This window comes from Crinia signifera, chromosome 19 (assembly GCF_055691185.1).
Source record: "Crinia signifera chromosome 19, ASM5569118v1, whole genome shotgun sequence".
Classification (NCBI taxonomy): domain Eukaryota; kingdom Metazoa; phylum Chordata; class Amphibia; order Anura; family Myobatrachidae; genus Crinia; species Crinia signifera.
The window spans coordinates 52,462,539-52,746,188 of NC_139226.1; the positions used below are offsets into that span (position 1 = coordinate 52,462,539).

A 283,650-nucleotide genomic window follows, 5' to 3' on the forward strand; every position below is an offset into this window, starting at 1 on the left:
GAAATCTGTCCTCATACAAAATGAAAAACCATGAAATTACATTTCAGAAATGAAAAAAAAATCGGTTTACCCACAATATCTCTAGAACTGATGAACCCATATGGACCAGCCTGGTATGAGATTAAAGGCCCAGCAATTTGGGTTTAACTGAGATCAACCTCGAGCTTCTGTGATGCCGGAGGGGGAACTGGCAGCCGTTGGAACCAGGTGGGGGTTGGAATTAGCGGGTCCCATGTTATCCTATGGGGAAAACGTTCCAGTTTTGTGTGGTGGTATCTCAGGTTCCCGGGGGGGGGGGGGGCTGACGATGCGGGGCTGGGCTCGTTGGAAAGCCCTGGTCCTCAGCTACAGCCCTTTGTTAATCCAGCCCTGGGTTTAGGCTTCGAGGGAAAACAGGGATTAGGCACTAGTGAGGAGGGTTAGGGTTTAGGCTGCAGGATAGGTAGGTAAGGCTGCAGGGAAAGTAAGTTAGGGTTAGGCTGCAGGGTAGGTAGGTTAGGGTTAGGCTGCAAGGTAGGTAGGTTAGGGTCAGGCTGCAGGGAAGTTAGGTGAGGGTTAGGCTACATGGGAAGGTAAGTTAAGGTTAGGCTGCAGCGTGGGTAAGACTGTGGGGAGGGTTAGAATTTAGGCTGTGTGGGGGGAGTTAGGTTTAGGCTGCAGGGTAGCTAGGTTAGGGGGGATACAAAGGGTTTGTTTGTGGGTCGCACAAGACACAGTAATACAAAGGACCCCCTTTATTTCGATGTACAAGACCAATCGGTATTATATATGGGGGTGTGCTACCTCGGACATAGATTTGAGACAGATAAGACAAGAAGAAAGATGTCCTGTGTCGGTGCACCAATAATGGATAGAAAATAAAATCTAACTTTTATTAATACATTTTAAGAACTGCGAGATAAAAACAAAATACAATAACAGACAGGGGTGGGATATAACACTCTTAAAACTAAGGTGGCAGGCAGACTAATGTAGTATAGTATGATTTGTGTACTGTATTGGTCGAGAACCATGTGCTGGTGGTCCGTACAGGAAAAATACCTGTGCGGGCCACTTGCTGGTGTCTTGGCACCGGAGGGTTAAATAACCTCTTTATTGTGTGCTCAATGCCAGTTAAATGATAGCCTTGGAGGCAGTGGAATGCAAAGCCACGGTTAATGGAGGTTAGGTCACAATAAATTCCGTGACCACCGTCCCTGATAACCGGGTGCCTCTTAAGAGCGCACACTGTCAGATTGCACTTTTTGCTCCCATATGGCTATAGTTTTGCCTAAAGATGGAGTCTCTGTGCTTGGTCTGGTGTGCCTCCGAGTGGGTCCACTGTGCCAGTCCTATGGAGTCGCCTCCAGGGGGACTTGGCTATCTCAGCTAGTCCTAGGGAGTCGCCTCCAAGTGGACCTAGCTATTGGCAATATAAAGCCCTTATAAGGGCTGGAACGATAACGCACAAGTTCAAAGTTATTTCAACATTAATATGAAAATAAACAAAACTACAATAGTCTGCCCGCGCACCGCTAGCCGGCACGCGCTTCGCAGATTTCAGCTTCCTCAGGGCCTGAGGAAGCTGAAATCTGCGAAGCGCGTGCCGGCTAGCGGTGCGCGGGCAGACTATTGTAGTTTTGTTTATTTTCATATTAATGTTGAAATAACTTTGAACTTGTGCGTTATCGTTCCAGCCCTTATAAGGGCTTTATATTGCCAATAGCTAGGTCCACTTGGAGGCGACTCCATAGGACTAGCTGAGATAGCCAGGTCCCCCTGGAGGCGACTCCATAGGACTGGCACAGTGGACCCACTCGGAGGCACACCAGACCAAGCACAGAGACTCCATCTTTAGGCAAAACTATAGCCATATGGGAGCAAAAAGTGCAATCTGACAGTGTGCGCTCTTAAGAGGCACCCGGTTATCAGGGACGGTGGTCACGGAATTTATTGTGACCTAACCTCCATTAACCGTGGCTTTGCATTCCACTGCCTCCAAGGCTATCATTTAACTGGCATTGAGCACACAATAAAGAGGTTATTTAACCCTCCGGTGCCAAGACACCAGCAAGTGGCCCGCACAGGTATTTTTCCTGTACGGACCACCAGCACATGGTTCTCGACCAATACAGTACACAAATCATACTATACTACATTAGTCTGCCTGCCACCTTAGTTTTAAGAGTGTTATATCCCACCCCTGTCTGTTATTGTATTTTGTTTTTATCTCGCAGTTCTTAAAATGTATTAATAAAAGTTAGATTTTATTTTCTATCCATTATTGGTGCACCGACACAGGACATCTTTCTTCTTGTCTTATCTAGCTAGGTTAGGGTTAGGCTGCAGGGTAGGTAGGTTAGGGTTAGGCTGCATGGGAAGGTAAGTTAGGGTTAGGCTGCAGGGTAGGTGGGTTAGGGTGCAGGGTAGGTAAGTTAGGGTTAGGCTGCAGGGTAGGTGGGTTAGGGTGCAGCAGGGCTATTTTTCAGCAGGCTCCAGCAGGAACTGAGGCCCTTATTCTAGTTCACTCTTTCTGACAAAATATTTCTTAGATGGACAAAACCATGTGCACTGCAGGTGAGGCAGGTGTTACTTGTGCAGAGATAATTCGATTTGGGTGGGGTTTTACACCTGCCTCACCTGCAGTGCACATGGTTTTGTCCATCTAAGAAATATTTTGTCAGAAAGATTGAACTAGAATAAGGGCCTCAGTTCCTGCTGGAGCCTGCTGAAAAATAGCCCTGGGGTGCAGGGTAGGTAAGTTAGGGTTAGGCTTCAGATTAGGTAGGTTAGACTGTGGGAAGGGTTAGCATTGACCTATGTGAGGGCACCCAGCTAAGTAATGGGTAGCTGCAGCCACTCCTTAGTCATCCGCAGAGTTCAGCTTGTAACTATCAGGGATGACTCTGGCACATGGGAAGCACAAATGGAGATGGGGCATCTAATGGCACTCGGCAGTACTGCACTAAGCAGTGACATTGATGGCAGCTCTTTAGAGACTCTGCGCCTGGCCGGCTCAGCAGAATTATCATTTGATCAGGGCTGCAGATAGTGGGATAGGTTCGGGTAGGACCCTGCATGTGCTACTGAGGTGTTTGCATTGAATAGTTCCATCCATACAGATGGAGCTGCCTTCATTTAGCGGGGGTCTGGCAGTCGGATCGCCAACCGTCAGTCACCCGCCAGAAGGGGACGCAACTGCACGAGACGCTCCTGTATCCCCGTTGGTCCCCACCACCTCCCTGCTGGTCCCAGTCATTTGCCGCCACCTCCCCACACCCCCCCGCTAACCCTGCCCGTCTCCCTGAATTCTGGTGAGCCCCAGACATTTGCCATCTAGCAGTAAATTATTGTTTTCCCATTTTAAAGCGCAGTGGAATATGCTGCGCTATAAGAAACTGTCACATGTTTTTGAGCCAAAACACGTGACAGCTGATAGCCAATAAGATCTCGTTTTGAAATCTGGTAAATCTGGGTCAAACCAGATCTGCGCATCTCTACCCAAAACAGTCAAATGTTGACATTATTGCAGAATCTAATTTAAATCACTACTCGTTTTTAGTCAAAAAAAGAGAAAGTACGGACATACAACAACTAAACATTCCCATTATGTTATAGTGGGTATAATAATTATTTAAATTATATTAAATATAAAAATATTGAAATAAGCCACTAGTTCCTCCACAACGTATTTTCACCAATAGATAAACATATATTTACAGAAAAATACTTGAAAGCAATGTTGCAGTAATAGCAATAAAGTCACACTGTATGCACGAATGCTAACTGGAGCATAACACAGCACTAATTGGACTTCTGTCAATGGAGCATGAATATCTAAGAAAATGATTAGGAAGAGGTCATCTGCATACAGATATAAGCTACGAAGAATCCCTTAAGACCAGAAACAGGGGGAGCTGGAGGACTTATGATCAGTCACAGACCAGTGGATTAGTGTAAATGGTGAGCCCATTGCTTTCATTTTTTATATTAAATTATGCATGCAATGCAGCCTGGAGGCCATACTATTAATACATGGATAGCATTTATGCAGATACGGGGCCTGATTCATGTTTGTAAGTAAAGCAATAAAAGCACGTAACTTTGTGTCTGGAACAAGCCACGCTGCCATGCCGGGGAGCAAACACATTTAGATATTTTGTTCTCTGCATGGTACAGATTGAGCAGCTCACATTGGAGCTGCTCTTGGCGATTCTATCGTCCAGGTCCCGCTACCCGCCACCAGCCAATGGAAAGGGACGCTCGCGCGCCCCATTCTGTCAGAGCCCTCCACCAGCTTCCTGCTGCCGCCCTGCGAGCTGGGTAGGGAATCTGATGGGGACGCGTGAGTGTGTGAGGCGCTCGCACGTCCCCATCAGATGGAGCACATAACCGCCAGCTTGCGCCAGCTCAAAAGAATTTGGCGATTCCATAGGCTGGCTGGGAGGCGCTCCATCTGTAAATACGGACTGCTTTCGCATATATACGACCTGAGTTGATCACAGAGTTGATTCGAAATCCATACGATAATGAAATAACTGTGCATGCGTATGGATTGTAGCGCGTGTGCTAAAACTGTTCCAGCATCCTGCACCACTACCCATTTATAATAAACAGTACACTCACTGGCTGGTGGGCTGTATGGCACCCCACTTCATTCAAACTCAACAGTTTATATTTAACAGTAAGTATGGCTGTTTTTATTATCCATACATTTCATCAATGGGTATGGACATGTGGCCATTATACAGTATTTTGATATAAGAACTATCATTGATCACTTTGGTTAGCTCCATCTCAATGGAATGTTTGGGGTGGAAGCACAGTTGCAAAAAGTTGTTGCTGAGATTAGAAATGTTTCCAAAAAGAGAGTAAAATACCAGTGGTAAGAGTCTTGTTGAAGAGCTGGGCATGCGGTTGGGAAATGGAGGTTGAGAAGAAAGGTAGAGGTTGCATTTTGAAGGATGTGATGAGTGCAGAGGTTGAACTGAGGGTGATTGTTTAGTGTTGGGAAAGTAGTGGTATGTGCAGGATTTGGCATGAGGAAATAAATTGTCACACTGTGTTCATTTAGTCTAAATATAGAGTAGCTGAATTCCATTTTTTGACAATGTTAATTCCACATAGACTAGCAGAGCACTCTGGCAAATCTGAAGTCTTGGCTGCTAATTAAAGTCTATATCCAATAAACAAATACACAGTCTAGGTTCAGCAACAGAAATTCAGATAACAGAAGTGATTAGAAATAATACAAACACCGTAGACTCTGGGAACGATACAAGCTATGAAGAGTTTTTTTTTTTGCCACATGATCTTCTGTCCAGGGTTACCATCAGAACTTGAGGGGCCAGTACAAATTAAACAGATGGGGGTCCCCTCCTTTTTGACACACCCACTGCTCTTTAACCCCACTTCCACCCCACCCCCAGTCTTAAACCCAACTTCCACACCACAAAAGTGTAATGTGGAGCTCAGGCTCCCAATGAAGGTGCACTTGGTTAAGTCCCCACAATATTGATGTGTGTAAAATTCCCCTCATTCCTTCCCACATACCCCATAACAATAGAAAAATAATAAAAAAAAAACTGCACATAAAATTCTTGATTAAAAAACTAAAGCCTTTTTTAAAATTCTACCAGCAGAGGATACTAAAGGTTAGAGATCTGTTAATGCGCTGCGGAACCCTTGTGGCGCCCTATAAATAAATGATAATGATAATAATAATGCCACCACAACCGCTTTGAAATGAGATCAAGCTCAACAACCCTACACACGGGGCGATTTCAGGGCACAAGTTTCGGCACAGCGAATAGTCATTGCCTTCTTTTGAGATAAAAGTAATAATGGCTTCTACTGAACAAAACCGACGCTCTAAGAGCAAAGCTATCTTGTCTCAACAAGCTATTTAGTATCTACAGTACAAAACATTCAGGTTGAGAGTTTGACTAAAGGGAATTTACTTAATAGCATTCTCCATCTCACCTAGGGTGAGTGGTTGACCTCCACAATCTCTATACTTAACAGTGAGCCTGTTGTACCCAATCCAAGACAAGTATGAACAAATGGCCTGTTGTTTGACAGAAACTTCCAGTCTAGACAAATTATATAGCTTAGTACAGTAGGAGCACAGAGTGTATCATGATGAAGGACACTTAGTCACCCATAAAAGAATGGATGAAGGACACAGTCGTTTGGGTTCTAATATCCTTTGGTAACATTTTACCAGAATTAATTAAAATGTAAACAGTGGTCAAAAATAATGCTAAAAATGATGTCCAATATGAGAATAGGGTGTATAATAAAATAAAATTTCTTTAAAAAGCATACAGTATTTTAATAAGATAAAGTTGTGCTTTTCTTCTAAAATATATGTAATATTAAGCCATCATTTACCCTAATTGCTTTTCTTGGTTAATGGGATTCCCTTTCACTGTATTTTGTCATCACAGATACATGCAAAGATAGAATAATTCACAATATGTACTACTGTACGTGTATACTGGTAGTGTTTGAAAATATACCTCTGTATTATATCAATACTATCCATTTATGAGGACCATCACAAAGGGGTTTTTCTCAAACAAAGTAGAAATGAAATGTGTACCTCCACTCAGCTATAAATAATGAGTGTGTCTCTTATAATAATGCCCCACTTAAACCAACAATAGTTGTATCCATGGCACAGAGAGTCAATATAAATGATGAAGGTGGTAGTTAGCATTAATAGTGAGCAATCACAGAGGAGGTACTGATGGTACACAGAGGAAGTTCAAAGACGCAAATGATAATCAGCATGAGACTCAACAGAGGTGGTACTGACCATAGGGAGGTGTAGTAATGCCAATGGTGCAACGGGATCGATGATGAGACACTGATGGTATGCAGGATCGATGACAAGATACCGGTGCTGAGGATTGATGGTGGAACACCAATGAGCAGGATCGTTGGCAGAACACCAATGAGCAGGATCAATGGGGAACACCGATAGTAGAAGGATCAGTGGTGGAACACCAATGGAGCCAGGTGGTAATTCCAGCTGGTGTTGGTACTAATAGGAGTAATATCCTCAGAAGCTGAATAACCTAGATGGTGCTATGACGAGACAACAATAGCTCTGGCGATTTGGGAATGTTTTCCCAGGATCCTTATAGTAGCCAGTGAGCGGTGATAGGCTAAGTCAGTCAACTGGAGCAGAGGTGGCAGAGGATTGGCTGTGGAGGCTCATTATGACACATAGTAAGGATGACATATAGTAATTCTCTATTTTGCTGGCTCACCATATTTTTGCCTACTTAGTGCCATTTACTACCCCCACTGCTATCCAGGAGGAGATGCTATGCCATTCCTTCTACATGTTTATTTTTTATAAGATACAGAGTTAATAGGCACTGATCAGTTAATATAGTAAAATTAGGGGTGACGGACTGGATAAATCTTTATCCACAATTGCCCTGTCACCGAAATCTATAAACTGATACATTCATTTAATTAATTAAGCAATAAATTGACTGAGCAATTGAACCAATTAATCCATTTGATTTTTGAACAGGAATGAATTTAAATACCATTCCAGAATTGTTCAAATGCAAATGAATATGTACTGAAATATACTGTATTTTGAAAAAAACTACTATACTGTACTCTGTATCTCGATTGAATTTCTCTAATTGAATGGAACAATATGAATTGTGTTACACTATCTGACCAAATATAATTGTTTGCCAATTACAATCTAATTACTTGGCTACTTTTATAAATAAATAATTGGACCTTGAACCACTCTCATTTTGTGTTTGTGTGATTGACAAAAAATGGAGATGTATATAAACAGTTTTTAAAAATACTTTTATAAAAGGTATGTTTTAAATTAGCATACTCAAGTTGTGCCCCATAGAAAAAGAAGGTACTTGTGTAGTTTCACGGCGCCACTACCCGCAGATCGCATCGCACGCCAATCGCATGCCATCCGATGCAATTTAGCACACCCCCACTATCGCATCGCACACAAATCGCGTGCAATCCGATGCGATTTAGCACACCCTCACTATCCACATCAGCCTGAAGCGTGGCAAGCACAGCGAGCCCCGTGAGGGGATGCAGTACGCGTCCTCCTGACCTGTTCATACCCCCACTATCCACGTCGGCGTAGAGTTGACTTTATAAAGTGTGGCGAGCGCAGTGAGCCACCGAGCTCGAAGTGTGGCGAGTGCAGCGAGTAAACTGCGTCCCCTCGCTGCACTTGCCATGCTTCGTGGCTTGTTTTACGCGTCTGCTCGCCACACTTTGGGCTCGGTGGCTCGCTGTGCTCACCACACTTTACAACCAACTCCACGCCAATGTGGATAGTGGGGGTAGGAACAGGTCGGGAGGACGCATACCGCGTCCCCTCAAACATGGCTGCGCCCATGTTTGGACTCTAGAAAGAAAACTTGTTTGTAGCAGACATGCTTGCAGCCTGTGGTAATAGCGATGGCGCGGAAGGCAGAGGGGCGCTGGCTGACATCCATGATGGCAGGAAGGTCACACTCTACTGCCACAGCATCAGCGGCACGGCGTGACTTCTGGAGAGACTGCAGGTGCGAATTCAACATGCAGGCAGTGCAGATGATATCCGAACTTGGGGTGAAATTAAAGTCTTGAGAGACAAATTAAAGGTAAGATGGATTTTTAGCTACCCGAACCGTGACAGTGCAGCTGTACCTACTATCTGTTACAGGCGGTAGCCACTGGAGTAACTAATAAAGGTACATCAAAGGCCGCTGGTGTCCGTCCCTCTGCCTGCCAGAGGCACCCCCTGTCTGCCAGTAACGTTCCCCCCCTGCCCGCCGGAGACTCTCCCGCCTGCCAGCTGGAAACGCAGCACTCTTCCTTGCGCACCAGCGATGCTCTCCCTTGTGTGCCGGAGACGCTTTCCCTCTGCCGACCGAAGACACTGCCCACCAGATACACTCACCCCTCTGGCCCGTCGGAGATGCAGCGCTCCCCTATACGCACCAGAGATGCTCTCCCCTGCACCCATCTCCCCTCCCCAGCTCTGCAGCCAGAAGGAGCATGTTCCCAGCCTGGGCCTCACTGCAGAATGAAAGCAGCTGTAGGCCATCTGCAGACCAGCTCCTCATCCAGGGGCACCCACAGCGCAGAGCAGCAGGTACTGTTCCTGTTCGGAGGGGGGTGTCAGGCCTCTGGTCCCTGTGTGTGTCAGTGTGCCTTTAATTCAATAAGTGTGTGTGTGTGTGTATGTCGGTGTGCCCCTATACCCAGTACAGTGTGTGTGTGTGTTTGTGTGTGTCAGTGTGCCCCTATACTCTGTACAGTATATGTTTGGGGGGGGGGGAATGTGCCTAGGGGCGGCCTGACCCCTAAATCCAGCCCTGAATAAACCAATACCACTGGTTAGGTAACTGGGCTTCTCATAGTTGGAGCCATCAGCTGGTGTGTACATACTGTGTATAACTCTGCAACAATATCAACACTTGCGCACACATCATCTACAACCAAAGTATCTACTACTTTATTTATGATAGTGATCCTTCAGCAAGGCTGCTTTATCTCAGATCCACAACTACCATTTTCAGTTGTGTTGATTGAGAATTACCTGATAATGACTGTATTGTAGTACCAAATGGTGTGTGCATATATGAATCTGCCTTGTAAACGCACAACATTTCCAACACATGTGAAGTTATGTGGCACGTGGGTGGGAAAATGTACGAAATCTCTGTCAGAAGGATGGAGTACCTTGGTGAGGTTGTAACAGACACCTTACCTGTAAGTTGTGTAGACTGTAAATTTCAGGATACCTAAGGAAACAACCAGCTGGGCATCTTTTCTGTACATTAATTTCTCATCACCATATGAGTAAGAGATTAGATCTACAGGTACCTCTACAGTATGTATAGGAATAGATCTGACCACAGTGATAGCCCCTCCCAGTCCCCAATGTTTATGTTTAAGTAGAAAAAGGGAGAGGAAAAGGGGCTATGGGGATGGGAAGGATGGGGGGTATGACCGCACTGGTATTTATGGACAATGAATTAATAGTAAAAATAGAAAATAATAATGGTTTAGATCTGTGAGAACTGACTATTTTCCTAGTATCAGGACAGTGAATCCCAGAGCACTCAGACAATGTGTGTCTTATGGTGCCTCTGTATGGGACAGTCAGTGGTGCACCCCAGAGTAACAAATTGTAATGAAACAATGCCAAGGGAGGAGGAGAAAAAAGCAAAACTCTGGGTGGGGGCACCCTTATATCACAGATAAGGGTTTATGAGAATTATTTAAGATTGAACTTTTATTAGGTATGCTCTAAAATACTAATGTGGGTTCTTGTACCTAGTTGGTATTCTAAAAAAGCGCAGCAAAAATATATGTGATGATAGTATGGAGACTCTCACTGGTCTTAGTATGGGTAATAGGTAATCCTCATTAATCCCACAATTGACACCAAATTAAGGTCTGTTTTGATGGAGTTTTTAAATCATAGGATTTTTTTCTTAAACCAGTTGTGTCTCACAATGCGGCAGGGATTTCTGCAGCATGAAGTGCAGCAGTGTTTACATAAGGCAGTCCGGGGGCACACAGATTTACTCAAAAAAACATTTATGCTATAATAAAGCAAAGTACAGTTAAGGTATAAATGAGTCCACTGGCAAAGACCAGTGGTTACCTGGGAGACCTGACCGGTATGGTAATGGGAAGCCGGGATGTGGTTTGCTGCTGTACTGAAAAAAGGAGAGTGAGCGCTCGCCGCTTCCTGCTGGCGTCCCTGCCTGGAATAAGCCGGTCACGTGTGTGCACCACGTGACACGGCGGAATCCCTCTGACGTACGTTTCGCTACGCTTGGTCACAGAGGAGGTGTGTCTGTCAACTACGTCTCTCCTGACTATATTGTGCGTTGTGGCCAATAGGCGCAGCTACAGTGCTGACCTGTCCAATGGGAGTGCCTGTGTGCTGGGCAAATAAGAAGACGGGAGTTTGTCTTTCTATGCCAATAGGCGGCTTGGATTGAGGCCAAAGTGCTAAACTAATAGAAGACAGGGGTTTGCCGTAGTGTGCCAATCAGCAGCTTAGTAGTTGATTATGTATTGGCAGCACCGAAGTGTATGTTAGACAGAAGATTGTCTTATTTACACTATGGTAGATGATCAGGAAGTGCCTGTTGCTAATATTATGCACTGTATTGTGTATCTGGGCTGTCGCACTGTAAGGAGAGCAAGAGTGTGCTTTATACGTAGTAGACAGTACATGTTAAAAGATTGTGGATTAAAAAGAGGGCTGACATATGTAATGATGTCGCGGCGGTGGTTGCAAGTAGTGCGGTATTTATGCCTGTATAGTCCAGGTCAGTTAATGTCAATTATGTAGCTTCAACTGAGAGCGCACATATGATAGATCAAGCTTTTTCCTTAGATGTTTGCATAGAGCTTGAAGCTTACGTGAGTCTTGGGAGGACAGGGAAAATAGAGTAAAGTAAGATAAAATAAAATAAATTAAACAAGGGTAGTAAACAAAAGTCAGGGTCCAATGCGGACGGTAGTCCTTAGAGATGGCATTTGGAGATCAAAGGATTACGTTGTTATTGCTGGTTCCACAATTATGATGTCCACAGAGATGGATTATTTTATGATCCATTGCTTTCAATATGGATGTGGTAGAGAACTTTACTATAGTGGTTGTCAGGTGAGCGGGAGTTCGTGGGGTATAGTGATAGGGAATTTGTATAGTGATGTTACCGTAGTAAGTAGTGATCAGTGGTACGTGGTATAAGTGCTCCGTGAGTTTGATTATTGAGTGAAATAGATGCCAATGTGAGCTTTTGGGCAGGGGGAAGGGGATGATAGGATACCTTTAATAAAAGATGAGTGTACAAGGCCTGTATTGATACCATTAGTATATGATACCTGGTGTTCATAGGAGGTCCCCCATCCCATTACTTACCAGGCCCATTGCTGCTTAGCTTCCAAGGTCGGTCGTGTTTGGGCGGTCCAGCATTGGTTTGATCGTAGTTTTAGGATTCATTCAGGCAGTGGGTAAAAGGTGTAAGTGACAAAAGAAGGTGATGGCTATAGGAGTCAGCACTGGTAGTGATACACAAAATTATAAAGAAATATAAGAATAATAAAAACGTGAGAGACTAAAGAATTTATTAATGAATAATAATACCAGGAGTGCTGGGTGATTTCAAGGGAATTCTATGTGGTTAATGTCGTATAAATGTTCTTGTTAGTGCCTGCTTGGTTGGGGTGTCCATTTATAAAAAGGCACCGTAATTGATGTTCTCGTTCATTCCTGTTGGATTGATTGAATTCAACTTAAATATCCATTCACTTTATTTCTTCAAGAGAGTGTTAGTGAGATCTCCGCCCCTTATTCCTAGGTTTATTTTTTCTAATCCGAAAATTTTCAGATCTTTCCAGTTGCTGTTGTGTTTGGTGTGGAAATGGCGGGCTACCGTCGTCAGTTTCTTCATTTTACTTTTGTCCGTGTTGGCGTTGCGGATGCTTCCAATGTGCTCCAATATCCTTTGTTTCAGAGGTCTTGTGGTCATGCCCACGTATCTTTGTTCACAAGGGCATGTTAGGCAGTACACAACATTTTGGGTATTGCAGTTGATATAATGCTGTAGTGCTATCATTTTACCATATTTGTCCCTGATCTGTTTGATGTTAATGATATGTTGGCACATTTTGCAGGTTCCACAGGAGTAGATGCCTGACACGACGTCTTTGTGTTTTTGTGATCGTACGAAATGACTAGAGACTAATTTGTCCCGGAGGTTTTTTGACCTTCTCCAGCTCATTGAGACTTGAGGACTGAGTTTTTTGGAGAGAGTGGTATCCAGGTGTAGTACTGACCAATGTTTCAGTATCGCATTTTTTATTTGTCTCCATTCTTGGCAAAAATTACCCATGAATCTGATCGTTTTGTCTTCTTTTTTGGGGTTCTTTTTGAAGATGAGTTCCTCTCGGTTCTTTGTTAAGGATATCTTAGCAGCTTTTTTAATAGATGTTTTACTGTACCCCCTGTCATGGAGTCTTGAGGCCAAATCTTTGCTGAGTGTTTTATATTCTTCGTGGTCGGAGCAGTTTCTCCTTAGGCGGAGGAATTCTCCCTTGGGTATATTTTCCACCGTCGGCGGGAAATGTGAGCTGGTTTGATGCAGGAGCGTGTTGGTGGCCGTTTCCTTCCTATGGAGTCTGGTTGAGATCATATCATGATTGTTTTTATAGATCATCAGATCCAAGAAAGGAAGTGGTTGTTGACTGATGGTGTGTGTTAGGTGAATATTTCGAGGGTTGTTGTTCAGGAGCTGGATGAAATTCAAGAGCTCTTCTTTGTCGCCTTCCCATATCATAAAGATGTCGTCAATATATCGAACCCACATCACGACCTACAAGGTCAGGTGTACATTCTCATCAATGAACACAAGGGTTTCCTCCCACCAGCCTAAAAAGATGATTGCATATGTCGGGGCACATGCTGCCCCCATAGCGGTTCCGCGGGTCTGCAAAAAGAATTTGTCGTTAAATGTGAAGAAGTTGTGTTGTAGTACGAATTTCAGGAGTCTGCTCAGTAGGAAAAGAAGAAAACAGTTTGTATATATGCACTCCTTGTGGACAATCTGAGAAAAATTAATTGGAGTTAATTCCTTTTCAAATATTACTTTTAAAAAAGTGGTGGCTCCTTTTATCTTTATTGAGACCCGGATGGATAAGGAAACCACCACATGTAGCGAAATAAGAGGTTAAAAGGTTTTTTCACATAGATCAACATACAGGGTGAAATGTAATAGGATGAGAGATTCAGAAAGTGAGAGATTTGGTAAGAAATCTCCAGTTTTTTTAAAGTGGCAATCATTTACACAGCAAAACCAGTGTGATTTTGCTGTGTAAATGATTGCCACTTTAAAAAAACTGGAGATTTCTTACCAAATCTCTCACTTTCTGAATCTCTCATCCTATTACATTTCACCCACAGTGTTTCATAAGAGAGGAAAAATTGTGAGAGTTTTGAAGAAAGAAAAGAATGCCTTTTGCTGGTGCACCTAAGAATTTAACTCATAATATATAACATTTATTGGGTATACGTTAAAAATTTATAGCGAAATAAAACCAAGACATACAGAAAATCACAAACATTTATTAAAAAAGGGGAAATATTCCCCTGACTCAGTGTGACCCCCAAATCTCCAGTATCCCCTGTGTATAAGTGTTTTTTAAACAGTATGCAGCCGCGATGAGAGTAAAGTGCTCTCAAGTGGAGGGGACTGATGGTACAGGCTTCCTCCTAGTCACTAATGTACCTCACCGTGAGATAACTATATTGTTTGTTACAACGGTGAGAGTGACAGTTCTCGTGCTGAGAGGACTAGCGGTACAGTCGCTCTCGCGAAGTAAGTGAGGCGAGCACCCGTCCAGGGCCGTCCTCTGGTGTTACTGCCGAGCGGTTGCAGGCAGCCACTCTTACTTCTCAGGGTTTGAGCGCTGGTGAACTACGTTAGAGGTGTGCAGGCTAGCACTTGCCTCGTTCATCCAGACAGCTCAAAGAACGTTAAGTCTGGCGCCAGACTAACGTGTAGTCACGGTGTGACCCGGTGACTATAATCGCGCTGCGGTACAGATCAAAATTTAAACATTGTATGTGGGGAGGGGAAGAGGGGGATTTAGAACACACTGAGTGTATGGATTACTGTAAAAATTATCGGCACTCAGGAGGGTCCTCTCTTTTGAAAATTAATCTAGATACCTACCTGTGCGATTGACATATCTCCCTTCAACTCTGTCGAGGAAAAATTGTGATTGAAAGAATTTAAAAGTGTAGGCAGATACGACTGCTGGTGTTAGTATTCGAATGTGGATTGGGGTAAATTCCCCATTATAGTCCTTGCATATAATATTTATTCTGTATCAATAAAGACTGATTTACCACTTGTATTTATTTATTTATTTATTGTTGCCTCATTCGGGCTTTCCTAGGTAAGGTGCTTCACAATGCTCTGATAGCTGTTTACATATGTCGATGGTATTCTATACACATGCAATCCCTGAGCACAATTGTTATAATGAGGGGTAAATTCCCCACACGCCGGCAAATAGAGGTGCCCAATGTGTATTTACAAGAGTATTCTTTAGGGGTAGATTCCCCACAATATCCCCCAAACACGGTCTCTTAGAATTAGGGGTGAATTCCCCACTAGAGTCTTCCAGATGGTTGGGGTGTCTGATGTTAATTTACTCCTATAGGCAGATTGACTCTTAAATGCAGAGCTGAGGGCTATTTAGTACGTGTACCTAAGTGCAGTTGGTTAGAATTAGGGGTAAATTCCCCATACGGGTCCCTGAACTGCGTTGGTAATAATTAGGGGTAGATTCCCCACACGTCGTCAGTATGGGTCAGTATTCCACATTAAAGGGTTATACCGATATTGCGGGTGTCTGCTCAGTAGGACATGAAATTCCTCCATTCCTTCGGTCTGCATAAAATATTCAACAGCTTCAATTCCATGATGGTGATGGATAGATGTATAAAGGGCCTCCACATCCAGGGATACCATGTACTGGTTCGGTTCCAGTGTGTGTGTATGTCGGTGTGCCCCTATACCCAGTACAGTGTGTGTGTATGTTTGTCAGTGTGCCCCAATACTCTGTACAGTATATGTTTGGGGGGGGGGGGTGCCTAATGGCGGCCTGACCCCTAAATCCAGCCCTGAATAAACCAAGACCACTGGTTAGGTAACTGGGCTTCTCATATTTGGAGCCATCAGCTGATGTGTACATACTGTGTATAACTCTGCAACAATGTCAACACTTGTGCACACATCATCTACAACCAAAGTATCTACTACTTTATTTATGACAGTGATCCCTCAGCAAGGCTGCTTTATCTCAGATCCACAACTACCATACATACATACATACATAAAATACACCATCCCACTAAGAAGCCTGTATCTCTGCAGTCAATTGCAACATACAGTACCTTAGGGAGTCCTCAACTGTTGGAGATATTGGACTGATATCTACCAATTTAGTGGAGCACAGGCACAGAGGAGGAAGGACAAAAAGAAGAACTTAGACTCATTCCTTTGCATAATCCACCAATCAAGGACAATGCCTCAGAGAGTAAGGGCCTTATTTTGGTTCATTCTTTCTGACAAAATCCTTCTTAGATGGGCAAAACCATGTGCACTGCAGGTGGGGCAGATGTAACATGTGCAGAGAGAATTAGATTTGGGTGGGGTTTTTCTTCAAAGTGAGATCTATATTGAAGTGTAAAATCATGCAGTCAGTATTTTCCCTGCACAGAAACAAAATAACTCACCCAAATCTAATTCTCTCTGCACATGTTACATCTGCCCCCCTGCAGTGCACATGGTTTTGTCCATCTAAGAAGGATTTTGTCAGAAAGAATGAACCAAAATAAGGCCCTAAGGCACTACTGACACTGTCCAAGAGGCTGGTGCTGAATCGGTCTTCCAAACACTGCATGTCCCCATATGCAGCATTCCATTTGAGCCAGTTACTTAAACACTCACATTAGTATCAGTATTTACAGCATCATAATGTAGTGTAGGGGAAAACGTATGTTATATAGACCTATTACTAACATGATTTAATACCCTACTCAGCACACTAATGATTTATTCCTGAAAAGCACGCCTAGCTTCCACAGTGCATCTGTCAGGCAGTGATGGATTTCACTGATAACAGCCACCTTTCTTGGGTGAAATAAGTTCAGCCAGAACTGTGATGCTGTCTGGACTTAATGCAGGGACAAGGAGACAGCATGAACACTAGGCAAGCACAGGGATGGGCTGGAGGGGGGAAAAGGAGAGAAATCAGGATGCAGACTGCAGAGACTGAGAGCAAGATCATGAGACATGCATAAAAGAAGCAAACAACTGAACCTGGGGAAATGGGAAATGGGAAGAATAACAGTCCTGTACAAAAGCAATAGTGCATGAGGAATGTCCTAGGCCAAACAGAATGCTCATTAGAAATATGCCCCCTTAAACACAAACAATCTGCAGCTGTGTGGCTACACAGCCCAATAGTGAGGTGTCCTAGCTGTTAGGAAACAAAGGCCAGTGTGGTCGCTCCAGACCCAGCTGTCACTGTGAACGTCAGGACCAGGTGCCTAGTTATGGCCGGTACCCACCAAAGAATGCTTGTCATTGCAACTCTTAACAGTAATTGAGAAGGGTTGAAGGAGCCCCTCGATTCTGGCCTTGCAATATCTTTGTGGAAGAATGTCAGGCATTGTTAACTGCAGATCCAGCCAGGATAGATATTCTACACAATTTTTATGATATTTGGAAATGTAGCAGCAGAGATATTGCTCCAATGATTGATTCATCCTTTCATCCTGTCTATTAGGCTAAGACTGGTATGCAGAAGATAAGCTGTGAATGATACACAATGGTGTATGAAACTACTTCCAACAAATTGAGCAACGGACTGGGACCCTCTTTAGGGGACAATATCAAGATGAAATCTGTGTCATTTGAAGACGTGGTGGATAAATAATGGGATCAAGGGTTTCTAGGTATGGACAGCGGCACTTTTGTCCAGAAGGAGTGTATCTAAGTGAATTATCCTGAAAAGTATTCAGACAGAACAGAACTTCCGAATCATTCTGAGGGTTTCTTAAAGAACTGGAGCATGAATTAATTGAGTTGTGATGAGAAACTTTGTACTATTCCAACACAAATGAAAATTGTGCAAAAAAATAGTACACAGTGTGCTTGTCTGGAGTTTATTCTCTTTGCAAACTCAATATAAAACAAGTTTTGATGATGAGATGGTGTCTTTGTCTTCCTCTAGCCAATGTCTCCAGTTTTCAAACGCCAACTTGATGGCCAGAAGTTCACAATTTCCAACATCAGTAGAGAATTTTCAAGGCAAGAAAGCATAAGGATGCAACTAAGGGGGAAATTTACCAATATGAAAAACCTAGTTTTTCGTATTCGTATTTTCCCTACGGTTGCATACGACTGTTTAACCCCTTCCCGACATTTGACGTATATATACGTCATGGCCGGGATGTACTTCCCGACACATGACGTATATATACGTCATGGCTTCAAACTGTCACTGCGTCTAGAGACGCAGTGACAGAGGGACGATGTCTGCTGTCCCTGACAGCAGACATGTCCCTGCATGCCCAGGGGGGGCTGCGATGCCGCCCCCCAGTCGGCGATCGCTGTGATTGGCTGTTCAGTGTGAACAGCCAATTACAGCGTTTTCTGTGTCACCGGCGAATAACGTTCGCCGGTGACACAGGGATCGGAGGTGATTGGTGCTGTAAAGTACAGCACCAATCACCGCGGGGTGTAAGGGTGACACTGGTGTCACCCCACCTCACCCCGCCCGCCCCCAAAGGCCGTGATTGGTTCGTCGGACCGACGAACCAATCACAGCCATGGAGGGGGGTTTAAACTAACGGTGACTGCACTGCAGACGCCATTCCGGTCTGGAATTGCGTGCAGTGCGGTCACCGTGCCTAGCTGCCGCAGTATACTGACCTGAACCTTACAAAATACTTACCTGATCACTGCCTGGATCTTGCTACTTCTTGCTTCTTGCTGTGACTTCCTGTGCTGTGATGTGCTGCTGCAGTGTCATCGAGTATAGATAGAGAGATAGAGAGAGAGAGATAGAGAGAGATAGAGAGGGCTAGTGACAGAGAGTGCTATATTTTGTGCTGCTGCAGTGTGATAAAGTTATAGATAGAGAGATAGAGAGAGAGAGAGAGATAGAGAGAGATAGAGAGATAGTGACAGATTGTGCTATATATTTTTTATATAACTGACTGCTGCCCCCCCTTTTGTGCTGATCAGTATAAATTAACTGATCAGCAACTTTTTGGGGGCGCAGGGTTTTATTTTTATATAAATACCTGTCAGTGCTGCTGCTGCAGTGTCATAGAGTGATAGATAGTGAGAGATAGAGAGATAGAGAGAGATAGAGAGAGATAGTGACAGAGAGTGATAGAGAGTGCTATATTTTGTGTCTGCTGCCCCCGCCTTTTGTGCTGATCACTATATCTGAGGTGATCAGCAACTTTTTGGGGGTGCAGAGGTTTTTTTTTTATATATACCTGTCAGTTGCTGCCAGTTGCACTGTCTGTTGCACCAAAGGTTGTGCACCTGCTGCCCCTCACTGGTAATCAGTGTCGCATCAGTGATCACCTTTTTTTTTTTTTGAGGGTGCTGTGGGGTCTTTTTTTAATTTTTTTTTTACACACACTGTGATTTTGTGGGTGTCCTGTGGCCACTGTGCGCTGATTAGTGACGTACATCACTGATCAGCTTTTTCGGCACAGGGTTGATCTATTTTTATTTATTTTTTTGATCAAATTCCTGTTGCCTTTGAGCGCTGTTCAGTGACGGACGTTACTGACCAACATCTGTGCTCAATTTTTGGCGCAGGACCTTTTTTTTTTTTTTTTTTTAACCCCTTCAATTTTTTTTTTTTTTTTAACCCCTTCAATTTTTTCTTTTTTATTGGGATCAAATTCCTGTATAAAGTATTTTTTTTTTCTGCACTACATACACACTACACACTACATACCCCCCTGGGTTGAAATAAAGTTTGTACCCCCCCCCCCTACACTATACACGTGTTGAAACATTTCACTACCAAAAACACAAAAATAAAAATGGCATCCCAAATGTCATCCCAAATGTCATCCCAAATGTCATCCCAGTCATCCAGAAGAATGTATTCAGCGGAGGAGGCATATGCCATGCTTGCCTCTGACTCTGACACAGCCAGTGATGCAAGCGGGGAATTTGAAGGCTTCGTCTTAAGCTCCTCTTCCTCCTCTGGTGATGAGGGACCCCCTCAAAGACGCCCCCGTAGAGCAGCTGAGACCCCCCCCCCAATAATTGATCTCGTATGGACCCCACCACCAGACAATTTTGAGCCCCAGGTTCCTGAGTTTTTGGCCATGCCAGGAATCCAATTTGATTCCACAGGTCTCAGAGAAATTGACTTTTTCAAATTATTTTTCTCTGATGATTTTATAAATTTAATGGTGGACCAAACTAATTTATATGCCCAGCAGTTCATTGCTCAAAACCCCACGTCATCATTTGCTAGGTGGACCCCTGTAGATGCAGTAGAGATGATGACGTTTTGGGGTCTGGTGTTTCATATGGGCATAGTAAAAAAGCCAGAAATTAGGCAATATTGGAGTACAGATGTTCTGTACAGCACCCCATTTTACCGTATGGCCATGACTCGGGCTCGTTTTGAGATGATCCTTAAATTTTTGGCATTACAATGATAATGCACAGTGCCCACCCAGAGATGATCCCACCTTTGACCGGCTATTCAAAGTCAGGCCGGTCATTGATCATTTCAGTGCCAAATTTGAAGAGATGTACATCCCTGAAAAATTTATTTGTATCGACGAGTCCCTTATACATTTTAAAGGAAGGGTTAAATTCCGCCAGTACCTTCCCAGTAAGAGGGCAAGGTATGGCATAAAAATGTATAAGCTGTGTGAAAGCACCTCAGGGTACACCCACAGGTTTAGGGTATATGAAGGGAAGGATTCAAGAATTGAACCGCCAGAATGCCCCCCCTCCCTCGTAGGTGTTAGTGGAAAAATTGTCTGGGATTTAGTGCACCCCTTCCTGGATAAAGGTTATCACCTCTATGTGGATAACTTTTACACTAGCATCCCCCTGTTTAAGGCCCTTGGTTCAAGAGGTACAGCAGCTTGCGGTACTGTGCGTAAGAACCAAAGAGGCCTCCCAAAAACGCACATTGCCCAAGTAATGAGAAGGGGTGAAAGCAGGGGAATATGCACCGAAAATATGTTGTTGGTCAAATATAAGGACAAGAGGGATGTCCTTATACTGACAACAATTCATGGAGACAGTACCACCTCCGTCCCTGTACGAGGTACCAGTACCCACACCTCAAAACCTAATTGTATCCTGGATTACAATAGGTACATGGGCGGAGTGGATCTTTCAGATCAGGTACTGAAGCCGTACAGTGCCCTGCGGAAAACAAAAATCTGGTACAAGAAGCTGGCCGTGTATATCATCCAGATGGCACTGTATAACGCTTACGTGCTATTCCGTTCTACCAGCCAGAGGGGGACATTTATGCACTTTCAAGAGGAAGTCATAAAGGGCCTAATATTTGGGAACCAGCAGGCAGAGGGCCCCAGTACTTCTAGTACTGGCCCCCGTATTGTACCAGGGCAGCATTTTCCTAACGAAATCCCCTCCACTGCAAGAAAGGACAGGACACAAAAAAGGTGCAAAGTTTGCTATAAAAAGGGAATAAGAAAGGAAACTATTTTCCACTGTGAAACTTGCCCCGACAAACCCGGCCTATGTATAAAGGAGTGTTTTAAAATATACCACACATCTATGGATTATTAGGTTCATCATTTCACCGTGCTTCGGGGGTCTTGCTAATGCCACATAGCACCCACCATTCATTCCACCAGAATCTGAGCTGCAAAATCCAAAAATCACTCCTTCCCTTCTGAGTCCTGCCATGCACCCAACTGGTATTTTTTGGTCACATATGAGGCATTGCCATACTCGGGAGTAATTGGGGCACAGATTTTGGGGTGCTTTTTCTCCTTCATACCTTCTGAAAATGAAAAATTTTGAGCCAGAACTGCATTTTTGTGTAAAAAAATGTAATTTTTCATTTTCACTGCCCAGTTGTATCAAAATTGGTGAAACCCCTGGGGGTTTGAAATGTACACTATACCCCTAGATGAATTTCCTGAGGGGTGTAGTTTGCAAAATGGGGTCACTTGTGGGGGGCTTCCACTGTATTGGTGCTTTGGGGGTCTTGCTAATGCGACATAGCACCCACCAACATTCCACCAGAATCTGTGCTGCAAAATCCAAATATCACTCCTTCCCTTCTGAGTCCTGGCACTTTTTGGTCACACATGAGGCATTGCCGTACTCGGGAGAAATTGGGGCACAGATTTTGGGGTGCTTTTTCTCCTTCATACCTTCTGAAAATGAAAAATTTTGAGCCAGAACTGCATTTTTGTGTAAAAAAATGTAATTTTTCATTTTCACTGCCCAGTTGTATCAAAATTGTTGAAACCCCTGGGGGTTTGAAATGTACATTATACCCCTAGATGAATTCCTTGAGGGGTGTAGTTTGCAAAATGGGGTCACTTGTGGGGGGCTTCCACTGTATTGGTGCTTTGGGGGTCTTGCTAATGCGACATAGCACCCACCAACATTCCACCAGAATCTGTGCTGCAAAATCCAAATATCACTCCTTCCCTTCTGAGTCCTGGCACTTTTTGGTCACACATGAGGCATTGCCGTACTCGGGAGAAATTGGGGCACAGATTTTGGGGTGCTTTTTCTCCTTCATACCTTCTGAAAATGAAAAATTTTGAGCCAGAACTGCATTTTTGTGTAAAAAAAATGTAATTTTTCATTTTCACTGCCCAGTTGTATCAAAATTGGTGAAACCCCTGGGGGTTTGAAATGTACATTATACCCCTAGATGAATTCCTTGAGGGGTGTAGTTTGCAAAATGGGGTCACTTGTGGGGGGCTTCCACTGTATTGGTGCTTTGGGGGTCTTGCTAATGCGACATAGCACCCACCAACATTCCACCAGAATCTGTGCTGCAAAATCCAAATATCACTCCTTCCCTTCTGAGTCCTGGCACTTTTTGGTCACACATGAGGCATTGCCGTACTCGGGAGAAATTGGGGCACAGATTTTGGGGTGCTTTTTCTCCTTCATACCTTCTGAAAATGAAAAATTTTGAGCCAGAACTGCATTTTTGTGTAAAAAAATGTAATTTTTCATTTTCACTGCCCAGTTGTATCAAAATTGGTGAAACCCCTGGGGGTTTGAAATGTACACTATACCCCTAGATGAATTCCCTGAGGGGTGTAGTTTGCAAAATGGGGTCACTTGTGGGGGGCTTCCACTGTATTGGTGCTTTGGGGGTCTTGCTAATGCGACATAGCACCCACCAACATTCCACAAGAATCTGAGCTGCAAAATCCAAAAATCACTCCTTCCCTTCTGAGTCCTGCCATGCACCCAAATGGTATTTTTTGGTCACATGTGAGACATTGCCGTACTCGGGAGAAATTGGGGCACAGATTTTGGGGTGCTTTTTCTCCTTCATTCCTTGTGAAAATGAAAAATTTTGAGCCAGAACTGCATTTTTGTGTAAAAAATGTAATTTTTCATTTGCACAGCCCAGTTGTATCAAAATTGGTGAAACCCCTGGGGGTTTGAAATGTACACTATACCCCTAGATGAATTCCCTGAGGGGTGTAGTTTGCAAAATGGGGTCACTTGTGGGGGGCTTCCACTGTATTGGTGCTTTGGGGGTCTTGCTAATGCGACATAGCACCCACCAACATTCCACCAGAATCTGAGCTGCAAAATCCAAAAATCACTCCTTCCCTTCTGAGTCCTGCCATGCACCCAAATGGTATTTTTTGGTCACATGTGAGACATTGCCGTACTCGGGAGAAATTGGGGCACAGATTTTGGGGTGCTTTTTCTCCTTCATTCCTTGTGAAAATGAAAAATTTTGAGCCAGAACTGCATTTTTGTGTAAAAAAATGTAATTTTTCATTTGCACAGCCCAGTTGTATCAAAATTGGTGAAACCCCTGGGGGTTGGAAATGTACACTATACCTCTGGATGAATTCCCTGAGGGGTGTAGTTTGCAAAATGGGGTCACTTGTGGGGGGGGTTCCACTGTATTGGTGCTTGGGGGGTCTTGCTAATGCGACATAGCACCCACCAACATTCCACCAGAATCTGAGCTGCAAAATCCAAAAATCACTCCTTCCCTTCTGAGTCCTGCCATGCACCCAAATGGTATTTTTTGGTCACATGTGAGACATTGCCGTACTCGGGAGAAATTGGGGCACAGATTTTGGGGTGCTTTTTCTCCTTCATACCTTCTGAAAATGAAAAATTTTGAGCCAGAACTGCATTTTTGTGTAAAAAAATTTAATTTTTCATTTTCACTGCCCAGTTGTATCAAAATTGGTGAAACCCCTGGGGGTTTGAAATGTACATTATACCCCTAGATGAATTCCTTGAGGGGTGTAGTTTGCAAAATGGGGTCACTTGTGGGGGGCTTCCACTGTATTGGTGCTTTGGGGGTCTTGCTAATGCGACATAGCACCCACCAACATTCCACCAGAATCTGTGCTGCAAAATCCAAATATCACTCCTTCCCTTCTGAGTCCTGGCACTTTTTGGTCACACATGAGGCATTGCCGTACTCGGGAGAAATTGGGGCACAGATTTTGGGGTGCTTTTTCTCCTTCATACCTTCTGAAAATGAAAAATTTTGAGCCAGAACTGCATTTTTGTGTAAAAAAATGTAATTTTTCATTTTCACTGCCCAGTTGTATCAAAATTGGTGAAACCCCTGGGGGTTTGAAATGTACATTATACCCCTAGATGAATTCCTTGAGGGGTGTAGTTTGCAAAATGGGGTCACTTGTGGGGGGCTTTCACTGTATTGGTGCTTTGGGGGTCTTGCTAATGCGACATAGCACCCACCAACATTCCACCAGAATCTGTGCTGCAAAATCCAAATATTACTTCCTACCTTCTGAGTCCTGGCACTTTTTGGTCACACATGAGGCATTGCCGTACTCGGGAGAAATTGGGGCACAGATTTTGGGGTGCTTTTTCTCCTTCATACCTTCTGAAAATGAAAAATTTTAAGCCAGAACTGCATTTTTGTGTAAAAAAATGTAATTTTTCATTTTCACTGCCCAGTTGTATCAAAATTGGTAAAACCCCTGGGGATTTGAAATGTACATTATACCCCTAGATGAATTCCTTGAGGGGTGTAGTTTGCAAAATGGGGTCACTTGTGGGGGGCTTCCACTGTATTGGTGCTTTGGGGGTCTTGCTAATGCGACATAGCACCCACCAACATTCCACAAGAATCTGAGCTGCAAAATCCAAAAATCACTCCTTCCCTTCTGAGTCCTGCCATGCACCCAAATGGTATTTTTTGGTCACATGTGAGACATTGCCGTACTCGGGAGAAATTGGGGCACAGATTTTGGGGTGCTTTTTCTCCTTCATTCCTTGTGAAAATGAAAAATTTTGAGCCAGAACTGCATTTTTGTGTAAAAAATGTAATTTTTCATTTGCACAGCCCAGTTGTATCAAAATTGGTGAAACCCCTGGGGGTTTGAAATGTACACTATACCCCTAGATGAATTCCCTGAGGGGTTTAGTTTGCAAAATGGGGTCACTTGTGGGGGGCTTCCACTGTATTGGTGCTTTGGGGGTCTTGCTAATGCGACATAGCACCCACCAACATTCCACCAGAATCTGAGCTGCAAAATCCAAAAATCACTCCTTCCCTTCTGAGTCCTGCCATGCACCCAAATGGTATTTTTTGGTCACATGTGAGACATTGCCGTACTCGGGAGAAATTGGGGCACAGATTTTGGGGTGCTTTTTCTCCTTCATTCCTTGTGAAAATGAAAAATTTTGAGCCAGAACTGCATTTTTGTGTAAAAAAATGTAATTTTTCATTTGCACAGCCCAGTTGTATCAAAATTGGTGAAACCCCTGGGGGTTTGAAATGTACACTATACCTCTAGATGAATTCCCTGAGGGGTGTAGTTTGCAAAATGGGGTCACTTGTGGGGGGGTTCCACTGTATTGGTGCTTGGGGGGTCTTGCTAATGCGACATAGCACCCACCAACATTCCACCAGAATCTGAGCTGCAAAATCCAAAAATCACTCCTTCCCTTCTGAGTCCTGCCATGCACCCAAATGGTATTTTTTGGTCACATGTGAGACATTGCCGTACTCGGGAGAAATTGGGGCACAGATTTTGGGGTGCTTTTTCTCCTTCATTCCTTGTGAAAATGAAATATTTTGAGCCAGAACTGCATTTTTGTGTAAAACATGTAATTTTTCATTTGCACAGCCCAGTTGTATCAAAATTGGTGAATCCCCTGGGGGTTTGAAATGTACACTATACCCCTAGATGAATTCCCTGAGGGGTGTAGTTTGCAAAATGGGGTCACTTGTGGGGGGGTTCCACTGTATTGGTGCTTGGGGGGTCTTGCTAATGCGACATAGCACCCACCAACATTCCACCAGAATCTGAGCTGCAAAATCCAAAAATCACTCCTTCCCTTCTGAGTCCTGCCATGCACCCAAATGGTATTTTTTGGTCACATGTGAGACATTGCCGTACTCGGGAGAAATTGGGGCACAGATTTTGGGGTGCTTTTTCTCCTTCATTCCTTGTGAAAATGAAAAATTTTGAGCCAGAACTGCATTTTTGTGTAAAAAATGTAATTTTTCATTTGCACAGCCCAGTTGTATCAAAATTGGTGAAACCCCTGGGGGTTTGAAATGTACACTATACCCCTAGATGAATTCCCTGAGGGGTGTAGTTTGCAAAATGGGGTCACTTGTGGGGGGGTTCCACTGTATTGGTGCTTGGGGGGTCTTGCTAATGCGACATAGCACCCACCAACATTCCACCAGAATCTGAGCTGCAAAATCCAAAAATCACTCCTTCCCTTCTGAGTCCTGCCATGCACCCAAATGGTATTTTTTGGTCACATGTGAGGCATTGCCGTACTCGGGAGAAATTGGGGCACAGATTTTGGGGTGCTTTGTCTCCTTCATTCCTTGTGAAAATGAAAAATTTTGAGCCAGAACTGCATTTTTGTGTAAAAAATTTAATTTTTCATTTTCACTGCCCAGTTGTACCACAATTGGTGAAACCCCTGGGGGTTTGAAATGTACACTATACCCCTAGATGAATTCCCTGAGGGGTGTAGTTTGCAAAATGGGGTCACTTGTGGTGTCCGGTCTGGTTTCGGGGTGTCGGTTTGTTTTTTTGCCAAGACCCTTACCTGGACTATGTCGCGCTGGGACAGGTGAGTATGGTTTCCTTCCACAGCTTCCCAAATGGATTCTGTCGGATCCGGACGGCGACAGCGACGGTCGACATGGAGGAAGAAGACGACACAGGACCAGAAGACGCCGACACAGGACATCAGGGCTACCTACGGAAAGAAGATAGGTAAGTATTAGTATGTGTGGGCTTTGTATGTAATAAAGTTTTATTTTAAAAGTGTATCAGTGTGTTTTGTGCACTATTTTTTTAACTGTAGAACTACAAGTGCCAGCGGGCCCTTTAATGCCCAGCAGGCTGGGACTTGTGGTTCTCCAAGTCCCAGCCTGCTGGGGAGGCTTTCTGGCACTTGTAGTGCCACAGTAAAAAACAATAGTTTAACCTTATTTTTACACGATAATCAGCCCGATGCCCACCGCCCAGGGGCATCGGGGACAGTACCAGGCTTCAGCCTGGTCAGGTAAGTCCTGGAGGGGGGGGACCCCTTCATTGGGGGGGTCCCCACTCCCCCAGGGCCCCTGGCCAGGCTGACTGGTCGGTAGGGTTAATGCTTTGGCCGGGGGGACTTGCATAAAAAGTCTCCCCCCGGCTGTGGCATTACCCTGCCGGCTGGTTGTGCCTGGGACTGGTTCTTGAAATACGGGGGACCCCTAGTCATTTTGTCCCCCGTATTTTGGGAACCAGCCCCGGACCTGGAGCCTGGGGCTGGTTGTTAAAAATCGGGGAGCCCCTATTTGTCGGGTTCCCTGATTTTTAATTACCGGCCCCGGCTCCTTCAGCCTGGTGCTGGTTTCGGCTGTGGGGGGGACCCCACGCCGTTTTTTTTTTATTTATTTATTTTTCTATTTTTTTACACTGCAGCCTGCACGGATCTGACTGATCCGTGCAGGCTAAAACGCAAATAGAACAGGAAAATGGTGTTCTATTTTCCTGTCGTATTTGCGTGGGTGTTTTACACCACTAAGCAGCCGTATTATCAGTACGGCTGCTTAGTAAATCAGAAACCACCATTCTTTTGAATGGTGATTTCTGTCGTATCCTATCGATGGTGTAGGGCATTCGTATTTGTAACTACAAATACGAATGTTCCATCTTTAGGACTACGAATTGTTGTATTTTTGGGATTGTAAATCCCGAAAATACAAATTCGTAAAAAAAAGGTGTATTTCTCCCTACGAATACACCTTTTTTCTACGAATCCATTTTGGTAAATGTCCCCCTAATTGTCAAGAGCATCCTTTTAGGAGAGAATAGCTCTGACCCGCACTTTAGAAGCATCCACCTAAACAATAAAAGGTAGTTTAGGGTTAAGGTGGTGAAGACCAGGGTCTTATACAAAGACTTGTTTTAGAGCTGCAAAAACATCCAAGGTCTGAGGTTACCACTTTTTCAGTTTAGCATCTGAGTAATGCATGGGATAACTTGCTTAACATGTTTTGATTAATATCAGTTAATAGCAAATACATTTAAATATCATCTGTATAGACAACAACAAATCTTCCACTAAATCATGCAGAACATCATTGATTAGGTCCTGGAAAAACTAGAGTACTGTTGAAGAGACCAAAAGGCATAACCAAGTACTCATTGTGACTGGATTTGGTGTTAGAAGCTGTCTTCCATTCATATCCTTTTAATACAAATAAGTTATTAAGCACCCCACATATCTATGTTGGAGAATTTGGCCTCTCTGATTTGGTCAAATAGTATGGGGATTAGAGCTAGAGGATATTTTATTCAAATCCCTAAAGTCAATCCAGGAACATAAGGTCACATCTTTTTTGGAAATGAAAAAATAATTGATGTTCTTTCGTCAACCTTCTCCCCTTTATATGTCTGTGAATTTTAATTGCTAGTTGAATAGTTGAATTTATCTGACCAGAAAAGCCAGTATGAAATTGACTCACCAATGTTGGGTTATTTCATTCACAGTCAGTGGACCAACACCTAAATTCAGAACTATATTATTGCACAGTTCTGAACCGTTTTTTGGGAAGCTGTAGGTGACAGCTAAAGCAAACCTGTCAGAGTCATCATAAAGTAAGCCTGGAGCTTGAAAAATTGCCTTAATGGATAAGTATGACTGGGGATAAGGCTAAAGGCCCAAACTTGAAAATCCCCCCTGGAGTATGGATGTTGTACAAGTATGTTGTACATTATTTAGCAATTAACCCAAATTTATACACAAAGCTATGTTGTGTTACAGTAACTTAAGTTGTGTGCTGTATTGGAGTGATCTTGTCTCTATTAGGGAACAACTATTAGGAGTTATTATTCACTCTGTGAAAAGGGAAGGAATATATTTTGTTTGATATGTAACAAATTCCTATTGAGAAATGCTAATGTTACTTATTTATTTAGGCATTGAGTAATGGACTTCTCAACCTAACCAATTCCTGTACAATACTCTATATCACAGTTATTTTACTGTCTGTATGGATCTTCGGGGAAGGTTTATGTACTGTACTCCGCAGAGGCATAACTCTGGGAGGCAATGGAGTCATCTGCCGCTGGGCTCCTGCTCCCAAGGGGGCACCTCTCCTCCCCTGCAAGGTTGAATTAGTTAATTGAAAGACGTCGATATCGCTTCTGTGGCTGACTTCCCCTCCTAGCCGGACCATAGATGTCACACACTCTTTATCATAATTTCTATAAGATGGTGTGTGTGTGTGTGTGTGGGGGGGGGGGGGGGGGGGCACCAATATTTATCTTGACTCCTGGCAACTGGGACGAACTTACGCCACTGGTACTCAGTGTTATACTGGCCCACCGGAGAATAAGGGAAATCCCTGATGGGTTGCCACTGCCTGGTGTCCCAACTCTTCCTCTAGAAATCAGATTCCAGACTGCACATGTGAATTACACCTTATACATATGTTACATTATACTGCACAGGACTATGGTGTACTTTCTTCTGTGCGTTTCTGTTATTAATTCAGTGCATTATAGTGCGTGCACTAGAAGTACTAACTATAGCTTACCATACTATTTACTCTCTTAGCCAAACCTCTGTGAAAGCTGGCCACACCCTCTCTGAAGACTGGCCACACCCCTTATCATGGTTCCCTGTCACGGCATTCCTAGGGGGGCCCTTCATGCGCTTGTCTCACAATGACTGTACTAAAGCTTTTAAAAACAGAAAATTATTGGTTTGTTTTTAGCTACAAATTGGATTCTGTCTATGATTTTCTAGGAAGCAATAAAGAAATGATAGCTAGAATCCATTTTTTATTTTCAGAAGTGTTAGGAAATCTTCCCTTGGTGTCCAATTAGTGAGAGTAAAGTGGGACTAACAATAAATCACAAACCCAATTTCATGTTGAAAGGGTTACTAAAGTTGAATTGGATGCTTGACTGGGGGCACAGCTAGAGGAAGACACAAGGCAACTACGGTCATACCGGTTCTGAGGAAAATCATTGTTAATCTGCTACTGGTGAGCAGCGGTAATTTTTTTGCTGCAGAAACGGAGGGAATACAAGCTGCAGAATTCTCACGATGACATCACACCAATAGTGTTTATTGTAAAGTACAAAACTGGTAAAAAAAAAAAAAAGACAGAACATATAGAACAAAATATAAAGTCCCTTTAACAGGGAACTACAGACCAGTATTTGGTAATTGTTTTCAAAAGATTGGTTTAGGGAAATGTGCAGGATTACGGTTGCTACGGGTGTTTGAAATGTTGAAATCACACTATTCAAACTGAAAAAGTACTGGCTAGTAAATTAACTTGCTATTGTTGGAGCATACGGTAACAGCCACAGATGCATTTTTCACATTTTTAAAGAAAATCTATTCCCATTCATGCTTTTAGTGAAACGTTCCTTTCAACTCCTACTCATCCTCCTGCCTGTGTATTCTGTGAAACGGAGGTGAATGCGTGTCAAGGAAGAATGCACGGCATCACTGAGCAAAAGCCTTCCATTATCATTTCACACAAATCTATCTGTGCTTTGCTAGTTTTTGCATCGCTTTAAACAGAAGCATATTTCTACCTGCCAGGAAGATGCACAATGAGACAACAATGCTAACCGTTTTACACTTACTCAACTGTAAACATAGTAGTGCACACTCTAGAGAACTGAACAGTATACAGATAGATTATCTTAGCATATGAATATGGGCACTAAGAGACTAGTACTCCCCTGTAATTTTGGATGATCCTGATGTGCTTCTTCCAACCGTTTACTCCATGAGGATATATGAAAAGACAAGAGGAAAAGAGTAAGAGAAATTCTCCTCATGTAATACTGTTCGTACCAGTACTATTTTTCTGGAAAAATAGGTCCAGGAACTCCAGGTCTGGGCGCGGATCAATTAAATAAAACATATATATATATAATAGAGAGAGGGAGAGAGAGATAGATCTATATATTGTATTTAGAAACAAAGGCACTCACAGGTGACTTTAAAATAAAACTTATCTTATGGAAAGGATAATTAATTAGAGGTTCAGGAACTGAGTTCCTACTGGTTCCTGCTGAGAAATAGCACTGGTTTGTACAGGTTTTCCCTTCAAAAGAATAAATATCCACTTTATTTAAATATATAATATATGTTATGAGTTTTGGGGTATGGTCCCCCTATGAAATGCACTCACAAAATGAATAAGTTTATAATGCCTCTCAAACCCCCCAGGATGTACCACAAACCGAAATTTCTTTGACGTATGGTGGGGTAGAAACCCGTAAACAATTTACTCACATAGAGCCATTGTATAACAGCATATCAGGGAGGGTCTTTCTCATCACAGATCTTCTTTCCCAATCTATGAATCAAACCAAAGACTGGATATGGATACTGAATTAATTTAAAAACAAGTATACTTTATTTCCCAAAAATTAATAAAAACATACAGTGGGACACTCTTTCATGTAAGAAACAGTCAGGACACAGAATGATGTTCTATATACAAGGAAAATATTGGGGCCCCGTCTCTTATTCCAAGTTGAAAATTATGTCCTTTCCGTCCCTCCAATCATAAGTCCTCACTGGTGTAGTCTATAGAAAGAGTTCCCACCAACGCGTTTCGATCCTTTGTGGATCGAAACTCCAATTTTGTAGTTCAGACTACAGAACTGAATATTTGCATATGACTGACTGAAAATCACTTCTAAAACACTATAAAGGTCATTTACTACCTGAGGGTGTCTGAAACCCCAGAAATTATGTTAATTCACTCAAATATAAACTAAAAATATTTCTTTCTTTACATTTTTTTTTTATACGGCAAATCCCAGCTCTAGTTTTAGTCACACATATCCTAACGATGTATTCAATCTTTTTTTTTGTTTGTTTTTGTAGCAATATGAGCATAAAAGCCATCTAGCAGTTGATACTGATGGGGCCGCTCTCATCAGAGCAACTCCCAATGTGACTACCACCATGCACCAATTGGCACTGTCTGCCAGAATGGGGCATGCATATCACGCCCATGTCTTGCCCCCGTCCGGTGGATCGCCATCCGCCAGACACCTGCGGAATGGCGCACCAGCGATCACAATGACAATGGCCCCATCTGTAGGTTTGTTTATCAATTAAGACCTTGGTAACCATGGGATCCCGATGGTCAGTATACAAACATCGGAATCATGCATGCCCGAACTCCAACAGAGGGGCAAGCACAAAAAATTCCCTTGTGGGCTCGCTGCGCTCACCATGTTGCGAGCTCGGTGGCTCACTGCATTTGTGACAGGTTCTATTCCATGGGGGTCGTGGACCCCCACGAGAGAGAATAGCCCATGTTGATCAGGATCCAGACTGATGGCCAGGTACAGTCGAGATTTCGATATCGTTATACTGACTGCCCAAATCCCAAATGTTGGCCAGTCATCCGCCACCTGGTGACGGTTGTGGTTTAACTGACAGATGTTCAGTTCCATCATACCTCCCAATGGTACAATGATAATAATTGGCTTAATGAGGCCATATATGTATTAATCCAGGAAGAATTGCATGTAATGGAAACATTCCCTACCTCATGCCTTCTTAATGAATACTACTTGGCACAACTCAGTGACGTGCAGTCGGGGTAGGCATATCGTCACCTGTTATACCTCAAGCGTTTTGACTATGTTAATTATTGGAATAATACAAAAAAAAAGTAAATTTTTTACTTATAAATATCTTTATATTATTCTAATCATCGTTATAGTTAAAACTCACTTTATAAGGCTAGTAAATAAACCCCTTTGTGTAGAGCTCAACTACAAATACAAGGAGAAATGATAGGTGAGGCTGCGCCAAACTGAGCAGCCCTTAATGGCTACAAACTGCCCGCCTGGAGCAGGAGTGGGGATATGCAACAGTAATTAACACACCAGAGAAAAGGACCAGCGAAAGCAGCTGTTAAATCTGACCCAGTGCTGATTGTGAGCTGTACTGGCTGGAACACATGTAAGTTTACCTTCCAAACAAGCCAACTGCCCAATCTCCATGCCTGTGTCCTCAATGTAGAATTTCCCCAGTCCAAACAGTTGCAATGTCACTGATATTCAGCCCAATGTCCCCTTTTCCCAAGCTAATGTTCTCCCTCTCACCCCATCTCATTGCCCCACTTTCCCATCCAAACCAGAAACTCGGATTGTCTCGATATCCAACACAGTGTCCCCCTTATATTTATATATATAACCACGTTCTTCCACCCAGTGCCTCTACATCCATTGACCTCACCACACGTTGTTGCTACAATTTAGCAACCAGCTGCTGAAAATGTGTTATTTTTATTTTGTGAGGTTTTGCTACTGGATTGTTTTTGCAGTGTGCACAATGGACAAATGTTTGTGTAAGGCGCCTATTGAATTATAGCGTTTGATCTTTAACACTAGCTTAACTCTATATTACCCCTATACATAAATCACACGGACACATCATATCACTAAAAACAAAGACACGGACAACAGCTGCATAAGTTAAAAGTTAATGGATATTTATTAACTGGTATGACCCTATTTGTAAAGGTATGGCTAGGAAAGCGATTGGAGACCAGCTCCGGCCAATGGGTGTTAATAATGGCAGTGGCTAGAACACCCAATCTATCTAAAGGTATAGACCACACTGTGATAATCTCAATGCACCTTCTATGGCATGCTGAGGACACTCCCCGACATCCCTCTACAGAGGCAGGACTCACCAGCCGTCCTGGCAAAGGGGGGCAATAACGCACAGCGACCACCTGTACCACCATGACCCCTGGTCGAGAGCGTCTTCCCGCTGATTTAAAAAAAAATAATTTGAAAAGCCAAATTAGGCGATAGCCAACCAGCCAGGTAGCAAATGAGAGAGCAAGGAAAGGGTAAGGTAGGCTCAAAGCGGAAGTACAGATGGAGCGCCTCTCATTCAGCGCCAGCTCTTGCCAGATCTCCTCCGATCTCATGCATGCGTGTCCCCATCACTCAGCGGCAGGGAGCAGAATCCCTTCTCATCTCTGCTTCAGGGAGACGGGCAGGGTCGGGGGGGGGGGGGGGGCTGCAGGCACTGACTCATAAGTAATCTACCTAGCAACAAAACTTTATTAACCAATCCAAAAATTCACAGGCTCTTAAATGCACTGATGCCTATGCAGCCCTCGCTGAATCTAAGCTTAGTTGCTGATTTTTAGTGTTTCTGTAAGAGCATGGTACACACACACTAACTATACGCACTTATGTTGCTGGGAAAGTTGTGTGTGATTATCATTAAACACAGTGTCACAACTGAAGGGCTGGATGAAGTCGTGTGGTGTGTAGCAACCGGAGACGGACCAGAGGAGGAAGGATTAAATCGTGCAGGTTTAATAATAGAATTCATAAATGAAATAATACACACTTGAATACTTTCTTAAAGTGGCAGTTAGTGGTAATAAGACTTGAGCCAGCACGGCACTTTGAAAGAAGAAAAAGTTCATAGAAACAATAACAGTTCACATACTGCGGACAGCAGGCTGGGGTCTTGAGAAATGAAGAAATCCGGAAAGAGAATGTACTTGATGGTAATGAGGGATCCTTGAAGACTGAAAGAAGCTGGATGATGACAAAAGAATGGGAAGTTGCTTGGAAGCAGACGGCTTGAAGGGCTTAGGCCAGGAAGCTCAGGGATGCAGGCAGAGACCAGACTGTGGAGAGAACTGGCTGGGGTTAAGCTGAATCGAGTCCAACACAGAGCACTGAAGCAAGGCACCAAGTCAGGAGAGGTGAGTCAGAGAGCCGGAGTCAGCTGGGAGCTGTGAACGCCTCTGGAGACTCTTTGTACTGACACTGAACAGGCCTAGGCAGATCCCCTATATCCCTAGAGGGCGGCTGCCATTGGCTGTCAGGTCAGTATGGGCGGAAACCTCAGACAAGGACCAATCTGCTATTTGCCCTTAACCAAGATGGCGGCGCCGGCCTCCCGGCGCCCTTACAGCACATACCGCTACACTTGCCGGCGTCCCACGCTGCCTGCTGCCCACCAGACTGCCGCTGCCTGCTGCCACTGAACTGGAGACCACTACACGCTAGCCGACGGCGGGCGCGAACGGGTGAGTAGTAAGCCCGCCGCGCACCGCCGCGGCTGAGTGTGACAGTACCCCCCCCTTTCTGGGTGACCCCAGGGCACCTACGCACCTTGTGTGGATTCCTTTGAAAGAATTGTCTCACCAGACGGGGAGCATGGAGATCTGCAGCATCAACCCAGGAATTCTCTTCAGGACCGAATCCAAGCCACTCTACCAGATACTGAAGATGGGTATTGCGGCAACGTGAGTCGATAATGCGCTTCACCTCGAACTCTGTCTCTCTCTCTGAGCCAATCTTGGGCGGTTTAGGCACCTTTTTCTGATATAAGTTCAGTCGTAAAGGTTTCAAAAGAGACACGTGAAAAGAGTTTGATATCTTTAAGGAAGAAGGGAGCTGTAGTCTGTAGGCCACCGGATTAATTACCTGAGTGATTGGGTACGGCCCGATGAACCGAGGAGCCAGCTTCATGGATGGTAACCGAAGGCGTATATGGCGGGTAGACAGCCATACTCGATCTCCAACCTTCAACTTAGGAGCCGCTCTTCTTTTCCTGTCTGCCATCCTTTTATATCGAGCGGATGCTTTGAGGAGAGTGGTATGGACGTCTGACCAGATCTTTGCAAACCGTTGTAGGGAAGAAGCAGCTGCAGGGACATCGGGCAATGATAGATCTGAAAACTCTGGAGATCGGGGATGTTTGCCAAAGACAGTAAAAAAGGGAGTGGTGCCGGAGGATGAATGATAGGAATTGTTGTGCGCAAACTCCGCCCAAGGCAGAAGGTCTACCCAGTCGTCTTGAGAGGAAGAGATGAATAAACGAATGAAGGCTTCCAAGTCCTGGTTGACACGTTCTGTCTGCCCGTTGGTTTGTGGGTGGAAAGCAGTGGAGAACTTGAGCTTGACTTGTACAGCGGAACATAGGGCCCTCCAAAACTTTGCGACGAACTGCACGCCACGGTCAGATATAATTTCTTTGGGCAACCCATGGAGTTTGAAGATGGTGGAAATGAAGAGCTGAGCCAACACTGGAGCAGATGGAAGGCCTTTCAATGGGAAGAAGTGCACCATCTTTGAAAACCGGTCAACCACCACCCAAATTACTGTGTGCCCTTTGGAGGGAGGAAGTTCGCAGATAAAGTCCATAGACAGGTGGGACCATGGTTCTGTTGGTATGGCTAGAGGTAGAAGAGGACCGACAGGAGACGTTCTGGAGGACTTATGCTGAGCGCACTTTACACAGGAGGCGACAAAGGTGGTTACATCACGACGAATGGTAGGCCACCAGTATGAACGCAACAGGAACATTAAGGTCTTCTGTGCCCCGGTATGCCCTGCGAAACGGGAAGCGTGTGCCCAGGACAGCACTCTCTTTCGGAGACTGAGGGGAACGAAGGTCTTGCCTGGTGGAGGTGAAGGCTGGACTGTTACTTGAGCAAAGACCAGAGGATCGAGGATGGGTCGAGGAGGAGTGTCAAGATCAGCTGAAGTTTCAAAAGAGCGTGAAAGAGCATCGGCCTTGGCATTCATCGTCCCGGGTCTGAATCTGATTTGGAAATCGAAGCGTTCGAAGAACATGGCCCAGCGGGCTTGACGAGCTGTAAGACATTGGGCGTGCTTGAGGAATGAGAGATTCTTATGATCGGAGTACACAGTAATTTTATGTCGTGCCCCCTCCAGGAGGTACCGCCACTCCTCCAACGCAGATTTGACTGCCAGTAACTCCTGCTCTCCAATGGGGTAATTCTTTTCTGCTGGAAGAAACTTCTTGGAGAAGAAGGCACAGGGATGAAGCACCTGGTCCTCCCCTCTCTGCGACAAGATTGCCCCCACCCCCTCTGAGGATGCGTCCACCTCAAGAATAAAGGGTTTGTCGAGGTTTGGCTGAAGAAGGATTGGGGCGGAGACAAAAGCATCCTTTAGTTGTTGGAAGGCTTGGGAGGCCTCAGGTGACCACTGACTCGGATCAGAACCCTTGCGGGTTAGAGCTGTAAGAGGTGCAGCAAGGGTGGAGAAGTTCCGGATGAAACGACGATAGTAATTTGAAAAGCCCAGGAACCTCTGGATGCCTTTGAGCGTTGTGGGCGCTGTCCAGTCTAAGATGGCTCTTACTTTTTCTGGATCCATCTCTATCCCAGTGCTGGAGAGGATGTGGCCAAGGAATGGAATGGAAGTGACCTCAAAGACGCACTTGTCTAGCTTGCAGAATAATTTATTTTGGCGAAGGCGCCGCAAGACCTCAGCTACTGTTTGCCGATGGAGATGGAGGTTAGACGAGAAGATGAGGATGTCATCGAGATACACCACGATGGAATGATATAGTAAATCTCGAAATATGTCATTTACAAATTGTTGGAAGACGGCTGGAGCGTTGCAAAGACCAAATGGCATCACCAGGTATTCGTAGTGGCCATCTCGGGTGTTGAAAGCCGTCTTCCACTCATCTCCAGATCGGATACGGATCAAGTTATACGCCCCTCTTAAATCCAGTTTAGTAAAGATGGAAGCCCCTCGGATCTTGTCGAATAATTCGGTGATAAGAGGTAAAGGATAGCGGTTCTTGATCGTGATATCGTTCAGGCCCCTGTAATCGATACACGGCCGGAGGGTTCCATCTTTTTTTTTCACAAAGAAAAACCCCGCTCCGGCTGGTGAAGTGGACGGGCGAATGAACCCCTTATCCAAGTTTTCTCGAATGTAGTCAGACATGACTTTGGTCTCCGGCAGAGACAAGGGGTAGATGCGGCCCCGCGGTGGGAACTTCCCAGGTATCAACTCTATCGGACAGTCCCAGGAACGATGAGGCGGCAGGGTATCGGCACCTCCCTTGCTGAAGACGTCAGAAAAAGAAAGATATGGTGTGGGTAACGACAAGGGTGGAGCTGATGAAGACAAAAGACTGGGACCTCCTACTTCTTGAGGATTAGTTTGATGGAGTGGAATGACACGAGGCATGCAAGTAGTTAGGCAGTTCGTACCCCAGGCTGTGATCTCCATACTGGTCCAATCAATGTGAGGGTTGTGCTTAGTAAGCCATGGTAGGCCCAGGACTACCTGGTGTGAGGATTGAGGAAGGACAAAAAATTCAAGAGTCTCTTGATGTAAGGCACCGATGAGAACTGTCACTGGATCGGTTTGAAGGGTGATTTGCCCACTGCTGATGCGACTCCCATCTACTGCAGTGAGGGCCAACGGATGGGCCAAAGGTTGCACCGTCAAGGAATGTTGCTGGACGAAAGAAGAAGAAAGGAAGTTCCCGGCTGCTCCGGAATCTAGTAGAGCCTGGATCTTGATTTTTCCCTGAGGGCACACAAGGGTAACAGGAATGGTGGGCACAGTTGAAGAGGGAGATGAAAGCAGGACTCCTAACCTGACCTCCCTCGGGGAGGTTAGGAGCGGTCGTTTCCCGGACGCAGTGGACAGGAAGCCAACAGATGAGCGGAAGAACCGCAGTACATGCATAGATTCTCACGACGTCTACGGGACTTCTCCTCCACGGAAAGCCGAGAGCGGTTGATCTGCATGGGTTCGTCTGGTGGTGTGGTTGTGGAAGGCCCAGATCTAGGAACAGGAACAGCGTTGGTGGTGAGACGAGGGCGGAGACGATCGGAGCGATTTCTCTCTAGTTGACGCTCCTGCATCCGTAGATCTACTTTGTTGCACAAGGAGATGAGTTCAGCCAAAGTAGCAGGAGAGTCATGGGTAGTTAATTCGTCCTTGATACGACCTGCCAGCCCATTCCAGAAGGCGGAGATGAGAGCCTCTTCGTTCCACTTTAATTCCGAAGCCAGAGTCTGGAACTGCACAGCATATTGTCCCACTGAACGACTACCCTGGCGAATCCTCAGGATCTCAGTAGCGGCAGACGACACTCTGCCAGGTTCATCAAAGATGCGACGGAAAGAGGTAATAAAAGCTTCATAGTCATTGAGCAGGGGATCAGCACGTTCCCAGAGAGGGGACACCCAGTCCAAAGCCGACCCTGCCAGGAGAGACACAATATAAGCCACCTTTGCCTTGGAAGTAGGAAAGTGAGAAGACTGTAAGGTGAAATGCACATCGCATTGGTTCAGAAACCCACGGCATCCTTTCGGAGAACCATCATATTTGCTGGGGGTTGGTAATTGCATGTGATGAGGAACTATTGGTCCAGGTGTAGAAACAGGGACTGGAACCTCTGGAGCTGAAGCCACAGAAACTGAGGGAGCCGTCTGGGGCGGAGCCAAGACCTGAAGGAATTGAGCCACTTGACGTTGGGTAGCCTCCACTTGCTCCAGACGAGCCATGATGCTGTGAAGTGCGTCCGCCATGGAAGCCTGTTCTTCACCCGACTCCATCGGGTCAGTACAAACTGTCACAACTGAAGGGCTGGATGAAGTCGTGTGGTGTGTAGCAACCGGAGACGGACCAGAGGAGGAAGGATTAAATCGTGCAGGTTTAATAATAGAATTCATAAATGAAATAATACACACTTGAATACTTTCTTAAAGTGGCAGTTAGTGGTAATAAGACTTGAGCCAGCACGGCACTTTGAAAGAAGAAAAAGTTCATAGAAACAATAACAGTTCACATACTGCGGACAGCAGGCTGGGGTCTTGAGAAATGAAGAAATCCGGAAAGAGAATGTACTTGATGGTAATGAGGGATCCTTGAAGACTGAAAGAAGCTGGATGATGACAAAAGAATGGGAAGTTGCTTGGAAGCAGACGGCTTGAAGGGCTTAGGCCAGGAAGCTCAGGGATGCAGGCAGAGACCAGACTGTGGAGAGAACTGGCTGGGGTTAAGCTGAATCGAGTCCAACACAGAGCACTGAAGCAAGGCACCAAGTCAGGAGAGGTGAGTCAGAGAGCCGGAGTCAGCTGGGAGCTGTGAACGCCTCTGGAGACTCTTTGTACTGACACTGAACAGGCCTAGGCAGATCCCCTATATCCCTAGAGGGCGGCTGCCATTGGCTGTCAGGTCAGTATGGGCGGAAACCTCAGACAAGGACCAATCTGCTATTTGCCCTTAACCAAGATGGCGGCGCCGGCCTCCCGGCGCCCTTACAGCACATACCGCTACACTTGCCGGCGTCCCACGCTGCCTGCTGCCCACCAGACTGCCGCTGCCTGCTGCCACTGAACTGGAGACCACTACACGCTAGCCGACGGCGGGCGCGAACGGGTGAGTAGTAAGCCCGCCGCGCACCGCCGCGGCTGAGTGTGACAGTCAGGTTGATTAAATGTATCTGATGCTGAAATATTGTGAGTAAATATAAACAGAATGTCAAACGGGTTGACTGATGTGAATGGTACTTAAACGGTATTTAAAACAGTCATCTACTGCAATGTGAAGGCTCAGACACATTTGAAATACTGTTTCAAAATACCGGTATTTAAAACGTTTTGGCAGTGTGAAAGCCGTATTAGCCTTACCATGAATAAAGTCACAACTGCTATCATACGCTATGCTTCCTCTGGATGTAAACAGGGCCTTGAATGTCTGTACTTTGTAGCGTTTTTGACAAAAGCAATATACTAGTGCTGTTGTTTTCAAAATGCTAAGGCACGTAAAAGGATTGTAAAAGGCATTTTGCGCATGTGCAGAAGCAATATATAGTAGCTGGAAATATGTCCGCTGAGCTATTTTCCTGGAAACGTGAGCATTCAAACAGCGCTAGGGTCTCCAAGTGACCATAGTGCTCAGAGTCCCACTGCCCTGTCGGCAAGAGGGGAGGATGACCAAATAGGGGGAGGAATGTAATGCCACCCGAGTTCTGCAGCAGTGCGGGATGCCGGACGAATGCTGACATTTTTGGAAAGGGGAAAAAACGCCTGAGTTGGGTCTGCATCCCGCACTACCACCGAACTCGAGCTTTATTACATTCCGCCCAGATACTGCACATGGGCCTCCAGCAGCTGCAGTTGTAGAGTTGGATTTATAAAGCTGTGTGGACTCCGCAGCATAGCCCCTATTAGCGATGTCTTCTGTCTGCCCCCCTGCAGGGCAGACGCAGGATGTCACTAAAGATGCGTGAGAATGGCATCATCAGCGACATGAAGCTTATGCACTGGATGATATATAGATTTTGTCATTCCGACCCGTCGGAATCTGCAAAATCGGAACAATTATTTTCTAGTGTGTATGTGCCTTTAGGCCAGCAGTGGGGAACCTCCGGCCCGTGGGCCGTATACGGCCCCCGCAGCCGGTCTTTGTGGCCCACCCACCCTCCTGGCGGCTGTGAAGGGAAGTCAAGTACAGACTCCCTGCACAGCCGCCGAACCACACATCCCGGCGACTCTCAAACTGCGGAGCGTGGGATGACTGCCGCAGGGCAATTTTTACGTTTTTTTTTTTTTTTAAACGGCCCCCGAGCCATTTCTAACCAATGGAAATGGCCCTTGGCCCCCTAAAGGTTCCCCACCACTGCTTTAGGGAGTCATTCTGGGTCTTTTGCAACCCTTGACCCCCATCCCAAAAAAGCATTGCCCTCACTGACCAGCCTGTACAAGGTTGTCATTATGGAATGGGCACTTGGAGCCAGTTGATGATTTTAGGAGGGAACATGTTGCCCGGGAGTAGTAGAGGTAACTGTAAATCACTGATCTGCTACTCAGACAGGTGTGTTTCTTTTCTGCAAGCGGATGACGGTTACCTGCACTCAGACCAAAGATGCTGATGATTCATGTATTTAAAATTAAATATATTTATTTTATCGGTACTTGTGTAGTTTCACGGCGGCACTTCCCAGCAGATTGGATCGTATGCAAATCGTATGTAAATTGTATGCAAATATCATGTTCGATTTGCATACGATTTACATACGATCTGCTGGGAAGTGCCACCGTGAAACTAAACATGTACCATTTTATCATGTATTATTTGCAGCATGCACATTATCATTCAACTGCACAATGGGGGCCATTAAGACCTGATTGTTCAGGTAGTAGTAGTAGTAGTAGTAGTAGTACGTTTATTTATAAGGCGCCGCAAAGTGTCCGCAGCGCCGTACATAGCAAACAAAATACAAATTACAAGGTAACGTACAGGGTGTGTTGAAAAATACAGTATAAATAGGGGTATAGCTGGTAGAAATAAAATCAGCATCAGTTCAGAAGTAGGTGTCAAAATTGTCGAGGAGACTGAAGATGAAGTAGAGGAAGGGAAGAACAGGACAGGAGCACAGGTGAGGTAAAGAGGTAGGGTGAGTATGTGAGGAAGGAGGACCCTACTCATAAGAGTTAACATACTAAAAATAGATGGGTGGACGAACGAAAAACAATGGCCCTTATTCTGGTCTGTGCGGCCGGAGCCGCATACGTTGCTCCGGCCGCACAAACCAAACCCCGCCTACAAGACGGATCGCCACGGCCGTCCGTACGCGGACGGCTGGCGATCCGCATGAAAATGGTGGGGCGTACGCCTCCACCATGGTGGGAGCTGCCCCCTGCATTCGATGGTCGACGACCATCGAAGGCAGGGCCGCACGCTCCACCAGCTCACGCAAGCTTAGACCACACGGACAATCGTCCGTGTGAAAGCTTGTATTTGGGCGGAGAGCTGACATCCGGCGATGTCAGCTTTCCGCCCCCATCACTGGCGTCATAGCCTCATTACCATGCATACGCCCCGCGTTTGCATGGGAACGCCCATGAAACGCTGGGCGTATACATAGGTAAATGAGGCTATCAAGCCCCTCACGCCCCTATACGCCCCCTTTGCGGCGTATAATTTTTGTGTGCGGCGATTTCGCCTGCACATGCGCAGAGTGACCTCTGCGCATGTGCAGAGTGAAAACATCGGCGGTACGGCCGCACGCGGGCCGTACCGCACAGATTAGAATAAGGGCCAATAGGAGAAGTAGGAACGGAGGGGAGCGGAGGCAGGATAGGAGGATCAAAAGGTTAGGAGGAGGGATAGGCTAGTCGAAAAAAGTGGGTTTTGAGGGAGCACTTGAAGGAGGTAAGGGAATCAGAAAGCCTGATGGGTGGTGGGAGGTTGTTCCAGTGCAGGGGGGCAGCGCAAGAGAAGTCTCGGACACGGGAGTGGGAGGAGGTGATTAGGTGAGAGGTCAGTCGGCGGTCAGCGATGGAGCGAAGAGGACGGGAGGGAGTGTGGATAGAGATCAGTGAAGAGAGGTAAGGAGCGGTGGAGGAGGAGAGAGCCTTGTAGGTGGTGGTGAGGAGTTTAAAGAGAACTCGGAAAGGAATGGGGAGCCAGTGAAGAGATAGACAGAGGGGGGAGGCAGAGGTAGAGCGGCGGGATAGGAAAATGAGCCTAGCAGCAGCATTAAGAATGGATTGGAGAGGTGCAAGGCGGGTGAGAAGTAGCCCAGAGAGAAGGATGTTGCAGTAGTCAAGGCGGGAGATGACAAGAGAGTGAATGAGAATTTTGACGTTATGCCGTGAGACAATGCGCTTGGGAGGGGGGGTGGGAGAGGGGGAAGCAGTGAGGGAGAAGGAGATGAGGTGATGGTCAGAAAGAGCTGGGGTAAGAATTTGCTCCCCCGGAAGATGGTGGGGGTTTGCACATGCGCATGTGCGAAAATGATACCCCCCAGAATGATCGCTATCAGAGAGTTATACACTCGCAGGGGCGTTCTCTCAATGGTGGGCAGGAAGGGGGCTGGAACCAGGGCAGTGAGCTGGGGTCCACTTAGCGTTTTATGGGCTTGAACCCCAAAACAGTTGACGCGGCTATGGAAATGCTGGGCGGACACCTGAGAATGCAGGTGTGTCCGTGCCTGCTTGGTGTGGGCATTACGTCAGTGTCCTCCATCAATTCAGCAGAATGCAGCCATCTGAAAAGTAAGTATAGACTCAGAGCGAAGGCTCTAAAAATCATTCGATGGTGAGCGACCAACAAACAATTTCTCCTCCGTGCAGCCGCCTGTGAGTGGATGTGGAAGTGTACACATCCAGTTGCATGCTAGTGTGGGGATTTGGGTGACGGGGGGGCTTGCCTACCCTGCCTACTTCAGGCTTGTCTACCCTCCTGGAATTCCCGGGAGGCTCCCGAAAATCGGGTCCCCCTCCCGGCCCCCTGGGAAGGTTGGCAATCCTCCTGCATTTCTCAGGCAGCCCCCGCACCCGCCAGTTGTGCCACACTCATTACCGGTTTTCGCGGGTCCGTGGCAAGGGGCAGGACTAAAATGACGCAAACCGCGTCATTTCGCGTCATTTTAGCTTTGAGTCATCAACCCCCGTCCCCGCCACCCTGACCTGAAGATCCGGCTGTCCTCTCCAGGCTTCTCCCGGAGAGGCAATTTTAAAAGTCGGCAAGTATGATATACTTAATGTTAAGTTTTTAGTATGTTAACTCTTATGAGTAGGGTCCTCCTTCCTCACGTACTCACCCTACCTCATTACCCCACCTGTCCTCCTGTCCTGTTCTTCCCTTCCTCTACTTCATCTTCAGTCTCCTCGACAATTTTGACACCTACTTCTGAACTGATGCTGATTTTAGTTCTACCAGCTATACCCCTATTTATACTGTATTTTTCAACACACCCTGTACGTTACCTTGTCATTTGTTTTTTGTTTGCTATGTACGGCGCTGCGGACACTTTGCGGCGCCTTATAAATAAACGTACTACTACTAAGTAAGGGTACTGTGAATTTTTAACTATATATCAACACAATAAATGTGATACATAACAAAGCAAAAGCAAACCAAAATACCTAGCTACAATAATACAGCAACTACTAAAATGCACCGGTGATTTGTTTATTAGGAAAGCAATTACTGGGGAAAGAACAAGGCTAACATAAGGTGGAAAGCAAAACAAACATTAGATTACACAGTCGTACAGCTACAGGTTGATTAATGGCTTGCTTTGAAGCTTGGGTACCTGGAGGATTAATGCTAATGCACACATGACCCGGTGGACATGTCGTCTTCCATTGCAATGTAAATGCTATAGATTTATCAGCCTAGGGATGCAGATTGCTCATGTATGAGATACTGCTGTGTGCCTGCATGGCACAGATGGAATGCATGACTTCATTTAAATAAAATCACTTCAATGTCATCCGGCTCATCCTGCATCAAAATCCTCTCAGCAAACATAACAGGGTACATAAACAGTCTAGATGATGATGTTAATGTTTAAAGTAAATGCTTTAGCATATAACAATTAGAACACATGCACCAGGCTGGAATGTTGCTAAGGGACGTTTAGAGGTGTTAAACCATAGCTGTAATATATTTGAATGCTGTTCATTATCATTATGTATCCCACTACAGCTTCTGCAGCCTGTGAACTAAAGTGTAGTATTTGAGCCTCAGGGGCTTCCTTATGCTGGTGTAGAACATATCTTGTATTTGTTTAAATCAAGTGTGAAAAGGATCACATGCACAGGGATTCAAATGAAGTCTTTGATTTTGTATAGGAAGTCACAGCATACCAGATGAATTCCACAGGCAAGCGTAGTTACAGGCAGCAGCATACAGGTAATCACAGCATGGAACAGGCTCTTGCAAATGCTCCAGTGGTCCCTACCATTACCATAGCCCACACCCTGGCCTATCGCTTGGGTAGCTAATCCACCACCAAGAGCATTTGCACTCTGCCAGAGCCGGCCCTGGTCGATTCGGTGCCCTAGGCAAAATTTGGGCTGGTGCCCCCTAGCACTACCACTAATTTCACCTCTGATCCAGCACCGCTCTCCCAGCAAAGCCAACATAACCCAGCAGCACAGATCCCAGCAGCAGCCAGCAACACCCACCATCCACTGCTGTATCTATAATGAGTGAAAGGTGTGCAGGCACACAGGCCCCAGGATCTACAGGGCCCCACATATTGTATACCCTGTACCCATTTCATTCTTTTCACCTCTCTGTCAGTCTGGCAGCACTGCAGTAAAGATCACTGAGAAAATGGCTTAAATTCATTAACAGTAGTTGCTGTAACCACCCCCACCAGCAATGAGTTCCAGAATGTTACTGCTCTAATGGTGAAGAATCCGGATGTGGGACCATTTGTAGACAACAAGTAGATAGACAGCCATTAGGTCGACACCATTAGTTCGACAACTCAATAGGTCGACATGCTTTTAGGTCGACATACCATTAGGTCGACATGTCATTAGGTCGACATGTCATTAGGTCGACACTGCCATTAGGTCAACACTGCCATTAGGTCGACAGTCAAAAGGTCGACATGTTTTTTTTTTTCGCTGTTTTTTGGCCGAAATGTTGACACAGTCGACATGGATACAGTTTGAAGTGAACCGTAGCCCCTCGCATTGCTCGCTTCACTCGCAATGCTTCGGGCACGGTGCCTCGCTGCGCTCGGCACACTATTTTTTATTCTCCCACCACGCCCTAGTGGATAGTAGGGCATGAAATACCGCCTGTCGGCACATGTCGGCTCAAAAAACAGTGAAAAAAACCATGTCGACCTTTTGACTGTCGACCTAGACACTGTCGACCTAATGGCAGTGTCAACCTAATGACATGTCGACCTAATGACATGTCGACCTAATGATATGTCGACCTAATGGTATGTCGACCTAAAAGCATGTCGACCTATTGAGTTGTCGAACTAATGGTGTCGACCTAATGGCTGTCTATCTACTTGTTGTCTACAAATAGTCCGGATACCGAAGAATCCTCTTAATTCTGTACAGATTTTTTTCCTCGAGCCTCAGTACATGCCCGCATGTCCTAAGTATAGGCCTGTTAGTGCTCAAATCGTCTCCCAGTTCCATATGATTCCCAATCCTGTATTTGAACATACTAATCATATCACCTCTCAACCTCCATTTCTCCAGTGAAAACATATTCAGCCTGGTTAACCTATCTTTGTATTCTAGTGATTCGAGACCTTTTACTAGCTTAGTCGCCCTTCTCTGTACCTGTTCCAATTCATTTATGTCCTTTTTTAAGGTGCGGTGCCCAGAACTGAACACAATATTACAAGTGTGGTCTCACCAATACCTTGTAAAGAGGCACTATCACATTGGCCTCCCTTGAATCCATTCCCCTTTTAATGCATGCCAGTGTCTGGTTTGGTTTTGCTGCTGCACTTGAGCAGTGTGCACTATTACCCAATTTATCATATATGATGACCCCCAAGTCCTTCTCTACAGCAGAATTTCCTATAATAACTCCATTTAGCCTATAAGTAGCTCGTTCATTTTTGTTCCCATAATAAATGACTTTTATATTTTTGAATGTTAAACTGCATTTTCCACCTTTCCAGTTTATACGTATGGGTGTATTCAATATTGTTCCTAACTGACACCCCCCCCCCCCCCCCCATAATATACAGTAAGTGACCAAAAATGATGGCACCCTTGGGGTAAACATTTTTGTGGATAAACAAAATATTACATTTAGTAAATTGTTCCGGTACTTGTGGAGTATCACGGCTCCCACGACCTGCATCGTATGCAGATCGTATGCTAAAAATCACATCGCATCGCATCGCATGTGGCATACGATGGTATACGATACGATGCAATGTTTTACCGATTTTTGACCATTTTTGCGCAAAAATCGTATGCCATCGCATAACATCGAATGCCATATGTAGTGGCATACGATGGCATACGATGGATTGCGATGTTTTACCGATTTTTGACCATTTTTGCTCAAAAATCGTATGCCATCGCATAACATCGTATGCCATATGTAGTGGCATACGATGCGATACAATGTTTTACCGATTTTTGAGCATTTTAGCTCAAAAATCGTATGCGATCGCATCGGATGCCATGCGATGCGATGCGATCGCACCCGAGTTTGCATTGAAATGCATCAGAATGCATTGAAATGTGTATTAAACTTGTGAAATGCCCCCAAATGCCATTTTTCATAGTGCACCACCCCCACTATCAACGTCAACCTGAAGCGTGGTGAGCGCAGCGAGCCCGCGAGGGGCGGCGGTACGCGTCCTACAACCTTTTCATACCCCCACTATCCACGTCGGCGTGGAGTTGAGAATAGAATAGTGTGGCGAACGCAGCGAGCCACCGAGCCCGAAGCGTGGCGAGGGGACGCGGATACCTTCACAGCTATACGCGTCCCCTCGCGGGCTTCACAGGTATCCGCGTGCGCTCGCCACGCTTCGGGCTCGGTGGCTCGCTGCCGTGATACTCCACAAGTACCATTGTTCCTACCTTTCATCTTAAAGATCAGTTATGAGGTGGCAAACAGTTGTGCCTCTGATTATAGACATTTTTTTTTATTTTTGGCAGCCACTAGCACTGGTTTTGCCCATCACTTTGACCATAGATAATCCACTTTGGCCATGGACCACCACCCTTGCAAGTGCCTTACAGCACCCCAGGGTTCTTAGGCACACAGATTGGGAACCACTAATGTAATATAATGTCATCGTCAACAAATAATATATAATCATTTTCAAAGTAGCATTGTACCCTATAGGTCATTTGATAATTCTTAACAATGGTATTTTAAATACCCACTCCCATTGAAAAAAGAGGTACTTGTGTAGTTTCATGGCACCACACTATGCTATGTTGTCAGCGTAGGCCAATGGCAGCCCAGCATAGTTAGTGTAGTGTCCCCAGGGCAGCCGAGAGGAATGCCGGGCCCCAGTAAAATTTTGGGGGCGTGGCCTAAGTGTGTGTGTTGTAGGAACCTCCCACACTCAGGCCACTCCCCCAAAATGTTTAGAGGAGGGTGAAAGAAAACTCTAAAAACTGTAATCTCAGAAGTAGCACACATCTACAGCATGTGCTGTGCTGACTGCAGGCTCAGCATGACCTCTGACGCTGTCAATGAGACACTCATGCTGAGCCTGCTGTCAGCACAGCACATGCTGTAGAAGTGTGTGCTACTGTTGCTACCCGGGAGGGATGGAGGGGGAAGGGAGGGGTCAGACCAGGGCCCCTGCGGGGCCCCTTCAGCAAGCGTGGGCCCGGGTAATTAGTACCCGCTCCCCCCCTCTCTCGGCTCCCCTGAGTGTCCCTGCGGCAGACCTGCGAAGTCAGCATAGTGTCCCCGTCAGGCATCGTAGTCACAGTACTGTCCCCGCGAGCTGCATCTCTGTGCTCGGCATCCCTGGCAAGCCTAGTGAGTGCATCTCACAAAGCACCGGTAACCGCCAGATTCCCTGCACTGGCGGACGCCGGCGGAGAGGCGATCATGCGGGCACTCCAACTGCCTGGGATGCATGAGCATCACATACGCAAGTGCTTCTCAGTCATTTGTGCAGCAGGGTATGGCAACCCTGCCCATATCCGCTTCAGGGAGACGGTCAGGGTTAGGGGTTCGATAGCACGTGCACAAGGGGGGGTTGCGGGCGCAAGTGAGTCTCATGCACAATAAAGAACGCATTTGCCAGTGCTCCATGTTACATACTGGCAAATGTCTCCATTTCAAACCCCCACTATCCACATCAGCCCGAAGCGTGGCGAGCGCAAGCGGTATGCATCCTCCCACTATCCACGTCAGCGTGGAGTTGAATTTACAAAGTGTGGCGAGCGCAGTGAGCTGCCGAGCCCAAAGCGTGGCATGCACAGCGAGCCCCGCGAGGGGACACGGAAAACGAGCCCGAAGCGTGGCGAGCGCAGCGAGCCCCATGCGGGGAAGCGGAATACATGTCAAGTAATCCACGTCCCCTCGCCATGCTTCGGACTCATTTTCCGAACAAGTCCCAGAATAAAGAAGAAAGAAGAAAAGCAATGATCAATGTTAAATAATAGCGTAGAACAAGTCCCAGAAAGGTCAAAAGCATTTATTCTTCCCTCACAGCAGCCCCTTCAAATGCAGCTGATGTTAATGCAGCTGATGTCGACGCAGCTGCATCATCCTCAGCGTCGGCTGCTTTGTCGGCAGTTGGGACGAGAGTTAAAGCATGTAATATATGCAGGAATGCGTCCTCTGCCCCTAGGGTTATACGCCACATAAATTCTTGTAAGTAAGAGTCCAGGTCTTGGCGTGCAGTGCCCCTCTGCCTCTTATTCCTTCATTTGCAGGAGCCCCAGAGCCTCTCAATATTCTTTGTACAGATGTAGCGGGATTCATCTTTGCAGGTGATGGCGATGGCGTCGCCATCCCCTGCCCCGCCGCTATCTGTATGCCGGAAGGAGACGCGCGCGCACGAGGTGTGCGCGCCTCCCCTTCCGACGGTGCTGCCCTCGGTCGCCCGGTGCCCACACCGGGCGACCGCACCCCCCGCAGTGCCTCGGGTCCCCCCAGCCCCCTCGAGCGGGAGGCGGACAGTATTGTGTCCACCTCGCCGCCCCGCCGCCCGGATACTGAGACGCGCGTGCGTGGGGGACGCACGCGCGTCTCAGTCAGATAGAGGTGCCGTGTTGCTGGCGGATCGCCAGCAGCATGTTGCTGGCAGTTCGCCAGCAACAACGAGGCAAGATCCATCGTATGCACGCCAGTGTCTGGGCCCACAAAGTTGTACCAGTGGTTGACGCGCATGTGGTGGTACCCCGCCTGCTCAAGTTCTTGCTCATTGTACGCACACCAACAGTCCGAGTAGATGGTGGTACCTGACTCAATGTGTGCTTCGATGGCAGACATTAGGGTCCGGGCATAACGGCTGGCCACTGGTGTGATGAAACAGTCACTGTTGTCTCGTTATATCCCACCGTAGAGCCACTGCTGTGGTAGGACACGCCCAATGTGGCTTTTACGTAGAACAAATAGACTTTCGTCCACCTCTACAATTTTTTCAGGTCCACCAATCTGGCATTGGGGTTGTGCCATGAGATCAAGGGTACACGCCTCTCGCATCAGGTTGTTGTACAAAATGGCAGTATTGTTGGAGATTTTGAGGTGCTGCTCACAAAACCTTATAAAGGAACTCTATCCATTTAACTGCGCTAGTTAATAAAGAGATGCATATATGTCTGAATTAATGCTGGACACAGTTTTCTCAATAGATTTTTTAATAAAGTGTAAATAAATAAATACAAGGTGTGTCTATTAAATCCCAGGACTGTACGTGTAGGTAATGAATGAAAATGTGTAGGAACGCGTCATCATGCGGATGTGATAGCGTAACCAATGAGGCGCGAAGGTGGAACAAATGCGCAGTGATTGCGTCAGCATTTCCAGTTTGGAGAAGGTAAACTCAGGTGGTTAATTAGAGCGCATGTCACGGTCGGTGATGGAGCAAAGAGTGAATATCAAGTTTTGTTTCAAAATTGGGAAAACGCAGAGTGAAACCTAGGACGATCAGCAGCAATGCAGAATGGACACTTGTGGGGACTTAATCGACGCAGCCGAACCAGATCCATCGTTTCTGCAATCGATCGTGACAGGCGATGAATCCTGGTGTTACCAGTACGATCCCGAAACAAAGAGACAGAGTAAAGAATGGAGATCACCATCTTCTCCAAGACAGAAAAAAGTGAAAGTCTTGTTGATCGCTTTCTTTGATGAACATGGACTGATCCATCACGAGTTTGTGCCACCTAATCAAACTGTCAACAAAGAGTACTACAAAGCTGTTTTGCATCGGTTAGTTAAACGAGTACACCGTGTGCGACCGAATATGGATAAAGGCAGGTGGCTCCTACTGCACGCGAGGCCCCACTGTGCTCTCAATGTGAAGCACTTTTTGGCAAACCATGACATCGTAGAGGTTAATCATCCTCCGTATTCTCCTGATTCGTCACCTCCTGACTTTTACTTGTTCCCAAAACTTAAGACTGCTCTGAAAGGGCATCAATTTCAGGACGTAGAGGACATAAAGAAAAACGTAACTGCTCAACTTCGAAGCATATCTTCAGAGGACTACGAAGCGTGTTTCCAGAATTTGTACCGCCGTGCACAAAAGTGTGTGAGTGCTGGAGGTGATTATTTTGAGGACTAGTAAACGTATGTTTGTTTTTTATTATTCATTCCGTTGTATTAGCCCCAGTCCTGGAATTTAATAGACACACCTTGTATATCACAATACAATAAACACAAAAACATTATGAAAATAATAATGATGAAAAATAAAAACAATAAAAAATATATATAATATATTATATTGCTTGTGTACACTATAATAAGGTGACCACCTATCATTCACAATAGCAAGTGATTAATTAGTTAATTTATTATGCATATACCTGGAATATTTATTGCAGGCCAAGAATAAGCATATAATCATACAAAATATATGTAAATGTGCACAAATATTAAAAATCTGCATAAAATGGACCCCAAAGTGATATCTTCCACTTTGTATGTATAGGAAAGAATGTCCCAATCAATGAGCCAGATCCTATTCAAATAAAGTCCAAAAATAATCTGTAGATATGAACTTCCACTATTGTGCGCGATACTCACAGATTCCAATGATGATAAGTAGTAAATGGCAGTGTTGATGCAGGGAGGCAGGAGGGCTATTTTGTGTAAAGTTCACTGCCCTCCGTTCTACTACCTGCTGATGTACTTGGTGAAGGTGAGGTGCCAGGAAAGACGACCAACCTGAATCCAGCAGTTATAGTCAGTCCAGTACTGCCGCGTCTCTCACACGCAGCAGCAGGTGGTCTCACGTCCAGCTTGTGCAGGCACCTGTACAACTCACAGAGTCGGGGCTCTCACCCGCCACTCTGCCATCAGCGGCGCTTAAACAATGCGTGTCTGTGCAAGCGTATGTGGGGCTCCATGCATCTACCAATGTAGACAAGGTGTGAGGTGCATCAAAGGGTTTTTTTTTTTTTTCTGGCTCAAAGATCTCCTTATCTCCAGGGGTGCCGGATCGCTAACGCGTTTCGCTCTGGTATGAGCTTTTTCAAAGAGTATGACAAAACATTATACTTGTCAACTCCTCGGCCCACAAAAAAATTAAGCGCAGAAGAGTCCGAAAGAATAGGTGACATCCACTAAACCAATTTGCCCCACGGAGACTGACATTCCTCCATACAGCCTCTTATGTGGCAGAGCCACATACGCTCCTTCACATTAAGCGCCATAGGATGGCCATTGACACAGGTCTATGTCTCTGCCAGTAAGTGGTGCTGCTGAAAAAAAAGCACCGACAACTCCTAGGTCTGTGGCAGGTTAAAAATGGTCAATGGTTTGGCAGTCCTAACCCACACAATATAATAAGCAGCGACACAACGCTGACTGACTACGCTAACCGATTCATCTCCAGTTAGCCACGAACGTACACACAGTCGCAGACACAAGCTGACTACCCTAGTTGCGGGAACATGACACTGATGCTGACAGGGACGCTGACAATGCTGGCTGCGGGAACACGATGCTGATGCTGACAGGGACACTACGCTAACTATGTAAGTGGTGCCGTGAAACTACACAAGTATCGAAAAAAACCTGTATTAATAATAAAATATAAAGAAATGAATAAAAGGTAAGTAGAACCCCAATACTTTTCATTGGAAAGGACTTCACTTTGCAGTTCATGGTGGGCTGGGAGGGATTGGATTCATCCTTTGGGGAAAAATGAATAAAATCCCATTGACTTCTATAAGGTAACTCCATCAAGAGATGGCGTTGCCCACGAGTCTCAGCTCCTAGCTATATTGCATTCTAGAGCTAGGTGCATATGTGTTAGGCAGCCAAAACAACATTTTCAGAGGTTTGGCCACATTTAAATAGATTAATGTGACTTCTTTAAACACTCCATGACCAAAACACACCCACACTCCATTCATGCCAACTTATCTAATGTAAAGCCTCAGACAACTGAATTGGCAATGAAAGGGGTTACCATTTTTATTGAGAGAAAAACCTGTTTAACGTAGCTTTTATTATTGAAAAAAATTGATTCCAATATAAACTATGGTGGAAGGAGAAGAATGGTCTAACTTATAAATGAACCAAAATATACTGTATTAGAAAAAACTTGCCCCAGGGCCAACAGCTCTCATTGAAAAGGATGGCCCAACTGCCCATATCCTTGCCAAAAGCACAACTCTCAAGAGCAGGGCTACTCACCCTACAAACTAATGAGGCCATCTGCGTTCATTAGCATCAACTTGAGGAACAGCCCAACTAAGGTGGAATAGGGGCCCACCAGGTCTGGTGATGCCCCTAATCCAATATGGTTATCCACACCTAGCCACTATCCTAAATCAGCTGTGCCCCAGGGAAACATATTCTTAACAAGCGAATTAAAAAAATAATCGTTCTGAAACCGGCGTATTCAAAAAGCTGGCAACAAGCAAATAATACACCAAAAATGGGGTGGTAGGGAGGGTAACGGTCAGAAGAAATAGGCAATCTAAATCTAAAATCTTCCCTACATAGACATTTCTATAAGGGGTGCAGTGTATTCTGTGCACACGGGCCCCTGGGTCCAGGGGGGCCCACACTGCACCCATACATTAAACTTACCCCTCCATCCTGCAGCGGCATCTCGGCACCAGAGAAGCAAATCACTAGAAAAATGGCCGCCGTGGCCATATCTGAGTGATTTGCGCATACACAGTAGACTCTGACATAAGTCTACTCTCCATCAGAGAGGAGGTGGCCTGCAGAGGAAGCTGCACGCATATCCTCTCCTCTCTTCAAATGTCCTGCTTCCCTAACAACCCATCTAAGCCCCTCCTCTATTATCAAAGCCAATCCTGACACTCTAATCCTATTCTAAGATTTCCTCTCAACAAAATTGTTAACTCATTTGTGTCCAGCAAATAAATGGCGTGTGTCTGCAAAATGGCCAGGAGGTTTTTAGCATTTCAGGCTTATGAGGTTTATGGCACTTCAGGCATATGGAAATGCCCTCAGTGCTTTTTCTATGTTATTTCTAGGTTTGGTTTAAGACAAATCTCTGCACTTATGGGTCAATAATATAATTAATTAAAAACCTGGTGGAATGCTATTATACTTTCAATCATTTAAAGGGAATATTGCAGAATTAGCTTTTATACATTTATTTATAACCAATTGATGGCATTTTATGCTAATCTTTATTGGGATATTGTTTTTGCTGCCATCTGGTGGATAAACACTTGTTGTCTGAATAAGAAGATGCTGCTGAACTGTTCATAGACCCACTACATACAGTATGCCATGTCACGTTGTCAGACACTGCATGCCCTTCATATTTCAAAGAAGCTGATATGTATAAATGTTACTTTGCATCCATGAACTAGGACATTTTTGTTTTCTATCTTTAGTTGCTTTTCTCTAATTGTATGCATAATTTACTATACACCTGCCCACAAGTATATTTGTGTAACCAGTGGCATAACTACATTTAAAGCGCTGCCCCCCCCCCCCTTGCTGGGAATTTTGGGCACTTACCCTGTTGCCGCCAGACACGCAGATCTGTCGGGTCCCCGGTTCTCCTGGCTCCTAATAAAAAGTGACACTCGGAAAATGGCTGCCCCCATAATGCAGACAGTTTTTGAGGATGCTAGAGGGAGGCGGCGGCCTCCTCTAGCAACCTTAAAAACTGTCTGCTGTATGGGGGCAGCCATTTTCCGAGTGTCACATATTAGCAGCTGTAGCCAGGAGAGCCGGGGACCCAACAGATCTGTGTGTCGGTGTTAGAGGTGGTGGCGGCAATGGGGTAAGGAGGGTGTTAACTTTTCTTGGGGGGGGGGGCAGGAGCGCTGGCGGTAACTATAGTCCCGCAGACCCCCCCCAGCGTCCCCACCTTACTAGCGCCTCCACGCCACCGCGGGGGCTGCGGGACTATAGTTACGCCACTGTGTGGGTTCTGACTTTTGGATACAGTCATTAGATTGATATGTATAATGTTGAAACCACAATGTTGACACTCTCAAAATAGTAACATAATAACATAGTAACATAGTTTGAAAGGTTAAAAAAATACATTAGTACAGTGGTTCCCAAACTTTTTAAATCCCAGCACCCTAAAGTAGTATCATTTTTTCAAGGCACCCATAGGCCAAAAAACAACAAAATTAATTAGATTGTGATTATCTGTCATCCTGAGGGTCAGTTTTGTGGTGAGGGACCAGATTTGCTTCTGTTTGTACTACAAAATTTGCACCCCCGCCCCCAGTAAAGTTAAGACCCCCCCCCCCCCCAGCCCTTACCCCTCCATGGGCCACCGCCGCGTCTGTGGCCGGGACACACAGATCTACTTGTCTGCAGTCCCAGCGCTCCTTCTGGCTCCAGCTAAAGAAAACTGACCCTCACAAAATGGCTGCCCCTAACAGCAGACCATTTTTAAAGATGCTAGAGAAGGAGGCAGCTTCCTATAGCATCCTCAAAAACTGTCTGCTGTAAGGGGGTGGCCATTTTGTGTGTGACATTTTTCATTAAGAGCCAGGAGGATTGCCAAGACCGCAGACTAGTATATCTGCAGGTCCCGGCACGCGGCAGGGTAAAAATAGTCCCCGCAGACCCCCGGCGCCCACACATACTCAGCACCTCCCCGCCACCGTGGGTTTGTGGCGCTATTGTTACGCCCTTGCATTTAGGTAAGGCTGTAGGAAAGAAGGTTGGGTATCAGGTCTGTGGGATTTTTCTAACTGTAACTCCACTGGATCAGACCTCTACAAGAAGCAGGCTTTTTGTTGCCCTGTGCCAGCAAGAGAATTGGTGCACCCTCCCCCCCTTTCAATAGTAACATAAGCCCATGCTATGATGCCACTTCCCACCTATAGTATACACCAGGGGCAGATTGGGAACTAAAAGTGTCCCTGAAAAAATATCTAGGTGTGGCCTCACACTGGTGGCACCAAATCAAATGTAGGTGGAACCAACACCAAATTAAGCAGGATTAATATATCACTAGGTACTTATGTAGTATCTGGGCTGCCGATTTTTTGATTGTATGCCTTAAGTTAAGGCATACATACAGATGCGATGCGATGCGATATCGCATCGCATCGCATGCGACCATCGGATGCGATGACCCGATTTTTCCATAGGAATCAATGTTAAAATGGACTGAGTCCATTTTAACATGGAATTCAATGGGAAAAAGGGGTCCTTTTCATACCCTACTATCCAAGTGGGCATGGAGTTGGATATAAACCTGTGGCGAGCGTAGCGAGTCACCGAGCCCGAAGCGTGGCGAGCGAAGCGTGGCGAGCGGACGGTATTCTGTGTCCGCTCGCCACGCTTCGGGCTCGGTGGCTCGCTACGCTCGCCACAGGTTTATATCCAACTCCATGCCCACTTGGATAGTAGGGGTATGAAAAGGACCCCTTTTTCCCATTGAATTACATGTTAAAATGGACTCAGTCCATTTTAACATTGATTCCTATGGAAAAATCGGGTCATCGCATCGCATCGCATCCGATGGTCGCATGCGATGCGATGCGATGTACCCGATTTAGAAATCGGCAGCCCAGATACTACATAAGTACCTATCACTACACCATTCTAGTGGCCCCTGAACTTGAAGCAGTGACAAACCACAAACCTCCATATTTCAAATAATACCGCACCTCCCCACACTGAGCATGAACACAGATCCCAAAACCTCCATCAAGCAGGCAAACAACTCATTACCATAATCCACTGAATATCACAAATATTTCTACCCCTCCCCAAGTGGAGACCAGTAACACCCCAGAAATGTTTACACCCGTAGATAGCACCCACTCCTGTCCCTTTAACAGACCTCACAATGGATATTGCTGGGCCCCCAACTTAAGTATTTGCAGCATTTGTTACTCTGTGATCCAGCAAAGGTTGCGTGTGTGCACTGGAGTAACTACGTATAGCCCCACAGCCCCCGCTATAGTGGGAGGTACTGAGTAACTGTGGGTTTTGGTCTGCAGGGCTATGGTTACTAGTATGCCCATCTGCCTGCCCAAGTAAAGTTAAACACTCCCCTTACCCCGCATGCCGCCGCATTCAGGGTCCCGCAGCGCAGATCTCCTCCTGGCTCCGTCTCCTCCTGCAGTGCTAAGGAAAACTGCACCTCACAAAATGGCTGCCCCCATACAGCAGACAGGATTTTAGGGATGCTAGAGGAGGCGGCGGGCTCCTCTAGCATCCTTAAAAATGGTCTGCTATTAGGGGGCAGCCATTTTGTGATGGTAATTTTTCAGTAGAACTGCAGGAGGAGACGGAGCCAGGAGGAGATCTTCCCTGTAAGGTCTATGGCCGATCCGCCTCTACACACATTAATAGAACACTTTTTTATTCCATTACAATAATCTTAAGTAAATAACAAATCATATATAATAAAAGGCTAATGCTGCGCCTCATCTCTACAGTGGAAATAAGTGATTTGCACACCAGCATCCACTAGATGGTGCCGGTTGCAGAAATTCAAGTGTTGTTCTATTTGCCAGTGCATAGCCGCTAGTGCCGAAATTATTATTATCTTTTGGTTACCACCTGCCTGTTTATATGTTGAACTGAATAACAAAGAGCTCTTTGGCCCTTATTCTGATCTGTGCGGCCGGAGCCGCATACGTTGCTCCGGCCGCACAAATCAATCCCCGCCTACAATACGGATCGCCACGGCCGTCCGTACGCGGACGGCTGGCGATCCGCATGAAAAATGGTGGGGCGTACGCCTCCACCATGGTGGGAGCTGCCCCCTGCATTCGATGGTCGGCGACCATCGAAGGCAGGGCCGCACGCTCCACCAGCTCACGCAAGCTGAGACCACACGGACACTTGTCCGTGTGAAAGCTTGTTTGGGGGCGGAGAGCAGACATCCGGCGATGTCAGCTTTCCGCCCCCATCACTGGCGTCATAGCCTCATTACCATGCATACGCCCCGCGTTTGCATGGGAACGCCCATGAAACGCTGGGCGTATACATAGGTAAATGAGGCTATCAAGCCCCTCCCGCCCCTATACGCCACCTTTGCGGCGTATAATTTTTGTGTGCGGCGATTTCGCCTGCACATGCGCAGAGTGACCTCTGCGCATGTGCAGAGTGAAAACATCGGCGGTACGGCCGCACGCGGGCCGTACCGCACAGATTAGAATAAGGGCCTTTGTTATTCAGTCGCACTTTCATTTACTAAATGCCAAGATGTTGACATCCTAGGGATTCTGAGCCATTATCTGCGGCATTGCAGACAGAGACTCTTCCTTGAGCTATTTGCCCTTGCATAGCGAGTATTAGGTATTAGCTGTCATGCTCTTAGAAGCACCAGCTGGAGAGTGACGGAGGCTGGGTGCTTAACGTATGGTGGTTGCATCCACGACAGAAGGGAGTGAAACAAGGAGGATAAAATATAATTAATTTAATAAAGATATTGCAGACAGTGATAATGATGATAAAAACGGTATATGGCAAGTATGCAAATATAAAGTCAATTGTCCAGTAAGTTATTATAATAGATGATGAAGCTTGGTCCTTGAAGAATATTGCAATATAATTGAAGAGTGGAATAGAATATAAACCGGAGTAGTATTTAACAGTTGCAGAAGGAATTGAGGACTGGATGACTTGAAGAACGAATGAAGATTGTATTGCAGATTGGAAGATTGGATGAAGATTGGATGATGTGGATGATTGGATGAAGGTTGGAAGATTGGATGATGTGATGAAGGTTGGAAGATTGGATGATGTGATGAAGGTTGGAAGATTGGATGATGTGGATGATTGGATGAAGGTTGGAAGATTGGATGATGTGATGAAGGTTGGAAGATTGGATGATGTGATGAAGGTTGGAAGATTGGATGATGTGATGAAGGTTGGAAGATTGGATGATGTGATGAAGGTTGGAAGATTGGATGATGTGATGAAGGTTGGAAGATTGGATGATGTGATGAAGGTTGGAAGATTGGATGATGTGATGAAGGTTGGAAGATTGGATGATGTGGATGATTGGTTGCAGATTGGAAGATAATAAATGAAGATAACTGGAGAAGAGGAATCCTTGCAGTATATGGTCGTGGCTGCTGCCAGAGATAACCTTTGGAAGTGACCGTCAGGAGTATAGCAAGGTGAGACCCCTTTGAGGATCTAACCTCGCTGTCCACATAGGCGGTAAGCAGAGTCCGGTGGTACTTGATGCAGTAAACGGCCAGCAGGATCTTCTCCAGGGGGAGCTCAGGATTGTAGTGGGAACTACAGAGCCAGGTGAGAGCGGAAGCTCAGGATTGTAGTGAGTACTACAGAGCCAGGTAGGAGCATTGATGCTACGGGATCGACATCATTGTACTGACTCCTGGACTAGTCTGAGCAGCCAGTACTTACCAGGTGAGCTGTGCTGGGATTGGTCAGGCAATCAGAGAGGGAGGCGGAGCCGTGCAGGAGAGGCTGGGAAGCCCTGATTGTATGCAGCTGCACAAGCACCGGCCTTTACACAGACCAGGCACAAACACACATGGCGATATGCTACTCATGTCCTGCATGGAGCTGGAGCACAATACACCAGTGTCACCACGCGATGACAACACGGCCACATGTACCCCAGTGGAGCCAGAGACATAGCAGAGGTGAGCGCCATGGTTTCTAGTGCACCTAGAGGGTCCAGGGCTGGCACAGTACAGGGATCTTGGGCAAACGCCATGGTGGATGTGACATTAGCTATGTAAGTGAAAGTAATGAAAACAGATAAATGATAAATACCGCTAAAAGTGCCCCCTTACCCTGCAGAGCTGTATGTGGTGGCACACTCTGCACTACCCTAGTTATAGGTGTGGACTATCTGTAGTTGTGTTCATGTAGAGATCCATTTGACTTACATCTCTTACAATGAGGATAGGGCCGGCTCAATGGCACACTGATACTTATTTAACCAAATGTACAGGGTGCATTAAATGCAAGTCCTAGGTAAGCTTGCAAATGTGCTGGTGTCTGTCACTGCAGGTGCAGTAGGACAGCTGAAGGGGAAAAGAAGGAAGCAATGTGATTGCAATCACATTACTTTGCAGTGATCGCTGGGAATAGTTCCTATCGGAGTCCCTGTTCTCAGAGCTGCCATCAGGAATTTTGGGGCCTGGGACTCATTTCCAGTCTGGACCCCCCCTCACTTGACATACCGTAACCCAGCTCCTGCTCCCCCACCTCCTCTTCTGCTGTGCTTAACTCAGTATGCCGGCAGACAATTAAAATGCAGCACCCGCTGGTGCGCCAATCAGAGCTCACGTACCTGCACCCACTCTGATTGGCTGCCAGTAAACAAGCTCTGATTGGCTCAAAAGCAGGTGCAGCATTTTAATTGACTGCCGGCATCCTGGGTTGAGTATGCCTGCGCTCAGGGACCTGCTTTGTTCAGCGCACTGAGCGCAGTGCAGCGGAGGCAGTCGGGAGAGTTGCGGTGGGCAAAATGAGCTGCCCGGGGCCTTCTAGTGGCCGGGGTCTGGGACAGCTGTACCCACAGCACCCCCCTATTGGCGGCCCTGCCTGTTCCAGTGACTCACCAATAGTACATGTGGGCGAATAGAACATTCTGCAGCATGTCTCTCATTAACGATCTCCTAAGTCATCAGTACATGCAGGACGATGTAGGACATCAGTAACGGCCCAGGGGACTACACACTAGACGATATGTACATTAATATTAATATTGTGCATATGGTTAACGATTATCATCTAGTCTGTACGCACCTTAAGACTCTGTCTTTTAGAAGCAAGTATTTACTATAGGACACTAAGCTTTCTGTCAAGCTTAAGTATTACATGGGATAATACAGTAACTTTGTAAGCTCTCTAACCTTATGAGCTTGTTCATCTCTTAGGTCAGGGATTCCCATCCATGGTCCTCAAGGCACACCAACAGTGCAGGTTTTAGCGATTTCCAGGCTTCAGCCCAGATGGTTTAATCCGAATCCCTCAGGTACTATCACCGGTGCTCATGCATGGATATCACGATCCATGCACCACTGGCACACACCTATGTGCAGGTACATCCAAGGCGAGCCTCGGAGCGGCAGGTGCCAGGCTGTGCTGAGCGCCCATGGGCGAAGGTGACCTTGCAGCTGCGGTTCCCAGCAGCGGTGGGGCGGGCAGTGTCTGGGAACTTGCGTTGAGCGGCAGGTGCCGTGCGACCAGTGGCAACAGAATTTTTTTTTTTATTCAAAAGACAGCCCGGCTGTTGATTGGCTGAGAGTGCATATGATTTATCCCATGTTAAAAATGTCACATCAAGTGGCAAATCATTACTGAGCAATCATGGGGATTGTCAGAATAGTGTATGGTGGCCTCAAGTGGAAAACTCCTGAATTTATTACATTTGTAGGTGTTCTTTTAATTAGAAGGCAGTGTTCTATGATGAATTCAGCTAGACTTTCCTTTAAACAAAGTAACACCTGTTCTAGCAACTGCCTACAGTGTCTTTGGGGGCTCAATTTAAAATGTAGGTGTTTTTTTTTTGTGTGCATTTTTATTTTTTTATTTCATTTCACTTTTGCATTTACTAGCACAAGTATTAATATTAAATATCTACTGCCTAAAATGTAGAAATGCACAGAACATATTTGTCAGTAGTCACTCAAAGTATTTCATCAGGGCAGAATAATAAATGCTGTGTTGTGAGAGCATTAAATGCTTTTACCAACTCATAAATGGACTATGAGATCAAGGCGTATTTTCAAAAACAAAATCATAACGGGTACAAAGTGGTACACCGACTTGTGCTGAATTTAGATCGACAAATGGCACAATGTCCAATTATTTCTGAAATAGAATATTTTGTCGCAGTCTATCAGCGACGTTCTCCAAGTTGAATAGATTAGTCCACAAGCTGTTTATTCAAGCTAAGAAGTTTTTTCATTTTATGTCAGATGGTCTCTATTTCTACCACGCATGTACTGTATACAAGAATAAAAATGGTTTAACTCGCCAGTATTTCATTTACAAGTAGACAACATTTTCTAGCAAATAAACACAGTTGATGGATATTCTGCTCTCTTATCACACTTTTCGTTTTGTTCTAGAGCATTTTTAAATTGTAGTGCAAAAGCTGTTTTACAAGGCATAGCCAAAGATTTGTTCAAAAATCTTTATTACTCATATGTTACTTCCAGTGGTGGCACCAGAAGGGGGGCTGCAGTATGGTTAAAATTCATATAGGTGAGTAGATCCAACTACCACTAACTGCCATACCAAACGCACTCACTGGCAGTAGCTATGCCTCCATAATATGAAGTTTGAACTGTTCTGCAGATGCTTCTCTGGTTACTTCAAAACAGAAATAAATGTTCCTCTCAGCGCGGTCACATCACATATGGTCTTCTATATCTTTTAAATACGATCCTTAATAGTAATCTCTTTTCCACCCAGGTGCTCACAGAAAGAGAAAAGGTTCAAATTATTAACTGGTATTCATGTAGTGGTCTACTGTGATATGCCCAAACTCAGCTCACAACTGTCAGTGATGTTCCCATAAAGGTTTCTTTTCCAGTAGCACCATGGAATGGATAAATCCTATCCAGCATTATAAGGGATAATCGTTATGTGCACGTAAAGGTATCTTTGTGGGTCCACAATAAATCCTCAAACTGGTGTCCTCCAACATCAAAAGAAGGTCAAGGTTTTATTTAAAATATAAAATATATAAAAAATACATATGCTTAAGGCCAGCCATACTTTACCAATCCCAAAGAAAACACAAAATATTTGGCAACAGTGCTAGGACAGCGATCTTTCTGAATAATCATTATTATTTCAAATTGTTTTAGTAGCGCAGAGTGAGAACAAAGGTGGCTTGACATCAAAATGTATTACATGCAAAGAAACAAAAACATTTTTAACATGTTTATCATTAAAAAACTATTTATTCTGACAAATGTAGACACTTATTTATTATTTATTAACAGTTTCTTATATAGCGCAGCATATTCCGTTGCGCTTTACAAAGGGGACAGTGATACAACAAACAGGGTATTTACAGACAGTGAAAATGTAGGAGGGCCCTGCTCGCAAGCTTACAATCTATAGGGAAATAGGCATTGATACATAAGGATAGATACTGTATTCTTTATTGCATCGATTCCACCAGAATGCAAGGTTCTATGACTGGTTCTGGAATTTGATAAGCTTGCCCGAAGAGATGAGTTTTTAGGGAACGCTTATAGGTTTGGAGACTGGAGGAGAGTCTTATTGTGTTTGGGAGGGCATTCCACAGAGTGGGTGCAGCCCAAAGAAAGTCCTGCAGTCGGGAATGGGAGCGGGTAATGAGTGTGGATGAGAGACGCAGATCTTGGGAGGAGCAAAGAGGTTGGGTTGGATGATATTTTGAGATAAGAGAAGATATGTATGTTGGTGTAGTTTGGTTTATGGCTTTGTGTGTAAGTAAAAGAATTTTGTATTGAATACGGTAGAATACAGGTAACCAATGAAGTGACTGACAGAGTAGCTTTGCAGACGATGAACGTCTGGCTAGGAAGATTAGCCTTGCAGCTGCATTCATAATGGACTGTAGTGGTGAGAGTCTGTATTGGGGAAGGCCAATAAGGAGACTATTGCAATAATCAATGCGTGAGATGATGAGAGCATGGATTAGAGTTTTTGCAGTGTCTTGTGTAAGGTAAGGGCGAATTTTAAATATGTTTTTTAGGTGCATGTGGCATGATTTTGAGACAGATTGAATGTGGGGTACAAAGGAAAGTTCTGAGTCAAGGATAACACCTAGGCAGCAAGCTTGAGAGGTAGGAGTGAGTGTTGGGCACGAAAGCCTGACTGATGCGGGTCCATTAAGTTGTGCGAGTTAAGAAAGTGTGTGAGGCGAGTATAGGCAAGTCTTTCAAGTAGTTTGGAGGTGCATGGAAGTTGAGAAATGGGACGGTAGTTTGAGAGAGAGCTTGGATCAGATTTCTGTTTTTTCAGAATCGGAGTAATAACTGCTTGTTTGAACAATGAAGGAAAGACACCAGTAGAGAAAGAGAGGTTACAGATTTTAGTTAAGATTGGGATGAGCACAGGAGACAGAGATTTACTTATTTGCGAGGGTATAGGGTCAAGAGGAGAGGTAGTAGAGTGGGAGGCAGAGAAAAGTGCAGATACTTCATCTTCATTTGTGGGATCAAATGAAGCAAATGCTTCAGAGGGCTCCGGTATGGAATTGAGCATATCACCAACTGAGTTGGAGCATACCAATTCATCTCTGATCTTGTCAATCTTATCCCTGAAGTAGGAAGCAAGATCTTGTGCATGTATAGTGGTTGGTGGCTTGGGTGAGGGAGGGTTGAGAAGGGATTTAAATGTATTAAAAATACGTTTTGGGTTAGAAGCTTGAGCAGAAATGAGAGTTTGGAAATATGTTTGTTTGGAAGTTTCCAGGACATAACTTTAGTACTGGTAGATATTCTTATATGTAAAGAAATCCATTGGACTGTGAGATTTACGCCATCAGCTTTGCGTGAGATATTTTGTAGGTGTCTCGTTAATTTAGAGTGCCACGGTTGGCGTCTAGGCCTACGTGGAGTGTGGTGGGTAACTGGAGCCACTTCATCCAGGGCTGTTTTGAGGGTTAGGTTTAGGTGTGATACCGCCATCTCAGGAGTAGTGAATGCAGAAATAGAAGCAAGCTGTTGTTGCAGTGAGAAGGAGAGTACTTGAAAATTAATATCATTAATATTTCTGCGGGCTTGAGGTGGATTAAAGGATTTCTGTGTTTTTGAGTTAGAAGTACTAGAGGACAGCATGCAGGAGATAAGGTTGTGATCTGAGAGATCCATCCCGATGAGTAGAGGAGTCAGTCCATTGGGAGAGGCCGAGAGAGGAGGTTAGAGAGAGTAGTTTGGAGGCATGAGCAGCAGATTTTGGGCTATCAATAGCAATGTTGAAGTCACCCATGATGATGGTTGAGATGTCAGTGGAAAGGAAGTGAGGGAGCCAGGCAGAAAAATCTTCCAGAAATCGTGATGGCTGCCCAGGTGGGCGATAGATTGCTGCAACACGCAGCGAGAAAGGAGTGTAAGTTCTGATGGAATGTACTTCAAATGATGTGAATGTGAGTGATGGAACCTGTGGTATAACTTTGTATGTGAAGGATTGGGATAGTAATATCCCAACCCCACCTCCTCTGCTGTCACCTGGCCTGGGTGTGTGTGTGTGAAGTGGAGAGCACCGTGTGACAGGGCTGCAGGGGAGGCTGTATCTGATTGTGAGAGCCATGTTTCTGTTATAGCCAGCAGGTTGAAGTTGTTTGAAATGAAGAGGTCGTTGATGGGTGTTAATTTGTAGCCAACAGAGCGTGCATTCCATAATGCACATTTTAGTGATTTGGGGGATGAAGGGAGGCATTTGATGTTTATGAGGTTAGCTGGATTACTATGTTCCTGAGAGTTAGGTGCCTGCGAGCGGGGCAAGCAGCTGGGGCCTGGATTAAGTGAAATGTCACCAGCTAATAGAAGCAGTAGAGAGAGATAGGTGTAGCTGCAGGTGGTTTGTGAATGTTGTTTCTGGCGACAGTTTGTGGATGTTATTGTCAATGTAGAGAGATATGTAAAAATCTCATGAGTGTTAATAAGAGGGGTGTGGATAATGGAGGCATAAATGTGTATAGAGGGCTGAGCTTCAGGGAGAGAGAGAGAAGAGACTGATTTTGAGAGAAAACCATGGAGAGCGAAGCAGAGCAATATTTTGTAGTACATGGTGTATGTGAACTGTTATATAGGCCAAGAGTTATATTAGACTTGCAATAGTTAATACCAGTTTACTGGTGTTGCTCAGATAGTCATTTATAAACCCATACATATATGTGAGTGCACGCTGATTAGCACAGCTGACCATAGATTGCATACAATGCTATGGCATGCAGTGAAGTAAATGTTTTCAGTTGTAGAGTTACCCTGTATTTGGTGAAGCAGACACCAGCCTAATATGGCTCCAATTAGCAAGGTCGCAATGTCTAAATTTACAAACACAGGTAGTGCAATATAGAAGCAGATTATGTTATTAGAATGGATGAATCACATACACAAACAGGCAGCATAGTGACAGTGTGAGTATATAGGAGTGCAGGTTAGGTACCTACGTTCAATTTTAGCGGTTAAAAGAAAAGGGTTTTTAAACTTTCTTAGGCTTGAAGATGTCTTGGTGATGAGTTCATCTGTTTTCATCCTGTGTAAGTCCTGAATAAGTCCTAAATTTGTTGTATCATTACAGAACCCTTTTAAATAAACCCTTATAAAATAACCCAACAGCCTAGTGAGGCTCCCTTATAAACGATGGATTCTGTCCATGTGAAGTCAATACCACTTATCAAAGCCTGAGCAATCCACCCCTCCCCAATTACAAGGCAGGCAATCAGGGGCTGGCTGGCAACTTTTAGCCTGGGGGGCAAGTCCAGAGCACCGGCCCATAATTAACATTGTATCGTTAAATGGAGGTTTTTCGTATATGTATTAATAAAAAAAAAATAATAGGACACCACAGGCTGCTCCCCTGTATAATATCAGGAGCCCCACAGGATGCTCCCCCTGGCTAGTTATGCCAGAACCAGTGGCATTACTAGCCACTTTGGTACCCTGTGCCAGAAAATAAATTGGTGCTTGCCCTACCACCATACTAAAAATAGGGGAGTGCGCGCCGAAGGCGCGCGGCAAAATGTAGGAGCGATACTTCATGGGGAAGAGGCGTGGCCCTATAAAAGTACTAATAACATCGTAATGCCCATAACACATTATAACACACACAGTAATGCCCATTATGTATTATGCCACACAGCGTAATGCCCATATGATATTACGACACACATTATGCTCCACGCAATGCCCCGAGTACACCTGCATATGACTACATAATGGCCCAAGGTTACCGACAGTAGTAGCGCTGTACATATATATATATATCGCACACAGTTACCGACAGTAGCAGCGCAACTTATATTGTACATAACGTCCACATAAGTTGCCGACAGTAGTAGTATCACAACTTATACATAATGCCCACACCAGTTGCTGACAGTAGTAGCACTGCTTATAGGTAACACCCACACCAGTTGCCGACACTAGTAGCGCTGATTATACATATGCCCACACCAGTTGCTGACACTAGTAGCGCTCCATGTACATATGCCCACACCAGTTGCCGACACTAGTAGCACTGATTATACACATGCCCACACCAGGTGCCGACACTAGTAACGCTGCTTGTACACATGCCCACACCAGTTGCCGACACTAGTAGCGCTGATTATACATATGCCCACAGCAGTTGCCAACACTAGTAGCGCTGCTTGTACAAATGCCCCCACCAGTTGCCGACACTAGTAGCGCTGCTTGTACAAATGCCCACACCAGTTGCCGACACTAGTAACGCTGCCTGTACATATGTCCACACCAGTTGCCGACAATAGTAGCGCTGATTATACATATGCCACACCAGTTGCCGACGCTAGTAGCGCTGCATGTACATATGCCCACACCAGTTGCCGATACTATTAGCGATGCTTGTACACATGCCCACACCAGGTGCCGACACTAGTAACGCTGCCTGTACACATGCCCACAGCAGTTGCCGACACTAGTAGCGCTGCTTGTACACATGCCCACACCAGTTGCCGACACTAGTAGCGCTGATTATACATATGCCCACAGCAGTGGCCAACACTAGTAGCGATGCTTGTACATATGTCCACACCAGTTGCCGACACTAGTAACGCTGCCTGTACATATGTCCACACCAGTTGCCGACACTAGTAACGCTGCCTGTACATATTCCCACACCAGTTGCCGACACTAGTAGAGCTGCTTGTACAAATGCCCCCACCAGTTGCCGACACTAGTAGCGCTGCTTGTACAAATGCCCACACCAGTTGCCGACACTAGTAACGCTGCCTGTACATATGTCCACACCAGTTGCCGACAATAGTAGCGCTGATTATACATATGCCACACCAGTTGCCGACGCTAGTAGCGCTGCATGTACATATGCCCACACCAGTTGCCAACACTATTAGCGATGCTTGTACACATGCCCACACCAGTTGCCGACACTAGTAGCGCTGCCTGTACATAAGTCCACACCAATTGCCGACACTAGTAGCGCTGATTATACATATGTCCACACCAGTTGTCGACACTAGTAGCGCTGATTATACATATGCTCACACCAGTTGCCGACACTAGTAACGCGTCTGTACATATGTCCACACCAATTGCCGACACTAGTATCGCTGCTTGTACACATGCCCACAGCAGTTGCCGACACTAGTAGCGCTGCTTGTACACATGCCCACACCACTTGCCGACACTAGTAGCGCTGCTTGTACACATGCCCACACCAGTTAAAGTATACTCACATTTTACTTAACTGGTTCAGGGCACTTCAGGCTGGCAGCTCATCATCTCCTTCACAGTCATGTAGCTCCGCCCCCTCCGGACGTTAGCCCCGCCCCTTTTTCGGTCCCTGCAGGGACGCTGACCAGGAGCAAGGAGGGATCCTCTGTGCTGTCCACGCTGCTGCCTGTAATGCAGTGTGATACAGGCGCAGCGGCTGCTGGCAGCCACAGAGGACTGATCTCCTCAGAGAGTCCACAGCCCCACTCTCTGTAGCGGCCTCCTGCACTAGACGTCCTCAGTGCAGGAGGCCGGCGGCCATGTTTCCGAAGACCAGTCGGAGACTGGTTAGCCGTGGCTGCAGCAGCAGCCTCAGAACCAAACAGGTGGCCCGCACACAATAGATTGAGCGGCCCGGGGGGCACATGGCACCCTGCCCCCCGGCCCAGCCCGCCCCTGCAGGCAATAAAACTCCAATATAAACAAACATTCAAATAGCAGATTGCCAGCACTTGAAGACAAATTAGTTTAAACTTATACAAGAGCTCTCAAATCTAGAAATAATATTAGCAAGGTCTTGAATTACCCACTCAATATATTGGATTCCCTGTTAAGCTGCAGGAGCAGACAGGCCAGTATAGCAATAGCGATATTTACCCAATCAATATATTGGATTCCCTGTTAAGCTGCAGGAGCAGACAGGCCAGTATAGCAATAGCGATTGCTATCATCATGGGAAAGTGTGTAGTGTGTATAGTTACTCTAATGTAACATTAATTAAGAAGCTGGGAAATGTATGTTTCAGAGCCTAAGGGGGATATTCAATCGCCGTCGAGCATCTCCCGTGGGGGAGATGCTCGACGGGCCCTATTCAATGCTGTCTTCCCCGACAGCATTGAACAGGGTTTCCTGGCAGAACGAGCCCGACATCTCTAGCTGTCGGGCTCGTTCTGCCGAGAACAGCCGGGAAGTGATGAGCTGCCGGCTGCATCTCGTCACTTCCCGGCCGCAACTCGCGGCCACGCCCCCTTCTTGTCCCGCTGCAGGCGGGACATTGAATCCCGCCTGCATGTTCTCGGTCGAGCTGACCGAGAACGGGACTGGGTCACGGCAGGCGAGCAAGCTCGTCTGCCGTGACCCGAAGATTGAATACCCCCCTTAACCTTTTATAGTCAACCATCTCATTATTGTATAAACTGAAGATAGGTAATTAAATGACGGCTCTCAGTCACCTTGTAAGTAGGATGTGGCCTCCATAGAACTCATATCCATTTACAAATCTCCCAGTGAATCCTGGTTTAAGTAGAGAGTGACAGTCACTAGTAATCTGGTCTCCAGTGTAATTACCAATTACTATAAACCACACTTTATCTCTATTGCTGTAATCCCAATGCAGGTGTTATTAATCACAGACTCAACGTCACCCGATAACCTGATCACCTTCTGTATGTAACTGTTGACTTAAACAGACTTTCGCCGATCATATTGTCCTAATAAGCTTCAAGCTTTCTATAGAATATTATCATCCAGGAGCATTCAGAAGAAAACTCTTCTAGTCCTATTAATTAGACATGTGGTGAGTTTACAACTGATATATTCTTGGGTGTCTCTAAAACACTGCAAAGGCGCCCATACACTAGTGCAATTTTACCTGTTTTCACCTGATTCCGACAGATCAACTGAGAGATTGTGTGAAATTGGGCCAAATAGCATGTGTTTAACATCTGAATTGTCCCGATACGCGGTCCTGTGCGCATCTGGTTGGATTTAGAGATCGGACCTGCTGCACATAAGATGAATCCTCACATCCAATTTCCCTTAAACTCCCCCGGGGGCTCATGGTGTCCTTTTACATGCAATAAATCGCATGCAATTTATCTCATGTAAAAAAATGGCACATCAAGAGCCAAGTCGGATGCGAGCCCTCCAAGGGAGCTGCTGGGGGTGCATAAAGGAAATCACCACTGACAAGTCACATTACAGTAAATCCTTTCTATAAATAGTCACAGTAAAGTAATTTCATAAATAAACACATTTTATTAACAATGAAATAATCAATTTTATCCTTTTTAATAAAATTTTACCTTTAGCAAATTTCTGGAAAATGTCCCTGTTTCTCCCAAATTATACAATATTATGAAGGAAATTGAATTGTTCACATTGCTATCACTTACTACAGCTGATTTTACTGTGTACCTCTATAGTGTGTGATGTAAAATGAGTGAAGTGGTCTGTTTCAGAGGCACTGCGTGGTTATTATGTTGAATTATTTATTTATTTACAGTTTCTTATATAGAATTAAATCCTATGAGTATAATTGGCCAAGTGTCCCCTTTGATTTGATATATTAATTTTATAGCAGAAACATCTGAGTAATGTATTCATAACTACAGGGAAAATATATAATAAGAATGCCATTATCTTCATTGAGATCATCACAATCCCTTCAATAGAAAGGGAAGTTAAGTGAGAAAGCAGTGTGATTCCCACTGATATTATCTCAAGGAATCTAACAGACAATGATAATTCTAAATCAAGACTTAAGGGGTGTACACACGTAGAGATTTTGGCAGGAGATTTTGACTACACAGTCAAAGGGTGAAATTGACTAAGATGTGAAATACACTTCACAGGTCATGTTGCTATGGGCAACCAATCACATCATGTCTACTATCTTCTAGAGGGTGGTAAATAAATAAGAAGTAGCTTCTGATTGGTTGCCCATAGCAACATGACCTGTGAAGTGTATTTCACATAGTCAATTTCACCCATAATCTCTTAGAAGGTTAGCCAAAATCTCCCTATTTTTCTCCTGCTTGGTCAATATGGTCTACCATAGATTGCTTAGCATAGATAGACTGCGCAGGCAAGGCAATTCTGACTAGATCACAGACTATCATTAGACAAAACTGCTTAGTCAAAATCTCCAGTGCATCTACTCAAAATTGCTTAGTCAAAATTGTCCATTAGCCAATGTCTCACTGTGTGTACACACCATAAGGCTTATTGCAAAGATTCTATGTAAACAGTAGAAGGCATTGTCTCATTGGCTCAGAAATTATATAAATGTAAATCAACTACATAACCTTTTGCAAAAACCAATAAATACAAGGGCCAGGTCTACCATTAAGCTACTTTAGGAAGCTGCATAGATTTTCCAGAATCGGTGGGCGCCCCCGAGTCTGACTATCTAAAATTTAGAGATTACTCTGAGATAAATATCCCTGTTGAACTTAACGCAAATTGCATTCATGCAAATGGAAAGAAGTCACTTCCATACTTTCACCTAAAGTTCTGGAAAGTCGACATTGGTGTGTGGGTGGTGGTGTGACCTGTAAGCACAAGTTCTCCTAGGGTACTGAAAAGCCTTGCACTGGCCCTGAGTACATCCCTGTATCCATCATCTACTACTACGTGAGGCACATGCCTAGGGGCGGTACTTGTTGGGTGGTGGCACACTTGGATGCGTCTGTCAGAATTGTACCAATAACTGCAAGATATTTTCACTGTACTGTATCATATACTCTATTAAATTGGCTACCATCAAATATGCCTCTGGTGGGGGGTGCTGCCAGGTTGTTCAATAAGCAGTGATCAGCTGTGTGGTAGACACTGGAGGAGGGAAACAGAGGAGCAAATGTTTAAGGGCACTAACCATAAAAATTGCTTTGTCATTTTAAAGCACTAGTTAAGCATATAGGACATCATGTAATTCTGCCCAAGTTCGGAGGCAGTGCGGGGTGCCAGCCAAACTTGTACATTTTTTTAATCACTTACAATGCATGGTGTTGCCTTGAAAGTGATTGCCCCTTTAAAAAAAAACATCCGATTTTGGCCGGCATCCCACACTGCCGCCTGAACCAGGTGGCATTACATCCCGCTCATACTGTAGCTAATGATTATATAGAATTTATGATTATGGACTCTGGGAGTTATTCTGATTGACTCACTCAGATGCGAATTTGCATCATTGCGAGTCCACCAGAACCAGCCCTCTGGTGATGTCAGCTGCCTGCCCCCGGCGCCCACGTCACCCGGCGATTTCCACGGGGATGCCCAGCATTTTCATGGGAATGCCAATGAATCACTGGGCATTTCCATGGGCGAGACTCCCAACTGACCCCCCCCCCCCCTCCCCACCGCGGGACTCTAACAGCCCAAAAAAACTGGACAGTCTTATGAAAAGTGGGATGTTTGGGAGGTAGTGTAGAGATGGCATTGGTATATTGTTTGTTGGTGAGTGTTTGTGCTCAGCCCAGAGGCCTCGCTTACTCAGTCTTGTAGTTTGACTTTGTTTATGCTTATTCAACCTCACAATCTACCAAATGTTTTAAACAGTTTACAATTACAATGTAATAGAGCGGTGGGCATAAAACATAGAGGTGAAACTGTCGCAAAACAGAGCAAGCAAAGCCAAAGTGATGAACAATCCAAGAATAAGCAGTTATTATGCACAGTACATAAGGTGTCATTAATACTGGACACATCTGCTACAATTGCCAGCTCAGCTACCCAGTGTAACATATGTGGCCTCAATAACAAGGGCCAGGTGCTTCATATAAAGAAAAATGTATAAACCGATAATGCTTATATGTTCACTGGTTCCATCCCGCTCCAATACTAAAGTCATGTCTGCTTACATAACTGTAGGAAGACATAACTGATGAAACTTGCACGTAGGGGGGTGAAATGTTATAAGCCTTGGAGAAAGATAAGGTGTGGTAGTCGTCCAACCCAAATAACCAGCATCTGACATTTCAAAGACTGTTCTAGATACAAGATGGGAGGTGATTGTGCTTTGCACAACTTCACCCTCTCTCTCTCCATAACTTGGTACATCAAGCAGCGGCGGTACATCCCACCGCCCATCGCGCCGATGCTCATCGCTTTTGTACTAACAAATCAGCATGGCTGCAAAGTCAATTGATGTAAATTAGGGGTGACCCCCTAATAAACTTGGGATACATTCAATTGACTTTGCGGTTAGGATAATTTGCCGGTTCCCATCATAGTAGTCAATGTTACTTTTGTTTTTCATTGGTACCCAAATGGATTTCTACATGGATAAGGGGACCAATCCAGTGGCAAACGCAGGATTTTCAGAAAAGGGTTTCCAGAGGGGCGGAGCAAAGCACGGAGATGGACACTTAGGTGACCCAGTATATGCCGGGTCAGTTAAAGTATTATAGATAGACCAAATGTATATAAATAATAATAAATATATATATATATATATATATATATACACACACACAAACACACACACACATATATATATATATATATATATATATATATATATATATATATATATATATATATATATATATATATATACATATATACATACAGGGGCGTCAACAGCAGTGTAGACCCCTGGGCATAGCAATGTATTGGGGCACCTACCGATCCTCCAGCGGTAGGGGTGGGGGAAGCTTTGATGTCCCCCAGGTGGTAGGGGGTATTATATCAACCGCTCAGCATGTAGGGCCTGGAGCAGTAATTTCCACTAATAACACCTTTACTACACAGATGGTGGGAGATTGGGTGGGAGAAGGGGGCATTGGGCTGAATGAAGGGGCCCTGATACATAACTTCCAGGGTGGTAGAGGATGTTTAATATGCAGAGGAGGGGTGTATAGTGGAGTGGGCTTATTATTCATAATTTTCTGGTGGGAGGACAGCTGGCTTGACTGCAGCTATCTCCAGTTTCCAGGAATTAAAAACTAGAGAATCCCACCTACCAAATGATATTGGTGACTAGGGGATCAGAGTTCAGTAGGCAGAGCAATCTGCCAACGAGTATATAAAACTACATACCAGGTGTGTGGAGCTGGAGCAGTAACCAGCTGCTGGAAGGCTGATATCTCTGGTTTTGGGAACAGTAGAGACAAGCTACTAGTTTCCATCAAAGGGGGAGAATCCCAGATTTTGGAATATACCCTCAGAAAAACTCTTAATCAGACAGAACCTGAAATATCTGACTGGGAAGAGCAATTAACAGGTTTGGATGGGGACCACTGCTTTGAAGTCAGATATCTCTGGTTCCCAAGGGCCGATTTTTTAAATTCTTGTACCCATGGAAAGAGGGGACCCTCAGCTTTCAGACTAGGGCCCTTAGACTCCTGGGGGGAGGGGTTTCTGGGTACTCAGAAACCCCCCCCCCTGCGTGCGCTACTGCATAGTTACTCACAAAGAGTCAGTAAGCCAGTGCCATACAGATAGGCTGCCATAGATACACACAATGTGTCAGTAAGCCAGTTCTATACAGGGTAGGCTGCTATAGATACACATTATGTGTCAGTAAGACGTGCTATACAGGGTAGGCTGCTATAGAAACATGTAATGTGTCAGCAAGTCAGTGCTATACAGGGTAGTAGTGTTCCCGCTAGGCTTATTTCATGGGGCGCTGCGCCCTGCCCCTTATATAGCTGCCGATTTTCGCCCTGCCTGTTTCTGGCTGCCCTGCATAGTTAATAGCCGCTGCCGCGCTAGAAGTCTCCTCCCGCTGACAGTGTACGCTCCTAGCGCGGCAGCGTGTGGACACTCCCCCCTCAGCCCTGACATTCCGCAGCAGCGGGGGGGACAGTGAGCACCAGGAGATCACGGGGCAGAGGCTGCTCTGTGCGTGACAGTGCGTCCCCTTGAAGGCACCGGCCCAGAAGCCTGCTGGTGGTGACACCTGCTGGCTGGAGTCAGTGCTTGGCCCCCAGGGCCGGTGATGGACAGCTGGGCACCCTGGGATATGCAGCCCTCCCGCTCCCCCGCCGCCGCGCACTTGTTGATGCGCCCGAGTGCAGCGTGTAGGGGGGTCCTGGCTCATCTGCCCCCTCTCCGCAGGCCACACGGACTCCTCAGCGCTGCCTCTGGGGGACTTTATGGGGGATATAACCCGCTCCGGAGAGTTACCCCTGCCAGAGGGCTGGGAGCAGGCCAGGGACATGGGTGGCAAAGTTGATTATATTGATCACAGATAAGTGTCAAAGGTCTGTTTCATATGTGCAAGTTTATTTACATGTGCAATGCTAATAACCACCATTGTTGGCCATATAATATTGTCCAGTATACATAGGGAAGTTGCAGGAACCCAACTTTAACGTTTCATTTCCGGGCGCATTGTTTGCATTATATTGATCCACTCACATTTTCTGTAATCACAGTATGCATATTGCCAATCAAAACATTGTCCATAATAAATACAGGATGTGGCCAGGGGGTCTCAGGTGGTCAGAAGTAATGTACTCAAAGCCCAGCAGTATTCATACATTTATCAGGTTTACATGGCTAAACTCAAGGAATTTGTGCTTGAAATAGGCAAAACTTAATGGGTGCCAACAACACTATTGCCCATTCTCCATCACTGACATTATGATGTCCAAGTATGACTGATGTCACAGACCCATACTATTCATTCGCAGTACGAGTGCAGAGCACATGAAAATTGATGGTGTGACGCTCGGATGTCACAAGGTGGGTTATATACTGTAGCAATAACGTGCTGATGGTTTGAAGATCAGGTGTCACCATTTTGACCTTTTAAATTAAAATATGCCCTCGCGAATGAAAAATGTGCTTTCGCGATTGAAAATTGTGCCCTCGCGATTGAAAAATGTGCCCTTCCCGTGATCAGCACCCTGCCCTAAAAAATTTCTAGAGTGAACACTAGGTAGGCTACTATAGTTGGAAGCGGTACATCTGTCAGAACAGATTTAGGTCTACAGTCATTAGGTCAACCCCAGAAGGTCGACTGTCCCCAAGGTCGACAGGGTTAAAGGTCGACATGACTTAAGGTCGACATGGGCCAAGGTCGACATAGTTTTAGGTCGACAGTCATTAGGTCGACATGAGTTTTTCACTGTTTTTTTACCCGAATGTCGACACAGTTGGAGTCGAACCGCAGCCCCTCGCATCGCTCGTTTCGCTCGCGATGCTTCAGGCACGGTGCCTCGCTGCTCTCGGCACACTATTTTATTCTCCCACCACGCCCTAGTGGATGGTAGGGCATGAAATAACGCCTGTCGGCACATGTCGGCTCAAAAGACAGTGAAAACCTCATGTCAACCTAATGACTGTCGACCTAAAACCATGTTGACATTGGCCCATGTCGACCTTAAGTCATGTCGACCTTGAGCCATGTCGACCTTTAACCCTGTCGACCTTGGGGACAGTCGACCTTCCGGGGTCGACCTAATGACTGTCGACCTAAGTCTGGTCTGACAGATGACCGTTTCCCCTATAGTTACACACAATTTGTCAGTAAAACGTTATATACTGTACAGGGTTGGCGTGTATAGTTACACAATGTGTCAGTAAGCCAGTGATATACAGGGTAGGTAGATGTTACACTGACGGTCAGAGAGCAGTGATTCACTCCTAACATTCTGTTTATAAATCGTTAATGGTATCATTCAGTGTTTAAGACCTAGATCGTTCGCCCACCAGGTGAAGCGATATCTTTATCAATATCTCGTTTGCTAACAATATTGCATAGAGGTGATTCAGTATATCCAATCAGCCTTCCGCAGCTATCTATCCTATGGCTTACAGGTAACTCCACTATTAAGCCCTTCTGTCTAGGCCACACACAGTAACCTATCACTGTTACCATAACAACACAGGTGTTCCGCCAATGCGCATTTCACTTTAATGGCTTTATCTGGGTCGCACATGACCAGTAGCGGTGCCCGAACAGACCCCCACAGAGGCTGAAGCAGCACTGACAGACCCCTACCCAAACTTTAGTATGGTACTTGGCAAGGCCTGATACACTTGACAGCATTAAGACATGTTATATTGGTATAAAAAACCCTGCCCCAATCTGCAAAGCGCCTCCCACTTTGGTAATATATTTGCCCCTTTCAGGGTTGTAAATTGAGGCAGGTAGGAGATATGCTATTCTGCCCTTGCTTATACATACACATAGTCTAAATGTGGCCATACACACGCAGATTTATCTTCAGATCTGGCTGCTTGAAACAAAAAAATGGTTATGGATGAGAGCAAATGACAGTTGACCATTTGCTTGGAAATGTTGGAAAACAGACAAACTGTCACTCATTCATAACCATGTTTTTGTTCCAACCAGCCAGATCTGAAGATAACTCTTACTAGTGTATGGGCACCACTTTATTTGTATACATATATTTGCCTGTATGGCTGCTGCTAATACCTGTGTGATGACATCACAATGGCCCTGTGATGACATAACAGTGATTCTATGATGTCACAATGCCTGGTGAGCCAGGACGGAACACTAGGAGTCATTCTGTTGCCTGGTCCCGACTTGTGCAGTCAGAGCTTTTGAACGTGTCTGATTATTCAGCATTTTCAGTTCATATTTTGTGTTTGGAGAGGAGCAAGGAGAGAGAGGAGAGAGAGGAGGAAGGAGGAGATAAACGGGAGCAGCCCTGCGCTGCGTCCCGTTCTATAGTGGCAAGGTAAGTGCGCTCTTATTTCTATTCATACTTTTTTGTTTGAGCAATTGGGGTTCTTCATGGATTTCTTAAGGGGCGAGGCTCACCTGAAAGTGGGCGTGTCATAGCATAGAAGGCGGTTATGTCCCAATTTAGTGGGTGTTTCAGGGGGTCTTTGCCCAAACCTGTGGGGTTATTTATTATTTATATCACTGCCGGTTCCCAATGACCCCCAACATTTTTGGCGTTCAATATGAGCTAAAATGGTTATTCGATTCCAGTGGGTTCGTGTCCCCCCCACACACACAAACACTTTTTTATTTTGGTTTAAACCCTTTCTTTTTGTTGGTGGTTAAATAATCACAATTTGCATGTGACAATGGGCACCGATATTATGCCCACATTTCACTGCAAATGAGGTTGCTGATAAATGGGCTTTAAATAATAAAGCCCTTTATTTCCCCCATTACTCCATTATGGTATTGTATTCGCTGATACCTGCATATCTGTGGTCAGTTGTGTAACACATATTTATACTGATCCTACTAGCGGAGCATTGTGATTCCGGATTATAATTGTATGAATATAAAATGAATTGTGACAGGAGATCAGGGACCATATTCACTTTTTGCTTTTCATGGCACCCAGAGAGGTCGCGTATAGTAGCGTAAAGGGCTCGCTTGGCTGCCTATTTCCGCTGCCTATCAAGCAGGTAAACTCCATCCCGCCAAAGGCACGCCCACCCTGCCACATAAATACCCGCACTATGCTGCAACGCGTACGCTTACACATTCACGCGTAAGCACCCGCATCAAATGATTTTTCCTCTGTTCGTTGTGTTTCCGTCCATTATGACTAGAAGGGATATTTATGTATAGCTTATTTGTTATTTAATATTTCTATTTTATCTTTAATTAAGGTGACGCAGTGAGTCAAACTTGCTACAAGAGGGGAAATGGCCCAATTGCCATCAGAGAGCCAAGCCAAACAAGAACCCCGGGAGAGGCAGATGCCCCCGGCACCGCGGGTAAGACAGGCACCACCGCCTCCCCGCGAGAAAAAGGCACCACCGCCTCCCCGCGAGAGAAAGGCACCACCGCCTCCCCGCGAGAGAAAGGCCCCACCGCCTCCCTGCGAGAGAAAGGCCCCACCGCCTCCCCGCGAGAAACAGGCCCCACCGGCACCGAGGGAGAGACAGGCCCCACCGGCACCGAGGGAGAGACAGGCCCCACCGGCACCGAGGGAGAGACAGGCCCCACCGGCACCGAGGGAGAGACAGGCCCCACCGGCACCAAGGGAGAGACAGGCCCCATCGGCACCAAGGGAGAGACAGGCCCCACCGGCACCAAGGGAGAGACAGGCCCCACCGACACCAAGGGAGAGACAGGCTTCCTCACCACTGAGGAATTCGCCCCCGTCAATAACCACGGTGTGGCAAGAGCCACCGTCACGATCAACGGAATGGTATACGCCTTCATCGCCATCCATGGAGAGGCAAGAGCCCCCGTTCCAATCCACGGAGTGGCATGAGAACCCATTCTCAATGGACTGGTATTCAGAGATCCCAGAAACATCCACGGAGTGGCAAGAGTTTCAGGAAGCATCCACGGAGTGGCAAGAGTCCCAGGAAGCATCCATGGTGTGGCAAGAGTCCCAGGAAGCATCCATGGTGTGGCAAGAGTCCCAGGAAACCTATACGGAGCGGCAAGAGACCCAGGAAACATCTATGGAGTGGCCCCCCGTCACCACCAACAGAGTGGTATATGCCCCCGTCACCATTCACGGAGTGGTATGCACCCCCGCCGCCATCCACGGAGTGGCATGCGCCCCCGTCACCATTTACGGAGTGGCAAGCGTCCCTGTCACTGGAGTGGCATGCACCCCCTACACCATCCAAGGAGTGGTATGCACCCCTGTCACCATCACGGAGTGGCATGCACTCCCAATGTAGAGGCGTCCCACTACATTTCAACTACTGTTAAATATGGAATATTGCACATAACAACCAATCAGACTGTATCTATTATCTCCTATACGATACTAAATAAATGAGTAGTCTAGATAATAGACAAATTATTTATTTAGTATTGTCTAGGAGATACTAGATAGAATCTGATTGGTTGTTATGGGCAACATCCCATCTTCAACAGAATTCCCATCTTATACCCCCCATCATGTGTTATTTCCAACAACAATTTGGGTAATAAAATGAGTGGTGAATAATACTGTATCTCTGTGGTTATTTCCTCATTTGGAGCGTCTCCATGCTGGGTGAATGCTTTTTTAAATATGTCTACACACATCTCAGAGGGTTCCTTGGTCTATGAGAAGACCTAGCCTTTACCCGATAATTCTGTCTGCACACATCTCAGAGGGCTCCTTGGTCTATGAGAAGGACCTAGCCATTACCCATCATTCTCCTGTCTACACACATCTCAGAGGGTTCCTTGGTCTATGAGGAGACATAGCCATTACCCATGATTCTTCTATCTCTATACATCTCAGAGGGTTCCTTGGTTCCTTTCTCCTATCTACAGACATCTCAAAGGGTTTCTTGATCTATGAGGAGACATAGCCATTAACCCATCATTCTCCTGTCTACACACAACTCAGATGGGTTCCTTGGTCTATGAGGAGATGCAGCCATTACCTCATCATTATTGTGTCTACATACAGGACATCTCAGAGGGTTCCTTGGTCTAGGAGGAGACCCCTTGGTCTAGGAGGAGACCCCATCAATCTCCTGTTTACACACATCTCAGAGGGTTCCTTGCTTTGGTCCTTGCAGTATTTAAAACAGCCATTAAAATCCTGTAATTTCAGTAATGTTACAAATGCCTGGGGAGTTCATACAGTAGGTTGCGGCACATTCAAAATGTTACCTCAGGAAACAAAATGGCCACTTCACAAAGCGCTGCAGTGAGGCCCCTTGTTCACAGTGACTAATATTTTGCATCTTCCTAACAAGTTTGTGCTAAAATAATACACACAATGCAATATTAGCATTGCTGTCTGTCAAAAAGTGTATTAGTAGGTCGACGATAACTAGGTCAACGGTCATTAGGTCAACCACTATTGGTCGACAGTAAAAAGGTCTACATGCACTATGGTTGACATGGACTAAAGTTTGAGACAAGCAAAAGGTCGACATGAGTTTTTAAGATTTTTAGTGCCTAGGTCAACAACAGTCGACATAGACCCTCAATTAGTGTACCAAGTACCCTCGTATGGTGCCTCCCTCGCCATACTTTACCATTACCAATTGTAGGCCACGTGGATAATAAATTATAACAAGTTATCCAAGTGAAAAAGGTTGGAAAGAGATAAAAACAGCCAACCCGCTTCTAACTGCCATGTTACGGCCTTTGTTTCAAAAATGTCAGCTAAGAACTTATTGGTTGGTACCTTAGCTCTCTCCAATCTTTGATAAATATCCTCCTTACAGACACAGCAGGCTTCTTCCGAACACTTCAAGTCCAGCGCTTATTTGGTGCAGACAAGGAAATGGGTAATTATGTCCTGACAATACAGTGTACAGCATACAAAAAGACCAACAAGCCTTGATGAACAGCACACGTGGCACACTTATCTCTCTCCTTATGTACACACCACTGGAGAGTGGTATAGTCAGATGATTATCGATTTTGGCCACACTTTATTTCATACAAACGGAGAAGAGGAGACGCCCAATCCACATGTGGTAGGGAATAGGGATTGTACGCTCCACTGGGGCAGGGACTGATGTGAATGTTCAAATATTCTCTGTAAAGTGCAGTGGAATCTGTGTGCGCTATATAAGAAACTGCTAATAAAAAAATTAATAATATAGGGATGTATGGTATTTTCTCCCCACTCAGGCAGGCATCTTCGGTGATGGGTATCCATCGATAACAAGAATCCCTTTCAATACTGCGGTCATCTCTACTGTATAAACCAGTTTGAGGCGGAGAAGAGGAGACTAATATACCTTCATAGGGATGTATTATCTATTGATAGCGCTGATGAACGAGACACGATTTCATATGGTCTTGCATATGATCTTTTTCTTTCATGTGTTTATATGGTGTGGGGACACCATCCCTGTGTCTTCATCCACCAAGATGCATTCTAAGCGCGATTTGAACACCTTTATATTACTTTCATACTATAGAGTAGGCTACTATAGTTACACACAATGTGTCAGTAAGCCAGTGCTATTACAGGGTGAGCTGCTAAACTTACACACAATATGTCAGTAAGTCAGTGCTATACAGGGTAGGCTGCTATAGTTACACACAATGCGTCAGTAAGCCAGTGCTATACAGAGTAGGCTACTATAGTTACACACAATGTGTCAGTAAGCCAGTGCTATACAGGGTAGGCTGCTATAGTTACACACAATGCGTCAGTAAGCCAGTGCTATACAGAGTAGGCTACTATAGTTACACACAATGTGTCAGTAAGCCAGTGCTATTACAGGGTAGGCTACTATAGTTACACACAATGTGTCAGTAAGTCAGTGCTATACAGGGTAGGCTGCTATAGCTATACACAATATGTCAGTAAGACGTGCTATACAGGGTAGGCTGCTATAGATACACACAATGCGTCAGTAAGTCAGTGCTATTACAGGGTGAGCTGCTAAACTTACACACAATATGTCAGTAAGTCAGTGCTATACAGGGTAGGCTACTATAGTTATACACAGAGGGCCTTATTTTGGTTCATTCTTTCTGACAAAATCCTTCTTAGATGGGCAAAACCATGTGCACTGCAGGTGGGGCAGGTGTTACTTGAGCAGAGAGAATTAGATTTGGGTGGGGTTTTACTTCAAAGTGAGATCTATATTGCAGTGTAAAAATAAAGCAGTCCGTATTTACCCTGCACAGAAACAAAATAACTTACCCAAATCTAATTCTCTCTGCACATGTTACATCTGCCCCCCTGCAGTGCACATGGTTTTGTCCATCTAAGAAGGATTTTGTCAGAAAGAATGAACCAAAATAAGGCCCAATGTGTCAGTAAGCCAGTGCTCTACAGGGTAGGGTACTATAGTTATACACAATGTGTCAGTAAGCCAGTGCTCTACAGGGTAGGGTACTATAGTTACACACAATGTGTCAGTAAGTCAGTGCTATACAGGGTAGGCTACTATAGTTATACACAATGTGTCAGTAAGCCAGTGCTATACAGGGTAGGCTGCTATAGATACAATGCGTCAGTAAGCCAGTGCTCTACAGGGTAGGGTACTATAGTTACACACAATGTGTCAGTAAGCCCGTGCTATACAGGGTAGGCTACTATAGTTACACACAATGCGTCAGTAAGCCAGTGCTATACAGGGTAGGCTACTATAGTTACACACAATGCGTCAGTAAGCCAGTTCTATACAGGGTGAACTGCTATAGATACATACAATGTCAGGGGCAAACGCAGGATTTTCAGAAGGGGGTTTCCAGAGGGGGGGAGCAAAGTGCCGGAGATGGACACTTAGGTGACCCAGTATATGCCGGGTCAGTTAAAGTATTATAGACCAAATGTATATAAATAATAATAATAATAAAATATATATATACATACATTTATATACATATAGGGGCGTCAACAGCAGTGTAGACCCCTGGGCATAGCAATGTATTGGGGCACCTACCGATCCTCCAGCGATAGGGGTGGGGGAAGCTTTGATGTCCCGCGGGTGGTAGGGGGTATTATATCAACCGCTCAGCGTGTAGGGCCTGGATCAGTAATTTCACTAATTGCCCCTTTACTGCACAGATGGTGGGAGATGGGGTGGGAGAAGGGGGCCTTGGGCTGAATGAAGGGGCCCTGCTACATAACTTCCAGGGTGGTAGAGGATGTTTAATATGCAGAGGAGGGGTGTATAGTGGAATGGGCTCATTATTCATAATTTTCTGGTGGGAGGACAGCTTGCTTGACTGAAGATATCTCCAGTTCTCAGAAATAGATTTCTTAGATTTTAATGGAATTAAAAGCTAGATAATCCCACCTACCAAATAGTACTGGGGACTAGGGGATCAGAGTTCAGGAGGCAGAGCAATCTGGCAACGAGTATATAAAACTACATACCAGGTGTGTGGAGCTGGAGCAGTAACCAGCAGCTGGAAGGCTGATATCTCTGGTGCTGTGAACAGTAGAGACAAGCTACTAGTGTCCCTCAAAGGGGGAGAGTCCCAGCTTTTGGAATATACCCTCAGAAAAACTCTAAGTCAGACAAAACCTGAAATATCTGCCTGGGAAAGCAAGTAACAGGCTTGGATGGGGACCACTGCTTTGAAGTAAGATATCTCCGGTTCCCAAGGGCCGATTTTTAAAATTCTTGTACCCATGGAAAGATGGGACCCTCAGCTTTCAGACAAGGGCCCTTAGACTCCTGCAATCTATGTGGGATCATATGTAAGCATATGATTGTTCTAGATACAAGATGGGAGGTGATTGTGCTTTGCACAACTTCACCCTTTCTCTCTCCATAACTTGGTACATTAAGCAGCGGCGGTACATCCCACCGCCCATCACGCCGATGCTCATCGCATATGTACTAACAAATCAGCCTGGCTGCAAAGTCAATTGAAATAAATTAGGGGTAACCCCCTAATAAACTTGGGATACATTCAATTGACTTTGCGGTCAGGATAATTTGTCGGTTCCCATCATAGTAGTCAATGTTACTTTTGTTTTTCATTGGTACCCAAATGGATTTCTACATGGATAAGGGGACCAATCTATGTGGGATCATATGTAAGCATATGTATGTATGTATGTATATGTGTATGCATGTAGGTAAAAAAATTGTCCTTTCAATGGTGTGTGTATTTATTGTAGTGTTAAATCACTGCATGCTGGTACTTGTGGTTATCCAAGTACCTGCATGTGGGGGAGGTTTGCTCAGATTTTTTGCTCCACAGCCAAACCAAATACTAATTTGAATCTTCTTTTTTTTTACACTTTAATTCCTATTAACCCGGCACCCACCGCCCAGGGGTGCCAGGGATAGCCCTAAGCTTTAGCTCTGGCCCTTGAGTGCCCTAGGTAGATGCCCCCATTATTAGGGGAGTTTCCACTCCCCCAGGGACCCCAGCCTGGGCTGGCCAGTTAGAGGGTTAATGTGACTGCCGTGGGCACTTTTACAAAGTTGTCCCCCGGCTGTGGCCTTACCTTACTAACTTTTGTAGCCTGGCGCTGGTTGCATAAATATAGGAATCCTACTCCTTTTATCCCCAGTATGTTTGGAACAAAGACCGGTACAAGAGCCTAATGTTGGTTTTAAAGATATGAGGAACCCCTATTCAATGTTTTCCCTATATTTTTGTCACTAGGACTCAAAGTAGGGGGTCGTCACGCTGTTTTTGTTAACATTGTTCAAAAACCGCACATTACCGTTACTAAAAAAAGGGCCCTTGGTAGATTGCCTTTTGTAGCACCTACCGAAAATGGATTATTACATGTCTGTCTTGTTAGGGTATCGTATAATGAATGAAACACATAGTTCCATATATGATTTGTTTATTTGTCAGAAATAGCTAGCCAATGTACATGGAATGGGATAATTTGGTCTACAGCAAGTTGGTCAACAGTCATTAGGTCGACACCATTAGGTAGACATGGGGATAGGTCGACATGATTCTAAGTTGACATGGGTCAATGTCGACATGGTTCTAGGTCGACATGGCTTAAGTCAACAGGTCATTAGGTGGACATGGTGTAGGTCTACAGTCAAAAGGTCAACATAGTGTTTTTCGCTGTTTTTTGACCCGATTGTTGACACAGTCAACATGGACACTGGCTAAAGTGCACTGCGTCCCCTCGCATGGCTCGCTGCACTAGCCATACTTCGGGTAAGGTGCCTCGCTATGTTTGTCACACTATTTTATTCTCCCACCACGCCCTAGTGGATGGTAGGGCATGAAATACCGCCTGTCGGCACATGTCGTGTCAACATGGACAACGAAACGTAGCACCGCGTCCCCTCGAATGGCTTGCTGCGCTCACCATGCTTTGGGCATGGTGCCTCGCTGTGCTCGGCACACAATTTTATTCTCCCACCACTCCATAGTGGATGGTAGGGCATGAAATACCACCTGTCCAGACATGTCAGCGGTGGCAGATGAAGTCGGTTTTGGCGCATACTTGAAGCTGAACTCCTTGCACATGGGTGGCAATTTCTTTTGTCGCAATGATCGCATACACATACTGCATACCAGGACCTCCACATTTGCTCTGTACACCGTCTCGCCAAATGCTGTTGTTAGTACGCAAATGTGATCGGTGGTGCACTTGCACAGTTCACCCTTGTGTCAGAGGCGAGCGCAAACACTGCACACATGGTCGACGGAATTGTTTAGAAATAGCTTGGCGAACTGTCTGTCTGCGCCAGAGTGGCGCGGCGACGCTACTGGTTGCTTTAGTATCAGCATTGAAGGACCTGTGTTGCGGTCCATTGTGACCAAGGTTGGGTCATGAGTGGTCTTATCAGCTTCATCTAGATTTCGCAAATACATATCCGACATCCTCGGTCATTTTGGTGGCCCTCCCGAGGGCACGCTAGTATTTTGAGCCCCATAACTTCTTTCCTGGTGATCAGATTCTCTTAATTTTATCTTATCTCTATACCTGCGGCTCCACGCTGCCGAAATGAATGGCGGTTGTCTATTTTGTGGTGGATTTGGACTTGGATCCTTGCTCTTTTGTGGCATGACGCTGTTTCACAAGTTCAAAGTGCAGCTGCTTCTAACATTTTCAGAAAAGATCAATAGTTGGTGCATTAAAGGAAGGGCCCTTATAAGCCATTTCAAATGAGCAATCACTCGCGTCCATGGCACTTGTAGTTTTGGAGTAATGGCGCGTAAAAGAATCAAAGTGCTGCAAATTGTGTCGAAATTTGTCTGAAACGCGATGCACCACCTGAAACGATAAGGTGAACAACATAGAACAATGTAGTTACATGTGCGCATCCCGGCGTAGGAACGGGGACTGAGTGTCGGGGTGAGGAGTGGTACATGTTTTCAGCCTGCATTACCCCCCCCCACCCCCCAAAGCGTGCGAGAAAGACATGTAATCCATGTCAAAATCGTTACTAAAAGTCACATCTTGCTGAAAAAAATCCCACATTCCCGTTACTGAACAATCGCCAGAAATCGCAATCAATTTCTGCTATTTGCTACCTATTAAGTTTGCAAATTTGGGGCACAAGTCGTACATTTGACATGAGCGCGATCTTAGGAGGACAACAGTTTTGATTAACAGCTACTGTACGTACAAAGAAGCATCTGCTGTGTTGACTGTGCCCATGTCTGAATTCGGTCCTATACAGTATACTGGACATTACGGACTGAATACTCCTGCTAATGCAGAAGGTGACACTACTGTATATTCAATATAAAATATTACTTTACTATTGGGAGATCTCTCTTATTAATATCATGAGTAATTATTGGATATCCTATTTTTAAATATTTGTTCATTACAATTACTCTGAAATTTGAGCCCTTGAATATATTTAGAGTTGTCATGTGTCATTAATATAAATGTTTGGGGGCCGCCAGTCCAGCGATTAGCCAATCACATTTACAGCATGAAAAGAAGATTGTGCTGTAAGAAATCAAGTATATATGGACTATGGTACAGTTTGACATTATGACACTAGGGGACACTATGTCTCAGGAGAAGCCTTATCTTGGCAGCGATCTGACCTCAGTGAAACATTCCATAAAGCTGCCATGCATTTATCTCAGACTGTCTTCAATGTGCAGTATGAAAAAGCACAAGACATTCAGTTATTTAATACCCGTGATTCTTGCATAATGTAGTGCTTAACACAGCAATAGTACTCATTTATATAGGCTCTTCCTTATTGGAGCTTACAATCTATAGGCCTGGCTCAAAGATTTATACAAATGCATTCACAGCTGTGAATTTGTAATTATGTAGTAGCCGTGCACGACTATGCAAATATCGACGGTGCCTGTAATGGTCTTGAGCACACACCGGTGGCTTTACAATGCTGCCGCATCCGATGCAGGTGAGTCGGGTATCAAAGTTCTGAGTAGCCCTATAGCCATGCAGCATCGAGGCAGGAAGTGAGATGCCAGAGCCATTCAGCTTCTTACGGCATCACCGTCACAGGATGGGATACGTCCAGAAAACCGTTGTGACACGTCTGTGTTTTTGCTACCACTCCCTCTTTCCTCATCCAAATGGTTCCTGACTGTCAATTTTGAAAATAAATCATCTCTGCAAATGCAGTTGAAGGACCATCACGGCACATAGCCAGTGCTACTTGTAAGCATGTGCAGTTGGCTGATAACCGCTTAACTGCTTAAATTTCAGGTTTGCAGCCATCTATGAAACAAGTTAATATAATGATAACATTATTATCAATGATTTATTTTTATGTACATCCGCACAGATCTTTTGGCTCATTCAAATTTTTTATTTACATTTTTCTAAAGTGAACGAAAAGCAGCAATCCTCATCTACAAAATGGGCCTATTTGGAGAGTGGGCCTGGAGCTGTAGCTCCAACAGGCCCATTGTTAATCCGGCCCAGGTGGGCATCAAACTCATGACCTCAGCACTGTGAGGCATATCCAACATCACATTTTGAATGTGAAACATCCCGCCACTAATTGCATGCATAACTTATTAGCACTTAATGCATGAATTCTTGTGATTAAAATTTACAAAGGATGTATATGAGGGTGCCGGACAGTTTCCTGATGGTCAGGATCCCGACAGTCATTAACCTGACATCGGGATCCTGACAGTCATTACCCTGACATCGGGATCCTGACAGTCAAAACCTCGATACTCTGGGTCCTGACTGCCACCTGCTATTCTTCCTCGTGGGGGTCCACGAGGTAGAATAGGTGGCAAGCGTAGCAAGCCACCGTGCCCGCAGCGTGGCGAGCGCAACAAGGCCGCAAGGGGCTTTGTTCCGCTCACCCCGCTGTCTGAGTCCGGCCAGTCGGGCTATTGACTGTCGGGATCCCGACTGACGGGACCATATACCACACCCGTATATGAGCTGTCTTTTGCAATGAGAGTGTTAGGATCTCCTGTGCCACGCTGTCTGGCGAGACACCACGTGACACTGGCTGGAAGGAGATAGTGACAGGACCAGGGCAGCCTCGCCAACCTGACTCCGTTGTACTCAGATGGAGTTGACGTGTGTGTGCGGGGTGCTAGGCTTCACCAATAATAGCCGCGTTCGTGGGAGCCCGTTAGTCAGGCTCCCACCTCGATGCCACCTGGTCTTATGTTAAGGACAACACACACGCCAAGGCCAGTGATGAACAAGGGGAAACCTATCTATAAACAAAGAGGCGAGGACCACCCTGCCCTGCGGAGAGGGGTGCCAGTGGATAGCACTCTAAACAGGAACCCGCTGTGCTAATGCTTAACAGGTGTAACCATACACAGTATGCTGACACACTAAGAACTGCTGACGGGTGTAACAATACACAATATGCTGACACACTAAGAACTGCTGACAGGTGTAACAATACACTATACGCTGACACAATAAGCAAATGATTAGTAAGGAGACAAAGAGGGGGAATCTCCCAACTTATCTGAAACCGAGGGATATCAATTTAGCTGGAACTGAGATGCTGCGGACAAGGCAGGGAAAAAGCCGAAGGAAGCACCACGCTGGAGAAGGAATCCCACAAAGACCAACAGGAGCTGCAGGGACCGGGAGACGGATAAAGGACGACACACGGACACCGGGAGGACAGGAGACTGGATGGAGGACACAGCTGGGAATCAACGACAGGATGCAGGATGACTGGGAACAGGAACCAGGAATAACGGAAGACTGGGAACCAGGAACACCTGAGACCCTGAGGTACAAGCTATAACCGGCATGGGACTGAACAACCAGAGGGTTTATATAGAGAGCACAATGAGGTGCTGATTACACATAGCCTAAAGGTGTGCACTGCAGGCTAGGAGCCTAATCAAGACACCTGAGTCCAGAACACACAGTACTGAAAGTAACCTGCAATGGCCCAGGCTGACCACTGGATGCCACTAGCGAGTACACACACACACACAGGCTGAGATAAACCCAGGGAGAACATGAACTACACACAGAAAATGTGAATAGTACATAACACCGATCCGTTGGAGGCGGATCATAACAGAGAGAACATCTTATTGCAAAAGACTTAGGACAGGCATGTCCAAACTATGGCCCGCCAGCTGTTGGGAAACTACAAGTCCCATCATGCCTTGCCACAGTTTTGCTAATATGGAAAGCTAAAACGATGGCAAAGCATGCTGGCATGTGTAGTTTCACAATAGCTGGAGGGCCACAGTTTGGACATGGCTGACCTAGGGCCTAGAATTCCATCTGCGCAGTCCATGCAGCAAGCCACAGGGGACACATGCAGGGATCCTACTGTATTTTATTCCTCTGAGGATGTCTGTGGCAAGAAGCCCATAGCATTCTATTAGGCAGCAAACGCTATAGATGGCACTGCTTATTGGGAACACTCTCTGCAAAGTTTAGCTCATACTTGCCGACACTCCAGCATTTTGCGGGAGGCTCCCGCTTTAGCCACCAGTCCCCCGGTGCCCCGCAGAGCCCTCCCAATCCCCCGGAAATTCAAAGCCTGGTGTAAAAATATGGACTGCGCATGCGCTAGTCCGGCACGATGGTGGCGCAGCTAGGCACTAGTATGCATTGACTGTCACAATGCAGTCAATTAGAGCCGCGCAGCAGAGCCTGTCGCAGGCAGCTGAAATGTTAGCAGTCTGCCACCAGGGAGAGTTACTAGCAGCCATGGCAGCAGCAGCAGAGCACTGAGCCTCCCCTTTTCCCCTCACCCCCGCAGCAGGGAGCTGCATGCTGGATGGAGACAAAGAGAACAGAGGGGGAAGTGACGGGGGACAAACACAAAGAGGCAGCTGTGGGGAGAATGACAGCCCAAGCCAGCTAGGACGGAGCTCGGAGGAGAGGCTGGGGGAGGAGCAGGAGTGCTCCGTTCTGAGGTTAGTGCATGAACTTCTTCCTCTGCAGCTCCATACAGTCTGTATGAAGGCAGCTGTGTAATGTTGTGTTTGTTTTTCTGTTTAGAGTGGCTGAGGGCTGCATAAGCCAGAGGCCATATAAGAGCCCTGACTTAGGTTCACAGAAAGTTCAGCAGAGAAAAAACTTAGGCTAGACTGTTCTGCCTGGATACAAGCTGGTGATCAGGCAGGGACCTATCAGAGGGTTAAGGGGAGTAGCCAGAAGTAGGTTATATAAGTCAGGTGATCATGTGACCTCTTCCTTCTTTTACCATTTTGAAGTGCTGGAGCTCCTGCGCGGATCTGGTAAGATACCCTTTTTGCTGTCAGTTATTCTTGATTTATTATTATGCCTCGTCCAAGACACGCTGCCCCCCCTCCTCGCCGCCTGGTGGACGCGGCCCGGCCGTTATCTGTGTGTGTGTGTGTGTGTGGGTAAGTAGTGAACCCCTGTGTGTGTGTGTGTGTGTGTGTGTGTGTGTGTAGGCTGGTAGTGACCCCTGTGTGTGTGTGGGCAAGTAGTGACCACTATGTGTGTAGGGACTGGTAGTGACCCCTATGTATGTGTGTGTGCAGGCTGGTAGTAGGCTTGCTGACACTCCCACATTTTTCAGAAGCTTCCAATTTAGCCACCAGTCCCCCGATGCCCCAAAACACCCGCCTAATACCCCGGTATACGCAATCCCCATCTAAAAATTGGGACCACGCAGCGCGAGTCCAGTCGTGATGGGAGCACAATCATGTTTTAACCATGCACATGACGGGAGGGGATGCGGTCATCTATTAGAATGAACTTAGGTCTACAGTCATTAGGTCGACCCCACTAGGTCGACTGGCAGGAAGGTCGACCTGACTTAAGGTCGACATGGGCCAAGGTCGACATGACTTAAGGTCGAATTTGCATAATGGTCGACATGAGGAAGGTCGACTGGTCATAAGGTCGACATGGGTTTTTCACTGTTTTTTGAGCCGACATGTGCCGACAGGCGGTATTTCATGCCCTACCATCCACTAGGGCGTGGTGGGAGAATAAAATAGTGTGCCGAGCGCAGCGAGGCACCGTGCCCGAAGCATTGCGAGCGAAGCGAGCGTCCGATTCTCATTGTCAACTGTGTCCATGTCGACTGTGTCGAAAAAAAAAACAGTGAAAAACCCATGTCGACCTTATGACCAGTCGACCTTCCTCATGTCGACCTTTATGCAAATTCGACCTTAAGCCATGTCGACCTTGGCCCAGTCGACCTAGTGGGGTCGACCTAATGACTGTAGACCTAAGTTCATTCTGACAGATGTCCCAATTCCGATGGGAGGTATGGAATCTCCCTCAAATCAGTTTCCAAAAGTAGGCAAGTATGGTTTAGCTCTGAAGATTTGAATCCATCTTGGGAATGTAATCAGAGGTCTGACCGCAATTCTGAGGAAAGTGCATCTTGCCTCTGATCATAAAAGTGGAATATCCACCATTCTCACACAGCATTTTAATGCATATAACACAGACTATACATTAATACATTACAGCATATACTGAGCAATGGTAAATCAAACCAAAATAAATTAATTAGTACTTTACAATCTAACAATGATAAAACAAATGGGGGTTGTTGTTAGGTAAAACTACTATATTTCCAGGAATAAATCTTCAAAGTCTAGGTCTGTCATTTAAAATCACAGGCAGATGGCAACTAAGAAGAGATTTATGTCACATTTTAAACATTTTCATTGAAGTCCTCTAAGCTGCTAGAAAGACATATGACTTCCCATTGTATAGCTTCAGTTCTCCTAGATAAGAAAAGAAATGTATCAAAATCTGTATCCGGTCTCTAATCTGTGGCCCAGCCATAACAGCTCTGGTCTCCCCTGCATGGAAGATCAAAATATAAAAACAATATTCATATCATTAGCAGCAAGAACCTTTTGCATTAAAGCAAGTTGAGGCTCTGCCGCACCATTCTTCTTACTTTGAAACATGTCAGATACAATCACAATATATGATGCTGCGTTTAAAATCTTGGAATGCTGCACAATCGTTTTGTCATTTTAAAATGCGCCGTACCCATCCAATGCCTCACAAATATTCCCAGCACACATGGGCGAATCTAGAATAATGGTAATGGGTGGTCCCAAATCCAAATGTATAAGGAGGGCGGACCATTGTGCGGTGAAGCCGCGCTGCGAAAAGGAGGCGTGGTCTCATGGGACGGAGGCGTGGCATCACAAAATGGGGCGTGTTATTACACTTTAGACCACACACAGTAATGCCCATTACACATTTTAGCAAACTCCGTAATAACACATAAATAATTACAGATAAATCAACATGCCATAAGGCCACACATCATAATGCCCATTGCATACTATATAACAAAACGTTATGCCCATTACATATTTGACATATAAGTGCCGCTTACCTACATGCTTATTGCTAGGGGGTTCTTGCTCTATGCCAAGGGGGCTTCATGCTCGATGCCAAGGGGGCTTCATGCTCGATGCCAAGAGGGCTTCATGCTCGATCCCATGGGGGAATACATGTTTGTTGCCAAGAGGGAGTGAAATTGCTCATTGCCAAGGGGGGGAGGGAATTGCTTGTTGCCAAGGGGGGAGGGAATTGCTTGTTGCCAAGGGGGGAGGGAATTGCTTGTTGACAAGGTGGGAAGGGAATTGCTATTGCCAAGGTGGGGAGGGTTAGCTCATTGTCAAGGGGGGAGGGTTAGCATGTTGCCAAGGGGGGGAGGGAATTGCTTGTTACCATGGTGGGGAGGGTTAGCTCGTTGTCAATGGGGGAGGGTTAGCTTGATGCCAAGGAGGGAGGGAATTGCTAATTGCCAAGGGGAGAGGGAATTGCTCATTGCCAAGGGGGATGTCATACTACTGCACCTAATTTTAAAAAATGACAGCCGGGCAGAGAGCGCTGTGCGCTGCCCAGCTGTTTAGTCTAAGGAATTGCTTGTTGCCTAGGGGGGATGTTACACGCTGCTGGACTCACCTAATTGAAATAAATGACAGCCGGGCAGAGAGAGCGATGTGTGCTGCCCGGCTGTAGTCTCTGCAGGCGCATCAATATTTTTGTTCTCGCGCTGGGGTCCGGCAGCCAATCAGGAGCGGCTTTCAATACCACCAATGCCGCTCCTGATTGGCTGCCGGCGGTCCAAAGGGAAAACTGAAAATATCAATGCCACTGCTTAGAGGCTACAGCCAGGCAGCGCACATCGCTCTCCGCCCGGCTGTAATTTTTTTCAATTATGTGTGTCCAGCAGCGTGAGACATCCCCCTTGGCAACGAGCAATTCCTTAGCCTAAACAGCCTGGCAGCACACAGCTCTCTCTGCCCGGCTGTCATTTCTTTAAATTTTAAGTGGCTGGTGGTCTAATGGGTGGTCCGGTGCACCCCCGTACCACCCCTTAGATTCACCTATGCCGGCACATACTGTATAGGTGACTGAGCCGTCTATGATGTGCTCTACTTTTTTTTAATTCACGTTATCTCACCGTTGATTCAGTACATTGTTTACAAAGCAATTTGCTTCTATAAAGTTGTACACTTGCGTACAAAGCATAGTCACCTGCTCTTAAAGTTGCACTGCTTGTTAGTTTCCAATGGTGCCAGGAAAGAGGGGGAAAGCAATGGAGAGAGACGAGCAGAGGTGTAACGCTAGGAGGCAATGGAGTTATCTGCTGCCAGGCTCCTGCTTCCAAGGGGGCACCATTGCTTCCCTGCAAGCTCGAATCAGTTAATTGAAATCTGTTGCTATCGCTTCTGTTGCTGACTCTCCATCCTAGCAGAACAATAGACGACACACTCTCTTTATTCTACACATACATTTTGTACCAACCTGTACCTTGTTAAAACCCTTGATATATTTGAAAGTTTCTATCATGTCCCCCCTTTCCCTTCTCTGCTCTACAGTATACATATTAAGATCTTTTAGTCTTTCCTGGTACGTTTTGTGATGTGGGGGGTGACAAAGTCCTATTGGTGGATGAAACGCATTCAGACAGAACCTGTGACCAGAGCACACTCACTGAAGGTGAGAACCGCCTTTGAATTAACTCCGGAATCTGTATTGAGTTTACTGTTTTATTCCAATTTCTGAGTTAACCCCTGATGAAGTCCTATTAAGGGATGAAATGTGTTGGGTTTCTTCTGCTGTTATAAAGAATTTGAATTGTCTCAATGAATACCATAAAGATCTGGATGAATTGTTGCCACTGTGTGGAATAAGAGACTTTTTAAATACATTTTTGAAATTATTTGGACTCTTATTCTGTATACTAGAGTAAATTGTATTAAGGCTGGATTGATCAAATTGTGAAGATCATCACTGGGGCACCAACTCACGACTGTGCTACATTTCCTTCCCATATCCCCCTTCCAACAGGGGATCTTGTGAGATAGGCAGCCCCAACACAAATAATTATATCAATTTTCTGGGCGCGACACAAGAGTCTGCATAACACATCCTAGATCTGAATTAATGAAATATTTTTATTAAATACTTTGTTTTTTACATTGTTGAAGGTGCTGACAACAAAATCACACAAAAATGATCAATTGAAACAAAATATATTAACCCATGGAGGTCTGGATTTGGAGTCACACTCAAAATTAAAGTGGAAAAAACACAGTACAGACTGATCCAACTTTGTTGTAATGTCCTTAAAACAAGTCAAAATGAGGCTCAGTAGTGTGTGTGGCCTTCACCTGCCTTTATGACCTCCCTACAATGCCTGGGCATGCTCCTGATGAGGTGGCGGATGGTCTCCTGAGGGATCTCCTCTCAGACCTGGACTAAAGCATCCACCAACTCCTGGACAGTCTGTGGCGTTGGTGGATGGAGCGAGACATGACGTCTGTCCCAGATGTGCTCAAATGGAATCAGGTCTAGGGAACGGGCGGGCCAGTCCATAGCATCAATGCCTTCATTTTGCAGGATCTGCTGACACACTTCAGCCACATGAGGTCTAGCATTGTCTTGTATTAGGAGGAACCCAGGGCCAACCGCACCAGCATATGGTCTCACAAGGGGTCTGAGGATCTCATCTCGGTACCTACTGGCAGTCAGGCTACCTCTGGCATGTCATGGAGGGCTGTGCAGCCCCCAAAGAAATGCCACCCCACACCATTACTGAGCCACTGCCAAACCGGTCATGCTGGAGGATGTTGCAGGCAGCAGAACGTTCTCCTTGGCGTCTCCAGACTCTGTCACATCTGTCATGTGCTCAGTGTGAACCTGCTTTCACCTGTGAAGAGCACAGGGTGCCAGTGGCGAATTTGCCAATCTTGATGTTCTCTGGCAAATGCCAAACGTCCTGCATGGTGTTGGGCTGTAAGCGCAACCCCCACCTGTGGATGTTGGGCCCTCATACCACTCTCATGGAGTCTGTTTCTGACCATTTGAGTAGACATTTTGCATGGCTCTGGCAGTGCTCCTCCTGTTCCTCCTTGCACAAAGGCGGAGGTATTGGTCCTGCTGCTGGGTTGTTGCCCTCCTACGGGCTCCTCCATGTCTCCTGATGTACTGGCCTGTCTCCTGGTAGTGCCTCCATGCTCTGGACACTACGCTGACAGACACAGCAAACCTTTTTTCCACAGCTCGCATTGATGTACCATCCTGGATGAGCTGCACTACATGAGCCACTTGTGTGGGTTGTAGACTTCATCTTATGCTACCACTACAGTGAAAGCACCGCCAGCTTTCAAAAGTGACCAAAACATCAGCCAGAAAGCATAGGAGCTGAGAAGTGGTTTGTGGTCACCACCTGCAGAACAACTCCTTTATTGGGGGGTGTCTTGCTAATTGCCTATAATTTCCACCTGTTGTCTATTCCATTTTGCACAACAGCATGTGAAATTGATTGTCAATCAGTGTTGCTTCCTAAGTGGACAGTTTGATTTCACAGAAGTGTGATTGTCTTGAAGTTACATTGTGTTGTTTAAGTGTTCCATTAATTTTTTTGAGCAGTGTATATATTATATATATATATATATATATATATATATATATATATATATATATATATATATATATATATATATATATTGGATAACAAAAACAAATCAGCACATTTCTAGTGCTGGTTATTGGAAATTTGGGGAAATCTTGTAGCATATGTATAAATGCATTCAGGCTATGTGGTACCACAAACTATGCCCATGCTTAATACCCACCTCTCTCATCCAGCATTTTTAGCACTTCACAAGTGACCTGGAAAATGGCATAGCAACCAATTTGCTGGAGATCTGGGTATGGTTCTGGAGTCCAGCAAATGACTGCACATGAACCACCTCATCTCTAATATGCGCCTTGGGAGGACCCACAGGCTTTTCTGTTTTTTTCTTTTCCCACTGCTAGCCTAGACATAAAAGTCTGATGTTGATTATGAGTTTGTAGGAGAAACCCACGCATTTGTAAAAAAAAAATACAGTACCTTTTTTTAAAACACTATCATCCAGACAAGTCGAAAAAACCCTCTCAGAGACAACTCGTTTTTCAGGCCCTTTTATGGATAGTTTCAACCCTGCCCCTTTGTAAATCAGATGGTTTGTATCCTTCAAATTAGAAAAAGACAGGATCACAGTTTCTGTTCTAAACTGTTTTTGAAGCGCTTTTGTGCTTAACCCACTGGGGTTTCAAACCAGATGTTTAGTAAATTTCCCCCCCGGTTGGAATAAAGCCTGTGACCCAACCTCTGTGAAAAACAAAGCTAACCACTGTGCCCAAACACTAATGCACATCATTTTAAACATTACAACACGATTTCTGGCACTGGCGGCTCTTGAATAATGCATCATGAACATATTTTGCCCTCAGATAGATTTTCCTTCTACAACACTGAATGGGAAGGGGAGTTCTATCCAGCACAATGTTAAATATTCATAACTCAGTATATTGTATTGTTGTGTAAGGAAAACAGATTCAAACAGAATCCGCTTTTTTTTTTTAATTACAATGAAAATTCCCATCAATGTATAAGACTCTTATGCTTGGATTACTACTTGGATACAGATTGCAAACTTGGCTCTATCTTTCTGTTAAGTTGAAAGATTTAACTATTTAAAGCATACCTCCCATCTGTCCCCATTTTTGCAGGATGGTCCCATTTATTTAGGACTGTTCTGCATCCTACCCGGAGCCGGCAGTGTCCCGTGTGGCGGGGTGCTCAGTCCCCCTGCTATCCGCTTTTTTTCTGAGCAGCTGTGAATGGATGCTGTGCACATGCAAACAGTGTCTATTCAGTGGGACAGAGGGGCGGGGGGCATGGCCAGCAGCTCTCAGAGCGGGGGGCATGACCTCGTTGAAGTACCGCAATTGTAGGCCCCACCCCCTATTTTTGTGCGTGCAAGTATTCCTCTTCCAATGCCACCAATGTTGGGTGGTATGTCTAAAGACTCTACTTTTGTAGAAAAAAGTGCATAAACTACCACACAGTTTCGACAACTAAAAGCTAAAATCCCAATTAAAGATTGGTTATAAGCCCCCTACCCTACTTATAATTATCCAATATTTAAAGTGTTTTTTTTACTCTATAACTAAAAAAATAGAAAAATAAATCACAGTATGGCAAAGGTCTAAGGCAGGCATTCCCAACCACGGTCCTCAAGGCACACCAACAGTGCAGGTTTTAGTGATATCCAGGCTTGAGCACAGGTGACTTAATTAGTACCTGAGTGATTCTGAGTAAACCATCTGTGCTGAAGCCTGGATATCCCTAAAACCTGCACTGTTGGTGTGCCTTGAGGACCGTGGTTGGGAATGCCTGGTCTAAGGTGTCAGTAGCCACACATGAAATAAATTTGATGATTCTTATTCATGATAACATACTGCAAAACATAGGAGTATCTCTCTTCCCGGGATTGACCTCCTGACAACGAAACCGCTTAAGAGCAGACCTTAGGGAAGCTGATGTGGAGGAGTGGGCGGGCAGATGTAGGGGTCACAGGCGGGTGGGCGGATGTGGTGACACACATGGCAGAGAGAGAATGGGCAAGGGCCGGCGGTGGGGGTAGCCGCTGCATCGTTGTGTAGCGTGACCTCTAACATCAAGCTGCGCAGCAGCACATGTTTTCCTGGGCAGCACCTGAGCCGAGCACTACTGGTGCTCAGTGCTGTGCGGCACAAAGGGATGAAATGCACATGCACATTTCAATCTCGAAATCCCGGTATTGGTGGATCCACTACAGGTATTAAATCCGGGCAAAAATTTGCCCAAATTTCGGAATTCCCCCAATCCCGATTCTAGGATTGGCTTCCTTAGGAACCATATACTGTATTACTTGTTAAATTAACTGCTGCTGCCAAAAAAAGGCTATTCTATCTCAGTGGATTGCCTCTGACCCTGTCTCTATAACCTTGGTGTATCCTAGACTTTTCTTTTTGTTCTCCATGAACTGAACTAATGCCTCTTAATTGACAAAAAATATTTTTGATATATGGCTTCCTTTATCTTACTTTATCTGTGGTTCTTAAAGAAAACCTAAGAAAATGTGTCAAACTTACTTCATGCTATAAATTTCGCTGGAATTAGTTCCGATAACCCATTTTGAAACATAAACGACTCACACTGTTTATTTGTCTTTCTACTTTTTATTAGAAATAGGATTCTTTACTTGTGTCTCCCTCTATTTTTATAACATTTATTTTTTTTATATATTATCTCTATTTCACTTACTTATTTATTATGATCCATTTGCAAGATCCACTACGCTACTATTTTGTCAACTTTTCTTTGTTGTTACTGTATGTTGTTGGAAAATATTAGAAAATGGGGGATTGTTCCTCATACTGTACTAGATTATTTTGTTAATTTAATGTCATTTATGTGCTTTGTGGTTTATGAGGTTCAGTAAAATATATTTTGAAAAAAAATAATTACATTTCTTTCCATGTTGTATTGTTTTTGGTATGTATTTCTTAGGGCTTTTTTTGTGCTACCGAAGTATGTTTTTGTGATTCAGTTGTGTATTATATGTTTTCATTGTGTCAACCTTTCAATAAAAAATCTCTGATAAAGAAAACTCCCCTAAATATTAATCTTTCTCTTTCAGAAAATAAGTGTTGCATCTCATATGGCTCTAACATTTTAATGTGTTAATTGAAGGTACAGTACTTTGTATAAAATGCAGACACCAGGAATCTAGAAGCATCTCCAGTACATACTTACCTACTTTTGAACACTAGAATTAGAAAGATTACAGTAGGATGTGCCCCACACCATTGATGCTGTGTTTCACACTTTGCCCAAAAGCGTGTGTCTATGCTTACATTCTTGTTGCAAGATATAATATTTCTATATAACATTAGTAACAATATATTTTGGGAATATTTGCAAGTATTGATGCTAAAATTGCTGTCTGCATTATGAGATTTCATGTTTGTAGTTATATATTATCTGTGATATTTCTTTTCTTCTCAATCCACACATTATACAATACTTGATCATTGTAATGGCTATGCAGTAAATTCAAAATGCAATTTAACCTTGTGTGAGTTCATCCCCATGGACATAAATATTCTTTGGTGTATTAAAGGTTATTTTATTCTAACCTCTGGACTGCTTGTCACTTGTAGGCCCCACCTATATTTATGGTATGTGGGATGTGTCGTTTTCAATACCATCATAGCATTACCCTTGTTTTATGTAGTGAATACTGATATTTTATTTTAAAGACAGATTGTTATTCATATTTGTACCCCTGGATGTTTTTAACCAATAAATGTTTTCCAACCTTATTTTACATGTATTTATTGTGTCTGCCGATACCACCACACCAGGCAGAGAGTTCCATGGTTTGGTTGCCTTGACCTTAAAAACATTTTTCCTTCTAAGGGAACAAAATCTTTTCTCTTCTAATCTAAAGTCGTGCCCATGTGTCCTAGTGTCCTTCCTTGTAGTAAAAAGTGCGCTTGACAGTTCCATATATTGGCCTCTGATGTATTTGTACATGTTAAGCATGTCCCCCCTTAAATTATTCTTCTCTATTGTAAACAGTCCCAATTTGTTCAATCTGTCCTCGAAGATTAATTTCTCCATTCCCTTTATTAGCTTTGTTGCTCTTCTTTGGATTCTTTCCAGTTCTTTGATGTCCTTTTTATAGTGCAGGGCCAGAATTGTACTCCATATTCAAAATGTGGTCTAACCAGTGCTTTGTACAGTGGCATAATTACTTTTGAGTCCCTAGTTTCCATACCCCTTTTTATACATGCCAGTATTTTGTTTGCCTTGTTAGTTACTTTATGACATTGATCATTGCATCCCAATTTGTTATCTATTTGGACTCCTAGATCCTTTTCAAGTTTTGAATTACCCAATGCCTCCCCGTTTAGGTTCTAACTAGCACATTGGTTATGTCTCCCAAGGTACATAACCTTGCATTTATCTACATTGAACCTAATTTTCCTACTTTGCCCAATCATCTAGTTTATTAAGATCATTCTAAAGCGCAGAGACATCCTCAGTTGATCTAATTACTCTGCTCAATTTTGTGTCATCAGCAAAGATAGAAACTTTGCTGAGTATTCCCACCCCAATATCATTAATAAATGTTAAATAAAATGGGCCCTAGTACCAACCCTTGTGGCACTCCACTTAGTACTGGTATCATATTTGATATTGTGCCATTCACAACCACTCTCTGTTCTCTATTACACAACCAGTTCCCTACCCATCTACAAATTCTTACACCTAGTCCTAGTTCCTCCATTTTGTTTATCAACCTCTTGTGCGGCACCGTATCAAAGGCCTTAGCAAAATCTAAGATGACCATGTCTACAGCATTTCCATTATCAACATTTTTGCTGACATCCTCATAAAAGCCTAGTAAATTTGTTTGGCATGAACGATTTTTCACAAACCGATGATGGTTGATACTAATTAAACTATGAAGATCTAAATATTCCTGGATACCATCCCTTAAAAATCCCTCAAACTATTAACCCACTATTGATGTTAAGCTCACAGGCCTGTAATTAGCTTGGTCATCCCTTTTTCCTTTTTTGAACATTGGCACTATCTCAGCTAATCTCGTCTTTTGGTATCTTACTTAATGTAAGTGAGTTATCAAAAATGTAATACAAAGGGGTTGCTAATTCCTCCCTTAATTCCTTTAGTACCCTAGGATGAATCCCATCTGGGCCTGGTGATTTGTCTGTTTTGATTTTGCTGAGCCTCAATTTTATCTCGTCTTTTGTGAAAGCAATATTAAGCTGGCTTGCTCGTTTCATTTGTGGTACTGGTAAATTCCACTGTCTGCTCTCCCCTGGTAAACACTGATGAGAAAAATGTGTTTAACAGTTCTGCTTTTCCCTTATTCTCTGTAAATCTTTTACCATCAAAATTGGTTAATGGGCCTATGTTCTCTTTATTTATTTGTTTACTATTGGTGTGTTTGAAAAACTTTTTGGGATTTGTTTTGCTCTCAGAGGCTATGCGCTCCTCATTTGTACCACTGGCATAATCTAAAGAATCGGGGATATATGAAGTACAGCAGGAGGGTAGGCAACTATGATAGAACTTAGTTTCCAGCAGAATGCCCGTTGTGTAGAAACATCAAAAAGTGCCGGACACCAGGTGGTGTCACTACAGGAGTTCAGGCCACCTAAACGGGCCACCAAAATGATCTGTCCACCAGAATTGATATTTTTAAAACCTGGGCTCTTCCACACCGAATTGCGAAGGACATACTGCTTTACAGACTTACCTGTTATACCACTACCAGTTTCAGACACTAGCTAGGCTTAGAAATACAGATGGAGCTGTATGTTTCGACATGCACCACCAGCCGCCGGAGTCTGACAAAATGGGGCATGCGTGCACGAGACTCTCACGTGCCCCATTCTGTCAGAAGCCCCTGCAGCCATCCCCAGCCACTGCCCGTCTCGCCCGCCCCCCCCCCCCCACCCCTGCGCGCTGTACGCTCTATTCCTGTCTCCCTTAAGCCGAGACAGACAGAGAAGCACCTTGCTGATGGGGACGTGCGAGCGAATGAGCCACTCACGAATCCCTGTCCACCGGCCACCAGGCTGCTGACAAGGATAAAGGAAACCTTATTAAATCCTGTTGACATGACATTATCAGAGCACACTGCGACAAGTTGGCAATGAATTCCAGCTGCCGCTTTGCCCTTTAGATGCACAAATCTTATCACAAATCTTATCACTCTACTCACCTCAAGGTTTATACATGATACCGCCAGCCCCACCTTCATGATAGATGTGCAATGTATACAGTATATGCGAAATTATGAACAGGCAGGGGTTAAAGTGAGGGGGGAACAGGGTAGAACTGAGTCCTGCACAGTAATTCTAAAAGAAAGTGTCATAATGTCAAAACGTGAATAATATTGTAATGCAATGTAATGAGAATGTAATTGAGCTACTGTGTGGCATTATTTGAATTGGGGACCACTGCCCTTTTATAAAGTTAGTGCACTTATTTTGTAGTTTGCAGAGGGTGCCGGTCATCCATCCTGAGGCGCCCGCTACCTTCCTTCTTTTACATGTGATATATCGCATGTGACCCTGTCCCCTGCCGTCGTGAGGGGGACGAGTTGGAGGTTGGACAGGCAGCAGGTCCGACCTCTGGCTCAGGTCCAATGCCCACAGGACCGCGCATCAGACCTAAGGGGGACGTCAAAAAAATTCTCAGCCCAATTCGTCAAGATCAGGTGATATCGGCCCAAATTGGACTAATGTATGGGCATCTTTAATCTATAGATGTGGCCAAATACACCCAACTATTTGCACCATATGGCCCTAGACGCAAGGACCAACTTAAATGCTCTGCAATGGGTAGCAATTCCAATACATTCATACGTACTTCCAAATTAAGCATCTTATTTGTATTGTAGCTGCATCCCAAGTGGCTTATAGTGTCTGAGGCACTTACGATAGGTGTTTTCGGCATAACGAATTTGGTAGAAAGTCGCAGGTTAAGCACAACACTGCATGGAGCGATGCATGGCGTGTCTTACACAAATCTGTCCTTTTTAACTACAGCAGAGTCTGAGGTGCACATGGCAGCTGCATGCAATGCCAGCTCTAGTGTCCTAAGTACTCAGGCATTGTACTATTATCACATTAATGATGTGATTAAGGGGCAGATTTATTAGGCTTGGAGAAGAGATAAACTGGAGATAAAGCGGAGAAAAGGTAAAAGGAGATAAAGCATCAGCCAATCAATTCCCAACTGTCTTTTTCAAACACAGCTGATTGGCTGTGCTTTATCTCCTGTTACCTTTTTCTCTGCTTTATCTCTTCTCCAAGCTTAATAAATCTGCCCCTAAGATTCATATTTGTTAAAATACTGTGCAGTGAAATCCACAGTGTCACCACGTGGTAAGTCCATGGTGCACCCAATAACCCCTATTAGGATAGATGTATATGGACATGTGTATTTGGGAATCTGAATGGTATCCCAATGTAAAACCAAGTTTGTCCGTAATATAAGCATAAGGTATAGAGTAGGGGGGATTTCAGGATTCATGTCATGTGTGTTTTTTCTAGATATAGATTTATACTACCTACTACATGGGTGTGGAATATTTTGTCTACATGCATCATGTCAACCTTCTCACACATTGGCTACGTCGACATTAATCATGTTGACACTGAAGAATTATTGACAAATATCGACAAATGCCCCTGGTGGTCTAGTGGTGACATACCTGGTATGGCGGAGCTGGTGACCTCATGCATATCTTCCAGATCTGGCAGTCAGCTGATAATGACTTCAGGCAGATCCAGTTGCACTTCCAACAGTTAAAATGCCTAACATATATGCAAAAACATAGGGTGAGTGGCTCAAATTATAACAATAACAGTGGTAGGATTACTAAAGCTGCCACCACATCATGCAGAGCAAAGCTGCTACACATGCCCAATGGTAGCAGCATCTTCTACCAAGTGTGGTTGGATATGAGTCCTCAATCAATGCCCTGGACCAGAGAGTAGCTACCAGAAAGAAGAGACAGGAGCATTACTATGAGGTGGGAGAATGTGAGCTTAGAAAGTGCAGTATTGGGTTTACGGTTTAGTTTCAGGGCAGCAGTTACATAGTTTACGTAGTGCTGTTTTGAGAATACCAATACAGCACTATGCTGCCTACATAAACTACGTAACTGCTTCTGGAGCCCTGAACCTACACAATGGTTAATATCCCCACTATCCACGTCATACCCCCAGTGTCAACGAGGGCGTGGAGTTGATTTTATAAAGTGAGGCGAGCACAGCGAGCCACCGAGCCCGAAGCGAGGGAGCGCAACAAACCCCGCGTCTGCTCGCCACGCTTCGGGCTTCTTTATAAAATCAACTCAACGCCCACATGGACACTGGGGGTATGACGTGGATAGTGGGGATATGATTGTGTTAGTGTGTCAAATGTGTGTTGATAGTGTGTGTGTGTGTACTGCAGTGCGTGATACTTACCCGCAACGATTTCCCCATCACTCCCCTCCGCCACCTGCGCCACGCTGAAGCTGCTGCTGGCAGCTGTCACTCTGCTGCTACGCTGCACCTGCCTGTCACTGGCTGGGAGCAGTGCCGCGCACACAGCCGGGGGGAGATGCGCCCGGCGGGACAACAGCTGGGAGCGGGGGGGAGATGCGCCCGGCGGCACACAGCTGGGAGAGGGGGGAGCCATACAGCGCCGCGCACACAGCCGGAGGCCGGGAGTGGGGGGAGATGCGCCCGGCAGCACACAGCCGGGAGCGGGGGAGCCATTGTTTAGTTTCACGGCGCCGGCTACGCTGACAATGTAGCTTAGGTTACGTTGTCAGCATAGCGTAGAGCTGCAGCCGTGAAACTAAACAAGTACCGGTTTTACTACTGTATGTTTGTGTTTTTATTTATTATGGTAGGTTTAACCTTTTCCTGACCACTTGTTTATATTATTTAAATATTTGATAGAGCCTATACTATATACAGTAGGCCAGGGGTGGCCAAACCTGTCCTCAAGATCTACCAACAGTTCATGTTGTTCTGGCAACCTGTGGATCTATAGTAGGCATAAATGCAGCATGTTTGAAAATGTGACAGTTGGTAATGACTACAGCTGAGCACCTGTAGGTGGTTTGGAAAACGTGAACCGTTCTCGAGAATTGGTTTGGCCACCTCTAGTATTGGATATTAATTCTGAATTCCATACAGTATCCAATGTTTAATTTAATGTCCAGGGTCATTACTGGGTACTTCTACTACTCACACTTTTTCCAATGTTCTGCAGAGTGTAGACTGTATTTTGAATCCTAATCTAGAATTACGGGTTTGCCACTGTAACTCCCCCCTAGTGTCTAACCCTTCCTTGCAAGTTGAAGTAGAATATCCGTTTTGTCATGTTGACAATTTGTGTACATTTCCTACCATATTACCTTTTTAGTGAGTAGCTGAATTTCCTCTGGTGTTTACAGCTATTCAAAGGTCTGCTAAACACTAAATTTTTGAAATGTTCAGAAGTGAATAAAAAAGGGCCAAATTAAATTGTGACACCTACTTTAGATTGGTTAGAAAATAAAGCAGTACCTCCCCACTCCATTACAGGCACTTGTAGCTTTTATCTGTGGCTTTAGCAGAGAATACTATTGGTATAGGTCAGAGGTCAGAAAGTTGAGACCATAGTTCAATGATTCCCAAACTTTTTTTTAATAAAGGCACCCTGTAATATCAGAATTTTATCCATGGCACTCCCTAGGTCAAAAGTTTTCTTATTGAGAAAAAAAAAAAAAAACAGTGTTCATATGTCTTCGTTAGGTTTAATTATGTAGGAAAGGACAAGATTTGCTTCTGTTTGTCCACATATTTTATGATTGGCAGCCACAAGAATCGGTTTTACCAATTACACTGTCCATAATTAATTTGAATTGGTCCTAGTCCACCTACCCGAGGTACCCCTGCAAGGGTCCCAAGGCACCCGAATGTGCCACGGCACATAGTTTGGGAACCACTGCAGTAGTTACTGTAATTGACTTGCAGTGACAATTAACATAGTTGCTTTGTAAGGTGCCACTGTGCGTCTAATTTTTTTTATAGAGGGAAAAACAGACACAGTAACATATAGACAAAGTAAATGCAGACATGAAAATAAAGTGTAGCAACACCTGCTTATAAGAGAGCCAACATTGTAATTTGGTGGCACAGCTGAAACAGCGAGTGGGGTAGAGAATTCCATAGTGCAGGGCTAGGCAACACCGGCCCTCCAGATGTTAATGAACTACACATCCCAGCATGCCTTGCATCAGTTTCAGCATGGCCACATAGCAAAACTAATGCAAAGCATCCTGGGATGTGTAGTTCATCAAAATCTGGAGGGCCGGTGTTGCCCAGCCCTGCATTAGTGGGATGAAACAGCTGTGGCACACGTCAGAAGAAGATCTAATAGGGCACAGGTCTTCAACCTATGGCCCTCCAGATGTTGTGAAACTACATGTCCTAGCATCCCCTGACAGTTTTGGCATGCTCTTATAGGAAAAACTGTGGCAATGCATGCTGGGACATGTAGTTTCACAACATCTGGAGGGCCACAGGTTGAAGACCCATGTAATAGGGTGTATTTTGAGATAAGATTTGAAATGTACGAAGGAAAAAGACTATTTGGGAGATTTAATAGGATGAGAGATTCAGAAAGTGAGAGATTTGGTAAGAAATCTCCAGTTTTTTTTAAAGCAGCAATCATTTACATGGATTCAGTACTGAATCCCGGCTGTCGGGATCCCGGCGTTTAGAATCCCGATGCCGGAATCCCGACAGCCGAAATGCAGACAAGGGTGGGACGTGGATTGCCCCCCCTTGCGGGCTTGATGCGCTCGCCACGCAGCGGGCCCGGTGCCTCGCTACGCTCGGCACACTAGTTTATTCTCCCTCCAGGGGTGTCGTGGACACCCACGGAGGGAGAATGTGGCGGGATTTCGGCAGTCAGGATTTCGGCAGTCAGGATTCCGGCGTCGGGATTCTGAACGCCGGTATCCCGACCGCCGGGATTTTAACTGCATCCCATTTACACTGCTAAATCAGTTTGAGTTTGCAGTGTAAATGATTGCCGCTTTAAAAAAAACCTGTAGATTTCTCACCAAACCTCTCGCTTTCTGAATCTCTCATTATATTAAATCTCACCCTATGGGTCAATTGTAATATGGTGCGATTTTTAGAAATGTGCAATTTAGCTAAAATTGTGATTGTTTTACCTTGACCCCCCCCAAAAAAAAAAAGTTGAACATCAAAAAGCACATCTAAATATTTTCACATTGAAATATAGAAATTAAAAATGTAATAGGGTGTGATTTTTGAAATCACTCATAAAACCTTACCAAAAATCGACACAATAATACAGTAGCATATACAGATCATTGAGATCCGTGCATGCTTCTGTTTGGGAAAGTGTGCAAATAGTTAAAAATGTAACCAGCCTCAGGCTCTTTGAGCCGGTCCTGTTTCTAAAAATATGGGGGAAAAAATATGTGACGTTCCCATTATTTTTAAAACCAGCACCGGGCTCTTAAACCAGTCCTGGTTCCAAAAATACAGGGACCAAAGAAGTAGGGGTCCCCCCCACAATTTTTTTTTAAAATGGACAAATCTTTTCTAGATCTAGGTGAGTATTTTTTTTTTCAAGCAGCTACCTATTAAATTATACGTGGAAAATAGGACCAATCTATGTGGGAACATAGGTAAGTATATGTATGTTTGTGGGAGTGCATGTATGGCAATAAAATTTTACTTTCATGGTGTGTGTGTGTGTGTTTATTGTACTAATGGTTTGGCTACATGTCCCAGCAGGCCCTTTAATGCTTTGCATGCAGGTACTTGTGGTTCGGCCACAGGCACTTATATATTTAGTGTCCACTGGTTGTGCCATTACCCTTCTAGCTGTTGGAGCTGGGTGCTGTTTACAAAATTACAGTCGACCCCTACTTCTTTTGACCCTCATATTTTTGGAACTAGAACCGGTTTTTGAACTACGGAGGAACCCTACTGTGTGTCATTTTTTCACTGTATTTCTGGAACCTAGACCGGCTCAAAGAACCCAGTGGTGGTTACATCTTGGAGGGGGACACCACAAGGTTTTTTTTTTTTTCATTGTGGAAAATAACACACATTCCCGTTGCTAAAAAAAATGCACAGTGCCGAGATCGCAATCTGTTTCTGCTGTGTGCTAAAAATTTGCACACTATTACATTTATGATTTTGCACTAAAAGTCACACATTTCACATGTGTGACTCGGGACAATTTTATTAGATGCCTAAAAGACCGCACCCTATTACATTTCACCTTACAAGCCTGTAAGCCTCACTCTGGGCCTTATTCTAGTTCACTCTTTCTGACAAAATCCTTCTTAGATGGACAAAACCATGTGCACTACAGGTGGGGCAGATGTTACTTGTGCAGAGAGAATTAGATTTGGCTGGGGTTTTACTTCAAAGTGAGATCTATATTGCAGTGTAAAAATAAAGCAGCCAGTATTTACCCTGCACAGAAACAAAGTAACTCACTCAAATCTAATTCTCTCTGCACATTTTACATCTGCCCCACCTGCAGTGCACATGGTTTTGTCCATCTAAGAAGGATTTTGTCAGAAAGAGTGAACTAGAATAAGGCTCCCTGTCTGCTCATATAGGGGTAGATTTATTAACTCGGTGAAGTGATGAACTGTCTGTTTTTTGTCACCGGCCAATCAGATCCTACCTGTCATTTTTCAAACCAAGCCTGTAACTTCACAGTTGGGAGCTGATTGGCAGGTGATAAAAAAACAGACATTTTCTCACTTTACCGAGCTAAATAAATCTACCCCATAGAAAGTACCTTCCTCTTAACATAATAGGGTGTATTCAATGACTTTTGCGAGCTGTGGCAGCGAGCTGCGCTGACTGCCCACTGTCACAGCTCACAGGGCCAGTATTCAACTGAACCCCTGCACACACCGTTTAGACAACGCTAGGTTTTTGGAGCGACAGGGAACCGATGTATGTGGGCACTAAAACAGCGAGGCTCGTGGCTAAATGCAGTGGGCTCCCTGCATTAGCCGCAAGCCTCGCTGTTTGGGGGAATACTCACTGTCTTCTGACATACGGTGAATACGGTGAGCAGCCGACGCGGGTGTTAAACGGCGAGGGTCGCTAGTTTTCGACTATCCGCACCTTTTAACCTCCTCGCCGGCCGCATTGAATATGGTCCAATTTGTCATCCTGCTGGAGAGAACTGAAATAGAGCAAGGTATACTGTACATGATAAAGAGCTTAGTTATAACTATTTTATATATAATGAAGCTCCGTAAAATCCACAACTTTTATTCTGCCAATGTTTATTTTTTAATTTAGTGCAGGTATGATTTAACTACAGTATACCCAACTAAACATCCCACAAATCAAAATCAAATTTCAGAGGATTTACGAATAATCCAGGGCATTATTGCAAATATCCTACATTCCACACGTAACACGTCAATCATCCCAGGTCAATGCAGGTCTAGTAGTCATCATTCCGTATCAGGCTAATCCCGTGCTCCACCTGTATAATCAGGCACAGCATTGGCCAAAGCCAGATAACATCACAATATAGGAATTAAAAAGACATTTGCTGGATATAAACACATTTTGTGTCAATTGAAATTTTTATTAAATGCAGTTTGTTTTCCTTTGAAATAAATGGATTTTATATACAGTATTATAAATGTTATTTTCATATCTTCTATGTAAGTTCTTATTTTCCATTCCATTGTTTGGATTACTCATACGTTTCTCTTCAGAATTTACTACTCCTATTATGCAATTTTGACAGTAATATTTAGTATTCTGTATATACTGCATTTCGGTTATATCGCCATCTGAACAAGGGCAATGCTGATTTCATAGCCAAGGTGACGCAGAATAAAAGGTATAGCTTTTAATGTACATTTGTTAAAAAAGCTACGCAGTACAAAGTGTATTGGTATAACGAGGAAGCAAATTAAGTGACCTGCTTTATTTGCAACTTCTTTTTTATAATATAATATACACTGACTACATTTTTCTGGCTTTGGAAACAGAACTGAATTGACTGTAAAAGCATTTTTTTTTTTATAAAATAAAAAATTATATATATATTTTCATAGTGAAATCTAGGGTATCCGGATGATTAGCTTGACAGTCAAAAGGTCAACATCATATAGTCGACATGGTCAATAAATGGTTGTCACATGGTTATTTGTAATTTTGTGCCTTTTTTTACAAAACTTCTTCGTACTTTACCGTGTGGTTCATAATTGGTTGTTGCATGACGTCCGATGTGGGAATCCCGACTGGTTGTGTCATTACACCGATGTGGGAATCTCGACTGCCAGGAATCTGATGGGATGATCGCAATGAAGTCAATTGCGCTCACCACCTATCCTATTGGCCTTCTATAGGGTCGTGAACCCCCATGACGGACAGTAGCCCATGAATGTCGGGAGGCTGACTGTCGGACTTTGAATAGTCTGGATTCAGACGTCGGTGTAATGACATTCGGAATTCCGCCTATTGAGAGGCCACCGGCACTCCTACTATTGTGCTTAGTGCAGCGTTATCGGAGATTACCAGAACCAGCGGTAGCTTGCCTCATGCATGGTGAACAAGGAGAGTACACGGTACACTGAGCGGGGTATCCTGTTCAAACCTACAATTTGACACCTAAAAAAATACAAAGCTCATGTTGACCTTTTCATGCGTTGACCATTTTTATGTCAATACCCTTTTTACATGTTGCCCATTTGGGGTCCACCTATTATCTGTCATCCTTTTCACTGTTGATCTTTTGAACCAAGCCCAACATCTAGGCCATGCTAACCCCAAACCAAGAATGGAAGACCCCTTATTAGATTGTAGAACATTTCTTAAAGGTTTTCAAAAGCTGGTAGCATGGACATCTTCAGCCATTACATTATACGTCCCAACATCATCCGATGGTAATTTGGAATGTGTAAAGGAGTCTTAAACTACCAGTGGGTAAATATTACTAAAAATATTTTTTTTATGGAATTACCTCCTAACCTACCACAAATCAAGAGCAATATCCTGATCGCAGGACAGTTCCCTTAAATTGTTTTCAGGATATTTTGTAGTCTCATCCTACTGGGCCAGATGCACTAAGATTCAAAAGTGATAAAATGGAGAGTGATAAACAGTCAGCCAATCAGCTCCTACCTGCCATGTCACATCTCATGTTTGAAAAATGTCAGGCAGGAGCTGAATGGCTGGCTGTTTATCGCTCTCCATTTTATAACTTTTGAAGCTTAGTGCATCTGGCCCACTGTACCTTCAATTTTGTCACTGTGTATGGCATTGGCCCTGTAATTGTAACACATTTCAATACTGAACAGCGAGATTCCCCTAAATTTCTTACTACTTTAATATATTCTATTGGGCTATTATGGGAACTTGTATAATGGGAACTTTTAATAAACAGATATTCATCATAGCCAAATGGAGTAAGCATATATTTAGTACTTTGAGAACATAGGGTCCATATATAGGCGGTGCGAAATGTAACAGGCTAAAATGTGGCAATTAATAGCATGCACTTACTTAGCAAAACATATATGCAGCTTCCTTGAGATTTTTAATATTTTTGAATATTGGCGGACAGAGTTTTATTGTTTGTGTTCTGTATCTTGAACAGATTTTAAAATGCAGCTTAATGGAAGATACTTGATTTGTGTAAAAAAAATTGTAATATTCTATAGCTATATGTAAAATATTTTCAACTGGTACAAATCATTAAATTAATTTGATTCATTGAGCATAACAGGCAGTCATTTGTTGTCAACAAATATTTTTAAAATCGATATGCAAAATATCAATCAATGACCTCAGCAAATTATATTTTTTTTTTTACCCCATCACCTATTATAGTTGCATTATAATGTCATTCCCCTCAGCTTCATTGTAAGGTCTACCACTGACATGCTACCCTGTAGCGGATGCTCATTATGTACATCCCTAAAAGCAAAACGCAAACTAATAAAAAGGTTAGATATTGCTGTCATAAATGCAAGACTGTAATACAAATAATGTAAAAAGATGATTCTGAATGCAATAGCTTCCAGGTGTCATTATCTTTATCATAAACACAATCGGGAATCTTCTATATTTTTGATATTGGAGGATTATGCAAATTTGTTCCCAACGATACAAAACGTAATCAGATTCAGTTTCCTGAGAATAGGCTGTTTCGTATGTAGAAGGCTTAGTAATCCCAGATTGGACTGTCCGTGCAGCCTCGGGAACATAACTCCTTATTAGCATAATACCCAGTACTAGGAATACAGGTGCTATTATAGCATTCCAGAAGGGTGTTGTATCTTGGCACCCATTGAGTCATTGTACTGTAATTCTGTATAAAATAGGGCAGTTGATATAAAATTGCAAAGAATCTTTAACAATTGAATAAACAGATTATGTAGTCTATGGGGGTGCTGGATGACTGCCCGACAGGGGGGATCCTAACGGTCAGTATCCTGGCGTTGGAATCCCAACTGCCGGTGCTCCAACAGGGGGGATCCTGACTCACAGGGGATACCGAGCCACCGAGCCCGCAAGGGGCTTCTTTGCGCTCGCACCCTGTCGGAGCACCGGCAGTCGGGATTCCAACATCGGGATACTGACTGTTGGGATCCCCCCTCTCGGAGTGCCATTCCACACCCATCTATGGAGCAAGCTTCATTTAGCTTTTGTCCTGTACAGAATATGTAAACCAACACATGGTAAGGAGAGTATTCTAGTAGAAGTCAGGACAGTCGTATTGGCATGGGAAAATAGATGGTACTGTATATCTACCCTTTTCGATTACTGGACTCATACTGTATGGTTATAGTATTAGTGTCACACACATGCGTAGCATCTACCACCATTTAAATCCCCCCCACAGATTTGAACAATTTGCACATTCTGATACCCAATAAAGTTTCTTTAAAAACGTACTGTACAGGTCAGAACTCATGTGCTAGGTAACAATAAGGCCAATTATTGCAAAGGAAATTAAGCAATCTGTTTGGTCAGTTAGAATTAAGCATCATATTACTGTACAGAACTTTTCATTTTAGTGGGTATATATATATATATTTTTTTTTACATTCCCACTCATTCATTTAACAAATAATACTCTATGAAAGCACAGGTGAAATCTAAACTATAGCAAAAATATAATATCCTTAATTAGTAAGGAGAGAATGATCTTACCAATAATGATATATCTAGAGGTCTTTACTGACCTTAGGGTTCATTTGGAGGGTGAGCAATGCTTGGCAGTCTAGCAGTTATGAAACTATGGGCCTAATTCACCATGGATTGCTAATGAGACATTTCGCGAGGAGAAAGCCGTTGCCTAGAAAGAAAGGGAAAATGCCCGTTGCTAACTTGCAAGAGAATTATGAACAGATTGCTAATCGCTATCCACTCGCAAATCCATACACAATTCCTGAACCTTTAAAGAGTTCCACAGGGTGGAAGTGGTCATCGCTGACATCAAAGACCCTCCTCAAAAACGCTTGGGCACGCCTGTTTTTCGGACACACCCAGAAAATGGCAGGTTTCCACCCCCAAACGCCAGCATCCTGTCAGTCAAATAGCGGCTCCATTGCAATGCGCATGTACAGTCATTCAATAATCGCTTGATTTGTGAATTCCCGGCTTACCGATCCATGCTGAATTAGCCACCTATGTCACACGTGGTCTGAACATGTCAGAAGACCTATGACAATTAAACAACTAGAGTGCCAATATCTGTCTACCCCTGTAATATAATATATATTTATAGGGTCATCTGTGACTGCTAAAGACTTCCAGACAGACCATTATTTCATCACTATATCTCATGTTATATTTCTTACATTGCATTGATATATATCAACTATCTATGTACATTTCAGTGCTTTTAGACACCATTATAATCTGCTTACTGCAGAAACAAAATGACTTCCGTGGTTGAAAGGATATACGATGGGCAAAATGCAAGCCAGGCCTTTCATAGTCCCTGTGAAAATCACAGCTGTAAAACGAGTTATATCAGTCTATACATTACATTTTCTGTACAATAAACCAACACTTCAGAATGTGTTGTGAGGATAGTGCAATGTGGGAAATATATGCAGCTAACGGGTTGTAAGCTGCGACCTTTCCTTCATTAGAAGTCTTTATGCCGTTCTATGCCAACTGTGCCAGCCAAGTCGAATCAAAATGCTGATTATTGGTATATGATGCTCCCAAATGAACGTTGCTAAGTGGGTATCGGATTTTAGAACTTTGATTCTTGTTCTGTTTAAAAAAAAAATGCACCACGCTATTATTTTTCACTGACAATGCAGAAGAAAATAAAATGTTCCAGACTGTTGATTAAACTACTAGGGGAAAGAGACACATAAAATATAACACTGACAGCTCTATCAGATAATCAGGTTGCAGACAGTGTTCTTGGGATTTTCGGAATAGATCTTTTCTCGGAATAATCAGATTAGGATGTACACAATGATAATTTAGAATTTTGGCTTTTGTTTTTGGGATATTCAATGTCTGTCGATATTTCCAACTGTGGAAATATCGGCAGTTAAAGTATTCAATCCCACCTGCTACAGTCCCACCTCCTCATGGAGGCAAGTCCGTATTGTCGGACATGGTCGCGGATTGTCAAATCTATAGCCGTTTCGTTTTCACCAATCCACAGACTTTCCAACACTCGACAGCCGGAACATTGAATTCCGGCTATCGAGTTACTGTCGGAAGAACCAAAAACGACTGTCAGGACGTTCAGGCAGTCGGAACCCCCGAACTGAATACCCCCTTTAGGGGGGAGATTTAGCAAAGCTTGGGTAGACATAAAATGGAGAGAGATTAAGTACCAAGCAATCAGCTACTACTTGTCATTTTTCAAACACAGCCTGTAACATGGCAGTTAGAAGCTGATTGGCTGATCCTTTATTTCTCCCCAAGTTTTGATAAATCTCCCTTATTTGTAAAATGTGGAAATAATAATTCAATGAAAAGTAACGTTCACGGAGAGCTTTCTTTACCAATCTAGCCGGCAGAGTGAGCTCAAAACATTGGCATATTTGTTAGACTTTGGATCTCATCCAAAATTTTGTACCCTACAAAGAGGGTGCTACAGGAAATTATTTAAATGTTAGTCGTTTCAATTTTCCAGGTATCGGACACCAATGTGTCTGTTCAACCACCATAAAATCATTAAAACGTATCCTCTTTCCAATTCATTTTCTTCATGGAGAAATTACATAGTTTCTTTTCTTCAATAAACCATCTTGCTGGAGAGATTTCATCAATAGCGTTTTCCTTGTTTTTGAGTCTGGTTAACAATACATTAGGATAAAGCTTGTAGTGGAAGAGTAAAGGTGGCTTGTGTGGTCTTCCATTGTTCACGTGTTTCATTGAAGAAATTAGAAATAATTATTCACATAGTCAAAAGCTCAGGATTGAGTATTAATCTCCTTTAAAAGTACTAAGAAATTATTATATAGGAAAAAAAAAAAGATTTTAAAACGCAACAAAAAAAATTATAAAAATAAAAGTGTAAAAAGTAAATAAAAGTATAAAAAGTAAATGTGGCTAAATTATATCATCTTAGTCTACAAGGAAACAACAACTTAGTAGCTAACTTCAAATAATAAAGAGAAAGAAGCAAAATTTTAAGTGATAGATTAAATAGGAACATGTGTGGTAATGTTCCCTATACTTGGAAGTAAATGTTTTTCATTTTAGACTCCACAACTGTTTAACAGATCAAAAAGTCAAACTGTGACATCGATGTGGAGAGTTTTATCCGTAGGAGATGTTAAGAACTTCCAAACAGTTTCCCAATGTTTGCGCTTTTAGCAGGGTGACGTTGATATGTGTATGTGGTCTGGGTACTTGATGGCAGGTGGATAGTTCTGCGTCATCTGGATTGACACATCGCTAGAGATTTCTGATGGGCTGCGGCCGCGATGCCACACTTCTGGGTGAAGGAACTGACCTGAATAATCGGAACAGTCGCTGAGGCGGGGCCGGTAGAAGGCGGGATGGGGACGATACATCTCCTCCTCGGCGTACCGCTTTGTGAATAAGTATACAGACATAACACCAGCTCCCTGCAAGACAATAGATTCAAGTAAGCAATAACATATACATCAACATGTGTTAGAAAATAAATGTGTAGACAATATGTTTCACAAATATGGATTGCCCTTTTTTTTCTAATTATATTTATATTTAATTTATATAATACTATTGTTTGATTAATCAGATGTTCATTTTTTTTTTTTTATAAACAAATATCTGCACCCCTCAGTTTAATTAAAAATAGCATGAGTTGTGAATGGTGTTAAAAAGTCATCGACTTTCACTTTACATATAAATTATTAACTATTTACTATACATCCTGCATCACTTACTATGCATAGAAAATCTCAAACTTCTGGCAACTGAATCAAGCAAAAATGACATCACCGCAAGTTTAATGGGATATATGCAGTGGCGGCTCGGGGGGAGGGGGGCTCAGCACAGTTCAAAATTCAAATAGGGGAGAAATACCAACTGCCAGTGAATTTTGAACTGTGCTGCAGTCTCTGAAGCCTCCCCTAAATATATTCCAAGTCCTCATACAAGCATTACTTTGCCCTTTGCCAAGACCGAACTTGCGCCACTGAGTTTAAATAGCTACCTTTATTCTAATCCAGCATTGGAACCCCCCACAACTGATATGAAAACAGAGACTGTGCAACAGCCGCCTGATCAGTCATTCACCTTCATGAGAAGGATAATACTACTGGATGCAGAGTTACACTTTCAGAAAGACAACACTATAAAGGGATCGCCTTGTAAAGGAGATGCATCAGTGTGTGTGTGTGTGTGTGTGTGTGTGTGTGTACAATATGGGGCGCACATCATTTCCTTTAAATGTTTCTAGTGTTTCAAGAATAACAAACCTCTTTTAGAAGGAACGAAGAGGCAGCAAAAGCAAAGGACCACCCATACCGGTACTGGAAATACTGATCAGAACTACTGGGACGGTTCATAACCTCATCATTGATGCTTGAGATGTACAGAACCAAACCTACAACTAGAGAAAGACCTGCAACAGAACCAGGACACAGCACAGATCAATGACAAGAATAAGTCAACATTCATGCCCAAGAATAATTACATCCAGATTTAAACGTATGTCATTTTACATGGCTAGGCTCATACAGAAATGGACTTCTGTGCTCATCTGGGTCACCGGTACAGTATATTAGGACTAGATAAAGTGAGACTTGCAATGAGTACTGCTGCCTGCTGGTAAAACCTTACTAATACTTAAGCTCCTATTGATGGCTTTAATACAGACATGGCAAACAAATTGACTTAAAAGACATGTAAATAAATAAAAAGTATTTTAATAAACGTCATCCCTCAATATGTGGGCATACAATCGAAGGATGGGGGGATGATTAGGATTGTAATAGGATCTGAGTTTACAAAAAACACGAAACCGCTGACTCCTCTGCAGTGATAGGAGCCTGGTAGTGCAGTGTGAAATTCTCCTGCAGCACCTGACTCCTGTCACAGAGGAAGAGCCAGCACTACACACACCTCAGCCGTCATTTCCAGTTACGCCTCTCAGAGTGATGGGATTGGGGACTGCCGTTAAGCCAAATATAGTAGGCCATGACCGCAGAACCTGTTTTTGGGCCTCCCCCACATTTGCGCACAGAGAGGCATTCTGGAGGGAGGGAACATCTCCCAATGGGATTGCCTTGAGTGACTGGCAGGTCAGACTTCCAATAGGAAGTCACTGCCAGTCAAATTAAAGCCAGAGCAGTCTCATAGACTGAATCTAGCTTCATAGGCAGAGAACAGTGGTGGATTTTACCTGGGGGCTGCAGCCCATAGGTAAAAACCGCCACTGCTCTAATGTACGACCTTACTTTACATTAGAACACCACTTTGTTCTCCTGTCTTGCCTCTCTAGTGTTTATAACCAGAGTCACACAAACCTGTATGTGCATGAGCAGGGCCATTTCTACCGACAGGTGAGCCATGTTATTGTACAGGGAGCCCGCTGTGATCATTGCTGGCTGCTTCTGCTTGCACTGTCATATCCCCACATAACATTCCCCTTCCAACCCATATTACTCTGCTCACTGGCGGAGTTTTGCGGAATGACAGTAGAAGTAGTAAAATACAGTACAAGGGGGAGCAATATACCAAGAGGAAAAACTGGGGTGTAAGGTAGGCTTTTCCTGCAACTCTTCCACTGGGAGCCAAATTGTCTAGAGTCCAACTACGCCTCAGCCCTATTGACACCACCAGGCTGACATTGCAATAGACATGTTGGCACAAACAATTGCCAGACAGGAACTCAGAGAGACAAACAATATGTTAATTAGTAAATAGGAGTTTTCTGAGCTGCATTGCTCCTGCAGTTAGTGTTTGAGGTAAACAACAATCAGGATAGGAGAAATCACTTTGTTGTATACAAGTTATAAATATATCTGTGCACATAGTGATGTTGGACTGCGCCAACGATTAGGACATATTACATATTAAATATAGCTATCTGCTAAAATGTGGTTTATATTAATACATATGACGACAGTGGCTGTTTAGGGTATAGCTCATAGATGATAAACACATTTGTTCATACTCTTCCCCTATCAGCACTACTGCAGCTAGATATTACACCAATCAGGGGGCATCCTGCTCTATAGCAACATTTGGGGGAGGGACAGTGATGTCTCTGCAGCTTCCTAAACTCTCTCTGTTCTCATAGCAGCAGATGGCAAGGCAATGACATCCCCAAGCACCAAAGGCATCAATTTATTTTACAACTGTTTATACAGATTTACACATCACTCATTTATAATGACGAGAAGAATGCAGAATATAAATAATTCCGTATAACAATAGCTATTTTAATAAAGAAACTGTCACATTAAATTAATGTGGCCTCATATCTAGCCAAGCATATTGTGTGATATTTATTACTGATTTCAGTAGCGTAACTACAAGATATGCACCCCCCTGCCGGAAAGTTTCGGCAGCACCCCCAAACCCCCTCATCCACCCCATCCAGTAAAGTTTACTCTTGCTCACTCATCCACTTGCCACCGCTGGGTCTACGGGACTTGCAAATATACTTGCCTGTGTTCCCGGCACTCTTCCTGCTGCTAATGAAATGCCCCTAACAGCCGACCATTTTAAGGATGCTAGAGGAGTCCGTCTCCTCTAGCATCCTCAAAACCTGTCTGCTGTAAGAGGGCGGACATTTTGTTAAGACTATTTTTCCTTAGCAGCAGCAGGAGGACCGCCCGCGATTCGGAACTTTAGGCAAATAGATGTACATGTCCTGGCAGGCCCCCAGTGCCCACATTTACTCAGCACCTCCCCGCCACGGCGGGGTGGAGGGGCTATTGCTAGTCCACTGACTGATTTATTCTATAGCTTTTTTTTCCCAAAGTACAGTAGATAATTGTTACACCTGCTGGGGGCAACAGGGAACCTATTATCTTTGCGATTGCTACTGTACATTATAGCACTTTGTACACAGAATCAGGGATTTGAGGCCCGATTCAGAACTGATCACATGGAAGAGAATTAGCAGCACTGGGCGATCACAGTGCAAATAGTTAGCCGCTATCCCACCAGAGTGTATTCCGCCCTTCCCAAGTCTGTGAATGGGTAACGAATATGTCGCAGCCCAGCAAAAAGCTGCATATTCATTCACAGCTTACTCACCACCGAATGATTTACCAACTGTGCTCAGGCTCGGAGTAGCCCAGGAGTGACTCATGGCTGCTATAGAAACAGGCTGATTTGGCCGGAGCAGACGGCGGATGGCTTCCCCTAAATCACCAGGCCATGCCTGTATTTTCCCTGTTGACCCTAGAAATGCCCAGGTTTTCACCCCCAAAATTCCGGATTCCTGTCAATCACCTACAGCCAGCTTTTATCGCAGGACGGTCTCGCACATGCGTACTGTGACCCGTACACATGTGCAGTCTATCAATAATCGGATAATCACCTGGCCGGCGAATCAGGCCCTTGGTCATACACAGAACTACAGAATACCAAATGTATCAGCATTTTGTAGAAAACTAAACAATTACTGGGGCTCCCTTATACAGCGCAGTGTAACAGTCAGCATGGCCCTGTAATTACCTACTAACATATGGAATCACAGCAGGGGAAAACACAAGCAAAACAATTACTTAATAAGCCAAAAAAGTAGAAGGTTGGCAGGTGAGAGGTCTATTATATATAGTATATTTGTCATGTTCTTACCGGAGAGGATGAAGAAAATACCAGAGACAAAAGCCAGTATTGTCCTTTGCGGTCGGATATGACCAATGTTGCTGATAACAAAGGCAGTAAATACAAGGAAAAGGCTGACCATGGGAAACGGTGTGGCGCTGCGGATGGTCTCTGTACAAAGAAACAGAAGACATAGTATGTAACCAGTGCACAGACCCTTAGTGTCTACATAACACATACAACACATTGGCCTTTATTCTAGTTAAATCGGACGGATGCGTATTTTCGGACAGGAACCGAGTGTTCTTAGCCCCGCCTTCCGTACGGATCGCTCACACCGTCCGAATGCGGTAAGACGCCGACCGAATGGACCGCGAGTGGATTTTTCATGTGTGGGAACCTCTTCCATCGCCGACCATCGAATGCTGGACCGAGTGGTCAGGCAGCACTGAGTGCTCCAGACCACTCGGGCATTTCTCTGTGCAAAAGCAGGGATATGGGCGGGAAGTTGGCTCCGGCTATGTCATATGTCCCCACCACACGTGCGTCATGGCCGGATTACTAAATGTACGCCCAATGTTTTCATGGGAACGCCCATGAAATGCGGGGCTAACGCATATGGTAATGAGCAAAATCAGCCCTTCACCCCCTCTCCACTCCCTGCTTGGATGGTTCCATACAATAATTTTCTGCACGGATCTCACGCCATGTTCGGATGTGTGAGGCATTCGCACATGCGCAGATACACCTCTGCACATGCGCAAACACCAACCATCGGCCTTCCGCCCGCATTCGGAGCCATCCGACTCAATCAGAATAAAGGCCATAATGAGGTACAGGCACAAGTCATACACAACTTCAGCCAGATTCTAGGCATAGCTCTTTAATATTAAAGCATATTTAGATAATACAGTATGTTCATATTGCGGGGTATTACTCACTTCCCCATTTTACACTGGTACCATGGTTGTAAGAAGCAAAGTAACCTATATATAAATCACAGCAATTGATTACAGTAAGTACATTTAGTAGGACTGGCCACCCACCCCTGTGACTGCACAGTTCTGCATATACTCACCACCACCAGCGGCCCCTTAGTTCCAGCCATTCAGCTTCAAACATTTAACCGCTTTGTGCAGTATTGTCAGTTGATTTGATTTGTTAATGAGGCCTATTTACAGGAAAGGCTTATTAAATGAAAAAATCCATTTATGATTAGTGTTTTATTGTATAAATCACACATGTTAATATTAGTTACATGTCCAAGCATACAAATAAACAACATGCATAGGAGAAAAGACTTCTGGGTCATACCTGGCATAAATCATTAAGAACGCTTTCAGATCGCAAAGCTGGTCGGGCAGTGGATTTTGATCCATGTCTGACCCGATCACACTAAACCCAGGTTATACACATGGTTACTCAGGTTTAAGAATTGCTGGGTAGGTTGTCCCGGGACATTCAGTTTGGTACCTTCACACCGCATCTGGACCTGGCAGTAACCCGGGTTATAACTGCGATCTGAAAGGGGTAAAACAACAAAACATACTTGCCTACTCTCCCAGAATGTCCAGGAGACTTCAGAATCTCAAGTGACTCTCCTGGATGCCCAGAAAAGTAGGAAAGTCACTCAGAGGCTCACCGTGAGCCAGAGCTATCCGAACAGGGGTGAAATGGTCTGATGGGAATCCTGTATCAGCATACGCCTGTGTCTTGCACCCAACTCTACAAGGGAATTGTACAGTGTGTCCTAAGGATGATCCGCACAGTTCCAGACACAATATAAGCCACATGTAGGTGTCGTGGAGTAGTGTTCGTGCCTTCCTCAGGGTGTTAGACTTTATATGATGGCACCACTCACCACTTGCTCACCCCTAGCCCCTGTCCAGCATTACTGTGAACTTCTGCTGGTAAGAACACTATCGGTAAGCACTATTAAAAAAAATGGAATTAATAAATAGTCTGTGCTGGTTAAAATAAAATTCCAGGGGCCCAACAGTGTTGGGTCTTCATATAAAAGTTCCAATTAGCATCAGACTATGGCAGGCTGGCCTTATGGGTTATGTAGAACTAATCCACAGGTAGCTTGTCGACAGGCAACAAACTACCCCTAGTGGTCTCTTACCTTCTTCTAACAGCAGCAGCAGCTCCAGCACCTTCTTCCATGTCCTGGGGGCTTTGTTGCAGGCACTTCCAGTGTGGACCTATGATGCTCCTGTGTTCTGGCAAGTATTTTTTCCCTGTGCCTAACCTCTAGCTGTAACTCTACCCCTGGTGCCTAACCCGAATACTCCCCCCCTCCTTACAGTCTAACCCAGTGATTTTCAACCTTTTTACCTTGCGGAACACTAAATAAGATTTTAAAATTGCCAAGGCACACCCTGATATCCCCACAGGGCAAAACAAATTGGCCCCGACAAAAAAAAAAAAAACCGATTGGCCCCCATATAAAAAACAATCACGCTGGTCCCCACAGGTGACAAAAATAAAATACATTGGCCCTTTACATGAAAAGAGGAGACCAGTAAATAACAGTTGAACTGGTGGTGGCTTTAAACTGGTTTAGGCATCTCTAGTTCTGGGGGCACACTTGAGAACAGCTCAAGGGACACTAGTGTGCCACGGGACAGTGGTTGAAATACACTGCTCTAACCCCTACTGTAGTTTCCTCCTATCCTCCTGTGTTTTCCTTTATTCCCCCCCCCCCCACCTTATAATTTTATGTCAATCTTCAATGTCCTTATTGTCTTCTTTGTCATTAGATCAGTCACCTGCTCCTGCTTATTATATATTCTCCTGATGAACCTTATTTATAGTTTTCAATGTCCTTTCTGCTATGCTGTAAGTTATATATTTTACTGTATGATGGTGAAACTACTTAATGACAACATCTTTGTTACAGCTACCTATAGATTGTAAGCTTGAGAGCAGGGCCCTTCTACCTTTTGTCTGTCTGTAAATAGTTACCCTGTTTGTGGTATCGCTGTCTCCTTTTGCAAAGGGCAACGGAATATGCTGCACTATATAACAGACTGTTAATAAATAAAATAAATAAATAATACAGCCTCATTTGATGGCGTGACATGTTTGTACAGTATGTATATTATTCTGTAAAAATCTCAATAAAATAAATTTTTAAAAATATCTTACAAAAATCTCTGTTTGTCAATGTTCCTACTGCAATAGCAGCTGAGATGCTGGCAAATACTGCACCTATACCCCATAATGTATCTCCCATGCATTAAATACTGCACTCTCTAGATTCAGCAACCTCAAACATACTATCTGCCCTCTATCCTGTAAATGTGTCCCAATGTAAAGCAGACTCTGCGGGTGATTCTGGTTGTTGTGCAAAAGCAAACTCCTTATTTAATGGACAAAACCATGTGCACTGCAGGTGGGGCAGATGTAACGTGCAGAGAGGAGTTACATTTGGGTGAGTTATTTTGTTTCTGTGCAGGGTAAATACTGGCTGCTTTATGGTGTGTACAGACGGTGAGATTCCCTTGCTATTCGACTTAGGGTGTGTACACACGTTAGATGTGCCTTAAGATCCTATCCACGATCTGATCAGATCGGATCGTGGATAGGATCTTAAGGCACATCCGATTTGCATCATATCTTGACTATATAGTGCAGATCTGCACTATATAGACAAGGCAGCCAAGACTTTCTGGCTTCCGATACGTGAACACGCATCGGGATCGGATCGGGATCGCAAGGGTTAAAACCCTTGCGATCTGCATCCCATGCCGATCCGATGTTGACTATATCGTCAACATCGGAAAGGAAATCGGACCGTGTGTACACAGCATTAAGATTTGAGTGCTAAGCAATCTTTCCTATCTCTGTACTATTTACATACAATTCATACAATCTACATTCGATTTGCACTATATAGTCATTGCAGCCCTGTCTATCCGGGTTTCGATTTGTACTGTCAGGGGAGCGCGCATCGGGAGCGCAAGGTAAAATATCTGTGCGATCTGCATGTGATCTGCATACGATCTGCATGCGATTTTGACTATATAGTCAAAATCTAATGTCAAATCTCACCGTGTGTACACAGCATTATTCTTACCCTGCAATTTAGATTTCAGTTTGAACACACCCCGCCCAAATGTAACTCTCTCTGCACATGTTACATCTGCCCCACCTGCAGTGCACATGATTTTGTCCATTATAGAAGGAGTTTGCTTTTGCAAACTAACCAGAATCACCCCTTTTGTATGTAACAAACCTATCTCTATCTATTAACACTTCCTCTCAAGCATCCATATTATGCAAATAGCAGATACAGGGCTAAGACAGTGTCACACTACTTCATCTGCAGCCTTTTCTTCTGTGGTTCTTACTCCACCCTCATCGCAGGTCCTCAGAGATAACAAAGTTCTCCCACCTCTTCCTTCACTCTTGGGGTGGGATGCAATGGCGGCACATCCAGGCACACATCACATTTATACTAATCACATATGTACTAAGTTATGCGATTAGTACCACTTAAGGACAGCGCTACCAATAAGAGCTGTCCTTTGTGTTTAGTGATGTACTTCAGAGTTTATAACCCGGGAGTCCGTCTGTCCATACATAGAGTGATACCGCGGCCATAGGTGGTGCTGGGAGAGATACGATTGGATCCCTCTGAAAGCACAATGCAGAAAGAAGAACATACTGTAGGCTCCTATAGAGTAACGTCAGAAAAATCTGGCATCTCGATAGCTTTGGATGCATTTTTAATATAGTATATCCCTTCATCTTCTGAAGTACATACACAACTCTGGATATCTGGCCCCATTTCCCTACACATTGCTGTGATCTATCACCACCTTGGTCAACTACATTCCTCTTTCAGGATCCTGCAGTTCTTATCCTCTGACAACACATAGTAATAATTCACCTTGGAACAAACTGTTCACACCAGGGGCTGAAACTATTCAGCTCAGTGTCCTTTCTGCAGACATTAGCTCCACTCAGCTCTCCACCAGCCTCCAACTTGCAAGTCAGACCCTGTCTAGACCTTGTGGACATGATATATAGTCGAAAGTGTCCAAGACCACTAGTGGAGGAGTTGTCCATCGAAGGCTGGCTCCTGGAAGTGATTTTCTCCACCCGAAGTTCTACCACGGCCTATTCTTGGTGTTCCGTTTTTACTTACAACGCCAACAGCTCACACTCCAACGAGATCTAAAATTGACCTGGAAATGGGACCTCTCTGTACCGTGAAGGGGTTTGTGTAAAGAGCATGAAGGAATGGGCAAAGCCGGGGTGGTGGGGAAATTGGAGCGGAGCAGTGGGCGGAACGAGGGGACATGGCACATGGCCGCCCTTTGCACTAGTAATAATAAAAAAACAACCTGCAATGTATTTTTTAAAAGTTAATACATTGACCAAATTTGACCATGCAGAATAATAACATTATAGCCCAACAATATTAAATCATATGAACCCATGTATCTGAATGTAGCACTACCTGTAAGACTTAACTATATGCTGTGACCTTTAAAACCCTCTCTACCTGACTATTTCCTTTCTGTACACTGCAATCTGCAGGGTTCTAGATCATGCACTATTCTCAATGAAACAATACATGTCAGAAATCCCCTGCCATAGTTGCAGTGGAAAACATTTCAACTTAAAGTGGGACTTACTTGGCCGCAAGGGGGCAGTGTGCTGTCACACACATCAGTGTGGCTGGATCCTGCAGAACAGGTTCTGGCCACTCCCAACCGGATTTCAAGAGTGAAATGTAATAGGATGAGAGATTTGGTAAGAAATCTACAGGTTTTTTAAAGCGGCAATCATTTAAACTTCAAAATCAAATGTATTGCAGTGTAAATGATTGCCGCTTTTAAAAAACTGGAGATTTCTTACCAAATCTCTCACTTTCTGAATCTCTCATCCTATAACGGGGCATCACGGATTGTCTAATGGTTAGCATTACTGCCTCACAGTGCTGAAGTCATGGGTCCGATACCCACCATGGCCCGCACTGTGCAGAGTTTGTATATTCTCCCCGTGTTTACGTGGGTTTCCTCCGGGTACTCCGGTTTCCTCCCACAATCCAAAAATATACTGGTAGGTTAATTGGCTCCCAACAAAATTAACCCTAGAATGTGTGTGTGTGTGTGTACATGTGGTAGTGAATATAGATTGTAAGCTCCATTGGAACAGGTACTGATGTGAATGTTCAAATATACTGTGTAAAGCGCTGAGGAATATGTGTGCGCTATATAAGAAACTGTTAATAAATAAATAAATAAAAAAAATTAAATTTCAGCCCAAGTGTTACACATTGCGGCAAAGCCGCACTGGGAACACATACATTGTAATGTGTGTGTGTTCTTCCCGAAATCCATTGTGTGCTCGGCTGCATAGAAGCCTATGTGCAGGCTCCTTCTGGACAAGGGAGTACCAGAGAACGGGACCCGCTGAGCCGCTATGTGTGGTCCGACCATTAATTACCATGTAAAAAAAGAAAATAAATAAATAATGTGAATCTTATTATTTTAAAATTCAATTCTGTCAACATGAATAACAAAATGCTCTCTTTATCACATCATATCACACAATTAAATTAATGACCAAATAATCTAACATTTGCAATGTCTATCAGTCCATAAAACTTTGAGGTTTGTAACTTACTGAGTATATTTGCGGTATTTTCCGTCACAATATCTGTATCCGGTCCGTGGAAAAATTCGGAAGCAACACACCGACCTTTTTCTCGACCTGCAGAGAAAAGAATGAAATAGTAATTTATTAATTCCTGGAATACGGAGCGTCTAAATGGAAGCGGTCATCTATTAGAATGAACTTAGGACTACAGTCATTAGGTCGACCCCACTAGGTCGACTGGCAGGAAGGTCGACCTGACTTAAGGTCGACATGGGCCAAGGTCGACATGACTTAAGGTCGAATTTGCATAAAGGTCGACATGAGGAAGGTCGACTGGTCATAAGGTCGACATGAGCGAAGCGAGCGATGCGAGGGTCCGATTCTCATTGCCAACTGTGTCCATGTCGACTGTGTCGACATTCGGATCAAAAAACAGTGAAAAACCCATGTCGACCTTATGACCAGTCGACATGTACACACATGTTTTCCTGGTTTTATAATTAATTTTTTCCAATTTAGTTCATGAATAGCTTTATGGATTTTAAAGTGCAGGCTGAGTATCCCTTATCCAAATTATTCCGAATACCATACATTCCAGAAAGTGAAGAAAAAAAATATATTTTTGTTAAAAGCACTACTGTGGACATGATATGTAAATAGCACTACTGGGGACATCTGTAACAGCACTACTGGGGACAGGATATGTAACTGACACTAAATATGTGCAAGACACTGATTGCTTGGCATTCACATTCAGGATCCGAGATAGCACACAAACTTTGTTTCATGTTTTGAAACCTTGTTTTATGCACAAATAAAATATATTTGTGGGTATTTCATGTGTTTGATATGTTGATACAACATACATGCAAGATACATCATTGAAATATAAAAATATTCTGAAATACGGAATAATCCGTTATCCAAAATTCTTCTGGTCCCGAGCATTCTGGATAAGGGATACTCAACCTGTACATCTATCCTCCAGGCCACTTATGCCCCCTTTTCCATCTATAAGCCGGGTCGCACCCGGGATTTTGTACCCAGCTCCAATCCAGCATGTGAACCTTTTCCCACTAGCGTCCCCACCCAGTATAACTCCGGGCAGGTGACATCACCGGAGGTGTGTTCTGAGCCAGCGTTAGGAAATGAGAGCCGGTTATTGCAGTGAATGGGACCCGGGTTACCTGTTTACACTGCACAGTGGGACCGGTTGAACCCGTGTTCAACCCTGCTCACTAACAGTGTTAAAATGTTGGGTCTCACAACACAGGTCACTTAAACTGGTAGCATTTCCACCTGCCTTCAATCCCGGGTTTTGCATGCTCCTGTGCAAAAACCCAGGATATTTAGGCTAGTGGAAAAGGGGTATTACAGTATTTGACTCCTGACTAAAGAAAATGCCATGGACAATACCAATGCCATGGTTTTTTTTAGATCTCAGGTCTCATTAGTGGTTGTCTATCTTAGTACCTTCGGCTTTGACAATCAGATCATTCAAAATTTCCAAAAAGTCCTCATGCGACTGCGAGCAATCTTTATATATAAGGATTTTTCAAGTTTACCACAACATTATTGTGAGGGGGCATATGCAAATTTTTAATCCTTGCTCTAGAAAATGTGAAGATTTTTCCATAAAAATTTAATTGTCTGTATTGCTGATATCGGGCCTTTCCACTGGCGTAAAAATCATGCCATTTGGCAGTTTGTTCTTAACCCTTTGAATGCCAAGTGAATTTGGCAAAATTGGTGTGAAAATTGCCAAAGCAAACATTTTTATAATGACCTGTAAGGTTTACAGTATTTGGAAATATGGGGAGAAATAGAATAGAGTAGGGTGAGAAAATCAGAAAGTGAGAGATTTGGTAAGAAATCTCCAGGTTTTTTTTTTTTTTAAATTGTCAATTATTTACACTGCAATATCAAACTGGTTTTGCAATGTAATTGCCGCTTTTAAAAAAACCTGGGAATTTACCAAATCTCTCACTTTTTGATTTTCTCACCCTATAATATTTCACTGATAATCTTTTTTTTTCACAGCGTTTTTTATTTAAATCGATATAACAAATGTGAGCTAAAGGGCCACCGACAGGGGGAGGGGGAGGGGGGTTCCTATGAGGACAACTGTCCCAGGCACCACCACTCTGACAGAAGGTAGGGCCCAGGCAGCTCTACCCCCAGCACCCCCATCACCTTCACTTGACTACATACACACTGTACCAGAAGCACAGGCACAGCCATGACCCATCAGACGCTGAGCCACCACACCGCCACACCCCTGCCCCCACATTCAACAGCGGCGGTGGGCCGCAGTTAGTATGCAGCCCAGAAGGCCTGCCCCGCCACATTTATACAGAGTCGGGCCTCTTGGGGTGGCCGGCCGGAGCGTGGCAGCTCCAAGTTCATTTTCAGTGGACAGCGGCAGTGGCGCAGGAAGCCAGGACTCAGGAGCCCTGCACAGGAAGCCCTCACCACCGTGCGGTGTGATGTAACAATGTCACACCGCGCAAGACATGAGGAGCTGGCGCTGCGCACCTGTCTCACTCTCTGTCACAGCACAGTCCTTACGAGTCTGGGGAGTGGCCGGGTCTGGATTCTGGAGAGAGGAGTCACACACTGACAGCACACTTGCAGCACAAATACCCCGGCCCGCCCTTGCACGGTGTAAAAATCATTACATACTATACATCGAGGGGGGGGGGGGGGCTTCCTATTTTGTCAGTCCTGGGACCCACAATTTCTGATGGCATTCCTGGTGAGCGACGCTGGCATTTTAGCCAATATTTAGCAAATCTCTCACAAAGATGTTGGCATTTAAAGGGCTAATATCGCTATAGTATATAGGTAGCTATTTTTCCACTTTCCATAGACATACAGGTATTGAAAAGAAGACGATTTGCAGGATTAATACAAAAAAGTGTATACTAAAATGTAATTATCTTGATTTATTTATTTTTTAAAGTATGGAATTTCTGCTATGTTATTTGTACGTTGGTACACTACATACAGTAACATAAAAATATCATGACTTGACTTAATTTTATTCTCAGTGTAACAACTATAATAAACATGTATTTCATCATTCTGTATGTATATCTCATAGAAATATAAAATTACATTTTAACAAACAAAATCCCATCAAAAAGTGCAATAATGATCCTGGAGAATGTAGAAGTACGCATAAGGGCATTACACACAAGTGGCTCTTCAAGATTATCCTGGTTATGAAAAGATTAGCAAAGTTGAACAAGGAGTTTGATCAGGTGCTCAGCCTTCTAACAAAGTGGTTTTACAGTATAACGAGATGGTTTTTTATTCTAGAACACAAGATGAATAGATCCTTTTTAGTATGAACAGACAGGCAGGCTGACCCGGCCGTCCGGTTTTGAGTCTTGAAATCACAAGGTTCCTTTTGCATTAATACTTCAAAATAGATTGCTACACTTAAAATAGACTCCTTGTATTTTCAGCATATTCAGCATATGCCTGAGATAAAGACGCTAGGTGAAGGAATTGCCGACATGTCAAGCACACATTGAAAAAGCTGTCCCACAGACAGAGAAACACGTCAGGAGCTCCAGGCCAGCCATACTGCCATTTTTGTACAGCACTTTGCACTTTATCATCCGGACCAGTCGCCATTGTGAGAATCAGGTCACAGCCTTCTTTCACCATCAAGTGGGACTCATTTCTTCACCATCACCCAGGAGGATACAGCTGCTATGCCATCCTAAGTTGGATCAATTCCCCTGGAGGACAGTATTGTTAATTATACCATTTCATTTCAGAGAAACCCACCAGAGATGTGTTATTTGTCAAGAATCCTTCCCTACAGGCAATATTAATAGGAACGGATGACCATCTAGCTATTTACATTTACAGATGCCAATGGCCCTATATTGTTGATCTTTGCATATTTTATCAATTATATATTTTATTATATTGAAGTGCACAATAAAATGTGTTATTATTGAACGCTCATTGGTATATTAGCGCTACCTATTTTTTCTTCTCTTCTTTTTATGTCAAGCACACTGACTGCTAAAGAATGGCAAATCTCATTTGCGAACTACAGTATTGATTAATCTTGTGTGTCCTGGGCAGGGCTGCCATCAGAAATTTTGAGGCCCGGGACTCATTTCCAGTCCGCCCCCCCCTCCCCCTCCTCACTTGACCTGCTCCCCCATCTAGCACCTGCTGCCGCTCTGATTGGCTGTCAGTACGCAAGCTCTTATTGGCTCAAAAGCCGTTGCAGCATTTTAATTGGCTGCCAGCATCGTGGGTTGAATTAACCTGCGCTCCAGGGCCTGCTTTGTTCAGTACACAGAGCACAGCACAGCGGAAGCAGTCGAGGGGGAGGGGGGTTGCGGAGGGGTTGTGGTGGGCAAAATTAACTGCCCAGGCCTTTTCAGAGGCCTGGGCTTGGGATAGCTGTACCCACAGCACCCATGTCATGGGTGTGTGGTGCACACAGGCAACTGTGTCCGGAGGAGACCACTGCACCTATTGAAAGTTCTCCAATACAGTATTTACCTATCTGGAGTCCCACGACGACATCAGCAGAGCAGCACAAATCACTAGGAGAATGGTGTGGTGGCCTTTGCACACATGCCATAGGAAGGACTCAGGGAAAATCATCATGGCACCAAAGACCAGATGATAGCACAGTGGTGGTCTATTAGTTGTACTAGAGTTCAGTCTACTGCGGTGCAAAACTAGAGAGGAGGAGCCTGCATATGGACTGCTTCCTCTCTTAATGTGCCCATGGTGTCCATATTGCTGACTGTACCCATAATTTAATGCAGTGTTGTCCTTCTGTTGTGGAACTCCACATCCCAGGATGCATGGCTGGATGTGTAACTCCGCAAGAGCTTGAGGGTCACGTTGAACACCCCTGAGCCTAATTCCTAATCATCCTCAATTGTACTCCAACTGAATCATATTTTATGTTTTGTATTTGCCAAGACACATTAAACAACACTATAACTAATGGTGCAGCCACTTAAAATAATTAACTTCTTCATATTGCCGTTAGGGATGTGCATGTCCTAGAGGCCAAAAACAATGTGAGATATCGGTACAAACTCTGTAGGAACTTAATGACATTATATATGATAGTTTGTACGTTCATTTAATGAAGTAACTATTACAGGACATCTCTTCAAATGGAACAATGTTCAGGTGACTAATGTTGGTTTTAGAAATCTAATTTTGGGTTTAAGATTTTCAGATGATTCGAGAAGTTCAGTAGTGAATGATAAATCATTGGTTTGAAATATAAAAGTAGAGCTACAAGGGAGCATTTGCAGCCAAATACAGATGGAACTATGTCGGAGGATAAAAAGTCCACAGAAAGTTGCTTTCAAGCCTTCGGGCTGAATTACAGAATCATATTTCAATTCCAGAGCAGTATTTGTGGGAAGACAGCCAAAGGGAGAAAGCTCCATTTATTTGGGTTCCGGTGACTGAAGAAGAGGCACAGGCTGTAATATAATGTAGACCGTACTTAAGACATTGTTGTAATATGAACAGTCCACAGATATAGATGTATACGAATCATACTGATATCAGTGAATTTATATTTATGGTCTTAGTATTTTTCCCCAGTGTAAATGCATCTACTAACAGTTATGTCACCTTGTACATTATTATTTATTTATTAACAGTTTCTTATATAGCGCATACAAATTCCGCAGCGCTTTACAGAGCATAGTTATGAGCAAACACAAAACAAAATTACATTACAAGACAGTATAGGACAAGTACATGGTTAATATGGATAGTTGCATCAGGGGACAGGACACTGTAGCAATTATCAGGGTGTCAGTGGTTTATATATTCTAAGAAAGGCACATGAGGAGAGAGGGCCCTGCTCGTGAGAGCTTACATTCTAAAGGGGAGGGTTAGACAGACAGGGGTAACACAGAAGGGGGAGAGGTGAGCATAAACAGGTTAGGATGAGAGATGGTCAGGTTTTATGCAGGAGGGTCGGAAGAGGTCAGCTTAGTGTTTGATATTTTAAGTCTAAAAAAGCGCTGGGTCATCCAAGAGTAGACAGCAGAGAGACAGTTGGAGATATGAGTTAGGATGGAAGGAGAACGATCAGGAAACGAGGGGTAGATTTTTGTATTTTCGGCATAGTGGAAGTCGAGTGAGCAAATAAGTTCACCCAGAGAGGACATGTAGAGATAGAGAAGAGGGCCAAGAATAAAATAATCAGGGACACCTACTCTCAATGGAACAGCAAGAGAGGTAAAGTCATTAGAGGTACAGCTGGGCATTTTCAAAACTGACAGTGCAAGTACAAGCATAAAGAGTGATATTCAAAAGTTTTAGCAGATGGAGAAATGGTGATATCAAAGCTGAATAGGCAGATTAAGCAGCCAGGAGTAGTATGATGTGAGAATGAAGTGAGCTCACTCAAAGCAGTCTCTTGGTTTTCTGGGTTGCTGGTGTCTTCCTGATTCACTTTGATACGAAGATGTTAAGTTGTTTGGCAGTTTCTTTCCAGTTTAAGTCCAGAATAAGTCCAAGCTTTAATCTATGTAACTGTTTTCGCCCTACTTAAAAATATTCCTACTTTAAAATATGACAAACTAACAATAGTCAGCTTGCAATGGTCAGCCAGGCTGAGGTCAGCCTTGTGTTCACAATATACACTAAAAGCTGTTTCTAAGTTAATTGATTGAGACCCCACCCAGCCAGAGCCCCTCTTCCACTAGCAATAAAACTAAGATAACAAATGGTAAGAGGTTACATACCATCCCAGCCACTAATAAATTCTAACTCACTTTCAAATCTTATACAAATATTTGCACAATTACCTAAATATAGCAGTTTGCAAGCAGCTACTACAACAGATGATATGAGTTACCTAAATATAGCAGTTTGCAAGCAGCTACTACAATACTGGTGTAACAGATGATATGAGTTACCTAAATATAGCAGTTTGCAAGCAGCTACTACAATACTGGTGTAACAGATGATATGAGTTACCTAAATATAGCAGTTTGCAAGCAGCTACTACAATACTGGTGTAACAGATGATATGAGTTACCTAAATATAGCAGTTTGCAAGCAGCTACTACAATACTGGTGTAACAGATGATATGAGTTACCTAAATATAGCAGTTTGCAAGCAGCTACTACAATACTGGTGTAACAGATGATATGAGTTACCTAAATATAGCAGTTTGCAAGCAGCTACTACAATACTGGTGTAACAGATGATATGAGTTACCTAAATATAGCAGTTTGCAAGCAGCTACTACAATACTGGTGTAACAGATGATATGAGTTACCTAAATATAGCAGTTTGCAAGCAGCTACTACAATACTGGTGTAACAGATGATATGAGTTACCTAAATATAGCAGTTTGCAAGCAGCTACTACAATACTGGTGTAACAGATGATATGAGTTACCTAAATATAGCAGTTTGCAAGCAGCTACTACAATACTGGTGTAACAGATGATATGAGTTACCTAAATATAGCAGTTTGCAAGCAGCTACTACAATACTGGTGTAACAGATGATATGAGTTACCTGTAATGAGAAGGAGACAGGAGTTACATCACAGTTGGTCCAGAATAAGTCCAAGCTTTAATCTATGTAACTGTTTTCGCCCTACTTAAAAATATTCCTACTTTAAAATATGACAAACTAACAATAGTCAGCTTGCAATGGTCAGCCAGGCTGAGGTCAGCCTTGTGTACATACAAACAGTCGACACTTGGAAGGTTGACATACATCATGGTTGACCACTAAATTCGGAAAAACTCATGTCAACCTTCCTATTGACCACCTAATGCTTGATTTGACCTTTCCGACGTGGTCGACCTTAGCTATGTTTACCTAAGCGCTGTCGACCTTTAGTGGTCAACCTAATGTATGTCGACCTGTATGTCGACCCTGTGACCCATATATAATTGTTTGGAAAGGTTTACATTTATATTGCTGAATATTGGGACATGTAATGTTGTGAAAGCGAGGGGGCATGGGAATATTTAGGAGTGAGGGTGCCCCTAAGTGCAAAAGTAATGGCCGCCCCCTTGCCTAATTTAATGTTCATTAAGTGGTCATAAACCCTCATTTCATGATAGCCAATTTATTTTTAATTATAGTATACATATTTACTAAGGAGGGCGGCTTACAGGAGCAGCATGTGCATGTCCTAGCTGCTTACACTCCATTCAATAGGCATAGGGTCCATTACATAGCGTGCATGTAATACTATGCAGGTGGTAGATGAAACCGGTTACACATTCATTGTTAACTGGTCATCATGGTGATGGATGGCTAAGGTCTACCATGACATCCAAATAATGGAAACTTATTAAAAAAGACAAAGACAAGTTTTACTGTAAAACGGTTCTGTGATGGGAGATTTTATTTATGGCACGTAGGAAATACTAACCTTTGCATTGATCTGATATTTCAAAATTAATGTTCTCCTCCAGAAGGTTTTCAGTGAGCGAAAAATAAATCACTTGTGGCAGGTCTCTGCCTTCTACTCCTGGCTGCCTCAGACTTCTCTACAGTAGCTGCTGTGTATAGATTGCACAGAGCTGGTGAGTGGGATTCCTGATTAGCTGGCATCTCTCAGCTGTGACTGGCTCATTACGTGGAGGAGGAGAACAAGGATGCTCTCAGGAGCAGGGGAACACTATTGTATTGCCCAAAGAAGCTCCACATACAAGGGTGGAGCAATAAATAAAGTAACAAAAACTCTCGATGTGTCATTTATTTAATTCAAACATATACATATATTCAATAGCACTTGTCTAAACATTGGAAGAAATCAGTGTCAAGAGTCTGAAGCCAGGACATGACGACTTGTTGAACATCCCCGTCTGTTGTCAATCCCCCTTCACCCAGGTGAGCCTTCAATGGTTTAAAGAGACAGAAATCATTCGGTGCCAGGTCAGGGCTGTAGGGAAGATGGTCCAGCCAGATCGCTGCTCCTCCAAATGTCTGTCCTACCATTATCAAAGGAATCTCACCAAACCCAACCTGTCTTGGTGACATGACGTTGTCTCCATACTCCTTGACAAGTTGACAATGAATTCCAGCTGCTGATGTGCCCTTTAGATACAGAAACCTCATCACACTATGTACTTCAATGATTGACTATGTGCCATCTTACAGCTAATGTTGGGACAGTATGACTGATGAGGAACAGTATAATGGCTGTGAGGGGAAGCAGTGCTCATTCTTCTTTAGCATGGGGGAAAACAAGACTAAAATAGAGAGGTCTTGTTACCAACTTGCTTATTGAACCACCCTTGTACATTAGTTCATGAATTTATTGACTTTTCATTTGGCGAATCCCAGCAGACAAACAAATTAGCAAAATGTTTTATTTTAGTATCCATATACAGCGAATGTTTTGTTATGTTTGTATTTATAACTTATAGGTTGGTACTTTAGTTTAACTCACAAGAGAACTGTAGGGCACTTTTCCTCAACAATTACCTCTAGGTACATATTGTACAGTATGAACACAGTTGTATTGATGAAAACCAATGTGTCATAATGACCTTCCTTTTATTAGCAGTCGCAGTAAATCAAATGCTAATATTGATATGGTTTATTTATTACCAGTTTTCCTCTTGGGAATGTTGACATATAAATAGAATAGGCAGGATTTACCAGGCATAGCATTCAGGATGCCATACATCCCATTACTTATGAGGTATAATTTGTCTCTAACAACTACGGTACAGCATGTACCTAAAACGGTAATTAAAATCATAAAGGACAACTCTTCCAATAGTCCATGAAATTTACAGGTTTATGTGGACATTGGCAAGAAATTAAATAGCTCAGGGTGTTCAACACAGGCACTGCAGCCATTCAGTAAGTTCCCTGGCTAATAGATTCTGCCCCAGATTGTAAGTGAATGCCTGATATAGTGGCCCTTATTCTGGTTGGTGCGGTAATGTCCACGTGCGGTCGGTCCGCCGATGTTTTGTGTCTGCGCATGTGCAGAGGCGTATCTGCGCATGTGCGAGCGGGGCGTAAGGCCAAATCCTGCATGAAATGTAAACACTCCGAACAGTGGGTGGAGTGGGGCATGAAGGGCTATTTGGGCTCATTACCATATGCATACGCCCCGCGTTTCATGGGCGACCATCGAATGATGGGGGAGGTTCCCTGAGATGGAGGAGGCGTATTCTGTGAAAAATACACGTGCGGTCCGTTCGGCCAGCTTCTTACCGCGTACGGACGGAGTTGGCGATCCGTATGGAAGGCGGGGTTTCGCACGCACGGTCCAGGCCGCATATTCGGATCCGGCCGCACCGATCAGAATAAGGGCCCGTGTCTTGTGACTCTCCACTCTGCATGCCCTGCCTTTGCTGATGTCCACCCAGTCTGAGGTTGAATATTGTTTGGGCCTTAGGCTATGTACAGTACTTTTGCTTTGGTTTCCCATTATGTGTGGTAATTATGCTCCTATAGACTGTTTTGTGTCTGAAATATATGCTAGGGAGGGACATGTGGTTGTACGGTTGAGGGTCATTGTGTGGGGGTCTAGGTGGTATCCCCCAAAGACATCAGTGTACTGTGCTCAACAATTTCTGTTGCCAGCCCTGCCCAGGTCATCTTCAATGTTTGGCGTAATGCAGTGCGAGTTCAAACTGGTTACTAAAAGCAATGCCTTGGGCTTAAACATGCTAAATAGTGGGCAGAAACCACATATATATTTTATCTCCTGCTCCCCACACAGGAAGGTGCAGATCGAAATAGATGTGATAATTAATCACCAATCACATAGCAATCACAAGCGCACTTTCAGTGCCAAGCGCACATTCAAAACCGTATAAAAGTTACTGGGGGAAAAAAAAAAGTGTCCAATCCACCCCATAATGTGACAATAATGATTATACCTGTGGTCTGGATAAATGAACTGTTAGGGGTCCAGCTGTTGACGTTTATGAATAACTAATGGCCCGATACCTTGCATCAATGATCAATAATCCATCAGAGAAATTCAACAAATAAAAAATTCCCCAACACACCGATCTCAAACTTTTTATGGACTGAATCAGTTGGGAAATGTAACATTTTGGAAGTCTTTAACCCCCCCCCCCTGCCAGCCGCCAGCAAACTGTATAGAATCATGGAAACCAGCAACAAATGTATTTGCAAGAGAGGAACATTTGTATTCTATTTTTGCCACTATGACACTTTTAAGATACAGAAGATATTGACTATCTTACCAAAATGTAATTCTAAGAAAAAGAAATGGATGTGAAATGAATTTGCTCATGAACATGTTAATTTCTAAAACATTCTAGATTATCATCAAGACTGGTAGGTCTGGTACAATTAGGGATTAAAAAACAGTAAGGAGTTTGCACCTCTATCCCCCGCCCTGCCGGAATATATGGCAGTTTGTTCTTGTACTATAAATATACCGTATTCTCTCAGAATTACAAGGAACAAAGAAAACAAAATAAAAAAAAAGAGGAGCAAGTTACAGTATCCCTTTAATGATATTGTATCATCCCATCATACCGGTGCCTGATGGCCAGGGTCGGGCTGGACTGGGGGGGGTCAGGGTGCCATATGCCCCCCAGGCCACTCCACCATCTGGTGTACAGGGCCAGTGGGCCACCTCTTTAGTAAGAAGTATCCTGGTGGTCCAGCGGTTTCTGTACCTTCGGCTGAGATTGGACTGTCACCGTCAACAGCCGGAGGCATAATCCACCATGCAGGGCTATGTACACAGTGTGGTAAGGCTGCCAATGCGCGGCCGTATCACAGACTGCTATTGACTGTGGATCTTCAGGGCTACGGAAGCCCTGTAGGTCCGCAGTTATTACCAAGCTGTGATTCGGCTGCGCATAGGCAGCCTTACTACACTGTGTGGACGGAGACTCTCTCAGCCTGTGCTCAGCTTTGTGTGTCAGAGCTGGGCTGACAGTTTTTCCAAGCAAGGGCAGCAGCACCGACTGTCAGACAAGTTCAACTTCGGACAGCCGGACAAGTTCCCTCCTAAGGGCTATTTCACATGCTCCGGCTCCTGCCGGGCGGCGAAACCCCGCACGGGCAAAAGCCATGCTGCACACAGTAGTTAATAATGGACACAATTGTGTCCATTCACACGTGACGGCCACGACGTTGTAGCCAGATCGCACCACTGGAAGGGACTGCTGCCGGGCTGTGGCCATCCCCACCATTGAAAACTTGTGAGTGCGGCACGGCTTCTTGGCCGTTCGGGGGTTCACAAGCTCCTGGCAGGAGCTGGAGCTTGTGAAATAGCCCTAAGGCTCAGCTTCCTGCTCGTCCTCTGCAGTAGCCCTGCCCCCAAGTCTCTTTCTGTCTTCTACTAATTTCCTCCGGTTCCTGCTTCCTCCTACACTGCACAGGATGGAGAAGGCTGGACCTGTGATCAACTGCAGATCATAACAAAAAGGTAGTCCCTGACCCCTGCAGTCTATCACTACCTTTAACCTGCTACAGTTTCTTTCAATATCTCCCCTGCGGTCCCTCCCACTCTCTCCCTCTTCCCTGCTGTCCCTTTCACTAACTCCCCTGTGGTCTCTCTCACTCTCTCCATCTACTCTGCTGTCTCTTTATCTCTCCTGCTGTCTCTCTATATCCATCTACTCTGCTGTCTCATTAGCTCTCCTGCTGTCTCTCTCACTAACTCCCCCGTGGTCTCTCTCTCTCCATCTACTCTGCTGTCTCTTTCATTATCTCTCCTGCTGTCTCTCTCACTAATTTCCCTGTGGTCTCTCTTTCTCTCCCGTGCTGTCTCTTTAACTATATCCCTAATGGTTTCTTTCACAAACTCCGCTGCAGTCTCTCTCCTTCTCCCCTGCTGTCTCTTTTACTATCTCCCCTGCTGTCTCTTTCACTTTCTTTCCTGTGGTCTCTCATTCTTTCCCATGCTGTCTTTTTCACTCTTTCCCCGTGGTCTCTCTCCCTATCTTCCACCCTGTGCTTTTTCTCTCTATTTCTCTCTCCCCTGCGCTCTCACGCTATCTCCCCCTCCCCTGTGCTATCTCTCTCCTGCGCTCTCTCTTGCTATTGCATTCTCCCCTGTGCTCTCGCTCACTATATCACTCTTCCCTGTGCGCTCTTTTGGTCTCTCTTGCTATCTCCCCCCCTCCACTGTGCTCTTTCCCGGTATCTCCCCCCCCCCCCCCCTCTCGCTCTCTCTTCAAAACGGATCCCTCCCAGGAAGCCCCATGGCCGCCTGGGTCTCTGTGCATGTGCAGGGGGACTTCCAGGTAAGAAACCCGGAAGTCCAGGCAATGTTGGGGATCGCAAATGGCAGCACTTATCAGGAGAGCTGCCCTTTGTGTTGCTTATTGCATATGTCAGTACATATGTGATACTGCATCCCACCCTCTATCACTCCCGCCCTCTATCTCTTATGCTTTCCCCCCATGCTAAAAGTTGCCAGCCAGCCCCTGCTGATGGCCCAGGTATTCCTCCAAACCAAGCAACACAATCCACTCCGGAGGAGAGTTGTCACATGAAATTGATGCATCACTTCTAATGCAGTAAACCTTTTTGAGATGTTGTAGGCCACCTGCCCATATTAGGTAGGTTATTACTTGGCAACATGTTATTCTGTTCCTACCATACTATAAGCGAATCACAAACACTTTCTCCAGAAGACTGTTTTGAATCGCTCTGACCTGCACGCGATTGCACGATGCCCACTCCCACGGGTTGTGAGGTTGGCCCCTAGATAAGAAGTGTTGCATGTCTCACCTATCGACTCTCATTATGGTCGAACGATCGATCATATGTGCTGTTAAGAAAGTACGACCGCTCCTTTGACTGCAGGATGACCTGCATACATGTTGGTCGTATGCAGGTCATCCTGATCTATGGCCAACTTAAGTGTCTGAGACGCAATGCAAAGTAACAAACCATTGATAAATTGTATATGTGACTTTCGGGATAGATGTATGAAGCAGTGATAAGGGAGGAGTTACAAAAAGCCTGGTTCTTTATCACCAGCCAATCAGCATCTAACTGTCCCTTTTTAAACCCAGCCTGTAACTTAACCGTCAGGAGCTGATTGGCCGGTGATAAAGTGTCACTTCTCCCTTATCACTGCTTCATACATCTACCCATTTATATAATACATTAAATAATTCGATAATGAAAATATAGAAAACCAGACTGTTACAGATGTGGCCGTTTTGATCCTTACACGCGAAGGGATCCCGTGAGCGTCTAACCGCGGCATGCTGCAGCTTGTTCATGGGAGCCTTTGCACCATGTAATGCTATGAATTGTGAGTGTGTACCTGAGGGCACATTAATTGCAGCAAAAGAGTTGTGTTTTCTGCAATTAGCTTGTAGGATGAGCAGGGACATATTTGTACTTCTACATTCTGATAACCGAAAACTGCCATCTGCTGGCAGAGAGTAAAACTACATCTCTTTCACACATACAGAAACACAGAGGCAATCACAAGGTACTGTAGCAGACTAGATTTCAATGCTTTTGCTTCGAGCGGGCTTAGCTAGTAATATAGATAATGCATACATTTGTTTGGTTTCTGTAGCTAAAAATAAAAAAGACCATGCGCTCTAAAAGTGCAGACAATATAATCTACAGCATAGCAGAAAAAGCAGTGTATGTTAGCAATGAGTATACAGTATTTTAGCAGTTAGTATACAGTATTTTCTGACATGCACATCAGGTAAATGACACTTAGGGCCTTATTCAGACCTAGTAGCAAGGTTACAATGTTTGCAAATGGACAAAACCATGTTGTACTGCAGGTGGGGCAGATGTAACATGTGCAGAGAGAGTTAACTTTGGGTGGGGTGTAATTAAAACTAGAACCTAAATTGCAGTTTACGAATAAAGCAGCCAATACTTACCACTCACAGAAACAAAATATCTCCTCCACCAAATCTAAACTCTCTCTGCATATAATACATCTGCTCCACCTGCAGGGCCGGATTAAATCTATGCGAGGCCAAACTAATAAAGTTTTGAAGCCAAACTAATAATGTTTTCTTCTGCTCCAGGGGGGCCACTAGTGAAAGGGGGGCCTGGCCCCACCTTAATATGGCTCCTCCCACCTGCAGTGCAGCATGGTTTTGTCCAGCTGCATAAATTGCAACCTTGCCAAGAGGTCTGAAACAGGCTGTCAATGTGGCAGACCTTACCAGCTACAAAGCACACCCTCCAGAGACCAGCATGTAACGCCATCTTTACTTCAGTTGTTTGATTCTGAGGTAGAACAATTCCTTCTTCCACGTAGAGCCAGTAGTCTGTGCTAACGGCTATGCCAACAAGGAGAAGACCACAGGCTCCGAAGACACTACTGAGTAGGGTCAGTGCACGGCTGCTGCAATTACTCATTCTAGGAAGCAGGGGGAAGTCAGCTGAGGATGCGGCACAGTTTCCTGCAGTGCACAAAAAGACAAAACCAAGAAATATATTAATTCAAAAATAGAATTCTTAAAGTAAGGTACTTCTTACAGTTATTTAGTCCAATTAGCAGGTCCTAGGAATTCTAGAATGGAAATTAGAAATTGATTAGCAATTAATTAAGGCGTACAAAAGTAATAGCTGTAATGACATTTTTTATGCATATTTGCATCCAGGGCAGATTTTAATATGGCTGTATAATCATCAAGGCGCTTTTGTGCAAAATGAAAGGTGTTTTTCTTTTATGTTGTGCAAACTAAAGGCCGGACTTAGACCTGTGCTCATCTACGAGTAGATAGCCGCCTCCCAGAGCAAGTACCCACCCTGTGCAAATCTGCGAGTAAACTGCGAGAATATTGCCATCCCCTATGCTGTCCACACGCAATTTACAAGCCATCGGATGATTTTCCCAGTCTGTGCAAATGTGAGTAAATTTAACCCTTCCTCAACTGCGACTGAGACAGGCTGACCGAGGCCATTTCTGAGCTTCGTGGGCCCCATAGCAAAGGCTTGAAAGGGCCCCCCCATGAAAAAAAAAACCACATAGGCCTGCACATTTCAAAAAAAGAGATGAAGGACAATAGGAAGGAGATAGACAATAGGTGGTAGGGATGGGATCTAGCGATGCAGGGTTTTAGGGAGGGGACAGAGACGCAGGGCGGTAGGGAGGGGACAGAGAGACTCAGGGCGGTAGGGAGGGGACAGAGATGCAGTGCGGTAGGGAGGGGATAGAGAGACGCAGGGCGGAAGGGAGGGGACAGAGAGACGCAGGGTGATAGGGAGTGGATAGAGAGGTGCAGGGTGGTAGGGAGGGGACAGAGAGACGCAGGGTGATAGGGAGTGGATAGAGAGGTGCAGGGTGGTAGGGAGGGGACAGAGAGATGCAGGGCAGTAGGAAGGGCACAGAGAGACCTAGGGTGGTAGGGAGGGGATAGACAGACGTAGGGCGGTAGGGAGGGGACAGAGAGACGCAGGGCGGTAGGGAGTGGATAGAGAGATGCAAGGCAGTAGGGAGGGGATAGAGAGACGCAGAATGGTAGGGAGGGGACAGAGAGACCCAGGGTGGTAGGGAGGGGGCAGAGAGATGCTAGATGGTGGGAAGGGAGACACTAGGGGAAGGGGGGATAGTCAGACGCCCGGCAGCAGTTACACTCTAGCAACCAACACTAATAACTAATAATCCACAATTGCATATATACATATAATAAATTATTTAAAATGACATATACAGTACAAGTGTGGTAATTACAGAGCCATAAACATTTACTTACCTCAATCTGCAGTTGCTTCTTTGAAACCTCCTGGCTGTCAGGCTCTCTCTGGTAGTGCTGGCAGACCAGGGGCCAGATTCTCTAAGCTTCAAAAGTGATAAAGTGGAGAGTGATAAACAGCTAGCCAATCAGCTCCTGTCTGACATTTTTCAAACACAGTCTGTGACATGGCAGGTAGGAGCTGATTGGCTGCCTGTTTATCACTCTCCATTTTATCACTTTTGAACTTTAGAGAATCTGGCCCCAGGAGAGAGCGTTACCCCCTCAGCCTGCCGTTTGCAGTGACTGTGTATCCCGACTGGGCCTTGGTCATCTACACTGTCCCCCTGACTGTAGAATACCCGGCCTATGCTGGGCAGTGGCCACCTGGACACCACCCTCCACGTGCGCCGCTACTCCGCATCAGTGATCACATGGCCCTCCCACCGCCGGTGCCCGACATCAGCGCCGCGGTCCACCTTATCCCCTGAGCTGACCGACATCAGGGTCGCCCAGCATCAGTCACCAGACCCGCCCCCCCGCACAGATCGCAGCATGGCATTAGTCACCCAGACCCGACCCCCCTCACAGGCTGCAGCCCGGCATCAGCTGGACCCACCCCTTCCCACAAACTGCTGCCAGTGGTCAGCTACAGCATCAGCGCGGACAGTCACCTGGACACCACCGACATCTAATGAGGCGAGCATCCGGTCTGAACCGCAGTGACAGGGATCCCCTGCAAGGCACTAGCCCGCTACCCGCTGTCAGTGCCAGTGGTCACACGGCCGCCTGCCCGCCCCTGCTAGATATTAGCAGTGAGCTTGCACTGCTCTCTCGCAGGCCACATGAAAAGGATATTAAAAAAAAAACATCCGAATGGTTCAGTAGTAGCAATTGCACTCCCTGCACCCTTTATAATCACGTCACTGCATATATACACATACACACAAATAGACTGTGAGATTATATATATATATATATATATATATATATATATACACACATATATACATATATACATACTAATATATATATATATATATATATATATATATATATATATATATATATATATATAAATAAAGGGAAAACAGGTGAAATGGAGTCTTGAGGTAGAGATTTGCGAACCCCGGTGCGCAAATCGGAGCTGAGTGCGGAGTGTAACCTCTCCTACGTTTTGTGAGTACAGAGTACTCAGTTCATGCTGTTAAGCCAGCGGCAGGTAACAGCCGCATGCTGCGGTACGTGACCCCATCTGTTTGTTCTGTTTTTTATACCAATAAAACTTTTAAAAATAAGTGGTAATACACTATTAGAGAGCCCACTTCTTCCTTTTTTTAGATATAATTGACCCGGTGGATTCGGGAACAGCACAAAGTGGAGCAGACGGCTTAAAAAACAAGCAAAAGTGATTACCCATTCAAAGGAACTCTCACTACAGGTGGAAGGAATTGAGACACCTGACTCTCTGTTGCTCACAGGAATTACACCCTGTCGGACTGGTATCGTTTTGGTCCCTATATTATTTGAATATTTATCTTTGCGCATGTCATTTTCTTTTTATATATATATATATATATATATATATATATATATATATATATATATATATATATATATATATATACATATACACACACACACACACACACAGTGTATATATAATATATGCACACATATAAATACATACTGACTCTCTGTATGAGGACTGGCCCAGGTGGGAATCTGGGACTGGGAGTCTGGGACACTGTTTGTCACTCTGCTGCTCCCTGAGCTCCCTCACGCTGAGGCAGAGACCAGCAGGCACTGCTGCTTCCTCTATCTCTGACCCAGGCCGCGCCCCCGGCCTCCCATTGGACAGCCCACCTGCCCTTCCTCTCATTCGACCGCCCACCCGCCACTCAAGTAAGGGGATTTTTTTTTTTTACTGACAGTGACTGTCATGGCCGCGCCCGCGCCATGGCCGACTCACCTGTGCTTAGGCTGGCAGCTCAGGCAGTGGCAGGCTCTACACAGTGTGACTGACTGTCTGCAGTATTCCAAGTGGCAGCGGGGACTGCCTTACAGTATCTACGCCACTGCATCACACCCTGAAAAGATCAGCCATGCCTACATTTTTATCTGACACTCCCAGAAAACAGCAGGTGTACCCAGGGCCGGATTAAGCCTTTGGGGGGCCTGAGTCACTTTATACAGGGGGCCCCTCCCACTTGTCATTACTGGCCGCAAACTGCACTGGAGAATATTACACTGTCAAGACACAGAGTAAAGGCAGTATAAAACTTGGTCAATGGGTAACTGCGGGGCAGCGGATCAATATAAACACACGTCTTCCAAGAAGAGGAGCAACAGAACACGAGGACATGCACTGACACTAGAGGGAGGAAGATTCAGGGGAAATATGAGGAAAAATTACTGGATAAGTGGAATAGCCTCCCATCAGAGGTGGAAGAGTCAAATAGAGTAGAGCAATTTAAACATGCTTGGGATAGGCATATTGATATCCTTACAAAGATATAAGGATCAAATATGGTTTGAGGTAACATGTTTAGAAAAGGGGCAGACTAGATGGCTGTTCTGCTACTTCTCTTCATTTGAAGACGGTTTCCCTCCTGGACCTTGTTAAAACCCTTGATATATTTGAAAGTTTCTGTCATGTCCCCCCTTTCTCTTCTCTGCTCCAAACTATACATATTGAGATTTTTGGTACTTATGGGCTGCCGATTTTGTGATTGTATGCCTTACCTTAAGGCATACAATCAGATGCGATGCGATGCGATTTGGCATAGGATTCAATGTTAAGAAGGTCCTGTTCATTTCCCCACTATCCAAGTGGGCATAGAGTTGATTTTATATAGCGTTGCGAGCGCAGCGAGCCACCGAGCCCGAAGCGTGGCGAGCGAACGCATATTTCTTAAAAAGTATTCTGTGTCCCCTCGCGGGGCTCGCTACGCTCGCCACGCTTCGGGCTCGCCACAGGTTTATATCCAACTCCATGCCCACTTGGATAGTGGGGAAAGGAAAAGGACCCCTTTTTCCCATTGAATTCTATGTTAAAATGGACTCAGACCATTTTAACATTGAATCCTATGGAAAAATCTTGACCATCGCATCGCATACGATTTGGTCGCATGCGATGCGATGCGTTGCGATTTCTAAATCGGACGCCCAGATACTACATAAGTACCAGATTTTTTTTTAGCCTTTCTAGGTAAATTTTGTGATGTAGGTCATGCACCATTCTAGTTGTTCTTCTTTGTACCGTCTGGAACGTATTTATATCCTACTAGAGATATAGGACCTTATTCAGTGATACAGGGTGAAAATTTCCAGAGATACAGGGTGAAAAAAACCATACTGAAATTTACTTAAACAAATATTAAAAAGCCACAATTCTTTGCCAATTATGAGTTCTGATATGAATCCTATCGAACATCCATGGAACATCCAAGGAAAGAGCAGACCCATACAGCATGGAAGTGGCAACCCATTACATCTGAGACAGCTGGAGCACTTTGTTGATGGCCTCTAAAGGTTGTGCTCCAAAATATTAGGTTAAAGGTGTTTATTGTGTCAAATATTTGACTTAAACAAAAATCAAATACAAAAATCAGATTTTTGGTAAATTTGGAATACACAATGTTGGATGACAATTACTTTTGTCAGTTTAAAAAATATGGGTTATTTTTTCCATGGAAGGGTACCAACAATGTTTGCAGATACTTGCATGGAATTTCTTATTGGCTACTTTTTGGACATCATTGGTGCACCGCGGCTATACGGTCTTTAAAAAGGTACAAATGTTAACATTATTTGATGAACCCCTATTCATGCAGGTATTAATTAGCCTGCTGGTTTCTTAAATTCCCACATTTATCTCTAGATCAACTACTTGAAGCCTATGTTCGCACCTGCAATTGTTACCTAATATTATGCACACCATACCTCCCAACTGTCCCGACTTTGGTGGGGCGGTCCCAGTGTCCCACGGCAGGCGTGGGGGGGTGGCAGTTGGGAGTCCTTCTGCTAAGCAGAGCTTTGGTAGATAGACACTGTGCACATGGCACAACATTTATTACCAAGACAGAGCAACTCACAGAACCGCTGCCATGCCCGAACAGCGGAAAAATGTGAGTGATATTTATAGGCCACCCCCCCAAGTTTCAGGCACGCATGGGAGTCCCAGCTACCTGGTTTCTTGATTTAGGAGGTATGCACACACAATTCTTTGATATACATGGTGTGTTTTTTTTTTGTGATGTGATACGTGCTCCAGCGCACGCACGCGATGCAATCTAGTCCGTAACGCATACAATTATTGTTCCATGTAATCTACATAAGTACCAGATTTTTTTTTAGCCTTTCTAGGTAAATTTTGTGATGTAGGTCATGCACCATTCTAGTTGTTCTTCTTTGTACCGTCTGGAACGTATTTATATCCTACTAGAGATATAGGACCTTATTCAGTGATACAGGGTAAAAATTTCCAGAGATACAGGGTGAAAAAAACCATACTGAAATTTACTTAAACAAATATTAAAAAGCCACAATTCTTTGCCAATTATGAGTTCTGATATGAATCCTATCGAACATCCATGGAACATCTAAGGAAAGAGCAGACCCATACAGCATGGAAGTGGCAACCCATTACATCTGAGACAGCTGGAGCACTTTGTTGATGGCCTCTAAAGGTTGTGCTCCAAAATATTAGGTTAAAGGTGTTTATTGTGTCAAATATTTGACTTAAACAAAAATCAAATACAAAAATCAGATTTTTGGTAAATTTGGAATACACAATGTTGGATGACAATTACTTTTGTCAGTTTAAAAAATATGGGTTATTTTTTCCATGGAAGGGTACCAACAATGTTTGCAGATACTTGCATGGAATTTCTTATTGGCTACTTTTTGGACATCATTGGTGCACCGCGGCTATACGGTCTTTAAAAAGGTACAAATGTTAACATTATTTGATGAACCCCTATTCATGCAGGTATTAATTAGCCTGCTGGTTTCTTAAATTCCCACATTTATCTCTAGATCAACTGCTTGAAGCCTATGTTCGCACCTGCAATTGTTACCTAATATTATGCACACCATACCTCCCAACTGTCCCGACTTTGGTGGGGCGGTCCCAGTGTCCCACGGCAGGCGTGGGGGGTGGCAGTTGGGAGTCCTTCTGCTAAGCAGAGCTTTGGTAGATAGACACTGTGCACATGGCACAACATTTATTACCAAGACAGAGCAACTCACAGAACCGCTGCCATGCCCGAACAGCGGAAAAATGTGAGTGATATTTATAGGCCACCCCCCCAAGTTTCAGGCACGCATGGGAGTCCCAGCTACCTGGTTTCTTGATTTAGGAGGTATGCACACACAATTCTTTGATATACATGGTGTGTTTTTTTTTTGTGATGTGATACGTGCTCCAGCGCACGCACGCGATGCGATCTAGTCCGTAACGCATACAATTATTGTTCCATGTATAGGCACCAATAGAAGGAAAATCAAATAGCCCTAAAAATAATGCGTAAGAAACAGGACAGGTTTTTACTGTTGCGTTTTGCCCAATTTATTTATTTTCCAGGCATTTTAATTGTTGACCATTTTTGTTCTCCCTAAAAATGTCTTGTTTTCAGGTAAAAACATAGAGGTACCAGGAAATGTTCCAAGACCTACTGTATATGTTTTTGCAAAGACAGGGCACTTACAATGGATTAATTTTTTGAGACTTCAGTCAGTCCCCCCCAAAATTCCTTTATAAGAGTCAGTGTCAGGCAGCCTTAGGTGCTAATTGGATACCCCTTTCACACCAGCCTAAAATCCCGGGTTGGGACCGGGAACAACCCGCGACTAGCGCTGGTGTGAAAGGTTCCCGGTCTAAATTCCCGGGTAAAACCCCAGATGGCCCCGCCAGCATCATCCCACTGAGCCTCCCATCGCCTGCCCCCACACATCAGAAAATGCAGGGACAAGGCTGGTGTGAAAGGGCCAAACCCCTAGAATGTCCCTGCATAATCCAGGAACCATATTCCCGGGTAAATCCCTGCATTTTCTGGTGTGAAAGAGGTATGCACCATGGTAAAGGGGGAAATTAGTCCATGGTAAATTACAGAGGGCAATTTAATTTCCCCATTTATTTTCATTGTCTCCCTCCTCAAACCTCCGAGATTGGAATTCTATCCGCTACATGAGAATGCTCCCATTAAAGTAAAGGATAATTTTTCTATAATAACAATCATTGACCTCTGGGCCACATTCCGTAAAGTTGACCACCCTCTTCTCCTGCAGCCTATCTACTCCCTTGGGCTTTGCAGTATTTGGGCTCTCCCATTAGCTTTCTGAACAGCCCTTAAGTGACTGTTTCTGGAACATCCATGCCAACTCTACAAGCCTGAGTCCTTCCAAGGCTGTTCTTGCCATTTACTTTTCACATAAAGGGCGGGATGTACTAACGGGAAAATGCGGTAAAACCCCCGTTTTACCTCATTTTCCTATGTATCAATACCCGTCCGCCCCGTTTTCGCAAGGGAGGGTATCGCCACCCTCTGGGTGGCGATACCCTATAGAAGCCTATGGGCTTCTTTCGCCGCCCGACGTCCACGCGCCCACCCCCTCCCGTCCTCCTGTAATCATCTCCTCCCCCTGGTGTCACAGCCGGCAGGACATCCGGCTGCAGGGGGGAGGAGGAGACACAGGGGGACGCTTGCAGCCGCCGGGAGGTGACGGAGACCCCCGCAGTCCACATCACAGGTATCGCGGGGGTCTCCGTTACCGCAGCCCGATGCTGGCCGCATATGTTAGTACATATGCGGTAGCATCGCGGCGGCTGCCGTGCGAAGGGCGGAGATGTATGTTGATACATCCCGCTTAAAGCCATAACAAACTCCTAACCAAGGCATTTTTGCTGTTAGTTTGTACAGTCAGAAATGAACTTTACAGTAAGTAAAAGCGGTGTTCTATGAATTTTCTGCAAAACCTGATTGTGTAATCGCACATTATGTAACACATTTGATTCTTCTCTTACCACGACAATTGTATACTAATAAAATAGGTGTCAATGTTCTGAGAAAATAAATGCTGCAAAGCTCTGTGTGAAGAGATTATGCAAGTTGGAATTTTACATCAACAAAATCTTCAATTTAAGGGGGAGAGCAGTAAAATAGATTTGTGATCGCGCAAAAATACATATGGAGGAATGTACATCCATCGCCCGTCTCTGCATTCTTACTAATCGCATATGCACTAACATATGCGATTAGTAATGCAAGCGACCAGTGGCGTAGCTACGTTTTGGGCGCCCCCCCCCGTTAGGGGGGGGCGCCCATACCCACCCCCCGCCACCGTCCCGTCGAGCACCCCCCCCGGCCGCCCCGCCGCCTATGCTAACCCCCTCCCCCGCAGTCTTACCTATCGCGCTGGGACCAGCAAGATACGTAAGTCTGCGGGGGATTGGGGGGTAGGTAACTATAGCACCGCAGCCCCCGGCGCCCCCACATGTACAGCTCCCCCCTGCGGTGGCGGGGGCTGCGGTGCTATAGTTACGCCCCTGCAAGCAACAGCTCTTGTGATAAGAGCTGTCCCTTGAGTCGCGGCTCAGACGTTGGACATCTGGGTCTGGGGAGAGAAGCCCATAGGCTTCTACAGGTTATTCTTACTAAAAGCTGGCGATACCCTCCGCAGCACTGACCCGGGGGAGGGGCATTAGAGCATACAACAGGGTTTTTACAGCATTTTCGGGTTAGTGCCCCCCGCCCACAGGATCAGAGATAAGTAGTCCCATGTGTTACCGTGGGTCTGGTGGCTGCTTTTCAGGGTTCCAGATGATCAATCAGAAACACTGTGGGTGGGCTCTCCCAGCATGCCCCACGGGCGGGCCGCCACTCTGAGCATGCGCAGAGGGACTCCTGGGTCTCAGATCTGGAAGTCCAGGGACGGCGCCGCATCCCAAGGGACAGCGCTTATCGCAAAAGCTGTCTCCTGCGTTACTAATAACTTATATGTTAGTCCAAATGCGATTAAGAAGAATGCGGTAGCCGGCAGAGAATGTTAGTACATCCCGCCCAGTGTGTGAGCTTGCTGCTGCCACCCTAAGTAATGTGCCCTGCTGAAGATCATACATTGTTTATGTGAAGAAGAGTTTTTTTCTGATGTAGGGGGTGAGAGTGGCTAAGGACACTTACAGTAAGTTCATCACCCCCTATCTGTTTTGCTCCTCATGGTCACTTATAGCAACATATTACATACCTCATCTGAAAGCAGACTTGCCTACCCTCCAGCATTTAGCGGAAGGCTCCCGGTTTTTACAGGAGCCTCCAGCTGCCCCGCAAACCTGCCCCTACCTCCCAGTTTTTGCGGGGCCTTCAGCACAATCCCGACTGCGCATGCGCGCGCACCGCTTTCGGGGGACCTGCACGGCGCACGCCATGATGACAGCCGGCCACCGCAGGGTTGTGGCCGACCGACGTGCTGTATTGGGAAGAAGAGGAAGTCCGTGCATGCAGCAAGAGGAACAGGAATGCTCGTCAGCCAGGGCTTCCCTGATGCTGGCCCCGCCCACCCACTCACACAGTGAGCTCCGTGCAATGCTGTTCCTGGAAGTTCCTGGCCTGCATCCACCACACTGCCAGCTCCCTGCACCTCCCAGGAAGGGGCAACACAGCCAGGTGAGTGCTGTGTACTGTGGGAGTGACGGGCTGTGTGTAATCTGGCACTTGTATGATTTACTGTGGGGCTATGTGTACTAGTGTGGGGGAGAGGGGGCTGTAATATGACTGTGGGTACTCTGTGTAATGTGTGTGTGGGGGGCTGTGTATAATGTAACACTGGGGGGGCTGTGTATAATGTAACACTGGGGGGGCTTTGTATAATGTAACACTGGGGGGACAGTGTATAATGTAACATGGGGGGCTGTGTATAATGTAATATGGGGGCTGTGTATAATGTAACATGGGGGACTGTGTATAATGTAACATGGGGGCTGTATATAATGTAATATAGGGTGGGCTGTGTATTATGTAACATGGGGGGCTGTGCATAATGTAACATGGGGGGACTGTGTATAATGTAACATGGGGTGCTTTAGTACTATAGCATACCTCCCAATTGTCCCAACTACAGCAGGACAGTCCCGCTATTTGGAGAATGACCCGCTGTCCTTGCCACATGGGTAATTGGGGGGAGCCGAAGTTCACCACTGCTTTGCTCTGCAGAGCAGCTGGTGATCGCTGAAGTGATACCGTAAGCCTGCACATGGCATCTCTTCAGTGCAGGGACAGAGGGAGTGCAGGCAGGGAGCTGCCCAGCTGCTAGGAATGATGAAAATGGGGGTTGTGGTGCTAGTCCATGCCCTCTCCCCAAGGCCACACCCACCTGGTGTGTAGCTCTGCCCATTCTTGGGCCGGCCGCGTCTACGGCGCGGCAGGTCGCAGTTTGAGGCGGCACGGCGCATTTTACTAGCACCTGGAATCTCCCTGAAACTAGTTTTCAAAAGTAGGCAAGTATGTCTGAAAGGACAAAAAGCAAGCCCCGAGCTTGTGTCATATCCTATATAATAAAGGGCTAACATTGCTCCTCACCTCTACAGAGGGATTCAAGTGTTGTGTGTTCCAGCAGCCACTAAATGGCACTGACTGATCAAATCAAGTGTTGCTTATTTCAGAGGTGCAGCCGCCAGCGCTGACATTATGGTTACATGGACAGGCTGGTAACTAGCAGTTCTATAGATCTTAAAAAACTGTGCATTTTTGTGTATTTTGACCTACAATATCACCCACTTTTTTAATGTAATGTTGCCCAGTCAGTGTTAGGTGTAAATTTACGAAATATTCTAAAACAGGTGATGTTGCCCATGGCAACCAATCAGATTATGTCAATAATTTCTCTACTGCAGCCTTGAAAAGTATAAACAGAATCTGATTGATTGCTACTTTATTATTATTATTATTATAATTTTATTTATAAGGCGCCACAAGTGTTTCGCAGCGCCGTACAAAGGAACAATACAGGGAGACAAAAACTTAGCATAACATTGAATAAATAACAAAAATACAGTACAAATAAAGAGCACCACAGTTCAATACACATTACAGCTTAAATGTAAGTAGTGAGGACCCAATCAACATACAACTAGAGGCTTGAGGCCAATGATGGAGATGAGTATGAAGATGGTCACTGAGTGTTGGAGTAAAGGAGAGCTGTGAGTGAAATGTGAAGAGAAGTGGGCTTTGACAACAGGAGGGAAGAGGGCCCTACTCGGAGGAGCTTACAATCTAGTAGGAAGGGGAGACAGACAGATTACAAGAGGTGCAAGCGAGGGGGTGGTGGTTAGATAGCAGGATGTAAACAGGAAACAGGCAAGGGGTCAGAGAACCAGCTGGTTTATGCAGTGGAAGGGTACGCTTTGATGAATAGGTGAGTTTTCAGTGCCCGTTTGAAGCTTTGCAAGGTCGGGGAGAGTCTAATGGAGCGAGGGAGTGCGTTCCACTGAAGGGACAACATCACCCTACGGACAACATCACCTCTTATTTTTTAGAAGCTTCAGTAAATTTACCCCCTAGAGTGCAAAATTTGTTCTGACCTCTGGTGTCTTCCTGTAACTCTATGCTACTTAGTAATTATATGTTATGAGAGAGAGAGAGAGAGAGAGAGAGAAAGAGAGAGAGAGAGAGAGAGAGAGAGAGAGAGAGAGAGAGAGAGAGAGAGAGACACTCAGCTCCTCATGGCCATGCTTCAGTCTGTATTTAAAAGGCCCAGAGAGAAGACACTTCAGACCACTCTGGGGGGTGCACTGGCTTGTCATTAGGCCCCACCCCCAACAAAGAGAAACCCCAGTGATTTGTTATTGAGTCCTTCACACAGCCCCAGCGATTGCCGGTGAATGTCATACCATCCTGCCTGTAGGATATGGGCTAGCTACCTTATCTCTTCCAGGGCTGTGGGGGACTAACCCAAAAATTGTGTGTCTCCTTCCGGAAGGTTAGATAAGCTTGTTTTCTGCATGTTAGAGGTTCTTATCATTCAGGCTTATTAACCTGTTGGTTAGGGAAAGGAATACTTCATACTGTATGCTATTGTAATTAGTGATGTGCACTTTTCGCGTTTTGGATTTTGGGTTCTGATTACCTTCAGGTTTTGGGTTCTGATTACCCTAAACATTTTGGGTTCTGATTTTCTATTTTTAAAGCACTAAAACTGCTAAAATTGCAGAATTTTTTTTCTTGTTTGCTCCTACGCTATTATTAGCCTAAAGAACATTAATTTCCACTCATTTCAAGTCTATTCTGAACACCTCACAAAATTAGTTTTAGGGCAAAAGGTTGCACAGAGGTAGCTGGATAACTATGCTAAGCCACACAATTGAGCGGCACAAACATGTGGCCAGTGCCGGTGCAAGGCGCCGGTGCGCCCCAGGCTGGACTACTACTACTCACTACTTTAGTTCCTGAACTAAACACTGATTTAGGAAGGGTCTTCAGGTGACGTATAAGGGAGGATGTCCCTAGGTTGGCAAGATCCTTACCCCTGCTTATTGGAGCTTTACATAAGCTTCATAAGGCAATACATTTGTTGTCCGGATTCGGATAAAGAAAATTCCAGGCATGACGATGGGCTTTTTCATCCCATGGACAACAACTGTTTCCCCCCTGGTGCCTCATTTAAGCAAACCACCTCAGCATCCTCCTCGTCAACTTCCTCCTCAGCGCCAGCTATACCAATATACTCCTCTCGGTCTACAACATTGACATCTTCATTATGTAAATCAGGAACTGCACTGTGGGTGATCCTTCCAGCATATGCAGAGTGCTGAAAATGGTGGAAGGAGCCACCACTTCCTGTACAGCGATGGGAAGGTCAGGCATCGCAACCACCAACACCCTGTGATGTCCCATGTGATAACATGTCTTCTTTAGCAGGCAGAGATGTTTGCTGTATTTTTGATGACAGTTGAAATCTCTTCAAATTTCCAAAGGGGGGAGTAGGAGGGCTTGCATGGTCATGTGTAGTTAAAACACCAGTCATGAATACAGGCCAGGGCCTTAACCGTTCCTTGCCACTCCGTGTCATAAACGGCACATTGCCAATTTTACATTTCCCCTCCAATGATTTGGATTTTTTTTTGTTCCTCCTTTTACTCAACTTTGGCTTTTTGGATTTTAAATGCCCCGTACTTTGACACTGGACATCGGCCTTGGTAGACGATGCTGATATCATGTCATCGCCTACTGTATGTCATCATTACTACTTGCATTAGAAGCAGATTCAGAAGTAAGAGGAAGCGGACCTTCATCTTTCCCTAGTTAATTCTCCATATTTTGGATCTCCATAATTTTTGTGGAGTTATGCAATATATTACACCACAGGACAGCACCACTGGAGTGCAAGTATATATGGCAGTAGATGCACCAATAGAGAGGTGTTAAATATATATATATATATATATATACACGGCAGTAAATTAATTATGCACCCCCAGAGAGATATTATATATACGGCAGTAAATTAATTATGCACCACCAGAGAGATAATATATATATATATATATATATATATATATATATATATATATATATATATATATATATATATATATATATATATATATATATATATATATATATATATATATATATATATATATATATATATATATATATATAGCAGTAAATTAATTATGTACCACCAGAGAGATATTATATATACAGCAGTATATTAATTAGGCCCCACCAGAGAGATATTATATATACGGCAGTATAATTAATATACACCAGCAGAGATATTATTTTATTTAGTAGATGCGCCAGTACACTATTAATTTATTAATATTTATCTATATGTCAGACTCAGTACAGTAGATGCACCTGCAGAGAATATGTTTACTGGTTATATAAGGCTGTAAAAAAAACACCAGCAGGGAGGTATTATACAGCAGATGCACAAGCAGACTGGTATACAAGTGGTTAATAAGTTTAACAACAGTGCACACTGCACAGTCATATACACTTGTCTGATTGAAGTGGCCAGGTAGAGGTACTACTGACTGTGCTGGCAGCCAGCCACTGGCAGTGCAGAGCACACACCACCAGAGAGCAGAGCAGACAGTGGCACTAGTAGGCACTGGCAGTCGCCCCAGCAGCAAAAGAAACACAGCTCCAGTCCCTTACCTACCTAAACTGAAACTAAATGTTAAACAACGTAACGTGAAAAAAAAACGTTTCAAGATCTGAAGCATTTATAGGACTGATGTAACTGTAACATGTTTAGACAGCAGCTTGTCAATTCCAAAACATTACATTTAGTGATGTATGTTGTTAATGAGGAGAAAAAACTACAAAGGACCCGAGAAACACATTATACAGCACCTGCATTCCCCCAATAACATCCTATAAAGCTGGTTTTCACTGGATTATAACAGTGTCAGCTAAAATGGTTTTAATATAGAACATAATATTAACATTAATATAGAACCTAACATATAACAATCAGAGTATACCATAACCAATTTGCCTGGTGCCCTCTAGCATTAGTTCTGCCTCTGACATCGCACCCCTTCCTCAACACAGCACCCATCACCGCAGATTACAGCAGCAGCCAGCAACATCCATAACCCATAACCCTTCACACATAGCAATCCTCAATTTGGTGTCCTGTGTCAGACAGAGCATTGGTGCCCCCCCTATATGAAACAGGGACAGTGCGCGCCAAAGGCGCACTGCCCCAAAAAGATGTAAGCGCTTGGTGGGAAGGGGCATAGCCACAAAAAAGTACCCCTAATTCAAGTTAAATCATACAGTATTACAACCTTTTTCACATTACATAACGTGATCGTGTCCCTCGTTCACGTTAAATCACACATGATTGCTCCTTATTCACATTACACCACACAGTAATACTCCTTATTCGCCGGATAAGCAGCTGTGAGATGATTCCTGCAATCTAAAAAGAGAAAACGGTATTTGTTTCCTAGCACGGCGCCCCTCGCATACCATGCCATAAGGTATGTGATGGTATGCGATGCGATGCAATGCAATATTCGGGAAAATGACCCAGAATGTACAATTAAATATCGTATAGCACCGCATGCCAGCAAATGGCATACAATGCGATTTTTAATTGTACAACAATGATGGGTGCTTACAATGTTAAATGCACCCCCATTGTCAATGCCACCCCAACTATCAACGCGAACCCGAAGCGTGGCGAGCACTGCGAGCCCGCGAGGGGCGGCGGTACGCGTCCTCCGACCTTTTCTTACCCCCACTATCCACATCGGCGTGGAGTTGATACTAGATAGTGTGGCGAGCACAGCGAGCCACCGAGCCCGAACCGTGGCGAGCGCAGCGAGCCCCACGAGGGGATGCGGAATACATATTAAGTAATCCGCGTCCGCTCACCACGTTTTGGGCTCGGTCGGCTCACTGCGCTCGCCACACTGTCTTAAATCAACTCCACGCCGACGTGGATAGAGGAGGTATGAAGAGGTCAGAGGACGCATACCGCCGCCCCTCGCGGGCTCGTTGCGCTCGCCACGCTTCGGGTTGGCGTTGATAGTGAGGGTGGTGTTGACAATGGGGCTGAATTTAACATTGAAAGCACCCATCAGGCTGCTTGTACAATTAAAAATCACATTGCATGCCGCTATATTGCATGCGATGCGATACACTGCGATGGAAATCGGGGGTGCCGTGCTAGGAAACAAGTACTGAGAAAACAATTCTGTGCCCTGGACTTAGTGCTAGGGACCCATGAGATGAGGTCACCTGGATGCTAATGGGTGGGCCAATATTTTTTGGACAAAAACAATGCAAAGATTCTCAATTTTGTTTAGCAGTGCTTGGCATTACAAAGTGTGTATTGAGTTTATAAAAGTTGGTCTAGTCTAGTGTATGATCAGCATTAGAAATGTGATATATGCAAGTTGCTAATTCAATCTCCTGCTCTTTCCTTGTTGCACAAAAGGGACCGATTCAGACCTGCGAAAAATAATTTGATGGTTACTCAATCGAATGATTTTTCCTCTGATCATTATGAACAGTAAGCCAGGACGTACTTTTCATTTGAATGCTTCATGACAAATTGGGGGCAGGCGCTTACGTCATGTGATGTCAGCCGCCTGTCCCGAGCAGGCACGGGAACACCTACTTTCAGGCGGGCCTGTCCAGCATTTCTATGGGCCCACCCACAGTTTTTGTGGGCATGCCCAAGAAACGCCGGGTGCCTACCCCAGAATGCCCCTGGATTGTGTATCAGGCGGTGAGCAACCTGGCAAATGAAATATTCGCTGCAGGGGTTTGCACATTCGCAGACCCGCCATGCGAACAGGTCTGAATTGGCCCCAAAAACAATAGGCATAAAATGTAAAAATAATACCAAGTCAGCCATCTGCAGCTGTAACCACAGATTCCATTCATTATTATCCAGTAAGTGAAACAACCAATCTTTTTTCAATACAATTCTTCTGATCACTAGAACTCATTTGCATTTCTGTTGGCTTCAATACTACTGCCACATATTATCCCTTTCATGTTGCAGCTCTCATCTTCAGTATATAAATATATATAAAGTATACACTACAAGTAAAAGACCTGCTGGCTGTATAAATCGTATTACCTTAGTAAAATAAGCGGAAACAATCATTCCCTTATAATAGCTTATAAAAATAGGACAGCGTTAAAATATTGCTTTTATATAACATATTAACTATACGCCAATCTCTGATTATAAAAAGCGAAGCTCTACATTAACCACACATATCAACTAAAGATGTAATGGTTTAAGGAAATACACTGTCACCGTCATATGTACTACCGCTATACAGTATATCAGGGGTACAGGATTTTGGTTCTTTCAAAGCACAGATCCGCATATTATTTTCCTAAAAGATCTGCCACCATACCAGGCTATATTATTACTGGAGTGCCGCAAGGCTGTGAATTAACCCCTGTTCTCTATTCCATCTTTACATCCGACTGCAAGCGGGTTTACACTTCTAATACCATCATTAAATTCGCGGACGATACAACACTGATTGATAATAATGATGAAATGGCATATAGGGATGAGATTCAGCATCTGGCTGATTGGTGCGGTGTAAATAATCTCTTTCTTAATGCTAGTAAGACCAAGGAGATCGTGGTAGATTTTCGGAGGAAAAAATATATCCCGATCATGCCGATACAGATTAATGGTACGTGTGTGGAACGGGTCTCTAGCTTTAAATTTTTGGGTACTCAGATTTCTGAGGACCTAACATGGTCAGTTAATATTAAATGCTTGGTAAAACAGGCTCATCAACGCCTTTTTTTCCCTTCGGATGTTGAAAAACATCAACTGTCACAGCGCACATTGCTAAATTTCTACCGATGTGCAGTGGAGAGTATTTTGACCAGTTGTATCTCTGTTTGGTATGGGAATTGTACCGCTGCAGAAAGGAAACTTATACAGAGGGTAATCAAACTGGCCCAACGGATAATGGGTACTACTCTCCCGTCTGCTGAGGAGATTCAGAGTAAGCGCTGTTTGCGCAGAGCTCATAACATTTTAAAAGATAACACCCTCCCGGCAAATCGTTTATTTGGGTTACTACCGTCAGGCAGGCATTTTAGTTGTTTACCGAGTAGGACTAGTAGGCTGAGGAATAGCTTTTTTTCCGAGGGCTATTGTAGAATTAAATACGAAATTTGGTCAGGGGAGGGGGGTTAATGGGTTTTAAGTATTCATTGTAAATTGTTTATGGATTTCTGTTTTTTTTACTGTATGTCCGTATTCGGATGGATGCTAAATTGAATTTTGTCGCCCTAAATTAGGGTGATGACAATAAAGTGGTATCTATCTATCTATCTATCTATCTATCTATTATGTATTGTGAACACTACTGATACATTGCCACCTTAATGCTGCCGGTGACTGACCACTACTGTTTGCTTGTGACATTCACCTTGTATTCTGCTCAGCACACGTACTGCCCATTGTGACAGCTGTCTGGGTCTTGTCACAGGGTCACCTGGTTCACGCGCGGCAGAGGCTGCTGCTTAGTGGGATTATCCTACGGTTTCTCAGACTGAGGCTTCTGTGAGCAAGTGTCAACCTACTGGAAAGCCACATTTCCTGACCACTGTCCTCAAGGCACACTAAACAGTCCTGGTTTTAAAGATTGGCATACTTGAGCACAGGTGGTGTATTTAGGGCCTGATTCTAGTTGATGTGGGACGGCAATGTTTTTGTTCTATGCATGTGCATGCAAGCATCATGGTGAATATTCGCAGGGCGCTCGCACACAACAGTTTGGGATTTTGGGGGGCTAAATCATGTCCCTCTTTTTAGGATATGGAGCAGCTAATGTCAGAAAGTGATACTGCTACCCAGGAATGAAATGTGATGGCCAAACACATTTGCGATATGCATACACATTTGCAACGTAGAAGCCAGGATTTTGTACGCCATTGTGATCGCAAGGCAAATGTAACTAATAAATAGATGGCTAAAGCTTTATAAAATATTAGTACCCAAACACAGATTGCTGACAGTTCCGCAGAGCACCAGTAAAATGAGGGGGCATGGCTAATGGCGGAGGTGTGGCCAGACCTCCTGTTGTGAAGCGGCCATGCAGGGGACGCCAGTGTCTAATCCAGTGGTGTGCAGGTTTATTCGCACCACCATGCATGGGGAGATATGACGACAGGCTGCCGCTTTTCCTCAGTTCAGCACACAGCACTAAGCAACGTGTACTGGGGTGGGGAGAGAGGCTGCAGCAGCGGCAATTAGTTTGCTCTCTCACTGCCCACACTATTTAATTAATAGTTTTCAGCTACAGAGTTCAATCTGCAAATAGCCACATACAGTAATGGAGGGGATTCTGCGCTGCATACAGCTCTGTAAGTAGCCACATTCTGAATACAAATAAGTTGCTAATGGAATGCTAATTCCACTATTTGCAAATCTTCAGGTATACGCCCACTGTTTCTTCATCCGCAGACATCATTTTTCACTTACTGGGTGCAAGAGGTCGAGCTGTGAAAGGTGTCCCCTTGGCATATGCATGATATAGGTTAGGACACAACTCTGGCTACATGTCCACAACAATTTCAAGAACTATAACAAGATGGTTCCCTTTGGAGCATCAACCCAGCTGACCACCAGAAAATGCATCTGAATCACAGAGTTATTCATAGATGCCTACAGATGTGACCTCATACATCATTGCTGCAGTCCTGCCAGACAGCCCCTCATAATAGAGCAGGCACTGTTAGAATGTTAGTGTTGGGCATTTTTTGTTGTGTCAGTTCAAGAAACTGCATATGGTGCTACGAGGCCAGCTAATACAAAGTTGGGTACGCAGTTGATTAGAGTGCCAGACTAATGAGGACACTTTGGTAGTAGTAATAGTATCCTGTGTCATACCCTCCAACATGACCCATTCCATTCGGTACACAATGCTCTGTTCCTGGACGTCCCTGGTAATGTATGATTGTCATCACCTGTGTTGAAACACCCTTCTCTTCAATTACCTAGTTCCACACAGGTGCTGGCAATCATACATTACCAGGGACGTCCAGGAACAGAGCATTGTGTACCGAATGGAATGGGTCATGTTGGAGGGTATGCTGTGTTGTGTCATGTGACTAGCAGGCACTCCTGTGCAGTGTCATGTGACTAGCAGGCACTCATGTGCAGTGTCATGTGACTAGCAGGCCCTCCTGAGCAGTGTCCTGTGACTAGTAGGCCCACCTGAGCAGTGTCCTGTGACTAGAAGGCTCTCTTGAGTGGTGTCATGTGACTAGCAGGCACTACTGAGCAGTGTCATGTGACTAGTAGGCCCTACTGAGCAGCGTCATGTGACTAGCAGGCACCCCTGAGCAGTGTCATGTGACTAGCAGGTACTACTGAGCAGTGTCATGTGACTAGCAGGCCCCCATGAGCAGTGTCATGTGACTAGAAGGCACTCCTGAGCAGTGTCATGTGACTAGCAGGCACTACTGTGTGGTGTAATGTGACTAGCAGGCACTACTGAGCAGTGTCATGTGACTAGCAGGTACAGAGGGTGCCTGAAAAACAAATTGCTGGAAGATTTTGAGGACAGGTTTGGCCACAGCTGCACTATGGAGTATCAAATATATATTTTCTTACCATCAAATCAGGCTTGGGTGGTCCCTGCACATGACTCTGAATCGGCTTTAATACTTTACTTGCCCCAGAACAGCAAAGAGGCTTCAGAATCCTACTGAAGGTCATGTTCCCAGCCACCCAAAGAGAGCTCAAGTCGTCCAGAGCCTGTCCCTGTCCGCCTAATGCTGCCCATGTTAGGTGGGCAGTCTACATGGCAAGTGATGCAATTTGTGTCATATTTCAATGCTCCATGCTATTACAGGTAATCTCAGCATTGTATAGGGGACAGGGCTACAATGATGCAATTGGGACTACCCACTTTACACAGGAAATGCCTATTTAAGACTATGGGGGTTATGCTGGTTCACTCGCAAAGGCACAATCACTCTCTAATGGACAAAACCATGTGCACTACAGGTGGGACTGATGTAACATGTGCAGAGAGAGTTAGATTTGGGCGGGGTTTGTACTTCAAACTGATATCTACAGTAAATTGCAGTGTAAAAATAAAGTCAGTATTTACTCTGCACAGAAACAATAAAACACCCAAATCTAATTATCTCTGCACGTTGCATCAGCCCCACCTACAGTGCATATGGTTTTGTCCATTAGAGAGTGATTGTGCGCCTTTACGAGTGAACCAAAATAACCCCAAGTAATACATGAAAGTTAACGGGCTATTTTATGCTATCCATTAATTAAGTTTCCTTGTGTCATAATTAAATATTTAATACTTAGATATATATTTAATACTTAGATACTTAGAGATATTTTGCTTTTGCGATCCATTCAGAATCAGGCCCAGAATGGATTAATGTTTACTTAGCAGAAGCGTGGCGAGCTCTGCCAGCCCGCGAGGGGTGGTGGTACGCGTCCTCCGCCCTTTTCATACACCCACTATCCATGTCGGCATGGAGTTGATTTTATATAGTGTGGCGAGCGCAGCGAGCCACGAAACCCGAAGTGTGGCGAGCCCTGCGAGGGGACGCGGAATACATGTAAAGTTATACGCGTCCCCTCGCTGCGCTCGCCACGCTTCGGGCTCGGTGGCTCGCTCCGCTCGCCGCGGTATAGAAAATCAACTCCGCGCCAACGTGGATAGTGGGGGTATGAAAAGGTCGGAGGACGCATACTGCCTGTGCTCGCCACACTTAGGGTTGCCGTTCATAGTGGGGCTGGCGTGTGGGTGCATTTAACATTGTAAGCCCCCATTAGGGTGCTTATACAATTAAAAATCGTATAGGGGGCTTATACAATTTAAAATCGCATCCCATCGCTGTGCATCAGGTGTATGGCATGCGATGCGATTATAAGCCGTACGACTTAATTTCGTGGGCTCCGTGACAATACACAAGTACCCCTGAGTTTTCCGGGACACTCTCGGAAAATGCCAGTGGCACGCCCCCAGTGGCACGCTCAATCAGCGGGTGGCATGCTTGCACAGATGTTCAGAGTCTGTGCTCTTTAATACAGCAAAAACATTTATATATTAAAAGGTAAATCACAAAGCTTCAACAGGCCCGAGCAACTAAATCAAATCAGTGTTAGGTGAGACTTGGGGGTACGAATCATGGTTGACCTAAAGATGGTCACCGATGCGGCGGGATCCATGGGTTTCGGGGCGTACTTCCATGGGGAATGGTGCGCCTCGAAGTGGCCTCAGTCGTGGGTTGATCGTGCTTTCACGGTCAACCTGCTGCTTCTTGAGCTTTTCCCTATTATATTTTCTGCAGAGCTGTGGTGCTCCCGGTTAGCTAACCAAAACATAGTGTTCTGGTGTGATAACCTTGGAGTGGTTCATGCTATTAATAATCAGAGGGCAGCCTCCTCCGAGGCTTTGCGTCTGCTAAGGCACTGTTTAAGGTTGCGTTTACATTTGCGTTTCATGGCACATTTTGCATCAGCGAGCTAGTGGCAGCCAGCAAACTCTCCCGCACGGGCATTCTAGGGGAGGACGTAGTATTCCGAGGAGGACAAGTGCTATGTAAGATCAAGCGGTCCAAAATAGATCAGATGGGTAGGGGCCACTGGGTTACCCTTAATGCACAGGCGACGCGGCTGTATGTCCAGTTTCCTTAGCTAAGGAATATAGCTCTCGCAGACCGGAGGCCGCCTTACAGTTTTTGGCGCATGTTGACGGGCTACCGCTGACCCGATTCCATTTTTCGGCTGTGTTTCGGCGATGTATGGTAGAATTGGGTCTGTGGGAGCAAGATTTCGGAACATACTCGTTCCGAATTGGGGCTGCTAATTGCGCAGCAGCGGCAGGGCTTTCACCTTTTGCTATTCAGGCAGTTGGCAGGTGGAAATCCTCCGCTTATAAGAGTTATGTAAGATTAGATAAGTTAGATAAGTTGTAACTTAAGCGCCTGTTGCGCCGGCCCAAAAACGATTGTTTACAATCGGTTCTGGAATGACTAGCGTTCCGGAATCGACGGTGTGAAGGGAATTTTTCACTTTTCCCTTCATTGTGGACTAATTCAATTGGCTGTCCCCTAAAGTTCACAGAAGGTTTTTTAAGTTTTTCATCTTCACTTGGGTCGTAGTTTTGCATTTTGTTGTGTTTAAAGTCTATCATGATGTTAACCACTAGGTTTTTTTCTTTTTCAGCCCTTCCCCCTTCCAATATGGCTCTGGGTAGGGTTTGGTTCATAGGGCACTCTTATTTTTTGGGCTGCTAGGCACCCGCTAGCCTCCAGTGCTCCTGTTCTGGAGAGGGCATTTGCTGTTCAATGGTTTGGAGTCAGGGGCCTCCTTTGGGATAGTCTATGGGAGCTTTTATCCGCCAAAGCCCGTAAGTGGGGCCACCCTGATGTTCTGGTGATTCACTTAGGCGGCAATGACCTGGTCAAGAGGACGGGCATTGAACTTACTATCCGTATTAAGACAGACTTGGTGCGTCTGGCAGACCTCTGGCCTGGTGTGAGGATTGTCTGGTCCGACATAGTTCCTCGCATTAACTGGCGGGGTTGCCGGAATGTGGCAGCAATCGAGAGGGCCAGGAGGAAGTTGAACCATGCGGTGTCTAGGCATGTTGTGGCTCAGGGCGGCACGGCGGTTAGACATCCTGCTATTGTTAAAGCGTTGATGGGATTGTACAGGCAAGATGGTGTTCATCTTTCTGACTCAGGCATGGCAGTGTTTTTGGAGGACATTTTCTCTAGTTTAGGTTAGTTTAGCGTAGGTTGTATTTGTTTGGGATGGCGGGGCCTGGTTACGCGTGGTGATCCTGCGGGGTCTTTGTAACACAGGCTGTGGCGAGAAGGCGCTCTCGACCCACAAGCAGGTGGGGTGTCAGGTGGTCTCTGTGCGGTATTGCCCCCCCTTTGCCAAGAAGGTGGGCGAGTCCCCAGCTCTGGCTGGGGGCGTTGGATTCTTCATGGAAGGTCCACATCATGCAATAGAAGGGGGCGGTATGTCAGTCACAGCGCAGGCTGTACCCACAAGAAGGGGTGTGGCCATTTGGGGCGCTAAGGTCGCTACCAGGGCAACACCCGGGACTGGTGCTGGTCTCATGCGCTTTCTTAGCCATCCCTTATACTGATAGGGGTCATACCACTTAAATAAACAACTATGACCTTTTTAACTTTACGCAGTTGGTGTCCGTGTCCTTATTTTTAGATAAGGTGTTTGTGTCAAGTCATTTCTAGCCATAAGAGTTAAGTAATGTTATAGGTTAACAACAACAACATTATTCATTAGGCGCCTTATCAGGACTTTCAGGCTAAATGCTATACAAATATATTTCTAAGCTGGCTGATAATACACAAGTACCAAACTATGTAATAGAATGCAGACGGTTTATAAGAGTGAGAACGTAGGCTTCATAAATGGTAATTTATCACACGGATTGCAATGTGAAACCTGGTGATAATCACACTGCTTCCTCATTATGTTCTTACTGTGTGAGCAGCAGCATGCAAATGGGGAATTTACCCACTGTATTCCTTTCATGTGATTAGAGATTTTACCAAGGTCCCAAGTGATAGCCTATTTACACATAAAGACGTGTGTATTAATGAATATGTGCATCAGAAACAATACAAAATTAGTTTTAAGGGGGTAAACATTCCACAGGAAAAAGGTGATGGTCAGATGCATTTTGAACTGGCTGTAAGCTAATGCTAATTGCTAAATGGCTGATAGCAAGTTGCAAGACAACGCAGGAGGTTATGATTTTTTTTTTTACTTAAGTAGGGGCCCCATTGCATTGATTTGCCTAAGACCCACAATGCCATTACGAGGGCCCTGCTAGTATCATCATACTATGTTATTTGATACCAAAGGTTGAGCACTGGCAAGTAACAGGTCTCATACCAAACACATACATGTAATTGGATGAACACACCCTTTTCCATGCCCTGCTCATCCTCTCTAAAGGGGAATTCAGTTTATCAGCATCAACGTGATATGGCATTCTGAAACAGTACATTATGTCCGCCAAAGGAAACGTATGACTATCACAGCCTATCACATTGAATTGAATCTCCCCTACCCAATGTGCCTGATTCTAGTTCACTTGAAAAGGAAATTCTCTGTCGAATGGACAAAACCAGGTGCACTGCGGAGGGGCAGATGTAACATGTGCAGAGAGAGTTAGATTTGGGTGAGGTTTGTACATCAAACTGATATCGATATTTATAAAAATAAAGCAGCCAGTATTTACTCTGCACAAAAAACAAATAACAGCCAAATCTAACTCTCTCTGCACAGGTTACATCTGCCCCACCTGCAATGCACATGGTTTTGTCCATTAGATAGAGAATTTGATTTTGCAAGTGAACCAGAATGAGGCCCAATGTGTAAGGGTGTTGTATATGGTCACGACAGTCGGGATCCTGACTGGCCGGACTCAGACAGCATGGCGAGCGCAACAAAGCCCCCTGTGGGCTAACAGCGCTCGCCACACTGCGGGCACAGTGGCTCGCCACCTATTCTACTATTCTATTATCCCTCTGTTGTGGTCGTGGACCCCCAAGAGGGAGAATAGCCGGTGGCCGTCGGTGGCCCGAGTGTTGGGGTTTTGACTGTCGGGATCCCGACCTCAGGGTAATGACTGTCGGGATACCGACTGTTGGGAAACTATCCGGCACCCATGTGTAAGGAGACTTCAGGACAAAATTGCTCCCAACCTACACAGGCATACATGCAAAATCATTCTGTTCTAATCATTGTGTTTTGGTAAGATCTTGTAGAAATTTGTCCCATGTCATTTCTTAGCTGTCTGCATGGTACCGTTCAATGCTTAGAAGTTTAACTACAGAGAAGTAAGACGGGGGCTCATGTTTAGTCCAGTCCCGTAAATGAAGTGCTTCAGCTTTGATGATATGTCATGTCTTCTTTTAGATCTCTGGGCCTTATTTTGGTTCATTCTTTCTGACAAAATCCTTCTTCAAAACCATGTGCACTGCAGGTGGGGCAGTTGTAAAATGTGCAGAGAGAATTAGATTTGGGTGGGGTTTTACTTCAAAGTGAGATCTATATTGCAGTGTAAAAATTAAGCAGTCAGTATTTTCCCTGCACAGAAACAAAATTACTCACCCAAATCTAATTCTCTCTGCACATGTTACATCTGCCCCCCTGCAGTGCACATGGTTTTGTCCATCTAAGAAGGATTTTGTCAGAAAGAATGAACCAAAATAAGGCCCTCTGTGAGGCATATCATTAACATTTATTTTCCCTTCATTGTGCGCTTTTCTCTGGTATTCACTGTATGTTCAGAGTGGCAAGTAAATGGAATCCCAAACATGTGTGAAAAATATTTCTTCCTCTTGACATAACTGAACCTAAAGCAACTGGAGCATGACTGGGGACACAATAAAAAGACATTACTGTAAATGATTGGACAGTACAGGTAATAAGTACCCAATTGGATTTAAGCATCTATAACACTGCACTGCAGTGTAAAAGCACTGTTACAAGACTGTTTCAGTAGTATTAGGGATTTTGCATACAAGGCTGGATTTTTACTGCGTGCACCCAACCGCACAGTCAGCATCATGGTTGCACTTACAGCAGAATCAGATTGTCCGTACCGCCGTGATCTCCTTGTGTTTATGTTTGCCACATTTTATCAAACGTTATAATTTCTACAGGCCAAACTACACGCTTTCTGTACGTTGTCTGTACATAGTTATTGTCATATTAGTTGTCGTGTTTGCATGATCAGATTAGGTGAGGGCTGCATAGGCACGAAACCATTTAAAAGTCTTATATTTTTGTAATTGATTAACAGTGATGTAGCACTTGCTAGGCAAATCAAGTTTGATTGAAGTTGTGTGGCTAGTTAGTTAACAGCCTATTGGTGAGTTAAGGGAGAATTTGAATTCCTCTTTCCAGTTTGGAAGCCGGACCCACCCATGCAATTTTGATCTATTTTCAATTTGGCTCAAATCTAATTTTATCAGATTACGACAGGCAGTAAGAAGCTACAGGCCAGGGGTCCCGTGTTGCAAAAGTGGTCGTTGGGGGGAGCTCTTACCCCTTTAAAAAATGGCATGTGCCCTGCCTTCGGGTGGGAGTAGCACCTTGCCATCCCTTATACTAAGAGGGTCATTCCAACTCAATATATCAATGACCGATTTTTGACCAGTTGTTGTCAGTGTCATTATTTTAGTTGAGTATGCATAGAAAAAAAACTAACTTGCAACAACAAAAGCCACAAATTGCATTTATGTCTGACTCTGAATAAGTGAGGCATTGTTATGCGTTTCCGGCAGATTGGGCTGAGAAATCAGGTGAAATAGGCCCAAGTAGCATGTGTGAGACATCCGCTATGACGCATAGTCCTGTGCGCATACGATCAGAACAAGAGATCATACATAGATCGGGTCTAACCCCCTCCCGGCGGAAAGGAATGGGGATTGCATGTGATACATTGCATGTAGACGTAACACATGCAATGCATCGCATGTGATCCTGCCGCACTGTAAGATTACGGCGGCTCAAGGAGTATTGGATGCGATTCCTCCCCTTGGAGTGTATAGGGGCCTTAAGGGTTTAAATACCAAACTATTTTTTCACTTAAAACCATGCTCCTGATGAAGGAACTGATCCGAAACACGTTACGCGTGACCCTGTTGTTGGACATCTATCCTGAAACATTGGCTTCTGGTTATACCGGTGTGCACTACAGACTGACCCCTTGACCTGAACTACAGGTTGGATTGACACCTTGGACACCCTTATGTGATCTGACCCATTGGTGTTTTTCCACAAAGATTGGTCTCCTGCATTATAACCTTGTCTGTCTGTTGAAATTGCAATTCTCCACGATTCCCATAGGACATATGTCGTGTGATTTGGTAAATTGTCTCCACAGATCCCACCATCTGGTTGTTTTCCTTGGAATTTAATTCAACCTTGCCATCAACACTTAAAATATAAAAGCATATCCTTTTGTGGTGATATTTATAAAGAGTATGTTGGGACTTGTATTGTGCATGTTTCTTTATACTTCTTGCTTTGTCACTGAGTATTTTTATTGATGTTTACTCTTTATTTGCACTGTATTAGCTGCACTTGGGTTCTATCGCGCTCTTGGATCAGGCATTGCCAACCACCATAATGAAGTTTGTGTAGGGGCCTGGCAATGCTGCTCCAAGTTTCCAGGGCACCTTCTGTGCTCTCAGAAGGAGAGAGCAGGTGCCTCTTCTGATCATGTGCGACCTTGATAAAGTTTTAACAGTGACATGTTACAGTGTGTAAGTGAAGGTTAATTAGTGGTTGTAACCTCGAGCCATAGACTAGAAAGATGGCAGCTGCTGCTCTACCAACTCATCCAATCTATAGGGTAAGAGTAGGTCTCCTCCGGTCTAAACAATTATCGATCTACTGACTAAAAGGAATAAAGATACAGTTACAATTAAATGAACCCTTTGAGTGCCAACATCTCTTCCAGAGATGTACAAAATGATCAGCTAAAAAATGCCAGGGTCACTCCCATTTGTTATATAAATTCAAATAAATAAATGCTGTGTAAAAAAAGATTATATTTCCTATACAAGGTAAACATTACAGGTCATTATGATATGAATAAAAATGTTTGCTTGGCAATTTTCACACCAATTTTGTAAAATTCACCTGGCACTCAAAGGGTTAACCAAATATTAGGTGCGTGTGTAATTATTACAGTTCTTAATGTTTGAGTGAATCACTGTGCTCTATTCATCAGTGTAACATCCACCCTGTATAGTACTGGCTTAATGATGCACTGCGGGTATCTATAGCAGAAGCCTACCATGTATAGTACTGGCTTAATGATGCACTGCGGGTATCTATAGCAGATGCACTGCGGGTATCTATAGCAGAAGCCTACCATGTGTAGCACTGGCTTACTGACACGTTGTAACTATATATATATATATATATATATATATATATATATATATATATATATATATATATATATATATATATATAAAGAAATACAGGATACCCAAACCGCGCACGGTACTGGTGTAGCAGCGACTCTGAGGGTCCCCTGTTAGACAGGACCCTGGTTAGTTTAGAGATAAAGAAAGGAGTTTCAGAGTGCGCTATCAGAAATTAATAGACAATTTTTAAATTACATACAATTTAATAAAAAATGCCTATTCAAGGCAGCATATAAAACAAAAACACTTTTTACAGCATGTAATGATTGGCTCTTAGTTATTTGTATTGTTCTTTTGGTGAAGCAGGCCCAACGCGTTTCGTCAGAAAAGTGACTTCATCAGGGGCTTTACAAGCAGAGAACTTTAACAACCATGTGGCACTTTATGTCGACTAAAAGTGTTTAACAGGTTTTTCGAGGAACTTCAGTCGTGCATACCATTACAATACATATAAAATTACACAGGTAGAAATAATTCGACCTGATAGGTGGGGATGAGAAACTGCCCCAAAACCAAATGAGGTCTCAATAAAAGATTTTTCAATGAAAGTTTCCACAACAATATTCGCCCATATAGAACAGGACAACAATATATGTACTCTCTGGAATTGTGCCGTTAAGTCACATATATCCTATTCACATAGACCTATGAGGTTGAATCCGATGGGCGTGGATGAAAATTTGCCCAAAACTGATATGGTCAGAATAAGGGATTAGGGGATTAAATTCCACAATAAAGATCGCCCATATGGGTCAGGATAACCGGATGTGTACTCTCTGGAATCCAGAAAAGACTTGACTTATTCAACTCACTAAGGAGCCAGGCACTCCCTGATAGCACCATTCAAAGAGCTGCACACTACACACCCACAGAATCGTGCGAAACCCTCACTAGGAACGTTTTATTTGCACATTAAATAACCACTGCGGTGCCAACACAAGTACTACTCAACTTAGTACTTAATAGAAACCACGCTCAATGTGTGAGCAGTCCCCACAAACTACAGGGAATTAACCCCTCCTAAACTCTTATAATTTGCCTCAAACGAGCCCTAGTCACGATTGCCACAAGGCTCACTAGGTAACACATCAATAATTCCAATTGGTCCGACCATTCTGGACCCTTGTTCATAATCCCTAGTGCATAGCATATATCTTAAAAAGCTCACTGCCAGCAGGGAGATTGAATTTTTACGGCTACCTTATCCATGAATTATAGCCTTCTATCTTTAATTTAAATAATTAAAAGTTAAGTTTTATCATTAAAACATCATATCACAAGAGTGCCCCAAAAACAGAGTCCTCTTTCTCTTCCCCTTTTTTTGTACTGTTCAACCGGACTCATGGGAGCACCACCAACTGTGTAGTGTCCACCCAATCAGGTACCTAGACACACATTATTAGTTGGTTCCAGGCTACTCAAGCCGAACCCCAGCACGGGGGGCAGGGATCTCTCTTGATCCCCACCATCCCGAGTGGGGGCAACCTTGTGCGGAATCCAAACAAAACCCTATCCCCAATCTATAGAAAAGCACCAACATACGGGGATGCTTACCGGAGCCTATGGGACATTTGATCAGCGAAACTGCTGTTCCAATGGAAAGCCACACGAATACTTAAGTGTATTGGTCATGAACAAAGGAGGAGGTGGTAGTTGTGCTAAACAAGGTAGATACTAGGGTGACAATTAAAAGATATATATTTAGACAAATAAAAAGCTATAAGACAACACGTTTCAATTACAACACAAAAATATATATATATATAATTAGATGTTATCCTATTGAGAAGCTGCATAATGGTAAATGAGATGATAGTCACCTATGTTCCTATGGTGTCCTCTTTTTTTGGGCCCAAAATAAGAGGTATATTCCAATATAGTTGTAGATCCTTTTTCTAGATGATCTTTTTAGAGAGGTTGCGTTCCTCCACAATTAATTAGTAGAGCTCTGGAGAAGGTGAAATAAGGGTATTAAGATCCAGTAGCACCTTTTCCGGGCACATTAAGGAGGTGCCGTACCTCCACGATAAGGGTGTCCAGTGCCTGGAATCAGATCCTGAGTGAGTTGTGGATTTTCTGTGGAAATCCATACCTAAAAAGAATATTTGCGTGGACATGCTCACTAAGGGCCTTATTTTAGTTCACTCTTTCAGACAAAATCCTTCTTAGATGGGCAAAACCATGTGCACTGCAGGTGTGGCAGATGTAACTTGTGCAGATATAATTAGATTTGGGTGGGGTTTTACTTCAAAGTGAGATCTATATTGCAGTGTAAAAATAAAGCAGTCAGTATTTACCCTGCACAGAAACAAAATTACTCACCCAAATCTAATGCTCTCTGCACATGTTACATCTGCCCCCCTGCACTGCACATGGTTTTGTCCATCTAAGAAGGATTTTGTCAGAAAGACTGAACCAAAATAAGGCCCTAATAGTGATATATAATCTGATCCATTACTGAAGTGTGCTAACTCTACCCCTAACCCTAATTCCCAAAGTCAATAGAAAAAACAACCCTTAAAAACAACCATCCTTACTGTGCTGGTGTTGGCTTTATTGTGAGAATTTTTCGATTTTTCAGGCTTGTATCTATGTAACTTCACAGGACTGTAAATCCCTTAGACGCTTTGGGCCTTATTCTAGGTCACTCTTAGAGGCAAATTCCTTCTCAGATGGAAAAAAAACATGTGCACTGCAGGGGGGGGCAGATGTAACAGGTACAGATAGAATTAGATTTGGGTGAGTTATTTTGTTTCTGTGCAGGGAAAATACTGGCTGCTTCATTTTTACACTGCAATATAGATCTCACTTTGAAGAAAAACCCCACCCAAATCTAACTCACTCTGCACATGTTACATCTGCTCCACCTGCAGCGCACATGGGCCCTTATTCTGATTGAGTCAGATTGCTCCGAATGCGGACGGATGGCCGATGGTTGGTGTTTGCGCATGTGCAGAGGCGTATCTGCGCATGTGCGAACGCCATGCAGGTCCAAATACGGTGTGAATTCTGTACAGAAAATGATTGGTTGGAACAATCCGAACAGGGGGAGGAGAGGGGCGTGAAGGGCTGTTTGGTCTCATTACCATATGCGTACGCCCCGGGTTTCATGGGCGTTCCCATGAAAATGCTGGGCGTACATATGGTAATCCGGCCGTGACGCACGTGTAGGGGGCGGACATATGACATAGCCGGTTGCCAGCTGCCCGCCCATATACCTGCTTTTGCACAGAGAAATGCCCGAGTGTTCTGGAGCACTTGGTGCTGCCTGACCACTCGGTCCAGCATTCGATGGTTGGCGACCATCGAATAATGGGGGAGGTTCCCACAGATGGAGGAGGTGTTCACATGAAAAATCCACTCGCGGTCCGTTCGGACGACGTCTTACCGCATTTGGACGGTGTGAGCGATCCGTGCAGAAGGTGGGGCTAAGAAAACTCGGTTCCTGTCCGAAAATACGCATCCCACTGAAACAACTAGAATAAGGGCCATGGTTTTGTCCATTTGAGAAGGAATTTGCCTCTAAGAGTGAACTAGAATAAGGCCCTTTGTGCTGAAATTCCTTCCAGAATCACCGTACGGATTGTAATGAATGGAGAAGCGCTAATGAGGGAGACAATCTTGGATCACCTGTGACTGTTCTAGCCTTTCCTTGACCCTCTTCTGTAAAGAGTTAAGAGATAGGAGAGGGATTGATAAGCTCCTTCTGTATTTCAAGTCATGCCCCAACAGCACCAAATTGGCCATCTCAGCATCCACACATACCACATACACCTATTCTCAATACAGGTTTATATGGTCCGCTATGGACTTAATGACTCAGCCACACCATGCATTCCATCATGCACTTTCGTACTTAATTATGCATCTTCTTGGCATTAGGAATACAACGAAGTTCAAATGCACACATAGCCTAGACAATGGCGATGACATTGCATGCAGCTGCTGCAAATTATGGGAATAGCACCTGTAGCCAAGCAAGTCCCACCATGCATCTCATGCCATATGGCCCAAAAAGGATAGACACAGCTGTATCTTAGCAGAAGGTTGTCATGGTTCACATGTTAAAGTAAAATTACACATTCTCAAATGATAATAGTTAATGCAGAGCCATCGTGTGATATCAGCGGGTCTGTTATGTACCAGACAGGCTCTCAGAAGGCCTCGTCTAAGGTTATGCAGTTATTTTGAGCAGCACGTTCCTTACAGTTTCCCGGCCCTTAATGTTTGAAAAGAGTATCATGGAGATTCAGATTACAGTTCAGAAGGGGGGGGGGGGCTGATCGGTGGTGCTGTGCTCGCCATGCTTCGGGAACAATGTCTCACTGCGCTTGGCACACTATTATGACCTAGTCACTGTTGACCAATAGTGGTCAACCTAGTGACATTGTCAATCCAGAGACCGGATACCCAGCAACAGGCAGTGACTCAGAGGCAGAAGTCTTCTGCAGCTCAGCACACTGCGATTAGGCCACACCCCCAACATTCTACCTGGGATCGGCAGACCTCTCGTCAGCACTGGAAACATGTTTTTGCTGAAGGAACAAATCTGCATTAACACACACACACATACACACACTTCACCGGTGGTTACAATAACAAAACTTAAATAACCAGAGCAATAAATGTTAAAAGGTATTTTAAAAAAAGATTATTCAAACTGCTTTATTATAGATTTTTGAACCATTCCATAGAAAGTGAAACCAAATTGACAACTTTATTTTTAAAAATCACTGCTTTTTCAAGGTAACTTTGTAATAAAATAAACAGGTTTTGTGGGAACACTTATCTCTCTAATGCTCGAGAGGCACTTGTATAGCAGCAGTATTTCAAGAGGAAATTTAAAAAGCTTTGTTATGAGTCAATAATAAATAATCCTGTTTCTACGCATACTTAATGCAGTTAATACTAATACCCATGCTTGCCTACTTTCTGTTTCTCCTCTCCGGGAGAAGCCCAAAGAGGAGACTTTCAGTGTGCTTCTGGGGGAAGGGCCAGAGCCTGATGTCATCAACCCCTGCTCCCAATCACTAGAACTGCAGCAATATGCGGGTGTATGTGGAGGGGCGGGGCAAAAATGGCAATTTGCCTATTTTAGCCCCTCCGTGTACACCAGTGAATGCCGGTATTTAAACCTGCAGGGTAGGAGGAGGTCGGAGGGAATGCGGGAGGATTGCCCACCCTTTCGGGGGGTCCAGAGGGAGACCTGATTTTCGGGAGCCTCCCAGCCTTTCCGGGAGGGTAGGAAAGTACCATATATACTCGAGTATAAGTCTACTTTTTCAGAACATTTTTTATGCTGAAAAAGCCCCCCTCGGCTTATACTCGAGTGAGGGTCCCACTTGGGTCAATACTTTTTCCCAGTTTTTTTGTTGTAAAATTAGGGGCCTCGGCTTATATTCGGGTCGACTTATACTCGAGTATATACGGTATGCTAATACTGTGCATAATGTATGTGTGTGTTTCATAGCTGCCTACCCTGCTACATTCTGCAGGAGACTCCCTGAAATAGCAGCAATCTCCCCCTCTCCCTCATTAGTCTAGCAATCTCCCTCATGTCCCCTAGCCCACATTACACTGTTACATTTTTGGGGGAAAAAGGAATGAGAGATAGATACTTTTACACTGAATCATCAGCACCATTTCCCAGCACTTTAGCAAGTATAGTATCTCTTACTAACTGCTTTGGGGCTCATCTACATTTGGATCTATGTCATTTTAAAATATTCCTCTCAGATGTAGCAGTACACACCCATGCTTCTAGGTGCCACGTTCACAATCTTTTTTCACAATCTCTCCATACAGTATATCAGGGGTGAGGAACGTTTTTTGTGCCAAGGACCACTTGTACGGGGAAAAAGTTATGTAAAAATGTCTCTTACAAATTGTCCTGCTGCAGCCGTCCCACGCTCCGGCAGATGCCGCTGACTAGGACTGACAGCCTCCGGCTGTCGATTAAGAGGAATCTCGCGAGAACTACCAACCTCTCGCGAGAATTCCCCTGTTCTTGACTCCCGGCATAGCCGCCAGGCCACTCAGCCCAGCTACAGGGGCCGCATACTGCCCCCAGGCCTGAGGTTCCCTACCCCTGCAGTATATGAAAAAAGACACGCCCTTCGGGTGGAGCATGACATGCCCCTCAATTGGGCGCTTCTCAAAATTATATTACCAACTATAATCTCCCTGAAACTAATTTCACAGAACTAATGTTAAACTGATTTCAGTGTCTGCTCAGTCACAAGTACATTGTAATTCTTTTTGCAAAACAATCTGTTTTTTTTTTTTTAACTTTTATTTTACTACAATCAACTTTAAGCTTTAAATGATTTATCATATAAGAAAGACAACTCTACATTCATTATTCAAACTTATTCAGGGAATGGGAATTATTAAAAAAGTTATCCAAATATTCTATAATTTAGAATGGCCCTAACTTTTTATGTCCTGTATAGTTTATGGGCCTCAGATTAGTATGTGGCTAAAGTCCCTGTGTTTATTTCAAGTCCAGTCCTAGTTAAACTGCACACAAACTTCCGATATAGCAATACTGGGTATATTAGAACAGATTATAGGTGGGCATAGCACACAAAAACAGGCTATTATCGCCATTGTAGCCCAATGGTCATTATCCGGCCATCTAATTATAGCCGGACAATGACCATCGGGTTACAATGACCAAGAAATTACCCATTTCAACCAATAACGCGTGGGATCAGGTATAACTTTCCGTACCCAATTGTTATCACGGCTGTAGGGGCTGGTTATCAGGAATTATGCTTTGTGGGCCTGAGGTACCTGAAGTATATTCCCCAGTAAGTGTTGGCTATTGAGGCTAATAAAATAGTTCTTATGGAAATCATTGCATTGTAAATTATTGCAGCTAATTGGATCTTCCCTTGAATCCAAAGCTTTTCTTTTGTTTACCATTTACTGTAAATGTGTTCCCCCCGCTTACAAAAAAACACACTGCCACCACCTCCTCATCAACCGAACCCACACACCGCTGCTCTGTGTGTACCACGGGGTTGTGACATCACCAACGTGTGACATGAATAACGACATCACACACTTGCCATCTTCATGCCTGCAATACCATGGACACATTAACCATGTCACCAATATAGTACTTACTGTAAATGACTGCAGTGCACAAAAACATAAAAACAATTAAAAAAGTCACAATACCCATGTCAGAATAATGAATGAACAGAAATAAACTAAAAAATAGAGGGTGGATAGGGAAGAGAGGGTGAGAGAAAAGGAGGTGTTTGAGAGGGAGATGCAGAGAAAGTGTGTACATGTGATGGAGGGAAAGAGCGGGTGGGAGCAGTAGAGAAAGGTAGCGGAAGAGAGGGAGGCAGAGGGAGTATGTGTGATGGAGAAAGAGCGCGGAAGAGACAGAGGGGCAGATAGAGATTGAGATAGAGAGAGCAGGGATATGGAGACAGAGGAGGAGAAAGATTTAATTACAATGGAACTATAGTAGAGAAATACACTGACAGTTATTATACAAACCTAGTGATGGGACTGTCACTCTGCCTCCTGCTATGAAAAGGCAGGGCAGGAGGCAGCCACAGAGCGCGGAGCACATTACCATGGTGCTGCACATGCCCAGTAAGCGAGTAAGGCCGTCTGGTCCGTGCACAGTGCACACAGGAGACAGCCGACTGAGCCTCAGAGTGCTGAGCGGCTGTGGCCTGCATCACTGTAAGCGGACAGATGAACACAAACAGCAGGAGTGACCCGGCAGCAGGGCACTGAAGAAAGGCACACAGACAGGGGTGGGGCAGCACGCACAGTAGAGGGCCCGACCGCGGGAGTAAGACACACACACAAAAGCTCTGGGGCCTTTCAGATCGCCGGGCCCATCACACATGTCCCCCTTCACCCCCCCTGTCGCTGGCCCTGCCCAGGACTGGAGTTTTTAAAGTAAAATTTGTCATAAACAAATTTCACATTTCCCTTGAAACAATGTAGAGGTGGAGTAGTGCGGCCAGTGCGTCTTAGACAGGTCTCACCAGGCATTTCAGCTGTTCGAGAAAGGGAAGGGGGCCATGTCTATTTTTTTAGTCCTGAGCCCCACAATTTCTGATGGCAGGCCTGCTGACAGAACACTGCTTATATTACATTTCTGCTCCTTAGTTAAATGTTTTCAGTACATAGAACCCTATTTACCAATCTAAACCACTTCCTTTACTTCACAAACTGTACTGTTTGTGATCACTATAAAATGCTTTCCAAAGGCAATATTTATTATTTTTAGCAATAAACTTATCATTTCCAGAATTCAAAAATGTAATTGCACTATGGAAATACAAACAACTCTGCAGGAAATCAGTCTCTATTAAACATCTAATAAGTGCCAATTAACACCACCGCCATTATAGAAAGCAGATGGAAATGGGTGTTACACATGAACCGGGAATTATTGTGTGCACATATACCCTACTATGCTACAATTCTTCATTGCAGAGCAAAATGAAATGAACATTAACTACATCCTTTACAAGTGTATTAACTTCTATTCCAAACTATATATTTATTACACAAAGGAGCACACACACATCAATCCGCGTGCTGACAGCTATTCACTGACTGGTTGCAGGCTGGGAGGTTGGTATAAGAATGCAGCCTTGAAACTCTATGTGACCACCACCAAACCCCTGCTCAAAGGCCCCTAGAACTGTGGGGCACTGGAAAGCTGCCCAATGTAACTATATGTTAAGATGGCCAGTGAATCGTATAAGGACCAGTGTGACTTATGTACCAACAGTGCACTAAAACCATGGAGACCAATAAGATATTTTTGTCTGTCTTGTATTTGAGCCTTGTACAAAATAGAAACTTGGATGCAAATATCTGACCAGTCACAAAAGTTTTAGTAGAAATGTGCAACTTTTAGATCCGCACAAGCAACTTCTATGGTATTAATGCAGATTTGCCATTTCAGCTAACTATGCGATGTTTAAGTCTCCCTGGCTGGCATAGAGACCTTGCGATGAGGTCAATCAACAAGTCTTCAGATTAACCAACAGGGCCTCATGTGGTACAATACAGAGCAATCACACGTAATGCTGTGATAGTGTTTTCAGGAAGTGATCATGTGGCCACTGGATTCCTCACTTCCCCTGAAGCTATTAATCAAAATCACATATGTAATTAACAAAATCATTAAGAGAAACCACTGGGACATAAGATTCCACAGTCCGCTGAAAGCAGTGTACCATTGACATAGATTAAATGATAGTGGCAATCGAAGAGTTAATAATTGGTTAATCATAAAGCCTACTTTGTTTGTTGATTTCTATTTTGTAAGCATGCCATGGCAGAATGCAAAACTGTGCAGGTACAGTTTAATGCCAAAAAATGCAAAATCATGCACTTGGGTCTCAGAAATCCAAAGACTCAATATAGTATAAATGGCACTATAATGGAAACTACAGAGGAAGAGAGGGATCTAGGTGTCACTATTTCAGGGGACTTAAAAGCAGGGAGGCAATGTAACAAAGCAATGAAGAAGGCAAGTCAGATGCTTGGTTGCATAGGGAGAGGTATCAGCAGTAGAAAGAAAGAAGTAATAATGCCACTGTATAGGTCATTGGTACGACCTCACCTAGAGTATTGTGTTCAGTTCTGGAGGCCATATCTCCAGAAGGATATAAATACATTAGAGACTGTACAAAGAAGAGCAACTAAAATGGTGCATGGCCTACATCACAAAACGTACCAGGAAAGACTAAAAGATCTTAATATGTATACTTTAGAGCAGAGAAGGGAAAGGGGGGACATGATAGAAACTTTCAAATATATCAAGGGCTTTAACAAGGTACAGGTGGGAGACATTCTTCACAGGAAGAGGAGCAACAGAACACGAGGACATGCACTGAAACTAGAGGGAGGAAGATTCAGGGGAAATGTGAGGAAGAATTACTTCACAGAAAGAGTAGTAGATAAGTGGAATAGCCTCCCAACAGAGGTGGTAGACGCAAATACAGTAGTACAATTTAAACATGCTTGGGATAAGCATATTGATATCCTTACAAAAAAATAAGGATCAAATATGGTTGGAGGTAACATGTTTAAAAAAAGGGCAGACTAGATGGGCCAAGTGGTTCTTATCTGCCGTCAAATTCTATGTTTTTATGTTTCTATGTTTTACTGTATACACGGTTATGCTGGCTACATGGGAGAATCGCATAGCGCATACACACTGACAGATTTAGTTAACAATATCTGTCAGTGATGTCATTGGGACCCCCGCTCTACATGCAGTCACCGATGAGGTTGCCAGATTGAGCTGCATGTACAGATGACAGGAGTGCGCATCATTAATGATATTGAGCCTACACACTGATCAATGTTCACAATATATTGTGAACGATATCAGCATCATGCATATCATTAACGATTTATTGCCCAGCTTTTCCAGGTAGAAGTGCTGCAAAACCTGTTGGTTGTTCCCACATTGCTAGATTAAATGATTTTAATACTTATTTACACACCCCTGGTAAATTGATCTACACCAGTTACAAAACGAGTTTGTTCCTTGCTCACAGCATTTGGTGGAGTATAGAAATGCAAAGAGTGATTTACGAAGAAGTATTAAGAAAGCAAAAATGAGGAAAATAATATCAGAATGATACAGTAAAAGATGCAACAGTGGCGTAACTATAGCACCGCAGCCCCCCGCCATCGCGGGGGGGGGGGGGTGCTGTGCATGTGGGGGCGCTGGGGGCTGCGGTGCTATAGTTAAACCACCCCCCCCCAATCCCCCGCAGACTTACCTATCTCGCTGGTCCCGGCGGCTCCGTTCTTCTGCTGAGGACCACCACAAAATGGCCGCCCCCATATAGCACACAGTTCTCTAAAACTGTCTGCTGTATGGGGGCGGACATTTTCTGGTGGTTCTCACCAGAAGAACGGAGCCGCCAGGACCAGCGCGTGGGGGATTGAGGGGGGGTTTGCATGGGCGGCGGGGTGCGGGGCGGCGGGGTAGGGGTTCTTGGCGTGGTGGCGGCGGGGGGGGCGCCAAAACGTAGCTACGCCACTGAAGATCCATGTAGTAGCGGATTCAGGATATTACTGTTTGTAAGCTTAAAAGTGGAGATGATGCTTTATTGCTTAAATACATTTTCTCTGAGTTTAATAAGGATAATAGTGCACCCATTCAATCCCAAATAAATCAGGATTGGAATTCCCCTTTCATGCTTGAAACATGGGCAGTATGGAATGTTTATGCCAAGTAGATCCTAGGAAATCTGCAGGCCCGGATGAGATTTGGGGAAAGGTTCAAAGGAGTGTGCCCATCAGCTACAGAAGGATGGATTACACCTTAAGGTGTCACCCTGCGCTCACACTCACTTAAAGTATAATAAGCACGTGCGCTGTTACTGTTGATAATAAAACCAGATTTCTAGGCACAGATATAAAGCTGCAAGTTCTTAAGCCTGATTTTTAGCAACCCTGTTTTAATTTAAACTAAATGTTGTATTTACATATATGACATTTTTCCTCAAAACGTTAGTCATTTAATTCCAAATAAATCTGGTTTTATTATCAAAAGTAACAGCGCAAGTGCTTATTATACTTTAAGTGAGTTTGAGCGCAGGGTGACACCGTAAGGTGTAAACTGTCCACTATTCCATTAAAGAGGTACCTTGTAGTACACCTCACACACCCTGCAGCTGAACCACTGGGATACAGTCCACAGCGCAGTCTCCCTAATACCACATCCAGGCCACAGTAGGATGCTAATGGTGTTAATAGCCAGTACCTTTGAAAATGTATTGTCTGAAAGTGTTTGAAGACTTCAACTACTGTTCCCCTTCTTAAAATAGATTTACCAAAATGTTGGAATGATCATCGTCTGATTGCCTTAATGTAATTAGTGATGACATGTTCTCCACGACTGCTAATGACACATTATTATGTATTTTATTCCAGAAGTGTTTGTAACATACAGTAGTAGTTGAGGTTGAAAACTTTCGTCCATCAAGTGCAACCTGTTGGCCTAGGTTATGGGTTATATCCCTGAATGTTCTATTCCAATAAACACTTGTCCAACCTTATTTTTTATGTATCCGATGTGTCTGCCAACACCACCTCCTCTGGCAGAGAGGTCCATACATTTACTGCCCTTACCGTAAAAAAGCCTTTTGTTGGTCCGAAATCTCCTCTCCTCTATTTTGAGCGGATGCCCTTGGGTCATTGCCCTTAAGTAGTGAGGTTGCTGGATAATTCATCATATTGCCCCTAATACTGTATATTTGTTCATGTGAAGCATGTATCCTCCTAAAAGTCTTTTTCAAGGTGATTATACCTAGTGTTCCTAATGTATCCTCGTACAGTAGCTCAAGGAATTCATACCTATTTTTAGCTTTGCTGAACTTTTTCCAATTCTATAATGTCCTTTTTTGAGTGAGGAGCCTAGAATAGTAACCCAAATTCCAGGTGAGGTCTGACTAGTGCCTTAGTGGCATAATTACATGGAGACCCCTAGTTTCCATGCTCCTTTTTATACATGCTAGTATCCTTTTTGCCTTAGTGGCTGTTACATGGCATTGAGCATGAATTTGTTATCTATTGGCACCCCGGAGGTCCTATTCAGTCTCTGCTTTGCCTAAGTCTACCCCATTTAGACTGTAATTCTCTATTATGTCTCTCAAGGTGCATGACCTTACATTTATCATTGAACCTCATTTTCATTTTTTTTTTTTTTGATTCATCTAGTTTGTTTTATTCCTTCTAAAGCACTGAGAGATCTTGGTAAGTTCTTGGTCAGTTCTAATCACCCTACATAGTTTTGTGTCATCCGCAAAGATGGAAATATTGCTTAGTATTCTGTCATCTATATCCATAATAAATATGTTAACCAGAAGCGGCCCCAAAACACATGCCCCGTTTACAACCAATCTCTGTTCTCTATCCTGCAACCTGCTACCTACCCAGCTACAAATTTTTCCCCTAGTCCTAATTCCTCCATTTCAACCTCTTCTGTGGCACCGTGTTAAAGGCTTTTGCAAAATCTAGGTAGACCACATCTACTGCATTGACAATGTCTAGGTTCATACTAACTTCTTCATAGCAACTAATTAGGTTAGTTTGGCATGAATAGTTCCTTACAAACCCATATTGGTTACTATTGATTAGCTTTTCTACTGATTAGCTTTCATATCTCTAAACATTTCTGTATTCCATCCTTAAATACTTTCCTTATGACCGATGTTAAGCTCACCATTCAATAATTTGCTGGAACATCTTTTTTCCCTTTTTAAATATTGGTATTACATCCGCTAGTCTCCAGTCCCTTGGAACTACTGTATGCCAGACAAAAATTATTTTTCACACATGGAATCCAAGGGATATGCTAAATCCTTCCTTAGTTTCATTAGAACCCTCAAGTGAATCCCATCTGGCCCTGGTGATTTATGTGTTTTTATTTTACAAAGTACTATATGGATTTCCTCTTCTGTTCATTTTATGTTTGTTTCTAGTGGGCTTATCCCTATTGTGGTGCTAGTATATTTCCTTGTCTGCTCCTCCCTAGTAAAAACTGATGAAAAACAAAGGAGTTTAATACTTCTGCCTTGTCCTCAGTAATGTAATGCATTTACTGTTATCATTGATTAGGGGGCCAATGGTCTCTTTTTTAAACATATTAAATGTATTTTCCCTTTTTGCTGGTTTTCCCTTTTATAGACTTTATTTAACTATATGTACTTAGTGGATGCCTCCTCTGCCCTATTAGTCTTGTAGAGTTTAAATGCCCTTTTCGTATTGATCATTGCTTTACTTTCTTATTTAAACATGATGGGTTTGACCTGTTGATATTACCCTTATTTCCTTTTAGGATACATAGAATCCCTTTATTTGTCTCACAATGGAGAAAATTGTTACAGCAAGGTTCAAGTACAGATAAGAGTAGTAGCATAATAATAAGAACACACATGATAAGATGCAAACAATATAACGCAAGAATCTAGGAACATGCAGGTCTTCTTCAGACCATGACAGTTGTACATTCTAATTGCAGCAGGAAGAAAAGATCTGCGATATCTCTCCGTTGAGCATCGAGGGTGAAGCAACCTATCACTGAAAGTGCTACACAGATCTGTCAAAAGATTTTTGAGAGGGTGTGACGCATTATCCAATAATGATGTTATCTGGCTAATCATTCTCCTCTCACCCACAATCTCTACAGAATCCAAAGGCATTCCTAGGACAGAACTGGCCTTCCTTACCAGTCTGTTTAGTCTCTTATTGTCGGCTGTTGAAACACTGCTGCCCCAGCAGACCACTCTATAGAATATGGCCGATGCCACTACACAGTTGAAGAAGGTGAACAGGAGCACTCCCTGCACTCCAAATGACCTCAGTCTCCTCAGCAGATAAAGTCTGCTCTGCCCCTTCCTATACAGAGCAGCGGAATTATCAGACCAGTCAACTTTATTATTAAGGTGAAAACCCAGATACTTGTTAGTTCTTACGATCTCAATATCCATTCCCTGAATGATCACCGGAGTTGGGGGGGGAGGGGATATGGAGACGTTTCCAGAAATCAGCAACCAGCTCCCTAGTTTTCCTCGTATTAAGTTGAAGATGGTTCCCCACACACCAAGTAGCAAAGTTCTGCACAAGTTCTCTGTACTCCCTATCGTCCCCATCTACAATAAGGCCCACAATAGCAGAGTCATCAGAGAACTTCTGTAGATGACAGGTTGATGAATTGTATGTGAAATCTGCAGTATAGAGAGTAAAGAGAAATGGTGCCAAAACTGTTCCCTGTGGCGCCCCTGTACTACAGATAATAGTATCAGAAGTAAAATAGATGTACCAGCACAGGCTGTGAAAAAAACTTAAATAAAACGGTATCTTTTACAATATATTTATTAGTAATCAAAATAGCTGTATTTTAAATTCATGGAATTCCTTATAAATAAAATCATAAAATTAAAATATACAATTAAAATGAAGGGACATTCGTTGACTCAGTTTTTAAACATCACTTACATATGCATGTATTGTAAAGGCATATTACCATTCGGCATCAATGCAATTGTCTCCCAGTATAGCAGCAGATGATTCTCAGGTGGCCAATAAGTCCCAACACAGAGGGCAGTATTCAATGAGAAAAGTTCTCCGTGTTTTGTGGAGAATTTGTGCTTTTTTCGCCTTGGACGGAGCATTTTGCTCTCCAAAAGCGAGCAACCCTATTCAATGTGAAATGTTCTCCGTCTTTCTAAGTGATTTTCGCCGTCTCTCTCCGTGTAGAAATTCTCCATCTTTTGATGGAGAGCTGGAATGTGAACTTTTAAACGGAAAGGTTTTTTTTTTTAGTTTTGGTGTCAAAAAATCAGGGTTTTTTTCCTGTGAAGGGGCATGTTATTTTTATTCATGTGCTTATAGCACATGAATATATATTTAATTTAAAAAAAAATATTTTTTTCCATTATTTTTTTTTTTTTTTTTTTTTACACAGTGCAGCCAGCAGGGGGCCCGAGCGCTCGAGCCGCTCATTAGATATTCATATATTCACTGCACCCGATAGTTAATATGCACGTTCGGATGCAGTGAATACTGGGTCCCCCGCTGGCTATAGGGGGGGGCAGCCTGTGCTGCCTGGGTCCAGGGGAGCCCACCACCCCTATACATTCCTCTGGAGCAGCCAGGGAGACTTTAATCTCTCTCTGGCTGCTTCCGTGCTTCCGTCCCCCGGCTCCCTGTCAGCTCCCTGCCGCGGACGCTCGTCCGCTGCAGGGGTTAAGACTCGCCGCGAGTGGCGGCGAGTCTTAAAAACGTTGAATAGTGGGAGCAGGAGTGGCAGCGAGCCCTCCGGAACACGGAGAGTGCACGGCGAGCAAAAAAAAATGCTCGCCATGCACGGAGAATATCTTCATTGAATACTGCCCAGAGTCCATAGGTGGAATTAGGATTCCTCTGACAGGGTTATGGTAAACCTGGATGACTGAAATGAGTCTGGAGCTGCCTCGGATGATTTCTTCCGGATATAGTACTGTTTGGAGGTTAGGTTGGGCAAATGAGTTGGTGTTGTCTGTGGTCCATAGGTAGCCTTGTAGTGATGATTAGAGTGAATGTCCAATGTATAGCTCAACGCGTTTCCCTGGGACTATCCTCCCAGCTTCCTCAGGAGCAGCTTCTGAGGAAGAAATCACCCGAGGCAGCTCCAGACTCATTTCAGTCATCCAGGTTTACCATTACCCTGTCAGAGGAATCCTAATTCCACCTATGGACTCTGTGTTGGGACTTATTGGGGTCATACAGTGAATGGGAGTCATACAGGGAAGGAGGGTCAGGCTTGGGGACATACAATGAATGGAGGCATAGATGGACATTAAGAGAAGGGGGGCAGGCTGGGGGACAGAGTGAATGGGTACAGACAAAATAACAGGAACATACAGTGAATGGGGGACATACAGTGAAGGAGGGGCAGGCTGGGGGACATACAGTGAAAGGGGGCAGGCTGGGGTAAATACAGTGAAGTGGCTGGGGGACCATTCTGATGCGATTAATGATTCAAAGAATGTCAGGCTGAATGGTCGGCCCCCACACATTTACACTTCACCAAACTGGCCCTCATCACAAAAAGTTTGGACACCCCTGCGTTAGACCATCGATGTCCTCCCCATGAGAGTCTATGAACACATCCCACGCAGTAGAACCAAAACAGTCCTTCAGGGCCTCCACATTTCATCTGTATTTTTTCCCTCAAATGTTGTATTCCAATCCATTGCTTCTATTGAATCCTTAAGCATATCAAAGTTAGATTTTCTGAAATTAAGTATTTTAGACAGTCCCCAATTGTTTATGAAAGCTAAATTTTGAGTGAAACCATGTTGTGGTCACTGTTGCCCAGATGGTCTAATATCTTTGTATTTGATACTAAATCCGCATTATGTTATGTGTTAGTACTAAGTCCAATATGGCCCGTTACTGTAGGTTCCTCCACTGTTTGTGTAATATACTAATCCTTCAGTATGTTTAGAAATCTTCCACTTTTGCATGAAGTACTTGTCTAGCAGTGCCTTGTCTCTTTTTTTGATGTTTAGAACATACCCCTATTAACAATCGGTTAGTTCTTCTGCTATCTCCCTTTATCTTGGCCCACAAGGCCTCAGTATTGTCCCCACTTACCCCTGAAGCTTTATCCTTTATATACACATGGTTTCATATCTGATCTTACATAGACACACACCTCCTCCTCTTCTCTTTTCCCTAACCTTTCTGAAAAGGGTATATCCTATGTTTAGAGCCAAGTCATCTGTCTCATTGCACCATGTCTCCGTTATGCCTATTATATCATACTGGTCCCTTGTAGCCAGTTTCTAGTTTACCCAACTCGCCTGCCAGAATTCTTGTGTTTGCCAGCAAGAATTTTATTTTTCCCTTTGCTCGGTTTTCTCGAAAACTTTATGGGGTGTATTCAATGATTTGTGCGAGCTGTGACAGTGAGCAGGGCTGCCTGCGAGCTGTCACAGCTCGCAGGATCAGTATTCAACTGACCCCATTGCACACGCTGTTTCCCCCCTCGCTAGGTTTTTGGAGTGAGGGGGAAACGGCGTGTGCGGACGCTAAAAAAGCAAGGCTCGCGGCTAAATGCAGTGGGCTCCCTGCATTAGCTGTGAGCCTCACTGTTTGGGGGAATCCTCGCTGTCCTCTGACTGCGAGGATTTCCCTGCCGCATTGAATAGGGTGAGTGGCAATGTTCCCTCTAATTTTACGAAGGCTGTGTGCGGCAAAAGATATTGGCTGTGCAATTTTGGAAGGAAATTAAAATTTTTGTGCGTCACATAACGTATAAAGGCCTAGGTTTCGAGTTCTGTTGAGTTAATAAAGCAATTTGAATATTTACAGACTTCACACACCACACATATAGGCTATAGCAGTGATTTTCAACCTTATTAAACTCGTGGCACACTAAACAAGATTTTAACCTTTGTGCGCGGGCTTGGCGAGTTGTGTGCGTGCGCACACGCGCACAGCTTAGAGGGAACACTGGTGAGTGGCCGGTGTGGGGGTTAAACAGGGATGATTACTTGTTTTCTGCAATCCGTGCTCTTTAACCCCCTCGCCGGCTGCATTGAATACACCCCTATATGTAGATGGTTTCTTACTTACGCAAATTTTTCTCCCCCACCCCCCCTCTGCTCTAACCACCCCTGGTTTCTTACTAACCCTTTTCTCACTACTCTTTAGATCTAGCCAATAGTTGCTTTCTGTATCTCCCTCATGTATAGTTTAACCATCCTATCCTCCAGTGCTGCCACCCCCTCCTCGTTCAGGTGCAATACTTCTCTGCTGTAAAGATTTACCCTAACGAGAAGTCTGACCAGTGCTCTAGGAACCTAAACCCCTCTTGATTGCACAAGTCTCTTTGGGCGGGATTCTCTAAACTAAAAATGCGGTAAAAACCCCGTTATCGGGGTTTTTACCGCATTTTGGGATGCTGTAAGCATCCCCCGCCGGGTTACCGCGGCGGGGGGCATCGCCAGAAAAATCTGGCGATGCCCCATAGAAGCCAATGGGCTTCTAACGCAACCCTCCGCCGCCCCGCGCCAACCCCCCGCCGCCCCGCATCGCCCCCTCCCCCCTCACCTGTGTCCGGGCAGCACAGCGCAGTGCTGCCCGGACCTGTGACCTCCTCCCTGCACTGATCCTCTTCCGGGTGCAGGGAGGAGGAGAGCCCGGCGCAGCAGCAGCAGCGCCGGGTGTGAGAGGGAGGGGAGAGCCGCCGGGATCTGCTGGGACCCGGCGACTCTCACCGCAAAGGACAGCTCTTAACGCAAGAGCTGTCCTTTGCCTTAATTATCGCATATGTTACAACATGTGAGATAATTAAGTATGCGATGGGCGGCGAAGGGGGGCGGAGATTCTTAGAGAATCTCCCCCTTTATCCTTTTCTATTTGGATATGGAGGGAAATGTTGTTTTCATGATGCAGTGCTTACCATTGTGCATTTTTTTCTAGCCCAATTGGATAAGAGAAAGTCAGGATTATTTTTGTACATTTCAGTTCTGCTTTTATTCCAATGTTGCTGATATTGAAGTTGTTTTATTTAGGTTTAAGTGGTTTTATCAGTAAGTACATTCTAGATATTTTAACGGACAGACCAGAGGTGGTTAGAATGGGGAGTTGAGGAGGTGGCGATAGAGACAGGAGTACCCCAGGGCTGTGTTCTCAGTCCCTTTTTGTACTTTCTATTTACCCACGGCTGTATGTTTCCTTCTGATTGTCAAGGTCATTAAATTAGAATATGACATCGCAGTTGCAGAGTTAATCAGTGATGAGGATGACAAAAACAGACTATACAAATGAAATAGCAAAGCTGGTTGCCTGGAGTGGAGCAAATCATTTGCTTCTAAATGGAGAAAAAAAGACAAAAAAAATTGGTGATTTTAGAAGGCATACGGTGCCATTATTACCAATGCCTATGGATGGTCTAGATGTCTAGATAGTAAAGTCCATTAATATTTTTGGGATCCAGGTTTCAGCAAACCTGACATGGTCTAGTCTTCAATTAAAAAAAAAAAAAAGCAATAAACAGGGGTACAATGCTCCCCCACCCTTGACGCGTTTCTCCATTATTAGCAGCAACGGTTCCTTCTGAAGAAACCGTTGCTGCTAATAACGGAGCATTGTACCCCTGTATCCGCTCCAATTGAAATTGACCGACACCTGTCAGTCTCCCCACAAGGAGTGTCCACTGCACCTTTTACCTGGCACAGCTGCAATTGCAATCAGAGGCTTCCATCAGGCTGAGTATATCTCAAAATTGCTGATCTTTCACTACCGGCTCACTCCCCACAATAAGACTCTGGCCAGCAGTATGTCATCGGACAACAGCGCAGGACGGGTAGAGCGCTAGCCAGGGTGACATCCCATCTCCACAATCCGGTGGAACCGCAAAATCAATTTGCGTCTATCAGCTCTCTCCCCGCTGAAATATCACAAACTGCCGCCTGTCACTATACAGGAGCGGCGTGGGTGAGATAGAGCTGCCGGAATACCATCGGCCTCTACAAACAGCGTGACCGCTGCCGGGGACGCTACAAGTAAAAGGTTGTATCAATCACTCTCCCCAACATTGGGGTTTTTCTGCATTCTATATCTGTATGCCGTATGTTGCTGTGGACAATATAATCCCAAACATTCTCCCTCAATACGGGGCATTTTGCACCTTATTACCGCTGTTTGAAAAAACTACAGCTGGGACATTAACTCCACAACCAACCCGGTTCTAAGTTTGGAAATTGAACTGTGATTGCTAAACTGATTTATTTATTTTAAAGTGGCAGTGTGATCTATATTGAATGTATATGGAGTCGGATACTAGTACATAAGTCCTAGATAGATTGTATCAATGAGAAATATCAAATATTATGTAATTTTAATACTGTGTAATTTTATTGTGTTTTCTTTATTTTTATTAAAAACTCTGAATTGGTAGTTCTAGTGTGTGGCGCTCTCTCATTATACCTGTAAATCTTAAATTTGAAGTGTATAGTTAAATATTTTTATTTCTTGTAGTCTGGCAATCTCCGTGTTGCGGATGGAAGCAGCCCTAATAGTGTTGTGATTAAATAATTACTAATGAGAATAGGTCTTTTGACCAAATTACTATTTTTTTGGTGGAACATTATTAATAGTTATAATTTTAACATTTGCGCCTGATTGTGTTTCTATAACTTGGTAGACAAAAGAGCCTTGTGTCATTGGACCCGCAAACACATCTCAGTACCTGGGTGCTACACAATGTTCCCGAGAGGGATCCATTTGGATCATCCCAGTGTACCCCGCAGCTTGTGCATGTGCAGGATTCTTGGGTCTCAATTCTGGAAGTCTCCACACCACAAAAGACAGCTCCCATCGGGAAAGACATCCTTTGCTTAAATCTTCATGCACGCGGCATTAATAAGCACTGCCATGCAAATGATGAGTGGCGGAGGCATCACATTCAAACGATAATGTTAAATGCATCCCGCTCATAGAATCAAACAATTACAGTACCGTACTGTGGCCACGGTTCAAAGCTCAGTTTAGTGTGGATGAAAAAGTTGAGCCCTTGCCTTATGGTAGGGATGGCCATCGGTGCCATCAATGGTTTCCATCGATGGTGATACTGCAACCAGCCATCGATAGTAACAACTTATGTGATGGATAACCATCAATAGTTTTAGCTATAGATGGTCATCTATTTTCTTTGACTGACTGGCTGGTGGGCCAATCAGAAGATGAGGGCAGGGCTTCAGGGTTATCGGGTGGCGGATCTATGCTCAGTGTCCGGGCACCTTGGGAAAAAAAAAACAACAACATTGGTTCTGCTGTGCCATTGATGGAGTGAAATCATCGAGTTCTCCCCCATCAATGGCAAAAGTATTCAACATCGGCCATAAACCATCGATGGTCGATGGCCATCCCTACCTTATGTTAGCTCCTTTCAGAGATTGAGCACACACAAAATATACACTATTAAGTATTTTATTTAAAGTAGTTCTTGTGAATTAGCATTGCCCCAAGTATTCATGCCTTATAGCAAAATTGTTTCACTAGCTCTCTCAAAATACAGAACAATTTCCTAACTAGCCCTTCTTCTGCCGTGGCCAAAATCTGCTATATGTCCATGTGCCTTTGCACTGCCTGTGTAGTCAAGCACAGCGACAGAGCTGGAAGTTAGGATTAATGAGCCACCCATGAAATGTCCTGCTGGACCTGTCATCAATTCAGTTGCAAACTTGCCAGTGAGAATACTCATCTAGCACCAAGGGGGGGAATCAATGTCACCTGACAGCTAAAAAGAAGATTTTGATTATTAAAAGCACAAGGGGCTAGAAATCTCAGCTGTACATCTGAACATAAAATAACTTCTCTTATTTAAAATTTCTTGCCCAAATAGCATTTCCACTTGGCCTAAGACATGATTGAACGGTTAGGGGGCAAACTCAGTTATTGTTTAACAAGTGATTCCAATGATCAGAATAGAAAAACAGTACATATAATGGCGCCATTATATGGGATGCAAGCAGAAAGTCAGCATGCTCCTCTGAGCGCTCTGCATTCCTTTTTTTTTTTTTTTTTTAAATACTTGATATCACTGTGCATACTGGGACTGCTGTCCATAACCCCACTGATTATACTGTACTGTGACTGCTCACCATACCCTACTGTGCATACTGTACTGTTGCAGCTGGCCATAACCCCACTGTGCATACTGTAATGTCTCTGTTGGCCATAACCCACTGTGCATACTGTACTGTGACTGCTGGCCATACCCCACGGTTTGTTAACACAAGTTAAAAAACAAAAAAAAATACAAATACAATTAGAAAACGTAAAAGAAACAAAAAAAATGTTTTCTTTTCTTATTGACCCACTTTGTGATTGCAGGCCGTACCTCCACTGGATATATATATTACTGCGACTGCTGGTCCTACCCCACTTTGTATACATTGACTGTTGTCCGTACCCCACTGTGTGTTAAGGCAAGTAAAGAAGAAAAAAAAAGAAGATGCAAATACATAATATTGCATCTTTTTTCATTATACACATCTGTAAACCCCGTATCGTACAAATATATATTTAGGGGGGTATTCAATCGCCAGTGACCATCTCCCCACGGGGGAGATGCCCGCTGGGCCCTATGCAATGCTGTCTTCCCCGACAGCATTGAGCAGGGTTTCCCAGCAGAATGAGCCCGACTTCACAAGCTGTCGGGCTCGTTCTGCCGAGAACAGCCGGGAAGTGACGAACTGCCGGCTGCAGCTTGCCTCTTCCCGGCCGCAACTCACGGCCATGCCCCCTTCTCGCTCCCCGGCAGGCGAGACATGGAATTCCACCTGCATGTTTTCAGTCGAGCTGACCGAGAACGGGACAGGGAATACCCCCCTAAATCTTTGTACTGCTTGTGAGATGCGCTGGATATATATATATATTCTTTGTACGGTTTGGTACGCTTTTTTGAAAAAGCCCTTTGTCATCCCTGGTCAAAAGACAAAAATTCCACCTCTTAGGTGTGGAATTATTTCTACCCAAATCTGGACAACAACTGTCAAGCCATATGTACAGATGGGGCATGGCTCATCTTTGCAGGGGACGGCGATGGCGATGCCAGCCGCCATCCCCCGCCAGCCGCCATCTGTATAGCGAGAAGGGGACGCGTGCGCACGAGAGGCGCACGCGTTCCACTTCCAGCGCTTCCCCCGGGTCACTGCCGGCTTGTCGGCGGTCACCCGGGGTCCCCGCCGCCTGCCCGCAACCCCCCCGCCTAACCCTGTCCGTCTCCCTGAAGCGGAGACAGACAGGGTTCCCGTCGCCCCGCCGACGGAGATTGAGACGCGTGTGCGCGTGAGACGCATGCTCGTCTCAGTCAGATGGCGAGCCGGGCTGCTGGCGGATCGCCAGCGGTGACGTTCTGGCGATTCGCCAGCAAAAAAGAGCCCAGCCCCATCTGTACTGTACCTTTTGTAAAGGCACAGTAGGGACCTTAGTTATCTAGGAACCTACTCCCTGTTATGTCCCTTGTGGTGCAAATCATTAAAAGTTTTGACAAAGTCACTTACAGTCAAGGGCGTAACTACCATAGGTGCAGGGGGTGCAGCTGCTATGGGGCTCAGAGCTGAGAGGGGCCCACTTTGCCTGTTAAAGTTACATGTGCTGTATACATTTTTCAGCATTAGGTGATAAATAGGGGCCCTTCTAAACTTTTGCTATGGGGCCTACATGTATCTAGTTATGCCACTGCCTACAGTAGCTCTATTCTCTGTTGGAGCCAAGAGCCTGCATTCTCCACCACCAACACCTTTCTTAACAAGCATCTTTAAGCCCTGTGATATGTGCAAATATATTTTTAACTTCTTTACGGTCTGTGATATGCAAAAATCTATATTTAATCGTTGTACTGCTTGTAATCCGCACAAAAATAGTATTTAGTCTTTGTCCTGTTTGGTGCACTTTTTTAAAGCCCATTGTTATTCCTGGACAAAAGGGAAAAAAATCCATCTATTATATGTGGAATTATTTCTACCTAATCCAACTACAAGCCATATGTTCCTTTTAAAAAGGCATAGTACTAGTGCTGCTGTGAGTGGATCTTCATCCCAGAAGGGGACCAGAACATTTACACGCTGATGGGGTGAAGAATCTGATGATGATGAGGATGACTATGACATCTTATCTATGTAGAGCCAGTTGGTGCACAGAGAGATCTTTGCCAGCAATGTATACTGCCCATTGGCAGCTTGTTTTGTTGGGGCCTAAACAAACCAATCATTTCAACCATAAGTGTGGTAGACCCTGTTGCTGAAGTGATTGGTTTGTTAAACTGTGCATATCCTGTTTATAAACAGAAGGTTGGGTAGAACGAGGGCCTAAGGATTTTTCTATCTTGCACCTTTTTGTTTGCATTATGCTTTGTGTGCAGAATTGCTTAATAGTTTATTAAACTGACAAAACCAACAATGGCGGTTTTGGCAAAACCAAATACAGATCCAAAACCGGAGGGAGACACAAATCCAAAACCAATTTCGGAGGCCGGCGCACATCCCTATTTGTAACTATTGGAGCTTACAATATCCTTTTACATCTACCTTTAATTTAATGTTTTCTGATCGGCTCTTGGTTTTATCGGAATGCTGCATATTACTGTAGGATTCCTTATTTATTATTCTTTACGATCGTATACTTGCAACTAGGCAACAAAGCGCTTGGTAGCCCCAAACAGTGGAGACATTGCAATTTAATGACCATATAAGCGGAGTTTACTGTTTGCACCATCCTATGGGTGTTACCTGGCATTCTCTTGCCACTCCACTGGCATATTGTCAACATCACACTTACAGTAATTGAGTAATTGAATTGCCCACAGCTTCACTGTTGTAGAATACCAAGACTATGTGGAAACCATACTTTTAATGAATAATGTAACACAGAGTTGGTATCACTGACCCAGAGAAAAGAAAATGCCAAACAAATAGGGATGGACTGGCCCACAGAGGTACAGGGGAAGTTCCTGGGGGGCCCGCTGGCTCTTGGTACTAGGGTCACATTTCTACAGTGCAATTTCATTATTAATCTGTTTAATAACAACAGAATGACAAAGGTCTTCAATGCGCAAATATTGGCGTGTAGCAACTAAAGCATACCAACAACCTGCTAACCACAGAAATAATTCCAGAAAAAAAACAATTCTACAGTTCCAAGATTTTTTTAAAGGACCACAGCATGGAGTTTAAAATGTTAAACAACAGAAAGATGGGGCGCTTCAATTTCAAGCTTTCTACAATGCTGAACTTCTGCCGGCAGAAAGGAGGGGGCCAAAAATGGGGAGGCTGCACACCGTCCTTCTCCTTTCTTAAACCACCCATGACCTCAACCACCCCACCCCCCATGAAGAATGGCCAAGTCTCCCTTACAGCTGCCCCCGCTGCCCACTTTGCGAGTGAAGTGGAAGTGGGGGGGTGGATGGGGGAGACTGGGCCGCCGGTGACATGAATCTTGCTGAATTATGTCATCATAGCCATGTCATCAACACAATGATGGATTTGCAGCTACCACCACCTCTTTTGCAGGGTCACACCCCTATGCTGCAGCACACCCACACAACGACCCTGCTGTTCCGACCAGTCTGCTTTCAGCCAGAGAAGGCAGCCACTACTGTATGCCATTAATTTACATTGTAGGAAACCGAATACTTTAGGAAATGTTATACCGTAGTGGCAATTAAACAGTAGTGTCAATTATTTACAAAACACTCAAGTTGTTGCAGTAAATGTCAATTTTGGTTGTGTCCTGTATAAGATGCAAAAGTTTAAAGTACATTTACATTTAAAATGTTCAGAGAAACAATAATCTATTCTGATATTTGCAATAAATTAAAAAAGTAGATGATTTGGATTGGGGTCAATTTCAAATAGGTGCAAGTTTGGTCCTTTGAGCCATTCTTAGGGGGTATGCGATCCCGCGTGATCCTGGCCCGTTTGCAGGTTGCCCGACAGCAAATTGGCAGGCGGAATTCAATGTCCTGCCTTTTGATTGCCGAAAAGGGGGCGTGTCCCCGTAAACAGCTGGGATCGTGACAATCCACAGCCGTTCTAAACAGAACGGCCCAACAGCTTTAAAAGTCGGGCTTGTTGTGCCGTGATCCCTCTTCCATGCTGTTGGCAAAAGACAACATTGAATAGCGGCGGCAGATTGCATACCCCCCATAACTTAAATTATTTTGCAGCACCCCCTGAGCTGTGAAACGGGTAGTGGAGTAATTTGGTCCGTTGAGTGCTCTCTAACGGTCTGTGGCGGTACTTCACCTGATAGAGGTGAGGAGCACTTAGACTTTTATAGATACAATGAAACAAAAGGTTATGGTGGATCAGTCATAAAGGGAGTAATATTTAGCAATCAGTGGGTGGCAGAGGAGAGCCTGTTTTCTGAGGTTTCTCACTTATTAGGAAGGAAGCTGAGACAGCAGTGCGGAGACTCTGCTACATCAGACATTCCCTTCCCTGTGTTTTGTTCAAGAAAAGATCAATAATTAAGTGACTCAGATTATAACTTCTGCACATATTGTATACTCAAGGGATTTCCAGCAAACACAGGTGACCCAGAAAAAAAGCACATTGATGCTTGCAAGACACGTAGATCCAAGCTAAAACTGTACCTATTCCAGGAGCTTCCGCATGACCTAAAGTATGACCAAAATATTCCTAAGAATTTCTGTTGAATAATGACATTTACTCACTATCTGTTTCATCATTATCCACTGGAGCAAGCCTGCAGAACTCATGTAACACCAGAGAGTAGTTTTCCAAAGCTGTGGCTTCCAGTGTTGTATGCATACATACTGTATAGCCACCAGATGTGCTTTTCTGAACCAAAACACAACCTGTACTATCCTTCAGGGTAGAGGCTTTCACAGTTCTTAGGCCAAACCCATACCTCCCAACTGTCCCGCTTACCGCTGGAACGTCCCGGTATTCGGGGACGTTCCCGCGTCCCGCCCCGGGCCGCCATTGTCCTACAGTGGGGGGGGGGGGGGGGAGTTGGGAGTCCTGGCTGGAGGACGCGTCATCCCACAAGACCACACCCCCTTTTCGGAAGCACGTGCGGAAACGCCGCACGAGAGTCCCGACCCCTCCATCAGAAAGTTGGGAAGTATGCAAACCACTTGGAAAAAGTAAATGTAACACATTGTACAAGAGCACAGGGCTAAGCAGCATTAGGTCTTGTCTGGGGGGGGGGGGGGTTTAGTAGGTAGGGGAAATAAACAAGCCCCATTGCTTAAGAGCCCTGAGACAGCGCTAAATAGCACTAGCCCTCTCTTGGTGCACTTGGCCAGCAGGTAGCAGGGTAATCATGTACTTGTATCCACTTTAGCAGTACAATAAATATTATTATTATTTACCATTATCCCCAGTTCATTCAAAGAAAGAGCTTAGTACCCAATATACAGGAAATAGTAACTAGTGCCTCTGTAAATGGTGGTTATGGGGAATATTTCAGTACAACAAACTATTTTGAAAATGTAGAAAACTCCACACATTGAAGCAACAAATATGTTGCATTCTTCTAAAGATTTGTTTAATGCCCCTTCAATCATCCTTGATTTCTTTGTAATGATGGGATGTACCAAGGCAAAAATGTGGTAAATACCTGGCCGCAGCGCCTTCGCGCGGCAGGGTATCGCCACCTTTGGATGGCGATACCCTATAGAAGCCTATGGACTCCTACCCCCCTCCCCGTCCTCCATCAAACTCCTCTTCCCCCTAGCAGTAAGTTACAGCTGGGTGTCCTTCCGGCTGCAGGGGGGAGGAGGAGGTGCCGGTGAGCCGCTGAGCCGGAGATGTAACGGATTCCCCGCACACCACATCACAGGTATCGCGGGGGCCTCCGTCACCACACTGCGATGCTAGCCGCATATGTTAATACATATGCGCTAGAATCGCTGCGGCGGCGCAGGGCTGCAATGTATTTTAATACATCCCGCCCCAACTGTTTAATAACTTCGCCTGGATATTACACTATTGCGGTTTGGTAAGACTTCCGGCTCAACATACAATAAAACCCACCAGAAAAATAGGATTTTGGGTACCTACCGGTAAATCCTTTTCTCGTAGTCCATATGGGATACTGGGCTTCACTACTATGGGGATTGAGACCTCCGCAGGAGAGACAGGCACATAAAAGAACTTTCAGTGTGGGTGCACTGGCTCCTCCCCTCAATCTCCCTCCACTAGTCAGTTAATGCAAAAACTGTGCCGAAGGAGAGCATGTGAGGAGTATGTGATAATGTATTGTGGTGAGATTCATCCAGCACACCCAACCGAACAACAACATATAAAAGAGGTGAATCCTAACAACTGAAAAGGACACCTGTAACTAGAAACAAGTCTATAGACATATCTATCCTATAGAAAACAAGGCAATAAGCCTAACAATGAAATAGTATCTGACAGCAGTAAAAACCGCACCGAGGTGGGCTCCCAGTATCCCATATGGACTACGAGAAAAGGATTTACCGGTAGGTACCCAAAATCCTATTTTCTCTACCGTCCAATGGGATACTGGGCTTCACTACTATGGGGAGGTCCCAAAGCTACCAGAACGGGTGGGAACGTGCGGATTCTGCTGTAGAACCGCATTCCCGAACTGGGAATCCTCCCTGGCCAGGGTGTCAAACTTGTAAAACTTCACAAATGTGTGTTGCCCTGACCAAGTTGCGGCCCTGCAGAGCTGCATTGCCGACACCCCTCGAGCAGCCGCCCAAGAGGTACCTACAGACCTGGTTGAATGAGCCTTTACTGAAAAAGGAAGCGATAAACCAGCTGATGCATAGGCCTGTTGGATAGTACATCTTATCCACCTGGCAATGGTACGCGTTGAAGCAGGTAACCCCTTCTTCTGCGCATCATAGAGCACAAAAAGGCTGTCCGTCTTCCGGATCCTTGCTGTGCGCTTCACATACCCTTTAAGGGTTAGGACCACATCTAAGGACTCCGGTATATCCGGATGTGCCGCGCTAGAAGGGACCACAATAGGTTGGTTTATGTGGAACCCTGACACCACCTTTGGAAGGAATTTTGGTCTGGTCCTGAGCTCCGCCCTATCGTTGTGGAACACAAGGTAAGGGCTCCTACACGATAAAGCCCCAAGCTCGGATACCCTCCTGGCCGAAGCCAGAGCCAGCAGAACCACAGTCTTCCACGTGAGGTGTCGCAGTTCAGACTCCTCCAGTGGAACAAACCGGGCAGATTTTAAGAAAGTGAGAACCACTTCCAAATCCCATGGTGCAGTGGGAAGCACAAAGGGGGGCTGGATCCTCAGAACCCCCTGTAAGAAGGTTTGCACTTCCGGCAAGGCCGCAATCTTTCTCTGGAAAAACACTGACAGCGCGGAGATTTGGACCTTTAAGGAACCCAATCTGAGCCCCTTATCCAAACCAGCCTGTAGGAAGCGTAGCAGGTTGTTTAGACGAAAACTGTCCGGAGGCAAGTCATTCTTCTCACACCAGGCAATATATCTTCGCCATATGACGTGATAGTGGGAAGCCGTCACCGGTTTCCTGGCCTTGATCATTGTATTGACGACAGAGGGATGTAGACCCTTGTGGACTAGGATCTGCCGCTCAACCTCCAGGCCGTTAAACGTAGCCGCTGTAAGTCCTGAAAAACGAACGGGCCCTGGAGGAGCAGATCTTTTCTTATGGGCAGACGCCACGGGTCTTCCACTAGCATGGCATGAATGTCCCCGTACCAGGCCCTTCTTGGCCAATCTGGTGCCACCAGAATGGCCTCCGTCCCCTGATGCCGGAGCCGCTTTAGCACCCGAGCCAACAATGGGAGAGGTGGGAACAGGTACACCAATTGGAAATCCCAGGTCCAGGTGAGAGCGTCCACCGCTATCGCCCCTGGGTCTCTGGTCCGTGCACAGTACATCGCTTCCTTGTGGTTCAGTCGTGAAGCCATCAGGTCGATCTAAGGGAGCCCCCACAGATCCACTATGGCATCGAACACTTGAGTGTGAAGGCCCCACTCTCCCGGGTGAAGGTCGTGACGACTCAGGAAGTCCGCCTCCCAATTGTCGATCCCCGGGATGAAAATGGCAGACAGGGCCTGGACATTCAGTTCCGCCCAAGACAGAATCTTTGATGCTTCTCTCATGCAGGGCATGCTCTTGGTACCACCCTGCCGGTTTATATAGGCCACAGTGGTAGCATTGTCCGACTGGACCTGGATCGCCTTGCCCTGTAACAATGGAGCTGCCTGTACCAGGGCATAGTAGACCGCCCTCAACTCCAGCTTGTTGATGTGCAGGCCTGACTCCAGTGGAGTCCATCGACCCTGGAGGCGGACTCCCTGTGTCACCGCCCCCCAGCCCCTTAGGCTGGCGTCCGTGGTTACCAGAGTCCAGTCCTGGATCTGGAACCGTCTGCCTGCTAACAGATTGGATGAATCTAGCCACCACTGTAGCGAGATCCTGGTTTTTGGTGCAAGTCCAATCCTTCTGCGCATCTGCAGGGGGGAGCCGACCATTTTGTCAGAATGTCCAATTGAAAAATCCTGGAATGGAAACGGCCAAATTGTATTGCTTCGAATGAAGCCACCATCTTGCCTAGAAGTCGGAGGCAAAGATGGATCTGTACCAGAGGAGACTCTAGAACCTCCCTGACCAGCTGCTGAAGTGCACTGACCTTTTCCATCGGCAGAAAGACTCTTTGTTCCGATGTATCCAGTATCATGCCCAAGAAAACCATCCTCTGGGTCGGAACCAGCGATGATTTGGACATGTTCAGAATCCACCCGTGGTCTCTTAGGACTCGTATGGACAGATTGAGAGCACTCCTCAAAGCCTCTGCCGACCCTGCCTTTATTAGCAGGTCGTCCAGGTTTGGCACGACATTCACCCTTTGGAGTCTGAGTAGTGACATCATCTCTGCCATTATCTTTGTAAAAACCCTCGGGGCAGTCGACAGGCCGAAAGGCAGGGCCCGGAATTGGTAATGGTCGTTCCCCAAGGCAAATCTGAGATAGATTTGGTGTGGGGGCCAGATAGGGATGTGTAAATAGGCGTCCTTGACGTCTATGGAGGCCAAGAACTCCCCTCTCTCTAGGCTGGCGATCACTGAGCGCAAGGACTCCATCCTGAACTTGAACACACGCAGGAAGGGGTTCAGTGATTTTAAGTTCAGGATGGGCCTTACTGAGCCGTCTGGCTTCGGTACCAGGAATAGGTTGGAATAATATCCCTGGCCTCGCTCCGTGCTTGGGACCGGTACAATTACCTGAGACTGAAGCAGCCTGGTAATGGCCCCCTGGAGGCGAACCTGGTCCTCCTGTGATGCTGGAAGAGCCGACCTGAAGTATCTTCTGGGAGGGGGCTTGTCGAATTCCAGCCTGTAACCTAGTGAAATGAGACCCCTGGCCCAGGAATCCAGACCCGAGGCGTCCCACACGTGACTGAAATGCAACAATCGCGCTCCCACCGCGAGAGAGTCTCGTGGCGGGAAAACCCCGTCATGCTGCAGGCTTAGAGGACGCTGCGGCATTTGGACGGTCCTGGGTGCTGGAGGAGTTAGGCTTCCTAAACTTGCCTCTTGTGCCTCTGTTGGCATTAGAGGCGCCCCTGGCCTTGGGGCGAAACCTGTTCCCACGAAAGGACTGCTGGGAAGCACCTGTGAAGGTACGCTTTGCCACCGTGGGAGCTGATGGGAGGAAGGTAGATTTTCCTGCCGTGGCCTTGGAAATCCAACCGTCTAATTCACTCCCAAAAAGCCATTCTCCTGTAAAGGGAATACCCTCCACACTCTTCTTTGAATCTACGTCAGCAGACCACTGACGTAGCCACAAAGCCCGTCTGGCTGAAACCGCCATGGCTGAATTACGCGCGTTTATTGCGCCCAATTCCTTTTGCGCCTCACACAGGATCTTAGCGGTATCCTGAATGTGCCTCAGGCTGTCGCCTATCTGGGCCACAGTCATGTCACCCAACAACCCTTCTTGAATCTGGGTTGACCAGGTATGAATGGCCTTAGCCATCCAGCAGCTGGCTAAAACTGGGCGTTGGGATGCCCCACTAGCCGTATATATGGACTTGAGGGTAGCTTCCAGCCTCCTGTCCGCCCCGTCTTTAAGGGTGGATACACCTGGGACCGGTAGCAACACCTTCTTAGAAAGGCGGGAGACAGATGAGTCCACTACCGGTGGCTCCTCCCACTTCTTCCTGCCTAAAGGTTCAAAAGGATAGGCATTTGTGAACCTTTTTGAAAGAGTAAACCTTTTATCAGGGTTTTGCCAAGCCGCCCTGAACACAGTTTCTAACTCCGCCTGCTCAGGAAAGTACACTGGCTGTTTCCTCTGATTCATGAAGAAAGGATCTCCTTCTGCGGATGCCTCCACTGGGAGATCTAAAACATCCCTGATGGCCCTGATAAGCGGTTCAGGCCCATGCACTGCTGCCTCAGGGACTGGTTCCTGCAGAACCTGCTCCTCACCCTCCTCTAGTATGTCCTCATCCTCATCATCTGAATCAGGGGCCATCGCAGCAGCCGGCCTCTTTTGAGGCTGTGCGGGAGGAGGTACACTAAGAGTATGAAGAATATCCACCCTGGCAGTTAACATGGACAATTCTCTCTGAACCCTCTGTGTTTGCTGAGTGTTATTGGAAAGCTGTGAAGCCACAGAATCCAACAGGGTCTTTATGTTGGAGGCCCAAACAGGCTCCTGCTCGTCAGCCTGAGACGGCCCCACAAGCTGTGGGGGCACCCCACTGATCTAAGTGTCAGCACTACTGGGCTGTGGTGACATACAAGCCTCACAAGTAACCTGGGACTGTGATTTTGGCACAAACTTGGTGCTACACACCATACAAGTGAACTTTTTCACCATGATAAAACAGTACTACAATGTCTGCAGTACAACACAACCCCCACGCAGTCACACACGTGCACACCCCACACAGCTGGATGTGAAAAACAGACTATGTGCTTGTTTTATGCTGTGTTAAGTAACTAATCAGTGGGGAAAAAACAGAGCAATTGGGGAGCCAAGTGCACCCTTAACCTGAACTCACAGATCTGGGTGAGCTGGTAACGCTAAACACAGTGATATGAACAAACACAGTGTCTGAGTAAGCTAGATAGCGCAGCAGCGCTAAATCGCTATAAAAAACCTGCTGTCTCTGCCGTGCTGCAAGTACCCGGATCCACCACGCCAGTGAGGAGCCCTCTGTAATGGAGTCTGGCAGCGTGTGAAGAAGCAGGAAGTGACAGCGCGCGCCCAGCAGAGCTTGGTCCCGCTCTGAGTGAAGCCCCGCCCCCTGTACACGGAGCTGGCGCTTCTATATATTTATACTGACATATAAAAAAGGTGTAAAATATATATATAATACATAATAACCTGAGGGGTGTCCCTGGTGGTCCAGCGGCAGCACCCCTATGCCAGTTACCAGACGCGGTGTTCACGCAGTCCCTGCTGGAGAGCCGCCATTACTAGCCGTCGTCTTGCCGCACCAGAAATGGCTGCGGGGACCCCTTGTGGGACCCCCAGCCTGTACTCACCACTGAAGTCTTCTGACCTGTCAGGGGTGTGCGGCGGCTAGGGAACTTGCTCGCCACAGCGCAATGCTGTGCGGTGACAAGTCCCACGCAGGACCGAATTGTCCTGTAGCAGGGTCAGCTCTGCACCTGAAGAGGTCGGGGACTGACCCTTCCCCTGACACCCACGAAGCAGGACAGCTGTGTGGTCACCACAGCGCCCCAAAATAACAAACTTTGAAAATAAATGTAGAAAAACTCTGGAGCATCCAGAAGCACTGCCTCTCCTGAGGCACATTTTTCAAAACTGACTAGTGGAGGGAGATTGAGGGGAGGAGCCAGTGCACCCACACTGAAAGTTCTTTTATGTGCCTGTCTCTCCTGCGGAGGTCTCAATCCCCATAGTAGTGAAGCCCAGTATCCCATTGGACGGTAGAGAAATGTATGTAGTGCGCCAAGTTTAATAGGCTGTTAATAGGCTTTATAGGCAATAGGTAGACGTTGCATTTAATGGAAATAGCCATTTATGGCTCCAAAACAGTCTGTCATTACTGCTATACACAGGTGTGATCTGTGTACCGGACAAGTTCTCAGTATGGCTGACAAGCTAGCTGGGAGGGAACACCATGGCATTCCTACAGGGACATTTTATTTCTGGCTATCTTTAATTACAGACTAGCGACCCGACCTGCTTCGCACAGGATCATGGCCAAGTGCAGCGTTCTTCCCCGCTTTATATACGGTCGCAAGAGCTGAGCCACGAGCATGCATGGCACGCGTCAATGATAAACTTAATTCACTGAATTATTGCTCAGCTCCCATACTGGATAGGCCGATGGTTAATATCCCTAAACTTTCCTCGGGAACTGCACTACAGGATACTGAAACCTGCACAAAAATTCGGCCAGCGATTTCATAATTAGCGTGTTCAGGCTGACAGATGCGCCTCGGGGACTTTTGTTTTAATACTATGTAAGGATTCTAAAAATTACCATATTTGCATTAAGATTTATGGAAACTGCGCCTCCATTTATCCTTTTGTAAATGCATGGTGTGTATTTACATTTGGATTATGCAGATTACTTTCTGTTTGATTAGTAATATTATCATTTTTTGTTATGATTAATAATAATAATAATAATAATACTACGTGGGTCATTTTATGTGCTAGGTGACGAGCACGGATGAGGGTCAACGTGATTGTAATTCCTGATCCGCTACAAGACATCTCCAATAGTAAGACCTCAGTCTTTATAAAGAGAATGGTCCATTTTGTGTGTCTTTGAAGGCAGTAACTCAGGGAGCACAGTTGCTGTGCCATGGCCCCTGCATGCGGCTTGCAGGATGCATGGAATGGCACCCTGGAGCCAGCAACACTACTGTCACGGCTCGGGTCTCTGGTGTTCCTGGCTGTGGCAGCAGTGGGCCAGTGGTGGATGCTGAGAACTGGAACATGGGAGGCTTTAGGCAAGGACAGTTCAGAGGAGTAACACAACGGGCACAGCTACTGTAGGTGATGGGAATTCATGAGACTCTGGTCAGAAGCGGAGACTAACACCACCGACGGTTTTTACCAGGGACCCCTGCAAGGAGGTTTGGACTCCGCTGCATTCAGTGGCGAGGTCGCGGCCCTCTGATCTGAGTTCCCGAAAGTTAACTGGCCAGTCACAGGAGATGGATAGTGACTAGCCGTAGTGAGTATGGAACTTAGAGCGTGGAACCTTGGTCTGCGCTAGCCTGGGAGGCCGATGAGTAGTCTGGGAGCTGGAGGGAGTGTTGAAGACCTGGGAGTCGACATGGTACTGTAGACAGCCTGGGAGCAGAGGGAAGTTGATGGCCTGGGAGCCAGTGGGGTCTTGACAACCTGGGAGTCGATAGGAGCTTGTTGACGACCTGGGAGTCATCACAGAATTTGACTGCCTGGGAGCCGACATGGCTGTTGATGATCTGGAAGTCAACACAGGAGTTGACGGCTTGGGAACCAACACTGGGAATACAGGAACTGCAGAGTTGACACCTGTGTGTCACAGATGGTATGGCCCTTTAAGGGCAGTAGCAAACTCTGCTAATGGACACTATAGTGCTCTATCCTCTTCCCTTGGGAGCTGGAGATGGTAGACAGCAAGGAAGGTAACCCGGCAGGTGAAGAGAGCCAGGGAGCTTTAATATCAGCAGCAGATTGCACAGGGTTTTGCACAGAGTAACCACAGGGACTCTGAACAGAATCCTGGAGCCTTGGACGGCTGAGGACTGGATATACACAGGAATCGGACAAGTTGTTCAAGGTAGAGTTAATGGGCCAAAGGCCTCAGCTATATCCCCCCTGCTGGCCTGTGATTGGCTGCAAGCTGCAGCAGCAATTAAGTCCAGGAAGTACCTGGGCACACCTTTGGTCACATGGGTCAGTGCACAGGTCAGAGCATCAAGATCACAGGGAAAGCATTGGACAACAGAGTCATGTGATTGCAGGTGTCATGGTGGCACCCATATGGCGTGGGCTCGGCCCGGGACCAGCGTGGGACGCAGGCCCCTGTCCTGTGACATGGAGAGTACCCGGGGACGGCACAGGACAGGGGCCTGCGCCGCAAGACACACCAGCGAGCAGGTAAGGAACGCGAACCCGTGCACAGATGCGAACTCACACCGCGGTTTCTGACAACTACTACAGAGCTGACCAGCAGTGTTCTATTTACTTGGGCTAGCCGCTCCACATATTGGGTGTGAAATCATGATGTCTTGGGTTTATTGGGTTCGGTCAGCACAGGGTGACTGCCACACTATTACGGTGCTGCTGCTGGCACTTTACATAACAATTTATCACACTGATACTAATAGCAACTTAAAACCAACAGCCAGTGATGGCTGTCACCTGGCCTACTCCTTTGTGATCGCCACCTAAGGGTGGTGAAAGCGAAAGAACTATAATTTATTTGTAACTAGTTACCAGCCCTTCAAAATGAAAGAACATAATAACAGTAATGACAACGCCAGTGGCTTTGCATGCCCGAATGGAGCAACACTTGCATTGCTCAGTCAGACGCCATCTAGTGGCCAATAGTGTAAAAAACACTTGAATTGCTTTGTCAGATGCCAACCAATGGCCACTAGTATGGTAAGGATCAGTGTTTGCCTTTTATACAGTACTATAGGATATATACACACTCACAGTAAAATATTTTTTCTCTTCTACTGTCTTTGGAGAGTTGAGCTGGAAGGTACAGTATAGTCAGGATCTCCAGGCACTGAACAGGCAAGAACCGTCAAAGTAGTGAATGCAGTACAGGGGCTCCCAGAACTCTCACTATAGGGGTATCCTATTATCCCCAATCATTTTTTACCACAGCCTATCACGATTTTACCCCAATGGTGAGCTGTTCTAATACAGACCATTTTCTTTATTCCAAAAATATGCCACGATCACCCAATAACACATGGGATTGGGGATAAATTCCTGGACCCATACGATATCATGGGTTTGAAGGGCTGATTGTCAAGGAATAATCATTGTATGCATGAGGCAGGCAAAGCATAATACTCTAGTAAGTGCTGGGGTATCAGAACACCGACATTGGGGCTTATAGCCCAACTGTGTGGCACTGGTCATGGGGGAATGGTCTTCACTACGCCTCCATGTATGGCTCTAGTAAATAGTATACTGTAGATCGGTTAGCCTTTTTGGAACAGCAGCAAAACATTATTTCAATAAACACTGTACTTTCTAATTATAACTTATACTAAAAACAACAACAATAAATCTGAGAACCATGAGAAGCTATTCCAGCCAAGACAACTAAGTGACCAATTATGAAAAACAAAATAAATAACGCTGAATTACACCTAGCACATTGGAACAGATAAGGGCACTGCTAAATTTTACCTAATTAGGATCAGAGACTGAAGTCACAGAGGGACAAAGACTGAAGTCACAGAGGGACAGAGACTGAGGTCACAGAGGGACAGAGACTGAGGTCACAGAGGGACAGAGACTGAGGTCACAGAGGGACAGAGACTGAGGTCACAGAGGGACAGAGACTGAGGTCACAGAGGGACAGAGACTGAGGTCACAGAGGGAAAGACCAAAAACACAAAGGCATGTATTCAATGCCGGTGCGAGCGTCCGGCGAGGGGGTTAAACTGCGAGGATCACAGAAAACCAGTGATCCTCGCAGTTTAACCCCCGCACCGGCCGCTTGCACTATGCAACGTTCCGGGGGAATCCTCGCCGTCACAGAACGGCGAGGATTCCCCTAAACTGCGAGAGCCGCGGCTAGTGCAGCAAACTCGCTGTAATTAGCCTCGATTCTCGCAGCTTTTGGAGGCACATACGCCAATTCTCCCTCGCTCAATAAACGAAGCGAGGGGAAATTTGCATATGAGGGGGGTCATTTGAATACTGACAGGGTGAGCGGTGACTGCGAGCAAAAAGTCCTGCTCGCAGTCACCGCTCGCCCATGGCATTGAATATATGCCAAAGTAGCAAAAAAAGTTTCAAAATTGTTGCGAGTAATGTAGAAATGTCCTTAGTCCAGTGGTTCCCAAACTTTCTTGAATCACAGCACCTAGCATACAGTATACAATTTTTCACGGCACCACTAGGATACAATAATTTTTTGAAAAATTTGCAGTAAATTATTAAGTTAAGTAATTGGTGCCGTACTTTCATCCTCTAATTTAGTTATGGTGGTGGCGTACATTTGTACTTCTGATTGTGTTATGATTGACTGCCATCAGCACTTGTTTTGCCTATAATTTTAAACCTAAATAATTTGAATTGGTCCTGGACCACCAACCCAAGGCACCCCTGGAAGAGACTCACTGCACCTCAGGGTGCCTAGGCACACAGTTTGGAAACCACTGCCTTAGTTAATAAAGTGCCGAGTAGGGATGCCAATCCCGGGGCATTTTTTCAATCCCGGAAATAGGGATTTAAAAATGCTCAATCCCGGGATTCCCGGGATCCCGGGATTGGCATCCCTAGAAGAATATTGCCGCTGTACCCCCACATAACTTACGTTTTTGATGCGGGGGCAGACGGCAGTGGTGCGGGGGCAGGCGGCAGAGGTGCGGGAGCAGGCGTCGGGAATGGTGCGGCGGCTCGGAGGCGCGGCGGGTATGATGTGGGAGGAGTCTTCCGGATGCTGGGGATGCCACGCTGCGGCCTGCGCAGCATGACCTATGACAAAATCACGCTGCGCAGGCCACACACCGGGTCGGGAACAGCCGGGCGGCTGCTCAGACGCTGCCCAGCATTAGACTGCGCATGCGCAGTCTAATCCCGAAATCCCAGAATTGGATAGTCCAATCCCGGGATTGAAATCCCGGACAGTTTGTGGCCAAATCCCTGGATCCCGCCGATCCCAATCCCAGGATTGGCCACCCTAGTGCCGAGGCTTTGATGCAGAAGGTAACACCAGCAAAAGTTGATGTTACCTTTATAGTCTTCTATCCGCATTCATGCGGAAGAGGGATCCGATCGGAGCCCTCCCGGCACACCCAAGCAGAGTGATTCAAGAGAAGGTATTTTGCAATACTAATCACATAGGTTAGAAGTAGAACATCTTCTATTATTATGAAAGCAATAAGTAGCGGGATGTACCCGCAAAGACTTGGCACATCCTGCTGTCTTAAGTAATACCAAAAACTTACACAAACGCGGGTGTCATTGGACTGTTTTTCGCACATACTCAGTAAGATTACTTCTGGGCTCTGCGCGCGTAGTTTTCCAATTATTCTTCCTAATGTCCTTTCTCTCAACTGTGCGCCCAAAGTACAGTATCAAGTAAATCAAAGCCATGTCTGTGTATAGTTCTAAACAACACTGTAAACACTTATGTAGGGTACACACCAGGGCGACCCGCTCACGATGCACATCGTGAGCAGGTCGTCAGTGTCTCGTCCAACCCGCTCACGGTGACGCGGGGGGGCACGACCCGCTCACAATGTGCACCGTGAGCGGGTCCGATCTGATGGCGACCCGCACCCGGCTGTATGGTCGTCATTGAGATCCTACCTGCAGCAGGTAGGATCTCAATAACGACCGACCGACCCGCGGGACCGCGCATCGGATCGGTATCGGTCCACACCAGGACAAAAAAGGGCCCAATCAGCACACAATCTACATCCAATTGGATCTAGATTGAGGGGATCGGGCCCTAGTCGTCCTGGTGTGTACCCAGCATTACACACACACACACACATAAAAAACTGCTAATATTTCATAACAGTTTGAACAAAGAATAGTTCAGAAATGTTTGTTGATTGCGGAGCACATTCCCATCAATCAGCTCAGATGGGCACTTTGCGAAACATTTCTGAAGGGATAACTCAATACAGCCATCTTCATAGCAGATTATGCCTCAGCAGAAAACATAGTCTAGCAAGGAAAAGGTACACTATAAACTATACCCTATAGGGCAGGATGCATCAAGCATCGCATTTTGCATGTTATGCATCCTTGAACTCGCCACCGGGTGCCGGACGCGGTCCCGACAGTCAGGATCCCGACAGTCATTTACCAGACGTCGGGATCCTGACTGTCAAAACTCAGACAGATGGTTGCTCGACGGCCACCCACTATTCTCCCTCATGGGGTCCACGACCCCCATAGAGGGAGAATAGAATAGGAGGGAAGCACAGCGAGCCTGCAAGGGTCCGGGCAGTCGGGATCCCGATGTCGGGCTAATGACTGTCGGGATCCCGACTGTCGGTACCCTATACCACACCCCTTGCCACCAGCATATCGATGATTACTGCATGAGGAAAATCACAACGGACAGCTCTTGCAGTAAAAGCTGTTCATTGCGATGATAGGACTCGGGGGGTGTTTGTAGAGATCCGATTGGATCCCAGCTCAGGGGAGCTGTGCGATAGGAGTACACAGGTTTATTTATTTATTAATAGGTATTTCATGCCCCCTACTAATATCTCTATCACTGTTAACAACACCATCATCTCCCCTGTTCCCCAACTCCGCTGCCTGGGTGTCACTCTTAACTCCTCCCTCTCCTTTGCATCCCACATCCAAGCCCTGGCCCATTCTTGCCGGTTCCAGTTACGCAACATTGCTCGCATCAGGCCCTTTCTCTCACAGAGTGCAACTAAGCTGATCATCCACTCATTGGTCATCTCACGGCTTGACTACTGTAATGCTCTTCTCACCGGCCTCGCTCAATCCCAACTAGCTCCTCTCCAATCTGTCCTCAATGCTGCAGCCAGGCTTATCTTCCTCTCCCGCCGCTCTAACTCTGCTACTCCCCTTCAACAAAATCTGCACTGGCTTCCATTCCCCTACAGAATCCTCTTCAAACACCTCACACTCACATACAGGGCCATCTCTAATTCCATTGCTCAATATATCTCTAACCTCATCTCCATTCATACACCCTCCCGCCCTCTACGGTCAGCTGACGACTGTCGTCTCTCCTCCACCCTGATCACTGCTTCCCATGCTAGAGTACAGGACTTTGCCCGTGCTGCACCCCTTCAGTGGAACGCACTCCCTCGCTCCATTAGACTCTCCCCGACCTTGCAAAGCTTCAAACGGGCACTGAAAACTCACCTATTCATCAAAGCATACCCTTCCACTGCATAAACCAGCTGGTTCTCCGACCCCTTGCCTGTTTACATCCTGCTATCTAACCACCACCCCCTCGCTTGCACCTCTTGTAATCTGTCTGTCTCCCCTTCCTACTAGATTGTAAGCTCCTCCGAGTAGGGCCCTCTTCCCTCCTGTTGTCAAAGCCCACTTCTCTTCACATGTCTCTCACAGCTCTCCTATACTCCAACACTCAGTGACCATCTTCGTCTGCATACTCATCTCCATCATTGGCCTCAAGCCTCTAGTTGTATGTTGATTTGGTCCTCACTACTTACATTTAAGCTGTAATGTGAATTGAACTGTGGTGCTCTTTATTTGTACTGTATTTTTGTTATTTATTCAATGTTATGCCAAGTTTTGTCTCCCTGTATTGTTCCTTTGTACGGCGTTGCGAAACACTTGTGGCGCCTTATAAATAAAATTATAATAATAATAATAATAATTTCTATAGCACACACATATTCCGCTGCCCCTTACAGAGAATAGATGAACGTTAAAATCAGTCCCTGCCCCAGTTGAGCTTACAATCTATGGGACCGATTCAGGATCGCTTGTAGCGATCTGAATTTGTCCCCAGCCCCGATGGTCGGGTTTGCGCATACGCATTTCTGCACATGTGCAAACCCTGGCACCAAACGGCTTTGGCATTCCCATGATAATGCAGTAGTGTTCGTTCTAGCACACGCCATATTTGAAAACCCATGCAGTTCTTCTTCTAAAGCAGGTAGTATTTACCCTGCACAGAAACAAAATGACTCACCCAAATCTAATTCTCTCTGCACATTTTAAATCTGCCCCCCTGCAGTGCACATGGTTTTGTCCATCTAAGAAAGATTTTGTCAGAAAAAGTGAATAGAATAAAGGCCTCAGTTCCTGCTGGAGCCTGCTGAAAAATAGTCCTGCATGCGGCACTAAAATTAGGTTTTTTAAGGGTGGAAAAATGGATCAGTAATTGAAAGCTCTATGGCAGGCATGGCTAAACTGTGGCCGTCCATCCCATCATGCCTTGCCATAGTTTTAGCATTCCCTAATAGCAAAACTGTGGTAAGGCATGATGGGAATTATAATTTCACAACAGATAGAGAGCCATAGTTTGGCCACACCTGCTCTATGGCATGTGACCATATCAACCAATCAGCTACTTTGTGGCAAGGTCAAGTCTCCTTTTAAACCGATTCCCCAAGGTGGTATGCCATTGGGAGACTATTCCAGTCTGTTCACTCTGTTCTGGTAATGCCATGCCTAGATAACATTACCAGAATAGCATAAAAACAAACTGTTTATTCTTACAATAACTATTTGAAATAACATTTTAAACTTTTTATTATATATATTTTTGTTAATGGAAATATGCTTGTTCATTTAATGGGTACTGCTGCAGTTCACCTGCTATTTGCCAATATCTAACAGATGGATAACTAAGTAATCACATCAGCCAGGCTACTAGGAGCTTTTAAAAACATTGCTTTAAGCGGAAGGAGCGGCGCATAGCTGGAAAACTACATTACTCGTTCAAATAATTTAGGTCAAATAAACGCCTGCTTCTATCTCCCGATGATGGGCAATTGGGTAACATTATAGTAGCTATAGCTTTGCTTGAGGATGCTATTCTCTCCAACCAAGATCACTTTTGTGTTCCAAGAGAGGACAATTCCCCTGGGGTCAGCTCAGGAAAACCCCTAATGACCAAGAGATTAGGTGCAAAGAACCTTGTACATTTATTCACCCAATAAGATACATACAAGGCGGTATCCAATTATCCGGGAATGGTATGAAATCCCGGCGGTCGGAATCCCGGCGTTCAAAATCCCGACTGCCAAAATCCCGACAAGGGGGGGACAGGGGGGGACACGTGGATCGCCCCCATCCCCCCGCTCACCACACAGCAGGCCCGGTGCCTTGCTACGCTCGGCACACTAATTTATTCTCCCTCTATGGGTGTCACAACCACAGAGGGAGAAAGTGTGGGGATTTCGGCGGTCGGGATTCCGGCGTCGGGATTTTGAACGCCAGGATTCTGACCGCTGGGATTTCAACTGCATCCCCAATTATCCAATTAGATACTATCCAATTAGCCCCCAAAGGTGGCATCTGTATCTACGGATACCTGCAGTTATTATGGATTATGCTTCTACAGGAATGCAAAGCATAATCCCTGATAAACAGCCTCTGGATGTGCTATAACATCTGGGATCAGGGCTTCAAGTGGTCCTAGAGAGGTGGTGGAACTCATTTCACCTGCCACCTATTCACATTACATCACATGTAGTGCCCTTGATTCATATTACAACAATATTATATATTAAATCAATATTCATATTACAATATTATTAATGTTAAATTACTCACAGTAGTGATTTTATTACTTTTATAAAACTTTATTCAAGTTACACTGCAGTACTCCTTATACATGTATGCCACACAGTAGTGTTGCTTACTCATAATGCCCACAGGAGTACTCCTTATATATGTACTGTATGCCACACAGTAGTGTTGCTTACACATAATGCCCACAGTAGTATTGCCACTTACACACATAATGCTCACAGCTAATTAAGTGTGTTTTATTTATATAGCACCCTTTCTCCAACAGGACTCAAAGCGCTTGTAACCCTGTACAGCTGTAGTGCCCCTTACACAAATGTCCAGAGTAATAAACATATCTGTTTCTGTCCCTCGAACAGCTCGCCGCAGATTCCCCACCTCACTTGTGTCTTCAGCATGCACACATCTTATTGGCTTTTCTTTACTTCTGTGGCGGTGAGAGCATGACATCACATACACCAAGCCACTGTGATGGGCTTTTCATTTAGAATTACTGTGCAGGGCTGTGGTGGAGGTGGAACGGAGTTCCCATTACCATTAGAGGTGGTGAATCTCCGTTCCACCATGTTGCCCCCCAGCCCTCGCCAGCCGACAGACCCCGCCATCTGTCGGAACTCTGATGGAACTCCCTGCTGTTTTGTCGCTTGCCGGTAAGTATCGCCCCCCAACCCTGCCTTGAAGCAGAGACGGGCAGTGTTTCTTCCACCCAGCCGCCGAGTGGTGCCTCAGTCTAACGGAGTCCTTCTCAGACAGTGCTCGCCAGCGGGGACATTCTGGCGGGTGCTGGGAATAAATGAGAGGGGATCCATCTGTAGCCACGTTCATTGTGGTTCTGTTGCTTGCACATGCCGGCATGGGCATACGTTGCTGTCGCACAAGCGCTACAACAAGGCAAAGATGAAAGTGGCTACATATGTGTGTTTAGTACATCTCACCCATAGGGCATATTTATAACAATTCACCCTTTTAATGTGGATGGGATTAAGTTAATCAATGTGAAAGATAATATTTCCACGCAAATGCTTTTAAAAGACGATGAGAACACATCCTGCAAAGAACTGGAAGCAGTATAATAGCAAAACTCTATCATACTTCCTTCTGATTCGGTTCCCCAGCGGGACCATATGTAACGTGGCCAACAAAGAATTAGTGAATTACAGATGGAGCAGCTTTCATTTGCGATAGAATTACCATCCGCCGCCATATATATATATATATATATATATATACCCAGCAGAAGGATGTCACTCAGAGACAAACAACTCTCAGCAATAATGACCCAGAAACAGTTTTCACGGCCAACGTTTCAGGGAGCTACCCCTTTTATCAAGACCTGAAATACTATTGCATACATAGACATATATATATATATATATATATATATAGGAAAAGACAAGACTTACAAAAAAAGGTGGTTAAAAGTAGGAAGGGAGCAGATGCATACATCATGTAAAAAACATTTTTTCTCACAGATGTGGTTGCCATAGGATTATGCTCATTTGTACCTCCGAAAGGAGTCCGGCCGTCAGCGTGACTTAGACGGCACCATGGACATCTCCCAGTGGGTAGGTAAAAGCCGCAGCAGTACGGGCTTGCTTGGTTCACATGGCAACGGAAGCATCGGGTGTTAGCCACGCCCCCGGGGGTTGTCCGGCAGTCAGTACAGTCGCGCTTGTGTGACGTCACCGGACCCTGGACGGGATGCGTGGTCAGTGCTGAGTGCATGCAATTGTAAGTCTTGTCTTTTCCTATATATATGTCTATGTATGCAATAGTTTTTTAGGTCTTGATAAAAGGGGTAGCTCCCTGAAACGTTGGCCGTGAAAACTGTTTCTGGGTCATTATTGCTGATAGTTGTTTGTCTCTGAGTGACATCCTTCTGCTGGGTTTACATATTGTTTCTTTTGGATGCGCACCAGAGCCAGTTGCATCACATATCAGAGTGCCGGACACCCTTGGACACATATATATATATATATATATATATATATATATATATATATATATATATATATATATATATATATATATATATATATATATATATACATACATACATACATACATACATACATACATACATACACACCACAAAATACAGCCACCTAGATGTACAGTTATGCCCCTTTCAGACCGCACTTTTTACCCGTTATTTTGCCATTTTAAAACAGTAATTTGTGCAGTCTGAAAGGTGCAGAGTGAATTTACCGGTTCTATTGAACTGGTATTTTTAAAAGGTAATAAAGCAGGGTCCTACCCGTTTCAGACCCGTTTTTTTTCATCCATTGTTTTCTATGGGTTAAAACGGGTTCAGTGTTGTGAAGGAACAAAAACTGCATTGAAATACCATTTAAAGACATGCGGTGTGAAAGGAGTTTTAGCTGTTAAACCCGTTTTTAGAAACGTTTTAAAATACCTGGTCAAAGCCAGCCAGCTTAACACCCCTTTCAGACCGCACTTTTTACCCGTTATTTTGCCGTTTTTTTTACCGTTTTAAAACAGTAATTTGTGCAGTCTGAAAGGTTCAGAGTGAATTTACCGGTTCTATTGAACTGGTATTTCTAAACGGTAATAAAGCAGGGTCCTACCTGTTTCAGACCCGTTTTTTTTCATCCACTGTTTTCTATGGGTTAAAACGGGTTCAGTGTTGTGAACTAACAAAAACTGCATTGAAATACCGTTTAAAGGACAAAAACTGCACTGAAATACCGTTTAAAGACATGCCGTGTGAAAAGGGTTTTAGCTGGCAGACCCGTTTTTTAGAAACGTTTTAAAATACCTGGTCAAAGCCAGTTTTGCGGTCTGAAAGCAGCATAAGTGACTGGGTGCAATCTTGCAACTCTAAATCTGGCAATGGAGTGCTGCCATTTTTTTATACTGTAGTATTTAGAAAGTGTATATATTCAGTGTGTTCCAGACAGCCATAATATTTGCCAAAGTTTACCATGGGCCTCATTTGGTTCGAGATGCATCAGTGATCACGTTCACAAATGTGCCCTTTGTTACTGTGACCCCCACTTGGTACGCCAGGTCCTGTGGAAATCACTCACAATATACATTATATTGGCATAGATTAAACAACTGGAGCAACAGAATTGAATTGATAGTGTACACTGATTAGTGGGGTGTGCGACTGAGTCTGATTCTGTGTAAAAAGGCCTCAGGTGCGAGGGCTCTCACACTAAATGGTGTAAATATGCCCAGTGTACGAGGACACATCTGCCTAAGGCGAGCATTACTGAACATAATTACCTACGGGATCTTCCTTTTTCTGGGATAGCTCCACAATACATACAGTAGCTGTCCCAACAGTGACTTATCTGCCGAGTTTATTAACCATGAATACACGACCATCGGTTTCCATGCACAAGGGTTCCGTGGAGCTTGATGCACCCAGATCTTAGAGATGAATGGACAGTTGCCCAGTTTGCACACTTGTGTTTCCACATCTGTATTTTTAGTTGTAAATCTCAAAAATATTTGCACCTTACAGATAGAGCCATCCTTATCTAGCCCATTAATAGGATTAAGTGAGCCAGCGCTGTCGTACTTAATCCTTTGCTAATCCCCTACTGTATTGTTCTATGTATTGTATTGCAGCGGAGAACAATAGGCCTTGGGGAGCCATGGCTATCCAGAGAAGGCTAGCTGAAGAAGGTTCCATCTGTACATCTAGTGTATGCAAACATTCAACAATCATCATCAACTCAAAAATCTGAATCTAGTTTCAGTGGCCTCGGGGCTGGGGTGGAACGGTGGCTGCCCCACGGCCCCTGGTTCTGGCTGACCCTGCAGTGTGTCAGTTGCACAATGCGTCCTAAGCCGCGGTGGCTCTTACCTCTGCGGAGGAGGGGGTATGCCGCAATGAGCCCCCACCCCCTCCACTGCCGTGCTCGTGGTCCCCTCCAGCTGCGGCCGCATATCTTAGGCCCTGGCCGCCAGTCCTGGTCCTCGTCGTGGGTACCACGCATGCGCAGTAGCTTTTTTGGTACTGTGCATGCACTGGCTCCCAGCCTCTATGGGCTGCTTTTGCAGCAGCCCCCAGAGGCATATTCATGGTCCTGGGTCTAGCACATGCGCAGTATTGTCCTCGTACTGCACATGCACGGAACCCGGTTTATATGGGCTGCCACTCAGCAGCCCATATAAAGGCATCCTGGAGGAAGGCAACACCTCCCAATGGGACTTCCATGGGTGACTGGCAGGTCAGACCTCCAATAGGAAGTCAGTGCCAGTCACAGTGATGCCAGAGCAGTCTCACAGACTGCACCTGGCTTCACTTAGTCAGAGAACAGTGGCAGATTTTACCTGGGGAGAATGCAGCCCATAAGTAAAAGCCGCCGCTGGTCCTAAGGATGCTCTTAGCATTGCAGAACTTCCCGGTAGTAGTGGCCTGTCTCTGCGCAATGTCATGTGCCAGCACAGTGTGCACTGCTGCTCTGTTATGCAGCTGGAAATCCGAGGTACAACATTTATGTCACATAGTTAATAATCTGTGTAACTCTTAGTAAATGGGCATAGTTAACTTGCCTAGGCATTTTGGTCCTGATTCAGAGCTTACATACAAATCTGATGTTTGTGGGTCTTCACAGGTTCAATATACGTTTGGTGCATGTGCAGAATGAGTGTTGAGGAATCACATGCAAGTCACAGGTCACTCCTTAGTCCCCTCCCATACCCCCATTACCTTACCCATAGCATGATTGGTATGGTGCAGCCGTTGAGGTACAGAGCAGGTGTGGCAACTGCGACTGAGCTTTAAAGCAGGGGCATATCAGGGCAGTACAGATGGTATAATGGTTAGCATTACTGCCTCACAGCACTGAGGTCATGGGTTTTATTCCCACCATGGCCCTAACTGTGCGGAGTTTGTATATTCTCCTTGTACTTGCATGGGTTTCCTCTGGGTATTCCGGTTTCCTCCCACAATCCAAAATATACTGGTAGGTTTTTTGACTCCTAACAAAATTAACCCTACAATGTCTGTGTGTGTGTACATGTGGTAGGGAAGATAGATTGTAAACTCTACTGGGGCAGGGACTGATGTGAATGTTCAAATATTCTCTGTAAAGCACTGTGGAATATGTGTGCGCTACTGTATATAAGATACTGTTAATAAATAAATAAATATCACCCCTGTGTTGTAGGCATGGCAGGTCCAGGTTGTGCACCACCACATACAGACTTCCTGAATCCGGTTGTCCAAATCCTCCAGCCCGCATTGGCTTACGTAGACTGACCAAGGTGGTGCCGCACCATGGGGATCCAAGGCTGTGTCCTCAGATGCAGCACTCTGGTCTTGTAGATGCATTTAAAAGACACCTCCTGCTGCATTTTAGTTGTATGGAACTTCACTGCTGTGTGCAATTCCATACAAATCCAAGTCAGACCCCTTGTTACTACAGAATACTACAATGCCAATGGTTAGCTTGTTCTTCAATAGCAAAGGCCTTTTCTCATTCTCCTCATTCTATTGCTAAATTAAACTATTCTGGATAAAGTAATTTATGCTATAAGAAAGTTTCACCATCAACTATAAAATTCAGCCAAAATTCAGATAAATTGTAAAATGAGTGGAGAAACCTAAATTAATACACATTTTCTAGATCCTTAAAATGACTTGCTGACTACTAGATTTGTCCACCTGGCTTTTAACCTCAACACAATTGGTTGCCAACTTAATAGTACGTAGAGTGTAAATTGGGTTATCAGCTATTTAGCTTTGGAATTGCCATCAGCAAAATATAAGGTCAGCCCTTAAGCCACCCTGTAATGCAGTGGTGTCCATATTTGCCCTGAGTTTACTCCAGAAATGGTCATTTTCTAGTTATTGCAGAAGTAAAAAGATAAAACTGAACAATGGTGACCATGGAGAGGATAAGGAATGGGGAGGTCAGATATTTATTCCAGTATCATCTCTAGGTCTAGAAGACCTTATGATCCAGAACAGCAGGACAGGTCTATGCTGCATTCAGAGTAAAACCAGTGGAAATCCTAATTAGTACAACTTTTATTCTGGAACTTTGAAAAGAAAGTGGCAAATATCACATCATTACATAAAACCAAAAAGGATAGGGATTTATTTTCCTTTATAGGGAGAAACCTAGGACTCCAGTTTCTGGATTAGGAAGAACGATCATGCTGATACAGATTATTTTAGAACCGGACAATGCAGCAATATTCAGCTATGGGATGCACATTCTCTTTTGGTGACCTGCTTTGAAATGACACAAACGAATCAAATGCTACATATTAAATGTTTAGGATACCAATATATTTTTTTTCATTGTTTTTTGGGGGGTATTTTTCTACATAATTCGGTCAAAAATATGTTTTAGATTTAACCATCAGCCATACTCAAGTAAATGAACTAGACGGCAAGGACCAAATAAATGACATCAATATCACAATATTCAATTATCTGTACGATATCCAGAGGGGGACACATAAATGTTGTGTCCCAGAGCATCCTACCACTGACCTATGAAGGATGCAGCCTCATTTTCCTATGCAGTCTTGGGTAGCAGCATCAGGGCAGGATAACAGGGGGAACCTTTGTCCGGATTACCACATCGCAGAGTTCTTAACTAACCCTTCCTACACCAATGTCTCTACTGTTCCCCTTAATCCTCTGCAGTATAGCCCCTACCTGCATATCGGATCTCTCGAAAACATACCTTCCAGCCAAAAGCCTGCTATCCAAAGATGAATTGAATCAGCTTTTTTTTTTCCAGAACGCTGCTGCAGTCCCCTCCCTTCTTCACTTCTTGCCCCTAACTCTCCAAGCATAAAAATGAATAAAGACATACCGGATTACTACATAGGTTTCCCATACCAAATCCTGTGATCACCCCTATGCTGTAAGCATTTGGGTGGTAGTGGGGGGTTGTGGTGGTGGTGGCGGTGGTGACTATATTTTATTCTGTACGTTTACCAACACCTTCCACCTTTTCCCCCTTGAACCAATGAAAAAGTAATTATGTGTCATTCTATATCATTGCTAGTTCCCACACTTTTTTATATCTGCTCCTCCCCTATCTAAAAAGAATCCATTGGCAGGGCTTAACCGCATATCCCCCCCACCGCACAACGACAACCACAATCCACACTAAAATATACAATGACTCACTCGGTTGCAAATCTATATCAGCATCTTTACTGTACCCTAGTGAAAACGCATTACAGCACAAACGTGCCCCTGACTAAACAGTGAAAACCAGAGAATAGGAGATTTATTGCCCGACCATCAACCGCAAACGGATAGTATTCAATATACTTACGGGTTACGTGTGCAGAATTTCCTGCACATACAATACTACAAATATTTGGCCACTCTGTTTACAACTTGGCAAATAAAAGTATGATGTGATACAAGATATACCGTATACACATACACTGGATTGCTGGTCATTGGGTGATTTATCCTCTACTGTAATATTACCATCTCATGCCTTGTGTGTAGATTGTATCATAGTTTCCCCAATGTGACTACAAATACTGCTATACAAAGCTGCAGACATCAACAGGATTGTGGTTTTCCCCAAACAAACGCACGCAGCCTAACAAATTATACATTTGTATGCCGGTTGCTGGATAATTACATAGTACATATGACTCCATCCTACTATAAATCTCTGTAGGACTAACCAGCATTTATACAGCATCACCACATACAGTGCTAGTATATACACATACACACACACACACACACCACAGACATTTCCAAGGTCCTAGCATGGAAAACCCCCATATTATGCAGCAGTTGTATGCAGTAGATCAGGATGTCAAATAAATAAGAACACAGCAGAAAACAGCCTACCATTCAAGTAATCTGCACTATGATTTTAATCCTCAAGGGTGACCGTCAAGGTTTAACCCTTGCATCCTGCAGCATACTGAATAGCAGGCAACTTCTAGGCTGACAGGGTTAAACAGCTGCATTAAGCAGAGGATATTAAAATCTAGGACAAACAATCTGCTCACCTTATCCAGCGGTTTACGAGCTGCAGTCTTCTTTAAGCATCTGCATAGTTATTGCTTCAAGAACATGGCAAATCTTGAAATAACATTCCTGTTTTTGGGGGGGTGAAAAAAATAAATAATTCAATATATTTCTCTGTCCTCTTTAGGAATATCTTCAATAGACTTTGTATTCTTGATGGGGAAAAAAAAAGTCTTTACTGCAAGCAGGTGCTAAGTATTTCCCCTTCTACATCTGAGTCATGTCTTCAGGAGATAGAAAGGATCCATCGAAATACACGTATTGGTGTAGGTATGGATCTAGATGCCGGATGGGGGGAGGGGAAGGGGACTGGATATTGCAGCTTGCTAAAGTCTAGGTTCTGTAAAGTCATTTGTGCAAGCAGAATATGACTGAAGGGGACCTGTCTGGAGCAGGGGGTGGGAGTTTCTCATTTTGTATGCAATCAAAATACAAGGATGAAGGGGTGTTAATAAAAAATATAAAATTTCTGGGTCATTTTTTTTTTTTTTTTTTTTTTAGCCTTTCATGGGAGGAGATGGTCAGTAGGTCTTCTCCTAGATCAGCAGTTTCAATGGATACATGCAAACTGCAGTGATGACAGATGCATCCACAGCAATGAAAGGACCAGTTAGGTGCCTTGGTCTATCCTAAGATCCCCATTGTCTTTCCTCTACATAGCTTTTCAGGAGCACTCTCTCTCTCTCCCTCTGTCTCTCTCTCATTTGAGTGGCCAAGAATTCACAATTCCCCTCTTACCCCCCCTCCTTTTTTTTCTTCTTCATCGGTGTGATGTCAGAGGGAGCTCTCTTAAAGAGACAGCTGGATGTTTTCCCCCTGTACTAATCTATGCCTCTGCATTGAGGCTTTACTGGTCACACCTGACACCCATGAAGACTGCAGTGGGAAGATGCACTGAGAACTTCTCAGCTGTGCTGTGCTAATGGCCTTTTTCTGCTGTACAGCAGATATTACAGATTCCCTTACGTTTGTGGTGAGTAAACAGAGATATATTAATGAATCACTGCTACAGTACGACAGGGTTGGCAGAACACCTCTAGCAGCATTTTATCTGTGTGTAACTGTGGTAAGCCAATTGGAAATACTATATCAATATTGACATGCTTAGCATCCTGTACAGTTGCTATTGGGCTGGTGGTCAGTCCAACGTGCCCCACTTGCCAAATTCATTTATATGTGGCCCAACTTGCTGCGTTATACAGTACATGGTGCACGCTAAACTACAGGCATGCACAGAAGGGTGTGGGTCATAGGGAATAACACTATGAAGATCGACATATATTAGGTCAACCACAAAAAAAGACAGGGCTTATGTCGACACGTGAAGTAGGTAGAAAGGTCGACACACATTTGGCCGACATGGACACTGTATCAGTGTACCGCATCCGCTCGGGATGCTTCGAGCACTATTCTATTCTCCCTACAAGCCGTAGTGGATGGTAGGGTATAAAGTATCGCCTGTCGGCTCAACCCTGAAAAACTCATGTCAACCTTTTGACTGTCGAGCTTCCTATTGTCAACCTAATACTTTTATCAACCTTCCGACGCTGTCGACCTTAGCCATGTTGACCTATTTCCTGTGTCCACCTAAGCTCTGATGACCATTAGTGGTTGGCCTTCATGGTCTCGGCCTAGCGACATGAATGTACTTTGTAATGTATACTATTTAGAACCTTAGTATCGGAACCCTTCACTTTCAGTATTTTTAATCTCGAACTGTTTAGTCCTGTAAAACGCCGCTAGCTGATTTCAAGTTCATTTCTTTTGTTGACATACAAAAATCCACGGTCACCCCATTCCCCCCATTTGTTATGAATAGTGTGAGCTGATTTGACATAGTAACAGCAGAGGTAAGTGTATAATAGCAAAATATTTAATGTCATCCCCCGCCAGTCACAGGAGTCCGACAGAATGGGGCACACACGGAGACGGGCAGTGAAGCACCGTGTCTCCCCTCCTGCTGCCTTTCAGAATGAGTCGCTCACGCATCCCTGTACGCGCTGGCAGAGGCTAGCTCCATCTGGGGCTGATGTTCCTGGCTTGAACCTGGCAGAGGTTTGCGGAGTAGAACAATTTACCCCTGTAGAAGTCGAATTTGCAGAAATTCCTGCTTAGTGGGTAGCGGCATATAACTGTCACAGTTTCCAGACCACCCAACAGGTCACATGTTCCAGGCCTCACAGCATGTGCACCAGCAAAGCGACAATCTTTCTTTTCTTTTTCAATATTGATCACATTGCGGCCCTAATTAAGACCCACGCGGTCTTGCCCGAATTTGTTCCGACGACCGATGTTGCGGGTCTGTGCATGTCTATCGTCAAAAATAAAATGCGCAGACCAGCAGTGCGAATGCCTTCAGCGAGTATCACACTCACCGAGGCATCGCACAGAGTCGGCAGGGCCGGTGTAAGGCTTCTCAGCACCCTAGGCAAAACTTCAACTTACTCCCCCCCCCATACTGCCACCAATACCCACTTTCCAACCCCTTAAAGCACACTTGTCTAACATTCCAGAAAACCAGGGAGGCCCCCAAAAATTAGCTAGTTCTCCCAGCCCCTAGGGAATGTGGGCAAGTTCCCTGCTTTCCCTGAAGGTCCCCTTTGCCACCTACAACAGAGTGCAAGGAGGAGGGCCAGCAAAGTAGGGAAGTGTGCCTCTAAGGAAAGTATGGAGGTGAGGTCTTAGAAGTTCCACAGCCGCCACCTGCATTAAATACAACAAGGATCCTCATAGACAACCTTCATTATTGATAAGCAAATTGGTGGCGCCCCACCAGATTCTGGCGCCCTAGGCAGCTGCCAAAAGCTGACTAATGGTAGAGCCGGCCCTGAGAGTGGGGCGGGTAGGGGGTGGGCAGGCAGCTGTCCCATGTGGACACCCAGCATTTCCTGGGCGTGCCGACAAAAACGGTGGATGCACCCAAAAAAACTGCTGGTCGTCCTAATGCAGGCGTGTCAAAGCCGTGTGGCGTGTGCGGGCGAGCGAATGACGCCACATGACATCAGCACCTGTCCCGATTTCGGCCATATTCGAGGCAAATAAATGACAGCAGATGGGTAAAAAAAATCGGCGACCATCGAATGATTTTTCACCCGTAGAGTGTCAGCGTACACTTCCATTCCCATGCTGGTCGGACATTCACCAGTAAAGGGGGGTGAGCGTTTGTTCACCCGGCGGGCAGCGTTTACCAACTCGCTAGGCAGCAAAGGAATGCTGCTTAGCAAGCAGGTCTAAATTAGGCCCGGCATGTGCACAGGGGCGTTCACCAACAGTCACATCTTCCAGAGCACAATGGTGATGCACTGTAAATGGAAGGTGGATGTTTTGCCTCGTGACTCTGAAATGATGCAACCAATTAACAAAACCAACATCTTTATTTTGACGTTCACTGTTCCCAGACAAAGGTATCAAAGAATTGTCACCCAAAAAAATCTTACAACTGCTCTTAATATACATTCTGCTTTTTGATGTCATATGATCCTTAAAAACTTCTGCTCTGTGTTAGTCATTCCAGTTAGTTCCCCTGACCTCGGCATGCAGTATTATTTTAGTACCAGGCAGAAATGATGACAATGTAGCTACAAATAAACATTTCGGTACTTATGTAGTATCTGGGCTGCCGATTTTTTGATTGTATGCCTTAAGTTAAGGCATACAATCAGATGCGATGCGATGCGATATCGCATCGCATCGCATTGCATCGCATCCGATATCGGATGCGATGACCCGATTTTTCCATAGGAATCAATGTTAAAATGATTCCTATGGAAAAATGGGTCCTTTTCATACCCCTACTATCCAAGTGGGCATGGAGTTGGATATAAACCTGTGGCGAGCGTAGCGAGCCACCGAGCCCGAAGCGTGGCGAGCGAAGCGAGCCCCGCGAGGGGACGGTATTCGTCCCCTCGCGGGGCTCGCTTCGCTCGCCACGCTTCGGGCTCGGTGGCTCGCTACGCTCGCCACAGGTTTATATCCAACTCCATGCCCACTTGGATAGTAGGGGTATGAAAAGGACCCATTTTTCCCATTGAATTCCATGTTAAAATGGACTCAGTCCATTTTAACATTGATTCCTATGGAAAAATCGGGTCATCGCATCGCATCGCATCGAATCGCATGGTCGCATGCGATGCGATGCGATCTCCCGATCCGACCCGATTTAGAAATCGGCAGCCCAGATACTACATAAGTACCAACATTTCTATCCATTCACACAGCACTTAGGTCACTGTATCAGATTGGCCGGTACCAAGGCTGTACTGATGGCAGGGGACATGTTGTCAGGGCACGACTGGTGGTCTAGGTTCAGTTGGGGATGATTATCTCTTGCTGGGAGAGTTGCCATCCTATGAGCTTGCGGGCACCTAGCTTTGGACTTGCTCCCGGCCTCCTCTTCTGTGACATCCTGTGTCCTTTGGTTGGGATCTTATTTCCGTTGGTACAGTTCTGACCACGGCAAACCTAACCCTCCGTGTTTGTAGCCTAACCCTAACCCTCTCTGCTAGTACCTAAAACTCCTACGTCGACGTTTAAACCTTCCATGCTCTCAGCCTAACCCTAATCCTCTCCCCTAGTGGCTAACACTCCGACCTCGACATATAAACCTTTCATGCTCGCAGCCTAACCCTCTCCGCTATTACCTAACACTCCTACCCGTTGCCTAAACCTAACCCTCCGTGCTTGCAGCCTAACCCTCTCCACTAGTATCTAACACTCCTACCCCAACGCCTAAACCTAACCCTCCTTGCTCGCAGCCTAACCCTCTCCGCTAGTATCTAACACTCCGACCCCAACGCCTAAACCTAACCCTCCTTGCTCGCAGCCTAACCCTAACCCTCTCCGCTAGTATCTAACACTCCGACCACTGACACCTAAACCTAACCCTCTGTGCTCGCTGCCTAACCCTAACCCTCTCCCCTAGGACCTAACATTCCTACCTCGACATCTAAACCTAACCCTCCGTGCTCGCAGCGTAACCCTAACCTTCTCCGCTACTACCTAACACTCCTACCCGAAACCTAAACCTAACACTCCGTGCTCACAGCATAACCCTAACCCTCTCCTCTAGTACCTAACACTCCTACCCGTTGCCTAAACCTAAACCTCCGTGCTTGCAGCCTAACCCTCTCCACTAGTATCTAACACTCCTACCCCAACGCCTAAACCTAACCCTCCGTGCTCGCAGCCTAACCCTCTCCGCTAGTACCTAACACTCCGACCACTGACACCTAAACCTAACCCTCTGTGCTCGCTGCCTAACCCTAACTTTCTCCGCAAGTACCTAACACTCCTACCCGACACCTAAACCTAACACCGTGGTCGCAGCCTAACCCTAACTCTCTCCTCTAGTACCTAACACTCCTACCCCAACGCCTAAACCTAACCCTCCGTGCTCGCAGCCTAACCCTAACCCTCTCCGCTACTACCTAACACTCCTACCCGAAACCTAAACCTAACACTCCGTGGTCGCAGCATAACCCTCTCCTCTAGTACCTTTACACTCCTACCCGACACCTAAACCTAACACCGTGCTCGCAGCCTAACCCTAACCCTCTCCGCTACTACCTAACACTCCTACCCAAAACCTAAACCTAACACTCCGTGCTCGCAGCATAACCCTAACCCTCTCCTCTAGTACCTAACACTCCTACCCCAACGCCTAAACCTAACCCTCTGTGCTCGCTGCCTAACCCCTATTCTCTCCGCTAGTACCTAACACTCCTACCTTGACGCCTAAACCTAACCCTCCATGCTCACAGCCTAACCCTCTCCGCTAGTACCTAACACTCCTACCTTGACGCCTAAACCTAACCCTCCATGCTCGCAGCCTAACCCTCTCCGCTAGTACCCAACACTCCTACCCTGACTCCTAAACCTAACCCTCTGTGCTAACAGCCAAACCCTAACCCTCTCCTCTAGTACCCAACACTCCTACCCTGATGCCTAAACCTAACCCTTCATGCTCGCAGCCTAACCCTATCCCTCTCCTCTAGTACCTAACACTCCTACCCTGATGCCTAAACCTAACCCTTCATGCTCGCAGCCTAACCCTATCCCTCTCCTCTAGTACCCAACACTCCTACCCTGATGCCTAAACCTAACCCTTCATGCTCGCAGCCTAACCCTATCCCTCTCCTCTAGTACCTAACACTTCTACCCTGATGCCTAAACCTAACCCTTCATGCTCGCAGCCTAACCCTATCCCTCTCCTCTAGTACCTAACACTCCTACCCCGATGCCTAAACCTAACCCTCTGTGCTCGCTGCCTAACCCTAACCCTCTCCGCTAGTACCTAACACTCCAACCCCTGACACCTAAACCTAACCCTCTGTGCTCGCAGCCTAACCCTACAACTCCTACCCCAACGCCTTAACCTAACCCTCTCCTCTAGTACCTAACACTCCTACCCCTGACACCTAAACCTAACCCTCCATGTTTTCAGCCTAACCCTCTCCGCTAGTACCTAACACTCCTACTCCGATGCCCAGGGCCTCCGAGGGGGGGGGGGAGTAGTAATTACCCAGGCCCAGGCTTGCTTGAGGGGCCCGGCGGGGGCCCTGTTCCAACCCCCCCTCCGTCTTCCCCCTCTGTCCCTCCCGGGCAGCAGCAGCACACACCTCTACAGCATGTGCTGTGCTGACAGTTTTTTCAACCCCTCTAAACATTTTGGGGACGTGACCTAATGGTAGGATGGGGCCACACATCCTAACCCTCCCCCCGCAACCTAACCCTACCCGATGGTACCTAACCTTTCTTCCCTGCCGCCTAAAACCAACCCTCCTGCCCCATAGCCTTAAGATTAAATGAAAGATATCTTTCAGACAGCCCTTTTTTAAAGATATATTTCACTTTATCTTCTAGTGTGTACACACAATATTGTTAACAATGTGCGCTCCCACGCATCGTTGACGATGATTGATATCTAAAATCATGCACGTCACTTTGGCAATAAAGCCAAATGACCCACATGTTCGGTGAGTCCTGATGACATCACTAAGCGGTATCAGTGACCGATATTGTTCAGTGTGTACCCACAATATCGGCCATGGGGGTTAATTATATCAGCCGCAGTCGCTGTGGGGTAATATGTATGGGGCTTTACCAGTGGTGCAAGTAGCAAAAACAACTTAGCGGTACGGTGCCAAGGGGCGTGGTCATATTATACTATGGGGAGTGGCTGGAATATTGCACGCCGAAGGTACACGGACAAAATTTACACAGTAATGCCTGTTACGCGTCACACACCCAATACATGTAACCCATGCCATAATGCCCGTTACACATTATGCCCCACACCATAATGCTCATTGCACAGCACAACTGATCCCCATTACTAATATGCCCCCACAGTGCCAGATATGTCCCCATGTTCGCACACATATGCCCCCAGTGCCAGATATCATATGCCCCCACAGTGCCACACATTTCCAGAAGTACTGTAAGCAGCAGCACAACTCACCCTCCTGCAGTGCTGGCTGTGTCCGGTTCTCTCCCCCCTCCAGTCCACTCGCAGCAGGCTTTGACACATGCTGGGGGTTCACACTCGAAGCAGGCTTTGACACATGATATAGGTCACACTCACAGCATGCTTTGACACATACTAGGGGTCACACTCGCAGCAGGCTTTGACACATGCTAGGGGGTCACACAAGCAGCAGGCTTTGACACATGCTAGGGGTCACACTTTTGCAGCAGGCTTTGACACATGCTGGGGGTCACACTCACAGCAGGCTTTGACACATGCAAGGGGTGCACACTCGAAGCAGGCTTTGACACATGATAGAGGTCACACTCACAGCATGCTTTGACACTTGCTAGGGGTCACACTCGCAGCAGGCTTTGACACATGCTAGGGGTCACACTCGCAGCAAGCTTTGACACATGCCAGGGGTTCACACTCGCAGCAGGCTTTGGCACATGCCAGGGGTTCACACTCGCAGCAGGCTTTGGCCCATGCTAGGGGATCACACTACCAGCAGGCTTTGACACATGCTAGGGGTCACACTCGCAACCGGCTTTGACACATGCTAGGGGTCACACTCACAACAGGTTTTGACACATGGGTAACAATTGCAGTAGACTCTTGAAAATGTGTAGGGTCACACTCACAGGAGGCTTACACTTACTGCACACTTCAATTCATACAGGGTCACACACAGATTGGTTCACAAAATATAGAATCCTCGTCCTGGGCCAAATCTACTAAACAAAAAAATGCGGTAAAAACCCAATTTTCTGGGTTTTTACCCCATTTTAAAATGCTCTAGCTGACATAACCCCATAGAAGCCTGAGAGCTTATCTTCGCAGCGCAGCTGTGTGAGGGATGCGGCATGGAACCCTCCCAGCATGCCCCATGGCCTCCAGCTACTCTGCGCATGCGCAGTTGCAATTATCTATTAGAAACGAGGAGAAGTCCAGGCTGCCGTGGAGATCGCAAAGAGCAGCTCTTATGGGGAGTCTTATGGGCACTCTGCATGGCACTTTCCTTACACTGCCTGATATTCAGGGTCACTCAGACTTACAATAATGCTCGTGGCACAGAGCTGCCCCCTCCGGAAGGAGGATCCCAGCTGCTCCATCCACCTCACCACCCGGCTGTCAGAGAGTTCCTAGCACATGGACAGACGGAGCCTGTCCCAACAGACAGAGGGAGGATGAGGACAGAGGTTTGGTACGGGCTGTGCTTTCTGCACAACAATCACAGGCACCTCTGGGCTGTATAGAGTAATACAGTACTTATCTGCTATAGCTTACATTGCTGTGATGTGTAGTTCGTACAACTGTCATTATGACCCCAAAATACCTGCCATGGGAAACATGATGGGGTGAATTTACTAATATGGAAGTTGTATTTCTTTCATTGAAGTTGGGATGTTGCCAATAGCAACCAATCAGATTCTACTTCTTATTTATTTAGCATGTTCTTCAACATAATAAATAGAATCTGATTGGATGCGATAGGCAACATCCCATCTGCAACAGAACTCCCATCGTATACCTCTTTCACACCACACGAATAACCTGGGTCGACCCGGATCTCTGTGCAGTGTGAAAGCGCAAATTGGAAAAACCCAGGTCCAGCAACCCAGCATTCTGACCTGGGTTAAAAGAAGTGTTGGTACTTGTTTCCTAGCACAGCGCCACCGATTATAATCTGGTCTGCAAAATCGGTCGCATTGCATTAATTGTAACCCCACCCTGATGGGTAATTACTATGTGAAATGCGCCCCCATTGTTAACACCATGCCACGATCAACGTCAATCCGAAGCGTGGCGAGTGCTGCGAGCCCGCTAGGGATGGCGGTACGCGTCCTCCAACCTTTTCATACCCCCACTATCCATGTCGGCGGGGAGTTGATTTTAGATAGTGTGGCGAGCGGACGCGCATTACTTCCCACATATTACGCGTCCCCTCGCGGGGCGCGCTGCGTTCGCCACACTTCGGGCTCAGTGGCTTGCTGCGCTCGCCACACTATATAAAATCAACTCCACGCCGACGTGGATAGTGGGGGTATGAAAAGGTCGGAGATCGTGGCATGGTGTTAACAATGAGGGGGCATTTGACATAATAATTAACAATCAGGGTGGGTTCACAATAAGAAATCGGGTCTGGGGGGCATTTAACATTGGGTACAATGTAAAATCGGGTCTCAGGGATCATTTTTACATTGGGTCCAATGTAAAAATCGGGTGCGTCGATGCGACCGATTTTTTAATTCTATTAAAAAACGTCTTTGAAGCCCGAAAATCGTGTCGGTCGGGTCCCATCGCATAACTTAAGTTAAGGTATGCAAAGGGACCCGACGGGTGCCGTGCTAGGAAACAAGTACCAAAGTGTTTTACCCGGGTTGCAGCGTCAGCTGAAAGCACTGCCTACTCCCTCCTGCCCCAATGATGTGCCACCGCCCAGTGACATCAGCGACCCACTTGGATGGTAAAGTATGAAAAACCTTTTTTAGGGAAAAAAAAACCTCATGTCCACCTTTTCCGTGTTGACATAGGGTGTGGATCGTTTGGTCTACAAGAACTAGGTCGACAAGCATTGGGTCGACACCACTAGGTCGACAGGCAGCAAGGGTCTAGGTTGACATGGGTCTAGGTTGACATGGGTCAAGGTCGACATGGGTCAATGTCGACATGGGTCTAGGTCGACAAGACATTAGGTCGACGTGGGCAAGGTCGACAGTCAAAAGGTCGACATGTGGTTTTTCACTATTTTTTTACCCGAATGTTGACACAGTCAACATGGAAACAGTTTGAAGTGCACCGCATCCCCTCGCATCGCTTGCTTCGCTCGCAATGCTCGGCACACTATTTTATTCTCCCACCCTGCCCTTGTGGATGGTAGGGCATGAAATACCGCCTGTCCGCACATGTCAGCCATTCGCCAGAATGGTGTGCATGTGCACAAGACGCTCACGCGCCCCATTCTGACGGATCCCTACCCCATCTCGCCCGCAGCCCCACTCGCCCTGCCTGTCTTCCTGAAGTGGATACGGGCAGGGAATCCGCTCCCCGCCACCATGCTGATGGGACGAGCGAGCATGTCACCATCAGTTGCAGCGCATCTGACCGGCAGCCTGCGCCAGCTGAGGGACACATTACCCGAGTTGGCTGAGAGTTGCTCCATCTGTATGTAGGATTCCGCTGCCTCAATGAGGAAAATATTGTTCCTCAGTCAGGTACATCCTAAACCAACATTCCCGGAGCACAATGCAATCTAGCAGCTTCATTTAATTTAGTTTCCGATATTTCCATTGACTACAGAATTTGATTAACTGATTCTCCAATCTGTAGAAATGAACTGCAGATTGCAGCGGCCCTACTGTGCATTTCACAGCTCTGAGCCACCAGCCATGTCGCCAAACTGTAAAACATCGACCTCTGAAAATTGGGATTGTACCATAAATAAATGGGACAGATTTCAGTGTACACAAAATGCCTAGTTTTCAATGTTTGGTAAGTCAGTGTGGTGAGATCCAAACAGGTGAGCATGTTTGCCTGTCTCCTTATTAGACTAATGGCGTGTACACACGGTCAGATGTGCCTTAAGATCCTATCCACGATCCGATCAGATTGGATCGTGGATAGGATCTTAAGGCACATCGGATTTGCATCCAATCTTGACTATATAGTGCAGATCTGCACTATATAGACAAGGCAGCCAAGACTTTCTGGCTTCCGATACGTGAACGCGCATCGGGATCGGATCGGGATCGCAAGGGTTAAAACCCATGCGATCTGCATCCGATGCCGATCCGATGTTGACTATATCGTCAACATCGGAAAGGAAATCGGACCGTGTGTACACACTATTAGACTTCTTAGGCAGTGCTGTGGTGATCTCTGGAAGCGAAAGAGTTAACATCACATGTTCAGAAAGTGTGGTGCAGCCATAAATGATTTATGAATGGAAAAGCTGTATTGATGTTCTGCTGGGGAATATTACATGTCTGAAGAAGGGAAACCCTCCTTTACTCTTTTGCATGCCTTCTTCTTCCATCACACATTACAGAATGTATTCCTCAAATCTAGGGCAACAACATTCATGGGAACACGTCAGCAGGTAGCAGTGTTTATTTTGTGCCCAATAGATCTGGTGTAAAACTACTTTTTTGTTTTCCCTTTGCCCGACACTTAAAATATTTACAGTATTGGTGACCTATATGCTATAATTAGACAATGTATTATAAATACAGATGCTTGACAGAGACCGAAGTATAGACTGTATAATCGCAGACGGAAGAGCGGAAAGGCTAGCCTGATACTGAGCACAGCAGGTAACCTCCGGTTGTTGTTGTTTTAATGATATGAGTAACCATGGGAGGTCGCTGCCAATCAGAGAGAACTGTGCGCAGCTGTCAGTCACTTATCTCTGACCTTTTACTACATAACTGCCAACGTTTCTGACTAAATAAAATAGACCAAAATCAATCCCAGTCCACATAATTTTATAACAAGATCATAGAGTGGAAGGGTGAGGTATATCACAGTGATAGAATGTCCGCATTCGCAATGTTGAATTGTGCACATTCCATCTGTACATTCCATCTGTACATTCCATCTCAACATAACCTCAGCTTAACCATACCCTTAGTTTAACGATAACCCTAACATGTGTTGAGAACATTCTGACGGTCGACATTCAAAATATCATAATGATGTAGATCTGTCCATCTCAACATTATGGCGCAATATTGCCGGTACAACAACTTTTGCACAGTTGTACACTGTTTGCACACTAGTACATCAGCTCCAGGTTCCTGTTCTGAATATCAAAACTTATTTTCTACCGTTCCTACTGTCTATTGGACATCCCAAAATCCTGCACCTGCCTTTGTGTTCCAGCAGCAGCAAAACACATGACATATCCACTCCCACACCCACTCCAGGACATTTTGTCGGAATGAAGTACTGTAGTTCCTTTAGTGATAGATTGGTTCACCCTCAATATCATACGGAGAGATACCGCCGGTCTTTTTTTCCTGCTGCGGTTAGACTGTATAACCACCATGGTCCCCGGTAGATTCCTGCATACATCTTACATTATGCCAATCAGGTGCAATATATATTTACATATTTTTATTTACCAAGGTTCTGTGCTTTGCTTTGGTTTCTCTTTTATTTATTTTTTTATGTGTGTTTTTATTATGCTATTTATTCTATCTCTAATATGCACTTTGCTGTAACAATGGGAATTTTTTCATTGTCAGAAAAATAAAGGAATTCTATTCTATATCTATGTAGGGAAGCAGTATGAAATCCCGGTGGTCGGTATCCCAGCGTTCAAAATCCCGACGCCGGAATCCCGACCGCCGACATCCCGACAAGGGGGGGACGTGGATCGCCCCCCCTTGCGGGCTCGCTGCGCTCGCCACGCAGCGGGCCCGGTGCCTCGCTACGCTCGGCACACTAATTTATTCTCCCTCCAGGGGTGTCGTGGACACCCCAGGAGGGAGAAAGTGTCGTGATTCCGGCGTCGGGATTCTGAACGCTGGGATCCCGACCGCCGGGATTTTAACTGCATCCCCTATGTAGCACTGCCAAGAACGGCTTTATACCTCCTGATTCCCATGGGGATGGCCAGCATTTTCCTGGGAACACCCAACGCCTCCTGCCTGCCTCGATTTCCCCCTCCCCCCTACCTGTGCAAATGCCTCAGCGATTATGCAAGTTGCCAAAGACGTCCACACAGAAGTCCAGAAAATGCGCATATGCGTCATTCCCTGGTGCGTATAAGCCAGGGATCGAACGGATCAGAATGACCCCTATATATAAAAAATATATAGGGGTCATTCTGATCCGTTCGGTCCCTGGCTTAGCCGCACCAGGGAATGACGCATATGCGCAATTTCTGGACTTCTGTGTGGACGTCTTTGGCAACTTGCATAATCGCCGAGGTGTTCGCACAGGTAGGGGGGGGGGGGGGAATCGAGGTGGGCAGGGGGGGGGGGGCAAGTTGGGTGTTCCCAGGAAAATGCTCGCCATCCCCATGGGAATCAGGAGGTATAAAGCCGTTCTTGGCAGTGCTACATAGATATAGAATTAAATAGCAATTGGCAGTGCTACATAGATAGATATAAAAGGGAAAATTGAAGATTGTACAAACAGATGCTACGCTTCTAATACCTTCATTTCTATTTTTCCAAACCAAAGAAAAGGGACTGGAGCATACTGTACCTACCTAATCACTCCTTCATTGTCCACTCACATCACTACATCTATCAGTTGGAGTACCACAAAGCTCAGTCTTCGGTCATATGCCTCTCAATCTATACCACATCTCTTTTTCAAAGTAATCAGCTCTTTTCTACTTCAGTATCATCTGTATGTTTATGATACTCAATCTACCTTTCCTCCCCAGATTTGTCGCCATCTTTATTGATCTATATCACTAATACCTGTCACGGCCAGTGTATTAAAACAGGTATCTTTACCTTCCAAGGGGGAGATTCTCTAAGAATCTCCGCCCCCCTTCGCCACCCATCGCATTTATAATTATCGCATATGTTCTAACATATGCGATAATTATAGCAAAGGACAGCTCTTGCGTTAAGAGCTGTCCTTTGCGGTGAGAGTCGCCGGGTCCCAGCAGGTCCCGGCGGCTCCCCCTCCCTCCCACACCCGGCGCTGCTGCTGCTGCGCCGGGCTCTCCTCCTCCCTGCACCCGGAAGAGGATCAGTGCAGGGAGGAGGTCACAGGTCCGGGCAGCACAGCTCTGTGCTGCCCGGACACAGGTGAGGGGGGAGGGGGCGATGCGGGGTGGTGGGGGTCCGTGTGGGGCGGCGGGGGTCGTTGCGGGGCGGCGGTGGGATGCGGTAGAAGCCCATTGGCTTCTATGGGGCATCGGCAGATTTTTCTGGCGATGCCCCCCGCCGCGTTAACCCGGCGGGGGATGCTTACAGCATCCCAAAATGTGGTAAAAACCCCGATAACGGGTTTTTACCGCATTTTTTTAGCTTAGAGAATCTCCCCCCAAGTGTTTAGCAAGACTGTCGCTGCATTCCAGAACATGCTTCCATCAGTGCTGTGTGTGCTCGGCCTGCATTTCAGGGATCCAGCACTCTCCTGATGCGTCTATGTCCACAGTGATCCAGCAGTCTCCCAGTGTGGCATTTGCCACATCTGAACAGCAGTCCATGCCTGTCTGTCTGCCCCTATCTCCCCGCGGCTTCCATGCCGCCACCATTGCAAAGCCATAGCCATTCTCCATGTGCTGCACAAACAGTGTTTCCCACCTTTCCTGAACATGGGAGCAGCCATTTTCTTCTTGATCACATGGTACTACTGAGGGTAGAAGAGGGATCTAGGTGTCACTATTTCAAGGGACTTAAAGACAGGAAATCAATGAAACAAAGCAATGAAGATGCTTGGTTGCATCATACTTGCCTACTTTTGAAAACTAGTTTCAGGGAGATTATAGTTGGTGGTAGAACTTTGCACAGCACCCCATTGAGGGGGTGTGTCATATGCCACCCAAAGGGCGTGGCTAGTTCCATATATGGAGAGATTGTGAAATGAGATTGTGAACGTTGCAGCTAGAAGCGTGGGTGTGTACTGCTACATTTGAGAGGAATGTTTTAAAATGACTTATATCCAAATGTAGATGAGCCCCAAAGCAGTTAGTAAGAGCTACTATACTTGGTAAAGTGCTGGGAAATTTTGCTGGTGAATCAATGTAAATGTATCTAGCTCTCTCTCTCTTTTTCCCCCCAAAAAATTAACAATGTAATGTGGGCTAGGTGACATGAGGGAGATTGCTAGACTAATGAGGGAGGGAGGGAGAGAGATTGCTGTTATTTCAGGAAGTCTCCTGCAGAATGCAGGAGTGTAGGCAGCTATGGGTTGCATAGGGAGAGGTATCAGCAGTAGAAAGAAAGAAGTAATAATACCACTGTATACAGTAGGTCATTGGTACGACCTCATCTAGAGTACGGTGTTCAGTTCTGGAGGCCATATCGCCAGAAGGATATAAATACATTAGGGACTGTACAAAGAAGGGCAACTAAAATGGTGCATGGCCTACATCACAAATCGTACCAGGAAAGACTAAACTATCTTAATATGTATAGTTTAGCGCAGAGAAGGGAAAGGGGGGACATGATAGAAACTTTCAAATATATCAAGGGTTTTAACAAGGTACAGGTGGGAGACATTCTTCACAGGAAGTTGAGCAGCAGAACAAGAGGACATGCACTGACACTAGAGGGAGGAAGATTAGTGGATAAGTGGAATAGCCTCCCATCAGAGGTGGTAGAGGCAAATACAGTAGTACAATTTAAACATGCTTGGGATAGGCATATTGATATCCATATAAAGAAATAAGGATCACATATGGTTTGAGGTAACTTGTTTAAAAAAGGGGCAGACTAGATGGGCCAAGTGGTTCTTATCAGCAGTCAAATTCTCATATCCTGTGAGCCTCTCAGCAGTGCTAATTGCCCAGCCAATCATCACTCCTCTGCTGCTGTATAGGTGCTGGGACTTCCCATCCTGCTCCAGGACCTGAGTATTCCACTGTGCAGCTTGCCCAGCACCATCTTTGTTCCACTATCAATACTTGTCATTGGTGATTCTCCATCCCCATCGATGATCCTCCAGCTCCATCTGTGTGCCATTGATACTCATCATCAGTGATCATCCATCTCTATCGATGTTCCACCATCGATAGCCTCCATCCAAGATTCTCCATTACTTCCAGCATGATCATCTGGACCCATTTCCGCCCGCATTCCCCAAGTCTTCATGGGTAAGTACCAGCTTGCCATTCTTCTTATGTTGCACTTCCTGAACCTGTATTATTATCTGGACTTCATCAGTTTTCCTACACTGCACCATACCCCATTGTCATTACAGTTGTTATTATTGCCTGGACGCCTTCAGTGTTTTTACACTGCACCACTTACCAGTTCTTCACCGTTGCTAACATTATCGGGATTCCATCAGTGTGCGTAAACACTGCTACATTTACTACTAAGCACTCTCATAGACTGCATAAGCGCTCCTACGCTGCACCTCTTGATTATTCATGCTACGCTTATGGTATTGAATCCTGTTTGTGTTTATTGGGGTTCATATAGTCTTCAAGTCTCATCAGTCATCACCTGTACCATCGGTGGTATTAATAAAGATGCACAGTAGCCTTATCAAGGCACCACAGTTGTATACGAGGCAGCCTCTATGCCTGTGGTCATTTCCAGTTCGGATCTGACCACAGACCCTTCCCACCAACCCTGTCCAGCAAATTGTCAATCTTCTTGATAAACAAAAAGCTACTCAGGGACAATTTGTGCGATGTTTGCAAGATCTCCCCACTAGGCTGAATAATTTCCAGTAATCTTTCTGGGATCTAGGGGCATCAAATACATCCCAAGTGACATTGTCACTTCCTCCTGCTACAGTGCCTTCTCATCTCCAATTATCAACATCTTCTAAGTTTGGTTCTCCTAAAAACTGTTGTTGTTTCCTGAACCAGTGTGAGGTCCATTTTGAATTACAGCCAGAGAGAGCTAAAGTTGCTTATATCATTTCGTTATTGTCTGGTCCTGCCTTGGACTGGTCCTCTCCATTATGAGAAAGATCAGATTCTTTGCTTTCATCATATACGAACTATGTGGCTGCCTTCTGCTTCTTCACACATACTCCATCTTTGTCAAGGATCTTGCTCAGTTTGATAGTATTTAGTCCTATTCCAGATATTGTCGTATGACATGGAATAATGAGGCACTGTATGCAGACTTTTGAAATGGTCTGTCTAACCGAGTAAAGGACGAACATTGTACACGTGATCTTCCTTCTAAATTGGGAGAATTAATTTCTCTTTTTATTAAATGGACCTACACTTCCGAGAGTGGGCTCAAGAGTGTGAGAAGAATGCAACCTAAAGTGTGTATCATTCATATTCCTCATCAAGCTTCCCCAGCAGAAGAGGACACTACGGAGGTTAATCCCTCCCAGCTATCTCCAGAGGAGCGTCAAAGGTGACACATTATCCATTTATGTCTTTATTGTGCAGCTCCCTCTCATATGATTAAAAAGTGCCCCAAGCATCAGGAAAGGTCCCAAGACCTAGCTCACCAAAGATAGGGCCAGCTTGGAGTTTTACATACTCTCCATCTTCTTGTGATTAGCAATTTACCAGTTTCAAAGACTTCAGGAAAATCTCTGCTCTTCTAGACTCTGGAGCGGACGTCTAGTGGTCCAGCGAGTGGTGGTACCTGGTCACCGAAAAGCTTGCCAATCCAGTATTCCTCACGGCTGTCGATGGCAGCAGAATATCGGAGGCCAGTGTCTCTGGCAAGACATTGGCACTCTGCCTCAAGGTAGGGTCTCAACATTCCAAACCTATATCTTTCTTCGTTATACCCAGAGCCACCTATCCTCTGGTTTTGGGCCTGCCCTGGCTCCACCTCCATAATCACCAAATCGACTGGAAGACTGGGGTCCATCCTATTACAGTTCCTGTCTATAGCAGGTCCTTCTTGCTCAGAGTACCAGTTTGGAGTCTCCTCCCAGAGAGCGTACATACATTCTCTCAGATCCAAAGAAACTATAAGCTATTCTTGATTGTCCGTTACCATCTACCCTGAAAGGCATTCAATGTTTTTTAGGCTTCGCCAACTACTATAGAGAGTTTGTTCGTAATATCTCCACTATAGTAGCACCAATCAAAGCATTAACTAGAAAAGGAGCCAATCCGTCCAAGTGACCTGAGGAGGCCATTAAAGCATTTCAAGTATTGAAGCAAAAATTCACATCTGCTTCTGTTCTCAGAAAACCAGACACTTCGTTCCCTTTTATTCTAGAAGTGAATGCTCCTTTTGTAGATGTTGGAGCTGTGCTATTCCTGAGAGCACTAATAATGTCTGATGGTCACTTACACCCCTGTGGGTTCTTCTCAAGAAGATTTACTCCAGCAGAAACCAACTATGCCATAGGTGAACAAGAGCTACTCGCCAAAACAGACCATAACAATTTTGCTCCAGATGGGCACTCTTCTTTTCACATTTTCAATTTAAATTAAGCTTTTATTCAGGGTCACATAACCGCACAGCAGATACCTTGTCCTACTGCTGGGAACAAGAAAAGGTGTCCTGTTCTTCACAACATTCCATCAACGATCCAGTGGCTTTCTCTGCCGTTCAAGTAGATACAATCCCTCCTCCAGGGAAAAGTTTTGTCAAACGTGCTTTAAGGGAAAAAATCCTTCATTGGGCCCATGCCTCACGCTTTATGGGCCATACCGGCATCCAGAAGACTCTAGAATTCTTTTTCAGGTCCTATTGGTGGCCAGATCTTAAAGGACATTCATGATTTCATTGCATCCTGTTCAGTGTGTGCCAGTGGTGTAGCTATGTGCCACTGTGCCCGGAGCAAGGGCCTGTTTCACACCCCCCTCCCATTTGTAGTAGGCGGGGCTCTTGCGTGGCGAAAAGGGGCGCAGCCTATCATTGTACGACACACTGTAATGCCCATTGCACATTTTAGCGAACTTTGTAATACCCATTACACATAAAGCCACATGCCGTAATGCCAATTACACATAAGGCCACACATGATCCGTCCTGTGAGTCCCCGTCCTCCGCCTGCCAGCTCTTCCCCCACATTAGAAGCACGGGGTGGGTGGCTTCGGCATCCTGTTACATAGTTCCTGTGACAACCATAGTTGTAATGGATCATCCACACGCATGATACCCTGCAACTACATGCATGTATGAATGAATGCTATTAGGAAGTAGACAGAATGACATGTTGCAGAAGTGGATGATAATAATGAGATTTGCACAGTGACAGCCAGGTTCTTCTTTACAGTGTGCCCAATCTCCTCACACAGAACACATATAATTCATGCTTTCACATGTGACATGTATGTACTGACAATCAGAAGCACCCCCCCCCCCCCTTTGCACATGTTGTATCAGAATCACCCCCTCCCCCAGGCCAGCCGTGTTATCTGCACACACACATGTACAATACGTATGATGTCCAGCCCATGTCCTGCTCACACATGCACAGCAGCACAGGTATAGAAAGGATATCCCTGGATAGCTCCATCCACTTACTGTACCTCTCGTCCGGACCCTGCTGCCTGTCATTCGCCTCCTCCTCATCTCATCGTACTCGTCCACCTTCCGGAAGCGGGCTGACACTGTGTTCTTTTGCCATCCTGACCCGGAGCACCGTGCAACAGCAGCGGCGACAGACAGGGAGCGACAAAGAAAGCGCTGGCCCGCAACAGCACATCGCTACGTGCCCCGCTGTGCCCAGCTGTGCTGCTATTTTCAATGAAGTCTCCCGCTGGACTGCTAGCCAATAGGTGCTCACAGTCCAGCAAGCGCCTATTGGCTTAGCGGTCCAGCGTGATTCTTAATTGGAAATATCAGCGGACACAGCACATCTCTGCCTGGGCAGCTGGGCAGAGCAGGGAGCGGGCAGGGGAGGGAGCGGGCGAGCAGGCGGTGCACGGCTCCGGCGCCATTTGATCTCCCGGCGCCCGGAGCTTGTGCTCCACTGGCTCTGCCCTCCCTACGCCCCTGGTGTATGCTCAACATAAGTCCTGTCATCATTCTCCTGCAGGACAGCTGCTGCTGCTGTATTTACCTCATCATCCATGGACCCATCTGTCCATGGATTTCGTGACTGACTTACCAGAGTCAAATAAATATATACGACCATCTGGGTCCATGGACTCCCTCTTTAAATTGTCTTTTACCGAGGAGTCCAGTTTGTGGCAAAGTTTTGGCATAGTCTACAGTACAGTATGTGCCATTCTGCAGCTAAAATTGAGCTCCTTCAATATTCGCCATCGGTGATTCTCCAGCACCATCGGGGACCATTGGTGATCCTCCAGCTCCATCGGACGCCTTTGCATCAGGGATGGTGGTTCACATTTTAAGGATCTTATACAAGTGGTTGTCGAACCATACATTATGGAACACCTTAAATTCTAGGGTGTTTGATTATTTTTGGTGGTCTGTAGTAACAATTATTCACCTACAATATTAAACTCTAATTCAAAACTACAGTATATCTTCAATTTGGGTGAAGCTTTCCTCTACCGTTTATGGGGGTACTCAATGTTTCCCGATATTTCCGATCCGTGGAAATATCGGCCAGTCCGTATTCAATCCCTGGATTGAATGGATTTCCATGGATCAAAAATATCGGGAAACATTGAATCTCCTTTAATACGTGGGGGGGAATTTACTAAAGGAAATCTGTAAAAAATAGGTGTATTTGTATCCAGAAATACACTTATTTTTGACATTTACTACCCCGAAAATACGGCAATTTGTATTCGTATTGATGTTCTATCAATACGAATACGAATTGCTGTATTTTCGGGATAGTAAATGTCAAAAGTAAGTGTATTTCTGGATACAAATACACCTATTTTTTACAGATTTCCTTTAGTAAATTTCCCCACTGTATGTTATTTTTTGTCCCATGAGAACGCAAGTAAGACCAGAAAAAATTCTCAATTACCCGATAATGGCAAATGTTTTGTAATTCATTCAATCTATGGGCATTTCTGGAATTTATCCGCTAAACTAACCCTCTAATATTCTTATGGGTATGGTCCATAAGGTCAACACTAGGAAGGTCGACTTACATACTTACATTAGGACAACCACTAAAGGTCAACAGGGCTTATGTCGACAAAGGAAATATTTCGACATGGCTAAGGTTGACAGTGTCAGAATGTCGACACAAGCATTAGGTCGACAATGGGAAGTTGGACAGTCAAAAGGTTGACTTGAGTTTTTCACCTTTTTTGGCCTGAATTTCAACGTAAGTCGACATGGATACCATATCAGTGTACCGCATCCTCTCGCCATGCTTTGGGCACGGTGCCTCGCTGCCCTCAGCACAATATTATATGCTCTTCTCACGAATTAGAGGATGGTAGAGTACCGCTCGTCGACACAAGTCGGCTCAAAAGAAAGTGAAAAACTCAAGTCGACCTTTTTACTGTCGACCTTCCTATTGTTGACTTACCACTTGTGTTGACCTTCCAACCCTTTCAGCCTTAGCCATGTTGACCTATTTCATAGGTCGACGTAAGCCCTGTTGACCTTTAGTGGTCGACCTAATCTATGTCGCCCTTCATAGTGTCGACATGCGACTGTATCCCATTCTTACATTAGAGTAGAACCCACAGGGCTGTAAGTATGGTGGTACGGCGTACCGGTAAAACATATTGTGCCGGTACCCCGTACCGCCATAACAAATGCCCTGGAAAGTGTCAAATGCGCATGCCTGCATATCTAAGTGGCGGGGGCGTGGCCTCCACCTCCCCGCCACAGCTGATTCCTCACCGCTGGAGCCGATGGGAGGGGAGGGGAGCGCATCTCTCCTTCCCCTCCCTGTGTCACTGTGACTGGGCTCTCAGCCAATCATAGCTCATGGGCCAGCAGCCAATCAGGAGCCAGCCCGTGAGGTATGATTGGCTGGCGGCCCAGACACAGTGAAGCCGGGGAAGGACTCGAGAGACGCGTGATGCGCTCCCCTGTCCTGCGCTGCCCTGTCCTGCGCTCCCCTGTCCCCTGAAGAAGCCGCAGCATCATCATCAGCGGCGGCGGCGGGGGAGAAGAAGAGGAGAAGAGGAGACCCGGACACCAGGACACCAGAAGGGTGAGTAACTTGTGCCACAGCTGCTGCTGCTGCTGGCTTCTGCCACTGTGGGGACATATGTGGCGGGCATGTGTTGCATTGAGGGGGCATAGCTAGCACTGTGGGGGCATATGTGTGTCATTATGGGGCATATCTGGCACTGGGGGCATAACTAGCACTGTGGGGGGAATGTGTGTGGCATTGTGGGGGCATACTTTGCACTGTGGGGGCATATGTGTGGCATTGTGGGGGGCATATTTGGCACTGGGGGCATATGTGTGGCATTATGGGGCATATCTGGCACTGGGGGCATAACTAGCACTGTGGGGCATATGTGTGGCATTATTGGGCATATCTGGCACTCGGGGCATAACTAGCACTGTGGCGGCATATGTGTTGCACTGTGGGGGCATATCTGGCATTGGGGGCATACTTCGCACTGTGGGGGTTTATGTGTGTCACTGTGGGGGCATATCTAGCATTGGGGGCATATTTCGCACTGTGGGGGCATATGTGTGTCACTGTGGGGGCATATCTGGCATTGGGGGTATATTTCGCACTGTGGGGCCATATGTGTGGCACTGTGGGGGCATATCTGGCATTGGGGACATACTTCGCACTGTGGGGGCTTATGTGTGTCACTGTGGGGGCATATCTGGCATTGGGGGCATATTTCGCACTGTGGGGGCATATGTGTGGCACTGTGGGGGCATATCTGGCATTGGGGGCATAATTCGCACTGTGGGGGCATATGTGTGTCACTGTGGGGGCATATCTGGCATTGGGGGCAAACGTCGCACTGTGGGGGCATATGTGTGGCATTGTGGGGGCATATCTGGCACTGGGGGCATAACTAGCACTGTGAGGGCATATGCGTAGCACTGTGGGGGCATACTTTGCACTGTGGGGCATATGTGTGGCACTGGGGGCATACCTAGCACTGTGGGGGGCATATCTGGCACTGGGGGCATAAAGTTTTGTCATGTAGCAACTCCCCTTGTCATATGACCACGCCCCTGACCACACGCCTTCGGCGCTCAGCACAGTACCACTGAAACGTTTTTTCTACTTGCACCACTGAACCCACTGATATTCATACTGTAGAATAATATACTTACTATAGGTTTTTTTTTTTTCTTCTTGAGATTATTTTTTGCATAAAAGTTTTGGTACTTCTTTATGCCCATAGCGTTCACATAAGCTGCCACCCGCTGAGGCTTCTATTACAGTGTCACAGTAAGTGCCCTGCATGATATAACTGCAAGTAAAATCACTGTTGGAAAAAGTCTATTTTTTTCCAATAAAGAGAAATAAATCAAATCTGATCACTTTTTTTTTTGCATAAACACCAAAGTTATTTTCATTATTCAGTATTAAGTGTGACTTGTGCTCTTTTATGAGCTCAGATGGAAGCTCATGGAATGGAATCAGATGGAATCATTAATATCACATTTTGTGGGCCAGATGCACTAAGCTTCAAAAGTGATAAAATGAAGAGGGATAAACAGCCAGCCAATCGGCTCCTGTCTGACATTTTTCAAACACAGTCTGTGACTTGACAGGTAGAAGCTGATTGGCTGGCTGTTTATCACTCTCCATTTTATCATGGTGGCTAGCTGCAAATCCATACACAACTCACCATTGAATCATTCTTCCAGTGTGTGCACTCTGGGCCTGATTGACGTTGGTTTGGCCAACAGCAAATTTTCTGCGGGGCCAATGGTGCAGGTCTGCGCATGCGTATTGGCAATGATACTCATGTGCAAAGCCAATATGCTAACGACTTCGGTCGTCGACCATCTAACGATTTTTTCACCTGCATGTGAATGGATGTACACACGAACACATTCATTCGCATGCCGGCGAGGACGTTCGCGCGGGGGTGGGGGGGTGTTTGCTTGCAGGTGCCGTTAACCCACTCGCTAAGCAGCAAATGTACACTGGAATACAGTAAAATGTATACAGTCCTCGTTGATGGTGCAGGATGCTGCCCAAAAAGCAGAGGCATAACTAGAACTTTGTGGGCTCCATAGCGAAATTTAATATGGGGCCCCCCGTCAATACCCATTACACATTATGCGACACACCGCAATGCCCCTTACACAATATGCCACACACCATAATGCCCCTTACATAATATGCGACACACCGCAATGCCCCTTACACATTATACAACACACCGTAATGCCCTTTTACACATTATGTGACACGCCATCCCCCACCCGGCGGCCCGGCTACCTCTGTAAGACACTGCCAGCTTCCACTCGGCACAGCCCCCTTTTGTATAGCGCCGCCCCCCTGCCCAGCTCCTTCCTCTGCCTGCCTCCACCCACCGCCTGGATCCTTGTTGATGGTGCCACCCCACCTGCCCTGCAGTGGCAAGGTAAGGCAGGCGACCGGCGGCCACGACGGTGCTCCAATAATCTAACTAAACTACTGAGGGTGCAAGAGATTGCTTGCTGTCCATGGGCCCCCCCTAGCCGCCGGGCCCCATAGCAGCTGCACCCCCTGCACCCTCGGTAGTTCCGCCACTGCCAAAAAGTATATATCCCAAGGTGTTACCAACACCTTAAGCAGACAGTGGGAAAAAAAGGAGGAAAATACTTCTCAAAGGCGCATGGGTCTAAAGTTCATGAAGAGAAATTTCCTTAGTGTGGAATATTCTTGCTTTGTCACATTTTCCTGTGTACATTGGAGATCATAGCAGGTGGTATCTCAAAATAAATATAGATACAAAACAGTATTAGTGTTTTATCATGTAGGAATATTGGTTTCAAAATTCGAGAAGTGTAGAGAAAAATGGGCGTACCCCTACTCACGGTAAGTATAAATATCTACAAGTCTATAAAGGTTTCTTTTTGGTCAGGAAGTGGTGTTCAATCTTTCAATGTGAGGTTCCGTCAATAGTGGCGGTACTCCCAAAGTAGTGAAGTGTGAAGAGTATGAAAGAAAAACAACAAGTGTCCAATGTGAGAAAGTTGTCAAGTGTTATGAAGGTTGAGATTTGAGGTAAGTTAGTGAATACTACAAGTGCAGTGTAAAGCATATCAGCCAATAGGTTGCACTGACTTAGCTGGATGACTATGCTAAGTGACACAAGTGGGCGGAACAAACACCTGGCCCATCTAGGAGTTGGCACTGCAGCGGCAGACAGGATGGCCCTGCACAGAAACAAAATAACTCACACAAATCTAACTCTCTCTGCACGTGTTACATCTGCCCCACCTGCAGTGCACATGGTTTTGCCCATTTAGAGAACATTTGTACTGCGATCAGATCTGAATAAGGGCCCATGTGTATTCATATGTTTGGAAGGTAACACATGACACTATTGATTGTAAAAGTTAAGCAAATTGCCCTAAACAAATAATGAATAATTACACTAATGTTAGTTTACATATTAACACTAACAATGTTTGTACCGGATGAAGAGTCGATCATTTACCTCCAGTTTCCCAAGGAATGTTGCTGGAGGCTAAGCAAGCATAATGTTGCATATCTGCTGTCATTTGCTAGATGAAAAGGTGAACAATCACATTGGTCACCCTTAGCAACATGCCATTTGAAATTGTATATAGCAATACTCACTACATAAGCACACCACTATGCTTGTGTTTTTCCTAGGTTTTATATGTTAACAATTGCAGTTTACACTATACATAGAGCCAAACACATGAATATAAATTGTAAATGTACTTACAAAGTAGCCAACCCTCGGGCATGGTGTGCTCCTGGAAGTGGACACAGGGGGCTGAGTGACACAGGATATAGGCAGCATCATAGGCGAATCTAGGGGGTGGTCTGGGGGTGCTATGGTGCGCAGCATCATGTGTAATGGGTACTATGGTGTGCGGCATCATGTGTAATAGGTACTATGGTGTGCGGCATCATGTGTAATGGGTACTATGGTGTGCGGCATCATGTGTAATGGGTACTATGGTGCCATCAAGCAAGAACCCCCTAGCAAGCAGCACTTATGTGGCAAATATGTAATGGGCATTACGGTTTGTTATATAGTATGTAATGGGCATCATGATGTGTGGCACAATGTGTAATGGGGGTACTTGTTTCCTATCTGGGCGCCCACGATTTTAATCGCGGGCATCGGGGGTAAAATCGGGGCCATCGCGGGCATCGCGGCCGATAAAAAATCGGGTGCGATGTGCCAGACGCGATGCCCGCGATTTTCCCATAGAGAACAATGTTAAATGCCTCAATTTACCCGCGATGACCGCGATTTACCATAGGAAACAATGTTAAATGGATCAATTTCCCCAAATTATCATAGGGAACAATGGGAAATGGGGCATAAACACCCCTGAACATAAAAATGTCCCCCCAAAAGTAGTTGACGCCACCCCGCCATCAACGTGAACCCGAAGCGTGGCGAGCGCAGCGAGCCCGCGAGGGGCGGCGGTACGCGTCCTCCGACCTTTTCATGCCCTACTATCCACTAGGGCGTGGAGTGAGAATAGAATAGTGTGGCGAGCGCAGCGAGCCACCGAGCCCGAAGCGTGGCGAGCGGACGCGGATACCTTCACAGTTATACGCGTCCCCTCGCGGGCTTCCCAGGTGTCCATGGCGACGCGGACACCTGGGAAGCCCGCGAAGGGACGCGTTTACCTGTGAAGGTATCCGCGTCCCCTCGCGGGGCTCGCTGCGCTCGCCACGCTTCGGGCTCGGTGGCTCGCTGCGCTCGCCACACTATTCTATTCTCACTCCACGCCCTAGTGGATAGTAGGGCATGAAAAGGTCGGAGGACGCGTACCGCCGCCCCTCGCGGGCTCGCTGCGCTCGCCACGCTTCGGGTTGGCGTGGATCGTGGGGTGGCGTTAAAAATTTGGGGGGACATTTAAGGGTTTATAGTGCCTATTTGGGCTCTGTAGCCCATTTAACATTGATTCCTATGGCCACATCGGGTCCATTGAGGCATTTAACAGCAAAATCGCGTCGGTCGGGCCATTTAACATTGATTCCTATGGGAAATCGGGTGCATCGCGTCGTGGGCATCGCGGGTACATTTATGTTTAACATGGGTTTCAATGGGAAATCGGGGGCATCGTGTCGGTCGCGTCGCGGCCAGACATAAATGTACCCGCGATCACCACGACGGGCGCCCAGATAGGAAACAAGTACCGTAATGGGCATTATGGTGTGTGGCCTTATCTGTAATTGGCATTACGGCTTGTGGCTTTATGTGTAATGGGTATTACGGAGTTTGCTAAAATGTGTAATGAGCATTACTGTGTATGGTCTAAAGTGTAATACCACACCCCTTTTTGTGATGCCACGCCTCCTTCCCATGAGGCCACACCCCATTTTTGCTGTGCGGCTATGCCACTCAAAGGTCCCCCTACTATTATGTCTAGATCTGGGACCACCCATTACCATAATTCTAGATTCGCATATGGGCAGCATGGCAGTTTCCGGGGCAACCACACTGAGCATTTTCAGGTTAGGGTCACATTCATACCACCTGCACATTGAGGGAGAGCCGCTCACGTATATTGACAAAGAAGTACCCCCTCACCTGTGGTGCCTGAATCCCAATGTGGGTGCAGTCTATGGCTCCCAACACATTAGGGAATGCTGAGAGCCAATAGAATGCCAGCTTCAGGTCCTGCCATGGACTCAGAACTTGGGAATGTGATATATGTGTACCACAGTTTCTTCAAGGCATAAAACACCTGAGTTAAATGCCTTAAGCAATTTCAGATGAACAGTGCTGGATTCGGTCCATTCCAAGCTATGTTGAATCACCTCCAAAATGCGGTCAGCCTGTTGGAAATACTGCTGGCCACATGAGACTGCCTTATTGACATCTTATGGGTTAAGGTTCTAGGTTTAGTGTAATGTAGAGTAATGTACTGTCAAAGGTAATTAAGTTGGCTGTAGACCCAAACCCATTCCTTGCTTTGCTAGAATGGTTCCCCACTTCTAATCTCAAACATGAGTTCTACTTGACAGATAATGTATTGCCTACTCTGCTCCAAGTGATTTCTCAAATTCAATATAATTTTTTAAATGTAAACCTTTGCAGATCGATAACCTACATCTCCGACTCCTCATGTCTATCATGGAATTTCCTTATTACCGAAGAGGTCAATGTTTGCGCTTAACAAATCTGTTACCTCCACCCCATGTTGCCCTGCAGATGCATATCAAGGAAAGAGGGGGCCCTTGTAAATTCTTCAACTGGACCACATCATCTACAGACAATACTGCACTGAGAACTAGAAGACTGCGGTGCTGTGCCAGAGACTACAGTGCATGCGTAGGTCTCCAGGTTAATGGTGTGTTGGCTATATTGAAAAAAAGAAGAAAAAAGTAATCTCTTTTTGTTGGGGCATACTTTATATGTGAAAGAAAAAAGTTTGATTTTATATCTAAAATATAGCTTTTATTCTATAGTAATTAAAATATGAATGCAGACACACAGATAAACTACAAATAAGACAAAAGGTCTGCGTACAGGTCAAACGGCCGTTTCGCAAGGAGGAGCTTCTTCAGTGCCTATGGACGTGCTGACGTCCATGGGTGATATAGCGAAATGGGTTAGCCTAAGTCCGCCCTGTTTGGACGTGTTATTGTCTCATAGGTTTGCGGAGATGTCTGTCATACTTAAGGTATGGAGGCAAATGAAGAAAAGATACTATTGGTATTTAGTTGTTGCCATTCATATAAAGTAACATTGTACACATTGTGCAGTTACAAAAACACACTTTGTGATATACGTTTTTTTTTAAATGTATTTATAAACAGTTCATAGTTGCTTCTAGAGGATGGCAGAGGACAAATACCTATTGCTATTTGGGAGTGTGCTAATATTTTAATTGGTTGTCTAATAAATGTGTTAATTGGAGGCACAATATTTGTACGTTGTCTGCTGTCTTTTATAAACACAATGATAAGTCTCTGTATGAGTGGTCTGTGCTGATATATAGGTTGACCGCGCTATTTACTGTATGTTACGTGTACATAGAGATACTCAAGGAAACATAGGTAAATGCAATATATGGGACAAGGATGTGTATGTATTTAATAAAAAATATATATATGAGAAGAAGACATTCGTCAAAGAAAGAAAGGAATGGAAAGAAGATTGTCACGTTAGTTATGTATGAGAATATGAGAGTGGGTTCCAATATATAAATGTTTGGAAATATCTGGAAGGTTATAGATGCGCTAAAAGTATAATAATTCCCCTAAAGGGTACTGTATAATAGTCTGCTAAATAATAAATATAGTGCCAAAAGGAGGATAGGATAGTTGATAAAATTATATATGTATTTATGGGAGAATAAGAAGTAAGAAATATTTAAAATGATTGAGGGTGAGAATTTGATATTTAATATTATTGGACAGAAAAAATCTATATGAAAATGAATATAGTTGATAAGTGAGAGTGATACTTGTACCTTAAAGGAGATTTTTGGATACAGTGTTCATAATTGCATGGAAATAATGTAGTGAAAATAAATAATAAACGTGAATAATAGCAAGAATGTGCTAAGGATAAATGTGACTAAGGAAGTGCAGTAAAAAGGGAAAAATATGTTTTAATTAGGGATAGATTAACTAATAGTATTTATAGATCATATCTATGGAATGAGTTCAATGCAGTGGATGGGATTGCGGGATAGGTATAGAACCTGTGGGTGTTTGTAACAAATACAGAAGCAAGGTCATAGGTTTGAGTATTTAAAGGAATGAATTATAGTTTGTGTATTCATTCAAGCCATTTGGAATGACTGTGTCTAATTCAGGGCTTAATTAAGATCTGTGGGGGCCCTGGACAAAAAAAAACCCGGAGTAGTTATTCTTGCTGCCCATCGGAGTCGGAGCTGCTGCACTGGCACGGCCTCTTCATGGCGTCTGGGACACAGGGTTAACAGGGGGGAGAGTCCCCCCAGAGACAGTGTGACAAGAGAGCAGGGCAGTGAGGAGATGCAGGGCTGGCAGGTGAGTGAGATGAATTCTTTGAGATCCGTTTCCTCTCCCTGCCAAATAGGGAAGCCAATCCCCGGGCATTTTTTTTTAATCCTGGGATTCGGGATTGAAAAATGCCCAATCCCGGGATTCCCGGGATCCCGGGATTGGCTTCCTATACAAAATCCCGCCCCGGCCGCCGGCATAGTTACTTACAATTGTGGTGCGGCTGGGCCAGTGGGCGATGGAGCTGGGCATGAAGGAGGATGCAGCCTAGGTGGGTGGCTGGCTGGTTCATCGGGCGATGCTTTGGGGTCCGGTAAGTGGCGAGTGCAGGCAGCCTGGGTGGGTGGGCAGTATCGTCGAGGCGGCCGGAGGTCAGCGCGGCGCGCATGGATGAGGCGGTTGTTTGTGTGGCCTGCGCAGCGTGACCTCTGACGCCGTCACGCTGCGCAGAGCCGCGCTGCCCGGGACGGGAGAAGCCGGGCAGCGTCTGAGCACTAGCTCAGACACTGCCCGGCATTAGACTGCGCATGCGCAGTCTAATCCCGAAATCCCGGGATTGGAAATTCCAATCCCGGGATTGAAATCCCGGCATTTTAGGGGCCAAATCCCGGGATCCCGCCGATCCCGATCCCGGGATTGGCCACCCTACTGCCAAATAATGAATATGTTATTGATGTAGCCATGTTGTTATATGGCTGGTGTACTTCTCATTGGCATCGGAGAAGACAGTTTCTCTCTCTCACCATCCGAGGAACAGGTTGGCATAGGTGGGCACACAAGTCGCGCCCATCGATGCCCCTTGGATCTGGAGAAAGAATCTGTCGTTAAAGGTGAAGTAGTTCTTCCAAAGTATGAATTCCAGGAGTGTTAATATGAGTTAATTGAAATCACTTTTGCCCTCCGTTTCCAAGATATATTTGGTTGCTGCCAGGCCATGATCATGACTTTTATGCTTGTGTACCAAGATTCCACGAGGTATTGGTCTTCGCTCAGCATTACATCATTTATTTGGAGGCCACCTATGCCAGAGACCAGGGCTATTTTTCAGTAGGCTCTAGCAGGAACTGAGGCCATTATTCTAGTTCACTCTTTCTGACAAAATATTTCTTAGATGGACAAAACCACGTGCACTGCAGGTGAGGCAGGTGTTACTTGTGCAGAGATAATTCGATTTGGGTGGGGTTTTACACCTGCCTCACCTGCAGTGCACATGATTTTGTCCATCTAAGAAATATTTTGTCAGAAAGAGTGAACTAGAATAATGGCCACAGTTCCTGCTGGAGCCTGCTGAAAAATAGCCCTGCCAGAGACTATAGGTCTACCAGGTGGGGTTTCAAGGTTTTTGTGTACCTTGGGTAGCATATAATAAGTTGGTACTTTTGGATGTTCCACTGTGAGAAAAGTGTGATCACTTTGAGTTATAGTCCCTGATTTTAAGGCTTCCTCTAAAATTTGTGTTAGTTGTGTGTAAGATTGAACATTAGAGGGCGGTAGCAAGACTGGTCTTGTATTTGTCTTTGTGCCTCCTGAAGATAGAGATCTTTGGGCCTTATTATGATGTTCCAGCATTTGTCTGCTGGTTTTAATATCACATCTTCCCATTTTTTTATCTCAGCTAGGGTGAATCTTTCTTCTGCTGTGAGATTGTCATCTTTTCCATGCTCTCTAGGAATACTTTAACCTCCAGACAGATGATAGTAGCTGGTGTGAAGGTACTTCTTTTTTTGAGTATATTTCTTTTCTTTGTTTGGTTGGCATCTCCTATGTCTGCTTCTGCCCAGAGTTCTTCCAGTGTGTGTAATGCTTCTTCTTCCTCTGTGAGGAGTATTTGACTGGATTTGGGGGGTTTTGGCATACGTGAGTCTGTTGGTTCAATTGAGGTACTTTTTTAGGTGTTAGAGAAGAATTTTTTTAGCAGGATTTTATCACCATTGAAAAGTACAGAGAAAAAAAGAGAGGTCATTACTGAGTATTTTTCTTGTGTAGATGAGAGTTTTCGCGATGAGAGGTTGATGACTCTTAAGTTGTTAGTAGATTCTGTAGGTGTTAGTATTTCTGGAACCTGGGAGATTGTCTCTGTGGTAACGGTGTACCGCATGTTCTGTGTTGGCTATATTCCCTGCAATTTCCTTTTTGTGGTTTATTGAAGGACAAATGAGGGGCTGCTGTACTCACTAACTGATTTTAGATGGAGCAGATCTTGAGCATTGAGGTAGTGGGGTCAAACAGCTCACCAGATGATGTGCAGGATCACTGGAAACATGTCTGGATGATCCGGTATATTGCTGGTCTCACTGGAGTTAAAAATAAGATGTGTGTTTGTTTTACACAATGACAATATAGCACTATACATGTATGTACTAAGGTCAGCAGCCATCTTGGTACATTTGCTGAAGTTTCCCTGTTAGAGTAGCAATATGGAGTCTTTCAGTAACATACTTCATCCTCAACACCTCTGTTCTGAATAGAAACTGAGGACTTCAGGAAAGGGTGTGTACTAGAGCATTTCTGTAATGCATGAAGAAGAGTATGTTCAATTCAGTATGATCTATCTGTAATTTAGTAATGCCAGAAGGCGTAATACTTGGTAATGTTTTTTCCTAACTAATTTTGTTTATGTCAGTAAATTGACTTACAGTTCTCAAACATTATGACAGCTCCCCTGCGTCACAAGCACTTGTGAGACAGAGGACCTATGTAAAAATGATTAAACATAATAATAAAGTACATTTACTAAGGTTTTGTCTGCAAACTGTACTTTACAGTACCTCTTATTCCTGAGGTATTTACACTCTGTCTTGGCTGTCTTTTGGCATCCCTGAAAACTTATGATGTCATAACAGAAATATTTCCTTCTGAGGACACCATGAAATATATTTACACACAAGTGCCGATGATTTCCAATGTGAAAACTGCTTTTATTTTCTGACAATTTTGTTTTGTTGTTTACAGTATGTTCAAGACATTTTTGAGACAAATTGCAACTGCCAAGAGTTTGCAACAATTGCAGAGAAATCTTTCAGAGAGTGTATTAGATCTTTCAAAGATGCCTTTTATTATGTGTTCCAAATATAAAAATATATATATATATATATATACATACATATACATTTTGGATTGAGGCTATGTAGGATCTGGGCGTTTAAGTCTTGGGGGCCCTGAAGAGCAAACTTTGAATCTCAGGGATTGGGTCCTCATTTATTTGCTTAAGCATGTACATGAAGAGAGAGCATGGCTACTGTATGTGTTATATCCATGTTTTGTGTAACATGAATAATAACAATTTTATTTATATGCGCTCTTGCTCCAATAGGACTCAAGGTGCTTAACAGATAGAATGAATGTAATACAGTACAGAAACAATGACGTACAGAAAAGCTTTTCATAAACAATACTGAAAGGAATTAAATAAATGCTTGAGCAAACAGGAAAGTCTTGAGCCTGTTTTTGAAGCATTCTAGAGTAGGGGCCTATTGAGCGGTATGGCTATGCATGGCTAAAAGCTCGAACCCCAGATGAATTATGGGATATCCTAGGTACTGCTAAAAGTCCTTCATCTACAGATCGCAGTAATCGGGTGGGACAGTATGGAATCAGAAGCTACTACAGGTACCCACATTAGTCTAAGCACAGCTCGTTTGGGGCTGCCTTGCTGCCCCCCTCACTCATGGATGGAACGGCAAAATTGGGGTAGGGTATACATATTGATAGGGTATGCATACATGTATACAGTGACGCACATGTAGAAATACACACACAGGTTGGATATGATATCAACGCCTGGCATGGAGGTGCAGCCATGCCCTTCAGCATTGGACCATCTCAGCATGGAAAGAGGGTCCTGACATGACCAACACTGTGTGGTCATGGTTCCAATCTCTAGGCCACACCCTCCACTATTAATGGAACCCAAAAGTTCTCCCAGCATTTTTGTCTAATAGGTAATAGATAGAGCAAAATGTAAGAGCTAATTTTACACAGTGATGACAGGTTCTCTGGAAGTGCCATGCCAGACATCTATATAAATCATTGGTTTGGATAGAGTTGTCCTACTTCCCAAATGTACAATTAGCTTAGACCGAAGTTACTACAATAAACGTTAGTGATGAAAAGTATTTGAAGCTTGACTTTAAATTCCTATGTCCCTCTGTCATATTGTGAGTAATTACTACAAGGTTCCTGGTTAGAAGATGCTGATCTACATAATAACTCTTAACTTCATTCGGCAGTCAGGATTATATAGCCTGGAGCAGTTGAAACTGGGCGACCAGCCAAGTGCATGCTGGGTCTCATTCAAGATAGATGCAAGAGAAATCCTGCAGTGAGAGAAAATTGGTTTTACGTTCCTATTGCCACAATATTACCAGCAAGATGTTTTGATGACGAACGGCTACATTACAATTTAAGTAAAAGGCTACTATTTTAATTACATTCCCATAGAATAGATTAATATTTAAATTGCAATTATATTTTACCTTTAGATATTTGTTTAAAGCAATTTGTAGGCATTAGCACAGGTTGGCATAAAGTTTGCCACTACAAGTGCTTACACAGACATGGTTGTAATATACCTTTTTCCTGGGGGCATCCAGTCATGTTATCTTCCCTAAAGTGACTGCTCATTTGGGCTTTTGTAGAAGCAGTAACTATTTATCAGAGTGAGAGGTAGAGTGTTACGGGTGGCTATTGCCAGGTGCATAGCTAAAAGACTAGCTAAAGTAAGTCTTACTTTGGGCTTGATTCATAGATTTACAGTAAATTAAAGAAGCTGGTGGGGAGGTTGCGTCTTCAGAGTCTTCAGCTGCTAGTGGAGTGAAATACATATCAGAGTACTGGGGAGCTGGATTCAATATCAACACAGGAGCAGGAACTCAGAATTAGGGGAATTTAGACTACAAAATGCAAATTTGAAAATGATATGTATGAAGGAGCAAGAGTAGGCAGCTGTAGGCAAGAAGATTATCAGGCTAGACCACTGAGGATGGCAAGATCTTAAGAAATGGTCTGATTTGGAGACGGAGACGCAAGAAAGACCTGCCGGTGCCACACCAATCCCCACAAATGGAAGTAAAGGTATTGTAGGGACAGTGTAGGCCTGTGCACCGGAGCGTGATCCCCGAAGCCATCCACCCATACCCAACCACAACACCCCCAAAAAGGGCTGTAAACATTACTTGAGCATAAGCTTTTTTACTGTTTAACCCGTTTTCCTTCACAGGCAGGCACATTGTTCTATTTAAATCCACTATACTTACCACAAAGCGCTTCAAATCCCCCCCTCTTGAAATATGTGAATGGATGTCAGCATATGCATCCATTTACTTGCCAGTGTGAACATTCGTATGGTGAAAGGGGGCGGGCATTTGCTCACTCAGCAGGCGATGTTTCAGTGCTCGGTTAGCATCGATTTTAGCTACTTACCGAGCCAACCTGAATCAGGCCCATAGTGCAATGGTTGGATGCTCCCGTCAATCGCATATTGCAAAGTACAAAAAGTATGTGCAGCCCGTACTCTCTGTACTAGATTGCATCACATCTAGTTCACATTGCATGCTGTTGTAGCACATCGTATGCGATTTGAACTAGATGCAATACAATCTAGTACAGAAGACAGTACAAATAGCACTGTGTTTGGACACCTTATTGTTTGGGTGAGGTATGTTCAGCTGAAATCTAAAATGCAGTATAAGAATAAAGCAGCCAATATTTACCCTGCACAGAAACAAAATTACTCCCTTAAATCGAATTGGCAGCCCTGACAATTATCAAGTGCGCATGCGGGGGGGGGTCCCCCCTTGTGATCACCGGAGTGCCGTCCCAGCCCCGTGTGCATGGCTGCAAACACATTCACAGATGCGCCCAGGGGAAGGGGGAGGAACTGGCGGGGCTGCGTTTAGCTGATCGCAGGGCTCCAAAGATTCACAGTGCAGTGATCAGGTCTAATCTGGGCACATAGGGCAGTATTCAATGAGAATTTCGACGATGTGCAGCGAATCCTGTTTAGGATTCGCTGCACATTCGCCACTGCCCGCTGCGTTCCGGAGCCTCGCCGGCTCCAGTATTCAACGAGTCAGGGGCTCACTGCCCCTGACCGGCGAATTTTAACTCCTGCGGCGATGCCGCAGGGAGCCTGAGGACGGCGGCAGGCAGGGAGATGGAAATCTCCCTGCCTGCCCCAGAACGTTTGTGGGGGGGAGGTGGGCTCCCCGGGAGCCAGGCAGCACAGGCTGCCCCCCGGGATAGCCAACAGGAGACCGGGTATTCACTACACCCGATCGTGCATATGTAATGATCGGGTGCAGTGAATATATGAATATCTAATGAGCGGCTCGGCTCCCGGCCCCCTGCTGGCTGCTGTGTAAAAATATATATATATATATATATATATATTTTTAAATTAAATATAAATTCATGTGCTTACAGCACATGAACAAAAATAGCATGCCCCTCCTCAGAATAAAATTCCTGATTTTTTTACACCAAATGTAAAAAACAAAACACTTTATTTTAAAAGTTCACATTCCACTTCACCATAAAAAGATAGCGATTGCTACTCGGTGAATCATGGCGATAAAAACCTTGAAATGTATTCGCCATCTGGTCATTGAATAGGGTGATTCACCGTTTTAGTCAAAAAATCGCCTTACAGCACGAAAATAGCACAAAAATCGGCGTAGAACATGTCGAATCAGCCTCATTGAATACTGCCCATAGTCTCTATCATTGCACCACGTAGAAGCTTGGCACAGCACACTGTCTATCAATCCATCTCATTAATAAAAAAGAATAAATAATTTAAGTGCACATACAGAGAGGGCTCCATGAAGAAGAGCTGGATTTTCCAACTAGTAAAAAGCCCTTGTATTGGAATTCAATGTTCCATTAACCCTCCCATGTTAAGTATAAAAATTTTTAACCCGGGAATTTGCTGAAAAACCCCGGGTTTTTCTTTGGTGTCAAAGGGTCAACACCAGTCTTAAATCCTGGCTCACCGACCCAGCTGTTGACCTGCTTTGTTGACCCTTTCACACCACAGAAAAAAAAACGTTTTTTTCAGCAAATTTCAGAGTTGAAAAGCTTTAACCCGGTAATTTGCGGGTGGTGTGAATTGGGGTCAGGCTGCACCCGGGAAAATGATCCGGCACTCAAAAATGCTAGGTAATTGCCGAGTGGCCGATGTGAAAGGGGTATTAGCTTTAATGTGCATTTTTGACCTAGAATATTCAGAGATTCTAAAGAGTCTGTAAATGAAAAGGATGAGAGGGAACTGAGGCGACTGAAAGAATGAGTTACTGTAATAGCCCCACAGAGGTTTCTGATAACGTGGCTGATCAATAAGTGTCTCTATTTTGGAATGGAAAAAATACTGTAAGCGGTGAAATTCGAGAAGACCGTTCAGACATTTTCTACAAGCCAAAGCTGCAGAAGTAGCCTGACACCGGGAACTAGTGAAGGTGACTGACTGCTCAGAGCAGGAAAGGAGAGGCAGAATGGAGATGACAGAGGACAGGGAGGACAGGAGCACAAGAAAAAAAATTTTAGCAGTTTTCTAATGTACCGGTAACTTAAATGAAACCACAGTGAAAATGATGTTCAAGCATTCGATTATATCTTTAAATAGACTAGTCTTGCTGACGAAAGTAAGGTATTCTCATGTGTGAATTCTATAAATAAGTGCCCTTAGCGTAAGATACATTACAGTCTTTCATGTGCTGGGGATCATTTTGCTGGTATCCATACAATAACTGTGTATTTGTCCCCGTAGGCAAATAGCAGCCACTGGGAAGAAACCAAAAGTGTGACACTTGTTGGCTGGACACATTGGAGGACACACACGTTTTATTAGGAATAGGAACTATAATCTTATTTCCATCCCACGATATAAGGAAGGTGGATTTATATTCTCGTCAATACGGATTTTTTATTATCTTCAATTGCCCACATAAAAAAATCCATTAGTTGAGAAGCCTCACAAAATAATTGAAGGTGACCCATCAAGGGATACCCTGAGGGATATTTATATATATATGTACCAAAAATACCAAAACAAAAATATCAAGGTTCTAATTCCAGAATGAATTTCCTCATAAAACTTTTAGTTAGGAAATCTACATGATATATTTCCCCTTTATTGGTCTATATTAAAGATCCAAAATATTCTGACTAGGGTGGCCAATATCGGGATCGGCGGGATCCTGGGATTTGGCCCCCAAAACGCCAGGATTTCAATCCCGGGATTGGAGTTTCCAATCCCGGGATTTCGGGATTAAACTGCGCATGCGCAGTGTAATGTCGGGCAGCGTCTGAGCACTCAGACGCTGCCCGGGTTCTCCCATACCCCGCAGTGCAGCACTGCGCAGCGTGATGAGGTCACGCTGCGCAGAGCACAGCCGCACATCCGCCCCACCCGCACAGCGCTCCCTGCCACCAAGCCCTCCCACCCAGCGCTCCCAGCCACCAAGCCACCCCGCCGTATGAGCCTTTCTACCCGCCCACTCAGCAACCCAGCTCCCGGCTGCACCAGGGACCAGGCTCCCGGCCGCCCGCTCAGCAACCTGGCTCTGCAAATGTAAGTAAATATGCAGGCGGCCAGGGTGATTTTTATTATTAGGGAAGCCAATCCCGGGATGATACCGGCAATCGGCGACAGACGTCGGACTCCCCCATAGCTTGGGGTCCTGCAATGGTAATTACCAAACATATAAAGAACACCCATGACTGAGTATTTGCTACTCCACATTAGACCCGATATATTTGGGTCACATGATCCAATCCAGCCTATCATAATAGAGGTGGGTTGGGTTGGATTAACTATCTTCTCTATGAATGTACGAAATAAAGTCGTTTAAACTACTCTTATTTTTATGATTTTTGTAATTATTATAGGACTGCCTCCTTACATAACAACATAGAATACTATATATATTTTTTTTATGAAATGTACGAATTATTCTGAGATATGAATTGATTATAAATCACAAACAATGGGCGGTACTCACACAGGTGAGAGGACTAATGAGATCCCCATAGTGGTATAAAAACAGCTACTGTTGAGACAGTTAGCACTTGCTCCTGAGGAAGCCGGACACTTATTTAACCGGAGAAACGCGTTGAGCTTTTTATCAATCAGCTGAAGAGGGGCCATCCACCCAGGAGACCTACCCACCCATCCCGAAAATTGGCACAATTTTTGCACCGAATCCTAACCAACGCCGAGGCTGTGGGATTTAGCCTAATCCCTTAATTGGATATTGAGGTGAGCCACAAATAAAGGGAACTTGAGCTCTTAAACTATAGAGCATTGGGAATACTTTGGTCCAGTTAAAAACTACTTGGATTACAAATTCCTCATTTAAAACAACCAGGAGGATCAAGGATGGTAATATTCAATACCCTATCAGCTGCTATATGACCTTTTTTTTATCACCACATTGGTGAATAAGACTGAGCCCACTAATTAACCAGTCTTTTTTAAATGTAATGAAAGTGTTATTAAATTAAATTGTATTGTATCAATTATATCTCATATATTTATGATCCATTAGTAAATAATTAATTATTTATATACCGTCCTGTATTGTTGTTTTTATCAACCAGCGCCAGTACAAACCAATTCTTTTTTCCTTACTATTATCTGGGTCTGACTACCCCTAGTACCGGCTGCTGGTAATTGCGCACCACACACAATCCCGGATTTCTAGTTCACTCTTTCGGACAAAATCCTTCTTATATGGACAGAACCATGTGCACTGCAGGTGGGGCAGATGTTATTTGTGCAGAGAGAATTAGATTTGGGTGGGGTTTTACTTCAAAGTGAGCTCTATATTGCAGTGTAAAAATATAGCAGCCAGTATTTACCATGCACAGAAACAAAATAACTCACCCAAATCTAATTCTCTCTGCACTTTTTACATCTGCCCCCCTGCAGTGCACATGGTTTTGTCCATCTAAGAAGGATTTTTTCAGAAAGAGTGAACTGGAATAAGGCCCACAGTACCTTGTGTTATGAAACGCGCATATTTCTCAATGATCCTCCAATAATACAGTTGATACATTACTGTTGAGTTGGTTTATTAATAATTATTGACCATCATTATTACCTTATTGTATTAATGGGATGCTGTAATTGTTATTCTTTGTGGACATTGTAGTTCCTTTGCAATTGTTGATGATTGTTTGTACAATCTATTACTAATGTTATCGCTTGCTAAAGCTCCAATAAAGATAATTGAAAAAAGAAATACAGGATTAAATGTTACTAGAATTTCACAAATAAGAAATAAGTAGATATTTGAAATATGTTCTGCTTTTAAAGCGGTAATCATTTACAAGGCAAATGATTGCAGCTTTAAAAATATAGGCTGATTCCCAGAAATTCTTTAATATCCTGCACCCCGCAGGCTATTACATATGACCCCTGTTTTCTATTAACTGATCGTAGAAAACAAACTAAAATAGAATACTTACAAGTCAAAAATTCTGTACATTGTGATACTGTAGTTATTTTTATGTATAGGTATAGTCATAGGATAACCTCAGGTCACACACGCACAGAAGCTGGCTATAGTGGTAGTAAGGATCACTGCTAACCAGTGGCGGCTGGTACCTTTTTGCAGGAGGGAGGCTGCTGCTGGTCACGGTGCCGGCACCCCGCCTTCCCCTGCTGGGACTGGTGCATGTGCAGTACCGACATCCATACATGCGGCCAACTTCTATGGGCTTTTGCTAGAAGGGGAATCAGGGTCCTGCGCATGCACAGATTTCAGCTTTTATGGGCTGCCACACTGCAGCCCATAGAGAGGCGTTCCGGAGGGGGAGGGAAACCTCCCAATCGGACTGCCTTGGTGACAGTCAGGTTGGACTTCTAAAAGGAAGTAACGGCTAGTCACAGGCTGCATCTGGCTTCACTACTGTGGCGGATTTTACCTGCCACTCTGGCATTTGATGTCCCAGGCAAATGCCAAAAACCTTCTGCTCCGTTTTTGAAGTTTCCTCAATGTTAAGTGGCTCTATCGGGCCTCTACTGTTAAATGGGCCATTACCTTAAACATGTGGAAAGTAGCGGTTCAGCGTGTGCAATGGGTCATTAAGTGAAGAGGAGTATGTTTCTATAGGATAGATATACACTAGGTGAATAATTGGACAGTAAATCATTCATGTGCAGATTGTAAGGATACTGTATATATTTCACTGTGTATCTGCGGAATGCATTTTAAATGCGACAAGTAATGGTGCCTTGTGACAAAGGTTGCCAAGGTAAATCAGGCGTCAGTATGGGGAGTGTTGTTCAGCTGGTACTCAAGCAAAAAAGGTAGAGTAGTGCTAAAAGAGGGTTGTCACGCTCTTAGAAGCACCAGCTGGAGAGTAACGGAGGCTGGGTGCTTTAACGTATGGTGGTTGCATCCACGACAGAAGGGAGTGAAACAAGGAGGATAAAATATAATGAATTTAATGAAGATATTGCAGACAGTGATAATGATGATAAAAACGGTATATGGCAAGCATGCAAATATAAAGTCAATTGTCCAGTAAGTTATTATAATAGATGATGAAGCTTGGTCCTTGAAGAATATTGCAATATAATTGAAGAGTGAAATAGAATATAAACCGGAGTAGTAATTGGAAGATTGGATGAAGGTTGGAAGATTGGATGATGTGGATGATTGGATGAAGGTTGGAAGATTGGATGATGGATGATGTGGATGATGTGGATGATGGTTGGATGAAGGTTAGAAGATTGGATGATGATTTGAAGATTGGATGATTGGTTGCGGATTGGAGGATTGGATGATTGGATGAGGATTTGAAGATTGGATGATTGGTTGCGGATTGGAGGATTTGAAGATAATAAATGAAGATAACTGGAGAAGAGGAATCCTTGCAGTTTATGGTCGTGGCTGCTGCCAGAGGTAACCTTTGGAAGTGACCGTCGGGAGTATAGCAAGGTGAGACCCCTTTGAGGAGCTGACCTCGCTGTCCCCATAGGCGGTAAGCAGAGTCCGGTGGTACTTGATGCAGTAAACGGCCAGCAGGATCTTCTCCAGGGGAAGCTCAGGATTGTAGTGGGAACTACAGAGCCAGGTGAGAGCGGAAGCTCAGGATTGTAGTGAGTACTACAGAGCCAGGTAGGAGCAATGATGCTACGGGATCGACATCATTGTACTGACTGCTGGACTAGCCTGAGCAGCCAGTACTTACCAGGTGAGCTGTGCTGGGATTGGTCAGGCAATCAGAGAGGGAGGCGGAGCCGTGCAGGAGAGGCTGGGAAGCCCTGATTGTATGCAGCTGCACAAGCACCGGCCTTTACACAGACACAAACACACATGGCGATATGCTACTCATGTCCTGCATGGAGCTGGAGCACAATACACCAGTGTCACCACGCGATGACAACACGGCCATATGTACCCCAGTGGAGCCAGAGACATAACAGAGGTGAGCGCCATGGTGGATGTGACAAGGGTATAACGTTGGATCAATTGGCACAAATATACCTAATTTATTTATACATAATAAAAATACAATTGGATATTAATCACTGAATTACATGGACACAATGAAGATGCGTAACGTAATATTGCTGTCCCGCTTGTTCCTATATTGCTCAAGTCCCTCTTATGTCCCCCTTCTTAGGCAGTTATATATCCACTTTACAGGTACAGTATATGTGGCATCCCAGAATTGGGCTACCCCCTTTTTGGTGCCACAGAATCATTGGTGGCCAGGGCTGCCTAAAAACACACAGGATTTCGGGGGGTTGCTAGGCAACCACCCCGCAGCAGCAAGGAGGACAGCAGGGACTTTAGGACCCAGCAAGGTGCTGGGAGAAGCAGGAAGTTAGAGACCTGCCTGTTGCTGGGCAGATTGGAGTGTAACCAGTTTACTGTGAGCAGTGAGAGGAACCAGGAAGGCAGTCAGTCAGAAGTGTGCCTGAGAGTAAGGAGTAAGCAGCGCGTTACGCTGGGCGTGCTGAGGAGAGTGGTGAAGAGTGGAGCAGAGGCAGGACAGAGCAGCCAGAGAGAGACCTCTGCAGCAGCTTCCCAGTGGTGATTGATGGTTGGGAGAGAGGGAGAGAGAGCCTGCAGCCCACACTCGTGTAGAGGCGTCCCCACACAGCAGGACACCCACAGATCCTGTGTGTCCCCAGAAAGCCCTGACAGAAGTCAGCAACAGATGTGCAGGTACCCTGACAACACCCCACATACCAGTTACCCATCTCACCTTCCCAATGGCCTTGTGGCCTGTTCTCTTTTTCTGCCACAAGTTAACCCAGCACAGTGCCATTTTAGCCGGAGGCACGGCCCAGCATACAGGGACTGCCTTTACCCTCACCCTTCCTTACTTGGAACCGGATAACCCATTTATTCAACCAAGTGCCTTTGACTAGCCAGAACCCGGACCCAGGCCTTTTCTTCAGCAAAGTCCCTTTTCAATGTTGGCATTGTGCCAAAATTACAGACACCTCTTTTGCCTTGGATTACAAATCCCATTACTAGCTGTTTAAAAGACACGGTGCACCTAGGCCAAACAGGTACCTTATTTCTGGAAATACTGTAACTGCGCAGTTCAGGGACTCGCTCTTTTTAGCCTGGACACTTATGGTTATTTATGCAAGGTATAAGTACTGCATACTATGTTCATTCATGTGAAAGCTATTGCATGTCTTGTTTGATGATTTGAATTGGTTACACGACAGTATACCGTGCGAATTGTGGCCTGCAGGTGTTACAGGTGGCCCCATCGCGCACGATATCTTCTTTATAGAATATCTTTATTCTTTCATCTCTAATTGAATTTATTGTTGAACAGTGTATTGCATTTACTGCAGTGTATTGTGCGAGGTGCGGCCTATGGTGCCACAGTGACCCCATCGCGCACAATATCGTAAGGGAGAATTGTCTTTTTTTTTCATAAACTGCCAATTGTTATCATTGTTATTGCATTGTTTCGTCATTTTCATAGCGGTGATTCACAGTCCTTTTCGCTTCAAAAATAAATCCTTTTTGATCACCGTCCTCACGTGTGGTGACCATTCTGTGTGGTTGTGTTGGGTATTGTCTTCCCATGGTGCCTTTGTCCCTCCGCCCTCTGAATTGCAGGCAAGTGAAGCAGTCAGGTAGCAGCCAAGCAGTGCCGAGAGGAGAACAGGAACATCAGGTAACGGTCACACACCTGCACGTAGTCTGACACCATCACATTTGGCGTCCGTGAACAGGATTCAGCGATGTCAGACTCAGACCAAGCAGAAGCTCCCACATTGACCAGAAGGAGGAGACGACTTCCTGCATCACCTGGAGTAGGAAATCCAGTGTCAATGACGGCGGCACCAATCACCATGCCATACTATTATGGCGCGCCCTGGGTACCGACTTATTCGGGAAACAACACCCCGGGGACGCAAACGCTGAAAGAATTCAAAAACCGGATACTCTCCATGACACAGCTGTACCGGCTCAGCAACGAACAAGCGATCGAAATACTGGTGGGGCAACTGAGAGGCCCAGCACTACGTGAAGTAAGAACGTGGGAGGCCGACGAAAAGGAAACGGTGGAGCAAATTTTTGAAAAGCTGCAAGAGATCTTTGAATCAAAGACAATAGCAGATTTGAAGAGCCGCCTGTACTCGAGAAAACAGCGACCGAATGAACCACTGCGGGAGTATGCACTAAGCTTACAGGAAGCCATGAAGACCATACAGTTGAGAGAAAAGAAACCAAAGGAACAAGTGGATGAAACACTAACCAACCTGTTCATCGAAGGAGCGCAGGAGGAGGCAGTCAAGTCCCAATTGCGCATGTGGAGACGACAACAACCTGACAGCACCTTCGCCAAATTTAAGGAAACTGTCCTACAAATCCTGGGCCTGAACCAGAGTGGTCGGGATGAAGATGAGGACTCAGCGGAAGGGGAAGCCTGCCACCAGGCCTCAAAAGGGCAAATTGCAGACACCCTATGCCTGAGCAGAGCAGTCACCCAACAGACACAAGCCCCCATGGAACCGGGCCCACTGGAAGTGCTAACCCGCCAGATGTCTGAATTAACGTGTAATATGACGCGCATGGCGCAAAAGTTGGAAGACCTAGACAAAAATCAAGGCAGAAACCGACGCAGAAAATGGCGTCAAGACCGTGACACAAGGAACCGTCCGTGGCGGGAGGTGACCCGAGAATCGAACCGACGACCCACCGACAAGTATGACCTACAAGGCCAACCGATTTACAGAAGGTGCCACCAGCGTGGGCACATTGAGAGGTACTGCCCAAACGCCACCTCCAGACAAGAGGATCCCGAGGCAAGAGACAGACTCTCAAGAGAAGCCCCAAAAACAATAGTGCAGAACCGAGTCCAAGTGAATGTGCCATCCGACGCTGTGGATTGGCGAATCAGAACAAGTAAGTTGACAGGCCAAGTGATGTGGTTTGACGTAGCACATGGCTATGGTATTATCCGAAGGACAGATAATGGGAGAACCGTATATGTCCACTATACAGGCATCCAGAAGACCCATCGGAATGAATGCTTCCGGACCCTAGCAAATGGAGAGTGGGTCGAATTTGAAATGGCAAGTGGAAGGAGAGGCGTCAAGGCCATTAACGTGACAGGCCCCGGGGGTGCTGCGGTAAGAGGCAACAGAGACACAGGCCAGAGTGAACGCAGACGCTTCACGCATCACTGTGATAACCCACACAGCCACCGGCCATATGGTCAGCAGAACCAAAGGGAAAGAAGACTACAGGAAGGTCTTGGCGAGACTGACAGGCCTAACACGAATTCTCCGCGACCTGAGCAGATGCCCAGACCACCAGAACCTAAAGTCCCCAGGAAGAGGGAATGGCTGGAAACGAGCCAGAGACCAGTTGTGATGACTCAGAGTGAAGCAGAGCAGCAGTGCATGGAAGGTGTGGTTAGGCCACAATTTTCTCCAGTGCAGAAGCGTGCTGCTACACAGGGAATGGAAGATGCAGATAACGGAGAAGCCAACCCTCGACTGACAGATGTTGAAGCAACAGACCGAGGAAAGGGCAGTGAAACCGTGCATCACGTGGCAGCGGAAGAAAGAATGGACCGCATGGAACCGAAGGGCTCAGAACCCATTATGCCACTGTCTAAACCCAATGTCCCTACAGAGAAGCCAAAGGAAGTCGAGAAGGCCGAAGCCCAGTCTAAGGAAGAGAGGCCTGGAAGCGAGTATGAGTACACAACGATTTCGAGTGAAAAATTCCTATTCTTGATGCAACAGGCCATCAACAGGTCCAAGAAAAGGCAGAGAGAGGAAGCACGTGCTCATTGCCGACCGCACGCAGTGATTTAAGGTGCAGTCGAAGAACACTGCTGAAGAACAGGAGAAAAGACTTGCCTGAGGCGGAGGAGCAGGGAACCCGGGGGGGACATGCCTCTGCACAACCCAGGCCCCATAGTTAACAGGTTTTTACACGGCTGAGGTAACCAGCCCTGAATGTAATTGTAAATGCTTTAATGTATAGATGTAGGGCAGAAATGTAGCAATGTTTTGCAGTTTATAGGTAATGTTATCTTGAAATGCTTTGTTCTTTAACAAGAGACTGTACCAGGACTTTAGTTGTCTCCGACATAATGCCTGCGGACTGGCATTCTTCCAGCGGGGAAGCATGTGGCATCCCAGAATTGGGCTACCCCCTTTTTGGTGCCACAGAATCATTGGTGGCCAGGGCTGCCTAAAAACACACAGGATTTCGGGGGGTTGCTAGGCAACCACCCCGCAGCAGCAAGGAGGACAGCAGGGACTTTAGGACCCAGCAAGGTGCTGGGAGAAGCAGGAAGTTAAAGACCTGCCTGTTGCTGGGCAGATTGGAGTGTAACCAGTTTGCTGTGAGCAGTGAGAGGAACCAGGAAGGCAGTCAGTCAGAAGTGTGCCTGAGAGTAAGGAGTAAGCAGCGCGTTACGCTGGGCGTGCTGAGGAGAGTGGTGAAGAGTGGAGCAGAGGCAGGACAGAGCAGCCAGAGAGAGACCTCTGCAGCAGCTTCCCAGTGGTGATTGATGGTTGGGAGAGAGGGAGAGAGAGCCTGCAGCCCACACTCGTGTAGAGGCGTCCCCACACAGCAGGACACCCACAGATCCTGTGTGTCCCCAGAAAGCCCTGACAGGAGTCAGCAACAGATGTGCAGGTACCCTGACAACACCCCACATACCAGTTACCCATCTCACCTTCCCCAATGGCCTTGTGGCCTGTTCTCTTTTTCTGCCACAAGTTAACCCAGCACAGTGCCATTTTAGCTGGAGGCACGGCCCAGCATACAGGGACTGCCTTTACCCTCACCCTTCCTTACTTGGAACCGGATAACCCATTTATTCAACCAAGTGCCTTTGACTAGCCAGAACCCGGACCCAGGCCTTTTCTTCAGCAAAGTCCCTTTTCAATGTTGGCATTGTGCCAAAATTACAGACACCTCTTTTGCCTTGGATTACAAATCCCATTACTAGCTGTTTAAAAGACACGGTGCACCTAGGCCAAACAGGTACCTTATTTCTGGAAATACTGTAACTGCGCAGTTCAGGGACTCGCTCTTTTTAGCCTGGACACTTATGGTTATTTATGCAAGGTATAAGTACTGCATACTATGTTCATTCATGTGAAAGCTATTGCATGTCTTGTTTGATGATTTAAAATTGGTTACACGACAGTATACCGTGCGAATTGTGGCCTGCAGGTGTTACAGGTGGCCCCATCGCGCACGATATCTTCTTTATAGAATATCTTTATTCTTTCATCTCTAATTGAATTTATTGTTGAACAGTGTATTGCATTTACTGCAGTGTATTGTGCGAGGTGCGGCCTATGGTGCCACAGTGACCCCATCGCGCACAATATCATAAGGGAGAATTGTCTTTTTTTTTCATAAACTGCCAATTGTTATCATTGTTATTGCATTGTTTCGTCATTTTCATAGCGGTGATTCACAGTTCTTTTCGCTTCAAAAATAAATCCTTTTTGATCACCGTCCTCACGTGTGGTGACCATTCTGTGTGGTTGTGTTGGGTATTGTCTTCCCATGGTGCCTTTGTCCCTCCGCCCTCTGAATTGCAGGCAAGTGAAGCAGTCAGGTAGCAGCCAAGCAGTGCCGAGAGGAGAACAGGAACATCAGGTAACGGTCACACACCTGCACGTAGTCTGACACCATCACATTTACATCACTGCTGGAATCCTTGTGAATGATTTGTCATTGCCAGAGAATTTTGGTCATGCAGTCATATAATGTTGCGCATATTTAGGGTTGCAGTTCAGTGCAAGTTTCGTGGACATGGAAAAGTCCCAAAGTCACTCTCAGCTGAGTGTCTGCTAGGTGTATAACCCCCATCATTCCCCAACAGCACTTGTATAAATACCCATACCTGGGAATACTCTGCTACACCTTTAATAAAGTTGTCTGTGAACAACAAAATTCATCAGAGTTCACCAATTGGAACTTTGGGACACTCGCATGCCCCGCTCTGTGAATCCCGCCGCCACCCTCTGCCGGCTCCCCGCACCCCTCACTCACCCTGCCCGTCTCTCTAAAGAGGAGACGGGCAGGGAATCTGCTCCCCACCGCCATGCTGACGGGGTTGCGGAAGAGTGTGAGATGCTCGTGCGTCCCAGTCAGATGGAGGTTAATCGTCCGTTCCACGGTTGCAAATGTATTCACAGCAGTGTACAGGGGTTGGACTTCGGCAGGATGCTGTTTACCTGATTGCCGGGCTCCCAAGATCCAGAGCCCAATGAATCGACCGACGCTGGGTACACAGAATTTGGCTCCTTCCCCAATATTTGCTTGGGGTTTGCACATGCTCATTTATGCACATGTGCAAACCCCGAGAGCAAATGGCTTTGGCGAGATTCACACTCGCTGGGTCGTTCTCTCCAGAGGGGGAGGGTGAGGACAGACAGGGGCTGAAGTAAGGAAACAACCAGTGTTTTATGGGCGACCCCATAAAAACTGCTTGGGGCGGGCATCTGATATCATATGACGTCAGCGCCCGCCCATATTTGGCGGGAATAAAAGTCAGTTTTGACTGACTTTTATTACCGGAGAGAAAAATAGCTGACCATCGAATGTTTTCGGCTGCATGCGAGAGGATGTGTTCAAGTATACATTCCCCTGCATGCTAGGGAGGGGATGCGGTTGGTGTCCTGATTCATACCTGTACTCTAGGCTGCATATACAATAGAGCGCCTCTCAGCCAGCTCAGGGAATCGAGAGCGGGCAATTTTAATGGGGGGGGGGGTGCAGGCAGCTACGGGGAGGATGGGATAGCAGTGGGTAGGCAGCGGATGGCTCCGCAGGGCAAGCGAGCATCTCGTGCGTACACGTCCCTTTCTGGCGGCTGGCGAATGGCAGCAGATGGTGATTTTATCACCAGGAGCAGCTCTAATGAGAGCTACTTCATCTGTACTTGCAGCCTAGCAAGCAAGTCTGAATCAGGTGCTTAGTATGTACCCAGCATTAATCTTAAAATACAGTGCTAAAATGCCAAATGAAGACACATTAGGGTTAAATACAATACATCAATGGGATGCAGTCAAAATCCCGACGGTCAAAATCCCGACAGGGTCAAAATCCCGAATGGGTCATAATACCGACAAGGACAAAATCCCGACATTTAAAATCCCGACCGGGTCAAAATGCCGACATATAGAATGTACAGGTGAAACAGTCAACATGACTTTCCGTCGACAGGTCGACATGAGTTTTTGACCCGACACGTGCCGACAGGCGGTATTTCATGCCCTACCATCCACTAGGGCATGGTGGGAGAATAAAATAGTGTGCCCAGCGCAGCGAGGCACCGTTCCCGAAGAATTGCGAGCAAAGCGAGCTATGTGAGGGGCTGCGGTTCACTTCCAACTGTGTCCATGTCGACTGTGTCGACATTTGGGTCGAAAAACAGTGAAAAAACCCATGTCGACCTCGCGACCTGTCGACGGAAAGTCATGTTGACTGTTTCACCTGTACACTCTATATGTCGGTATTTTGACCCTGTCGGGATTTTAAATGTCGGGATTTTGTCCTAGTCGGGATTTTAAATGTTGGGATTTTGTCCTTGTCGGGATTTTGTCCTTGTCGGTATTATGACCCATTCGGGATTTTGACCCTGTCTGGATTTTAAATGTTGGGATTTATTACCGAATCCACATCAATATATCTTTACTCTTCAACAGAAAACCAAATACACAGACCTACTGTATGCGCACCACAGGTTCTTTCAAAGAATCATTTTTTAACAAAAAATTAAAAAAAATAAGGCCATAGGCTTCTGCAGAGATGTTCCGTGATGTGTAGCATTGTTAGTTATTTTAACACTCTGAAATGCTAGCACCCACGCTTTATGCCAGCTGCAGAAGGTGGCATCACAAGAAAGATGTGAAATGGATGTGGTTGTAGAGAGCTGTGACCCACACCTGTGGGTGATCTGCAATGTGTTACAACATAAACGCGAGTGGCACGTCATACCACAGGATGTTTGCCAGCCACACTACAGAACAGAAATAACTTTACATTTTCAGATAGAAATTTACTAACACACTAGCACAGGGGTGGCCAACCGGTCAGAGGTAAAGAGCCGAAAATATCGGTAGTCAAGCTAAAGAGCCGACATCATGCGCGCGCCGAAGGCGCATGTGCCAAAAAAAGGGGCGTAGCCTATTTTGACCCACTGGGTGGGTGTGATACAAATATGCCTCCAATAGTGTAGTGCCATATATACATATGCCCCCAATAGTGCCAGATACACATATGCCCCCAACGGTGCCAGGTATGCACCACACGTTGCCGGGTATGCCCCCACAGTGCCAAAAAGCTGGTATGCCCCCACAGTGCCACAAACTGCTATGCCCCCACAGTGCCACAAACTGCTATGCCCCCACAGTGCAAATTTCCCAGCAGCAGCACTCACCGTTGTTGCTGCTGCTGCCGCCAGGCGGGGAGAGGACAGTCTGGTGTCCCCCTGCAGTCCTCCTGTCATGTCACCGATGGGAGGAGAGCACAGCACACTGCGCGTCTCCTTCCCCCTCACTTCCCTGTGACTGGGCCGCCCACCAATCAAAGCTCACTGGCCGGCTCCTGATTGGCTGCTGGCCCACGAGCTCTGATTGGCGGACGGCCCAGTCACAAGGATGCACAGTAAGGGGTAGGAGAGATGAGCGATGCGCGCTCTCCTCCCCTCAGAAGGAGAAGGGATTCAGGGAACCGGCAGCAGGGGGTACTGGGACAGACGGTGGGCGGCAGGCAGCAGTGGGAGCAGGAGCCGCACTTTACAAGGGGAAGAGCCGCATGAGGCTCAAGAGCCACAGGTTGGCCACCACTGCACTAGCACATTCGCCTGTCTAAAAGGGAAAAGATGACTTAGAGGGCAGACAATATAATTTTTCATGGTTTCAAAAATCATTCCCTAGCCCTGTCATTGCCATGAGATATTTCAAGGAAAGATTCCTTAGATTAGATCTATTCCTTTGATCTATTATCTTCTCAAAAGGTGCTAAATAAAGTAGAATCTGATTGGTTGCCCATAGAAACATCCCGTCTTCGATAGAACTCCCACCTTGGTGAATTTACCCGTGTGAGGCAGCACATACTGTAGTACTGTACGGTACAGCTGCACCATAAAATAATAAAAGCTGAAAAAAACATTTTTCTAGTTTGAAAAAAAAATTGGTACTTCCATATCTTTGCGGCCACCGCTTATCCTATGGAATTTATGTAGCGTAACCCGCACCACCCTGGGCTCTATGTGATGCATTATGTATATTGCACTATGGGGGGGGGGGGGGGCAATATGGATATGGCACTATGGAGGGCATTAGGTATATTGCACTACGGGGGCATTGCATAAATGGCACTAATGGGGCATTATGTCTCTCTCTCTCTCTCTCTCTCTCTCTCGCTCTCTCTCTGTGGGTTGGATGTACCAAGAATGTTACACCCACCACCCATTGCGCTGATACTAATTGCATATGTACTAACATCTGTGATTAGTAACACAAAGGGCAGCTATCAATATAAGAGTTGCCCTTTGCAATGCGCTTTGGTGCCTGATGGGAGGAGGCCCAATGGCGGGGGGGGGGGGGGTTTGGTTAACACCATGAGTCACTACACCAGGTGACACTAACCCTAGTGATGACTCGGTCTGCATCGATGGAAAATAGTCTTTTTTTTACTAATACACGTCGATCAGAGAGTAACTCGCTGATGCACGCGTTTTCTGACCATGGCGGTTTTTACAACAGTTGAAAATTGGCATTTCGATTGAATAAGTTAATAAATTTGAATGAAAATTGTGGAAAGTGCATATTTTCCAACTGTCGGAAAAATTGTCATGGATTAAATACCCCCTAAGTCTCCAATCAAGATCATGATAGGGCTGGCATTGTGGTATATCCCCTGCTGCCATAATCACCCACTGCTCCATGCTACGTTTTGTAAATCGAATTAGAAAGCCTTCAAGCTCTTAGTACACCTGCATACCTCCAAACATGACCCTCTCCAGGAGGGACACAATGCTCTGTTCCTGGACTTCCCTCTTCATTTATGACTGCCATCACCTGTGGTGAAACACCTTTGTTATCAATTAACCTGTTTAAAACAGGCGATGGCAATCATAAATTAAGAGGGAAGTCCAGAAACATCATGTGTCCCTCCTGGAATGGATCATGTCGGGTATGCACGGAGGAACCGGTAATCTACTCTCCTACAACAGGAGAATTTCCCGAGTGAGGAGTCTAACGTACATGGTGCAAGCAGGGGCGGGCTGGGCTGGGGGGCAGGGTGCCATGTGCCCCTCGGGCCGCTGAATCGTTTTGCGTGCGGGCCGCCATTGTTCTGAGGCTGCTGCTGCAGCCAGACTGACCAGTTTCCAAGTGGTCTCCATAAACATGGCCGCCGGCTTCCTGCACTGAGGACATGTCTAGTGCAGGAGGCCTTCTTCCACCTACTTCCTGCCTGTGCGTTACACTTTCTTCCCTATGCTGCAGCCTGCCTCACTGTCTGGCATCAAGGTAAGAGGGAGTGGGACTGTACAGGCTGAGCAGCCTGTAAGGTTCAGTTATTATACAGGGGGAGCAGCCTGTGGGGGTCCAGTTATTATTTTAAGGGGGAGCAGCCTGTGGGGGTCCCATTATTAATATACAGGGGGAGCAGCCTGTGGGGGGTCCCATTATTATTATACAAAGGGAGCAGCCTGTGGGGGTCCTGTTATTATTATTATTATTAATATTATACAGGGGGAGCAGCCTGTGGGGTCATGTTATACAGGGGGAGCAGCCTGTAGTGTCCTATTATTATAAAGGGGGAGCAGCCTGTGATGTATTTTTATTATACAGGGGGAGCAGCTTGTGGGGGTCCCGTTATTATTATACAGGGGGAGCAGCCTGTGGGGGTCCCGTTATTATTATACAGGGGGAGCAGCCTGTGGGGTCCTGTTATTATACAGGGGGAGAAGCCTGTGGGGTCCTGTTATTATACAGGGGGAGAAGCCTGTGGGGTCCTGTTATTATACAGCGGGAGCAGCCTGTGGGGGTCCCGTTTTAATACAGGGGGAGCAGCCTGTGGGGGTCCTGTTATTATTATACAGGGGGAGCAGCCTGTGGGGGTCCCGTTATTATTATACAGGGGGAGCAGCCTGTGGGGTCCTGTTATTATACAGGGGGAGAAGCCTGTGGGGTCCTGTTATTATACAGGGGGAGAAGCCTGTGGGGTCCTGTTATTATACAGCGGGAGCAGCCTGTGGGGGTCCCGTTTTAATACAGGGGGAGCAGCCTGTGGGGGTCCTGTTATTATTATACAGGGGGAGCAGCCTGTGGGGTCCTGTTATTATACAGCGGGAGCAGCCTGTGGGGGTCCCGTTATTATACAGGGGGAGCAGCCTGTGGGGGTCCCTTTATTATTATACAGGGGGAGCAGCCTGTGGGGTCCTGTTATTATTATACAGCTGGAGAAGCCTGTGGGGTCCTGTTATTATACAGGGGGAGAAGCCTGTGGGGTCCTGTTATGATTATAAGACAGGGGGAGCAGCCTGTTGTGCCCTATTATACAGGGGGAGCAGCCTGTGGTGTACTTTTATTATACAGGAGTAGCAGCCTGTGGGGGTCCCATTATTATACAGGAGGAGCAGCCTGTGGGGTCCTGTTATTATACAGGGGGAGAAGCCTGTGGGGTCCTGTTATGATTATAAGACAGGGGGAGCAGCATGTTGTGTCCTATTATACAGGGGGAGCAGCCTGTGGTGTACTTTTATTATACAGGAGTAGCAGCCTGTGGGGGTCCCATTATTATACAGGAGGAGCAGCCTGTGGGGTCCTGTTATTATTATAAGACAGGGGGAGCAGCCTGTGGTGTACTTTTATTATACAGGAGTAGCAGCCTGTGGGGGTACTATTATTATACAGGGGAGCAGCCTGTGTTGTCCTGTTATTATTATAAGACGGAGAGTAGCCTGTGGTGTCCTGATATTATACAGGGGGAGCAGCCTCTGTTGTCCTGTTATTATTATAAGACGGGGAGTAGCCTGTGATGTCCTGATATTATACAGGGGAGCAGCCTGTGGTGTCCTATTATTATTATTTTTTTTATTAATACATATTTTTACCTAAATTTAACGATGAGCTGTTACTTATGGGCCAGTGCTCTGGACTTGCCCCCAAGGCTAAAAGTTGCCAGCCAGCCCCTGGGTGCAAGCATTTTACGCATTAAATATAAAATAACTGCTTTATACACCTTCGTGGGAAATTTGTGTTTTGAAAAAGTTCCTTTTTTTCACTGTTCTGTCACATTATAGTTTCTGGAATTTTTCTTATAGGGCGTGCACATGGTTAGAGTTAATCTATTTTTCTATGAGATTTTGCTTATATAAGCAAAATCAAAACCAATCAAAATCAAACGGAAATCGAAAGCATTTGATTTTGATTCGATCCCGATGCACGACCCTAGAATTAAATGGATTGTGCAGGCGAGAATGTATAATACAGATAGTCTAAATTAAATGTGTACACGGCACTGCGCAATTCGATCACGATTCGATCAGGGTTGAATCGGGATTGACTAGAAAGTACATTGCACTGTGGCCCTTATTCTGGTTCATTTGCAAAGTCTAATTCTTTTTAAAATGGACAAAACCATGTGTACTGCAGGTGGAGCAGATGTAAAGGCCCCCTTACATTTGTCCGACTTGTCATAACGACAAGTCGGACCCGATTGTCCCAGCAGCTCCCCGGGAGGGATCACATGCGATGGCACTTCATGTGCCAAGTTTTGCATGTGATAAATCGCATGCGATTTATCACATGCCACTCCCGGGGAGCTGCAGGGACAATGGGAGCGGGGGACAGCAGCAGGAATATGCCCGCAAACAGAGAGTGGGCAGGGGGGGGGGGGTCGGGGTGCAGGGAGCCGGGCAGGAAGCCGCTGGGCAGGGAGCAGGGGGGGCGGCGGCGCAGAGTACCAGGGAGCCGGGCAGGAGAACACGATGCAGCAGCAGCACTTCCAAAAAAAAAGAAAAACCCCATACAAACGAATAGGAAGCCATTGATTGGCTGAGACCTCTCTCAGCCAATGAGCGATTGGCTGAGAGAGGTCTCAGCCAATGAATGGCTTCCTATGCGTTTGTATGGCCCTTTTTTTTTGAAGTGCTGCTGCTGCAGCGTCTTCTCCTGCCCGGCTCCCTGGTACTCTGCGCCGCCCCCCCTGCTCCCGCTGATGCTGCCCGGCTCCCTGCGCCTGACTCTGGTAGGTCCCCTGTTGTGGGGGAGCACGGCTCCGGGCAGCACATAAGATTTAGCAAATCTTATGTGCAGCCCGTCCGACCTCCCATCTCCGATCCGATGCGCACGGGGCCGCGCATCGGGTCGGAGGGGATGTCACCATATGCGATTTGGGACGATTTCACGGCCCGATTCGTCCGAATCGGGCAAAATCGTGCCCAAATCGCATAATGTAAGGGGGCCTTAACTCTGCAGAGAGAATTAGATTTGGGTGAGTTGTTTTGTTTCTGTGCAGGGAAAATACTGGCTGCTTTATTTTTACACTGCAATATAGATCTCACTTTGAAGTAAAACCCCACCCAAATCTTAAGGAGCCCATAGATGCTCCGTTTTTGCCAGCTCCGTTCTGTACTATGCGATGCGCGCTCCCGCGCATCACATAGTACGGTACAAAAAGTATGTGCTGCACATACTTTTTGTACTAGGTACACATCGGATCGGATCACAGTGCATGCACAAGGGATGCGATCCGATACGATGTGTACTTTAAAAGTACAGAACGGACCGCAAAAACGGACCGTGTATGGGGGGCATTACTCTCGTTACATCTGCCCCACCTGCAGTGCACATGGTTTTGTCCATTTGAGAAGGAATTTTCTTTTGCGAGTGAACAGAATAAGGGCCCGTGTGTACACTACTTTAGATTTGTTCCTACAGAACTTTTATAAATGTGAATAGGTAATGTCCTGTATTTGGCTTGCTGACTGAGAAATTCAAATGCATGAAGTATTGAGTAAGCAGCAGCATGCAGGGAAAACTGCAATGTGTTCACTTTTCCTTTGGTTGAATCAGTGCTACTCAGGATTACCCTGTAAGAGCTGGAATGGATTATCAGACCGCTAGCGGCCACAGACCCTCCAATATGACCTAACCTAACCTTTTGTTTCTGCCTACTTGAGTGCTATGAACGCTGAAGCAGCAATGTTTATATACATTGTACTTGTCCTGCATTGTTTTGTCATTTAAGTCAGTGTTTACTTGCGTGCTTATATGTTTATGTATTTTATTAGGTCCCACAAAACCCTTGGGGTGATATAAAAATAAAGAATAATAATAAAAAATCCTTTTTGCTGGGTAAAAAAAAAAAAAAATGCCTAAATTTCCCACTCATTTTGCTGTTCCGTATACCTGCACAAAAACAATTGAGGTGTTAGATAACACCCTTCTTGTCATGGGTCCAGCCATAGATGTATCTGTAATGGTCTCAGTGTATGCAGTTTAAGGGGGCCTTGTTCAGTTACTTTCCTCTCTGTAATCCCTCGATGACGTTGCTGCTACAGCAGAAAGCACTCAGAAAATAGCGCAGTGGACATTTTTCTGGTGACTCGTGTTGGCCGAGTATATAGCGGTGCTTGTGGTGTTGTTAGTCGACACACTTTTGGAGGCTTAACCAGGAATAAAAGTTTATTTCAGTAATGTGCACAGAGTTAACTGGATAGTCAAGGGTGAACTTGCAGGTCTGCAGTAGTTGCTGATAGCATGTAATAACAGGCAGGGTACACTATGGGCCTTATTCTAGTTCACTCTTTCTGACAAAATCCTTCTTAGATGGACAAAACCATGTGCACTGCAGGCGGGGCAGATGTTACTTGTGCAGAAAGAATTAGATTTGGGTGGGGTTTTACTTCAAAGTGAGATCTATATTGCAGTGTAAAAAAATAAAGCAGCCAGTATTTACCCTGCACAGAAACTAAAAAACTCACCCAAATCTAATTCTCTCTGCACAAGTTACATCTGCCCCCCTGCAGTGCACATGGTTTTGTCCATCTAAGAAGGATTTTGTCAAAAAGAGTGAAATAGAATAAGGCCCTATGTATGGTGCAGGTGCTTATCATATCCTGTAGCAGAGGATGGTTGGAGGTGCCTATAGCAGGCTTGAAGCTGGTCTCAGTTAAGTGCTGACAGCAGGGTTTAGTGCTGCAGCACTATGTGCAGGAGAACGCTCCATCTGTGGTGATTGACAGCTCAGGAACTTGCGGGGATTGCTGCCTGGGCTCAGGACACACTGCAGGAAGTGGCGGTGTCCTGACAACTTACTAGTACGGGCTCCGTACACTCTCAAAGGGCGCGTGGTCCTCACACACTTAGCGAAGGCTCACCCTCCTCTATCAGCGTGGGGCACACTCTGCTGAAGCCACTCTGTCTCCTCACGCTGGGCGCGCAGACTCTTTTGACGCGCGGGGACACTGGGGACCTTCCACAGGTGAGAACGGGGAGTGGAGAGGGACACAACCAGCCTGGCTGATGCTGCTCAGGAGACAGCTGCAGAGCCCACCTTACCAATAACTCGCACATGCGTAGTAGCCATGTTTCCAGAGACCAGTGCATGTGCAATAGAGATAAGTTGCTGGGAAAAAGAACAGTTACTGGAGGCCTGCATATGAGTCTACTGTGCCTCAGAAAGGATGGGGACCGCACAAAGCGGGCATACGTGCCTTCTCCTCTCGTATACTGCCCCTGGGTTAGGTTTGCCTACCGGCTCCCAACTTTAATTTGACCCTCCCTCTGCCCTACAGAGCCCCACAGTCCTTTCGGTTTTTGGGACCCCCTCAATTAAAATCTGGAAGTGATGGGGGGGGGGGGGGCATGCAGGGATGACTTCACAGCCAGCCACCGCAGGTTGTGGGTTGCGGTGGCCGAGCTGCTGTACCACTGACTGAGCACTGGGGCCATGGCAGAGATGACAAATTCCCCCACTGATACAATTGACTGTACACAGAGCCTACTATTGGCTACTGTGTATAGGATGGGCATGCTAGGGCGGCCTGGGATGCGTCAGAGCCAAGGGAAGCAGCAGTGTCTACTGGTCTCTCTGCCTCTCTCCTGCTTCAGCTTCTCAGTTATGCGTGTGACGTCATCACGTCACACGCTGGGGAAACATGCTGAAGAGGAGCCTGGAGGGGGGGGCGCCACAAACTTTTTGGCAGGGGGGAGCAAAATTTATAGTTACGCCACTGCTCACACCTTTCATGTAGCAGCTCCCCAGCAGATAGCTTGGCCCACACAGATATGGCAGCGGAAGTCTGCAGTAAACAGTGAGCCGGGCGCTTCCACTTTACATGCAAATTAAAGGAGGGCAGCAGTCGGCCGGCAGTGACAGTTTGACCCAGTTTTCAAGGACTCACTGGACCGGTGAACCGATTGCCAGGTATCCTGGCAGGGCAATCCACCCCTGGCAGTGGCTGGGAACACATCGGCATGTGATCTCCCATTCATAGGTGCCGATTCTGTGGGTGCTCAAGGGCCCGAGCACCCACGGAAATTGATGAGCACCCAAGGGCCCGAGTCACGCTGCTTGGCCACCATATTAACTTGCTAATTTGCAGCTGCAGCAGCCGCATCGCCAGCCCTGCCGCCTGTATGCCGGGAAGAGTGTTTTTTCGTCCGCTCTTTAGTGACCCGACGGCTGCCGCATAAAAAATGCTGCCCAGCACCATTAACAGAGCGGACAAAAGCATCTTCCCGGCATTCCTGTGCATGGGGGTACGTACGGTTATCATAGAGAAACAGCTGCAGGTCCACAAGTTATGTGTAAAAAGGGGAAAACTGTTGCCGTTATTTGAATATTGGAGACAACTGTGCTGCGTATTGGTATTATTTTGTGGCCACGCCCCTTCCCCTTGAAGCAACTCCCCTATAT

General features: G+C 45.2%; 2 protein-coding genes across 5 annotated transcripts in view; both read right to left on the minus strand.

Moving 5' to 3' along the window:
• Positions 1-10,761, minus strand: part of CACNG8 (calcium voltage-gated channel auxiliary subunit gamma 8) — a 212,108-nt gene extending 201,347 nt beyond the window's left edge. The window contains exon 1 of the mRNA XM_083162591.1: positions 10,649-10,761. The gene's annotated coding sequence lies outside the window, so the exon portion shown is untranslated. The remainder of the gene's footprint in view (positions 1-10,648) is intronic.
• A 102,207-nt stretch (positions 10,762-112,968) lies between these two features.
• CACNG7 (calcium voltage-gated channel auxiliary subunit gamma 7) lies at positions 112,969-224,900 on the minus strand. 4 transcript variants are annotated; one of them, XM_083162595.1, is made up of 7 exons: positions 224,373-224,900; positions 224,175-224,262; positions 143,741-143,980; positions 128,619-128,705; positions 122,007-122,147; positions 118,670-118,815; positions 112,969-117,832 (listed from the first exon to the last, which is right to left on the minus strand). In XM_083162595.1, the coding sequence occupies exons 3-7, from the start codon at positions 143,934-143,936 to the stop codon at positions 117,575-117,577; spliced, it is 828 nt and encodes a 275-aa protein (XP_083018721.1). In that variant the 5' UTR covers positions 143,937-143,980; positions 224,175-224,262; positions 224,373-224,900; the 3' UTR covers positions 112,969-117,574. The 4 variants fall into 4 exon arrangements, with proteins under 4 accessions (XP_083018721.1, XP_083018719.1, XP_083018720.1 ...); XM_083162593.1 differs by lacking the exons at positions 224,175-224,262; positions 224,373-224,900 and adding an exon at positions 222,869-222,957 and having other exon boundaries at positions 112,969-116,009; positions 117,718-117,832; XM_083162594.1 differs by having other exon boundaries at positions 224,175-224,900.
• Between the last annotated feature and the right edge of the window lie 58,750 nt (positions 224,901-283,650).

What these genes read in the sequence shown, in the direction of transcription:
- CACNG7 (XM_083162595.1), bottom strand. Translation starts at nt 143,936, where the DNA reads ATGAGTAATTGCAGCAGCCGTGCACTGACCCTACTCAGTAGTGTCTTC. An exon ending in AAATACCGCAAATATACTCA is followed by an intron (nt 122,148 to 128,618) that starts GTAAGTTACAAA and finishes TTCTTTGTACAG; the next exon opens with AGACCATCCGCAGCGCCACA. An exon ending in CTTCGTTCCTTCTAAAAGAG is followed by an intron (nt 117,833 to 118,669) that starts GTTTGTTATTCT and finishes ATTGTCTTGCAG; the next exon opens with GGAGCTGGTGTTATGTCTGT.